General features: G+C 42.8%; 7 protein-coding genes, 2 long non-coding RNA genes and 4 other non-coding genes across 23 annotated transcripts; 9 read left to right on the forward strand and 4 right to left on the reverse strand.

Moving 5' to 3' along the window:
- The first annotated feature begins 44,873 nt into the window (after positions 1-44,873).
- LOC149321018 (uncharacterized) lies at positions 44,874-50,308 on the forward strand. Its single transcript, XR_016277060.1, has 2 exons — positions 44,874-45,081; positions 48,280-50,308. It is a non-coding gene; the product is annotated as an uncharacterized LOC149321018 (long non-coding RNA).
- A 3,057-nt stretch (positions 50,309-53,365) lies between these two features.
- On the forward strand, positions 53,366-72,316 carry LOC149321019 (zinc finger protein RFP-like). 3 transcript variants are annotated; one of them, XM_089514646.1, is made up of 7 exons: positions 53,366-53,894; positions 57,586-57,681; positions 61,520-61,750; positions 63,951-63,973; positions 69,940-70,043; positions 70,587-70,619; positions 71,270-72,316. In XM_089514646.1, exons 1-7 carry the CDS (start codon positions 53,475-53,477, stop codon positions 71,860-71,862), a joined length of 1,500 nt encoding a protein of 499 aa, XP_089370772.1. In that variant the 5' UTR covers positions 53,366-53,474; the 3' UTR covers positions 71,863-72,316. The 3 variants fall into 3 exon arrangements, with proteins under 3 accessions (XP_089370772.1, XP_089370781.1, XP_089370791.1); XM_089514655.1 differs by lacking the exon at positions 70,587-70,619; XM_089514665.1 differs by lacking the exon at positions 57,586-57,681.
- Positions 72,317-78,123: 5,807 nt separating this feature from the next.
- On the forward strand, positions 78,124-79,426 carry LOC149321020 (uncharacterized). Of its 3 annotated transcripts, none has more exons than XR_016277185.1 (5): positions 78,124-78,162; positions 78,269-78,328; positions 78,433-78,495; positions 78,583-78,657; positions 78,841-79,426. It is a non-coding gene; the product is annotated as an uncharacterized LOC149321020 (long non-coding RNA). The 3 variants fall into 3 exon arrangements; XR_016277161.1 differs by having other exon boundaries at positions 78,586-78,657; XR_016277192.1 differs by having other exon boundaries at positions 78,272-78,328; positions 78,586-78,657.
- A 1,838-nt stretch (positions 79,427-81,264) lies between these two features.
- Positions 81,265-102,009, forward strand: LOC149321021 (zinc finger protein RFP-like). 2 transcript variants are annotated; one of them, XM_089514741.1, is made up of 10 exons: positions 81,265-81,326; positions 86,992-87,540; positions 90,154-90,249; positions 91,378-91,608; positions 92,958-92,980; positions 94,422-94,537; positions 95,773-95,805; positions 97,105-97,217; positions 98,916-99,075; positions 101,857-102,009. In XM_089514741.1, the coding sequence occupies exons 2-10, from the start codon at positions 87,037-87,039 to the stop codon at positions 101,940-101,942; spliced, it is 1,362 nt and encodes a 453-aa protein (XP_089370867.1). In that variant the 5' UTR covers positions 81,265-81,326; positions 86,992-87,036; the 3' UTR covers positions 101,943-102,009. The 2 variants fall into 2 exon arrangements, with proteins under 2 accessions (XP_089370867.1, XP_089370857.1); XM_089514731.1 differs by lacking the exon at positions 81,265-81,326 and adding an exon at positions 83,641-83,691.
- A 5,888-nt stretch (positions 102,010-107,897) lies between these two features.
- Positions 107,898-158,477, forward strand: LOC149321022 (zinc finger protein RFP-like). Of its 5 annotated transcripts, none has more exons than XM_089514710.1 (10): positions 107,898-108,509; positions 111,532-111,627; positions 112,931-113,161; positions 120,439-120,461; positions 122,267-122,382; positions 123,746-123,778; positions 124,405-124,556; positions 125,937-126,096; positions 145,339-145,499; positions 148,755-149,325. In XM_089514710.1, the coding sequence occupies exons 1-9, from the start codon at positions 108,090-108,092 to the stop codon at positions 145,350-145,352; spliced, it is 1,245 nt and encodes a 414-aa protein (XP_089370836.1). In that variant the 5' UTR covers positions 107,898-108,089; the 3' UTR covers positions 145,353-145,499; positions 148,755-149,325. The 5 variants fall into 5 exon arrangements, with proteins under 5 accessions (XP_089370836.1, XP_089370844.1, XP_089370805.1 ...); XM_089514718.1 differs by lacking the exon at positions 148,755-149,325 and adding an exon at positions 147,226-147,609; XM_089514679.1 differs by lacking the exons at positions 145,339-145,499; positions 148,755-149,325 and adding an exon at positions 130,195-131,973 and having other exon boundaries at positions 107,900-108,509.
- Positions 132,039-135,827, reverse strand: LOC149321023 (uncharacterized). The gene is made up of 2 exons (XM_089514756.1): positions 135,768-135,827; positions 132,039-135,010 (listed from the first exon to the last, which is right to left on the reverse strand). The coding sequence occupies exon 2, from the start codon at positions 134,989-134,991 to the stop codon at positions 134,374-134,376; it is 618 nt and encodes a 205-aa protein (XP_089370882.1). The 5' UTR covers positions 134,992-135,010; positions 135,768-135,827; the 3' UTR covers positions 132,039-134,373.
- A 2,429-nt stretch (positions 158,478-160,906) lies between the features above and the next one.
- LOC149321024 (lymphocyte antigen 6 complex locus protein G6c-like) lies at positions 160,907-195,704 on the reverse strand. 2 transcript variants are annotated; one of them, XM_089489180.1, is made up of 3 exons: positions 177,203-177,254; positions 165,594-165,710; positions 160,907-162,171 (listed from the first exon to the last, which is right to left on the reverse strand). In XM_089489180.1, the coding sequence occupies exons 1-3, from the start codon at positions 177,252-177,254 to the stop codon at positions 162,038-162,040; spliced, it is 303 nt and encodes a 100-aa protein (XP_089345306.1). In that variant the 3' UTR covers positions 160,907-162,037. The 2 variants fall into 2 exon arrangements, 1 of the variants encoding a protein (XP_089345306.1); XR_016277212.1 differs by lacking the exons at positions 160,907-162,171; positions 177,203-177,254 and adding an exon at positions 195,673-195,704 and having other exon boundaries at positions 165,656-165,710.
- Positions 191,994-192,066, reverse strand: TRNAA-UGC (transfer RNA alanine (anticodon UGC)). Its single transcript has one exon. It is a non-coding gene; the product is annotated as a tRNA-Ala (tRNA).
- Positions 194,222-194,294, forward strand: TRNAA-AGC (transfer RNA alanine (anticodon AGC)). Its single transcript has one exon. It is a non-coding gene; the product is annotated as a tRNA-Ala (tRNA).
- TRNAA-AGC (transfer RNA alanine (anticodon AGC)) lies at positions 194,475-194,547 on the forward strand. Its single transcript has one exon. It is a non-coding gene; the product is annotated as a tRNA-Ala (tRNA).
- On the forward strand, positions 194,728-194,800 carry TRNAA-AGC (transfer RNA alanine (anticodon AGC)). Its single transcript has one exon. It is a non-coding gene; the product is annotated as a tRNA-Ala (tRNA).
- Positions 195,705-197,930: 2,226 nt separating the features above from the next.
- On the forward strand, positions 197,931-211,472 carry LOC149321029 (lymphocyte antigen 6 complex locus protein G6c-like). The gene is made up of 3 exons (XM_089489218.1): positions 197,931-198,060; positions 207,204-207,320; positions 209,679-211,472. Exons 1-3 carry the CDS (start codon positions 198,009-198,011, stop codon positions 209,882-209,884), a joined length of 375 nt encoding a protein of 124 aa, XP_089345344.1. The 5' UTR covers positions 197,931-198,008; the 3' UTR covers positions 209,885-211,472.
- Positions 211,473-211,704: 232 nt separating this feature from the next.
- On the reverse strand, positions 211,705-215,814 carry LOC149321030 (lymphocyte antigen 6 complex locus protein G6c-like; the record flags this gene model as incomplete). The annotated part of the gene is made up of 3 exons (XM_089489314.1): positions 211,705-212,064; positions 212,930-213,043; positions 215,757-215,814. Coding segments are annotated over 3 exons (336 nt in total), but the record flags the coding sequence as incomplete, so codon positions are not given.
- Positions 215,815-288,358: the final 72,544 nt, after the last annotated feature.

Consider the following 288,358-nt stretch of genomic DNA (forward strand, 5'->3'; position numbering starts at 1 on the left):
AGGGAACGACGAGGGTCGTGGTCAGGCTGACATGGAATCCGTAAGACTCTAGAGAGTCAGGGTTCGATGAAGGAGAAATTCAGACGGAAAGCCAATCGGTTCGGCTATATGACGTCACTAATAACGAAATCAGGCACCTAACCAATTGATATGACCCAGGAGAGTCATGGAACGACGAGGTTCGAAGTCAGGCTGCCATGCAATCGGTAAGACTCTATAGAGTCAGGGACCGATGAGGGTAAATGTCAGGCTGCAAGCCAATTGGTACGACTCTGTAACGTCACGAATAATGAAATCGGGCATCTATCCATTTGCTATGACCCAGGAGAGTCATGGAACGACGAGGTTCGAAGTCAGGCTGCCATGCAATCGGTAAGACTCTGCAGAGTCAGGGACCGAGGAGGGTAAATGTCAGGCTGCAAGCCAATCGGCACGACTCTGGAACGTAATCGACGGATGAATATCAAAATCGGGTACCTAACCAATTGGTATAACCCAGGAGAGTCAGGGAACGACGAGGATCGAGGTCAGGCTGACATCGAATCCGTAAGACTCCCGAGAGTCTGGGACCGATGAAGGTGAAATTAAGGCTGCAAGCCAATCGGTACGACTCTATAACGTCACGAACAACGAAATCAGGCACCTATCCAATTGTTATGACCCAGGAGAGTCAGGGAACGACGAGGGTCGTGGTCAGGCTGACATGGAATCCGTAAGACTCTAGAGAGTCAGGGTTCGATGAAGGAGAAATTCAGACGGCAAGCCAATCGGTTCGACTATATGACGTCACTAATAACGAAATCAGGCACCTAACCAATTGATATGACCCAGGAGAGTCATGGAACGACGAGGTTCGAAGTCAGGCTGCCATGCAATCGGTAAAACTCTATAGGGTCAGGGACCGATGAGGGTAAATGTCAGGCTGCAAGCCAATTGGTACGACTCTGTAACGTCACGAATAATGAAATCGGGCATCTATCCATTTGCTATGACCCAGGAGAGTCATGGAACGACGAGGTTCGAAGTCAGGCTGCCATGCAATCGGTAAGACTCTGCAGAGTCAGGGACCGAGGAGGGTAAATGTCAGGCTTCAAGCCAATCGGCACGACTCTGGAACGTAATGGACGGATGAATATCGAAATCGGGTACCTAACCAATTGGTATGACCCAGGAGAGTCAGGGAACGACGAGGATCGAGGTCAGGCTGGCATCGAATCTGTAAGACTCCCGAGAGTCTGGGACCGATGAAGGTGAAATTAAGGCTGCAAGCCAATCGGTACGACTCTATAACGTCACGAACAACGAAATCAGGCACCTATCCAATTGGTATGACCCAGGAGAGTCAGTGAACGACGAGGGTCGAGGTCAGGGTGACATGGAATCCGTAAGACTCTGCAGAGTCAGGGACCGATGGGGGTAAATGTCAGGCTGCAACCCAATCGGCACGACTCTGGAACGTAATGGACGGATGAATATCGAAATCGGGTATCTAACCAATTGGTGTGACCCAGGAGAGTCAGGGAACGACAAGGATCGAGGTCAGGCTGACATCGAATCCGCAAGACTCCCGAGAGTCTGGGACCGATGAAGGTGAAATTAAGGCTGCAAGCCAATCGGTACGACTCTATAACGTCACGAACAACGAAATCAGGCACCTATCCAATTGGTATGACCAACGAGAGTCAGGTTACGACGAGGGTCGAGGTCAGGCTGACATGGAATCCGTAAGACTCCAGAACGTCAGGGACCGATGAAGGAGAAATTCAGACTGCAAGCCAATCGGTACGACTATATGACGTCACTAATAACGAAATCAGGCAGCTAACCAATTGATATGACCCAGGAGAGTCATGGAACGACGAGGTTCGAAGTCAGGCTGCCATGCAATCGGTAAAACTCTATAGAGTCAGGGACAGATGACGGTAAATGTCAGGCTGCAAGCCAATTGGTACGACTCTGTAACGTCACGAATAACCAAATCGGGCACCTGTCCATTTGCTATGACCCAGGAGAATCATGGAACGACGAGGTTCTAAGTCAGGCTGCCATGCAATCGGTAAGACTCTGCAGAGTCAGGGACCGATGAGGGTGAAATTAAGGCTGCAAGCCAATCGGCACGACTCTGGAACGTAATGGACGGATGAATATCGAAATCGGGTACCTAACCAATTGGTATGACCCAGGAGAGTCAGGGAACGACGAGGATCGAGGTCAGGCTGACATCGAATACGTAAGACTCCAGAGAGTCTGGGACCGATGAAGGTGAAATTAAGGCTGCAAGCCAATCGGTACGACTCTATAACGTCACGAACAACGAAATCAGGCACCTATCCAATTGTTATGACCCAGGAGAGTCAGGGAACGACGAGGGTCGAGGTCAGGCTGACATGGAATCCGTAAGACTCTAGAGAGTCAGGGTTCGATGAAGGAGAAATTCAGACTGCAAGCCAATCGGTACGACTATATGACGTCACTAATAACGAAATCAGGCACCTAACCAATTGATATGACCCAGGAGTGTCATGGAACGACGAGGTTCAAAGGCAGGCTGCCATGCAATCCGTAAGACTCTATAGAGTCAGGGACCGATGAGGGTAAATGTCAGGCTGCAAGCCAATTGGTACGACTCTGTAACGTCACCAATAACAAAATCGGGCACCTGTCCATTTGCTATGACCCAGGAGAGTCATGGAACGACGAGGTTCCAAGTCAGGCTGACATGCAATCGGTAAGACTCTGCAGAGTCAGGGACCGAGGAGGGTAAATGTCAGGCTGCAAGCCAATCGGAACGACTCTGTAACGTAATGGACGGATGAATATGGAAATCGGGTACCTAACCAATTGGTATGACCCAGGAGAGTCAGGGAACGACGAGGATCGAGGTCAGGCTGCCATGGAATCCATAAGACTCCCGAGAGTCTGGGACCGATGAAGGTGAAATTAAGGCTGCAAGCCAATCGGTACGACTCTATAACGTCACGAACAATGAAATCAGGCACCTATCCAATTGGTATGACGCAGGAGAGTCAGGGAACGACGAGGTTCGAAGTCAGGCTGCCATGCAATCGGTAAGACTCTATAGAGTCAGGGACCGATGAGGGTAAATGTCAGGCTGCAAGCGAATTGGTACGACTCTGTAACATCACGAATAATGAAATCGGGCATCTATCCATTTGCTATGACCCAGGAGAGTCATGGAACGACGAGGTTCGAAGTCAGGCTGCCATGCAATCGGTAAGACTCTGCAGAGTCAGGGACCGATGAGGGTAAATGTCAGGCTGCAAGCCAATCGGCACGACTCTGGAACGTAATGGACGGATGAATATCGAAATCGGGTATCTAACCACTTGGTGTGACCCAGGAGAGTCAGGGAACGACGAGGATCGAGGTCAGGCTGACATCGAATCCGCAAGACTCCCGAGAGTCTGGGACCGAGGAAGGTGAAATTAAGGCTGCAAGCCAATCGGTACGACTCTATAACGTCACGAACAACGAAATCAGGCACCTATCCAATTGGTATGACCCACGAGAGTCAGGTTACGACGTGGGTCGAGGTCAGGCTGACAAGGAATCCGTAAGACTCCAGAACGTCAGGGACCGATGAAGGAGAAATTCAGACTGCAAGCCAATCGGTACGACTATATGACGTCACTAATAACGAAATCAGGCACCTAACCAATTGATATGACCCAGGAGAGTCATGGAACGACGAGGTTCGAAGGCAGGCTGCCATGCAATCCGTAAGACTCTATAGAGTCAGGGACCGATGAGGGTAAATGTCAGTCTGCAAGCCAATTGGTACGACTCTATAACGTCACGAATAACGAAATCGGGCACCTGTCCATTTGCTATGACCCAGGAGAGTCATGGAAGGACGAGGTTCGAAGTCAGGCTGCCATGCAATCGGTAAGACTCTGCAGAGTCAGGGAACGAGGAGGGTAAATGTCAGGCTGCAAGCTAATTGGTACGACTCTTGAACGTCACGAATAATGACATCGGGCATCTATCCATTTGCTATGACCCAGGAGAGTCATGGAACGACGAGGTTCGAAGTCAGGCTGCCATGCAATCGGTAAGACTCTGCAGAGTCAGGGACCGATGAGGGTAAATGTCAGGCTGCAAGCCAATCGGCACGACTCTGGAACGTAATGGACGGATGAATATCGAAATCGGGTATCTAACCAATTGGTGTGACCCAGGAGAGTCAGGGAACGACAAGGATCGAGGTCAGGCTGACATCGAATCCGCAAGACTCCCGAGAGTCTGGGACCGATGAAGGTGAAATTAAGGCTGCAAGCCAATCGGTACGACTCTATAACGTCACGAACAACGAAATCAGGCACCTATCCAATTGGTATGACCCACGAGAGTCAGGTTACGACGAGGGTCGAGGTCAGGCTGACATGGAATCCGTAAGACTCCAGAACGTCAGGGACCGATGAAGGAGAAATTCAGACTGCAAGCCAATCGGTACGACTATATGACGTCACTAATAACGAAATCAGGCACCTAACCAATTGATATGACCCAGGAGAGTCATGGAACGACGAGGTTCGAAGGCAGGCTGCCATGCAATCCGTAAGACTCTATAGAGTCAGGGACCGATGAGGGTAAATGTCAGTCTGCAAGCCAATTGGTACGACTCTGTAACGTCACGAATAACGAAATCGGGTAGCTGTCCATTTGCTATGACCCAGGAGAGTCATGGAACGACGAGGTTCGAAGTCAGGCTGCCATGCAATCGGTAAGACTCTGCAGAGTCATGGAACGAGGAGGGTAAATGTCAGGCTGCAAGCCAATCGGCACGACTCTGGAACGTAATGGACGGATGAATATCGAAATCGGGTACCTAACCAATTGGTATGACCCAGGAGAGTCAGGGAACGACGAGGTTCGAAGTCAGGCTGACATTCAATCGGTAAGACTCTGCAGAGTCAGGGACCGAGGAGGGTAAATGTCAGGCTGCAAGCCAATCGGCACGACTCTGGAACGTAATGGACGGATGACTATCGAAATCGGGTACCTAACCAATTGGTATAACCCAGGAGAGTCAGGGAACGACGAGGATCGAGGTCAGGCTGCCATCGAATCCGTAAGACTCCCGAGAGTCTGGGACCGATGAAGGTGAAATTAAGGCTGCAAGCCAATCGGTACGACTCTATAACGTCACGAACAACGAAATCAGGCACCTATCCAATTGTTATGACCCAGGAGAGTCAGGGAACGACGAGGGTCGTGGTCAGGCTGACATGGAATCCGTAAGACTCTAGAGAGTCAGGGTTCGATGAAGGAGAAATTCAGACGGAAAGCCAATCGGTTCGGCTATATGACGTCACTAATAACGAAATCAGGCACCTAACCAATTGATATGACCCAGGAGAGTCATGGAACGACGAGGTTCGAAGTCAGGCTGCCATGCAATCGGTAAGACTCTATAGAGTCAGGGACCGATGAGGGTAAATGTCAGGCTGCAAGCCAATTGGTACGACTCTGTAACGTCACGAATAATGAAATCGGGCATCTATCCATTTGCTATGACCCAGGAGAGTCATGGAACGACGAGGTTCGAAGTCAGGCTGCCATGCAATCGGTAAGACTCTGCAGAGTCAGGGACCGAGGAGGGTAAATGTCAGGCTGCAAGCCAATCGGCACGACTCTGGAACGTAATGGACGGATGACTATCGAAATCGGGTACCTAACCAATTGGTATAACCCAGGAGAGTCAGGGAACGACGAGGATCGAGGTCAGGCTGACATCGAATCCGTAAGACTCCCGAGAGTCTGGGACCGATGAAGGTGAAATTAAGGCTGCAAGCCAATCGGTCCGACTCTATAACGTCACGAACAACGAAATCAGGCACCTATCCAATTGTTATGACCCAGGAGAGTCAGGGAACGACGAGGGTCGTGGTCAGGCTGACATGGAATCCGTAAGACTCTAGAGAGTCAGGGTTCGATGAAGGAGAAATTCAGACGGCAAGCCAATCGGTTCGACTATATGACGTCACTAATAACGAAATCAGGCACCTAACCAATTGATATGACCCAGGAGAGTCATGGAACGACGAGGTTCGAAGTCAGGCTGCCATGCAATCGGTAAAACTCTATACGGTCAGGGACCGATGAGGGTAAATGTCAGGCTGCAAGCCAATTGGTACGACTCTGTAACGTCACAAATAATGAAATCGGGCATCTATCCATTTGCTATGACCCAGGAGAGTCATGGAACGACGAGGTTCGAAGTCAGGCTGCCATGCAATCGGTAAGACTCTGCAGAGTCAGGGACCGAGGAGGGTAAATGTCAGGCTTCAAGCCAATCGGCACGACTCTGGAACGTAATGGACGGATGAATATCGAAATCGGGTACCTAACCAATTGGTATGACCCAGGAGAGTCAGGGAACGACGAGGATCGAGGTCAGGCTGGCATCGAATCTGTAAGACTCCCGAGAGTCTGGGACCGATGAAGGTGAAATTAAGGCTGCAAGCCAATCGGTACGACTCTATAACGTCACGAACAACGAAATCAGGCACCTATCCAATTGGTATGACCCAGGAGAGTCAGTGAACGACGAGGGTCGAGGTCAGGGTGACATGGAATCCGTAAGACTCTGCAGAGTCAGGGACCGATGGGGGTAAATGTCAGGCTGCAACCCAATCGGCACGACTCTGGAACGTAATGGACGGATGAATATCGAAATCGGGTATCTAACCAATTGGTGTGACCCAGGAAAGTCAGGGAACGACAAGGATCGAGGTCAGGCTGACATCGAATCCGCAAGACTCCCGAGAGTCTGGGACCGATGAAGGTGAAATTAAGGCTGCAAGCCAATCGGTACGACTCTATAACGTCACGAACAACGAAATCAGGCACCTATCCAATTGGTATGACCAACGAGAGTCAGGTTACGACGAGGGTCGAGGTCAGGCTGACATGGAATCCGTAAGACTCCAGAACGTCAGGGACCGATGAAGGAGAAATTCAGACTGCAAGCCAATCGGTACGACTATATGACGTCACTAATAACGAAATCAGGCAGCTAACCAATTGATATGACCCAGGAGAGTCATGGAACGACGAGGTTCGAAGTCAGGCTGCCATGCAATCGGTAAAACTCTATAGAGTCAGGGACAGATGACGGTAAATGTCAGGCTGCAAGCCAATTGGTACGACTCTGTAACGTCACGAATAACCAAATCGGGCACCTGTCCATTTGCTATGACCCAGGAGAATCATGGAACGACGAGGTTCTAAGTCAGGCTGCCATGCAATCGGTAAGACTCTGCAGAGTCAGGGACCGATGAGGGTGAAATTAAGGCTGCAAGCCAATCGGCACGACTCTGGAACGTAATGGACGGATGAATATCGAAATCGGGTACCTAACCAATTGGTATGACCCAGGAGATTCAGGGAACAACGAGGATCGAGGTCAGGCTGACATTGAATCCGTAAGGCTCCCGAGAGTCTGGGACCGATGAAGGTGAAATTAAGGCTGCAAGCCATTCGGTACGACTCTATAACGTCACGAACAATGAAATCAGGCACCTATCCAATTGGTATGATGCAGGAGAGTCAGGGAACGATGGGGGTCGAGGTCAGGTTGACATGGAATCCGTAAGACTCCAGAGAGTCAGGGACCGATGAAGGAGAAATTCAGACTGCAAGCCAATCTGTTCGACTATATGACGTCACTAATAACGTAATCAGGCACCTAACCAATTGATATGACCCAGGAGAGTCATGGAACGACGAGGTTCGAAGTCAGGCTGCCATGCAATCCATAAGACTCTATAGAGTCAGGGACCGATGAGGGTAAGTGTCAGACTGCAAGCCAATTGGTACGACTATGTAACGTCACGAATAACGAAATCGGGCACCTGTCCATTTGCTATGACCCAGGAGAGTCATGGAACGACGAGGTTCGAAGTCAGGCTGCCATGCAATCGGTAAGACTCTGCAGAGTCAGGGACCGAGGAGGGTAAATGTCAGGCTGCAAGCCAATCGGCTCGACTCTGGAACGTAATGGACGGATGAATATCGAAATCGGGTACCTAACCAATTGGTATGACCCAGGAGAGTCAGGGAACGACGAGGATCGAGGTCAGGCAGACATCGAATCCGTAAGACTCCCAAGAGTCTGGGACCGATGAAGGTGAAATTAAGGCTGCAAGCCAATCGGTACGACTCTATAACGTCACGAACAACGAAATCAGGCACCTATCCAATTGTTATGACCCAGGAGAGTCAGGGAACGACGAGGGTCGAGGTCAGGCTGACATGGAATCCGTAAGACTCTAGAGAGTCAGGGTTCGATGAAGGAGAAATTCAGACTGCAAGCCAATCGGTACGACGATATGACGTCACTAATAACGAAATCAGGCACCTAACCAATTGATATGACCCAGGAGAGTCATGGAACGACGAGGTTCGAAGGCAGGCTGCCATGCAATCCGTAAGACTCTATAGAGTCAGGGACCGATGAGGGTAAATGTCAGTCTGCAAGCCAATTGGTACGACTCTGTAACGTCACGAATAACGAAATCTGGCACCTGTCCATTTGCTATGACCCAGGAGAGTCATGGAATGACGAGGTTCGAAGTCAGGCTGCCATGCAATCGGTAAGACTCTGCAGAGTCAGGGACCGAGGAGGGTAAATGTCAGGCTGCAAGCCAATCGGCACGACTCTGTAACGTAATGGACGGATGAATATCGAAATCGGGTACCTAACCAATTGGTATGACCCAGGAGAGTCAGGGAACGACAAGGATCGAGGTCAGGCTGGCATCGAATCCGTAAGACTCCCGAGAGTCTGGGACCGATGAAGGTGAAATTAAGGCTGCAAGCCAATCGGTACGACTCTATAACGTCACGAACAACGAAATCAGGCACCTATCCAATTGGTATGACCCAGGAGAGTCATGGAACGACGAGGTTCGAAGGCAGGCTGCCATGCAATCCGGAAGACTCCAGGCAGTCAGGGACCGATGAAGGAGAAATTCAGACTGCAAGCCAATCGGTACGACTCTGTAACGTCACGAATAACGAAATCGGGCACCTGTCCATTTGCTATGACCCAGGAGAGTCATGGAACGACGAGGTTCGAAGTCAGGCTGCCATGCAATCGGTAAGACTCTGCAGAGTCAGGGACCGAGGAGGGTAAATGTCAGGCTGCAAGCCAATCGGCACGACTCTGGAACGTAATGGACGGATGAATATCGAAATCGGGTACCTAACCAATTGGTATGACCCAGGAGAGTCAGGGAACGACGAGGATCGAGGTCAGGCTGGCATCGAATCCGTAAGACTCCAGGCAGTCAGGGACCGATGAAGGAGAAATTCAGACTGCAAGCCAATCTGTTCGACTATATGACGTCACTAATAACGTAATCAGGCACCTAACCAATTGATATGACCCAGGAGAGTCATGGAACGACGAGGTTCGAAGTCAGGCTGCTATGCAATCCATAAGACTCTATAGAGTCAGGGACCGATGAGGGTAAGTGTCAGACTGCAAGCCAATTGGTACGACTATGTAACGTCACGAATAACGAAATCGGGCACCTGTCCATTTGCTATGACCCAGGAGAGTCATGGAACGACGAGGTTCGAAGTCAGGCTGCCATGCAATCGGTAAGACTCTGCAGAGTCAGGGACCGAGGAGGGTAAATGTCAGGCTGCAAGCCAATCGGCTCGACTCTGGAACGTAATGGACGGATGAATATCGAAATCGGGTACCTAACCAATTGGTATGACCCAGGAGAGTCAGGGAACGACGAGGATCGAGGTCAGGCAGACATCGAATCCGTAAGACTCCCAAGAGTCTGGGACCGATGAAGGTGAAATTAAGGCTGCAAGCCAATCGGTACGACTCTATAACGTCACGAACAACGAAATCAGGCACCTATCCAATTGTTATGACCCAGGAGAGTCAGGGAACGACGAGGGTCGAGGTCAGGCTGACATGGAATCCGTAAGACTCTAGAGAGTCAGGGTTCGATGAAGGAGAAATTCAGACTGCAAGCCAATCGGTACGACGATATGACGTCACTAATAACGAAATCAGGCACCTAACCAATTGATATGACCCAGGAGAGTCATGGAACGACGAGGTTCGAAGGCAGGCTGCCATGCAATCCGTAAGACTCTATAGAGTCAGGGACCGATGAGGGTAAATGTCAGTCTGCAAGCCAATTGGTACGACTCTGTAACGTCACGAATAACGAAATCTGGCACCTCTCCATTTGCTATGACCCAGGAGAGTCATGGAACGACGAGGTTCGAAGTCAGGCTGCCATGCAATCGGTAAGACTCTGCAGAGTCAGGGACCGAGGAGGGTAAATGTCAGGCTGCAAGCCAATCGGCACGACTCTGGAACGTAATGGACGGATGAATATCGAAATCGGGTACCTAACCAATTGGTATGACCCAGGAGAGTCAGGGAACGACAAGGATCGAGGTCAGGCTGGCATCGAATCCGTAAGACTCCCGAGAGTCTGGGACCGATGAAGGTGAAATTAAGGCTGCAAGCCAATCGGTACGACTCTATAACGTCACGAACAACGAAATCAGGCACCTATCCAATTGGTATGACCCAGGAGAGTCATGGAACGACGAGGTTCGAAGGCAGGCTGCCATGCAATCCGGAAGACTCCAGGCAGTCAGGGACCGATGAAGGAGAAATTCAGACTGCAAGCCAATCGGTACGACTCTGTAACGTCACGAATAACGAAATCGGGCACCTGTCCATTTGCTATGACCCAGGAGAGTCATGGAACGACGAGGTTCGAAGTCAGGCTGCCATGCAATCGGTAAGACTCTGCAGAGTCAGGGACCGAGGAGGGTAAATGTCAGGCTGCAATCCAATCGGCACGACTCTGGAACGTAATGGACGGATGAATATCGAAATCGGGTACCTAACCAATTGGTATGATCCAGGAGAGTCAGGGAACGACGAGGATCGAGGTCAGGCTGGCATCGAATCCGTAAGACTCCAGGCAGTCAGGGACCGATGAAGGAGAAATTCAGACTGCAAGCCAATCGGTACGACTATATGACGTCACTAATAACGAAATCAGGCACCTATCCAATTGTTATGACCCAGGAGAGTCAGGGAACGACGAGGGTCGAGGTCAGGCTGACATGGAATCCGTAAGACTCTAGAGAGTCAGGGTTCGATGAAGGAGAAATTCAGACTGCAAGCCAATCGGTACGACTATATGACGTCACTAATAACGAAATCAGGCACCTAACCAATTGATATGACCCAGGAGGGTCATGGAACGAAGAGGTTCGAAGGCAGGCTGCCATGCAATCCGTAAGACTCTATAGAGTCAGGGACCGATGAGGGTAAATGTCAGTCTGCAAGCCAATTGGTACGACTCTGTAACGTCACGAATAACGAAATCTGGCACCTGTTCATTTGCTATGACCCAGGAGAGTCATGGAATGACGAGGTTCGAAGTCAGGCTGCCATGCAATCGGTAAGACTCTGCAGAGTCAGGGACCGAGGAGGGTAAATGTCAGGCAGCAAGCCAATCGGCACGACTCTGGAACGTAATGGACGGATGAATATCGAAATCGGGTACCTAACCAATTGGTATGACCCAGGAGAGTCAGGGAACGACGAGGATCGAGGTCAGGCTGGCATCGAATCCGTAAGACTCCCGAGAGTCTGGGACCGATGAAGGTGAAATTAAGGCTGCAAGCCAATCGGTACAACTCTATAACGTCACGAACAACGAAATCAGGCACCTATCCAATTGGTATGACCCAGGAGAGTCATGGAACGACGAGGTTCGAAGTCAGGCTGCCATGCAATCGGTAAGACTCTGCAGAGTCAGGGACCGAGGAGGGTAAATGTCAGGCTGCAAGCCAATCGGCACGACTCTGGAACGTAATGGACGGATGAATATCGAAATCGGGTACCTAACCAATTGGTATGACCCAGGAGAGTCAGGGAACGACGAGGATCGAGGTCAGGTTGACATTGAATCCGTAAGACTCCCGAGAGTCTGGGACCGATGAAGGTGAAATTAAGGCTGCAAGCCAGTCGGTACGACTCTATAACGTCACGAACAACGAAATCAGGCACCTATCCAATTGTTATGACCCAGGAGAGTCAGGGAACGACGAGGGTCGAGGTCAGGCTGACATGGAATCCGTAAGACTCTAGAGAGTCAGGGTTCGATGAAGGAGAAATTCAGACTGCAAGCCAATCGGTACGACGATATGACGTCACTAATAACGAAATCAGGCACCTAACCAATTGATATGACCCAGGAGAGTCATGGAACGACGAGGTTCGAAGGCAGGCTGCCATGCAATCCGTAAGACTCTATAGAGTCAGGGACCGATGAGGGTAAATGTCAGTCTGCAAGCCAATTGGTACGACTCTGTAACGTCACGAATAACGAAATCTGGCACCTGTCCATTTGCTATGACCCAGGAGAGTCATGGAACGACGAGGTTCGAAGTCAGGCTGCCATGCAATCGGTAAGACTCTGCAGAGTCAGGGACCGAGGAGGGTAAATGTCAGGCTGCAAGCCAATCGGCACGACTCTGGAACGTAATGGACGGATGAATATCGAAATCGGGTACCTAACCAATTGGTATGACCCAGGAGAGTCAGGGAACGACAAGGATCGAGGTCAGGCTGGCATCGAATCCGTAAGACTCCCGAGAGTCTGGGACCGATGAAGGTGAAATTAAGGCTGCAAGCCAATCGGTACGACTCTATAACGTCACGAACAACGAAATCAGGCACCTATCCAATTGGTATGACCCAGGAGAGTCATGGAACGACGAGGTTCGAAGGCAGGCTGCCATGCAATCCGGAAGACGCCAGGCAGTCAGGGACCGATGAAGGAGAAATTCAGACGGCAAGCCAATCGGTACGACTCTGTAACGTCACGAATAACGAAATCGGGCACCTGTCCATTTGCTATGACCCAGGAGAGTCATGGAACGACGAGGTTCGAAGTCAGGCTGCCATGCAATCGGTAAGACTCTGCAGAGTCAGGGACCGAGGAGGGTAAATGTCAGGCTGCAATCCAATCGGCACGACTCTGGAACGTAATGGACGGATGAATATCGAAATCGGGTACCTAACCAATTGGTATGATCCAGGAGAGTCAGGGAACGACAAGGATCGAGGTCAGGCTGGCATCGAATCCGTAAGACTCCAGGCAGTCAGGGACCGATGAAGGAGAAATTCAGACTGCAAGCCAATCGGTACGACTATATGACGTCACTAATAACGAAATCAGGCACCTATCCAATTGTTATGACCCAGGAGAGTCAGGGAACGACGAGGGTCGAGGTCAGGCTGACATGGAATCCGTAAGACTCTAGAGAGTCAGGGTTCGATGAAGGAGAAATTCAGACTGCAAGCCAATCGGTACGACTATATGACGTCACTAATAACGAAATCAGGCACCTAACCAATTGATATGACCCAGGAGGGTCATGGAACGACGAGGTTCGAAGGCAGGCTGCCATGCAATCCGTAAGACTCTATAGAGTCAGGGACCGATGAGGGTAAATGTCAGTCTGCAAGCCAATTGGTACGACTCTGTAACGTCACGAATAACGAAATCTGGCACCTGTTCATTTGCTATGACCCAGGAGAGTCATGGAATGACGAGGTTCGAAGTCAGGCTGCCATGCAATCGGTAAGACTCTGCAGAGTCAGGGACCGAGGAGGGTAAATGTCAGGCTGCAAGCCAATCGGCACGACTCTGGAACGTAATGGACGGATGAATATCGAAATCGGGTACCTAACCAATTGGTATGACCCAGGAGAGTCAGGGAACGACGAGGATCGAGGTCAGGCTGGCATCGAATCCGTAAGACTCCCGAGAATCTGGGACCGATGAAGGTGAAATTAAGGCTGCAAGCCAATCGGTACAACTCTATAACGTCACGAACAACGAAATCAGGCACCTATCCAATTGGTATGACCCAGGAGAGTCATGGAACGACGAGGTTCGAAGTCAGGCTGCCATGCAATCGGTAAGACTCTGCAGAGTCAGGGACCGAGGAGGGTAAATGTCAGGCTGCAAGCCAATCGGCACGACTCTGGAACGTAATGGACGGATGAATATCGAAATCGGGTACCTAACCAATTGGTATGACCCAGGAGAGTCAGGGAACGACGAGGATCGAGGTCAGGCTGACATTGAATCCGTAAGACTCCCGAGAGTCTGGGACCGATGAAGGTGAAATTAAGGCTGCAAGCCAGTCGGTACGACTCTATAACGTCACGAACAACGAAATCAGGCACCTATCCAATTGTTATGACCCAGGAGAGTAAGGGAACGACGAGGGTCGAGGTCAGGCTGACATGGAATCCGTAAGACTCTAGAGAGTCAGGGTTCGATGAAGGAGAAATTCAGACTGCAAGCCAATCGGTACGACTATATGACGTCACTAATAACGAAATCAGGCCCCTAACCAATTGATATGACCCAGGAGAGTCATGGAACGACGAGATTCGAATTCAGGCTGCCATGCAATCGGTAAGACTCTATAGAGACAGGGACCGATGACGGTAAATGTCAGGCTGCAAGCCAATTGGTACGACTCTGTAACGTCACGAATATCGAAATCGGGCACGTGTCCATTTGCTATGACCCAGGAGAGTCATGGAACGACGAGGTTCGAAGTCAGGCTGCCATGCAATCGGTAAGACTCTATAGAGACAGGGACCGATGACGGTAAATGTCAGGCTGCAAGCCAATTGGTACGACTCTGTAACGTCACGAATATCTAAATCGGGCACGTGTCCATTTGCTATGACCCAGGAGAGTCATGGAACGACGAGGTTCGAAGTCAGGCTGCCATGCAATTGGTACGACTCTGCAGAGTCAGGGACCGATGAGGGTAAATGTCAGGCTGCAAGCCAATAGGCACGACTCTGGAACGTAATGGACGGATGAATATCGAAATCGGGTACCTAACCAATTGGTATGACCCAGGAGAGTCAGGGAACGACGAGGATCGAGGTCAGGCTGACATCGAATCCATAAGACTCCAGAGAGTCAAGGACCGATGAAGGAGAAATTCAGACTGCAAGATAATCGGTACGACTATATGACGTCACTAATAACGAAATCAGGCACCTAACCAATTGATATGACCCAGGAGAGTCATGGAACGACGAGGTTCGAAGTCAGGCTGCCATGCAATCGGTAAGACTCTGCAGAGTCAGGGACCGATGAGGGTGAAATTAAGGCTGCAAGCCAATCGGCACGACTCTGGAACGTAATGGACGGATGAATATCGAAATCGGGTACCTAACCAATTGGTATGACCCAGGAGATTCAGGGAACAACGAGGATCGAGGTCAGGCTGACATTGAATCCGTAAGGCTCCCGAGAGTCTGGGACCGATGAAGGTGAAATTAAGGCTGCAAGCCATTCGGTACGACTCTATAACGTCACGAACAATGAAATCAGGCACCTATCCAATTGGTATGACGCAGGAGAGTCAGGGAACGATGGGGGTCGAGGTCAGGTTGACATGGAATCCGTAAGACTCCAGAGAGTCAGGGACCGATGAAGGAGAAATTCAGACTGCAAGCCAATCTGTTCGACTATATGACGTCACTAATAACGTAATCAGGCACCTAACCAATTGATATGACCCAGGAGAGTCATGGAACGACGAGGTTCAAAGGCAGGCTGCCATGCAATCCGTAAGACTCTATAGAGTCAGGGACCGATGAGGGTAAATGTCAGGCTGCAAGCCAATTGGTACGACTCTGTAACGTCACGAATAATGAAATCGGGCATCTATCCATTTGCTATGACCCAGGAGAGTCATGGAACGACGAGGTTCGAAGTCAGGCTGCCATGCAATCGGTAAGACTCTGCAGAGTCAGGGACCGATGAGGGTAAATCTCAGGCTGCAAGCCAATCGGCACGATTCTGGAACGTAATGGACGGATGAATATCGAAATCGGGTATCTAACCAATTGGTATGACCCAGGAGAGTCAGGGAACGACGAGGATCGAGGTCAGGCTGACATTGAATCCGTAAGACTCCCGAGAGTCTGGGACCGATGAAGGTGAAATTAAGGCTGCAAGCCAGTCGGTACGACTCTATAACGTCACGAACAACGAAATCAGGCACCTATCCAATTGTTATGACCCAGGAGAGTAAGGGAACGACGAGGGTCGAGGTCAGGCTGACATGGAATCCGTAAGACTCTAGAGAGTCAGGGTTCGATGAAGGAGAAATTCAGACTGCAAGCCAATCGGTACGACTATATGACGTCACTAATAACGAAATCAGGCCCCTAACCAATTGATATGACCCAGGAGAGTCATGGAACGACGAGATTCGAATTCAGGCTGCCATGCAATCGGTAAGACTCTATAGAGACAGGGACCGATGACGGTAAATGTCAGGCTGCAAGCCAATTGGTACGACTCTGTAACGTCACGAATATCGAAATCGGGCACGTGTCCATTTGCTATGACCCAGGAGAGTCATGGAACGACGAGGTTCGAAGTCAGGCTGCCATGCAATCGGTAAGACTCTATAGAGACAGGGACCGATGACGGTAAATGTCAGGCTGCAAGCCAATTGGTACGACTCTGTAACGTCACGAATATCTAAATCGGGCACGTGTCCATTTGCTATGACCCAGGAGAGTCATGGAACGACGAGGTTCGAAGTCAGGCTGCCATGCAATTGGTACGACTCTGCAGAGTCAGGGACCGATGAGGGTAAATGTCAGGCTGCAAGCCAATAGGCACGACTCTGGAACGTAATGGACGGATGAATATCGAAATCGGGTACCTAACCAATTGGTATGACCCAGGAGAGTCAGGGAACGACGAGGATCGAGGTCAGGCTGACATCGAATCCATAAGACTCCAGAGAGTCAAGGACCGATGAAGGAGAAATTCAGACTGCAAGATAATCGGTACGACTATATGACGTCACTAATAACGAAATCAGGCACCTAACCAATTGATATGACCCAGGAGAGTCATGGAACGACGAGGTTCGAAGTCAGGCTGCCATGCAATCGGTAAGACTCTGCAGAGTCAGGGACCGATGAGGGTGAAATTAAGGCTGCAAGCCAATCGGCACGACTCTGGAACGTAATGGACGGATGAATATCGAAATCGGGTACCTAACCAATTGGTATGACCCAGGAGATTCAGGGAACAACGAGGATCGAGGTCAGGCTGACATTGAATCCGTAAGGCTCCCGAGAGTCTGGGACCGATGAAGGTGAAATTAAGGCTGCAAGCCATTCGGTACGACTCTATAACGTCACGAACAATGAAATCAGGCACCTATCCAATTGGTATGACGCAGGAGAGTCAGGGAACGATGGGGGTCGAGGTCAGGTTGACATGGAATCCGTAAGACTCCAGAGAGTCAGGGACCGATGAAGGAGAAATTCAGACTGCAAGCCAATCTGTTCGACTATATGACGTCACTAATAACGTAATCAGGCACCTAACCAATTGATATGACCCAGGAGAGTCATGGAACGACGAGGTTCGAAGTCAGGCTGCCATGCAATCGGTAAGACTCTATAGAGTCAGGGACCGATGAGGGTAAATGTCAGGCTGCAAGCCAATTGGTACGACTCTGTAACGTCACGAATAACGAAATCGGGCATCTATCCATTTGCTATGACCCAGGAGAGTCATGGAACGACGAGGTTCGAAGTCAGGCTGCCATGCAATCGGTAAGACTCTGCAGAGTCAGGGACCGATGAGGGTAAATCTCAGGCTGCAAGCCAATCGGCACCACTCTGGAACGTAATGGACGGATGAATATCGAAATCGGGTATCTAACCAATTGGTGTGACCCAGGAGAGTCAGGGAACGACAAGGATCGAGGTCAGGCTGACATCGAATCCGCAAGACTCCCGAGAGTCTGGGACCGATGAAGGTGAAATTAAGGCTGCAAGCCAATCGGTACGACTCTATAACGTCACGAACAACGAAATCAGGCACCTATCCAATTGGTATGACCCAGGAGAGTCAGGGAACGACGAGGGTCGAGGTCAGGCTGACATTGAATCCGTAAGACTCTAGAGAGTCAGGGTTCGATGAAGGAGAAATTCAGACTGCAAGCCAATCGGTACGACTATATGACGTCACTAATAACGAAATCAGGCACCTATCCAATTGATATGACCCAGGAGAGTCATGGAACGACGAGGTTCGAACGCAGGCTGCCATGCAATCCATAAGACTCTATAGAGTCAGGGACCGATGAGGGTAAGTGTCAGACTGCAAGCCAATTGGTACGACTCTGTAACGTCACGAATAACGAAATCGGGCACCTGTCCATTTGCTATGACCCAGGAGAGTCATGGAACGACGAGGTTCGAAGTCAGGCTGCCATGCAATCGTTAAGACTCTGCAGAGTTAGGGACCGATGAGGGTAAATGTCAGGCTGCAAGCCAATCGGCACGACTCTGGAACGTAATGGACGGATGAATATCGAAATCGGGTACCTAACCAATTGGTATGACCCAGGAGAGTCAGGGAACGACGAGGATCGAGGTCAGGCTGACATTGAATCCGTAAGACTCCCGAGAGTCTGGGACCAATGAAGGTGAAATTAAGGCTGCAAGCCAATCAGTATGACTCTATAACGTCACAAACAACGAAATCAGGCACCTATCCAATTGGTATGACCCAGGAGAGTCATGGAACGACGAGGTTCGGAGTCAGGCTGCAATGCAATCGGTAAGACTCTGCAGAGTCAGGGACCGATGAGGGTAAATGTCAGGCTGCAAGCCAATTGGTACGACTCTGTAACGTCACGAATAACGAAATGGGGCACCTGTCCATTTGCTATGACCCAGGAGAGTCATGGAACGACGAGGTTCTAAGTCAGGCTGCCATGCAATCCGTAAGACTCTGGAGAGTGAGGGACCGATGAGGGTAAATGTCAGGCTGCAAGCCAATCGGTACGACTCTATAACGTCACGAACACCGAAATCAGGCACCTATCCAATTGGTATGACCCAGGAGAGTCAGGGAACGACGAGGGTCGAGGTCAGGGTGACATGGAATCCGTAAGACTCCAGACAGTCAGATACAGATGAAGGAGAAATTCAGACTGCAAGCCAATCGGTACGACTGTATGACGTCACTAATAAAGAAATCAGGCACCGAACCAATTGATATGACGCAGGAGAGTCATTGAACGACGAGGTTCGAAGTCAGGCTGCCATGCAATCGGTAAGACTCTATAGAGTCAGGGAGCGATGAGGGTAAATGTCAGGCTGCAAGCCAATTGATACGACTCTGTAACGTCACGAATAATGAAATTGGGCACCTGTCCGTTTGCTACTACCCAGGAGAGTCATGCAACGACGAGGTTCCAAGTCAGGCTGCCATGCAATCGGTAAGACTCTGCAGAGTCAGGGACCGCTGAGAGTAAATGTCAGGCTGCAAGCCAATTGGTACGACTCTGTAACGTCACGAATAACGAAATTGGGCACCTGTCCATTGGCTATGACCCAGGAGAGTTATGGAACGACGAGGTTCGAAGTCAGGCTGCCATGCAATCGGTAAGACTCTGCAGAGTCAGGGACCGAGGAGGGTAAATGTCAGGCTGCAAGCCAATTGGCACGACTCTGGAACGTAATGGACGGATGAATATCGAAATCGGGTACCTAACCAATTGGTATGACCCAGGAGAGTCAGGGAACGACGAGGGTCGAGGTCAGGGTGACATGGAATCCGTAAGACTCCAGACAGTCAGGGACCGTTGAAGGAGAAATTCAGACTGCAAGCCAATCGATACGACTATATGACGTCACTAATAACGAAATCAGGCACCTAACCAATTGATATGACCCAGGAGAGTCATGGAATGACGACGTTCGAAGTCAGGCTGCCATGCAATCGGTAAGACTCTATAGAGTCAGGGACCGATGAGGGTAAATGTCAGTCTGCAAGCCAATTGGTACGACTCTGTAACGTCACGAATAACGAAATCGGGCACCTGTCCATTTGCTATGACCCAGGAGAGTCATGGAACGACAAGGTTCGAAGTCAGGCTGCCATGCAATCGGTAAGACTCTGCAGAGTCAGGGACCGATGAGGGTAAATGTCAGGCTGCAAGCCAATCGGCACAACTCTGGAACGTAATGGACGGATGAATATCGAAATCGGGTACCTAACCAATTGGTATGACCCAGGAGAGTCAGGGAACGACAAGGATTGAGGTCAGGCTGACATCGAATCCGTAAGGCTCCCGAGAGTCTGGGACCGATGAAGGTGAAATTAAGGCTGAACGCCATTCGGTACGACTCTACAACGTCACGAACAACGAAATCAGGCACCTATCCAATTGGTATGACCCAGGAGAGTCATGGAACGACGAGGTTCTAAGTCAGGCTGCCATGCAATCGGTAAGACTCTGCAGAGTCAGGGACCGAGGTCGGTAAATGTCAGGCTGCAAGCCAATCGTCATGAATCTGGAAAATCATAAATATTGAAATCAGGCATGTATCCAGTTGGTTTGACCCAGGAGAGCCAGGAACTGACGAGGTTCGAAATCAGTCTGTCTTCCAATCAGAATGACTCCAGATATTCGGGGACCGATGAGGGTAAATGTCAGGGTGCCAGCCAATCGGTTTGATCACAGAGAGTCAGGGACCAACGATGGTCGACGTAGGGATGCTAGCCAGTCTGTTTCACCCTGGAGAGTCAGGGACCAAGGAGGATTGAAGTCAGATGGACAGACGAGGATTGAAGTTGGGCTGCAAGCCAATTGGTATGATTTCGGAACGTCATGGACCGACAAGGATCAATGTCAGACTCCTATCCTATTGGTATGACTCCAGAGAATCAGGGACCAATGTGGATCGACTTGGGTTGCAAGCCAATTGGTATGACTCTGGAGAGTCAGGGACCGATGAGTAGCTACGTTGGGCTATCAGCCAGTTGATATGTTCCACAGAATCAGGGACCAATGAGGATTGACATAGGGCTACCAGCCAGTCGAACTGACCCTGGAGAGTCAGGGGCCAATGAGGATTGAAGTTGGATGGGACTGACGAGGATTGAAGTCGGGCTGCAAGCCAGTTGGTTTGACGCTGAAGAATCAGGGACCGACGAGGATCGAAGTCGGCCTGCAGGCCAAGTGGTATGACTCCAGAGAGTGAAGTACTGATAAGGATCGATGTTGTGCTGCCAGCCAATCATTATGACCACAGAGAGTCAGGGACCAACAAGAATTGAAGTAAGATGGGTCTGACTAGGATCAAAGTTGCACTGCAAGACAATTGGGATGTTTTCAGAACATCAGGGACCAACAAGGATTGATGTTAGGCTGCCATCCAGTCAGTATGACTCCAGAGAGTCAGGGACTGGTGAGGATTGACTTGGGCTGCCAGATAATTGGTTTGATCCTGGTCAGGGACCAATGTGGAGTGAAGTTGGGTGCAAACCAATTGGTATGACTCCAAAGAGTCAGGGACCGGCGAGGATTGAAGTCGGGTGCAAGCCAATTGATATGACTCCAGATAGTCAGGGACCGATGTGGATTGACATTGGGATGCCAGCTAATTGGTTTGACCCCGGAGAGTCAGGGACCAACAAGGGTTGACGTAGGTCTTAGACACAGGTGGCGGTGCACATGCGTGAGTGGAGTCCTATATTCCTGAAGGAGGTTGCAAAAGTAAGGTGGGTGACCTCCCACCTGGAAGGTGAAGTGGTGGACTGGCTCATTCAACTTTTTGATGTTGGAGATGCAGAAGTGGAGAGTTTGCCTGAATTCATGCATGCACTACAGACCTGGTTCTAGGACCCCTTCCAGCCAGAGAAGACTCAAACTAAGTTGATGATGCTCATGCAGGGAAGCCATTCCATGACAGAATATGCAACCAAGTTCCAGGGACTGGCTGCGCAAGTCCTGGATTTGCCTGAAGCGTCCAAAGTACAGCATTTCAAGGCATGCTTGTGCCTGGACCTGCTGAAGTGGGTTCGAAAGACAGACAACCTGAAGACCATGAGGGAGTGGATCTGATCAGCAGGGGGAGCTGAAATTGCAAAGGAGGAGATCTGCTTAATGTCACAATGGAACCCGGGAGTGGGCAAGAGAGCCAACTCAAACCCAAGCCACTCCTGGGGAAAAGGAACCAAGGTTCATGGAACAGAGTTCTAGAGGCAGAGAAGACTCAGAATCTGCCTTGCCTGCAGGCAGAAGGGACACTTGATTGCTGTATGCCCTGATCGAAAGGACCATCTGCAAGGCACCTCAGTGAAGGGAGCACATGCTGAAGTTGCCAGATTCCTGGAGGGCAGATCCAGAATAGAGATCCAGCCTGTGTTAGATGGGTTGCATTCCCCCTGAAGATCCTTGTTCCCAGTCTGGGTGTACTCCTGGACTCAGCTTTGAACCTGGAGTCCCAGGTTTCTGTGGTGACAAGAAGTGCTTTTGCGCATTTAAAACTTGTGCGCCAACTGCACCCATTCCTTGAGACACCAGTTCTGGCCTCAGTAGTACATGCCTTGATTACATCATGTTTGGACTACTGTAATGAGCTCTACATGGAGCTGACTTTGAAGAGTGTTCAGAAACTTCAGCTGGTCCAAAGAGCTGCAGCCAGGCTGCTAACAGAGGCAGGTTACAGAGATCACACAATGCCCCTGTTGAAACAGCTCCACTGGCTGACAGTCTGTTTCCAGGCATAATGGTGATGACCTATAAAGCCCTATATGGCTCAGGTCCAGGCTATTTGGCAGACTGTATCTCTCTATATGAGCCGGCCCAGGCTCTGAGATCCTCAAGGGAGGCCCCTTTCTCTATCTCACCACCATCACAAGCATGGTTGGTGAGAGCATGAGAGAGGGCCTTTTCCATGGCTACCTCGAGACTCTGGAATTCCCTGCCCAGGGAGGCCAGAATGGCCCCTTCCTTGTTAGCCTTCTTCCGGCAAGCTAAGACCTACTTGTTTAGACAAGCCTTTAAAACAGAATGTTTTTACGGCATGTGGTGGGCTGTTATATTGGTTTAATGTATTTTAAGCATTTTAAACTTTTAAAACTTGATTTTAGCATTGAATTTAATTATTGTAGTTATTTAATTCTATTTTAATATACTATTTTTGTATGTTTTCAACTGTATGGTATTCTTTAATGATGTAAGCCACCCTGAGTCCCAGCCTTGGGAGAAGGGAGGGATATAAATGAATATAATAATAATAATAATAATAATAATAACTTTGAAGCAGACAAAATTTTGCACTTGAGGTGGCACTGGGTCAGGTTGCTGTATCTAGTCAATTGGAAACATTTTCTGGACTCTCATAATGAATGGCTGTATGCCAGACATGTAGACGCTCCAGACTTAATTCATGTGTTTCATAAACATTATCCAAATAAACCCGGGGGGGGGGGTGTTATTAAAGTGGGGATTCTACCTCTGAAGTGGCAGAATGTCAGAATCCAGATGTATATGGATCTGTCATGATGGGACATATAAAGGAATACAATAATATATTGATATAGTGATGTAATATTTTGATATGGCAAAATAGGAGTAATGAGTTATTATAAAACGGTGCTATGGTTAACCAAAGGGAAGCGTGGAGGGAGCAATGCAAACAGCAGAGGGGGACTGTCATCCAACTGAAATGCAAAATGGGAATAGATGGGCAATTACTGGAGAAGTTAGAGTACAGTCACCCCTCCATTTTTGCAGGGGATCCATTCTGGAACTCCCCGCAAAAATGGAAATGTGCATATATTCAAACCCCATTAACTTGAATAGGGGCACGCTCCTGTGGGTTCCTGCAGGTGCGCACCATGGGCGCTCACCCCATTGTTTCCCCCTCTGTTTCTCGTTCACATATATGCTAGGGACGTGGACCTCAAGTCCACGGAAACAGAGGGGTGACTGTATATGGCCCTGTTGTTTCTTGGGCCAAGAATTTGATGGTAAACAAAGCAATGCCTTCCTTCCTGGGAGAGATGGATTGATAGGCGATAGGGAGTTGGAGAACACTTTGTTAGGATAGAAAGAGCGCGGGCTGGGTGCTGGACAAGTGGGGGCTTGGGAAGAGAGTCCTTAAAGATGGGATGGTTGTGGGCACAAACCAGATTTGGCAGTAACTCATCTGCGAGTGAGCCTCTGTTTGGAATTCAAATAAACTGTCAAACAATTTCAATGCAATGTTTTCCTGGCTTTTCAAATCTTGCTTCGTTGGTTCTGACACTCACTCACACACTCACTCACTCCCACAATCATTCACACACTCATATACTAACACAGAGGGCAAGATCCTCCAAGAGGATCCTTCGCCAGAGACCATCCACTCTTCATTCACGCACAGACTTACCTCAGCTTCAATCCACAGATATCCATCCGCTTCTATCGGCTGGTTTCCGAAGGAGGACTTCCACCGGCTTATGTCCGCAAATCTCCACCAGCTTCTGCCTTATGACATCCACCAGCCTCCGAATGCAGACTCCACCAGTTTCCACCAGGTCCATCAGCCGACAACAGCCAGCTTCAGGCTCTGGGTCTCCACTGGCTTCTGGCTGCAAACATGCCTTCCTCTTAGCAAGTCCACAAAAAGAGTGAACTTGCCTTCTCCTCTGGTCCCAGAAGTGGCCAGCTTCACTTTCATGGAGTGCCTTTATCCACCGGCCCACTTGGCTCCTCTGCCTGGCATCCACCTTGGTCTGTCTGAGCGGCAACCTCCCTTGAGTCTGTGGCTGGGATGGGTCAGTGAAGACCCAGGAGCATCATGGGTTGCCATGGCAGCATGAGCCACACTGAGACTGTTGACATCGCCATGGCACTGAGCTATTCTGATGTCAACAGTCCCCCAACATCAGAGTCTTGCTTCTTCTTCCCCATTTGGCCTTGTAATATGGCTCCAGACAATACATATGAAACTCTTTCCAAAATAACTATACATCAAACAGTAGCACACAATCTTAGCTTTTGAATTAGAGTTAGGATGTAAGGCTTCCTCATTTGGGAGCCATTTCTGGCCACCACAATGTAGGCTTTTGACCAGGGTTAGGTCATTGGGGACCTTAGAGGTCTTGTTGAACTCCAGCTCTCAAACCAAACCAAAATTCTTTGGAAGCCCAGGACTGTGGAAGATATAAATCAATCTAATTACAATATTGTTACAAAAACAGAATTCTAGTACAAGGAATAGAGTAAATAGAGTCCATGTAAAGGTGTGCTTGCATACAAAACATAGAGGTGCATTCAAAACATAGAAGATATAAGGTGTAAACATAAATCATTATACCAACATAGTAAGGAGTAATCAGTGCTTTGCAAAAACATTGCATGGAATGATCAGCTAAAGAAACCGTGACCATTAAGCATCAAATGTCTATAAAACAGGGATAAGAAATATGGGCCCAAGGCAGTAAAACATCAACACACAACAATGAAGTGTATCTATACAGGACTTCTATCTATTTATTTATTAAAATATTTATATCTTACCTTTGATCCAAAGATCCCATGGAGGCTTGCAATAAAATAAAACAATAAATAATTACAAATGTTTTAAATATATATCAGTAGTGTAGGGGGACTAGTGGGCTGTATGTGTTAAAACAGGTCTGATAAAATGACAATGATGTGGCCACTAGGTGGAGCTGTTGTGGAAGTTTACAGCTCTAGTGGCAGTTATGTATGTCAGCATTCAAACAGTGCATCATTGGAATATTGATGCAACTGTCAACTGTGATTCACAACTTTCCTTCTGAGAGAGAGTGTGTCAGTTATGACAGTTGGTGATAGAGCAACTACCTCTCGTTGTTGGTTGTTATGTAACTACCTATCTGTTTAGTTGTTATGGTTGTTTGGTTGGCAAAGTAACTTATTTATTAAAGCCCTCGTGTAGAGTGAAGGCTTGAAGTGCCCTTGTCGTTATTTCTCAAGCCGGGAGCTCAAGGCCGTTTGCAGTAGTGAAGGAATATTTTCCTTCTTGGCCTGAATATCTTTGCAGACATCTTCTCAGATTCCTTCTCCCTGGCGTCCTGTCAACATGGTTCAACTCTGCAGGTGGTCGTGGTGGACACAGTGCGTCTTTCCACACCCCAACAGTATGAACATACAAATGGATCTTTTTGATTAAGAGGAATGTTGTTATGTGCCGAAACTGGTGAATCATTGTTCTAAGTTTAACAGCAATTCTCACAGTAGCTGGAATGGAAAAGATTTTCCAAGTGACAAATTATTATTATTATTATCACATTACAATCCTGCCTTTTTGAATAGCTGACAACAGATATTGTCAGCTATCCTAACTATAATGCAAAATACAAACAAATAAACAAACAAACAAACAAAACCTGATCCTGAGGGCGAGGAAACTGCTGCCTTCTCTACCAAGGGGTTCCAGTGCTTCCCCAAACTACACATCCCAGCATAATGTAGGATGGAACCATGGTAATCAAACTGGAGTCAAACTGCGGTTGATCTTGGATGACACACACTTCCATGACTGATTTCAAACCAGCTTCAAAGCAGGATAACAACTCATAGAGCTGGAAAGAGACCCCAAGGGCAACCCAGTCCAACCTCATTCTGCCATGCAGGCACTCACAAAGTACCCCCGACAGATGGCCACTCAGTTTAAATACCTATTTAAAAACCTCCAAAGGAGGAGACTCCACCTCTGTCAAACAGCTCTTATGGTCAGGAGGTTCCTCCTACTGTTTAGGTGGAATTTCATTTCCTAGTTTGGATCCCTTGCTCCAGGTCCTATTCTCTGGAGCAGCAGAAAACCAGCTTGCTCCATCCTCAATATGACATCCCTTCAAATATTTAAACAGGGGCTATCATATCACCCCTTAGCCTTCTCTACTCCAGGCTGAACATAGCCAACTCCCTACCTCTCTCCTCATAGGGCATGGTTTCCAGACCTTTCATCATTTTCTCTAGGGATTTGATGTTGAAGCGAATGAGGAGACTAGATCGACGTTGGTGAAAGACTCGGAGTGAATCTGATCGAATACGGGCTAGAGCCTATTTGAAAGCCTAATCTATGGCAATGCGGGCAGCAAAGAAATTATTTTTTGCTACCAGCATTGCATCTGCAAGGAGCCAGCCAGCAGAGCTGTTCCGAGTGGTCAAGGGTCTTTTACACACTCACCCTCAAGTAGAAAATGTAAACCACTCAAAGGCTCGCTGTGAAGAATTTGCTCAGCATTTTGCAGATAAAATCAATCAGATTCGGTCCAAATTGGATGCTACAGTTAATACAGAGTCAGCGGATGTAACCTTGGCTTCTGCCGGTCCAGTGTTAATGGATACTTGTGCAGCCTGATGATGTGGACAGAATCCTTGGAAAGGTAAGAGCCACCACATGTGCCTTGGACCCTTGTCCTTCTTGGCTTATTAAACAGGCCAGAGGGGGACTGGCTGAGTGGGTAAAGGAGGTAATCAGTGCCTCCCTAGAACAAGGCAGAATTCCATGCTGCCTGAAGGAGGCTGTTGTGAGGCCTCTGTTAAAAAAGTCATCATTGGATCCCACAATAATGAATAACTAACCTACTATTTCTGTAGTATTATTACTATTATTATTATTATTAGCCAGTGTCTAACCTACTATTTCTGGGCAAGGTTCTGGAACATGTGGTGGCTTCCCAACTCCAGGGGTTTCTGGATTATCTAGATCCATTTCAATCTGGTTTCAGACCTGGCTATGGAACAGAGACAGCCTTGATCGCCTTGGTGGATGACCTACGCAGGGAACTGAACAGAGGGAGTGTGTCCCTGTTGGTTCTCCTGGACCTCTCAGCGGCTTTTGATACCATCGATCATGGTATCCTTCTAGAGGTACTGTTCTACAGTGGCTCCGTTCCTTCCTGGAGGGGCAAACTCAGAAGGTGGTACTGGGGGACTCCTGTTCGACCCCCTGGCGATTGGCCTGTGTGGTCCCTCAAGGTTCTGTGTTGTCCCCTATGCTGTTTAACATATACACGAAACCGCTGGGAAAAGTTGTCTGGAGTTTTGGGGTGTGGTGTTATCAATATGCAGATGACACTCAACTCTACTACTCCTTCCCATCTCAATCCAAGGAGGCTGTCCTGGTCCTAAACCGGTGCCTGTCTTCAGTAATGGACTGGATGAGGGCAAACAAGTTGAAACTTAATCCAGACAAGACAGAGGTGCTCCTGGTCAGTCGGAAGGCAGATCAGGGAATAGGGATCTAGCCTGTATTAGATGGGGTCACACTCCCCCTGAAGACACAGGTTCGCAGTTTGGGGGTAATCTTGGACTCAGCTTTGAACTTGGAGGCCCAGGTCTCTGCTGTAACCAGGAGTGCTTTCGCACATTTAAAACTTGTGCGCCAACTGCGCCCGTTCCTTGAGAAGCCAGATCTGGCCACGGTGGTACATGCCTTGGTTACATCCTGTTTGGACTACTGTAATGGGCTCTACATAGGACTGCCTTTGAAAAGTGTTCGGAAAATTCAACTGGTTCAAAGAGCCGCTGCCAGGCTCTTAACAGGGGCAGATTACAGAGCCCATACAACTCCCCTGTTGAAACAGCTTCATTGGCTGCCAGTTCGTTCCTGGGCACAATTCAAGGTACTGGTTATATCCTACAAAGCCCTACATGGCTCAGGTCCACACTATTTGGCAAACCGTTTCTCCTGGTATGAACCTGCCCTGACTCTGAGATCCTCTGGAGAAGCCCTTCTCTCCATCCCAACACCTTCACAAACACGGTTGGTGGGGTCATGAGAGAGGGCCTTCTCAGTAGGTCTTCACCTAGACTCAGCACCTAGGCTACCCTAGACTCTGGAACTCCCTGCCCAGGGAGATAAGAACGGCTTCCTCCTTGATGGTTTTCCACTGGCAGGTGAAGACCTACCTGTTCAAAGAGGCATTTAAGGAATTACTATAAGGACAGGCTGGAATGTTGGACTAGTTTAATCATTCTTTTTAACGTACGTCATTTATTTATTTATTAAATGTTTTTAATTGTACTTTTTGTTTGCTTGTTTGTTTGTTTGTTTGTTTGTTTGTTTTTTAATGCTGTGAAGCCGCTCTGAGTCCCAGTCCTGGGAAAAGAGCGGGATATAAATAAATAAATAATAAATAAATAAATTTTGATTGCCCTCTTCTGGACACGCTCCAGTTTCTCCACATCCGTTTTGAAATGTGGTGCCTCGAACTGGACACAGTATTCCAGATAAGGCCTGATCAAGGCAGAATACAGTGGCACTATTACCCTTGATCTGGGCACTATACTACTATTGATGCAGCCTAGAATCACATTGGTCTTATTAGCTGCCTCATCACACTGTAAAATCATGTTCAACTTGCAGTCTACTAGGACTCCCAGATCCCTTTCACATGTAATCTTGTTAAACCAACTGTCCACCATCCTATAGCTATGCATTTCATTTTTTCTGCTCAAGTACAGTACCTTACATTCCTCCGTGATGGCATTTATTTTGGTAGTTTTGGTCCAGCTTTCTAATTTATTAAGGGCATTTTGAATTTTGATCCTGTGGTCTGAAATTTAGCTACTCCTCCTAATTTGGTGTCATTTGCAAATTTGACAAACATGCCTTCTATTCTTTCATCCAAGTTGTTGATAAAGATGTTGAATAGCACTGGGCCCAGGACAGACCCCTGTGGAACCCCACTGGTCACTTCTCTCCAGGATGAAAAGGAGCCATTTCTGAGCAACCTTTGGGTTTGACCAGTCAATCAATTACAAATCCATTTAACAGTTATGTTGTCTAGCCCACATTTTACAAGCTTGTTTGCAAGAAAATCACAGGGAACCTTGTCAAAGGCCTTACTGAAATCAAGATATGTTATATCCACAGCATTTCCTTCATCTACCAAATTGGTAATTTTATCAAAGGGAGGGAGGGAGAGAGAGAGAGAGAGAGAGAGAGAGAGAGAGAGAGTTTGGCATGAGTGCTGAGATCAAGAGAGATAGAGAAGGATTGAGTTTCCATGTGGTGTAGTGGTTTGAGTGTTGGACTAGGGACTAGGGACTTGTCTACACTTGCCAGAATACACTAGGCTGCCCCTGGAATATTCTGGCCCCCATATTCCCCCTCTTTACTTGCTAAACAAAATGTGGTGATGATAGGTGGCTGTGATCCCTGCAAGCTGGTCAGTGCCACTGCTGTGGGTGTAAGTCATTCAGAAAAAGCTGCCTACCCTCTCACCTTGTTCTCGTCCCAGAGAGACTCACATCTGTTGAATGACTTGGCAGGGACACCAAGGGACTGGTAGCCACCCATCACCGCCCATCATTGTTGCATTTTCTGCAAAATATAAGGTTTTTTTTAATGTACATGGAAAGCCTGAATGGGTCCAGGCATTGTGTAAACAGCCCAAACTCGATTTGTGGTTTGGGGGCTGCATGCTGTAAATACCACTTGACCAGACTAGGGGTAATCTGAAAAATAGGGCTAAGGTAAACAAGCCCTAGGACTCTGAGAGGCCAGGGTTCAAATCTCTACTTAGCCATGAAAATCCAATTGGATGACCTTGGACAAATCACTCTCTCAGCCTCAGGAGGCAATGGCAAGCCTCCTTTGAACAAATCCTGTCCAGAAAACATGACACATTTGCCTTTGGATTACCATAAATCATGAATGACTTGAAGGCACACAAGAAGAACAAAGATTAGGTTTCCTACCCAGGTTAAGTGGTTCAAATTAAGCACAGTGAGGGATGGAGATACAGTGAGGAACAGAAAAGAGGTGATGGAGAGAAGCAGGAGAGAAGGCTTTGGCCTTGTTCAACAGCTCAATCAAGTGGTATTTCCAAAGTACTACTGAATCTGATTTAGTGGAATGAGTTTTTGTTGTTATTGTCTGTGGATATGAATACGACCACTGTACACTGTACAGATGTTTTCAGTCACCACATAGTTTTGCACAATTGTGCTGCAATGTTCAAGGCATGTTCCAGAACAACCTACTCTCAAGGATGAACCAAATACCTGGAAGGGAACAAAGAGACCTCTTGTTAACACACACTGGCAGAAGTTAATCACTCGGAAAATTAATTATGAGGCAAATTCCTGTAATGACTGGTTTTGAAAAAGGCTTCCAGAAACTGAATAAACAAAGTTTGACTCCATCCTTCGGGAACTTGTGTTCCAGAAAGAAAGCAGGATCTCATCTTCACTTTCCTGTAAAGCTGGTATTTCCACCCGCCTTAGATTTTCTTCCCCTTTGGGTATTCTCTTGGTACTGGAGTTAATGGGGAGTAAAGTTTCCCCTTTTCTCTCCCCACCTACCCTGTTGGCAAGGAAATCTATTATTTTACTCACCTCTTTGTAGACGTTAGGGTTTTTGGATTTCATCACTCTTTTAAGAACTTCGGCTATCTCCAAAAGACTACCCAAAGGGAATCAAAATCAAGAACAGCCTTGTAAACTGTGGCAGACCATTAAGTTGATTACAGAGTTTACATTGGGTCAGTGAAACCCACTTTGGATCCCTAGGTGGCACATGGACTTCCCCTTTCGTGGAGGATGCTCCTCTGTCCCATTTCTCTTTCTCCCGCTGACTCTCAGAGCTAAGAGAGCAGAGTATTTTTCTTTCTTTCATAGTACCTGGCTTCTCTTCTCATGTGAAAGGCACGTAAGTGATGAAGAGAGATTCTAGGGGTACTTCCCTTTTAATGAAAATTTTCCCAGTCCTTTGTGGCTGTCAGAATCAGTCTAAGGTGTTTATCACACAGAGATATATTTTTTTTTTTTGGGGGGGGGGGTTTGCAGCTCAGAGCCGATGTGACTGTGGGTTCACGATGTGAATTCACGTCATAACATGAATGTCTTATCAGATGCGATTCCTTTCTATGGGAGCTCCTTCCGTGGTGCTTCTGCAGTGATTCCAAAGTGACTCCTCATTTTGATGAATTCGGGAAAAAAGTGAATTCACAGAATTTGCTTTTAAGCTCACTTCGATTTCATTCCAATTTGATCTGGTGTGGAATACAAGTTTGCTTCCATCCCGGTACACCCCTCCAAACATCCAAGGTCCAACATTTCCCATGATGTCATGCTGCAGTTTTGCTCCATTTGCTTCGTGTACACCCCCCCCTCCCCGCTTCCCTTGCTGCCGAGGGGAAATGCAGATTCCCCAGTGGATATGCTGGGGAAAGGGCAGAGAGCTACTGGGGAATGAATGTATTCACGTTTTAATGTAAACAGGAGATATGCTGGCGAGGAGGGGGAAAGCGGCTGTTTCTGATGCCCTGGGGAAGGGTGTTTGTGTGACTGGAAAAAACGGACCACATATCCCAGAGAAAGAGGGCTAGTTTGGGTGACACAGGGGACCATCTCTCCCACAGAAAGGATCCTTGTATGACTGGAAAAAAACGAACCATATATCCCAGAAAAAGAGTGCTAGTTTGGGTGCCAAGAAGGACTCTAAAGCCCATAGCAATCTTTCATGTGAGGCTAGCATTCAGATCCAAAAGATTTACTTCTAAGTAAACCTTCAGTTTCTACACTGATTATTTTGCAGTAAATAATAATAATAATGACAATTCCTTAATAAAAATAATAATAAATTGATGGGGGCTCTGACACGGAGGATAGATATAGATGTGGCTGAAATGGATGAGGAGGAGGACAGGAGGATGTAGATGTAGATGAAATAGATGAGGAGAAAGACAGGAGGCTGTAGATGTAGATGAAATAGATATGGAGAATGACAGGAGGAGGTAGATGAAATAGATGTGGAGAATGACAGGAGGATGTAGATGTAGATGAAATAGGTGAAGGGAATGACAGGAGGATGTAGATGTGGCTGAAATAGATGAGGAAAATGACAGGAGGATAGATGTAGATGTGGCTGAAATGGAAGGGGGCTCTGACACGGAAGACCCCGTTTGAATTTGGCTGCCAGGGATGGGAAAATAGAAGGGAGGAAGAAACGTGAAGCAGTCATTCATGTGAGGCTAGCATTCACATGAAAGTGGAACGAGGCTCCCTTCTTAACCCTGGAAATGCAAAGGTTCAGAATGCGTTCAGAGCCCCACTGAGCATGCGCAAGAGTCCCAATTCGAATAATTGAATCTGCATGGTATGCACCAGTGTGGTAATACAATGTGCACTCACTCCGCTTTGCGTGAATCTGCATCAAGTGACTTGCTTTGGATTCGATTCCCCCTCAATTCGGAAGGGCAACGGAAGGACAACCAGGTGTGATAAAACATTCACGTTATGACATGAATTCGCATAGCTGAGTCACCCCGGATTTGAGCTGGATAAACCTCCGGGTGATAAACCTCTAAAACTTAAACTACTACTCCATGCTGGCTCTCGAATGTTATATACTGTAATGCCTGTCTTAAAAGACTTGCACTGGTTGCCAATACACTTCCAGTCTGAATTCAAGGTAGTTGCGATAACATCACCATCACTATCATCATATTTATTTGTATCCCACTCTTTTTCCAAAAGTGGGATCCAGAGTGGCTCACAATATAAAAAGAACTGTACAATTAAAAGCATACAATAGTGATACATTAAAAGAGAATAAAATTATTATAATATTACTTTAAAAAAATACAGGAAGGTTGGGTTGCACTTGTGTTCTTAGTTGGGCACTGTGTGAAAAGGGAAAAGAGGTCTTTAGTCTGATCCACCAAAGTGGTTCTTAAGTCACACTTCTTCATGCAAGAATCAACATTCTAAGTGTTCTTCACATCTTCAATTAAAGGTGGGTTTTTTGGTTGTTGCTTGTTTTAAAGAAGGAATTGTTGTAGAACTGAGTCAAGTAGAGTGCCAAAGTACCATTTAATCTGGCTTCGCAGGATTAGTTTCAGTTGTTATTGCCTATGGACAGGAGCATGATCACGGGACACACCAGATCCTTCCCGCAACCAGAAAGATTCCAACAGTTGTGCTGGGATGTTCAGGACATGTTACAGGACAGTCCACTCTCAAAGTTGGCCCAAATGCCTTGAGAGAAGCAGAGAAACCTGTTGTTAGCACAAACTTGCAGAAGTTAATTAATTGTTCAACCAAGTAATTATCAGGCAAATTGCTGGAAAGGGTGATATTCAAAATGCTTACAGGAAATTAATAAACAAACTGGACTCCACCCTTAGGGATCTGGCCTTCCAGAAACTCAGGTCTTTTTTCACTTTCCTGTAAACTAGACATTTCCACCCACTGAGATTTTCTTCCTATTGGCTGTTCTTGTGGTGGCAGGATAGTTATATTCTATTCATGTATCTTTCCAGATGCAGCTGAAGAAAAGGTTGCTGATCATAGTCGTCTTTATCTTTATTTATTCCTCTCATCAGCACTTGTGGAATCGGCCAAGAAATGCGTAAGATTCTTCTGGTTGGCTTGACTTTTCTGCTCTGCTCTACACTTGGTGAGTGAGTCATTTTGGAGACAGCACTTCAAAAAGGGGTTCTTGCAGACTGCAAGGCAGAGCTCAGTTGCAGATGGATCCAGGCTCAGTCCTGAAACATTCCAGAGTGTATTTACAGAGGAGTCATTGGGGCTTATCAAACAGAGGCACTTAGGTGGGTAAAACGTTGCTGAACTGTTGCAGAAGCGTGAAGGTGGGATTGTCTGTCAGACTTCTAAAACATAACTGAGGCTTCCCGCTTGCCTTCCGTTGATGAAGCATTCATCGAGAAGCCATTTTTTGAATAATGGGATCTTCCATTATTCAAAAAATGGCTTCTCTGCAAATGCTTCGTTGAAGCAAGGAAAGTGAGAAGCCTCAATTGGGTTTTAGAAGAATGTCAGGCGATCCCACCTTCACACTTCTGCAACAGTTCAGCACCGTTTTACCCACATAAATGCCTCCGTGTGATAAGGTCCATTGTTCCAGTTAGATGATCACTGTTATTGTTGTGTGCCTTGAAGTTGTTCTGACTTATGGCAATGTTAAGGTAAACCTATCAGTGGGGGGTTGCCTTTGGCTTCATCTGAGACCAAGAGATTGTGCCCCACCCAGTAGGTTTCCACAGCTGAACAGGGATTTGAACACTGGTCTCCAGAGTCATAGTCCACCATTTCAACCACTGCACCATGCTAGCTTTCCTCTGGATGATTATACCATAACTTAATAAAGTGGGACATGGGCAAAAGCTCCACCCCGCATGTGCTCTGATTTAATACTATCACTTATCTTCTTCTCCCTTCTTAATGTACTCAAAGGAATTTTTCCATTTTCCACCATTGCATCTGAGTTGGGCAGATACGGTTAGCAGTAATTTTGTTTTTGTTTTCTTTTTCTCTGTTGGGGGGGGCTTCTTTTCTTCGCTTTGTAATTTTTATAATTAGGATTCCCTCATGAGGAAAATGTTTTGTACAAAACAAAACAAACAAACAAAAAACAACAAAAAGAAACAGAGAATGAAGAATGGGGAAATAGATAGAAACAGAAACAAATAGAAACAGACAGATAGATGAAGTAAACAAGCAAAAAAGAAAAAAGAAAAAACAGAAAAAATAACATTGACTTCCAGTCTTCTCTTCAGCAACTGTTAAACACAGATAGTCTAACTAAGGTCCTAAACACACTGCAGAAGTAGTCCTGTTTGAGACTGCTTTAACTGCCCTGGCTCAATGCTAGTGAACTGTGGGAACTACAGTTTTATGAGGCATTTAGCCTTCTCTGTCAGAAAGCTCTGGTGCCACAATAAACCACAATTCCCAGGGTTCCCTAGCACTGAGCCAAGGCAGTTAAAGCGGCTTCAAACGGGATTATTTCTGCAGTGTTTTCTGGACCTAAGAGGCTTTATCACATGGCTTGTAAAACCAGTTCACCTCTATCCATCTTAAAGATTAATTTTATGTTACCAAAATGATTCTAATGTTCTCAGAAGGTTTTTGCTGCCTAATTTGCTGCCCAAATACAATGCTGGTCTATCCCTGCTTCCAGGCCATTTGCTTAAGTCAGAAAACTCCCGGATCTGAAAAGAGCTGTGTGTAGGGATGGACTTGGGCTGTATCCGGGTGGCAAATTAGGCAGCAAAAACCTTCTGATAATATTAGGATGCCACCCAAATTGATCTTTAAGCCAGATAGAAATAAACAGGTTTTACAAGCCACGTGATAAGCCTCTAATCCTCTCTCTAGCACAGAAAATCATTAATATCCTTTCAATAATAAATACTTTCTAATAATAGATACTGAAACTTTTAAAATCGCATATTTTCTACAGAAAGCCAATAAAGGATTTGTAAACTTTATGAAATATTACTATTAATTTCACCCTAAATTAAACTAAACAAGTGATTTTGTTTTAAAAATTATTGCAAACAATTGTTTCTCCACAAAGTAAAAAAGATATACAAATGATTCAGCAAAATTTGAGTAATTGGTAGCCTCTGAACTGGAGGAAAAAACAAAAAACAAAATGTTTTAGATATGTTATGCCCACCACATAGGAGACATATTTTAGCAAACTTTTAACTTTGATATGTGTTCCATGATTTTAGATGCCTCTACACTAATGCACAGAGCATGGGAAATAAACAAGATGAACTTGAACTCCTAGCACAGCAAACCAAATACAATATAATAGCAATTACTGAAACCTGGTGGAATGAGTCTCGCAATTTGCATGTAATAATAGAGGGGTATAATCTTTTTAAGAGAAATAGAACGGAAAGGAGGAGAGCATTCTATGTCAGGAATGTTTATACCTGTGAAGAGATCCAGGATTTAAATCCTGGAAGCCAGGTGGAGAGCATCTGGAAAAAAATTAAAGGGCAAAGAAATAACAGGAATGTTATTGTGGGACATTCTAATCATTTAGATTTCCTGCATGATCTAGAATTTTAGGGAAAGATTCTAGTCTTTGCTTAAAACTTTTGAATAGGGCAAAAGTGGATGGTGGTTTCTATGGCTGTGAGACTGCAAATTCCTCTGTTTAAGTTAAAACACTGAAGGAGCTACACAGTGTGCTGAATTCGTTTCAGGGTTCAGTTTCCACAACTTGGATAATGCCTTTTCAATGTGGACTACTGACCTGGCAGCCACCAAATATCACTGGGAGGATGAGAAGGATGGTGATATAGAAGAGGGCAGTTAGTGTGGCCTTCCTTCTTTTCCCTCACCCTTTCTGCCCACTACACACACTCACCTCCCACTGAACTTAGCGTCATCCGTGAAATTCTTTCCAAGAGAGCCAGCCCATTTGAGGCCATTATCCAGAGTTGTGGGGGGAATTCATTTATTCATTTTGCTTTTCTGACTTTCTTGCAGCTCAAGGATTGGTGTACAATAAGTTTGGAGGGGAAAATTACACGTGTTCTCAATGATGAAAACTCCTTCTGCTTCATGAGTGCAGTCTATACAGGTGGGTTCTTTGAGAATTCAGAATTATTTTATCCTCTTTGGGTGATATTTAATCTGTTCTTCTGCATTTGATTCCATATGGTGATTGTTTCAGGGCTTTAGTCTTGCTGGCTCCATTCTGCATGCCATAGATTGCTTATCCCTGTGCACTTGTGGACCTATGAAACCCTGCATCCTAGTTTACTAACTTATCCTGTTGCCTTTTTCTAATCTTCTCCAGCTGAAGGAAATCTTTGTAATTATGGCTGTGCCTACTTTTCACCCTGCCTCACCTGGGAGCCTTTTACGGACCGAAACAACACATACGTCATGAGATGCTGTAACACGGACGGATGTAATGGATACCAGGCCCTTGCTGATATGAGTGAACGCTTTGGTTCTCCGTAAAGGCTGGCTCAAATGTAATCTTTTGTAATCTAGGAAATGTTACCTATTGCAAGGTTTTTATTGAGTGCCACTTTTTACAACAACATAGGACTCCTTGTCTGCTGAAAAAAATGTGGAGTTTTAACAAAAATAAAAATAATTTACAGAAATGAAAATTTCTTCCCATTTTTTCATATGTATTTTGTATGTTATGGCAACATATTTTGGCCCTGACATTGCAGAAATATATGGGCCTGAACAGATAGATGAAAATAAGGCTGCTTTGGGTCACTTTGGAGGTATGTCGTTTGATACATGCATCTTAAGAGGCCAGAAGCTGTGCTAAAGCCATGCTCCAGTCCTCAGGATTGGGACGTAGCTTTGGCGCAGCTTCCAGACTCTTAAGATGCATGCATATTTAAACAGCATGTCTCCAACGTAACCTGAAGCAGCTTCATTTTGGCCTGTCGGTTTGGGCCTATATATTATTTGGAAAGGCTTTGGGGAATTGGGTGTCTTATACAAAAAGGACTTTTAGCAGTGCCCTGTACCTAGGGATGCCATAACCCAGCTGCAGGCGGAAAAATCCCGCTTTTGGCGGTGCTGGCCCGGTCCCAGTCCGGTTTCCCGCCAAAAGCAGGACTGCCCCACCCGCGGTCACCTCCGCCCCTGCGCGTGCCTTCTTTGTGGCCGCGGCTGCTCATGCAGCCAGCTGGCCACCCATCTCCGCGTCCGCCTCCTCCTCCTTCTCCTCCTTCTCCTCCGCAGGGGCCTGCCAGGTCCCGCTGCTGCAGCTGCCGCCTGCGCGCGGCCACACCTGTGGCCTTTGCGCTACACTGTATGCAGCGAGCGCAGTGCAGAACGCGCCTCCGCCAAGGCCGCTGCTGCTGCCGCCACCACCAACGCCTTTTGCGCAGGTCGGCGGCTTCCTGTAGCCCTGCGCGCGCCTGCAGGGCCGCACGCAGGGCTAAATAGGAGGAGTTTCTCCTCCTGGGGCTGGCTGGCCAATGGCTGCTGGCAGGGGGTGGGCTGTTGGAGCTTCACTCTGCCCCCATTGGCCAGTCAGCCTCCTCTGGTCCCCATGTGGGCCAGCCTGGGCCCAGGGAGGAGGAAGAGGAGGAAGGAGGAGGAGGAAGAGGGAGGAAGAAGAAGAAGAGTAGCAGCAGGAGGAGAAAGAGGTAGGAAGAGGAGGAGGAAGAGGGAGGAAGAGCAGCAGGAGGAGGAAGAGGAGGAGGAGAAAGAGGGAGGAAGAGGAGGAGGAAGAGGGAGGAAGAAGAAGAGTAGCAGGAGGAGGAAGAGGAAGAGTAGCAGGAGGAAGAGGAGGAGGAGGAAGAAGAAGAGTAGCAGCAGGAGAAGGATTTCCATTCCATTTGTACAGGTCTGCTTTGTTTTAACAATAATAGTGGTGATGATGATGATATCAGTCAGTTTCTGAGGCATGCACTCACTCTTTCTGAAGGCGAGACAGTGACTTTCCAAAGTGTGCTTTCTGTGTATTTTGGTGCTTTTAATGCTAACAGGTCTGTCTTGTTTTAACAATGATACTGATGATGATGATGATGATGATGATGATGATGATGATGATGATCATATCAGTCAGCTTCTGAGGCATGGCCAATGTAAGTTGCTCTGATGTTTACAAACTCATGCTCAGTGAAGAAAAACCAAAGTCACTTGACCAAGTACACACTTCTGAGAAGTACAGTTGATACCGAGGGCAAATCCACTTCTTGTTAAACCACCTTGACATATTCAATATGCATAGCCATGTGAACCCATGTTCAGTGTGAAACCCAAAGAGTTTGGTTATGCAATAAGCCTCTGAAATATGCAAGATGTTCAATGCGCAAATGTGTTGTTTGGAACGGGGGGAGGGGGGTTGGCCAGAAAGGGAAGTACATTTCTGCCATCTGTCTAAGAATAATGCCAAAATGTCCTCCATTTTGATCATGCCTAAGAAACATGCATTTATATTAAGATTTTTTAAAAAATCATCAATTTTTTTCGCGTGTCCTCCATTTTAAAAAGTGTGTCCTCCATTTGAAATTGTTGTCCTACATTTGTCCCAGTTTGGAGGTCCTGACTTATGGCAACCCTACCTGTACCACTTCTATCTCTTGCCTTTGGAATACATATGTTTAAAACAAGCTTTTAATTCCATAGATGCTTTACATGTTAATAACGTTTTATATGTTTTAACTTTTATGTTATTTACTATAGATGCCACCAAAAAATTGCTGTAAATCTGCCAGTACTGGATTTTCTTTGTTTCAGATGAGTGCCATAATCATGAGGAACTACTTATAGAGATACTTGCATGTTGTTGTTGTGTACTGTGTGCCTTCAACTCAACCCTAACGTGAATCTATCATGGGGTTTTCTTGGCAAGATTTGTTCAGAGGAGGTTTGCCTCTTTGCCTTCCTCCAAGACTTTTGATGTGTGTGTGTGTGTGTGTGTGTGTGTGTGTGTGTGTGTGTGTTATATAAGAGGTCAGGGAGCAGAAGATGGAGGATCAAGTTGGACTCATGTCCTGCTGGTGGGCTCTCCATAGACAACTAGTTCGCTGCAGTGTGAACAGTGTTGAACTAGATGGGTCTCTAGTCTGACCCAATATGCTCTTATTTTGTCCTTGATCAACAACAACAAAAAACCCTAAAAAAACAATGTATTGCATTCTCCATTTTTGCCTATGGCTGCATTGTTCTTGTGTGCCGTCAAGTAATTTCCAACTTTTAGAGACCCTAAGGTGACACTGTCATGGGGTTTTCTTGGCATGATTTGTTCAGAAGGGGTTTTCCTCAAAGATTTCTTCTGACAGGTTACCCAGTGGGTTTCTCTGGCCAAGCGGGGATTTGAACCCTGCTCTCTGGAATCCAATGCTCAAATCACTATGCCACACCAGTTCATATATGCTTGAATACTACATATTTAGGGCAATATGATCCCACTTTAATTGCCATGGGAACATCTTGTGGATTCCTTGGGATTTGGAGTTTAAGGAGGAGCATTTAGGATTCCCAGCTAAAACTATCTACTGCCTCCCTAAAATGCCAGTCCCAAGATTCCATAGGATGAGGCTATGGCAGTTAAAGTGAAATCATAGCACTATACCCGTGTAGTGTAAATGCATCCCTGTTCTGGACATGTATTTGCATCAGGTATGAGACTTTAACAGGAATTGTTGCTTGTATTTGCACTACACAATTATAACAGTTTGATCCCACTTTTTACTGCCAGGGCTCCACTTTACAGATGGATTTTTAGTTTGGCTTGGCAAGGTGCCCAGAATTGTTCAAAAGCATTTCAATTTTAAATACATTTAATTTTCAATGCATAATGTTTTTAACTTGCTAAAATTGTTTGTTCTTTTTAAAACTGTGTATCTACATTTTAATGCTTTTGTATTATTTTTAACTTGCATTGTTTTAAATTTGTTGTTAACTGCCTCGAGTGCCTCTCTCAGGAGAAAGGTGGGATATAAATAAAATAATATTAATAATAAAAATAAATAGGAATTATTTATTCATTTATTTTACATTCTACCTTTCTAAGATGAGATTCCCCGGCTGTGTCTGCACTGCAGAAACAATCCAGTTTGACACTGCTTTAACTGCCATGGCTCTATGCTAGGGAATTGTGGGATTTGTACTTTTTGCCACAACAAACTACAAATCCCAGGATTCCATAGGATGCAGCCATGTCAGTTGAAGTGGACTCATCATAGCACTATAATTGTGTAACAAAAATAGGTCCCTGTTCTGCAAATGTATCAATAACAGATATGAGACTTTACCAAGGATCATTCAGTGTCTTCACACACACAATTATAGCAGTTCGATCCCACTTTTAACTGCCAGGACTCAACCTTACAGATGGACTTGTAGTTAGGTTTGGTGAGATACTCAGAACTTTGTAGTGAATTATTACATTCATTTATTTATTTGACATCCCACCTTCCTCCTAAAATGAGATTCCCTGGCAGCATCTACATTGCAGAACCTCTTCAACTGCTGGGCTTTGTACTTTTTCTGAGCTAGTTAGTCTTGTTTGTAAGAGAGCTCTGGGGCCACAACAAACTAAAAATCCCAGGATCCCACAGTATGGAGCCAGAGCAGCTAAAGCGGTGTCAAGCTGCATTAATTCTGCAGCCTGGCAGCAGCCTTAACAATAAAAGAGAATTGATGCTGAAAAATGGGAAAACAACAAATCACATGATTTCTGCACTGCAGGTGCAGCCTCCAACACAGTATTTCATGGAACTACAACTCCCAAACGATCATGGGCATATGAAAGTATCCAATGAGAGAAGGATTTCAGTGCTGGACTGTGACTCTGGAGACCAGGGTTCCATTTGCAGCTTGGCCATGTGACCCACTGGGTGACCTTGGACAAGTCACACTCTCTCAGCCTCAGGGGAAGGCCATGGTAACCCCCTTCCCTACGAATAAATCTTGCCGAGAAAAGCGCATGATACGGTAACCATAAGTTGGAAATTACTTGAAGGCCCACAACAACAACAACAACAACTATAATGCTATTCAATTTGGGTGCATCTTTTGAGAACGAAAAGCAATGCATTGTGTGGGATGATTTGCTACCTTGTACCCCTCAACCACATCTTCCCTGGGAACCACTGTGTGATCCTGGTGCTCCTTGGATTGCTCACATTCCAAGCAAAGGAAAGCCTCATCTTCTTTGCAGAAGAGATGGAGGGGCACCCAGTGCTTGCTGCACACACACCCTTCCTCCAGTTTGCCCCTTTCTCCTCTACCAGCTTCTTGGCTACTTCTATAATGCTGGCCAGCTTCCAGTTGGGCTTGAAGGTCCTCCTGGACACAATCTGTTGGCACTGAGGGCGGGGGACATTCAAGTCAGCATCGTCCCACCATTGGCTCAGGCAGGCCTGGCAGAAGTTGTGCCCACAGTCAATTGTCACAGGATTCTGGAATTATTCTAAGCAGACTGCACAGATCCACTCCTGCTGAGCTCCATTGTTTCCTTGACTGCCTTTTCCTGAACTTAAAGCACACTTTCACTTTTCATTTCCAAGGCTGTATTCCTTGAATGGTCCAGGGGAGGGAGACATTTGATCTTGAAATGCTTTGAAGTGCCCTGTTTCACCTTTTCCTCTCTCTTTATTTCTGCTCAAATCCTTCCCACCCAGGGTGACCAGCTATCCTACCTGCAAAGGAGGACAAGGCATCTCAAGTAGAACATGCACGAGTCGACAGCCTTCTGCAAAGCATTAGCGCGGCACGCTGCAAATAAAATTGCTCAGATCCGCTTTGACCTGGGTGTTGTCATTGATACAGGGGCTGTGCATGTAACCTTCGTGCCTGCTTGTCCAGTGTTAATGGGAACTTTTCATTTTGTATAAGCTGATGATTTGGACTGGATCCTCAGAGGAAAAAAATGGAGAACACTGCCAAAATAAAAGCTAAAAACACTCATATAAATGTTGGTGGGGTTTTTTTTGTTGTTGTTGTTAACTACCTTTGCATCAATCTCGACCCATGGCGACCCTGCTGATGAGACATCCCCAGGCCCCCCTGTTCTCTACTGCTCTGCCCAGCTCCTGCAAACTCATATTCACGGTCTCTTTAATAAAGTGCATCCATCTAGGATGTGGCCTTCCTCTCTTTCTACTTCTCTCCACCTTTCCTAACATTATTGTGTTTTTCACCGATTCATGCCTTCTCATGAGGTGTCCAAAGTATGACAGTCTAAGTCTTGTTATCTTGGCTTCTAGGGATATTTCTAGCTTGATCTGTTCTTGTCCTTTTGGCTGTCCATGGAATCCTCAGCATTCTTCTCTAGCATCACATTTCAGATGAGTTGATTTTCTTCCTATCTTCTTTCTTGACTGTCCAGCTCTCACATCCATACATGGTAATAGGGAATACAATGGCTTGTATGATTCTGACTTTTGTGCTGAGTTGTATGTCTTTGCATTTTAGGATCTTTTCTAGTTCTTTCATAGCCACCTTAATCATTCTTAACCTTCTTCTGATTTCTTGGCTGCAGTCCCCATTCCGATGAATCCTTCATTCCAGATATGAGAACTCTTTTTCTATTTCCTCATTGTCTAGTTTGAATGTGTGTAAGTTCTCTGTGGTCATTATTTTTGTTTTCTTTATATTCAACAGTAAGCCTGCCTTTGGGCTTTCTTCTTTGATCTTCCTTAGTAGTTGTTCCAGGTCTGTTAGGTTGTCTGCTAGTATTATTGTGTCGTCAGCATATCTCAGATTGTTGATATTTCCTCCTCCTATTTTCACTCCTCCCTCTTTCACGTCCAAGCCTGCTTTCCTTACAATATGTTCTGCATATACATTGAATAGGTAGGGTGATAGGATGCAGCCTTGTCTGACTCCTTTGCCAAATGGGAACCATTCTATTTCTCCATGTTCTGTTCTGACAGTGGCCTCTTGTCCTGAGCACAGATTCCTCATCAGGACTATCAGATGTGTTGGCACTCCCATGTCTTTCTGGGCGTTCCATAGCCTTTCATGATCTGTGCAGTCAAAGGCTTTGCTATAGTCTATAAAGCACATGCTGATTTTCTTTTGGAACTCCCTGCTACACTCCATTAGCCATCGTATATTTGCAATGTGATTCCTTGTGCCTCTTCGTTTCTTGAATCCTCCTTGGACTTCTCTCTCCATGTATGGTTGGAGCCTATGTTGCAGAATTTTGAGCATGATTTTATTCACATGGGATATCACTGCTATGGTTCTATAGTTGCTGCAGTCTCTTGTGTCTCCTTTTTCGTGGATGAGGATGTATATTGATCGCTTCCAATATGTTGGCCGTCGTTTTTCCCCATATCTGTTAACATAGGTTGGTTAGTACTAGAGTTGACTCTTTCAATGTGGATTGCAACAGTTCTGTTGGAATATCATCTGTTCCCAGAGTCTTGTTTTTTGGCCATTTCTTTTATTGCAGCTTCCACTGAGGTTTGGTGTAACCTGGTGGAGTGAAACTCACACACACTTAGACAATCTCTTCCTGTACCTGACCATACAGAACCTTTAGTTATTTGACAAAATCAGTTACAAGCAGCACTAAAACATCAATATCATTGCAATTGGGCAATAATGACCAACAGTAGTTTTGACTGGGATGTACATATTCTTGGCTCGCTTAGCCTTTCCTGTTTACCTTGTCTTGCATAAGCAGATAAGAGGGTGGGTTAGAAGTCAGAGGAAGATAGTTTCTCTTTCGATCTCTTACAGGCTGTGACATTAGCACTTAAAAACATCTTCTAAAATCTATAGATTTTCCCCACTTGCTGAACATAATTCTTGCTCCAGATTCCAGCTGAATACGGTGTGTGGGGAAGCCCAGGATTGTGGACTGAGTTGGCTTTTTTGCAAGTTGGATTTGCTTTCTGGGAACAGTTGTACTTTTTCTGTGGGGCCGGCCAAGTAAGTATCTCGTCTGTGTCTAAATGTTGAGGAGTAAAATTTAGCAAGGGATTGCAACAGAACTGAGTCATAATGGGTGGTGGCTGCCTCTCTTCCAGGCATGCCTTGGTATACAACAGTGGTCCCCAAACCTTTTTGGGCCACAACCCCTTTTCCTCTTGAATGACAACACTATCACCCCCCAACATGTATATCTTAATAGTTCTACCGTGCATTAAAAACAACCAATCTCAATTGCTGCTCCCTTTGCCTCCTGGTCATGCTGGTATCAGCAACCAAACAAATGGCTGAGCAGTGACCAAGAAGCTATTCCTTGATGCTGGCCTTTCGGTGGAGTTCTTTTGTGAATGTGGGACAGTAGCCTCCAGCTTGTGGACTCCAAAGCCGGAGGCTCCAGCTTTAGGAACGGGGTGCAGGAGGAATCCAGGGATTCTTTGCCCTCCTAACTCTGGAAGCAGAATCCCAGGATTCTTGCACCCAAGGAAGAATGGACTTCGGGGTAGAGAGGTGCATAACCAGTGCGAACGGAGGGGGTTTACACAGTCCACATGCTGTGGACTGGAAGCTGGCATGGATGGGGAAAAAGAGAGATTTTAACTACTGGAGCTGCTTCAAGGCAAAGGACTCTTTCCCAGAATTGACCCAGATTCTCTTCCCTAGAGGCATGTCTTCTCCACACAGTTTCAACTGTCATCGTTCCTCCAAAATTTGTTTTTTCCCCTGCTACCTCTTCTCTTGGCCTGTCCGATAAAAGAAAGTAGAAACAGCAGTGTAACTCCCACCTGCCAGCCCAGTCCCAGCAAAGCTCACAAAGCTTAATAATAGTCCCAAATGTGAAACTCCTTTGAGCCACCTCCCCCCCCACTGCCCCCTGCCCCAATGCCTCACTTACCACAAAGGGGGGGGGGGAGGGAGAGATAAGTCTCCAAGTGCTCTGCACAAGGTTTTTATTTTTTAAATCTAGATACAAGCCAAATATGTTTCAGCCAATGTTTCAGTGGCCTTTCTCAGGAAAAATGTATAACACTTGCTATTGTGTGCCTTCCAAATTTTTTCCAACTTATGGCAACACTGAGGTGAACTTAACATGGGGGTTTCGTGGCATGATTGAACAAATGACTTTTGCCATTGGCTTCCCCTGTGAGGCTGAGAGCATGTGACTTGTTCAAAGTCACTCAGTGGGTTTCAAGGCTAAGCAGGGAATCAAATCCTAGTCTCCAGATTCATTGCAGAAATTTCTAGAGAGTGTCTTTTTCCTGTTGCTAGCTAATAAACATTTTTGCCATCTTCTGAAATGCCATACATTGAGAGAACAAGGTGAACTTTGTTTGAGATAAATTTTCAGGGCCTAGGAGCCCCTTTCCTGGTCCTTGTAGTTAACTGCCAGCAAGTCGACTTCAACTTATAATGACCGTGTGAATGAGAGACCTCCAAGTCACCCTGGCTGTTTCTGCACTGCAGAAATAATGTAGTTTGGTACCACTTTAACTGTCATGGCTCAGTGCTCAATGGAATCCTGGGATTTGTAGTTTGTTGTGGCACCAGAGCTCCCTGACAAAGACAGCAAAATAATTCACAAAACTACAAACCCCATAATTCTTAAGCATTGACCCATGGCAGTTAAATTGGTATCAAACTGCATTATTTCTGCAGTGCATATATAACCTCAATCATCAACCACTTTGATCAGGTTCTACAGACTCAGTGCTATAGGTTCCTTGATTGAGTCTATCCATCTGGAGTGCAGTGTTTCTCTTTTCCTACTGCCTTCCCAAACATTATTGTCTTTTCTAATGAGTCATGTCTTCTCAAGATAATGTCCAAAGCATGACAGTCTCAATTTAGTCATATTGGCCCAGTACAGACTCCCAGAAAGCGTCAGTCTGGGGCTGATTTTAGGGCTCAGGATTGCAGAGCAACCGCATGGTCCCAAGCCCTAGTGTGCAGCGGCTGCATCATCATGGTGGCCTCCCGTCCACATGGGGACTGCCACGATGACGCAAGCATCGCAGCATTCGCATGACGTGGCGCTGCGTTTACATCATTGATGTGTGGCAGTGCGCCAATGCACGGCACCCACAGCACGCAGCAAAAAGAACCTGCGGTTTGGCTGCTGTGGTGTCCCTCAGGAGGAAAAACAGGCACCTCCAGCCTGGCCTTTCGGGACGGTCTGTCAAGCCCCATTAGCTTCTACAAAGAGTTCAAGCTTGACTTGCTCTAGGACCCATTTATTTGTCTTTTTAGCAGTCCACGGTATCCTCAGAACTCTTACCCAGCACCACATTTTATATGAGCTGATGTTGTTCCTATCAGCTTTCTTCACTGTCCAGCTTTCCTGGGCCTAGCTAGATGTCATTCAGCCAAGGGATGGCAGTATGACCAGAAATAATTTGGACGTTTTAATAGATAACAAGATAAAAATGAGTCAGCAATGCAATGCATCTACTAAAAAGGCTAATATTATTCAAGGATCCCTAAACCAAAGTAAAACTGTAAAGAACCTTGGATCCCATTTTGGGAGAAAGGCGAGATACAAGTGCATTAAACTCACCGAATTATTGGATTGTTGTTCAACACAGCTTCATTAGTCTATTGTACTAATTACATTTATTCATTGAACATTTATTCATTGATCATTTATGAGCAAGTGTGAGCAAGGCACATTGCACCTGCATGTACTGTGCATATCGTTCATTACAGTGCAATGAAATCACATGCAGGATCCCATTTCCCAACCTTGAATACAACCATTCCACACTGACAAAAAATGGGCAACCACTTTCCTAGGAGAACTGAGGTCCAAAACACAGTGCAGAAATAATCCAGTTTGAGACCGCTTTAACTGTTCTGGTTCAATGCTAGGGAATTCTGGGAACTGTAGTGTTGTGAGACATTTAGCCTTATCTGTCAGAGAGCTCTGGTGCCACAATAAACTACAATGCCCAGGATTCCCTAACACTAGACTAGGACAGTTAAAGCAGTCTCAAACTGCCTTATTTTTGCAGTGGGTTTTGGATCTTAGACTTACGGTATTTAAAATACTAACAGGATTCCAGCCTATATGATTATCTAATCCAGACAACTTATCCCTTTCAGGCCTGAAATAAGAAAAAATGGCCTGAACCAAAGATATGCTGCTGAATGAATGATTGTATCTCTCTTTCTATCTCTCTATTGTGTGTTTGTTTGTTTGCTCAGCAGGACACAGCATCCTTTCTTGCCTCAAACTGGAATGCCTTCAATGTTGTAAATACAGTGTCAGATTCCGGTCTGACTAATAAGGAGAAATAAGGAAAAGATGACAGAGCAGACTAGGTCTTATTCTCAGAACAAAATGAAGGAAGAGCACAAGCAGATCTTCTTTGCAGTGCTAAAAGATTTACTCAAAGAGCCTCACTCTTTACGAGATGGTCTGGAAGAGGAATGCCAACATGGGGGATGTACATTCAGGCTTCTTTATGGGAGGGAGACCTGCAGAGTTACCATTTTGGATTCCTCAGGGAATGTCCTACAACAGAAGATCATGGCTGCGCTTGACATCTACCTCAGCTGGAGAGGAAATACTGAAGAGTGCCTCAGCCCAAAGAATCTTCATAAAGTACAGAATGAATTGAGGGCCCTGGGGGTTCAGAATGAAAAAGTGACTACTTGTTTTTCCCTAGCCATCAATAACATCATACAGGAGCCTTCCTCAGTTAAGGAAAATGCCAGACTTACAATAGTTTGTGACGAAGTTTTTCTGACCTTTCTCTCTGGCAGAGGTGAGAATGAGATAACAGTCACTCATAATGAGAACAGACCTGTGTATAATATCAGACTGGCAGACTGGGGGGACACAGTTTGAAAGATGGCTTTGGATGTTTGATTGGGTTATAATTTACAAATTAGTTAAGAAACTTCCTTCGCCTTTACTCAAAGATTTGGTGGAAACATTTCTTTCAATCTGTGCCTTATTTAGACCTGATAATAAAACAACTAAATAGAAATTAGTTTTATGTGGGTTTTCAGGCTATGTGGCCATGTAAAGAAGAGTTTATTCCTGATGTTTCACCAGCTTCTGTTTACTTTAAGGGTTTCCTCTTTCCTGTTGAAATTGTCCAGGCAAACACTTGGACAATTTCAACAGGAATAAGGAAAACCTTAAACAAGTTTTGGCTACCAGTCCTGAAAAATATCAAGATGAAGACTCAACAAATGCAAATGAGAAATCTCTCAGGGTCAGGGGTTTCCCAGCAGACAATGAGCACTAATCAAGCAAACACTAATCCTCCTTTACAGACCTTCCCACCCGGAGGACTACCATTAGCAACCAACAATACACATGCAAATCACTCCCGCCTTTCCAGGTCACACAATATATATACCCAACTCCTTTCCAGGCAAGCATTCTCTGAAGATGCCAGCCACAGATGCTGGCGAAACTTCAGGAAGAAACTCTGCTAGAACATGGCCACATAGCCCGAACCTCCCCCCAAAAAAACTATGGATGCTGGCCATGAAAGCCTTCGACTTCACATTAAATAGAAACTGCTGCCCTGATGAGCCCTATTAATTTCAGTTATATCAGCCTGGATTATAGAGCTGTGACTTTAAGCTATCTGAAATTTCTTCTTTAAGATGTCATTTCATCTATTCTCTGACCAAATTTTGCAAGGAGGGATAGCTTTAATAGCTAATGAGGGATAGTTTTCAGGTGACTTGTGCATAACTGTGTGCAGCACCTCACTTACTGATGGCAGAATGAGCTCATTCCCAATTGTATGAGGAGGTTTATCTGATTTAGCGGTCAGCAGTGAGATGTTGTATGATGCATGTGAACCATCAGTTGATTGCTGTGAAACTTTAGCAAACAGGTTTTCAATAGGTTTCTGTTTTTGAATGTTTTGTTGAAGTGACTGAAAATCTGCTAATGTTTTCGTCTGCTTTATCAGAGTGCATTTTCTTAAAATGCTCAAGAAACCTGGAAGGTTTCATGGCTTCATTTGAAAAGACTCTTTCACACAATAGGCACACTGGTTGCTGCTGGTTATTTGGTGTTGATACAAATCCACATTTCAGATATCCCACGGTATATTGCCTGCACTTCTTTTATAAATTGCTTTACCATATTTTATTCTGGAACAATATATATTAATAACCATAAAAATCACAATAGATAGAAAGCATAAAGAAATATTAGAGCAAAGTGATTGCTTTATTGGAGAGCAATAAAGAACGATAGAATTCAGTCATAAGTCTCCTGTTGTGATTTCCCTACTCTCTGAAGTAGCAGAAGCAGAAAAATCAAATGCCTTTTCATCTCCCCCCTCCCCACCTCATTGATGTTAAGCTGAGGCTAGCGGACACACACACACACAGAGGTGGGAGGGCAGACTGCAAGGATAGAAACATCAGGACAGCAGCAGAACTGAGTACCTCTTCTCTCCCCCACCCCATACACTAGTCTTAAGCATAATTAAGTGCCTCGTTGTCTTCTTCCCACCTCTCCACTACACACTAGTCTTAAACTGAGACTAGTAGAGTGAGAGAGCTGCAAGGGGCAGAGTGGGAAAGGAGGAAAGGTTGCAAATGCAGCAACATAAACCTTCAAGCTTCAAATCTTCTCCTTCACCCCAACAAGCATTTTTCTTCCAGTACATGAGTGGTGGCTCAAGTGGTTAAGACACTGACTCTGTTGATCGCAAGATTGGTAGGTTGGCAGTTCGAGGCCCGAGTGCCGCATGATGAGGTGAGCTCTCATCACGAGTCCCAGCTTCTGCCACCCTAGCAGCTTGAAAGCGCAAATGCAAGTAGACAAGAAGGTACCACTCCAGTGAGCAGGCAAATAGCGTTCTGTGCAATCATGCTGGTCACAGTATCACAGAATAGTCTCTGACAACACTGGCTCTTCGGCTTAGTAACACAGATGAGCATTGACCCCTATGTTCAGGCACCACTTGACAACTTTGTCAACAGGAAATACCTTTACCTTTACCTTGCCTCTTCTTTGTGCCTCTTCAATAAGGGAACTAGAAGCACCTGCACATCACCACCTTCCACCTAAGTTCTGACAAAGCTGCAACCCTCATCCCCACAATTCCCTGCCACCTCCTTTTCCCTCTGCACACCCTGCTGCCCTCTTTTCCCTCACTGCCCCCCTAGAGCAGCAGTTCTAAACCTGTGGGTCATGACTCCTTTGGGGGTCGAACGACCCTTTCACAGAGGTCGCCTAAGACCATCGGAAAACACATATTTCCAAATATTCTTAGGAACCAAAACACCACTCCTTAATCCATCTTTTATGGTTGCGGGTCAACACAACATGAGGAACTGTCTTAAAGGGTCGCAGCATTAAGAAGGTTGAGAAGCATTGCCCTAGAGCTTTCCAACACCCCCATGTGCTCATTTTGGGAATCATTGCTTTAGTGACTAGCCATGTTTCATTTGGCACCTAAATAAAGCAAGCATTGTGCTAGCTGGGCTCCCTGAGATCTGAGAGCTTTGCCAGGACTCCCTCAGAAGCTCAACATTTCACAATTGGTGAGACCTCAGTCCTGGGGCAAGCATATACATGGAGAGGTGCTCCTTCAGGGATCATGGAATCACAGAATCCTAGAGTTGGAAGAGATCCCAAGGGCCTTCCAGTCCAACCCCCGCCATGCAGGAAGGCACAATCAAAGGACTCCTGAGAGATCAAGGTCCCGAGTCCTCTAGGGCTTGAAATGTCTTCACAAGCACTTTGGATTGAGAATGGAAGTGTACTGGCAGAGTGATGAATAAGCAGAATAGCAGTGGGGACAGAACCTGTGGCAACTTATCAAGAACATATACTAGCCAATCCGGAAATGGAGTGCTAATTCAATTTCAATTGCATTAGTGCGGATAGAAAGTAAGAAAGGGCCAAACAAGATGGAAGGAAAAGACAAGTGAGGATTGCAGGTGGAGGAAAGAGCAGCATGTCTGATAGAAGCACTCAAGAAACAAGCTAATTGTAACAGACTCCTATGGGAGTGAATTACGACAGAAAATTAGCATAATTGGTTAAGCTAAATTGAGAAAGAGCTAATTAAGTCCTTCAGAAACAGCAACAAATAAGACAGGAGATATGAATGAGTCAATTATCTTGGCAGAACAAAAGGATAGAAAGGAAGGTGACAGGACTAGGTTGGGGGCAAGGACTGAAACTGAGGGGTCATTTGTTTTTAATGTGGTGATGTAATAATCTTGTTCACGTATTTGGGGCTTGTTCACATATGGGATTGCATCTCTGCACATCTGTGCAAGTTTGGTTGCTTATGTATGCAAGTGCTTGAATAAAAATGGAGTCAACGATATGGATGAATTTCAAACACATTCAAGGCATGCAGTTTTATCTTGATTTATGTTTGGTCTGTTTGTATTAGTTATTCAAACAGCCAACAATGTAAATCTTTTAGAAAAGCTGGGGGGGGGGGGGGGGCGGCAAGGGACTGAGATTGATTGTCCTGGATTAAGTGGGAGTTTTGTCAGCCCTCTCCCTCAAACTTAATCAGATACATTCTAAATGCATGTGAACAACAAAGATTCAACCCAGATTCTACATGGATTATTTTCACTGTCTGAATAGCCCCTGAGCCTAGCTTCACAAGCATTTGTCTAAAATCCATCCCATACACTTTAATGGCAATTCCTTGCCACTTCTTGCCTCTGAGTAATCTTTCTCACCTGATGGAAGGAAGAGATATTGCCAAGAGGGCTGAAGATGTTCAACTAGTTACTGCTGGGTGCCTTCAAGTGGCTTCTGAATTGTGGCAGCCTAAGGAAAACCTATTACAGGGTTTTCTTCATAATATTTGTTTGGGTGTGTGTGTGTGTGTTACCATTGCCTTTCTCTGAGGCTGAGAGCGTGTGACTTCCCCTAGGTCACCCAATGGGGATTTGGACCCTGGTCTCCAGGTTTGTAGTTCAGTCTTCAAACCACTACACCTTGCTGCTTCTTATTTAGCCAACATATAAAACATTATAGGCAACATTTAACAAATTCAAAAAGCATTGGAAAACAAGGCTGGCTTTCCCATTGCTCTTCTGAAGCCTGAAAAATAGAAAGGAGAGGTTGATATGCTTTGCTCCCCTTATCCATGATAAGTTGGGCTGGAGGCTTCTTCATCTGCTCAAATACAATACTGTAGTTGAAAGGATGTGTCAATTGGTTCTTTTCTTCTTTTAAATGGGAATTTATGTGCTCTCTCTCTTTGATCTCCCCCCCCCCCCCCCCCCATTATTACCAGATGATTTCAGTTTCTGTTTTTGCTGAGAGTACTTTTATACAGGAAGAAATAATATTAGTCAGCCTGAGAAATGGACACACCCAGCTGTGTTTCAAAATTGAGAAACGAAAGTTAGGCTTTTACAGTATTACACTCCAGGCAGGCACAATGGCAGACAAGAGTCTAGTCCACAATCTGTGTGATGAAACTACTTGTTCCATTTGCCTGGAACATTTCAAAGATCCTGTGACCATTGACTGTGGGCATAATTTCTGCCAATCCTGCATCACCCAGTACTTGCAAGACTTTGAGAAAGATGCTTGTTGCCCTAAGTGCAGTGAACCATGCCAGCAGAGAAACCTCAAGCCAAACCAGCAACTGGCAAGTATTGTGGAAATTGTCCAAAAGTTTAGTCTCCAGATGGCCAAAGGGGTAGAAGCTCTGGACAGAGTTTGCGAGAGACACCAGGAGCCCTTGAAGCTTTTCTGTGAAGACGATCAAGCTCCCATCTGTGTGGTGTGTGACAAATCCAAAGAGCACAGGGAACACAAGGTGATTACAAAGGAGGATGCTTTTGCAGAATATAAGGTAATATGTGTGGCTATGGGTGAAAGTGGGGAATATATGTAGATTGCTTTCTGTTGAAAAAGAGGTGAAAGAGAGCATGTTGGATCAGACCAGAATCCCATTTAGTCCACTCTTCTCACAAAGTGGCCAACTAGTTGTCTATGGAGAGTCCACTCTCCATCTTGTGCTCCCTGAGAAACTGAGATATAAATAAGCACTTAAAGACATTTCTGAATTTATAAAAGAAGTGAAAAGGGCTTCACCCATTTTAACCTGGCTATTGCAGCCTTTTAGTTTCCTGTTTTATTCATTCATTCTTACATTTTAACTGTTCGCTCTTGTAAACAGCCCTAAGAGCATGCTTGCCGGAAAGTATTGTAATACTGATAGAAACAACATACAAATTGTTAACAAAAGCCTCCCAAAAACATTTCATGAAAATGCACTCATCATAGAATCATAGAATCATTATAGAGTTGGAAGAGACCACAAGGGCCATCCAGTCCAACCCCCTGCCATTCAGGAAATCCAAATCAAAGCATCCCCAGTAGATGGCCATCCAGCCTCTGCTTAAAGACCTCCAAGGAAGGAGACTCCACTGCACTCCGAGGGAGTGCATTCCACTGTCGAACAGCCCTTACTGTCAGGAAGTTCTTCCTAATGTTGAGGTGAAATCTCTTTTCCTGTAGCTTGCATCCATTGTTCAGGGTCCTGTTCTCTGGAGCAGCAGAAAACAAGCTTGCTCCCTCCTCAATATGACATCCTTTCAAATATTTAAACAGGGCTATCATATCACCTCTTAACTTCTCTTCTCCAGGCTAAACATCCCCAGCTCCCTGAGTCGTTCCTCATAGGGCAAGGTTTCCAGACCTTTCACCATTTTAGTCACCCTCCTCTGGACACACTCCAGTTTCTCAATGTCCTTTTTGAATTGTGGTGCCCAGAACTGGACACAATATTCCAGGTGGGGCCTGACCAGAGCAGAATATAGTGGCACTATTACTTCTCTTGATCTAGACACTATACTTTTATTGATGCAGCCTAAAATTGCATTGGCCTTTTTAGCTGCCGCATCGCACTGTTGACTCATGTTCAACTTATCGTCTACTTGGACTCCTAGATCCCTTTCACATGTACTTTCATTCAGCCATGTGTCTCCCATCCTATATCTGTGCATTTCATTTTTCTGCCCTAAGTGCAGTACCTTACATTTCTCTGTGTTGAATTTCATTTTTTTAGCTTTGGCCCAGCTTTCTAGTCTATTCAGATCATTTTGAATGTTGATCCTGTCCTCTGGAGTATTAGCTATTCCTCCTAATTTGGTGTCATCTGCAAATTTGATAAGTATGCTCCTAATTCTGGGATGACTGTTGACTCAGTAATAAGTAACTAACTATATATGTGAGTGTGTACACACACACATACACACACACACACACACACACACACACACACACACACACACAGAGAGAGAGATTTTGACTAAAACATATCATATATCCCTCTTCTTCCACACTTCTGACCCACAGGGATGAGCCTGACTTGGTTATTTTGTTATTTTGACTCTGACACCATAGATTTCCAGGATAAAAGTTAGGTTTGCTCTGACTGTCTTCGATACAGCTCAACACTCTGGCTGTATCTACATTGCAGAAATAATCCAGGTTGACACCACATTAACTGTCATGGCTCAGTACTGTCAAATTCTGGGAATTGCAGTTTGGTGCCATTTAGCTTTTCTCTGTCAGAGAGCTCTGGTGCCACAACAAATTACTAATCCCAGAATTCCACAGCATTTAGTCGTAATTAAAATGGTATCAGCCTCAAGAGCCAATCAAGCAATATATGGTTGACTGGGCGAAAGATATGGGGAAAAAAATACCATTGGAAGCATGGGAAAGGGCCTGATCTCGTACAAACTCCTTTACCCAATGTATAAGTTATAAAGAAAACTTTATTAAGATCAGCAACAGGTGGTATTATACCCCGGCAAGACTAAAAAAAATGGGTAAGCTAAAATCTGACAAATGCTGGAAATGTCAGGAGACAAAGGGGACAATGATGCATATGTGGTGGGGATGTATAAAAATTAAATCTTTTTGAGAAGCGGTTCATAACATAATTCAACAAATCTTTAATATCAGTTATAAAAAAAGGCCAGAACTTTATTTGTTGAATATGACCTTCTTTATTAAAAATGAGGATGAACGCAGATACTGGAAGGTAATACTATATTTGATAACCACTGCTAGATTGATCATAGCAAGTCATTGGAAGGACACAAAGGCATTACAAATAGAAGAATGGCTTCTTAAATTAAACACTATTATACAACTGGACTTAATTTCTAATAGTTTAAAAGGGGGAAAAAATGAAAAAATACAGCTGGAATGAAATAAAGTGGTATCTTACCTTAAAAAAAAGGTGGAAATTGGCTGGCCGAAGCCCTTTTATAACTAATAATTAAAGATGGAAAAATTCCTTACAGTTATATAGTTGTGTAAATAATATAGTAAGGCACGACCGGCTCGAACTTCGATCATTCATCTTAAGTAGGGTTATTTAAATTACCTTTTCTTAAATATAGTTGGGGAAGATACTACGAATACACCATATGAATGGCTAAAAAAATGGGAGTAATACATCAATTTGTGAGTGTATGTCCATTTTGGCATGAAATCATACAATGTCAGGAAAATAAAAAGGGAGGAAATAAAGCTAGGAAGTTTAATTTACCTTTATTTGTGTTATTGTTTTGTATCCTGGAATGTACAATCTTTATATATGAAAGCATGATTATGTATTCAGGAAATGTTTTGTTCTTTTTGAATTATGAAAAACTTAATAAAAATTATATTTAAAAATAAATAAATAAAATGGTATCAGCCTGAATTATTTCTGCAGTGCAGATGCAGCCAATGTGTTGGCAGTTATTCATTGTACACTCATCCCTCCATATTTGCAGCTTAGATTATTCATGGATTTGATTAATATATTCTCTTTAGGAATCTCTTGGTCCTCCAGTGCAACTCTATGGTCAATTTTAACCAAAAGTTGCACTAAAAGACCTAGAGTTCCTAGAGAGACTACTCTACTAGGCATTTGTAGCTCCTCCAGAGCAGTTCTATGGTCAGTGTCTGTTGGATGTTGACCATGGAGTTGCCCTGGAGGACCTAGAGATTCCTAGAGAGATGTCTTCTCAGGTAAAAACATGGTGTTTTTGTTATTTGCAGCTTTTCCATATTCACAGGGGTCTTGTGCCCCTAACCCTAGTGAATATGGAGGGCCAAGTGTATTTTTATTCCACCCTTTCTCCAGTTATCCTAACACAGATCTCCTCTTTCCCATTCTATCCTTGCAACAACCCTGTGAGATAGATCAGTCAGAGTGAGAGTAAGTAATTGGCCAAAGCCACTCAGTGAATTTCATGGTTGATTTCAGATTGGATCTCCCCAAGTCCTGGACCTACACTCCAACCACCATGCAACACTAGTGGAGGAAAGAAATTGCTAAGTAGCCCAATGGACTATGAGGAGATTATGATGAGGACGAGTTTTAAAGCAGGGTGCTATAAATAGTGGAAGACACACTTCCCCCACTTTTCAAGTTTTCTTAATCCCTCTCTTCTTGGATCCTTGAACAGCCTCCAATATTTTTGAGTGGATCACTGTGACTGTGCTAAACTAACCCAGATATCAATTCCTTTCCCCAGAGCAAAATTTGGAACCACGTGGAATGGCTGAAGACTAAAAGTAACCAGCTCTTGTATTTCAAACAGATCAAAAAGGCTGAAAGACTGAAACTGCTGGTGGGTACATGTGTTTAAAGAGCTGGCGAATATGCTGTCTCTGCAAAATTAATTTGTAACTTCCAGGGAAGGGCCACAGTTCCACACCACTGTTGTTGTGTGTGTTCAAGTCCTTTCTAACTTACGGCAACCCTATCACAGGGTTTTCTTGGCAAGATTTGTTCAAAGGGGGTTTGTCTTTGCTTTCCTCTGAGGCTGAGAGACTGTGACTTGCCCAAGGTCACCCAATGGATTTCCATGGCCGATCAGGGATTTCAGCCCTGGTCTCCAGAGTCTTAATCCAACACTGAAACCACCTCACCATGCTGGCTCTTTACACACCACCACAAAGTGGCATTTTGTATGCCTTGCATGATGAACATTCAGTTCTTGGCCTCGCCAGTAAAAGCATTAATAATAATAATGATAAATAATAATATTAAGCTTTATTTATAAAGCACTATAAATTTACACAGTGCTTTACATACAGTCCCTTAAAATAAATAAAATAAAACTGCCTATGGCATACATTCTACAAAAAAAATTAAACATAATACATATTACTGTATATACTCAACTATAAGTTGACTTCATGTATAAGTTGAGGTCAGGTTTGGGGGCCAAAATTATGGATTTTGCCATGACCTGTGGATAGGTTGAGGATAAAACTTGGAGGCTCCTTCAGTGTATGTATGTTTGTGTGTATGGCAAGAGTGAGTCTCATTGAGGCTTTTCTTCATTGTTTCAGCCAGACACATGGGCAGGAGGGGGACTCTTAAACAAACAGCAATATCAATCAGTCACCCAGGACTCTTTTTGCTTGGCTCTTTCTTGCTAAACTCCTCTCCACACTGCCTGGGGAAATCTGAAAGAGCTGCTATCACGTTTCCATAGTGACTGGTAAATAAATCGACCTGGGATTTTGGGGTCAATTTTGGGGTATAAGGTTTTAGACTTATAGAGGAGTATATACAGTAATACATCCTAACATTCAAACAATAAAATATAGCAGACAATAAATTAAATTATCATTGGATAACAATTATGTAATGTCTGGTAATGCTTCCCTGAACAGTACTGTCTTTAACTCAGTTTTGAAGCTGGCTAAAGAGGTGATGAACCATGCTCAGGAAAGAAAGAGGTTCGAGGAGTGAGAGGCAGCAAGTGAAAAGGAGAGGATCCAGGATGGAGCAGTGAAAATCCTTGGCTAGGACAGCAGTCCTTGACTACCAGAATGGAGGGCATGAGTGGGAACGAAGAGACCTGGGAGGGAGGCAATGGTAAACTTCCTCCGAATAAGTCATGCTTATGAGGAGCCCTGGTGGCACAGTGGTTAAATGCCTGTACTGCAGCCACTCACTCACAAACCACAAGGTTATGAGTTAAATACCAGCCAAAGACTCAAGCTTGAATCAGGCTTGCATCCTTCCAAGGTCCCTAAAATGAGTACCATGCTTATTGGGGGCAATTAGCTTACAGTTGTAAACACTTAGGGAGTGCTTAAGTGCACCGATAAGCAGTATAGAAACGTACAGTGCACCCTTGCCTTATGTGGGGGATCCGTTCCGTGTAAGACGTATGCTTGAGCCCCAGTGAAAACAATGGGACTCATGTGCACAATGCACGCACGATTGCCACTTCCATCGCACAGCTTTCAGCTGAAAGCCGCATATAGTGCACCTGCATATAACATGGGTGCACTGTACTTGCTACTGCTATTGCTAAGGTAAGGAAAAAGAAGCTTTGATAAATAAGGAGGGGTCAGTGCATGAGGGCTTTAAAAGTCATCAACAGAAGTTTGTAACGAAAAAAGAAAGGGAGGGGGAGCTGAATGCTGGACAGAATTAAAGGATGGAGGGTGAACAAGAGGAAGCCCAGCCAGAAGGAGGTTACAAAAATCCAGTCACGAAACCACTAGGGCATAGACCCGAATCTTGGCAGTAGAGGCTGAAAGAAACGGTTGGATTTAGCGATATTATAGAGAAAGAATCTGCATGCCTTGGCTATGACCTGAATCTGGGGGATACATGACAGGGAAGAATAAAAAATAGAACCAAGACTGCAGGCTTCCTGCATAGGTCGAATAGATATATAGTTAACAAGAATAGAAAAGGAATATTGCACAGTAGGCTTCGGTGGAAAAACAAGAAGCTTGGTTTTAGACATACTGAGCTTCAAACGCCAGTGTCGCATCCACTGTGAAACAGCTGTAAGACAAAATGAAACTTGCTGTTCGAGACCTGGAGAAAGATCAGGGGTGGAAAGATACAGCTGAGTGTCGTTGGCGTACAGATGATAAGAAAAGCGAAAATAACCTATGAGTTTGCCTAAGGACAGTGTGTAAAGACAGAGCAATAGGGAACCCAAAACAGAGCCCTGTGGAACTCCAACAGGTAATGGAATGGGAGACGAAGTCTGACCACCCATGACCACTGCAAAAGATCTGTCTGACAAATAAGATTTAACCAACTGAGAACAGAGTCCAAGAACCCGAGGTCAGAAAGTATATCAAGTAAGAGACAGTGTTCAATAGAGGACAGAATAAAGGCATTAGCCTTGGCCCACAAAAGATCACCTGAGATCTTTGTAAGAGCCTGTTCCTTTTTGTGGCCTCAAAGGGGCACTATAGCCACCGCCATGCGGTATGATGACACTCCTTTGGCGCTGTGTCGTTTGGAATACTAGAGGTGTGTCATCATGGCATGCACCATGTTGACCAGCATGCACCAAAATGGCGCCATGGCGGTGGGGTCACGGCGTCCAGCATGCGGACACTGTGCCGTGGCTCTGCCCACAGGCCAGCGCTTTGCGCCAGTCTGTACAGGCCATAGATGAGTATATACAGTAAGTACCTGTTAGGAGAGAGTAGAGAATGAAATGCTGAAATGAATGCTGATTGGTGGGATGTTTGAGGAGGTTTGCATAAGGCTGGTGAATGAGACTCAGTGAATGAGAATTGGGATTTTTCAGTGTGAATGGGGAGTTTGTTAGCCTAGGGGCTGAGCAGAGTTAGAAAAGGGTTTGAATTAGACTAGGGATGAATTGAGAAAAGTTTGAATTTGATTGCTTAGACTGTGACCAAATTGTATGCCTGAAGGAAATATGTTTCAGAGGAGGGAAATAAACATCTTCCTAGATGTGTGATTTGGCTCTTATTGTCCACATGGGTCCAAAGGCCTGTGTTTCCCCATCCTCATGTCATCCAGTTCAGATGAGACAGGACAAAACCCTGTGGCCAGGATCAGGCCCAATCCTACTAGACTGGACACAGATCCCAGGGTAAACAGCCTTTACCCAAGATCAATTTCACCCCTGGTTTGCTGTGGAATTTCTTGGAAACTCCATGGCAGCCCCTGTCTGTATATGCCTACCCATGTTCTTTGTTTTCCATTCTGTTGCTGGTACCGATAAGCCTTTGGTTATTGCATCTAACATGGAAACAGGGTGCCTGGCCATGTGGGTGCAGCCAGATGCCCCATTTCTGCATCAGATACATCAACGGGGGGCTTCTCAGTATCAGTGATGGCGTGGCAAGGTAAGGAGCGTATGCCAGTAGCAGGTCTTGTGTTGCGGGGGGGGGGGGGTGGATTTATAAACACCTGCCCATTCCCATGTAAATGGGGGAAAGATAGAGCCAGACTAGCACTGCTTATTGTGTGATTGCTGATCAGGAAAGATATTATTGCCTAAAATGGATAAATCTCCTGGGCCATATATTAACCATTCTTCAAACAACAACAATATTGTTATAACTGCTTTCCAACTACTGTATATCTAAAAAAAAAAAAGTGGGTGCGTGGATTGGGAAATGTACCCAGTGAAATGCTCTCTTTTCCTTAGTCTCACTCTTTTATTACAGGAAGAGACAGAAACAGACAGAAAGAACATTGTGGCTGATTTTAAGCAATTGCACCAGTTTCTGAATGAACAAGAGCTTCTACTACTGGCTAAACTAAAAGATCTGGAAAAAGAAATTAGGGACAATGTAAATGAAAGGATTGCAAACCTTACAGAGGAAATTTCCTCTGTAGACAAACTTATCAAGGAGCTACAGTGGAAGCATAATCAACCAGAAAAAGAATTCTTTCAGGTGAGCTTTAGTACACAGACACAGCCTAGTTGTCTTTTATGGAATGGTCTCCCCTACAGCTTGCCTGCATATTCTGTCAGGCAACGGATTGCTTTGATAGGTATATCAAGATCCTGATTTTTAAGGTAGTTTATTATTCATAGTTGTTGTTGTTGTTGTTGTTATGCTAATTAGATTGATTTCCATTGCCATTGTAAGAGCCTTATCACATGAAAAAAGATAATCGAGATGGAGTGGGAGAGAAGCGGCTTTCCCCTTGCCACTCCACATGACGTTGTAGCACTTCTGTTTTCATTCCCAATGATCGTAAAAATGTGCCTTTTGTCTTGCTGAAAAAATCTGTTAGACAAAAGACACATTTGTTTGACGAGCTCCCTTGGGAATGAGAATGGAAGTGCTATACGTAAGCAGAGAGGCAAGAGAAAGCTGCTTCTCTCCCACTTTGTCTTGGCTTTCTTCTGTCATGCAATAAGGCTCTAGAGCAGTGGTTCTCAACCTTCCTAATGCCGCAACCATTTAATACAGTTCCTCATGTTGTTGGGATCCCCAGCCATAAAATTGCTGTGTCTCGGTTCCTAAGACCATTGAAAATACTGTATGTGTTTTCCTATGGTCTTAGGTGACCGCTGTGAAAGGGTCATTCGACCCCCCCAAAGGGTCACGACCCACAGGTTGAGAACCACTGCTCTAGAGAATGTTTACACAGCAACAGCACAGCTTCCCAGGGCTGTCCTCCAACAATACCTTGCTCTGAGGAAAGACTCAATCTGAGGCATTTGAGGCAAGGGAGTGATTGAATAAAACTGTGTGTTTTCTTTTTCTTTTTTTAAATGCGTATTTAAATATATATTTTTTTAAATCTTGCAGTAGTTGACAGATTGCTTTGTCATGTTAAGACACAAGCTGCTCCATTCTTAGATAAAACAGATTTTCCTTGATAAGTAGAGATAGAGGTAGGGAGAAGGCAAGTAGTTTTCATACTGACAGAGATGGAGACTATTTCAGATGGTGAACTAGGAAGAACTGGTTAAATTCACCAGGATAATCAAATTACTATTTGAATATGTAATAAATAAAAAATAAATAACGCTAGAAGATAATGGAGTGGCAAGCTTGATATCGTAAACTGGCAAGTTGGAAGTCATTTGTTGCCTTTGTCTTACAATGAATTTGTGCTAGTAGTGTGTAGTAGTAAAATTTTGTCAGTCGTTGACCACTAGTTGGGCTCCGTATAACAACTGAGATTGTGTTTTGGCTGTAAAAAGTTGTGGCAGGAATAAAGTGAGCTCCCTTGGTGAAAAAATAATTTTGAATAACATTAGCCGTTCTTTAGGCATTGAGACTGAAATACAATCCCCAAATATTTAAATATTTAAAGGTTTTAACCTGTTCAATAGACTGCCCTTCCAGCACCCATTTCTCAATTTAGGGCATTTTGAAAAGGTAAGAATCCTAGGCTTAGTCATTTCTTCAGTGCAGAAGTGAGCAAGAGATTTTAAAGCTCTCTTAAGGTCTATAGGGGTCAATGATAAGATAACTGCATCGTCAGCATATAATAGTAAATTAATATGTCTATTGGCTAACTTGGGGGGGATGGAAGGAAGGAGATTAACGAGTTTATATAATAGAAAGGAGATTAACAAGTTTATATAACAGTTGAATAGAACTGAAGCCAAAACACATCCCTGGCTGACTCCCTTCCTGACTTATATCTCCTTTGTGGCATGTCCTTGGGGGCTACATCTCACCTTTAAATTAGTGTTCTCATGGATTTTAACAAATAACAAGAGAAGGCGTTTATCTATGGAAGTATGATTGAGTTTTCCCCAAAGTCTAGATCTGGAAACAGTATCAAAAGCAGACTTAAAATCAATGAATGCTGCATAAAGAGATTGGCCAGTGTGAGAATACTTCTGTACTAGATGTTGTAATACTATCACATGTTCTATTTTAGTAGTGTGTAGTTTTTGCAGGTGTAGAGTTAATAGTTTGTTTTGTTAAGTGTGTAATTGTGTAGTATATGTATTGTTTTAATCCTTTGTGTGTTTTATGTTATGGAAATATATGTGTTTGAATGTATATATGTATATGTGTGTGGAGAGAGAGAGAGAGAGAATATGTCCTCTACCACAGTATTAGGAATCTTTGCTGCATGTGACTAAATTATTTTTCTCTTCCCATACCTTTTCCCCCCTTCTAGGATATCAAAAGTACTTTGGAAAGGTATGTAGCTTTCTTATGCTGGGAAGGGGGCAATATATGAATGTCATATCTCTCCAAGGTAAGGTAAGAGAGAACAGTTATAGATATCCAGGTAAAAATTTCCATCTTCATCTGAACTGAAGCTTGATTTGGAGCTGAGTACCAAATGCTGCCTCATAAGAACACCATGTTTTACTTAAAATGAAGATAAAACATAAAGAGAGTGTGCATGCAAAAAGAGGAAGAGTTTATAAGCTGTGATCCCTTCATATCTACCCAATTATGGCAAGTTTGCAGATAACATGAATCATTAAGCATTATACTAGAGCATTAAGCCATACTCTACATGGGGCAGCCTTTGGAAACTGTTTGGAAACTTCAGTGGGTTCAAAACACTGCAGCTAGAATGCTGACTGGGACCAGTTATAGGGAGCATATGACTCCCTTTCTGAAAAGCTTCACTGGCTACCAATTCATTTCCAGGCATAATTCATAGGGCTGGTCATGACCTTTAAAGCCCTGTACAGATTAGGTCCAGACTATTTGAGAGACTGTGGCCTATTACAGACTGCCAAAATAAAGCTGCTTCGGGTCTCTTTGGAGGTATGCTATTTAAATGATGCATGGGTCCTAAGAGTCCGGAGGTCGCACCAAAGCCACACTCCATTCCTAAGCACTGGAGTGCAGCTTTGGTGCAGCTTCCGGATTTTTAGGATGCATGCATCATTTAAACAGCATACCTCCAAAGAGACCCGAAGCAGCTTTATTTTGGCAGTCTGTAACAGGCCTGGATCTCCCCATACAAACCTGCCCAGAGCCCTAAGATCTTCAGGAGAAGGCTTTCATTTGGTCCTGCCACCATCCCAGGCTCGCTTGGAGAGGACATGAGAGTGAGCCTTCTTGGTGGCTGCTCCCAACCTCTGGAAGGCCCTTCCATGGGAGGTTAGGCTGGCCCCTTCCCTGCTTGCCTTTGAGGGTCGAAACCCGCAATCCACAAACACTTGTGGTGGTCCTGGTGCGGACTGAAGTCTCAGTTCTCCCCCCTGCTGATGCCTACGAATAAAAATGTTGTTATTCAGGTGGGCTTTTAAAAAATCACGACAGGTAGCTTTTATATGGGCTGCGTGTTTTAGCTGTGTTTTTAACTTTTGTATGTTTTGAATGTTAATTTTATAGTATTTTAACTGGATTATTTTAATTGTTTTTAATTTTTTCTTGTAAAGTCTTTTAAAGTGTTTTTATCTTGATATCCACCTTGCTTCCCTTTGTGGGAGAAAGGTGGCATAGAAATTAATGAATTAATCAATCAATCAATCAATCAATTAATTAATATTAAAAATAAAAATAAAATGGGCCAACATGGTTCAACTACTCATTGAGTTGTGTTCCAAATAATAATAATAATAATAATAATAATAATAATAATAATTTACTTATACCCACTCTTCAGTCAAAAGGCACATACACAGGAATAAGTTTACTGTACTCTGGAGTACAGTTGCCCCTGCTAACTAAAATCCATGAAGGGGCGACCTCCACTATTTTTAATGGGGCATGCGCACTGGCACATGCCCCATTCATGTCTATGGTGCTTGAATATGCATGAGCTTCCATTTTCGCGGGAGAGGGGGGGTCCGGAACGGATCCGCCACAAAAACAGAAGGCCAACTGTATTGTCTTTCCCCTAACTGTTTAGTTGAGAAGTCTCCCAGTGTTGTGTGACTGCTACATCCCCACAACATTCCTTTTGTGGATGGCTCTACATCCCTCCCAGGGGTGGCGGACCTATTAGGATTGTCTACCCTCGAAGGCTGATGGAACCGAAAAGGTTCCAAGAAGCCCTAGAGGGGTATATGGTTGGAACTGACGGCGATTCTGTTGATGCCCTGACTAACACCTGGGATACAGATCTCTCCAGGGCTATACACAGTATCGCTCCCAAGCGTCCTTTCAGGCCTGCTTCCAAAAAACAACCCTGGTACACGGAAGATCTCAGGGAAAGGAAGCAGGTTCTGCAATGACTAGAGCGCAACTGGTGAAGACACCAGCACTTAGCTGACAAGGCACTCCTAGACTCTCTTTTGAAGGCCTACAGAGTAGCAATAAGTGCAGCAAAGCATTCGTTCTATGCTGCACGTATTGCGTCCGCGGAGTCGCGTCTGGCAGAGCTGTTCAGGGTAGTGAGAGAGCTTACCCAGCTGCCCCCCTCCCTGAATCCTATTTTGGAACCACCCAAAGCCTGCTGTGACGAGTTTAACAACTTCTTCGCGGATAAAATCTCTCGGATAAGGGCTGATCTCGACGCCAGTATTTGTTCAGAATCTAGAGTAGAGGTCTCCAGAGCTTCCGTGGACTCTGTTACACTCCTGTTCAGGGCAGCGTTCCCAGGCATTGCATAATTGTCGCTTGCTATTTGATGCTCTTTTGTTGCCTGTTTTATTGAATCATTTCCTATATTGCTATGTATTTTATATGTATTATCCTACTAGACAGGCCCCTTCCCCACCACCACTCCCTTTGTGTCGTGTCTTTTTAGATTGTAAGCCTGAGGGCAGGAAACCATCCAATTAAAAAGATTGTATGTACAGCGCTGTGTAAATTTACAGCGCTTTATAAATAAAGGTTAATAATAATAATGGATCATTTTGAGTCTGTTAGTACCGAGGATGTGGACAAGATTTTTTGTAGTGTTAGGAAGACGACATGCTCTCTCGATCCCTGTCCTTCATGGCTGGCAGTTCAGGGGGGAACGGCTGTAACTGATATGTTGCACCGTATTATTAATTCATCTTTCAGGGAAGGACGGTTTCCATCTAGTTTAAAAAGGGCTGTTGTAAAACCTTTGTTAAAAAAGCCCTCCCTAGACCCCCCGATTCGGAATAATTATCGGCCTGTTTCGCTGCTGCCTTTTTTAGGGAAGGTGATCAAGAGGGCGGTTGCCTTTCAGCTTCAAAGGATCTTGGATGAAACAGATTTTCTAGACCCATTTCAAACCGGCTTTCGGGTGGGCTATGAAGTTGAGACTGCCATGCACACCTTAGTCGATGATCTTCATCTAGGCATGGACAGGGGTAGCGTGTCCCTGTTGGTGCTTTTGGACATCTCAACGGCCTTCGATACCATTGACCATGGTATCCTTCTGGAACGCCTGAGGGAGTTAGGTATCAGGGGCACTGCGCTGCAGTGGTTCCGTTCCTACCTCTCGGGTAGATTCCAGATGGTGCAGCTGGGGGACTGTTGTTCCGATAAGAGGGCCCTTACATCTGGTGTCCCTCAGGGAGCGATTTTGTCTCCCATGCTATTTAACATTTACATGAAGCCGCTGGGAGAGATCATCCGGAGACACGGACCGTGGTGTTATCAGTACGCTGATGACACCCAAATATGTTTCTCTGTGTCTCCGACTGATGCAGTGACTAGGGATGGCATCTCTCCTCTAAATGCCTGCTTGGAGTCGGTAATGGGCTGGATGAGGGAAAACAGACTCAGCCTGAATCCAGAGAAAATGGAAGTACTCATGATAGGTTCCCCTGGCCCAGGGATGGGTATTTGTCCACCTGTCCTGAACGGGGTCACGCTCCCCTTGAAGGACTCAGTTCGCAGTCTGGGGGTGCTTCTGGACTCGTCGCTCCACCTTACATCTCAGGTGAATGCGATGGTCAGGAGTACCTGTTATCAGCTTCGGCTGATATGCCAGCTGCGACCCTACCTGGGCCGGGGGGACCTGGAAACGGTGGTACATGCTCTGGTAACCTCTCGGTTGGATTTCTGCAATGCGCTCTACATGGAGCAACCCTTGTACCAAACCCGGAAGTTACAATTGGTTCAGAATATGGCAGCAAGGCTGGTCACTGGATGTTCCAGGACTAGCCATATAACACCTATACTGCAAGATCTACATTGGCCGCCCATTCGCTTCCAGGCGCAATACAAGGTGTTGGTAATTACCTATAAAGCCCTAAATGGCTTGGGCCCAGGGTACTTGGAGGACTGCCTCTCCCCAAACAGTCCGCCCTGCACTCTCAGATCGGGCGGAAAACATCTGTTAAGAGTTCAAAGTCAAGATATATTTCATCTTCACAGAGGGCATTTTCCATCTCGGCCCTGCAAATTTGGAACTCCCTGCCCGACGAGCTCACCTCTCTCGATTTATTCAGAAGTCACCTCTCTCGATTTATTCAGAAGAAATTTGAAGACCTTTCTTTTCTGTCAAGCTTTCCCCCATGTGCCTTAATACCATCCTCTCCTCCCTTGTTGCACATTGTTCGATCCAGCTATTTTGTTGTATGGTTTTAATGGTTTTAATGCTATGGTTTTAGTGGTTGTAATATAATGGTTTTTAGATTATTTTGTATAATTTTTAATTGATGGGGTAGTTTGTTGCACTGTTGGGATGTGTGTTGTTGTAATTGTATTATTTTGTGTTGTAAACTGCTATGATCTATGTAGGAATAGCGGTATATAAATAAATTTTCATTCATTCATTCATTCATACATCCACCATTTTGACTGCAGGTTACTTATCCCTTCAGTAGTTTATATGCCCAGTATGCCAGCATGGTGTTCAGCAGGGGTTCCCAACCTGTGCTCTGACGAGTCCTTAGGGCTCCGTATGCCCTTCCTAGGTGCTCCATGGCTGCTCCAGGAAAATGAAACAAATAAAAATTGAATGAAATTAAAGAATAAGAAACACTGCATCTAAAGACTATTAAACTGTAAAACACAGGCCTCCTAGGGGCTCCACCATAGAAAGTGATTTAAAAAAGGGCTCCGCAAGTCAAAAAGGTTGGGGACCCCTGGTGTAGTGCTTTGAGTGTTGGATTACGATTCTGGAGATCAGGGTTTGATTTCCAGCTGAGCTGTGAACCCCACTGGGTGATCTTGGGCAAGTCACACTCTCTCAGCCTCAGGGGAATAGCAATAGCAAGTACATTTCTATACTATTTATCAGTGGACTAGCACTCTCTATGTAGTTTACAGTGTGTAAGTCAATTGCTCCCAACAAGCTGGGTACTACCATTGTGAGAGAAAGGTATGATTTATCCTGGAAATAAATAACAAATAAATATTCATTTTACTGACCGGCAAAAGGATGGAAGGCTGAATGGACCTGTTGGAACACTCCAGGATTGAACTCACAATGTTGTGAACTTATAACTTTTGTGGCTGTAGTACCAGCATTTACCCACTGCACTATCAGGGGTCCCTAAGAGAAGGCAATGGCAAACCTCTTCTAAACAAATCTTGCCAAGAAAACCCCATCATAGGATTGCCTTAGGGTCGCTATAAATTGGAAACAACTTGAAGGCACATGACAACAATTCCATTATATCTCTATTTGCAACTGAGGTTGATTAAAATGTAAAATAATTTTAAAAATAATTTAAAAATTTTCACTTTAACCACATGAAACCATATACATATAAATGCATTAGGGTCTGTGTGGGAGTACGTCCTACCAAGCTTTAAATATTGTAATTTAAAGGCTATAATTTTAATTTTTCTAGTTGTTTATGTGACAACTATTGCCATTACATTCAGAGATATATGGGAATTACAATTTATGAGTAATGTTAATATAAAAAAACATTACTAAGGAGGCTGTATCGTTTGCTGTAGAAGGAAGCCAATGGGCTGTGTGTGGGATCATGAGTTACTATACCTGTGATGCTAACCCTAGTGACACCACTGCTCTTATATAAATATTTTCAGAAAGTCTTTTGAAAGTATGTTGTCAAAAATACTTATATAAAATTTTTTTACACCTTATGTTCAAAATTATGGCAAATGTCTTTCTTTTTTTATTGGGAAAAGGAACTAAATAAAAGCAACTTTTTACTTGTAACTCCTTACCTTGAAGCTCTGAAACTGAATGACTTATTGCGTTGTCTGGCTGTGATATCTGTTTCCTATTTTCTCCATAACTCTGTTGCTGAAGCAGCAAACCAGACAATGGTAGCAACTAATTTCCTGTTGCTTCTCCCTAGATGTACCAGAAAGGAACCTAGAGGTACTCCTCTAGTAAAGGAAAGCACTGCAAGGTTATTTAAAATGCACCCTTTCTTGGAGACTGTCATGAAGGAATTCAAAGGTAATCAAGAGTCAATGTCTGAATTTTTTAGAAAGGTGCTAAAATATATAAATTTGGAAACTGTAGTTTTGGGAGACATTTAGCCTTCTCTGTCAAAGAGCTCTGGTGTGACAATAAACTACAATTTCCAGGATTCTCTATCACTGAGGCAGGGCAGTTAAAATGGTCTTAAACTGGATTATTTCTGCAATGGGTTTTGGTCCTTAGGACCGAAACACTCGGACCTGAAGCCACCCCTTCCAAAGATGGATTGGGGCTGTGGCAACCACACGCTGTGGCCCCAGTCTGCCTTCAACCTGGCCAAAAAAGGAGCGGAAAAAAAATCTGCTCCTTCTTCGGCCACCAAAAAGGTGGCTTTTACCTCCTCACTGCAGTCCCATGGTGGCTTCAAGTAATCGTATGCTGCAAAAACAAAACAACAGAAATACTACAACTAAACAGAATGATCTTAACATGAAATTTGGCACACATCTAAGCCACCTAGTGCCTTGTAAACTGGCAAGACAGCTTTCATTTCTTGCTTTTCGTTCTTACCTTCCTCAGATACTGTGCTTGCCGGACCTCAAGAAAAGAAAGGTAAAGTTCTATGGTTATATTTGCTCCCCTCCCTTTTTACTGACAAGCTTGATATGATACAAAGCATCACCACAGACTGTGAAAAGTTTGACAACTTACTTTTATTTGGTCAATGGATGTAATTCTTGCTTCCCTCCTTTACGTTACAGACCATTTTCTTCATACCATGCAGAATGTTATAACCTGTATTCCTCCCTGTCATTCCTCCCTTTTCTAAACCATAAAGTCTGCAATTTCCCCCAGAGGATCTTTGTTGCTATTGCTGTGTGCTATCAAGTTATCTTCAACTTACAGCAATGCTCTGAATGAAAGAACTCCCCCCCCCTCCACTTACCCTGGTTCAAGTCTTGATGTCTCAGGGCTGTGGGTTCCTTGGCAGCATACAAATGAAATGAAATGAATGGATGAGGTCTCCTCTTTATATATACACAGTGTCAAGGAGAGAATCAGTGATGCCCAGTGACAGACAGACAGCTCAGTACTGTAATCGCAATATTACCTCTGCCTTCTAAACTGATTGTTATAAGGAAACAATCTTTCTAATAGTGTGCTTTACATTCTGAGACACATGGAATCACTAGATGTGTCTTGCTTTGCCATTGCCAGTATCTAACCTTCCACTTATTTGCTTCTCCTCTCTTTTCCTACAGCCGAAGACATGACAATTCCCACACTAGTCCTATCGACAGAGAACCCATCAGCATCCAATCTACAAGAGCCTGTGTCAACATCAATGCTGCAAATGTCTCTCCAGCCTGAAAAAACAGCTTGGAAACTTTTCAGAAAGCCCATTCAGTTGTGTTGTTGGTCCTCCGTTATGGGAGTGGAGAGAATAACATCAGGGAGTCATTCTTGGATTGTGGATGCAGGGGCTGAGAAGGTCTGGGCTTTAGGGGTGGCTAAAGAGTCTTTAAGGGATGATAGTCTTTTCAGTTTCAACCAAGGACTCTGGGCTATAGGTGCGTCTCCTAATGGGATGTATGAATTCTCTTCTTCTAAAATGTCTCTGAAACCATACCCCTTGTCTCACAAAGACGCATTAGTCACACCCCTTTCTGGCAAACCAGATACTTTCTGGGAGAATTTCCCAACAAGGAAGAGGATCCGTGTGTCCCTGAATTATGAGGACGGATCATTGACTTTTGTTGATTGTCAGGACAATACTACCATTCATACTTTCCTCAACATTTCATTTGCTGGGGAGGAAATCAATTCTTGGTTCAGTGTAGGCAAAATGGGATGAGGCTCCTGGTTTGCACAAACTAAACTTCAGAGTGGCAAAATTCGACCTGGGTTAAACCAAGCCTTGATAAAGGAATGGATGTTGAAGTTGAAGAAAGGACACTAGATTTTCTAGTTCTTGCCAGGGATGAATCAACCTTGGTAATGCTTTATTTTTCTCCTCTCTAAAGAGCATATTCTCCTTTTAAAAAAATGATTGCTTTTGACTACATATAGGGTCATCCATATGCTGGTGTTTTTGTGATATGGTAGGGATCTCTGCACATGTTCAATATAAATAATTTTTGCTTGATGGTTTGCTTAGTAATGTTTAATTATGGTGTACTGCTTCTGCGTACACTTTCAAAAACTGCAATAAATGGTAGAATGCATGCTTGGTTCAGTCCCAGATTGCTCACTTTCAATGCTAACATCATGCCTGGTGTGTTCTTAAATAAAATGTTGCCTTCAATCTACTACTGCAGCCTTTACTTTTTGTCCTAAAAGGGGCAATTTTCATCCCACATGAAGTGTTTGTTCTCCCCACTTTACACCCGTCCTGAACTTCTTCCATAGAACTGCAGGATGCAGAAAGGAAAAGTTTAGCCTTTTCCTCTCTGGCCACAATATTTGTGGAACTCAGCTGTAAACGCGAGAGAGGTGCTATGGCAAATAATCCACAGACACTTGCAAGTTTGGATTTTATGGGCTACAACTTTTGTTGGTTACAGCTGTAGAAGACTTGGCCCAGATTGGATCAGATTCTGTCACTGACCAACATGATCACTGCCTGAAGCCCATACCTCAAGCCCCAATGCTGTTAACCCATGAAGTGACAAGAAAGTACGATGCCACTTGGTTGCAAACCTCTGTGCAGATCCCGTCACTTGAGTGTGAAGCCCACAAGGTGGGCATGACCCTTGCTATATTCACACACAAGGCCCTTTAATAGGACATCTTGACAAAATGCAAGCCTATAACTAATATTGCCATCCCTCCCACACCTTTTCCTGTATGGTTTTTAAAACCTTTGCCTGCTGAAGAAGCCAGGGGTGCTCAGAAAGCACCACTGTATTTTGTGCATTTGGGTTGGCTGAATAAAGGCATCACTATTTTGTGGATTTGAGGCGCTATTGTACTATGCTTTATTTATGGCAAACATGGCTACCCCCCCCCCCCCAATACATTTTCAGGTTATTTGTATAGGACATAAGTAGTATATAGGGGTAGCTCCTGTCAAAAAGTGATTTATGACCCTTTGGCCCCGCCCCCTAGAATGATTTATGACCCTTTAGCCCCACCCCTGACCACACCCCCTAGAATGATTAATGACCCTTTGGCCCCGCCCATGAATCCTCCCGCCAAGAATGATTAATGACCCTTTAGCCAGGCCCCTGACCATGCCCCAAGAATGATTTATGACCCTTTGGCCCCTCCCTTGACCCCTCCCCTGACCCAGGGGTTCCCATTCACCCCCGCCCTTGAGGGCACGTGCCCCCCCGACCAATGGTTTGATCTCAGGAGAGCCACGTGGTCCGCGCTAGCCAACCAGAAGGCTGGCAGAAGAGAGCTGTAGCCCGTATCGAGAAGTGGCCATTTTATGCATGCCCAGACACGTTCTGCGGAGGCAGCATGGAGACGCCGAGCACCCCACAGCGTTTGGCTAAACCTTCTACAAGCCGGAGAATCAAACCCGCCAGAATAACATCCTGGCCAAATTACCGCAGGCCTGTGGGCTTTAGTGACCCTCCCGTACCCTGGAATATTCGTCCTAAAAAGGAATCCAAAGAGCCCGAAAAGACACTCAACATTATGGATTTCATTGACGATTCCTCAGAACTCGAGTGTGATTGCGGTTGCAATTTAAAATCCATTCTCCAGAAGAAGGAGAAGAAGGAAGATCCCGACACTCCACAGAGCCCTGATGAACCGGATGGTGCAGGCCTTACGAAACCCGCCGCTCAGATGGAAGAGGCCATGGAAGCGGGAGATCGCGACCCACCCATACCCTTGAGTATGGCTGACAAAGAGAATTGTGCACCAGAGGAATATTCCCAAAGGTGGCATGCTGGTTTGGACTCAGAGAAGGCTACCAGGCAGGTAAAAACCCAAACCTTTTTTTAAAGTGGGGCTTCATGGATGGAGATCAAAATCAATAATGATTGTTTTTAAATTACAGAGGCCTGGAAGAAACAGCTGTCAAGATGTTGCAAAATACATCGAAGGTCCTTGTAATATAAGTTTGCAGCCTACTACTGAATCTGCAGACATCCGAATGCAAAGCCTGGAACCTGCACCGTTCATCAAAAGATGGTGGACTATGAAAACTATCTCTAGAAGCGTTATTTTTGTGGTTATAAGAAAATTCGTCGATGCACAATTAGGAAAAAATTGTTCTGCTTGTAAATCTGCTGCACAGCAATCGTTAGAATTCCACTCCTGTTTAAAAAGGGATAAAAAGATTCTTTCTAAATATGTGAGAGAGATATGCTGTAAAATCTGCTTTAAAAATTTAATACACATGATCATTGTAGTATCCTACAGTTTAAATCACATGATCTTGACAAAAAAAGGTATTGATTCTATATTAAATACTGTTTTGATTTTAAGTAAATCTGAAAATGCTATTGATGTCTTAAAAGCATTATTGAAGCCTTCAGACAAATCAATATTAAAATATGTAGAAACTGTAATTAAACAAAGACATCTTTCTATGATTTGTAAAGAATAAATTCTTATGTCTTGAAATAAAAGTCTTGAAATAAATGCCTTTTTGAAACCACATTGCAATTTCGCCTCATGTATGTGGCATGGGTGGTCAGATCTGTTTTTGGAGATAAGATTTCCAAACAGAATGGATTTGTCATTTGAGATTAAATGAGGTTTGCCCGGTATGTGTTTGTACGATAAATCGCAAGGAAGGACGTGCAAGAATCTTGACCATTTCGAACAGACCCTCTTAAATTTATGGCAGGATCTGTGTTTTGGGACACCTGTTTTTTGTGAAGAGAAGTTCAGCAGAAGGGCATCAAAAGCCTTTTAATTAAAAGAATTAAAGCTAGCAAACCTGCAAATAAAACCTTTTGCAGGGAGTCAAATGCTTAGAGAATTTTGCTCTATGAAGAAAACTGTTATTCTACAAACTGAGCTGAACCACACCTTTCTGGCTGGCTGTGTTAAAATATTTTGTCTCTCTACTCTGCGTGTGTGTTTGTGGTTTCAATGAGGACTGTGTGCCTCATAATTTCTAATCCACAAATACTGCTTATGAATGCCTGCAATAATAACTTTATTAGAAATGTGGTTGTAAAACAAGACATATTTAAAATCTTTCTAAAAATTAGGAACTAATTGTTTCTCACTGGCAAGATCTCCTTGAAGCAGCCTCAGGTGGCTGGAAAATGATTTTGGAAGCTGGTTTTATTGACATCTAGGAACATTTTAGAATGCATTGTTAATTCTTTATTACAGACCCCTAAGTTTTGCAGGGAAGGAGGCCATAGGTTGCAAATGTCATCAGAGTCACAAATAAAGAATATTTCTTTAGTCCTATGAAATAAAGGTTTTGCTTGTGTGTGGGTGATAATTTCTAATCCACAAGTACTATTTATGAATGCCTGTTAATTAGAATTATTAGAAATCTAAACCATTTAAAGGTTTAGAAAAGAAGTCATATTTCAATACTTCCAAAACCTTTGAACTAATGCCATCAGATGTTCATAATAACAGCCATAAATTTAATGAAAAGGGGTCATTCTTCCTGCAACTATGGACTATATTCTACCAAATCTGCAAAATATTACAGAAGCTAACTAAATCTGAACACGCAAATTATGTTTGGAAATGTCTGTTGAAACATTCAGACAAGGCAATTTTACAATATGTACAATCTGAAATAAAAACCTATTTCTATGATTTGTAAAGAATAAATTCTTATGTCTTGAAATAAAAGTCTTGAAATAAATGCCTTTTTGAAACCACATTGCAATTTCGCCTCATGTATGTGGCATGGGTGGTCAGATCTGTTTTTGGAGATAAGATTTCCAAACAGAATGGATTTGTCATTTGAGATTAAATGAGGTTTGCCCGGTATGTGTTTGTACAATAAATCGCAAGGAAGGACGTGCAAGAATCTTGACCATTTCGAACAGACCCTCTTAAATTTATGGCAGGATCTGTGTTTTGGGACACCTGTTTTTTGTGAAGAGAAGTTCAGCAGAAGGAACAATCTTCCAACTCTATGATTCTATGATTCTATGATTCTAAGTTTTATAAAAGGTGTCCATGCAGTAACTCTAAAATATAGACAGGCCCTGTTTGTGTTTCTCTACTATATGTATGTGTTTCACTAAAATTCATTAATGTGTTTCATAAAAATTAAGTCTGCAAAGATACTTTGCCCCCCTCTGTGTGTGTGTGTGTGTGTGTTTCTTTTCTGTTAAGCTTCCTTTTGGTCAGCACACTCTATCTGTCTCTATTAACAGAGGGGTCTGGGAGGGGAAAAATTCCCCTCCTACCCTCTGCCTTATATGTTTGCATGCTTTAACCCTCAACTAAAATACACAAGTCTGAATTTATTTTCTATGTATTACAAGCCTTCCTGTCTCTTCTAGCTATCTCAGATTCTGATTTTATACAATGTCTTTTTCTGAGCTCTACAGTCCTCAACTGGCACTTTGTGTGTGCTTAGTCAGTGACACTGTCTCAGCCTTCTTGTCCCTTCTTCCACTTGTATGTTGTTTTTACATCCTTCTCTGACAAGCACAGTCTATCTGTCTATATCAAAAGAGGGGCTTGTGAAGGAGTGAACCCTTCCTCCTCTCATCTTTGCTAATTAGTGTGTGTAACTTGCTCCTTGTTTAAATCATTATTATTTGTGTGTGTGTGTGTGTGTTCATGCATTAACACTGTGCATATATATATATATTCATTTATTTTCTGATTTAAGGAATGTTTTTAAAGTGCAATGTATTTTATTTAAATATTTCATTTAAAGGTTTTAAATCACATGGCCCATGCTGATTGAAATGAAAATGTTGCCCTTACACATTCAATATTAGACAGTTTGAAAAATAAAATATAGTGAGGGTGTGTTCATTCATTGTCTTCTGATCTAAGTGCCCCTCATCTGTGTGTGTGTGTAAAAATAATTTTCTTTTACTCTCTGCTTATTTAAGAGTTGCTTTTAAAGTGCAATGTATTTCATTTAAATTAAGTGTTATTTTGTATACGGATATTTTTGCCTAGTTAACATGAACTTTTCTTGATTCTCTGATTTTTGCATTCTGTGTGTTTTTTCTGAGCTTTACAGTCCTCAACTAGCACTCTGTGTGTGCTTAGACAGAGTGACACTGTCTCAGCCTTTTTGTCTCTTCCTCCATTTGAATGTTGTTTTTGCATTCTGTGTGTATGTTATTCTTGTTAAAAATTTATAAAATGTGTTCTTTTATTAACTCTGTGCATATTTATATTTATTTTCATTTATTTTCTGATTTAAGGGATGCTTTTAAAATTAAGCATTCAAAGAGTTTTTCTTTTTCTTCTTCTTCTTCTTCTTCTTCTTTTTTTTTTTTTTGCAAAGGAACAATGGTTTTATGAGAGATACACACCACCGGCTGTTGGACCAAATTCACCACAAACACACATTCTTTGTTTTTTACAAAATGACACTGCGCATGAACCCTGGATGTGTACTAACATGTCTGAACATGTTACCCTGAAGATAAGAGTGCATCATTTTTCCAGGGTATGCCCCCAGGATATGTCCTTGTACATTCAGTGGGACACTACATTGTTTCTTTGCACTACTGTTTGTAAAAATGTTGTATATGCTTTTCAGATTTATCTCAAAGCTTCTGAGACATATATTTTGAAACAAACACCATGGCATCATCTAAACAAACAGGTAAAGAGGTTTTCTTTTAGGGTTAACCTTGGAAAATAACAGAGGCTCCAAGATGTGTCTGATGCTAAACTGCACCCCTCCTTTCCTATTAGGAATGGCTGCTCAATATGTGGATAGTGATGATTCTGATTTCGGTAAGTTATATTTATATATTTTATAGGAGGAGGGTTAAGGTGTATTATAAAGAACTTACTAATGTGCATCAGTTCTTGCAGCAGGCACCTCTAAACTTAAGTACACCATGAAACCAAGTGAAAAGAAAATTAAATGATTCTGGTGCGTGTTTTTGAAGACTTTCATATATTTCATTTAAAGGTTTAGTTAACATTATTATTATTATTATTATTATTATTATCCTAGTTCTTTCAGAAGTTATGGACAAGACCTTGAGGGCTGAAAATCAAAGAAAGGTTTTTTGTGAGTATGGGCATTTAAGAATATGATATGTATAGTCTCTGAAAGGTCTATGTAATTGCATTATTATTATTATTATTATTAATATTTATTTCCCATTCTTTTTCAGCAGGCAGCTCTAAGCCCAAGTTCTTGACGGCAAGTGAACAGGGAGATTTGAAGAATGCAGGTGGGTGTGTGTTTAAGAATATGGTATGTATAGTGTCTGAAAGGTCTGGTTCATTGCATTATTATTATTATTATTATTAATATTTATTTTCCATTCTTTTTCAGCAGGCAGCTCTAAACTTAAGGACACCATTAGGACAAGTGAACAGAGAGATCTGAAGAACGCAGGTGTGTGTGCGTTTAAGAATATGATATGTATAGTGCTTATAATGTCTAGTTCATTGCATTATTTATTTATTTCCCTTGCTCTTTCAGCAGGCAGCTCAAAGATTCTGGACAAGAACCCCATTGAAACTCTGACACCAAGTGGAAAGAAAAGAAAGATTTTTGGTGAGTATGTGCATTTAAAATCATTATTACTGTACTTGAAATGCCCAATATTACTTTTACAGGAAAAGATATAATGAGGGAAAAACACCATTTAAATGGTTGCTCTTTCCATGTTTGAATACAGTGTGTGCTACAAATGGAGTAGGGACCCTATTTACTGATTCCTTTCTTCTTCTTCTTTAGACAATAAAGTTCAAAAGGGAGAAGACCCTGAGAGCAGACCTCCCAAGAGACAAAAACATGATGAGGATCTTCTTGAAGAATTTGCTTTCAAGTACAAGACAATATCTGACTGTTTTATTCATTTACAAAGAGCCGCACAGCAAATGCGGATACATCGTGACACGTTGAATAGGCTTGCAGCTAATTCACAGTGTACACGTGCAGATCTGGAGGCTATTGTGAAGGCCATTAAAAAATACTGTAACTGTGTGGTCTGTGGTGACACACCCTTTGAAAATGTTCAAGTAGGTGGGGGAAGTTCTCATTGTCAAAAGGGCAGAAAAAGAAAAAAGTCTATCAAGGAAATGATGTATTGGAGAAAAAGAGCTATTAAAATATTAAACAGGGCAAGAAAGACACTTGTTACATTCACCTTTTGTAACTCTTCAGGGTAAAAGCTTCCAACAACAGGCTCCTCAAGATAATCTTTCAGCAGGTACACAGGTCTCTTTGCAGTTAGGATGACCTGGTCAATAATAAATACTTCTGTGGTGAAATTCTGTTCATATCCTTTGGCAAATATGCCCTTGCTTTTAGAAACCCTCACATGGTCTCCTTTTCTAAGGAGTGGATGCTCCTTTTCTGTTTTGATAGGGGCCCCATATACTGTTTTCCACACGGCTAGAGCATTAGAATCATTGACGTCTGCAGGCCTTGCTTTGATTGTTCGATGAAAACTCTGGTTATAACTTTTTAGAAACAGGGGAAGCATGTCAATATAGGTAAAGGTATTTTTAGCTGTGAAATACCTCCACATCTTTGTTTTTAATGTTCTATTAAATCGTTCCACAACCCCTGCTTTGACTTCATTATTGGTGACAAAATGATGAATCCCATGATGTTTTAATAGGCTATTCACAGATTTGTTTAGAAATTCACGGCCACGATCCGTTTGTAATTTGACAGGCTTTCTGCCGCTTTGGCTAAAAATAGCGTTAAAAGCCGCGGCCACTTCTTTACCGGTTTTGTCCTTTAAAGCTAAAGCCCAGGCAAATTTAGACAGGATATCTATTACTGTTAAAATGTACTTGTAACCTCTGTTATACTTAGAAAACTGTTGCATATCAACCAGATCAGCCTGCCATTGAGAGTCCACATTAGATACAACCGTCTTGTTTCTTTTAAAATGTATTTTGGCAGGTCTGTGTAGCGTATAGGCATCTTGGCCAGAAAGCCATTGGGACACCTCCTCTCTTTTAAGATTTTTGTTCTGTATTTTGGCTTCATGAAGTAGGGCATTCACACCCCCAAAGCTCCCAGTTCTCCCTGGAGAATAATATATATCACCCAGAATTTTTTCATGCCCTCCCATTTTCAACTCTAAGGTAAGTATGAACACACTCATGTAATACAAACAACATTTTATTGGTGGAAAGATTAGAAACATATCTACACCTTAGGGGTGGGGGAAACATTTAGGGGCTGTAGACTCTTTCCAGCCTGGTTCTCAGCACCGTCTGCTTGTAGGTCTTCATCCTAAGCCAGGGGTAGGCAACCTTTTTGAGCCGGGGGCCGGGTTGCTGTCCCTCAGACGACTGGGGGGCCGAAGCTGGGGGGTGGAGCTTCAACCCTCTGGGGCGGGGCCACGTGCCAGGGGTGGAGCTTCCATCCTCCGGGGCGGGGCCACGTGCCGGGGTGGAGCTTCCACCCTCTGGGGTGGGGCTGTATGCTGGGGGGTGGAGCTTCCACCCTCCAGGGGTGGGGCCGCATGCCAGGGGCGGAGCTTCCACCCCCTGGGGGCCAGGCCTCCCCATTTTTGCTGGCCCCTAACGGGGCCCCAGGCCCCGCCAGAGACCGCCAAAAAAGCTGGGGGGGGGGCCTGCCAGCGCTGGAGGACCCCCTGGAGGGCCCCAGTGACAGCACCGGGCCTCCCAGAGGCCCCCTGCCGCCCTCGGAGCCCTCCTGGAGGGCCCCAGCGACGGCACCGGGCCCCCCAGAGGCCCCCTGCTGCCCTGGGAGCCCTCCTGGAAGGCCCCAGAGATGGCAGCGGGCCCCGCAGAGGCCCCCTGCTGCCCTGGGAGCCCTCCTGGAAGGCCCCAGAGACGGCAGCGGGCCCCGCAGAGGCCCCCTGCTGCCCTGGGAGCCCTCCTGGAAGGCCCCAGAGACGGCAGCGGGCCCCACAGAGGCCCCCTGCCGCCCTGGGAGCCCACCTGGAGGGCCCCACAGACGGCAGCGGGCCTCCCAGAGGCCCCCTGCCACCCTGGGAGCCCTCCTGCAGGGGCCCAGAGATGGCAGCGGGCCCCGCAGAGGCCCCCTGCCGCCCTGGGAGCCCGCCTGGAGGGCCCCAGAGACGGCAGCGGGCCTCCCAGAGGCCCCCTGCCGCCCTGGGAGCCCTCCTGGAGGCTGTGGTGAGTCACAATCTCCCTCTTCCATGGCCTCTTCCATCTGAGCGGCGGGTTTCAAAAGTCCTGCGCCATCCGGTTCATCAGGGCTCTGTGGAGTGTCGGGTACGTCCTTCTTCTCCTTCTTCTGGAGAATGGATTTTAAATTGCAACCACAATCACACTCGAGTTCTGAGGAATCGTCAATGAAATCCATAATGTTGGGTGTCTTTTCAGGTTCTTTGGATTCCTTTCTAGGCCAAATGTTCAACGGTACGGGAGGGTCACTAAAGCCCACAGGCCCGTGGTAGTTTGGCCAGGATGTTATTCTGGTGGGTTTGATTCTCCGGCTTGTAGAAGGTGCTGCAAACCGCAGAGGGGTGCTCGGCGTCTCCATGTTGCTGGCGCAGAACATGTCTGGGCATGCATAGAATGGCCGCTTCTCGATACGGGCTAGAGCTCTCTTCAGCCAGCCTACTGGTTGGCTAGCGCGGACCACATGGCTCTCCTGAGATCAAACCATTGGTCAGGGGGGTACATGACCTCAAGGGCGGGGGTGAATGGGAACCCCTGGGTCAGGGGAGGGGTCAAAGGCGGGCCTAAAGGGTCATAAATCATTCTTGGGGCGTGGTCAGGGGCGGGGCTAAAGCGTCATCAATCATTCTTGGGGGAGGGTTCATGGGTGGGGCCACAGGGTCATAAATCATTCCAGGTGGTGTGGTCAAGGGCAGGGCCAAAGGGTCATCAATCATTCAAGGGGCGTGGTCAGGGGAGGGGGTTAAGGGTCATAAATCATTCAAGCTACCCCTATATACTACTGATATATATGTGCATAGGAAACAAAAATGAAATTCATATTTAGATCGCCAAGATCTTTCGATACATAGATGCAAATAATCCAAGTTTACAGTATGTATTTTGTGCATTTTGATTGGCTCCATAGAGGTATCCACTATTTTGTTGATTTGGGATGTTGTACTTTGCTATATGGCCAATGGGGCTATGCTTCAATGTTTTCAGGCTATGTGGATCAGAATATGTGTGTGGAAAAAAAAATGAATTTCCTGTTTAGAGTTGGGTCCCATCCCCAAGATTTGTCATTATGCAGATGCAAATATTCCAAGCTTGCAACACATAATACAGTCCGCCCGTGCCATCTGCAGCTTCTCACATGTGGACTTCAGGTCATGCAAATGGGAAGCCTGAGAGAACTTAGGGAGCTGGGGATATTTAGTCTGGAGAAGAGAAGGTTAAGAGGTGATATGATAGCCCTATTTAAATACTTGAAGTGATGGCATATTGAGGAGGGTGCTGACTTGTTTTCTGCTGCTCCAGAGAACAGATCCTGGAACAATGGATGCAAGCTCCTGGAAAAGAGATTCCATCTCAACATTAGGAGGAACTTCCTGACAGTAAGGGCTGTTAGACAGTGGAACACAGTCTTTCCTCGGAGTGTAGTGGAGTCTCCTTCTTTGGAGGTCTTTAAGCAGAGGCTGGATGGCCATCTGTCAATGGGGATGCTTTGACTGAGAGTTCCTGCATGGCAGAATGGGTTGGACCGGATAGTCCTTAGGGTCTCTTCCAGCTGTATGATTCTGTGATTCCTGCTATCGCTGCTGCTAGTCACCAGCATGGCTCTTTCACAACACTCACAACAAACTCCAGCTCCCAGAATTCCATAGCCCTGAGCCAGGGCAGTTAAAGCCAGTGGTGCCAATCAGCCTCGTCAAAACTCCCAAATGCCAAATCCCAGAACTGCCCCCAAATCCCCGGAATGGGGGCACAGCTTCCAGGGTCACAGTGCATTGCTTTCAGGTCAGGGGCATGACTTCTGTGGTGGAAAGTATGTCAGCCATTTTTGGGGGGGCGGTTACTTCCCAGGAAGGTATTTTGGCCCAGTTTTCCCTGAAAAGGCTTGTATTTCCCTTAATACCTGGGCGGAAGCCTTAAAATCCCAGAATCTTCCCAGAAATTCAGCCAATCCCAGAAATGACACAGAAAAGTTTCACAAATCCCAACTTCAGGGAAAAGTCCCAGAAATTGGCAACATTTGTTTTGCTGTTATTGAACTCAGAGCCTTAGCAGAGCTCTGGCGCCACAAAAACCTACAAGGGCCAGAACCTAATAGCCTTGAACCATAGCAGCTAAAAGTGGGGCCAAGACGGATCATTTCTGCAGTGCAGCTGAGCTGCTGGGACATCACTTGACACTCAACAGCTCTTCCCGCCACAACGAAACTGAAAGCCCGACTGAAGCACAACTGCTTTTATAGAACGCTGCTGTCCCTGATTGAAAACTTTGCCTTCTTTGCGTGCAAGCCACGCCCCTTGGGAAACAGCGCTGCTCCTGATTGGCCGGTTTATTTTCCCCGCCGTTCTAAAAGCGCACCAATCGTCCTGATTGGCTGGTTATTGTTCTTCCAGCCAAGGCGTCTTCTTCTTCTCTTTCTCTTTCTCTTTCCAAGGCTGGCAGCCATAGAAGAGCCTCCCAGGTAAGTCTGCGCTTCTCACCAATGGCTGGCTGCTCCCTCTTTTTAAAATCAGGATCATGGCTTGGGATGGGACTTGGGAGGCTTTTTATATCATATGTTTGCAATGTATATTAAACTGCAATTAGTATATGTATGCAATGTATACTATACTCTGCAATGTATATTAAACTCTACATTTAATATATGTTTGCAATGTATGTTAAACGGCACTTAGTATTATATGTTTGCAGTGCATTTAATATATGTATGCAATGGATACTAAACTCTGCCTTTAATATCATATGTATGCAACGTATATTAAACTCCTGCATTTAATATCACATGCATGCAGATGAAGCCCAGTGGGTGACCTTTGACAAGTCACACTCTCTCAGCCTCAGGGGAAAGGCAAGGGCAGCCCTCTTCTCTGGACAAACCTTGCCAAGAAAACCCAGTGATAGGTTCGCCTTAGGGTTGCCATAAGTCAGAAAAGACTTGAAGGCACACAACAATATTTCACAATGCATTTTGGAGTAGTTAGTCTGGAAAATGTTAACTCTTAAAAAGTACCAAATACTAACAAATTTGCCCCACTTTGACAGTTTTGTTCCTTGTTAATGATTTCTCATATTTTCCCTGCTTCACATTTGCTTCGTATGCTTAACCTTTGCTCCCCTTCATTCTTTAGGAGGGATAGAGTATAGCCTTTGTTGTTGTTGTTGTTGTTGTTGTTGTTGTGTCTGCAGTATCAAGGGAATGGCAATGCTATGGACATAATTTTCCCCAAGGTTTGTTCTCAAAGGTGGCGGTGATAGCGGTGTGTGTCTTCAAGTTATTTCCGACTTATGGCAACCCTAAGGCAACCCAATCTTGAGGGTTTCTCGGCAAGGTTTGGTCAGAGGAGGTTTGCCCTTGCCTTCCCCTGAGGCTGAGAGAGTGTGACTTGCCTAAGGTCAGCCAATTGGGCTGAGTGGGTGCCTGAGGGGCTCCATAAATCCAAAACGAATTGAAGACACACAGCAACAACAAAGGGATCTTTGCACCACCTATGAGACTAAGGTCCAAAACACACCCAGAAATAATCCAGTTTGAGACTGCTTTAACTGTCCTGGCTCAGTGCTAGGGAATCCTGGGAACTGTAGTTTATTGTGGCCCCAGAGCTCTCTGACAGAGAAGGCTCAATGTCTCCCAAAACTAGTTCCCAGGATTCCCTAGCACTGAGTCAGGACAGTTAAAGCTGTCTCACACTGGATTATTTCTACAGTGTGTGTTGGACTTAACTGAAAGAAAGAGAGTTTTTATTGTCTGCTTTGTTTGTATGTGTGAGATACAGAAATCTAATTTCCAACTTTGTTGAGCTAAAAACAAGAAGGACTTAAGAAGACAAACAATCAGGTGAAAGCACTATAAGCCGTATTTATTTGAAAACAATTCTTCAATTCTGCAGAAAAGGGTGCAATCAAACAGCAAAAATAAGCAGAGAGAGAGAGAGCACCCGTTTACATAGATTTTATACATTTCTTTATCTTATCATTTTTCCCATTACATTTTTCATTGGCCAGATCAAGACATGTGGTTAATCTTAAGACCTCCTTTGCATGTATGTAACATCACCACTGATATCAGGTGTCGGATTATGTATTAAACTTATTAACCAGTGAGAAATTTTTGTGAACTTTCAGACACCCTTTTGTTAAAAAAAAAGTATTGCCAATTAGTGAAAATAAAACTCCCTTATCTCCTGGTTTGTATCTCCTTGGCAAAGTTGTCCTTGGCTTCCAGGTGCAGAGGAAGGATTTTTCTTTGACACTTTTTGTCTAATTTAATTGTTATATTTGTAATGCAAGTCTAGTTCATTATTTATTTATTTTAAACAGAACACTAACCGTTTTGATAGTCTTAATATAGCCAGAAAAAAATACTATTTATTCAGTTTATGTTTTATAAAATAACTAAGCCCAGCATATTTTATAAGTATAACTTGTTTATTATCAAAGATATAGAACCCCCTTTATTCTTACAAAACAATGTATTTAATAGATGACAAGTGTTCTATATATTCAGTAACTTAAAGTCCAATAAACTTTTATAAAGTGATCTTGATATAAAAAGCTTATCTAAAACTCTTTCTTTTACTAACATATATTTTTGTAAAATTCCCTTTCAGTTAAAGAGCCTCAGCTGACCTTTACTCAATCCTATTACATACATATTGAGTATAATAGTATACATGTATGTATGTGGTTCCATATTATCTATATATGTAATCTAATTATAGCATATGATTATATAGTCTTGCACAATTTCTACTCTATTCGTGTGTTTCTAACTCTTTTATTAAATCTTACGTGTTTCATTCAAATCCATTTCTCTCAGTATGCTTTGTGTTGTTTTCCTTCCACTGGTCTGTGACCATAGTTAAATATCAATCAATCTATCTAACTGAAAGAAGGAAGCTGTTAGTGTGAGCTTTCCTAGACTTGAGGCTACAAGGAAGTAGGCTCACATCTATGAAAGATCATGCTACCAGCTTCTTTCTTTCACAGAGGCTGCATCTGCAGTGCAGAAGTAATCCAGTTTGGCACCACTTTAACTGCCATGGCTCAATGCTATGGAATCTTGGGATTTGTAGTTTGGCGAGACATTTAGTCTCCTCTGTCGGAGAGCTCTGGTGCCACAATAAACTACAATTCCCTAACAATTGAGCAAGGCAAGTTAAAGCGGTCTCAAACTTGATTATTTCTGCAGTGTGGATTGGTGCTCTGGGGCCACAGCAAACTACAGTTCCTTCAATACTGTGTGCATTCAAGTTGTTTCTGACTTGTGATGACTTTAAGATGAATCTATCACAGGGTTTTCTTGGGCTGAGAGAGTGTGACTTGTTCAAGGACACTCATTGCGTTTTCATGGATGAGTGTTTAATTGAACCCTGATCTCCATAGTCCTAGTCCTTTGCTTAAGATGTAGGTGAAGATGTAAACCTAGAGCCTGTGTGTGTGTGTGTGTGTGTGTGTATGCGTGCCTTCAAATTGCCTGTTGACTTATGAATATATTGTGTTTTCTTAGTCAAGGAATACTCAGAGGTGTTTTTGCCAGTTCCTTCCTTCTGAAACATAGCCTTCAGCACCTGGTGTTCGTTGGCACTCTCCCATCCATGTACTAACCAGGGCTGACCCTGCTTAGCTGCCAAGATCAGATGAGATCTGTTGCCTTTAACAGTATTTAGGTTATACCTTTTGAAAATTCCCAAGGACAGATGAGGCTCCTTCAGACTTCCAATGTGAAAATGTTGTTTTGAATTTTTATCCTTCCTTTTTTCAGTACTTGTTCTACCTTGTACCAGCAACCTTTCCTGGTTCTCTGCAAATGAATGATTCAGACGGAGGAAAAGAAACACTCAGTCAGAACTTAAAACTGGAGAAATCAAACGCTCTGCAAACAGAAGCCATAATGGCAGAGGAGAGTCCAGTCCAGAATCTCTGTGATGAAACTTCATGTCCCATTTGCCTGGAGTACTTCAAAGATCCAGTGATCATTGATTGTGGGCACATTTTTTGCCAAAGCTGCATCACCCAGTGCTGGGCCGATCCTGAGAAAGATGCTTGTTGCCCTCAATGCAGAGAACCGTGCCAGCAGAGGAGCTTCAGGCCAATTCGACAACTGGCGAGTATTGTGGAAATAGCCAAGAAGTTCAGTCTCCAGATGGCCAAAGGGGCAGAAGCGCTGGGCCGAGTTTGCGAGAGACACCAGGAGCCCTTGAAGCTTTTCTGTGAAGACGATCAAGCTCCCATTTGTGTGGTGTGTGACAAATCCAAAGAGCACAGGGAACACAAAGTGATTCCAAAGGAGGAAGCATTTGAAGAATATAAGGTAGGACACACTGCGGTGAATGATGGTTGAAAAGGTAAAGGTAAGGTAGTCCCTTGACATGCATGTCTAGTCGTAACCAACTGTAGGGGGCAGTGCTCATCCCTGTTTCTAAGCTGAAGTGCCAGCACTGTCCAAGGACTACTCTGGTGGTCATATGGCCAGAATGCTGTTACTTTCCCACTGAGAAGTGGCACCTATTTATCTACTTGCATTTACATGCTTTCAAACTGTTAGGTTGACAGAAGCTGAGACTAGTGATAGGAGCTCATCCCACTGTATAGTGTGGAATGGGAGGAGGTCAGTGGTGTGTGTGTGACACCATCAGTTCCTGCACTGGGTGACACCAACCCTAGTGACACTGAATAACACCCTCCTTTTTTCCATACAGGGGTGGGGGTCTGATTTGATCTTATTTTCTGCCTTTAGGAGCTTGTAGTTGCACTGATTCCCAGGCTGTGCAATTACCATCCCAGAGAGGTTAGACTCATGCACTTTATAGTATCCTTCCAGTAGCGGGCAAAGACTTTATTTTGTTTCCAGATGCCTTTGGGAACTGACTGTTCATGATAAAAGGGCTTTTAATGGTGTGCTGTACTGTATGTAAAGTTGGCCCTCTGCATTTTTACAGCTTTGATTTTTGAGGATTTGCAGTTTTGATTAATAGGTTCTCTGTAGGAATCACTAGGTCCTCCAGCGCAACTCTACTGAAAGTTGACCATAGAGATGTGTTGGAGAACCTACAGAGTCCTAGAGAAAACACGGCATTCGCATGATTCTGTGATCAACTTCTGGCAGATGTTTACCATAAATTTGCACCCAAGGACTGGGAGATTCCTAGAGAAGTATTCTCAGGTAAAAAGAATAGTATTTTTTATATGTGGTTTTTCTACATTCACAGGGGTCCTTCACCCCTAACCCCATTGAATGTAGAGAGGTTACTATTTCTTTTTTAAAAAAATAAGCGTATGCTCTTAAATTGAATTTAATTAAATTGGAAGTTAAATTATATTTTAAGCTTGGCATGTTTTAATGATGTGAACTTTGGAATGTATCTCTTTTAACTTTTTAAACTGCCATCAGAAATAGTATAGAATCATAGATTCATAGAATTGGAAGAGACCACAAGGGCCATCCAGTCCAACCCCATTCTGCCATGCAGGAACTCTCAATCAAAGCATCCCTGACAGATGGCCATCAGCCTCTTTTTAAAAACCTCCAAAGAAGGGGACCCCCACCACACACCTAGGGAGTCTGTTCCAGTGTCAAACAGATCTCACTGACAGGAAGTTCCTCCGAATGTTGAGGTGGAATCTATTTTCCTGCAGTTTGCATCCATTATTCTGGGTCCTATTCTCTGCAGCAGCAGAAAATAAACTTTCTCCATCCTCAATGTGATACCCCTTCAAATACTTAAACAAGGCTATCATATCACCCCTTAACCATCTCTTTAAGTCTAGTCTAGTAGTTTTTAAGTGCTGCGGTTCAAATCTCTGCCTAGTCATGAGAAGCCCTTGGGCGACCTTGGGCAAGCGCAAGCCAGTCTTTCTCAGCATCAGGAGAAGGCAATGGTAAAGCTCCTCTGAACAAATCTTGCCAAGAAAACTCCAGGGTAGGATCGCCTTAGGGTTGCCATATGTTGGAAATGACTTGAAGGTACACAACAACAACAAGCTGTTGGGTCACACAGCTGGAGAAAAGGCAGGATGATGATGATGATGATGATGATGATGATGATGATGATGATGATATAACAAAAAACAATGTCGTAGTAGTAGTAGTAGCAGCAGCAGCAAATAGGAAAAATGAGAGGGGGGATTCCATGTTACTTTTCATCACTGATTGGAGAAAACACAGAGAAGCTCCTTTCCCTTGGAGGGAAGGGGTTTCCTTCAGACCATCTGAAGGATGAATTCTGGCTGCTGGTTTACTGAAGCTTTCCTTCCTTCAATAACCATGACTTTTTGCGGTGAAGAGTGCCATTTGCTGTCCCACTTTAGGCAGCAGAATTTCTTGATGTATCCTTACCCAGCAGAGCTGCTTTTTCTCATAGAGACTAGGACTGTAACTACCAGGCCCAGAATCTCAGCTGACAAGCAGTATTATTTACATTGTTTCTGTCTGGGGAAGGTTTTCCAGTGGCCAAACAGGGCCATCTGCCCAGCAGAAATGTTCTATCTGGGATACCAGCTTCCCATTGGGGATCCTGAGACTAGCAGCCATACTCCCAGGCCTTTTGCAAGAGAACAGAGAAAGGCTGAATCTAGTTAGTGCTCTAATATGCATTTTATTAATAAAATTCTAACCACCATATTTTATTAAAAAATCAGTCCACCAATGCTCTCCACGTGGAAACTTCCAAATAATGTTTATTTCAAAATATCCATTAAAAGTCACAAGTAAGAGCAGCCAAATACATTTCAGCCCATTGTGTTCCTTGGCACATATAATAAAGAAGAATTTTGAAGTCCAAAATTGAAATTGACTTTACAGTGGGCATGTTCCTTGGTAGGTAATGATGATATGTAGAAGTATTTGGGACAAGGAGCAATGAAGAGTGGAATAAAGCACTCCTTATTCATCACACACAACTAACTCAAATGTTTTCTTTTGCAGGATAAACTTATGAGTCATTTGAAGTTTCTGAACACTGAGAGAGAAGAAATCCTGTCTTTTAAACTGACTAGTGAGAATGAAAGCCAAAATTTGCTGGTAGGTGGATTTGTTCCTGAGCTTTTTGCCTGAGACCTTGGAGAACTACTGCCAGTGTTGACTGGAGGTGGGAATCATGGTGTTAGGCTGCAACTCCCAACGTTGTTAATCGCAGATAGTATGGTGTCATCTGCATATGCTGATGTTTCTTCCCTGGCTTAGAAGTGATTGGGCTAGACAGACTACCATCTTGATCTGGAATAAGGTAGCTTGATATATGATTCTTACCCTCTGTAGTTGGATCCTATACCATTTTGCTAATGGCAGCATTGACTAATGAAGGGCCAAGCATAGGGTAAGAGAGTGAAAAATTGGGCACACATTTCTGGGGCTTAGGGGACCCAGAAGTTCAGGATACAGGCCGTTTACGCTGGGAGTGAATACACACATACACACGAGAATGACTGAGGATGTTGCATGTTTAATCATTTTTGAGTGTTCAAGTGTTTGAGTATTCAAGTGAGAAGAATCTTGATAGGACTACTGTTACGTAGTACTCTACACAAGAGCAACTTTTAAAATGGTTCAGAACATTTAGGTAGTGCAGAAGTAACAAACTGAACTATTTTTAAAGTTGTTGTGTAGAAACGGCTACACTACAGCAGTCCAATCAATTTCAGTTAAGCCAAAGTAAGAAGTATGATTTGTGAGAGCGGCGTGAAGGAGTGAAATTACTTTAGTTCTAGTGAAGCTTGCAGATTGATAGGAGCTTTCTAGCTGCTTCCCCAGGATGAATAGTGCAACAACCTTCTTGTAAATTAGGAGTTCAGTAGTGGGAGAGTAGCATTTTCCTATTACTGAAGCCCAGGGTCCTGTTTCTGGAAACATATCAGCCATGTAGCACACTGGCATGAGGGAATGGGGTAAGGTGGACACGTGACTGAGATGAATTAGGATTTGTCTGTGTTTATATTCTGCAATTATGAACAAGACAAAAGCAATGTGGAAAATGCTTGCACATTCTCAAAGCCTTTTAAAATTAATTGTATGGCATGACAGGGTGCTCTGTATAGTGTTCATATTAATCTTTTAAAAGAGGAAAAGAGTAGCAAGGAGGAAGATAGTGAGCCCAGCAATGAGGAAGTGATCTCCCCCCTAATTTATCTCCCCCTTTTCCTTTTCTTCCAGGAAAAGACAGAAGGAGAGAGACAGAAAATTGTGGCTGAGTTTAAGCAACTCCGCCAATTTCTGGAAGAACAAGAGAAATTCCTGCTGTCTCAGCTGAAAGATCTGGATGATGAAATTAAATGCTGCAGAGACAACCATATTGCCAAGCTCTCTGAGGAAATTTCCTCCATGAACAGCCTTATCAATGAGGTGGAGGAGAAAGAGAAGCAGACAGCAAATGAATTTCTGCAGGTGAGCACTAAATGAAGGAAACAGTGTGGTTTGTTCTCTTAAGAGCTGTTGACTCTCTGTCTACTGCACCAGCCTCTCAGTTCATTGTGCTAGTCAACTAGATTTTTTTTTACATACCCATCAACATTTTAGAGATGAAAAGAAGTACACATTTGGCCAAGCAACATCAGAGTATGGTCAAGATGACTAAAATTATTTGAACTCTGGTCTCAAAGTCCAGCATTCAAACCGCTATACTGGAAGACCAGGGTTTGTATCCTCTGGCAGTTTCACCCTCTACATGCCTATAGCCTACACCTTCTTTCTCCCCAAGCGAGCAAAACCAACTACAGTTGCCATTATGTTTTCGCGGACTTCAAGTTCGCATTCCCCACCCATTTGCAGGTGGCAAGTGGAGGGGGATAAAATAGGGTGCATGGCTGCAGGCACCATCCCCAATTCAAGCCTATGGGGCTTGAATATTTGCACTTTTCCATTTTCGTTGGTGCGTCTGAAAATGGAGGGGCAACTGTAATTCTAATTGGATTCTGCCTCGCTTCTAAGTCATCTTGCATAGGACTGCACTCTAACCCCAGTGTTTTTTTGATAGCATTCCACCTCCAAGTAAATCAGATTTCAAAACAGTTGAGACCTATGTAGGACTAAGTCTTGGTTCAGAGGGATTTAATTTTGATAGATGTGCATTTCCCTCTGTATAATTTAAGTATACATGACAGCTTGCAAGAAAGCTTCACTGTGTTTTGCAAAGTATGATATTCATTTTATTCAGTGTGGCTTATTCCCAGGAAAGTGTGCATACAGCTTAATTTTGCAGTCCTTGCCATATTTGCCTGGAAATACAGTCGCCCCTCCGTTTTCGTGGACTTGGAGTCTGTGTACATCAGAAATATGTGAGGGGCAAACGGAGAGCGACACAATGGGGTGCGTGCCACCATTGGAATCAGTAGGAACTCTAGTTTTGTGGGGGGTGGGTGGGTCCAGAGCAAATGCTCCGCAAAAACGGAGGGGTAACTGTAAACAGCTGAATCTACAACTCCTACCCACCTCTACACTCATAGGTCCGGGGAATTCTATGTGTTGTAGTTCTTTTCTAAAGGATTACAGACATGTGAGACTTCTTTTGAGTAAACATGACAAACCTATAAGTCCTATCCATGGTTTCCTGAATAATGAAAGAAGGCTAAAACTTGCCTTTGCAAGTAGTTGAATTTTCTTAAATGACTGGGACAATACCTCCCGCTGTGGAGTCTGTCTGCGAATAGGCAAGCCTGCGGACTCAAAGTCTTTGAAGTATGAGGGGAGACCAGTACACTGGACTGAATTTCTCTTATTCTGCATTTTCCCTCTAGGATCTCAAGAACATCTTGCAAAGGTATGTGGCTTTGTTATACTATGAGCAGTGAGTGGTGTATGAATTTACAGACTCTCAGAAGCAAAGCAAGGAAATCCAGATCTACGTTGAGCTGGAAATATTGCCCTACCACTGCTTAATCTCAGACCTATTGGAATTGCTTGCAAACATAGAGAACAGAATTCTTGGGCTGAATGGGAGTTTAATTGCATCATGATCCCTGAATTTCTGGAAACTGTCCATATCTGTCATAAGCTTAGGGAATACATCACAGTCTAGCAGTCTAGTATTACACAAGCAGCAGCTGCAGTTAGGTTGAAGATACCTCTGCTGGCCAATAAGGTTGTCTCTAGTTGTCTTCCCCCCCCCCCCCCCCGGGAGATAAATTGAAAAGGGACTAGAAAGATAGTTTTGGCCAATGCTGAACTATTCGAAGTTCTCCTTGAGAATCTTCTCCACCCTTGCATGGCATTAAAATCCAGAAAATTCTGCTTTTTTTCTGGGAGGGAATTCCAAAAAGTTGAGGATTCTTACATTGTACTTGCAAGAGACAATGGGCTGTTGTGCAGGTTATTTTGTACTGAAATCCACTGTAGGCATTTCTCCTCTGACACAATTATAATTGTAAACATTCAAGGGTATGCAAAATTCATAGCCAAAACTCAAGCTGATTATTTGAAAGTAAAGTTTCTGCATGGTAATGTTTATGAAGTGAACTAAAGTTATATTAACCTGTACATTTTATATGAAGAAGCTGTGCAGTCAGCCCTCTGTCTCTACGGCCTCTGGATCTGTGGATTCAACCAGCTGCAGGTCTCGCCAAAGGAGTTGTGTTGCTGCGGGCAGGCCTGGAACATGGTGGCATGATCCTTGCTACCACTGTTGGCTTTGCAGTGCCCACAGTTGCCAATGCAACCAGCAGAGTGATCTGCAACAAGGGGTCATTGGAAGCTCGCACCCCTGGTTTGGTGTGTGTGTGTGTGTGTGTGTGTGTGTGTGTGTGTGTTTGGCGAGAGAGCCAGCATGGCGTAGAGGCTTGACAGTTGGACTGCAGCTCTGGAGATTTGAGTTCTCATTCTGCCATAAAACCAACGGGTGACCTTGGGCAAGTCACACACTCATAGCCTCAGGGGAAGGCAAAGGCAACCCCCCTCTGAACAAATCTTGTCATGAAAGCTTAGAGTTGCCATAAATCAGAAAAGACTTAAAGGCACACAATTACAACAATAATTTATATGGGACTTGTGAACACCCACATTTTGGTTTCTGCATGGGGCCCTGGAATCAATCCCTTGTCGATATGGATGGCCAACTATATGTTTCTCATTACTTTATTCTGCATATTCATCATTGCTCAATTGATCAAATCACGTGCCTTTTCTAGCCCTCCCACTCTCCCTCATTTTTCCTCTTAAGACACTTGAGAAAGGACAGATGAAAATTTTCAGTTCTTCCTTTGTAGGTGTAACAAAGACAAATTCGTCAATCCAACAGCTTTTCCACCTGAAATAAATAAACAAATTGATAACCTCTCTGAGATACATTCTTCTTTGGAGACCGTTGTGAAGAATTTCAAAGGTAACTGAAAATTAATGTATGAATTTTAAGAAGTATAGTAAAAATAAGGTACCCCAACTTTTAGATCTATGATGTTTATTTTGTTTTTTACATACTGGTAGTATCTGGTCAGGTAAGGTTATGTCGCTTTTTTCTGTTTTGCTGTTCATGTAAACTCAGAAAGGGATTCTGGAGGCAGCTACTGCTTACTTTGCTTGTTGTATACAGGCACATACAGTTACATTAGGCTAAGGTAGAATGCTGTTCTTTCCCAGATCAGGCTTTAATGCATCATTTACTGCAGAAATGCTGCTGCAACCCAGCATCCAAAGTCTGCATTTCTTAAGCTCTCCATCTTCTTCCTGATGGTTATGTTGCAAAAAAAGAACCTTCCAGCTAACCCAGGACAAGGAAGAAAGGGGGGCTGGGCAGATGTAAAAAGACTTAGTGGAAAGGAGCCTGTGGTGGATGAGAACAGACAGTTTTCGCCCGTGTTTTAAAGTATGAAAACGATGGGCCAGGTCTGTGATATTACATGGCTTGACAGAGTAAAAAAGCTCCACAAGGTGTACCTCTGCTTCTTTTCCTCTGCATACACAGCTAATTCAGTAGCTACTAGAATGTTCCTCCTTTGGACACAGTTTAGCAGCTGGAGGAGTGGGGTGTGACAATGGTTTGAGGGTTGGACTATGACTCTGGAGATCAGGGTTTGAATCCCCGTTCATTTATGGAAACCCATTGGGTGACTTTGGGCAAGTCACACCCTCTCAGCCTGAGAGGAATGCAAAAGGTAAAAGCCCCTTTGAGCAAATCTTGCTAAGAAAACCTTGCAATAGGTTCTCCTTAGGGTTGCCATAAGTTGGAAATTACTTGAAGTCTCGCAACAACAAATGACTGGGTTGCTCAGGCAGCATCCAGCTGTATTACTGCAGCCAATAGCACAAAGAGCCAATCATCCTGCCAGACCTGTAGGTGATCCAAAGGATGGCATCCTGTTTGTGATCTCAGCTGCAGATGTTGTGTGGGTCCCTTTGCCATCGTCCTCCAGCCACTAAATTGATATTCTGGCAGCTCACAAATTATCTGCAAATATGTGTGGAGGGAGTATTGTGCAAAGGTATTCAATGCTACTGTCTGCAACAGACTTAGAATGACCTACAGAGGTGTAAAGGGAGTTTACAGCTATGTCTATCACAACTAGGATTCTCTACAAGTGTCAATATTAATGTGTTTCTCCTGGTTCTTTTCTTTCCTAGACACTGTGCTCTTTACACTTCAAGAAAATAAAGGTAAAGTTTCACTTTTCTGTCTTCTGCAGACTAGAGTAGGAAGACAGATCATCAGATAAATTTTCCTGGGTAGGCTGCCAGAGACATCTCCATTGAGTTTTGGAGACTGAAAATTGAAGACATCTCCTGTACCTTGCATGGATGTGTAGAAGAATTTCAGCAGGTGTTGCTCCTTACAAAACCAATCAACAAGTGCAACACCTGCTGAAATTTCTTCCACAAAGTCCCAAAAGGTACAGAAAATAGAGATGGAAATTCTCAATTTTCTCACTTCTGAACAGATGTCGAGGGAAGGGGCATTGATGTTTCTTCCCATAGTGTCAAAACATTCAGGATTGGGTTTTGTTCCTCATAATGGACAGAAAACCCACCCCAATACTTAAAAGCTGCCCATTTTCAAGGGCTAGATTCATTATATGGAGGGACTCCCTAAATTTAGCAATAGATGTGATAATCACTCTGGTCTGCTGAGATACAAAAATTATTTGGCAATGCATTATTTGCTTCTTTTTTTACTGACACCTGAGGTCTGGGTCCTAGAGAATTTTCAGCCATTTCTTTTGAGGTTCAGTTATAGGCTTTGCCGTACCAAGTGTTGTTGAATGTCCATTTGTAGGTATCCTGTCTGGACAATTAACTGGCCCAAATTTACAAGTTCAAGTGCTTGTATAAATAGGGCAAAATATATGCTACTTTTCTATCAATTCTTGTGGAGAACCAAACTTTGAATCTCTTTAAGCCTGGGTCAGTGGAGATTTTCACATGGAGGAAAGAGACGGAAGCATAGCGGGATGTTCCTGTCACTATCGCGCAATTGCATGAAGATTTTCAGATGATGTGACGTCACGATAATCGTGTCATTATCCCATGAATGAAAAAGAATTCTAGCACCGCTTTTTATTAACGAGACTTTCCCGTGACTGAAAAGCAGCACTAGAGTTGGTCTTTACTCACGAGATAATGATGCAAATATTGCGACGTCATGCAACATCATCTGAAAATCTTCGCAATTGTGTGATAGTGACAGGAGCATCCCACTCTGCTTGCATCACTTTTTCCCATGTGAAAATCTCCAGTGTTACAAATCCACAGGAAACTTTAGTATTTCAAGAAAAGGCCAGTTGAAGTCTGTTTTGTAGAACTTTGTTCAGAGATGGCACAGAAAGCAAAGGATGACATGATAGTTTGTGTGGGCATCTCTTTGGCAATGTTTTTATGAAGATACATGTATGAAGTATCAAATTCTTACTTTGCTTTTTTATTCCCTCTTTTCTTCACTCTCTTTCCTGGCTGAAATAGAGATTCTGTCCATCTCTGCTCAAGTGACAAATCGAGATGAAACATCTTTCCGCCTTGAGTGGAGCCACCCCAAAATTGCTGTGGATGGCTATGTGATCTGTGTAGACCCTAAGGTAAAGGGATTGTCATTTGGAAAGGACAGTATATTTGAGGGAGAATGGAGGACTGGAGGAAGTTGTGGGTGTTCTATTTAAAAAAGAGGGAGATACTGGGGATAATTCTACAGACAGAAAATATAGCTGCATTAACAATGGCCTGTTACAAACTGCCAAAATAAAGCTGCTTCGGGTCTCTTTGGAGGTATGCTATTTAAATGATGCATGGGCCCTAAGAGTCCGGAGGTTGCGCCAAAGCCACTCTCCATTCCTAAGCACTGGAGTGCAGCTTTGGTGCAGCTTCCGGATTCTTAGGACCCATGCATCATTTAAACAGCATACCTGCAAAGAGACCCGAAGCAGCTTTATTTTGGCAGTCTGTAACAGGCCAATTTTTCCCTTAAAAACATTTAATTGGTGTGTATTCATGAAATGCATGATAAGAACGTAAAGAAAATTCACAAATTTTCTCAAAAATATTGTCAGCTGCCATGAGATTTTTCTTCCTGCAAAGCAAAAAGACCATTCCTTCACTCGCCTCACATTTTCATTTTTGGTTTTGTGAAACAATTCACAATTTTTTAAAAAAAATATATGAAAAAAATAAAAATTCCAGGGATTTTTGTTGTAAAATCAATTTTTTTTGCAAACAAAACTTTTGTAGATGACCCCCATGATTTCTGAAGCAAAATAGCTTCAAATAGGCATTAAAAACTCTTCTTATTTTGCCACGAACAGAAAGAAAAATTGGATGTTTTTCTGAGTACTACCTGATCGATGATTCACTCTTTAGCTTCTCTGTTCCATACTGCCCCATAACATAAGCAAATATGAAACAATTAGTTTCCTCTGGAGATTCGTAGTCTTGCTGTTTTTGCATCATAAGAAAGAGAAAGCACCAATTGCTGAATGTGAAGGAGTGTGAGAATTACAGTTTACTGAAAACTGTTTAAGAATGAGCAATCACCCAGACTCAACAGAAGCCCACATCTATAGCTATTTACTGTGGGCTCACAGGATCTGTTAATTAATGAAGATTAAGTCATTAACCCTTTGTTGCATGCCACCAACACAGTGATTGAGAATACCAAGGTTTAAGTAGACTGTTTAAATATTTGAGGGCATGTCATATGGAATAAGGAACTAGCTTGTTTTCTGCTGCTCCAGAGATGTAGGTCCAAAACACACTGCAGAAATAATCCAGTTTGAGACTGCTTTAACTGCCCTGGCTCAATGCTAGGGAATTCTGGGAACTGTTACTGTATTTTGTGAGATATTTAGCTTTCTCTATTAGAGAGCTCTAGTGCCACAATAAACTATAATTCCAGGATTTCATAGCACTGAGCCAGGGTTGGATTATTTCTGCAGCATGTTTTGGACCTAAGACATGGAGCAAAGGATTAAAAGTACAGGAAAAGAAATTCCTCATCAATGTTAGAAGGACCTTCTTGACAGTAAGAGCTGTTCAGGAGTGGAACATGCTGCCTTGTTGTCTTCTTTGGAGGTTGGATAGCATTCTGTTGGCAGTGCTTTGACTGTGTGTTCCTGCATGGCAGAAGGGGGTTGGTCTGGATGGCTCTTGGGATCTCTTCCAGCTCTAGGATTCTATGATTCTGTGAAGATAGAATGATTTAACCAGGCACTCATTGCTACATATACTGGCAATTTTCTGTTAGTACTATGAATTCATTCTGTAATTCTGCCCTTATTCTCAAGGTGAAGAAGGACTGCTCGGCAGGTGAACTGATATGTTTGTCTGGTACAGAGAATGCCTTTGAATACAGAAGATTGAAACCTACAGATGAATATATTGTCACCATCCAGGCAAAAAAAGGGCAGTGCTATGGACCTCCTGCCTCCCAAACTGTGCCCATAAGTATGTAATCTGAGGTAGCATGCGTGCACGCGCGCGCACACACACACACATATATGTTTATATATTTTCCTCTCTCCCTCTCTGTTTCTAACTCAGTAGTGTCTTTTTTTCTCTTGCTGACCTGCTCAGTTTATCTTTAACTTCTTTTTTCATGCTCTTTTGAACAAAGCCCTGCATTGACAGAGGGATGAATGCAGCTTTGATAAAAGATTTCATCTGGGACCAGAAGCATAGCTTTTCACATATCCAATGTTTTATCTACATGGGCAAGCTATAGTGTTTATGTCCATACCATGCCATAAGTGTGTGATATTTTATAGAAGAAGAGATAAGAGGCCCCTACCCCAATGAATGTATGGTTTCTCTACCTGCCTTTCTACCTAATCTTGGAAATAAGTAATAATAATAATATTATAATAATACATATTTATACCCTGCTCTTCAGCCAAGGCTATCAAAGCAGGCTTACAATTTGTTAATTAGACATTTCCCTGTCCTCTGGCTTACAATCTAAAAAAGACAAGACACAAAAGGAGAAGGGAATGGCAGTAGGGAAAGGTAAAAGTCCAGCACATCTTCTCTCCCTTGGAGGCCTGTTGGGGCTGGCTTGCCCCTCTCTCCTTCATGATGATGGACAGAAGGAGGGCTCTTCCTCTTTGCAGGCAAGGCCTGTTGGAGCTGGCTTGCTTTTCTCTCCTTTAAGATGGTGGATGAAGTAGACAAGCAGAGGAGCAGGACCTAACAGCTTTAACTAGTATTCTGAATTGAGGGTTGCTGTTTTCAGCAGCAGCCCTGTAGGAAGGAGTTTAGGTGGATGATAAAGTGTCTGGCTTGCATGCAGTTCCATGTTCAATCCCAGACATCTCAAAATAGAGTTAGAAACAGAATTAAAATAAAATAAATTGGTCAGTTTTCTTTTCTCTAGAGTCCAGATATTGTTATTACTAAATTCTCTCCATCCTGTTTGTTAATACAAATCTTCATCAAGGGGTGTGTGTGCGCAGTCAAAAATCCCCTTATTCTGGGTCCAGCCACTGGTCTGTCTCCTTCCATATTGTTTCTTCTAAGTGCAATAGAGCCCCACTTTCTCTAGAATACAGACTTTCCTCTTTAGTGTCTAGAAATTGCCTTTTTTTAGTTATGTCACCTTGGAGATCTTGAATCCAGACCTGGGGTATTCTGGGAGTTGTAGCCCAAATAGGGGGCTTTTCCAAGCTCTGTTTTACTAGTGATCTCAGGAACTGAACAGATGGGCATCTATGCAATTTCAGGCTCTGTATTTAATGTTCTTTTTTGATGGCAATATATTTAAAGAGTTGGGTATTTAAATTTTAAATGGCTCTTAAATTAACAACTTTTAAAGTGTGCTTACCTTGAAACGCAGATGGAAGTAAGAAATGATTTTTTCCAGCTTGGTGATGAAAAGTATCTTTTCCACTTACCACTTCCCATCTCCTAGTGACTGCAGCCCAGTTTCTGAGCAGATTGGGTATAAGAAAATGGACATGGGGGGTTGCATCATCTACTGCTGCAGAGCACAAGAGGGCTGTGAGTTGTGCACCCCTGTTGTGTAGGCATTTATATATATAGCCTCTTGTGAAGGAAATAAAAAATTTTGAGGAGATAGCAAATTGGATTTGAGAAATAGAGAGAAAAGGGGTTTAGTAGGAGCTGCTTTGGAAGCTTTGACTGAAAGGTGGCCTAATTAGAAATCATTAAAATAAGAAAATAAATAATCCCTGTCTGCAGTGTCTTATCTCTGCTCTTCAAAGCTGCCATGCAGAGATGCTAAGTACAGTTGGTGTTTTTCAATATCCCAACTCCAGTGGCAGCTGTAGGCTTGAATGTCTGTGGGGCAGCAAATCTGGATTTTAGCCTGAACATTAAAGGAGATATCTCAGATGCTGGAACTATTCTGGGCCAACTGAAGCTTCTGAACACTTTTGAAAGGCAGCCCCACATAGAGCACATTACAGTAATCTAAATTGGGATGTAACCAAGGCATGTGCCATTGTGGCTAGATCTGATTTGCCCAGGGTTGCAGTTGATGCACTAGCTTTAACTGATCAAAAGCACTCCTGATCACTGCTGATACTTGGGCCCTCCAGGAGTACCTCCAAACTGTGAACCTGTGTTTTCAGGGAGTGGGTGTAACCCCATCTAAGACAGGCTGAAGCTGTATTCCTAGATATGTCTTTTAACTTGCCAAGTGCACCTCTGTCTTGTCTGGATTAAACTTTAGTTAGTTTGTCCTCATCCAGTCCATTATAGATGCCAAACTCCAGTTTACCACAGAAATAGCTGAGCATAGTAGTGACACCAGACTCCAGAACTCTGGACAACCTTTCCCAGAAGTTTCATATAGATGTTGAAAATATAGGGGACAAAATATTCTAGCTCTGGAAACTTATTATTACTGCTACTATCATCATCATCATCATTATCATCTTATATCCTGCCTTTCTCCCAATACAGAGACTCAAGGCAGCTAACAACAAGTATAAAACAGTACAACTTAAAAACAGTACAACAACATTAAAATATAAAAATTAAAAAACAAGGTATGTTAAGAATTAAAACAGTTATAAATTAAAATATAGCAAGTTAAAATACAAACATTGAGTGTTAAAGCAATGAATGTTAAAATAATGAATGTTAAAGCATTGGTCTTGAGGTCTGCATAGGATTGCATAAGATGTTACAAGGTTGTGGCAGCTTCACACCCTATCAAAACCTCCTAATGTTGCCTCTAACACTCTGTTTTTGTCTTCTTTCTTGCAGAAATGGTAACTCAGCGGATGTCAATTCCCAAATTAGTGCTTTCATCAACATATCTGTCCAATAATACTATTTACAATTTACAATGACTATACTAAAAATAATTATTTGCGTTATTGTTGGTCTACAGTTAAGGGGACTGAGAGAATAAGCTCAGGGTGCTATTCCTGGGTGGTAAATGTGGGAACCAGAAACTTCTGGACTGTAGGAGTAGCTGGAGGGAAGAATCAAACTCAGATCTGGGCTGTGGGGAAGTTGTCAACAACTAATAATCCACAGAGTGATGCGAACAGTGTGTACTGTGCTTTTGCTTCTCCTGAAATGCCTCCAGGACAGTTTTGGATAGCTGGAATTTTCACAAACCTTAAACTTCCTCATTCTCCCCAGAATATTTGTGTATCCCTCAACTACGAACAAGGGTCAGTCACCTTTTCTAACGCTGATGATGGAAGCACCATCCATACTTTTAAAAATGCCTTATTTGGTCAGGAAGAACTCTGTTCATATCTTAGTGAGGGGAGAATATTGAGGTGAGGCTGCCCTTTTGGGTCATAGGTATGCATGACAGTAGCAAAACCCACCTTGGCTCATAAAAATCCTTACAAGTGAGTGGCTAGTGGATATGAAGCACAGAGTTGGCAGGCAGGAGATATAGGCTGACGCATTGTTCTGCATACCTGCAAAAGTAAGTAAGCCTTATTTGTAGTTTCGAGTTTCTTTGTCATAGTTCTTTTATGACGGTTGATATGTAAGCTCTTCCATAATTTGAGAAAGGGGTTTAACAAATATTGATGTATGTGTAGACAAGAGAAAATCATGTCATGGTGTTTAAAAGTCAGGACCTCACTCTATTGTTGGGGTTTTTTCACACCAAGTATTTTGCAGTCAAATGGAGGCTGAATAGCATTAGCAAGGGATTTTTGTACAGTATTATTTCTCCTGTGATAATTCCACAGGATATTTTTTTACTTCCTCCCAGAGGTTTATTTCTTTTTATGGGAGCGGAATACAAAAATGTGTAGTAGAATAGCTTTATTCTGTCTCTCAATCAGTTATATGACCTTTGGGAAGTCACTTTCTTTCAGCCTCAGTGTTCACTGTCTGTAAATATGGAACTTGCAGCACCTGAGCTTCATTGACTAATCTTGTTGTTGCTCTTACCCCCAATGCTCCCTAGCTATGAAAGTAATACAGTATAAAAGCAAGTTGTTATTCTTGTTTCAGAATTTTCTTTCATGGAGTCAATGAAAAGATGGCTGTTCACTGATCTCTCGTGTCTCAGTCTCCTTTAAATGTACATTATGGTATATGCCTTCTAGAATATATCATAATACTGCAAGCTGCCATAGAAGGTTGTTATTGATTACAAAATATTGGTGTAATAAATAAATACATAAATAGTATCAAGTTGCTTGATTTATTTATTTGTAGGACCATTACTCTTTTGAAGAAATTTTACCAAGCCACTGTCTATAATTCATCTCAATATAAGCTGCTAAGTAGAATGTAGTGTATTTATTATTACAGTCCACAGTTCTGCCAGTACAAATAAAAGAAAATGTAAAAAATTGAGTAGGATACAATTTAATATTCCACAACCACAATAAAACTGACACACTCGATAAAAGCGTTTTAGGATATTCTGGCCATTTATAAAAGTTTATCTCTCTCTAATCTTCATTTTTAAAGACAATAGCTTGGCAACTGAGAGGGTTACATTAGAACAGCGGTTCCCAACCTTTGTTGGGCTGCGGCCCCTTCTGGCTGGATGTCCTGCCCGGCAGCCCCCCTGATTGGTTGGGAGGCCAGGAAAGGATGGGACTTCTGGCCAACTATAAGTTCCAGCAGCCTTTGCGGACGGAAGTCTCGCCCCTTCCCAGCCTCCCAACCAATTAGGAGGCTGCTGACCGGAAGAATGGGTGGGACTTCCGCCTACAAAGGCTGCTGGAAGCCCCTCCGCCTCCTCTTCCTCACCCTTCCTCCTGCTCCATACTGGCCAGGCCTGCTCTAGCCTGCCGCGGCTGCCATCAAAAGAGGAGGAGGCTGCGGCCCCCTCCCTGTCCCCCGTGCAGTTCTGGAGCCGGCACCCATGGGGAAGAGGAGGGGAAGGAGGCGGTCCTGGCCCCATCCACTTCCCCGCATGGTTCCGGTGTTGGTACCCGCAGGGAAGAGGAGGAGGCGGCCCCAACCTGTCCTCTTCCCCGTGTGGTTCCAGCACTGGCACCGCAACCTGCAAGGGAGAAGGAGGCGGCCCCGGCCCAGTCCTCTTCCCCACGTGGTTTCTCTTGATATTTTGGGTGATGAACCTTGCCCGTGGTCCCAGTCTGGTGCCAACTGGATGAAAATGCCAGCTCCTCTCCAACTTAGGATCAGTTCAAAACTCCAAAACAGGCTTTCAGCTTGCTGAAACAATGCCTAGTGAAACAGCTGTTTAATTAAAGAATCAGACTCCAGCAGTTCACTCCGTAGAGGGCTTTATTACTTGTTTCTAAATAACATGAGCTAGTTACTACTACTGTACAAAAACTCTTTCTGTCACACCACACTATCTTCAGCTCTCAGACTCCAAACTCTAGACTCCCACAATTAACCAGAACAGTGTTTGTTTTCTTATGTACAACATTCCCATGATGTGACTACATAGTCCAGCCTCCTTTTTTACAAGTTGCTATGCAACATTGAAACCAATCCCTGTTCAGACAGAACACATATCATGTTTACATTTAGTCTTGCTCATTTGACCTTGAACGTTCCATCTGCAGCTCTGGCTTCTGGCCTCCAACTTTAGCCAATTTAAACTTCTGCAGACATTGTCACATCTGAAAATTTTCACCTTAAATATACATTCACAGTTCCGGCGCTGGTGCTGGCACCTGTGGGGAAGAGGAGGAGGAAGAGAGCAGGAGGAAGAGGTAGCCCTGTCCTCATCCTCGCGCAGTGCTGGCGCCGGCACCCACAGGGAGGAGGAGGAGGCAGCTCCAACCTGGCGTTCCCTGAGAAAGGGTCGATCGACCCCCAAAGGAATCACGACCCCCAGGTTGTTAGCAACCCTGATGATAACAAACACAAACACATGACCATCTGTCAGGGATTCTTTGATTGTGAATTCCTGCATGGCAGGCATTGGACTGGATGGCCCTTGTGATCTCTTCTATGATTCATGTGGTCATGGCAAATAATATGCAAATATTGAGAACATCAAGTTCTTTATATAGGCCCGTTACAAACGGGCATAAAAGTACGGACTGGGCCCATACTAGGGTTAGAAAGGGGCGTCACTTCTTGATGCCCCTAACCCTAGTACGGACCCAGTCTGTACAAAATGGTGGTGCCCGTTCCACACGGGGGCCGCCATTATGACATCACCACCATGCCGCCTCCAAATGAGGTGGCGCGGTGGTGACGTGCTGTGCGAGAGCGCCTGGAGCACCCTTTCCGCGACGCGAGAAGGACCTCTGAAACGGAGCTCCTGGGGTTTGCGTCGTTGGGCGCAGTCTTTATATGGCTGCTCCAGCGACACAGAGGAGAAAGGGGCCAAGCGGCCCCTTTCTCCTCCTCCCCGCCGCCATCGGGTGTCCTCGGGGCTTGAAGCCCCGAGGACACCCCTTTCCAGGCCGCGGGGAAGCGGCCTTTTGCAGCTTCCCTGTGGCCTAGAAAGCAGCGGATCGGGGCCTCGGAGGCTGCCGTTGTGGCAGCTGAGGCCCCAATACAGCGGGGATAGGGCTGGTTACAGGCCGCCCCAAACGGGTGGTCTGTAACATGCCATAGTCTGCCAGAAGAAAAGATCCCATGTAATGGATACACAAAGCACCAGGTGAGCATGAGGAAAGGGGATGGGCATGAAGACTGCAAAAGGCAATTGTGGAGACAACACAGATCAGAACCTTGGCAATAGCCATTGGGAGTAAAGCCAGGAAAAGGTGGTGGCTGCTCCCAGGAGTGAGTATATGAGTACGTAAAAGGGACAAGCAGGTTTGGAAGTGTTTGATGTTTATTGTGCCCTGTGGGTGGAAGAGCTGTTGAGGCTAGGTTAGGCTGCTGTGAAGGGCAGTTAGAAAGAGTTTTAGGTACCCAAGAAAGGAATGAGGAGTGCCTTTAAACTGTTATAGCGTTCTGCAGGAGACATAGTGTTTGGTTACTAGTGGAGGCACAGGTAACCGGAAGAGTTATAAGATACAAAATTTTAATCAAGGTTCTGTGAGAACTTAGTCTAAAAGGAAACATATAAAGGTATAAAAAAACAATTACAAAAACAAAGTAAAGAAATTGTTAAACCGTAATTTTCTGGCATTAGATATATTTAAAGCATTTGATTGTGTGGAATGGCCATCATTAAAAAATAATTATGTAAAGATTTGGACTGGGGAAAAATAAGGGGATTAATAGAACAATTATATTCTGATAATTCAATAAAAGTAATGGTAAATGACGGGATAACAAACGAAATAAAAGTGACTAGAGGTGCTGGACATGGAAGTCCGTTATCACCAATATTATTTGCAATGGTGATAGAGATGTTAGCGAATGTTATAAGGAAAGATAATAGTTTAGAAAGAATAGGTTTTGGGGAAAAATCTCCATAAAATTAGTTTATTTATTGATGATACACTATTAACTATTAAAGATGGATAAATCTATTAACAATTTAATGGATAAATTGGGAAAAATAAAATAATATTTAAATGTATTTGGGAAGATGACAAGGCTACATATCAATTGGACCAAATCAGAAATGATGTTATTTATACAAAAGAATAGGAATGAATTTGCTAAACTAAGAAGCGTTACAGACCGCCTAAAAGTGGCAGTCTGCCGGCGGCACTGGTTGCTGTGTCCGGGAACCGTAGCGGCCAAACGGCATGATTCCCGGGCACAGCCGAAAAAAGCGCCAAAATGGCGCTTCTTTTTGCGCCCTGGAAGTGGTGCTGTGAGGCGCTAGTCGTGCACTCTCAGCGTCATTTCTGCCGCGCGACGTCCAGACACTGCGTCCGTGACGTCAAAATGGCAGCCCTGGTGTGGACGGGCGCTGCCATTTTGTACGGACTCAGTCCGTACTAGGGTTGAGGAGCGTCAGGAAGTGACGCCCCTTCCTAACCCTAATACGCACTTTAGGCGCGTGTGTAACACGCCAAAGAGGATTAGAGATAAGATTAAAAAATAGTATAAAATATTTAGGAATAAATATAATGAAAGATTTAAAAGAAATGGAAGGGGGAAATTTGGTAGTATTAAGGAAAGAAGTACAGAAAAAATTGGTAGAATATAAGAAAATTGAACTATTATGGTTTGGAAGAATAGCAGTAATTAAGATGAAAATATTACCAAAATTATTATTTTTTATTTAGAATGACACCATTAAAAGTGTTGAAAACAAAATTGAACAAATGGCAATAATTGATGAATATATTTTGTAATGGAGGGAAAAGAACAAGATTAAACAAACAATTTTAAAGTATAAATAAATGTTAATAATAATAATAATAATAATAATAATAATAATAATAATAATTTTGGTATAAAACACAAAGAGAGGGAAGGTTAGGTCCCAATATAAGAGGATATTATGAGGCTAATCAACTGAGAAATGATTTGTAAGGGATTTGGAAAAAAAACATTGAGAAAACATTGAAAAAGGAGATGGAAGATTACCTCCATGAGATGAACTGAAATTCTGGATGGAATCTAAGGATGGAAATGGCTCCAGGGAATGGGGGCACTGAGGTGGAATATTAAAGATAATTAGATAAAATGTAATAGAATGTAGATTGCACTAGAGTCTCCTTATTTGGAGGTATTTAAAGAGAGAATGGAAGGCCATCTGTCAGGAGTGCTTTGACTGAGAGTTCCTGCATGGCATGGATTGGACTGGAAAGCCCTTGTGGTTTCTTCCAACTCTATGATTCTATGACTGTGTGTGTGTGTGTTTTTCCAAAGAGCAAACCTTGATTTTGCCATTTTATATAAGGGAGATCAATTTACTATGCCAAAGTATTTCATGGTATCCATGGGACGTCCTAGAACCAAACCCCAGCAGATACCAAATCCCCACTGTACAAATTTATTTTGAGATTTATCTCCTTTCTTTTTCCAAGAACATGTTCTTTCTCATGCTAGCAGCCATTGCTGGCACTCTGAAACTGAATGAGTCAGATTGAAGGAAGGACACACCCAGCCAGGGCTTAAAGTTGGAGAAACGAAAGTAAACATTTCATAACACTCTGCAGGCAGAAGCAATAATGGCAGAGGAGAGTCCAGTCCAGAATCTCTGTGAGGAAACTTCATGTCCCATTTGTCTGGAGTACTTCACAGATCCAGTGATCATTGACTGTGGGCACAATTTCTGCCAAGCCTGCATCACCCAGTGCTGGGCCGATCCTGAGAAAGATGCTTTTTGCCCTCAATGCAGAGAACCGTGCCAGCAGAGAAACTTCAGGTCAAATCGACAACTGGCGAGTATTGTGGAAATAGCCAAGAAGTTCAGTCTCCAGATGGCCAAAGGGGCAGAAGCGCTGGGCTGGGTTTGCGAGAGACACCAGGAGCCCTTGAAGCTTTTCTGTGAAGATGACCAAGCTCCCATCTGTGTGGTGTGTGACAGATCCAAAGAGCACAGGGGACACAATGTGATTCCAAAGGAGGAAGCATTTGAAGAACATAAGGTAGGATACATGAGGATTCTCCCCCACCTTGGATACCTTCCCAAGAAGGAGGGTGAGCAGGTGGGCTGACTTCTTCAGAAGGAGATTGAGGAGGGGGCCTCCTTCAAACTATCCAAAGTATGCAGTCTGGCTGCTGGTTAACTGAACCTTTCTTTCCTTCAATAATCATGACTTTTGGTGGGTAGGGAGTGTCATTTGCTGTCCCATCTTAGGCAGCAAAATTTCTTGATTTATCCTTACCTTTTCGTCACAGAGACTGGGACTGTAACTACCAGATCCAGAATCTGAGCTGACAAAAAGTATTATTTACATCATTTCTGCCAGGGGAAGGTTTTCTGGTGGCCACAGAAGGTTATCTGAAACGTTGTCTCTGGGGCACCAGCTTCTCACTGAGGAAGATCCTGAAAATAGCAGTCATGCTCCCAGGCCTGCAGGAGGGGAAATGCTTTGCTTACACATGGATATTTTTGCTGCCACCACATCCGCCCCATGCTCCAAATTAAGTTTCATTTTCCCTGGGGGCAAGGATTCATAGGATGGAAGCAACTAAGGCCTTGCTTTGATCCTATTTGCAAGCATTCATGCCAGGGAGCAAAGGTTCATGCCAGGGAGAAAAGGCTGGATGCTTATGACATCCTTAATTATAAATAACATCCTTTCTTTTGTGGTTGAATTTCTAAAAAGCACACTCAAGAGTGTTGGACTTGAGAGAGTCAGACTCTCTCCACCTCACTGAGCCATGAATTTCATTGGGTAAGATTGGCCCATCGCTCATTCTCAGCCTGGCCTGCTGCCTCACAAGGTTGTTGAATTCAAAGATATAGCCATGTTAGACTGTAGAATCAGTATGTAGAGAGATCTTGTAGCACCTTTGAGACTAACGGAAAGAAAGAAATTGGCAGCATGAGCTTTCGTAGACCTATCTGAGGAAGTAGATTGAAGTCTATGGAAGCTCATGCTGCCAATTTCTTTCCGTTACTCTCAATGGTGCTACAAGATCTCACAAGGTTGTGAGAATACAAGTGGGGTGGGAGGGAGGGAGCCATGCACTCCACCTTGACTCATTGAAATAAATGCAAGATATAAAGTAATAGCATAATATGATTGATCTATTTGTTCATGTAAAAAAATTAGTTTGATGTTTTGCAAAAGAATTGGATCTAATTGATGCTTTAATATACAATTTATTAACAAAGCTCTAATACCACATTCCATATAACACTACAGTCCATCAAACACTGTCTATCAAATTATCTCCATGGAAAAACCTCAAAAGAAAGTTATTTCAAAGTATCCATTACTTGGTTACAAATAAAAGCAGCAAAACACATGCAGCTAATATGTTCCTTGGCAGCCATAACAAAGACAGTTATGAAATTTAAAATTCAAAGCCGCAACTTGTGGCAATACACATGTTACAGCGATACACATGCATAGGTAAGCTCCAATACACATGTCACAGCAATACACATGTATAGGCAAGTCCCTAAACCTTAGAATACAGTGGGCTCTTGATATTTGCAGACATGCCCTATTGCTTTCAATGGGTGTATGTCGTGCTCCCCATTGAGGACACCGGAGTTTTAGGTCCCATATTTTTTCTTACCTGCATTGGGGGTGGTGGTCTGGAACTGATCCACCATAGATACAAATGGCAGACTGTACATAGTATCTTTCCAAAACGCTGGAGTATTCAATTGACAATGTAAAATAAAATGCATAAATCTATCAAAATCTCATATATACATGGCTCAGTCAGTGGTGTCACCAGGCTTGGTGACACCCAGTGTGGGAAAGAGCTCTGGGAGCACCAGCATCCTGCCCCATCCCTCCCCCTGCTCTCCCGTTGTGTTTTGGTCACCAGCCTGGCTCCCTCCCCAGAAAGCGGGGAGGTGCAGATCTCTGCTTTCTCTGCCTGCCCCAGTAGGATCCTATTAGGAGGCAGGAGCAGTGGGGGGGGGGGGACGGGGACATAGGCAGGTCTTCTGGGAGGCTGCAGGGCCAGAGGAGTGGGTCCATCCTTGCTCCTCAGCCAAAAAGGAACAGAAAGAGAGGAGGAGGGGAAGAGTTGATGATCCTGCCCCGATGAATGTCCAAAATCTGCCTGCCTGGCTGCCCAAGAAGCTGGGCAAGTGGCTTCTGCTGCCCGCCAGAAGGCTGCATTGAAGCAAAGCCAGAGGTTAAGAACCTTTACTTCAGCTCAGTGGACACCCTCCTCCTCCTGCTGCCGCCTCTTCTAGTTCCCCACTGGCCCCCACCATTGGCCAGTCCTTCTGCAGTGGCAGCAGACAGCAGGAAGTTCAGCAAAACCTGGCCCAGATGAGTTTGTTTATTGTATATACTTGATAATAAGTTGGTCTCATAAGTCGAGGGCAGGTTTAGGGGCCAAAATAATGGGTTTTGATATGACCTGTGGATAAGCTGAGAGTAAAACTTAAGGGGGTGTAACAAAGGATGCAAAGGACAAGCAAAGGCCCCAGTTCCGCACCCAGAACAAAGGGAAGGGGAGGTCACCCTTGGTCTTTGGGAGTAACTTCTCATGAAGGGGAGCGGCTGCGTTATGAGGAGCGGCGCACTCGCACTCCCTCACCCCTCTGCTGAAGCAGGAGGAGGACCCCATCAGGGTATCACTCCTCCCGTTGCATGTCACCTGGTGTGGTCTGCACTCCCACACTCCCCCTAGTGACACCACTGGTTCCAGTAAGTTTTGACTGCCAAATAATTCAAGAAAGAATGGAGGAATAGGCTTAGCATAACTATGGTGTGGTTGCTGCAGACTAGCTTGTGATGGATGTTGATTTGTTGACTAGCTACAAATTGCAGTCTGAACCAATCGCACTTTGTTTCTTTTTGAACTGTCTTCTTTAAACCTTTTATACATAACCATTAACTTCACAATGCACATGTCTCTTGGTAGGTAATGATGATATGTAGAAGTGTTTAGGATAGGGAGGAATGAAGAATAGAATAAAGGCCCTCCTTTTTGATTACACACAATTAACTGGAATATTTTCTTTTGCAGGGTAAAATTATGAGTCATTTGAAGTTTCTGAACAGTGAGCGAGAGAAAATCCTCTCTTTTAAACTCAGTAGTGAGGCTGAAAGCCAGAATTTGCTGGTAGGTGGATTTGTACCTGAGCTTTCTGCCTGAGATCTTGGAGAACAACTGCCAATGTTGACTGGTGGAGGGAATCATGTGGCCTTCCAGATGTTGTTAGGCTGTAACTCCCATTAGTCCTAGCCAGCATAGCCAGAGGTGAGAAATCCTGGAAAATTCAGTTAATAATGTCAGCAGAGTTGCATGATTGCCACCCCTGTGTTGTTGTTAACTGCCTCCAAGTTAACTCATGGCGACCCTGTGGATGAGACACCACCAAGACCCCCTGTCCTCAGCTATTCTGCATAGTTTCTTCAGGCTCATGATCATGGCCTGTTTGATTGTGTCTATTCATCTGGTAAGAGTTCTGCCTCTTTTTCCCATATCCTCTACCTTTCCCATACTATTGTCTTTGCTAGTGAGTCTTACCTTCTCATGAGAGTAGCATTTTCCTAGCACTGAAGTGAAGTATCATGTTTCTGGGAACCTGCCAGCTCTGCAGCACCCCAGCATCAGTGATTGCGGTAAGATGGCTATGTGAGGGAGGCCTGAAATGCACGGGCCAAATAAAGATGCTTCCGGTCTGCTTTGGGGGTGTGGCATTTACAGGTCAAACCCCCCCCCCAGTAGTGGCCGGAAGCTGCCCTAGGGCTGTACCACACTGGGAAAAGCTGGCCCTAAAAAGGAGAGGGTTTAAATCACTCCTGCCGGTGGCCCGTTTGAGACTGCCGTGGCAACCCACTTTGGAAGCAGGCCATATGATCACTGCGGTCCTGTCTGCTTCAGCCCTGAGATGAACCAGGATGCTGCAACCATGCGTTCTGCACATACATTCTGCAATTATGAACAAGACAATGAGCTTTAAGAAAACAAGAAAACAAAGTAGAAACAGAGCTAGAGAATAGCTGCTTTCTCTGCGCTTTACTGTATGATGTCGGTAATGCATGAGTTCTCTTAATGCAGGAGAGTTTGTAAAAGTGTGTCTTCCATTGAACATATTTTTCCAGTGCAAAAAAGGACTTGCTTCTATAGCCATCTGCCACAGGAAGGGAACTGAAGCACTATGGTGTCATGTGGTAAGGCACAGCGAACGCTACTAAACTCCTGCTCTATTTCCATTTTAAGGCTCAAGAGCAATGTAGTACATAGTTGCACATTCTCAGAGACGTTTTAAATTCATTTTATGATATGACAGGATGCTCTGTATTGTGGACATGTTAATCCTTTTAAGAGAGGGGAAGATAATAGAAAGGAGGACCAAAGTGATCGTAGCAATAGGGAAATTATCTCCCTAATTCACCTCCCTCTTTTTTATTTATTCCAGGAAAAAACAGAAGGAGAGAGGCAGAAAATTGTGGCTGAGTTTAAGCAACTCCATCAATTTCTGGAAGAACAAGAGAAGTTCCTCCTATCTCAGCTGAAAGAGCTGGATGATGAAATTAAATGCTGCAGGGATAGTCATATTACCAAGCTCTCTAGGGAAATGTCCTCCATAGACAGCCTTATCAAGGAGATGGAGGAGAAACAGAAGCAGACAGCAAATGAATTCCTGCAGGTGAGCACTGACAGAAAGAAACAGGGTGGTTTGTTCTCTAATAATAATAATAATAATAATAATAATAATAATAATAGATTTTATTTATATCCCACATTTCTGGAAGGATCAAGGCAGGTTACAATGGAATACATAAATAAAATACATAGTACATACATAACTGAAATTACATATCCCCTTATCCCTTACCTTAAAACTAAATAACATCACTAAAAATAACAACACTAAAATATAGATTAAAATTAAAGTAGGCAGGATTGGAGAGAGACATTTCGGGCATTCGAAGGGCATTCCACATCAGTATAACAGTAAAGTCAGTCCGGGAAGACCAGCTGGAAGAGATCTGTCTTAATAACCTTTTTAAAGGTGTCAAGAGTGGTAATATGACGGATCTCCTCTGGAAGTGTTTTGGAGTGTTGACTCTCTGTTGCTGGTGAACACACAAAGGTGTTTCCTTAAACTAAAAGGTCAAATTGGTAAAACAGAAAAGTTTAGGGAAAAATGGTAGTGGGACAAATTATAAAATTTAACCAATGTAATGGCAAGATAATAATGTTGTAAAAGATCAGTTTTGCCAATAGGTATAAGATACTGGAAACCAGAAGTTCCAGGTGACATACCAATGTACAAATACAGATAAATCCAGTATAAGTATCTCTCTCTGGCTTTGCTTCGTGAACGAAGATTCAGGAAAGATTCATCCCGCACTTTGTACAAGCGTGTTGGTGACTAAAAAGGCCAATTCGGGATAAACAGGTGCGGTTGCAGAAAGCACAGCAGAAAGTCTCCTTGGGTGATGTTTCCAGGTTGCGGTTCTTTCTGCGTTGTCGTTTCTCTTCAAGGCTCGTTCGGCGTGAGCTTTCGAAGAAGGCTGCAGCATCATGGATAGTGCGTCTCCATGCCTCCCGATGCGAGGCCAGGGAGGACCATTGTTGGTGATCTATCTGGCCAAGCCTGAGATGTTGTTTCAGGGAGTCCTTGTATCTCTTCTTTGGGGTGCCCCTCTTACGCTGACCCGTGGCGAGTTCACCGTAGAATACTATTTTGGGGAGGCGATGGTCCTTCATCCTAGAAACGTGTCCTGCCCAGCGCAGCTGCGTCCTCAATAGCATGGCCTCGATGCTGGTGATCCCTGCTTGCTCGAGGACAGCAACATTTGTCACATAGTCACTCCAGTGTATATTTAGAATTGTGCGTAAACAGCGCTGATGAAAGCGTTCGAGGAGTCGTAGGTGTTGGCGATAGGTGACCCATATTTCAGCCCCATAAAGGAGAATAGACAGTACAATGGCTCTATACACACTGATTTTTGTGCTTCGCCTCAAATGTTTGTTACTCCAGACTCTTTTGAGAAGCCTTCCGAATGCGCTATATGCCTTTGCCAGTCTGTGATCGATCTCTTATCAATCTTGGCATCTGAGGAGATGATGCTTCCCAGGTAGGTGAACTGCTGGATGGACTTAAGCACAGATGTGCCTACAGTGATGTGGGGATGGTAGTGTTCTTCCTGTGGTGCCGGCTGGTAGAGAATTTCCGTTTTCTTCAGACTGACTTCCAGCCCAAAGAGCTCTGCAGCTGTTGCAAAACAAGATGTGATGCGCTGCAGAGCTGCTTCCGTAAGGGCAACGAGGGCAGCATCATCAGCAAAAAGCAGCTCACGGATTAGATAGTTTAGAGTCTTAGTGCGGGCCCTCAGGCGGCTTAAGTTAAACATGCTACCATCAGTACGGTAGCGTATATAAATGCCGTCTTCTTCTTTGAGATCTGCCGTAGCCCTTTGGAGCATCATGCTGAAGAAGATTGTAAATAAAGTCGGAGCAAGAACACAACCTTGTTTTACACCATTAGTTATTAGAAAGGGCTCCGAGAGAGCATCGCCATATCTGACTTGACCTTGCTGGCCTTCATGTAGCAGGATGATCATTTGGAGGAATTTGGGGGGGCATCCTAGTCCTTCCAGGATCTGCCACAGACCTTTTCTATTCACAGTGTCGAAGGCTTTGGTGAGGTCGACGAATGTTACATAGAGTCCTTTGTTCTGCTCTCTACATTTCTCTTGCAGTTGTCTGAAGGCAAATACCATGTCTGTAGTGCTCCTATTAGCTCTGAAGCCACATTGGCTTTCGGGAAGAAGTTCTTCTGCAATGGCAGGAATTAATCTGTTCAGCAGTATCCTTGCGAGGATTTTTCCAGCAATGGAGAGCAGTGTTATACCTCGGTAGTTCGAGCAATCTGATTTTGCTCCTTTTTTCTTGTACAGGGTGATGATGACTGCATCTTGGAGATCTGATGGCAGTTCGCCTTTTTCCCAGCAACTCACAAGGAGTTTGTGGAGTTTAGCATGGAGTGCATGACCTCCATGTTTCCAAGCTTCAGGTGAAATTCCATCAATCCCGGCAGCCTTGCCGTTTTTCATCTGCTGTATGGCCTTAACGGTTTCTTCCAGAGTGGGAGCTATGTCCAATTCTTTCTTCATCGGTTGTTGTGTCATCTGTTGAATAACTGAATCTTGGACTACTCGGTTGGCACTAAAGAGGCTTTGGAAGTGTTCAGCCCATCGGTCCAGAATGGAAGCTTTATCTGTGATTAGTGTTTGACCATCTGAACTGTATAGGGAGCTTTGGGTCTGATATGTAGGTCCAAACACTGCTTTAAGAGCTTCGTAAAATCCTCTGGAATCACCCAGATCTGCACAACGTTGTGTCTTTTCTGCTAAATTAATCCACCACTTGTTCTGAATGTCTCTGAGTTTTTGTTGGAGTTGACTACATGCGAGGCGAAATGCTGCTTTTCTTACATGGCAGGATGGCTTGGCGAGGTGTGCCTGGTGAGCAGTTCTCTTCTTTGCCAACAGCTCCTGGATCTCTTGGTTGTTTTTATCAGACCAGTCTTGGTTTTTCTTGAGGGAGAACCCTAAGGATTCTTCCGCAGACTGCAGGATGCTGTTTTTGATGTGTTGCCAAAGCGCTGTAGGAGAAGAGTCTATAGGGTGGTCTTCAAGTTTTGTTTGCAAATTTGCCTGAAAGTTGTCTCTCATGGCAGCTTGTTGAAGATTGTTGACTTGGAGTCTCCTCTTTAGGATGCCACCCCTCTTAGGTTTAAACTTAAAATGAAGATTTAGTTTGCATCTTACGAGGCGATGATCTGTTTGACATTCTGCACTGGGCATCACTCGGGTATGACGGACATCGCGAATATTTCTCTGGCGCATTAGAATGTAGTCAATGAGGTGCCAGTGTTTGGATCTGGGGTGCATCCAGGTTGTCTTCAGGCTGTCTTTCTGCTGAAAGATGGTGTTTGTAATAGTCAGCTGCTGTTCTGCACAAAATTCTAGCAGGAGACGTCCGTTATCATTACAGTTTCTAACACCATGCTTGCCTAGAACACCTTCCCAGGCTTCGAAGTTCTTTCCCACTTTGGCATTGAAGTCACCTAGGATACTGATTTGTCTTCTGCAGGGACTTTTTGTATAAGGTGGTGTAGGTCTGAGTAGAATTTGTCTTTCTCCGCAGGGTCGGCTTGCATAGTTGGGGCATATATACTGAAGAGAACAACATGTGGGAGGCGTAAGGAGATAATGCGATCAGAGTGTCCTGTTGGCAAGGTTTCGAGTTTGGAGGCGATGGAGTTTTTGATCATGAAGCCTACACCTGAAAGATGTTTTTCAGTTTTGGGTTTGCCAGACCAATAGAGTGTGTAGCCGGCACCATGTTCTTTAAGGCTGCCTTCCTCATTGAGACGAACTTCACTAAGGGCAGCGATGTCGATGTTAAGTCGTGACAATTCATGGGCTATTAGAGCAGAACGGCGCTCAGGACGTCCACTGTCTGCAGAATCTTGCATGGTTCTGATGTTCCAGCATGCAAGTGTTAGTCTGTTTGCACCTTTGGAGGCTGGTGTGTGCCTTTGTCTCTTTGTCTTTGTTTGACCGCATCAGAAGATTCCCGTTGGCCGCGGCTAACCAACCGGGTTGTTGGGGATGAGCTTTCTTTAGGCCACCTTTTCTAGGCCCCTCTCCATATGGAGCAAGCAGTGCTCTCCTTAAAAAAGGCTGCTTGGTCATTCAGGGTGCTGCCGAACAAGACTATCATCCCCAGTCAGTCTCGAGCGACCAAAGTCCTGAACTGCCTGCATGCAGGGTTGGGTCTGCGGCTTCCAGTGCATCTTTACACCTGCCGTTTCGTCCCTCGCCTATCACTACAGGGCTTTTTCAGAGATTGGATGTGTCCTTCGAGCCTGTGCAATGGATTTTTCTGGTGGAGCGCAGCGTGCACAGAACTGGCCTCACCCTTTAAACCAGAGGTTCGTCTGCTGAGGCCTTGACAAGCATGGACAGTGGCAGCGAGGTCCTCGGGTCGTAGGTTTGATTAGAGTTTCCTTCTCTGAGATGGTTGACCTTGCAGGGTTAGACGAGCACCATCTGCCCGGGTTTGGGATTAGAGTGTTCCTTCTCCTAGGATGGTTACCATAAGGCTAGAGAGCCCATCCTGCCCTTTGGCGCTCTTGGTCAGACCCTTGGGTTGTGACCTGTCTGGCATGGGGGGCCCTGCCGGTGGCTATTATACCACCGCCAGCATAGCTCACAGCTTCATTAGGGTACGCAAGCCTCTCCCCCATGACAAGGGGGCGTCAATGGAGAGGAGTATAAGTATAGTATAGTGCTAAAAACACTATATTCCATTGGAGTATCCAGGACACTGATTCCATTACATAATTTTCTTCATACATATACTGAATTACTCCAAGCTAATAATGGTGATATAACATAGTATTTTTTCCACTGAGGAAGACAATTGTTGAAACATGTTTGGTTTTATCTGTGTGTTCATCAACTCTCTGTTGCACCAGCCTCTCAGTTCATTGTGTTAGGCAACTGAACCTTTCACATACCCTCCAACATTTCAGATATGAAAACAAATACACATTTGCCCAAGCAACATTAGAGTGTGGTCAAGCCAGCTAAAGTTATTTGAATTCTGGTCTCCAAAGTTCAAACCACTATACTGGAAGGCCAGGGTTTGCATCCTCAGGCAGATTCTATGCATACCTCATTGGAACTGAGGTGGGCAACAACCCACCGAAAATTCACATCTCCCATTTAACCCAGCTAGCAAAACCAACTAATTCTAATGGGATTCTTCCCCTCTTCTATGCCACCCTACATATGACTTCACTCGAACCCCTAATGTATTTTTGATAGCATCCCACCTCCAAGTAAGCCTGTTCAGATTTCAAAACAGTTGAAGCCTTTGTAGCACTAAGTCTGAGTTCACAGGGATTTACTTTTGAGAAATAACACAGAGGGAAATGCACCTTTAAGTATGCACAACAACTTGGAAGAAAGTTCACTGTGTTTTGCAGAGTGTGGTGTTCATTTGATTCAAAAAAATGTACACGGAGCTTAATGTCACAGTCCTTGGCGTATTTGCCTGGAAATAAACTGCAGCTGAATCTACAACTTCCTGCATTCTCCAGCCACTACATTCATAGGCCTGGGGAATTATGTGTGTTGCAGTCCTTTTCTAAGGGGCTGCAGACATGTGAGATTTCATTTCAGTAAACATGACCAGCCTATAAGTCCTATCCATGGTTCCCTAGATGTTCCCTGAAACAAGGTTAAAAGTTGCCAGCACAAGCATTTGAATTTTCATAAATGTCTAGATCAGTCCTTCCCACTGTGCAAGTCAACACAGTAGTTTGGTTAGTGTAATTGTGTTTTCTTTCACGTTTCTAACTTGGGAAAAGTAGAGAAGCTATTTGTTAATAATCGAGAGAAAGTAATCAGCCAGCATGGTGTAAGTGGTCCGGCACATGGCAAATGATGATGTTGAAGATGATGATGATATCTATTTGTATTCCGCTCTTTTCCCAGAATGGGGACTCAGAGCAGGTTCACAACATTAAAAAACAGTACAATTAAAAACATAGAAAAAAGTACATTAAAAAGGAATTTAATTGTTACAATATTAAACCAGGTAGTTATTTAAAGAATAAAACACAATTTAAAAAGATATTTTATATATATATATATATATATATATATATAACTGTTATCAAACTTTTTTTCAAAATTTACAACAGATGTCTGGTCTATGATGCTCAGTATTAATGTTTCCAAAATATTAATGAATTACAGCAACCTGCAGCTTTTTAAGGGGTGGTGATAGTGGTGAGCAAATGACCCACCCCAGGTATCAAATACTCTGGCTTCACCACTGTACTAAAAATATGTTTTCTGAAACAAATGCATCCTTGTGTGTTGTGAATTGTTGGATATTAAAGTTTCCTAGGGTGCCAGCCCTTGCTTGGGAAGCAAAATTTTTTAAAAAATTAAAGTTAAAACTGTTAGAAATTAGCTTTTTTATCAGAATAGAAGGCGGTGGACTAAAACTTTCAACCAAGGTGAAACAATTTTTTTTTCTTTTTAAATTTGGACTGGCATGTTTTACCTCTACACCTACTAAATTATTCCTGATGCAAAAGCATGGAGTCCTCTTGAGAAATCCATTGTCCTCTGCCTACAAAGAGGCCTGTGGCCCCACAGAAATGGAGGCATATTGGAGTGCAAGAGAGGGGTCTTTGTTGAGATGCAAATGGACTTTAAATTTTCTGGACTTTGAAAATCTCCCAATTGAACATGGCCAGAAGGAGAAGGAGCCAGCCTGCAAAAGATTCCCTCCCCATAACATCTAAGGTCAGAAACAACAGAATGTAGGCATGTTACTAACATTTCTATTTTTTCTCCTGTTTGGTTTGTGACATCATGCCTGATGAAGAAGCCAATGGAGCTTCAAAAACTTGCAACAAGTATATTGTGCATTTCGGTCAGCCAATAAAGGAATCACTGTTTGGTGGATTTTTGTTTGAATTGGCTAAATGGCCAACACAGCTACCCTTGCATGTTTTCTGGATCCCAAGGAAGTCTCCTGGATCATATGGTCTATTTGCTTGGTTACAAAAGGTATTATGACCATGCACTTCAAAGGATAGTAAAAGAAAATGGGAAAGTTTAGATGAGGTGAAACAGAAGGATTTCACATGCAGGAAATGCAATCCTATCTAAATCCCTATTGCTGTATATAGAAAGGGGCAGGAGAGAATGCTGGGATTTTTACAACATGAATTTAATGGCACCCCCTCATGTTTAGCAAGATTATGCTAGTTTACATTAGTTGGAGGATGAAACCAGGGTATATCCTTCCATTATGTATCAGCTTTGAAGTGTGAGAGATCAGGACACCAGACTGAATTTCTCTTATTCTGTATTTTTCCTCTAGGATCTCAAGAACATCTTGCAAAGGTATGTGGCTTTGTTATATGGGGAACAATTCCCCATATGCGGGAATTGTTCTAGACCCACCCACCCCCCACATAAAGCAAATTTCGTGCTTGCTCAAGCCCCATTGAGATGAAAGGGGTGTGCTGCTGTGTGCATGTGCCATTCAGTCCTCCCATGCTTTCTGTTCACATGACCTCAAGTCCACGTATGGAAAGCCCGTGTATGGCGCAGGCAGACTGTATTATGGGCAATAAGCGCTGTATGAATTTACAGATTCTCAGAAGCAAAGCAAGGAATTCAGGTCGATGTTGAGCCGGAAATATTACCCTATCACTGCATGATCTCAGACCTGTTGGAATTGCTTGCAAGCCTAGAGAGCAGAATTCTTGGGTTGAATGAGAGTTTAATTTTCTCATAATTCATAAATTTCTAAAAGTTGTTCATACATGTCATAAACTTAGGGAATCCAACACAGTTTAGCAGTCTAATATTATGCAAACAGCAGCTGCAGTTAGGCTGAAGATACCTGTGGTGGCCATTAGATGATCATAATTAAATTAAGCTGTCAGCTTTTAAGGTTTTAAAGTTGTCAACTCCTTCTTTTTCTGAAAATTACATGGCTACTGGGATATTTTGAGAGTTATAATAGAAAAGTTAACTTATCCATATCACTTTAAAGTGTGATCTCTTTTTTGCCTGCATCCATTTGTTTCATGCTGGGTAGAAATTAATTCCTTTTTTTTTAAAGGATGCTATTTTCTTATGTATGCTTTTTGGATGCATCAGTTCAAGTGTGTTTGGATGCATTTTTTCAATGCATACGTTCTTTACTCATGCACGGTTTTCCTCCATACACAAAAATACTATCACAAACCTTGGAAGCATACTGGTGTCCAGTGCAAGATGTAATTGATCTCATTGCCTGTCTTCTCAGGGAGAAATATGGACCTAACAATTTTCTACCCATACCCATAATAAGGTTGCCTCCAGTTGTTCTTTTCTTTTCTTTTCCTCTCTTCCTTCCCCTTCCTGGAGATAAATTGACAAGGAGCTATGAAGATGGTTCTGGCCAATACTGAACTATTCTCAGTTCTTCCTTGAGAATCTCCAAACCCCCCCCCCCACACACACACCAATGGCATTAGAATCTAGAAAATTTTGCACTATAGGAATTTCTGCTCTGACAATTATAATTCCAAACATTCAAGGGTATGCAAAATTCATACCTAAAACTCAAGCAGATTATTTGAAAATAAAGTTTCTCCATGGTAATGTTGATAAAGTGAACTAAAGTTATATTAACCTGCACATTTTATATGAAGAAGCTGTGCAGTCAGCCCACTGCCTCTACAGCTTCCGGATCTATGGATTCAACCAGCTGCAGGTCTCACCAAAGGAGTTGTGTTGCTGAGGGCAGGCCTGGAACATGGTGGCATGATCCTTGCTACCACTGTTGGCTTTGCAGTGTCCACAGTTGCCAATGCAACCAGCAGAGTGATCTGCAACAAGGCAACCCCTCTCTGAACAAATCTTGCCAAGAAAGCCCCCTGAAAGCCTTAGGGTCACCATAAATCAGAAAAGACTTAAAGGCACACAACTACAATAATAATTTATATGGGACTTGAAAACACACAAATTTTGGCATCTGCATGGGGCCCTGCAAGCAATCCCTTGTCGATATGGATGGCCAACTATATGTTACTAATTTTCATCATTGTTCAATTGATCAAATCAAGTGCCTTTTCTAGCCCTCCCACTCTCCTTCATTTTTCCTCTTAAGACACTTGAGAAAGGACCAATGAAAATTTTCAGTTCTTCCTTTGTAGGTGTAACAAAGAGAAATTCATCAATCCAACAGCTTTTCCACCTAAAATAAATAAACAAATTGATTACCTCTCTGAGATACATTCTTCTTTGGAGACCGTTGTGAAGAATATCAAAGGTAACTGAAAGTTAATGTATGAATTTTTAGAAGTGCAATAAAACTAGGGCAAATGTTACTAAGTTGGCTTACTGCAGTCAGACTTAACTGCATCATGCTTTTAGGGTTGCCAGGCTGAAAATGAGTGTTGCCAAGAGAAATTTTAGAAAATGATGTCCTTAGGCTGGATGCAACTTGCAAGACCTCCTAGGAGATCTGGCCCATAAAGCTTTAGAAAATCTTGCACAAGTAAACAAAAACATTCTACAGATTACCTGAAGATTACTATTTTTTTCACCAGCCTCCATTTTACTTGCTTACAGTTTTCATGTTGGTACCCCATGAGGTTTGTTTTCCTTTGTTTTTTACATGCTGGGAGTATCTGGTAGCAATCCCTCCATCATGTGGTATCAAATTCCAGTTTAATTATGAGCTGAATGAAAAAAATGCTTCCTTCCATTCAGCTTCAGTGAATGGTTCAGGTCCAGGCTATTTGGCAGACCTATATGAGCCGGTCCTGGCAGTGAAATCCTTGAGGAGGCCTTCTCTCCATCCCACCATGATCACAAGCATGGTTGGTGGGGATATGAAAGAGGGCCTTTTCTGTGGCTGCCCCTAGACTCTGGTACTCCCTGCTCAGGAAGGCCAGGATGGCCCCTTCTTTGTTATCCTTCTGCTGGCAGACTAAGACATACTTGTTTAGACAGGTGTTTAAAACAGCAAGTTATTAAGGCATGTATTGGGGGGGGTGTTACATTGTTTAATGTCTTTAAAGCATTTTAATCTTTTTAAAGTACTTGATTTTAGCATGGAATTTGTTTTAATTATTGTAGTAATTTGAGAGTTGGACTACAGCTCTGGGGACCACTGTGTGACCTTGGGCAAGTCACACCCTCTCAGCCTGAGAGGAATGCAAAAGGTAAAAGCCTCTTTGAACAAAACTTAATAAGAAAACCTTGTGATACGTTCTCCTTAGGGTTGCCATAAGTTGGAAACGACTTGAAGTTCTGCAACGACAAAAGAATAGGTTGCCTAAGCAGCATCCAGCTGTATTTTTGCAGCTAAAAGCACAGAGACTCCATCATCCTGCCAGATCTGTAGGTGATCTAGAGAATGACATCCTCTTTGTACTCTCACAGCTGCAGACATTGCCTGGGTCCCTCCCCCATCCTCCCCCAATTAAATTGGTATTCTGGGAGATCACAAATTGTCTGCAAATATATGTGGAGGGAGTATTGTGGAAAAGTATTCCATGCTACTGTCTGCAACAGACTTAGAATGACCTACAGAGATGTAAAGGGAGTTTACAGCTATGTCTGTCACAACTAGGATTCTCTACAAGTGTCAATATTAATGTGTTTCTCCTGGTTCTTTTCTTCCCTAGACACTGTGCTCTTTACACTTCAAGAAAACAAAGGTAAATGTCTACTTTTTTATCTTCTACAAACTAGAGAGGAAGCGAGAGATTATCAGATGAATTTTCCTGGGCAGGCAGTATAGCAGGAATCCTATAGGCTCCCAGGGACATTTCCATGAGTTTAGGGGACTTAGAGTTGCCTGACTGAAAATTGCAGACATCTCCAGTACCTTTTATGATGTTGCATGACGTTGCGATAATTATGTCATTAGCCCATGAATAAAGAGGAATTCTAACATCACTTTTTAACCACAGGACTTTCCTGTGAATGAAATGTGGCACTAAAATTCTTTTTTATTCGCAGGATAATGACATTATTATTGTGACATCATGCAACATCGTCTGAAAATCTTGTTGTATCCCGCTGTGCTCCCATCACTTTTCCCTGTGTGAAAATCTCCAGTGTTACAAATCCACAGGAAACTTTAGTATTTCAAGAAAAGGCCAGTTGAAGTCTGTTTTGTAGAACTTTGTTCAGAGATGGCACAGAAAGCAAAGGATGACATGATAGTTTGTGTGGGCATCTCTTTGGCAATGTTTTTATGAAGATACATGTATGAAGTATCAGATTCTTACTTTGCTTTTTTATTCCCTCTTTTCTTCACTCTCTTTCCTGGCTGAAATAGAGATTCTGTCCATCTCTTCCCAAGTGACAAATCGAGATGAAACATCTTTCCGCCTTGAGTGGAGCCGCCCCAAAATTGCTGTGGATGGCTATGTGATCCGTGTAGACCCCAAGATAAAGGAGATGTCCTTTCGAAAGGACAGTTTGTTTGAGGTAGAGTGGAGGACTGGTGGTATTTAAAAAAGAGGGAGATACTGGGGATAATTTTACTACAGACAGAAAATATATCTGCATTAACAATTTTTTTAAAAAATATTTAGTTGGTGAGTATTTATGAAATGCATGATACTTATGATGCATGATGCAAAGAAAATTCACAAATTTTCTCAAAAATATTGTCAGCTGCCATGAGATTTTTTTCCTCTCCAAAGCAAAAAGGCCATTGTTTCCCTTGCCTCATATTTTTATTTTTGGTTTTGTGAAACCATTCACAAAGTTTTTTAAAAATATATGCAAAAAATAAAAAAAGGACTTTTTATTGCAAAATATTTTTTTTGTGCAAACAAAACTGTTGCAGATGACTTCCATGATTCCTGAAGCAAAATAGCTTCAAATATGCTTTAAAAACTCTTCTAAGTTTGCCACATCCAGGAAAAAAATTGGATGTTTTTCTGAGTACTGCCTGATCTGTGGTTTACTCTTTAGCCTCTCTGTTCCATACTACCCTCTAACATAAGCAGATATGGGACAATTAGTTTCCTGTGAAAATGTGTAATTCTGCTCCCTTTGAATCATAAGTAAGAGAAAGCAGTAATCGCTCAATGTGGGAGAGTGTGAAAATTACTGTCTACTGAAATCTGCTCCTATCACACAGAGCAATCACACAGACAAAACATGAGCCCACCTCTATGGCTATTTATTCTGGGCTCATAAGATCTGTTACCCTTTGTTGCATGCCACCAACATGCAACAACATGCAACGATTGGGAACACCAGGGTTTAAGCAAACTGTTTACAAATTTGAGGGCATGTCATTAAGAAGCTAGCTTGTTTTCCGCTGCTCCAGAGCCATAGTTCCAAAACACACTGCAGAAATAATCCAGTTTGAGACTGCTTTAACTACCCTGGTTCAATGCTAGGGAATTCTAGGAACTGTTATTTTGTAAGACATTTAGCTTTCTCTATCAGAAAGCTCTGATTCCTTAGCACTGAGCCAGGGATGGATTATTTCTGCAATGTATTTTGGACCTAAGACATGGAGCAAAGGATTCAAACTACAGGAAAAGAGATTTTACTTCTTGACAGTAAGAGCTGTTCAAGAGTGGAACATGCTGCCTTGGAGAATAGTGGCGTTGTCATCTTTGGAGGTTTTTAAACAGAGGCTGGATTGCCATGTGTTGGAAGTGCTTTGACTGTGTGTTCCTCCATGGCAGAATGGGGTTGGACTGGATAGCCCTTGAGGTCTCTTCCAACTCTAGGATTCTATGATTTTATGAAGGTACAGTGATTTAACCAGGCACTGATTGCTACACGTACTAGCAATTTTCTGTTAGTACTGTCAATTCATTCTATCATTCTGGCTTTATTCTCAAGGTGAAGAAGAACTGCCTGGCAGGTGAACTGATATGTTTGTCTGGCACAGAGAATGCCTTTGAATTCAAAAGATTGAATCCTACAGAGGAATATATTGTCACGATCCAGGCAAAAAAAGGGCAGTGCTACGGACCTGCTGACTCCCAAACGGTGCCCACAAGTATGTAATCTGAAGCAGCATGTGTGTGTGTGTGTGTGTGTGTGTGTACGTTTATATATTTTCATCCCTCCCTTTCCCTGTTTCTAACTCTTTTTTTTCTTGCTGACCTGCTCATCTTATCTGTAACTTCTTTTTTCATGCTCTTTTGAACAAAGTCCTGCATTGACAGAGGGATGAATGCATTTTTGATAAAGATTTCATCTGGGACCAGAAACATATTTTTCTACATGGGCAGGCTATAATGTTTATATCCATACTGTGCCATTAGTATGTGTGATATTTTATAGATGAGGAGATAAGAGGCCCTTGCTCCAATGAATGTACAGTCTGTCTACCTGCCTTTCTACCTAATCTTGGAAGCAAGTAAGTAGACAAGCAGAGGAGCAGAGCCTAACAGCTTTAACTAGTATCCTGAATTGAGGGTTGCTGTTTTCAGCAGCAGCCCTGTAGGAAGGAGTTCAGGGGAATGATAAGGTGTCTGGCTTCCATGAGGTTCCAAGTTTAATCTCAGACATCTCTAAACAGAGTTAGAAAACGGAAATAAAGTAAATTGGTCAGTTTTGCTTTCTCTAGAGTCCAGATATTGTTATTACTAAATTCTCTCCATCCTGTTTGTTAATACAGATCTTCATGAAGAGGTTTGGACACCTTATTCTGAGTCCAGCCACTGGTCTGTCTCCCTCCATATTGTTTCTTCAGAGTGCAACAGATCTCATTTTCTCTAGAAAACACATTTTCCTCTTTAGTGTCTAGAAATTGCCTTTTACTATGGTAGTTATGCTGCCTTGCAGATCTTGAATTCAGACCTGGGGAATTCTGGGAGTTGCAGTCCACATAAGGAACTTTTCCAGGCTCTATTTTAACTAGTGATTTCAGGAACTGAACAGATGGACAGCTGTGCAATTTCAGGCTCTGTATTTAATGTTCTTTTTTTATGGCAATGTGTATGACAATATATTAAGAGTGGGGTATTTAAACATTAAATTACTCTTAGCTTACATTAACAACATTTAAGGTGCATTTACCTTGAATGACAGATGGAGGTAACAACTGATGTTTCCTTGCTTAGTGGTGAAAACCGTCTTTGCCACTTTTCACCTCCTAGTGACTGCAGCCCAGTTTCTGAGCAGATTGAGTATAAGAAGGAGAGGCTGCATCATCTACTGCTGCAGAACACAAGAGGGCTGTGAGTTGTGCACCCCTGATGTGTAGGCATTTGTATATATTGGCTCTCATGAAGAAAATAAATTTTTTGAGGAGATAGTGAATTGGATTTGGGAAACAGAAAGAGAGAAAAGGGGTTTAGTAGGAGCTGCCTTGGAAGCTTTGACTGAAACGTGGCCTAATTAGAAATCTTTAAAATAAGAAAATAAACAGCCCCTGTCTGCAATGTCTTTTCTCTGCTCTTCAAAGCTGCCATGCAGAGATGCTAAACACAGTTTTCAAGATCCCAACCCCAGTGGCAGCTGTCAGAGCAAATGTCTGTAGGGCAGTGAATCTGGATTTTAGCCTGAACATTAAAGAAGATCTCTAGATGCTGTAACTATTTTGGGCCAACTGAAGCTTCTGAGCACTTTTGAAATGCAGCCCCATATAAAGCACATTACAGTAATCCAAATCAGGATGTAACTAAGGCATGTACCATTGTGGCTAGATCAGATTTGTCCAGGAATTGATTTCAGTTGATGAACTAGCTTTAACTGGGCAAAAGCAGTCCTGGTCACTGCTGATACCTAGGCCTTCAGGTTCAGAGCTGAATCCAGGAGTACCTTCAAACTGTGTTTTCGGGGAGGGGGTGTAAACTCATCTAACACAAGCTGAATCAATATTCCCAGAAATGTCTTTTAACTTGCCAGGAACACCTCTGTCTTGTCTGGATTAAACTTTAGTTAGTTTGCCCTCATCCAGTCCATTACAGCTGACAAACCCCGGTTTGGCACTGAAACAGTTTCCTTGGAATTAAATGGAAAGGAGTGATACAACTGGGTATCATCAGCATAGTAGTGATACCGGACTCCAAAACTGGACAGCCTTTCTCAGAAGTTTCATACAGATGTTAAAAAATACTGGGGACAAGACTGAACCCTGAGGGACCCCACTTGAGCAGGAACTCCTCTAGCACAATCCTCTTAGAGCACCCCTCCAAGAAAGAATGGAACCACTGTACAACACTGTCTCCATGCCCTATCCCAAAGAGTAAATTCAAAAGCGTATCATGATCGATAGTATCAAAAGCCATTTCTGTGAAATGTCCTGCTGGGAGACTTGACAGCCAAATAATACTATATGAATTTAAAAGTGTATTAAACACCCATCTCTTCCAGCAGGCCTTACCCAGTTGATTTTACACTATGAATTTTAACATTTTAATTTATGTTGGATGATTTTAATGTGCCATGTTTATATATATTACCAGTGTTTTCACACTGTTAAAATTATTTTATGTATTTTAAATTATCTTGTACTCCACCTTGAATGGTGTGTGTGTGTGTGTGTATTACACAAACACACACCCCAAGGTGACCAAAGCTGTCTCTGTCACATAACCAGATCTAAAACCAGACTGAAATGGATCAAGCTAATCCGCCTCATCTAGGAACCCCTGGAGTTGAGAAGCTGAAACATGCACAGCCTCCTTCAGACATGTTGGGACCCTGCCTTGTTGTAAAGAGGCATTAAACACTTCTCTGACCCACTCAGCCAATCCTCTTTTGACCTGTTTAATGTCTCATTCTCATTCTCTCACTTTTCTCCATGCCTTTCAGTCCAACCACTCAGTTTTGCCATTTCCTTCTTCTCTATGAGCTTTCCTTTTCTTTTGTGTCTCGAGCAAGGAGAAACATAGCTAACAAAATGCTACTCTACCTATAATTGTTCCCTGTAGAATGACTTGAATATTGTACTAAGTTGTATTGGGAAAAACATACTGTATATACTCATATATAAGTCAACCTCATGTATAAGTCGAGGGAAGGTTTCAGGGTCAAAATCCTGGATTTTGATATGACCTGTGATAAGTCAAGGGTAAAACTTAGGAGGCTATAAGGAAGGATGGAAAGGGGGAAATACCATTTTCTTCCCTCCATCTTCTTTTCTGGACCTCTAGGAAGGAAGTGGATTTAAATGAAGAGTTGTTTCCACAGGAAACAAAGGCTTGCAAAACAGACCAGGCAAGTGCTTTTCAATGACGAGTTTTCCTCATAGGAAGCAAAGGCTTGCAAATGGACTGGGAAAACAAAGGCTTGCAAATGCACTAGGCAAGTGCTTTTCAATGGAGAGTTTTCCCCATAGGATGCAAAGGCTTGCAAATGGACCAGAGAAGTGCTTTTCAATGGGGAGTTTTCCCCATAGGATGCAAAGGTTTGCGAATGGACCAGGGAAGTGCTTTTCAATGGGGAGTTTTCCCCATAGGATACAAAGGCTTGCAAAGGGACTAAGGAAGTGCTTTTCAATGGGGAGGTTTTCCCATATGATGCAAAAGCTTGCAGAGGGACCAGGGAAGTGCTTTACAATGGGGAAGTTTCCCCATAGGAAGCAAAGGCTTGCAAACGGACTGGAGGTGGGAAGAATGAAATGGAGATTGGGGTGTCAGGTTTGCTGGCTGTAGGTCCTTTCTAAGCATTACTGCTGTGTTGACCCTTCTATAAGTCTATCCAAAGTTTAGGGGCAATTTGGGGGCATAAATTTCTTGACTTATAATTGAATATATACTGTACTATATATTTCAGCTGATTTTTCCCTCCTGAAACATACTATTATTTATTTATTTATTTATTTCATTTTCTTATATCCTGTCTTTTTCCCAACACAGGGACACAAGGCAGCTAACAAGAAGTATAAAACAATACAATTTAAAGACAATATAGTAAAAAAAAAATTCAAGAATTAAAACAGTTATAAAATAAAATATAATATGTTAAAATACAAAACATTGAGTGTTAAAACACTGAATGCTAAAACAATGAAAGCTAAAACGTTGGCCTTGAGGTCTGCATGGGATTATATAACATTGTTATGAGGTTGTGGCAGCTTCACACCCTATCAAAACCTTCTCCTAATGTTTCCTATAACACTCTGTTTTTGTCTTCTCTCTTGCAGAAATGGTAGCTCAGCGGATGTCAGCTCCCAAATTAGTCCTATCATCAACATATCTTACTCAACGTGGCTTAAAAAATAATACTTCCCACCGTTATGTCAACTATGCCCATAATACTAGCGATACTAATTTGCATTATTGTTGGGCCACTGTTACAGGGACTGAGAGAATAAGCTCAGGGTGCCATTCCTGGGAGGTAAATGTGAGAAACAGAAGCTTCTGGACTGTAGGAGTAGTTGGAGGGAAGAATCAAACTGAGATCTGGGCTGTGGGGAAGTTGTCAACAACTAATAATCCACTGAGTGATGCAGACAGTGTGTACTGTGCTTTTAATTCTCCTGAAATATCTCCAGAGCAGTTTTGGGTATCTAGAAAATTTGTAAGCCTTAATCATTGTTATTCTCAGGACATTTGTGTATCCCTAAACTATGAAAAAAGGTCAATCACCTTTTCTGATGCTGTTAATGGAAGTGCTATCCATACTTTTAAAAATGCCTTATTTGGTCAGGGAGAACTCTGCTCCTATCTTAGTGAGGGCAGAATATTGGCGTGAGGCTGCCCTTTGGGTCATAGATATGCATGACAATAGGAAAACCCACCTTGGCTCATAAGAAAGCCTTACAAGTTAGTGGTTAGTGGGTAAAAAGCACAGAGTTGGGAGGCAGGAGATATAGGCTGCATACCTGCACTGTTCCCCCCCCCCCCATGTCCAGAAACCCTCCTAGGTTTTTTTGGGGGGGTCTGCTTCAATTATACTTTTAAACTGAGCATTACCCAGATGATTTTGTTAGGCCCAGGGGTCAGGGAATCACATAATTCAAGAACTTGCTAGACTAGACAGTTAGGCCGCTGAAAAGAGTTTCCATCTTGCTGTCTGCTGCACAAGTACGTAGTTGACCTTTATTTTAAAAAAGTTCACCAGCATCTCTTAAGGCCACCAAAAATACCCTTCATCATTTTGTTTTTAACCATTCTAATGCAATTTAATAGAAGAGATATGGCTTTCAAGACAGTTTTTAATGTCTTTTTTCTTTTTCTTTTTTAATTCAAAAGTTCTAAAAAAACAAGTGGGGAAGGGAAGACAAAAAGTAAGCAAGTTGCATTACAATTACTGCCAGAAAATAGGGCCTTTAAATGTTCTTTTCTTTACTGCTTTAAAAAGTAAGTAAGCCCTATTTGTAGTTTTGAGTTTTTTTGTCATAATTCTTTTATGACGGTTGATATTTTAAATTTTTCCATGATCCGAGGAAAGGGTTTAACAAATATTTCTGTATGTGTAGACAAGAAGAAATCATGTCATGCTGTTTAAAAGTCAGGATCTCACTCTATTGTTGGGGCTTTTTCACACCAAGTATTTTGAAGTCGAATGGAGGCTGAGGAACTGGGATTTTTGTACAATATTATTGCTGTTCTGTTTTTCTCCTGTGCTAATTCCACAGGATATTTTAAAAAACTTCCTCTCAGTGCTTTATTTCTTTTTATGGGAGGGGAATACAATATTGTATAGTAGAATAGCTTTATTCTGTCACACACTCAGTTATATGACCTTTAGGAAGTCACTTTCTTTCAGCCTCAGTGTTCACTGTCTGTAAACATGGAAGTTGCAGCAACTGAGATTCACTGTCTAATCTTTTTGTTGCTCTTACCCCCAATGCTCCCTAGCTATGAAAGTAATACAGTATAAAAGCAAGTTGTTATATTTGCTTCAGAATTTACTCTCATGGAGTCACTGAAGAGATGGCTGTATATTGATGTAATAAATAATTAATACATAAATAGTATCAAGTTGTTTGATTTATTAATTTGTAGGACCATTACTCTTTTGAAGAAATTTTACCAAGCCACTGTCTGTAATTCAGCTCAATATAAGATGTTAAGTAGAATGTAATATTTATTATTACAGTCCATAGTTCTGCCAGTACAAATCAATAAAAATGTAAAATGTTGAGTAGGATACAATTTAATATTCCACAATCACAATAAAACTGATGCACTCGATAAAAACTTTTTAGGATACTCCAGAAATTTATAAAGGTTTCCTTCTCTCTAATCTTCATTTGTAAAGACAATAGCTTGGGAACATGAAGGTTACATTAGAATATTTATCCTCGACTAGAACTTTAACTTAAAACAAATTTGATCAGCCAGATAGAAGGCTTAATAAAGGAGAGATAAATGTTTAGCAACTCCGATGATAACAAACAAGCTAGTAAAATATGCAACATAGTTTCAACATCCTGCGAACCACAAGGGCAAAATCTCAAAGAAAGGGGTAGCCCAGTGTACCTACCATAAAGCAGTTCTGAAGAGAAAGCATTGTTTAAATAGCAGAAGGGATGTCATATTGAGGAGGGAGCAAGTTTGTTTTCTGCTGCTCCAAAAAATAAGACCCAAAACAATGGATGGAAGCTACAGGAAAAGAGGGTCCACCTCAACATTAGGAGGAACTTCCTGACAGTAAGGGCTGTTCGACAGTGGAACAAACTCCCTCAGAGTGTGGTGGAGTCTCCCTCCTTGGAGGTCTTTAAACAGAGGCTGGATGGCCTTCTGTCGGGGATGCTTTGATTGTGAATTCCTGCATTGCAGGGGTTGGACTGGATGGTCCTTGTGGTCTCTTCTATGATTCATGTGGTCATGGCAAATAATATGTAACAATTAAGAACATCAAGTTCTTTATATAGTCTGCTGGAAGAAAAGATCCCATATAATGGATACTCAAAGCACCAGGTGAGCATGAGGAAAGGGGATGGGCCCGAAGACTGCAAAAGGCAATTGTGGAGACAATACAGATCAGAACCTTGGCAATAGCCATTGGGAGTAAAGCCAGGAAAAGGTGGTGGCTGCTCCCAGGAGTAAGTATATGAGTACATAAGAGAGAGGAGCAGGTTTGAAAGTGGTTGATGTTTATTGTACCCTGCGGGGTGAAGAGTTGTTGAGGCTAGGTTAGGCTGCTGTGAGGGGCAGTTAGAAAAGGTTTTAGGTACCCAAGAAAGGGATGAGGAGTGTCATTTGTTGTAGTGTCCTGCGGGAGACATAGTGTTTAGTGACTAGTGGAAGGTTATAAGATAGAAAAGTTTAATCAAGGTTCTGTGAGAATTTAGTCTGAAAGGAAACATATAAAGGTATAGAGAAACAATTACAAAAACAAACTAAAGAAACTGTTAAACTGTGTAACTAATAAAGTATTTATACACTCTATCCATTGTGAACACTGTCCACTAAAAGAGATAATGCAGTCTGACTTGTAAATAAATTCATTACTTTGTTTCAACAAGCATTGTCTGAAGTGGTGTCAGAAAGACATTAAAAACACTACTACCAACATTGGGAAAAGTCTTTTAGGTCTGGGACACATTAGATGGTGGACGTGTGGCTGTCAAAGAATAGTTGGTGCCATGCTGAGGGGAAATTTGAAACCCAGGGGGCTAGCATCTAAGGAGAGTTATAGTGCAGGAGACACTTAAGAGAGTCCCGAGTTTGAGTCCTGCAGGGAGGAATTGGAGGGATAGTGGACATTATTGTCACATAATCGGTGGCAGCGGAGAGATAGCCAATTCCACTAGATATTAAGGCAACACAGTATGACTTACATCTAAGTAAACATGTCAAGGATTGTGTTGTTAGCCAGTTAAATACAGTGTGGGTGTTGCTTGCCATTTAAAAGATTCAGAGCACAGAGACATAGGACACCAATGTACATACAATTAGCACAGCCAAGTAATTTTTAATATGTAAATTTAGATTTGTAAGTGGTGCATTTAATGAAATTCCACAGAAGGCAAGGCTATTCAATTTATATCTCATCCCCATTAATTCAACTTTATTCCACTGACTCCCCACCATCCTCCATGGCATTTCAGCTTAGACTTTATTTTATTCCACTGGCACTATGGGAACTGGATTTTTTTTCTCATGTAAACTGAATTGGTGCTAGATGAGGAAACATGGGGGTTAGAGCCATGGGAGAATGCCAATGTGCTTAGGGCCCTTTGTCTCAGGCTGAGAAACATCTTTGTGATCCCCTGTTAAAAATCTTTAAAATGTGTTCACCTGTAGCGATAATGCCATTCTGAATCTGATGGATCATTTCTATTTCTTTCTTGATGAACCACTAATGCTTACTGGCAGCTACAATGTTTCTGGTCCATGGTCCTGATAATCTGTGTATTGGCAAAGTTTGGCTACCCAACAGTAGGGGTGAAAGCCCTTACAATATTATCCCAGATGGAAGCGATCTGGATATCATACTGGATCTTCCCTCTGCTGGTAGTTTGATAGATGTGGATGTAGTTCTCTCCAGCACCAGAAATTAAAATCAGTTTTCTTCCATCTCTCTCAATTTTCATCTGGCAATTTTTTTGGACACACATCGGCTCTTCGGAGAAACATTTCACTGCATATCCCAGGCATGCCTTTAGGCCTTTAGTCATTTCCTTCCAGGAGACAATCTCCCTTTCAATCTTCTGTAGGTTTTCCAGACTCAACAGCAACTGGCCACCAGGGGACCTCTGTACTGCTTCACTAAATACAGGGAGAAGAACTTGATAACAAGGCCTGTCCTGTGCAAAGGAAATCTCAATGGTGCTCTCTCCATTGCCTGAAAGGAAGTCAAGCTGTGTCTCTTCACAACGTATTACCAGCTGGGCATTCTCCTGTAAAAAGGTCTCTTCGCGGCTAAATTTCAGAAGGGCATGATCTAGGCAGGTTTCCAAGGCAGGAGAAAGAGCTCCCAAAGATTCCAGACGATTGCGCACTTTTGCAATGTTCTCCACACTAAGCACTTCTGGCCGGGTCCCCATCTTGTCTGGGGACCTTGTTCTATGGAAACAGAAAATGGTATAAGAATAAGCAACACTGCAAAGACTGGTTAAAGTGAAGGTAAAGAGTATCATAAGGGCAGTACAGATGGGCGTCTCCGTGTTGCCTGTTTTTGCCCCGTGTCTGTGCTGCAGCATCAACGTGCCCTCAAAAAGGAGCCGCTCTAGGCAGCTCCTTTTTTGTGCCGTCATAAGGGATGCAACGAAGCCCTATGACGCCACTTCCTGCCAGCGATGTCTGGTCGCTGTATGGCAGTGGCATCAACATGGTGACCTCCATATGGACAGGAGGCCACCATGATGGTGGCATCCGTATGGACTAGGGTTCGGGAGCATGCAGTTGCTGCGCACTCCTGAACCCTAGAATCGGCGCCCTCACACCACTTCCCACCCATCTGTACCGGGCCATAGCATTCCCCCGCCAAAAAAAGATCTTCGTGAACTTTTAAGAACATGTCTGGTTCCCAGTATGAAAATATGGAGCCCTAAACTATGCAGGGTGTACTATCAGTTCACACATACACACACACAAGGACAAATACAAATTCTTACTGTTTCCTATTATTCAGATTGCAATTCTAGAGAAGAAAAGTGCTTCCATGAGGACTAGTACCATGTTTAACTCACACTCTCTTTGAATTGTTTACTTCAGTATCTGATCTCAGAAAATACACTACACATTAGATAGCATTAAATACACTTTCCCCATATGTTGCTACTTTTCAAATACCTCCCTCAATGTATAATCTCAAAAGTACATTTTAACATTAGATCTTTCTTTCTTTCTTTCTTTCTTTCTTTCTTTCTTTCTTTCAGAAGAGGATCCCACCAAAAAGAAAGCAGGAACACAGACTAGGAACCTTTTCTTGTTGAACGGATGTGACAAGAACTTTCCTGGATATTTATGCCTCCTGTGCCACTTGATATTACCTGTATTTCTTTAGTTCTTTAGATGAAGCCTAATCAAGTAGAGATGAGCCTCAGAGGATTGTGATCTATTTTCATGTCACCCGGTGGACAATTATACAATTTTCAGGGTTTTATTCACTTTCATATACCTGATGATGTGGTAACTTCAGGGTGTGTCTGAATATTTATGAAGAGCGTATCTCAGAAAAGCATTACCAATCAGTTTGTAATTACGGGTACTTCCCCAAGTGAATACTTTACAGTTTTTATGCTTCCTGACCTCTAGGGGAAAAAAACCTAAAACATTTTTAAGAAATAAAACTTACACAGTAATTTTCTGGGCATGCTGTGTCAAAATTAGGAGGAAGCACACAGATTCATAGTTCCAAAACACACTGCAGGAATAAGTTTGAGATGACTTTAACTGCCCTGGCTCAATGCTAGGGAATTCTGGGCACTATAGAGTTTTGTGAGACATTTAGCCTTCCCTGTCAGAGAGCTCTGGTGCCACAATAAACTACAATTCCCAGGATTCCTTAGCATGAGTTAAATTGGTTTCAAACTGGATTATTTCTTCAGTGTGTTTTGGACTATGATCTACTTTTATTTCATAGCTCTTGTGAAATAAATGATCAATTAACCATTATTTTTCCTGAAAATTCACTTGGCAGGGAACCTCATCTGTCCTCTGGATATTGACTTAAATTTAGAACAAACCAGAGATCACATTTTTGTCCATAAACTGAACTGTGATATGATTTTTTCAAAGGATGCTACATGTCCTGTATATGATGCCACTCCCATGATGCAACAGACATGGATATTATCTGTGGTGGTCTCATAAAAGAAAAGCACATTCAATAATTTTTTTTTTTAAAAAAAAAAACCTGCATCCAACATCCTTCTTTTCAAGCGTGATCTCTCTCTTTCTCAATCTTTTTTGACCCTAGGGATCAGAAATTAGGCTACAATCATCTATAGTTGCTCACCTGATAATAAGTCCCAACTGCTGAATTCAGTTTTACTTCTGGGCAAACGTGCATAAGAATGAACAGTTAGAAGAAATAACACGTTTTCAAGACAGTAGCCTTCTCTTGGTTATGAAACTTCTTTATCCCTCTCCTCCCTCCCAGAAAACTGCTCTATATACTTCAGTGGAAGAAACTGGTGCTTTGCAGTTTGCATGCAGAAGGGCCAAAGTTCCATTCTTCATAGTATCTGGGGAGGGCCTAGTGTTACCACAGGGTGACCAAAAGTCCTCTTTTTCCAGGACATGTCTTACATTTCAACCTTCTGTCCAGGAGGAATTCCAAAATGTCCTCCATTTTGAGCATGACTAGAAAGCCCATTGATTAACACCACATTTGCTGTTCCCCTTCAAGGAATGAATCTGCTTGGCACCTTGTCCTTGTTGCAAATAGGGAAATAGCATGGACTCTTCTAAAACTACTTTTTTCCTAGGAAGAGCAGCAGACAAAGCCTGGGGCACATTTGTTTCTTGGAGAGGAAAAGGACAGCAAATGTGTCCAGTTTTGGAGGCTAGTGTGTATAATTTGTATAATTTTAAGCATTTGTCTTGCTCAGAGTTCTACAAGTATACTGTAAGCCAATAAAGGATTTTAACAAAGATAAGTTCATCAGAAAAATACAATTGAGCACATAATGAAATACAGGCTACATAATAATAGCTGTGAATGAACCGTGTGAAATGCATGTATATTTATATTAGTGTGTTTAGCTTTCATATTGTAGTCTCCTTCACTTTTCTTGAATGTTCTCCATTTTGTGGTGCCTTGTCCTCCTTTGTGGTGATCACACAGTGTTGCCAGATTTTCAAAAACAACTCAAACTCATGGCATGCAGGGTTGACCATCAGGAAGTAGCTATTTGTGCTCCGTATAAATACAAAATAAAGTATTGCAGTTTCAGTTAACTTAGTCATAGGTTTCTCTGCAACGTTAACATATTGTCTGCATTCATAAGTTCCATGATACACACATTTCTTTGTGAATAGCTTACACCCCAAAATATAGCATTCGTTGGCCTTTTATATCCTCTGTATGTGAAAGGAAAAGCTTTCCAACTTCAAACAGGGGACATCCCTAATAATAAGGGACATTGCCAGCCCTATAAAGGGCAGGTTTCCCAACCCTCAAGCAAGAGACATCTCTTAAAACAAAGGACACATGACAAGCTTAGCAGGACTAGAAAGGGCACCCCCTTCCTCCCCTCCATGGTTTAGATGCACCAGAAGTCCAACTCACAATAATGCAACATCCCGCTGTTAAGGAAAAAGCAACATGGGATATACAGTGAATGAAATAAAACATGTATGTGAGAGTCAGGGTGACTCAGCAGAAGCAATTAAGAGCCACACAGGTGTAGAAGGTAATGGAATTAAAAAGTCCTAAATGCCAAGGACAGAAATGCAAAGTGGATAATTGAACACACCTGAGAATTGTTAAGTGGTCAAGGCTGAGATGATGAAATCATTAATTCTGGGTAGAAACAAGAGAACCAATGAGAGTGGATGTACACGCCCACTGGGTGGAAACTGACAAGAGTGGGTGGTATTATCCAAGGACTATAATAATGGCTATGAATCCTAATGTATTTTGTGGGTAGTAGTGGATAGTAGTGAGGAGTTGTGTTGGATAGTTTTGGAGCTGTACATAGTAGAATAAAGTAGAACTTTTATATAAGACTACTGAGTTGTCTGGTGTCTTGGGTGAAGATACAAGAGCCAGCTGGATCCTGAAGAAGTGAAAGACTTCTGTGGAAGCAAGAGTGAGAAGGCTTGGAGAGTTTGTCAGGGTCTTCAGCCTATTCTCTATAACTCTGCTGCTTTAGAGCAAAGCTTTAACCACTGGCCAAAACTGGTCAGTGCCGGTGCGTAACAAGGTGGTGAGTTCGAGCCAGAGGTGAAGAGCTACAACTCCCATCATCCCTGACACCCGCTTCATGTAATATCCAACACAGACCCACACACCCCACCACCACCACCACACACGCTACTAGGCAAAGGTTTAAGTATAACTGGGAATTGAGAGGATGAAAAAAAGGATGAATGGAAATCACTCAAGAGGAACACCAGAGCCAATACTAAAATGGCTAAGGTTGCCAGATCTAAAAACTGGAGAGCTCTTGTACATCTTTAATGGTAGGAAAGATGAAGAAAAATCAGCGGGTGTTCCTTATTCCATGGTTATGGGAAGAGCAACACCAAGAGGGAGAAACTTCCTCTTCTGTCCATCTGTTCAAGGGATAGGTGCCGTACCTAGTTCTCACTGTAATTCCCATAATAATGATTTAGTTCCCCTATGCGATTAAAGTCAATGTCCATACAGGAGGAAGGAGAAGTTGTAGTTTTATTTGCTACACTAAATAGGTCAACAGTCTCATGATCCAAAAGACTGACACCAAGGAAAGAAAAAGACGTTCATGCATATATAGTTTTCAATATGTTAATCACAAAGCATCCTATCTCTACATAAGTATAATGTCACTAATTAGCAGGTCACAACTTCTAGAGCATGCATACTAAACAGGTCATGTACTACCATCCTATAATGACGTTTTGTTTCCTGGCAACTGAAAAAGCGAGGAGGGTATATTTTGACAGAGAGGTGTATTTTAGGGCTTGTGGCATGAATAAGGTACCCAGAGATCAGTAACTCCATGTGAACTTGTGTAGCCTCCAAGTTGTGCCAGGTGCCTCTATACACTCACACCCCACTTTTTAATTTGTTACCATTAGACCTTGTAGTTTTGTCTCTACTCTCTAGCATCCTCCTTGCGGCATTCCATTCTCTGCTTCTCTATCAAGCAGACATTAGCAATAGCATTAGCAATAGCAAGTACATTTCTATACTGCTTATCAGTGCTCTTAAGCACTCTCTAAGGGGGCGTTCCCACCAGTCTAAAACTCGCGTCATGATTTGACATAAGTTCTTATCGTTCCCACCTAAGCCCGAATTAGACCTGCATTACCCCGGAATCGTTCCCACAGTGATTTGATTCAGATTTGATTTATACTGTATAAATCAATTTATACGTGTTTAAATCGGGTTAAAAAAATAGTAGGTTATAACGTGGGTTATTTTCAAAACCGGGATACGATTTGCTGTAATACAATGGGAATGAATTGGTGTCTGATTTGGGATCCCGGCGAAGGGAGGCGCAACAGCTGAGGGGTCGGTTTGTGGTGTAACCTTTTCTTTGTTCGTTTTCTCCTTCGCCATCACCATCTTTTTTTCTATCACTCTTCCTCCGGAGCCTTCCTTCCTCGTGAGGCAGGTAATTAGCCCCAAATTTATTTAAAAATATATATTTATAAGCGTATATGTGCTTACAAACATTGTCTTCTAAGCGAATATTTGAGCATAACAAAGTAGGCGGATATGTGCATAAGTGCATCTCATTGGCTAATTTGAAAAAAAAACCCGCCAAATTAGGAGGGAGGGTAAAAACGGACAAGAAATGGGAACGGTGAAGAAATGGGAATGACGACATGATGATGTCACATTGATTGACAGCCAGTGGGAACGAATTGAAAGTCTAATCCGGGTTAACATAAATCGATGTAAATTAAATGGGAATGATAGAGGGGCACTTTAACACGGAATATTTACAGACAACGACACAAATGGGAACGACTGGAAAAAAATCGAATTTAAAATCGCTGCATTTTAAATTGCTGCATTTATGACTCGCTGCATTTTAAGTCGCTTTAAACACTAAGTGGGTACGCCCCCTAAGTGGTTTACAATGTATAATCTAATTGCTCCCAACAAGCTGGGGACTCATTTTACCAACCTACAGAAAGATGCCTGGCTGGAACAGGACTGGCATTTAACCACTGCGCCATCAGGGCTCCCTACCAGGATCACTTGCTATATCCTGCGAACAAAGGGCAGGCAGAGACTTGCATATGTTTCCACATTCATATTACATTGGCATACTGTAGGCTCTTGGTATCCACTGGGGTTTGGTTCCAGGATCCCCCGTGGATAACAAAATCCATGGATGCTCAAGTCCCATTAAATACAACAGACAGTAAAACAGTGTCCCTTGTATAAAATGGCAAAATCAAGGCTTGCTATTTCAAATGTATACTTTTTTTGAACATTTTCAAGCTGTGGATGCTTGATTCCATGGATGAAAAAATCCATGGATAAGGAGGGCCAACTGTATTTTCTATTGCATACTGGTTTACCGTTTTCTCCCAGTATGCCTTATCACTCTGGCAATGCTAAAAGTGAGCCAGTGGAAAAGGTGGCACCCATACTCAATTTTCTTTCTGCTTATCTACGTAGATAGGTCTTCCTCCCATATGCCCATATAACACCACAAGGGAGTTTTCCCTTTGCCTCTTATTCTTCTGCTATGAGGGGGAAGCTGCTCCATCATAATCTAGTATGGAGCAGTAAAATCTCTGGCCATGGAAACAGCAACTCTGAGCAGCACTGCTCCAGCCCAGTGTCATGTTTCCCTGCCTGCCTCCCTCCCTCCAGCTAAGCTGACTTAAGTTTCGATTTCCCCTCTGAAATGGTGCCAGTTTGGTTTGATCTGTTCTAGGAACCATTTGGTTTTTTTTTACTGTATCCTCAGTATCCTCGGCACTCTTCCCTAGCACAGCATTTCAAAAGAACTGTTTTTTCCCCCCTATCCACTTTTTTTCACTGTCCAGCTCTCACATCCATACATGGTGATGGAAAATACTATGCCTTGGACAATTCTGACTTTAGTGCTCAGTTGTATGTGTTTACTCTTAAGGATCTTATCTAGTTCTTTCACAGCTGCCCTCCCCATTCCTAGTCTTCTCCTTATTTCTTGGTTGCAGTAACCGGTTTGATAAATGTTTGATCCAAGGTACAGGAACGCCAAACCTTCCCTGGAAAACAGTATAAAATTAAGATTAAAAACATACAAAAGTTTAAAAACATAATCTGAAACACATACCCCATATAAAAGCCACAATGTTGTGATTTTTAAAAGCCTCCCTAAATAAAAGTTTTTACTTGCCACTGAAAAACAAGCAGGGAGGAGGCCAGCCTGGCCTACTGTGGAAGGAAGTTCCAGAGGTTGGGAGCAGCCACCAAGAATGCCTTCTCTGGTGTCCTCACCAAGTGAGCCTGTGATGGTGGCAGGAGTAAGAGAAAGCCTTCTCCTGAAGACCATAGGGCTCTACAGGTTCATATGAGGAGATACAGTCTCTCAAATAGTCTGGACTTAAGCCATATATAGGGTTGCCATAAGTCAGGACTTCCAAACAGGGACAAATGTAGGACAAATGTAGGACAAAATGATCAAATGTAGGACCCATTTTTTAAAAATGGAGGGCATGCAAAAAATTGATTATTTTTGAAAAATAATCCCTCCCACTTTCCTCCTATCACTTCGCTTACTTCAATTGCTATAAACTGAGTTCAAAGTGAAAAAGTGGTTTGCATGCCATTATGAACTCAGTAGGGAGGAAAGGAGAGGAGGGGAAAGAATCTTGCCCTTCCCAGTAGGCTCAGGCAAAATCAAAATGCTGCCACCTCTCCTACCTTATGTGTTCTTCTGCATTAACAACGTTTGCCATCTTGATCACACACTGACATTGCTTGGCCAGTTTCTCAGTGTTCATCTGTGAAATGTTGGAGGCTATGCTATAATGGAAGATCCCAGAAAACCCCCTGCTATACTCTTCCTCCAGTTACCATAACAACTTCAATATTAGGACTGTATGCATTAAAAGAAAGAAACCAAAGCTAAACAGTTGTGAAAGCATCTTTGTTGCCAGTACCATCACTGGTAGCCTCAAGATGTGTGCATTTATTTAATCTGTGCCAAGTATATTCAGTGTAGCTTATCCCCAGAAAGGTTTTCAAAAGCCTTTGTGCAGCCTTAGGGTGCATCCATATTGCACATTGATATCACTGTAACTGCCATGGTCCAGGCCTATAGAATCATGGGATTTATAGTTTGGCGTACACCTTAGAATTCTCTAGAGAGCTTTACTGCACTACCCTAACCTACAGCAGACAATACAATGTTGTACCTGAGCAAACTACAAATCCCAGGACTGCATAAGAAGGAGCCAGGACAGCTAGAGGAGTCTATAAAAGCTGAGTCCCTTATCTAAATTTCTAAAATACTCCAAAAACCAACATTTTTTTCATGGGTGGTCGAGCTGGTGACACCTTTTCTTTCTGAAGTTTCAATGCACACAAACTTCATTTCATGCACAAAATTATTAAAAAATATTATATAAAAGTACCTTCAGCCTGTGTGTATAAAGCGTATATGTTGTTGTCATTGCATACCTTCAAATCATGTCTGACTTATGGCAACTCTAAGGCAAACCTATCACAGGCTTGTTTGCAGTGGGTTTCCCATTGCCATCCTCTGAGGCTGAGAGAGTGTGACTTGCCACAGGTCACCAGTGGGTTTCTGTGGCTGAGCAGGGATTCAAAGTCATAATCCAATACTGAAACTGCTACACCACACTAGTCCATGCTGTATATGAAGCATAAATGAATTCTGTACTTAGGCCTAGTCCCGGGTCCAAGATATCTCTTATGTACCGTACATATATGCAAACAGAAGTATTCCACCCCCCCCCACTGAAATAATAATAATAATAATAATAAAATAAAAATCCAAAATCCAAAACACTGCTGGTCCCAGGCATTTTGTATAAGGGAGACTCAATCTGTTTTTGTGTAACATAGATATATCTTTATTCACAACCTTGCCTTTTTTATTATGGTGTTCACTCTTGCTAGGTGTTTACCAGCTGGAAACTGGCCTCATCCTAGTGTTTGCAAATATAAATTGCTGAGATATTGCTCGCCTCCCTTTGAATGCTCCATTTGAATACTTAAGTTTCATTTCCCTAGAAATGTTGGCTCAGGAGGCAGAGGAGCTGTAAAGGACTCATCTGGAGAAGTGCCCATAGTTGCAAACTGCCTGGAATTGCTTTTTTCTCAAGCACACTCTTCATCAGATTTCAGACATGCCTTGAAATCATTACAGCAACAGGAAAGTGGAACTTAAAAAGCCCTGCATGTGGTGCAATTGTCCACTGGGTGAGATGAAAACAGGACACTATTCTCTGAGATTGATCCCTACTGGATCACACTGTTATCATCTGTAGAACTCAGGAAATACAGGTAATATCAAGTGATGCAGGAGATAAAATTATCCAGGAAGGTCTAGGTTCCTAGTCTTGTCCTACCTTCTTTTTGTTGGGAGCCTCTTTTTGATAACAAATGTTTAAAAAATGTACTTTTGAGATTCTATATTGAGGGAGATATTTCAAAAGTAGCATCATGTGGAAAAAGTGTTTTATTAATGTTATCTGATGTAAAAGGTATTTTCTGAGATCAGAGGCAAATCATAGGCATGGAGAACTGAGCATCATCATCCTTTTTTTAAATATATGTTGGTTTTATAGGAATTTGGCGTTCTAAATCCAAAAATGGCCTCAGCTTTGCTCCATCATGTACAGTTTTTCCACAAATTGCTTTGAGATTTTAATGTTGTAATATGCGATTGAATGAAGTAATCTTGCAAAGACTCACCCTGCAAAGAGTAAAAAAAGAGGTTCAAGTTCTTTCCTGCTTAAGATCCTGGTGTTTGTGCTATAGCAATGCCATGAAGGAATGGACCTGAGATACTGTGCAATCTGTGGAAAGTGATGTGTTTTGTAAAGGGTTTTGTTACTCATCTCATCCAGAGGATTTATGGGGCAGATTAAGAACTAGCAAAGTGACAAAGGAATCCTTTTCACAAACCTTACTGGGGATAGCCTGCTTTTTGACACTATTTTTAAAGCAGCTTTCAACAAGCTATAATTCTATTAGTCAAGTGAATAGAAATTATATAATTACAGTCAGCCCTCCGTTTTCGCAGGGGATCTGTTCTGGACCCCCGCCCCCCCAAAACAAAAAACGTAAACTCGCAGATATTCAAGTCCCATAGGCTTGAATGGGGGTGAGTGCCTGTGAGTGGTTGTGAGTGTGCACCCCATTTTAATCCCCTCCATTTGCTCCTCATGAGTAAGTGAGGGTCATGGATCTGAAGTCTACATAAATGGAGGGGCAAATGTATTAAGAATGATTAGAAAAGCCAGAGACACCCTAAAAAGGAATTATAGTTTATTGTGGCCCCAGAGCTCTCTAACAGAGAAGGCTAAATGTCTCCCAAAAACAACAGTTCCCAGAATTCCCTAGCAGTTAAAGCAGTCCCAAACTGGATTCTTTCTGCAGTGTCCAGTGTCCACCAACCCTGACTTTCTTGCTTTGTTTTGTTCCAAAGAAGCCCATCTCTTCGCTTTCTCTCTGGCTCCCTCTCCTGGCATCTCGGGGTACATGCCTGCACCAAGAAGGTGCAGAATTCAAGAAAGGAACCTCAAAGTCATTCATTTCCCAGGAAATCGAAACTGAAACTTTTGGATCGCTAGAAAAGGGCGGAGGATTGGACTGGAGAGGATCCCTCTTTTTCCCTGCGAGTCTGGAGAGGTTTGGAGAGATCATAGGAAAGCTGGAAAGGGTCAGGGCGGATCCCCATTGAGAGCCAAAGGAAAAAGAAAGGTGAGAACAAGGATCTTTTTTTCAGCTGCAGCTCCCATTCAGATTTCCAACTCTTGGGAACAGTTAGGAAGGGAAGGGCTAGATCATCAACATCAATATCGGGACTAATAATAATAATAAGGATCCAGAATTGGAACCCAAAGTGGCTTATTGTAAAATTGTGGTTGTTTGTGGTTATTCTTGATGATGATGATGATGATGATTCTGGGAAGGGAAAATATTGGTGATTATTATTGTTATCATCATTATTCCAGGAAGGGAAAATGTGAAACAGTCTTTTTTTAAAATTTAACATACTGTAAAGCAGTGGTTCCCAAACTGTGCCCTTTAAGAGATTTTGGACTTTAGGTCCCAGAAGCCTCAGCCATATTGCCAAGTAGTCTGGGATTCTGGGAGCTGAGGTCCATCCCAAAAAATCCTTTTAAAGAGCACAGTTTGGGATGGGATTGAAATTGCTCTCTCTGCTGTCTGGATATGTACATTTTGAATATATATATTCAAAATGTACATATCCAGACAGCAGAGAGAGCAATATATGATATATATATATATATATATATATATATGCATCTGAGGAAGTACTGTAGACTCACTCATGCTACTAATTCCTTTCTTTCAGTTAGTCTCAAAGGTGCTACAAGATCTCTCTCTCTCTCTCTCTCTCTCTCTCTCTCTATATATATATATATATATATATATATATATATATATATATATATCATTCTTTCTATCCATACTGCAGCTCCCATTCAGGTTTCCAACCCTTTGGAAATATATATATTATATATATATAAATATATAGAGAGAGATCTTGTAGCACCTTTGAGATTAACTGAAAGAAAGAAATTGGTAGCATGAGCTTTCACAGACTTCAGTCTACTTCCTCAGATGCATCAGACGGAAGCCTAGGAAAGCTCATGCTGCCAATTTCTTTCTTTCAGTCAGTCTCAAAGGTGCTACAAGATCTCTTTACGTACTGATTCTGCAGACTAACACAGCTATATCTTTGAATTCTACCACTATGATATATATATAAGAGAGAGAGAGAGAGATCTTGTGGCACCTTTGAGACTAAGTAAAGAAAGAAGTTGGCAGCATGAGCTTTCCTAGGCTTAAGCCTACTTCCTCAGATGGGTTTGGTTCTATGCATTAAATAGAATATAATGTATTTTAGAGTACAGAGGCAGTGAGGTGTAGTAGTTTGAGTGTTGGCCTCTGACTCTGGAGACCACGGCACGATTCCCATCTTAGCCATGAAACCTGCAGGGTAACCTGGGGCATGTCACACTCTCTCAGCTTCAGGGGAAAGCAATGGCAAACCTCCTCTGCACAAACCTTGCCAAGAAAAACCCCATGATTGGGTTGCCATAAATTGGAAACGACTTGAAGGCACACATAAGGTGAGGGGTTTCTGAGGCTGAGAAGGTGTGACTCACCCAAGGTCACTCAGTGGGTTTCTCTGGCCAAGTGGCAAATTGAACCCTGGTCTCCAGACAGTCCTAGCCCAAGGCTCAAACCCACTGCACCGCTGCTGGATTCCTCAGGCCGGCTTACCTATTTAAAAAGTTTATTTTATTGTAATTTGTAATTTTTCCAATGGTGCCCTTCCATGTGTGTGTTTATGCTTTCACCGCTGCCAATTTTCTAATGGTTTGATCTCTTTTTAACTTTTGCATTTTGTGATTTTTGCAACTAACTACAGTGACCGTTTGTTATCTATCCCCAGGGGTTTGGTTCCAGGATCCCTGCTGTGGATACCAAAATTTGTGGATGCTCAAGTCCTATTAAATACAGTGGCATAAGACAATGATGTCCCCTGTGTAAAATGGCAAAATCAAACTTTGCTTTTTAGAATTGATACTTCTTAAAAAATATTTTCAATCTGGATGCTTGAATCTGTGGATGAGGAATCCCTGACTGAGGAGGGCCAACTGTTTTTTAATCTCTTGCATGCAGCTTTGCATCCTAAACTGGGGAAAAGGTGGAATAATAATAATAATAATGCTATTTTCCTTCCTGAGATGTTCACAACCACCCCATCATCTGTAGTACATTGGATGTGTTGGACTGTAACTCCAGTTATTCCAGTATGCAAAGTGATCTTGCAGCACTTTTGAGACATAGGTCCAAAACACACTGCAGAAATAATCCAGTTTGAGACCACTTTAACTGTCCTGGTTCAGTGCTAGTGAATTCTGGGAAATGTAGTTTATTTTGGCGTCAGATCTCTGACAGAGAAGGCCAAATGTCTCACAAACCTACAGTTCCCAGAATTCCATAGCATTGAGCCAAAGCAGTTAAAGCTGTCTCAAACTGGATTATTTCTGCAGTGTGTTTTGGACCTAACTGAAAGAAAGAAGCTATGTTCATGAGCTTTCATAGAGTTTATCACAGATATTCAAGTCCCATAGACTTGAATGGCGGCAAGTGTCTGTGAGTGGTTGCGAGTTTTGAACGTGTGCCCCATTTTAACCCCCTCCATTTGCTCCTCATGGGTCATGGATCTGAAGTCCACATAAACAGAGGGGCAACTGTATTAAGAATGATTAGAAAAGCCAGAGAGACCCTAAAAGGAAGACCTAGTATCAGTCAATAACATTCCTTGCTCTGAACAGTTAGGGTTTGTTTTTAAGGCCCAATAGTTTCCATACAAGCTATGATTTGCCCGGAAGTATGGGTTACAACCCAGAACCAAGCTGACAGTGGTCAGTTGGTAAACTCTGGCTTACACAAGCCGTCATTGCTAGGTTTAGATGAAATGGAAAATTCTAAAATTGCTGCAAACCAGGAAAAGAAAACATTTAATTTCCTCTTGCAGATGGTTCATGATGGGCTGTTCTCATAATGCCATTATGGGTTGGCATTGTGTCTGAACAACCACTCCTTTTGGGGTGCCTTCTACAGAAATTTCCCTGCTTTTATGCAGAAGGCACAGTGTAGGAAGTGTGCCTTCCACATCAGTATGGAGTAGTTGGGCTGGAAAGACCAGGATTCAATTCCTTACACAAATATGATTGACTGGATAACCTTTACTCAGCACTAACATTCAGCTTAACCTACCTCACATGGTTGTTTTGATGTTCATGGTGGGAAAGGACTGTGTGTGCCACTTTGAGGTCATGAAGAAGAGGATGGGTTATGCACATAATAGATTAATAAACACAATAAATAAAAAGCAAGACATGTTCCTCCTTGTTCAGAAATGTTGATATAAATGTGAAAATGCCCGTTAATTTCTTTCCATTTCCTCTTCAGGGTCTTGAAGGCCAGCATCTAAGAGTTTTGTGGTGAACTCTCTGCTAAATTGTACAAATAAAGAGACAAGCTCACAACCCAAAGGAGCCCAAAGAATCACAATAAAATACAATAAAAATGGCAGCGCAGAAGAATGCGGCCACAAAATCCAATTGGGAAGCCAAGGGCAACCTTAAATCAGAGCCTTCAGCGCCACTCATAAAATACCAGCACCTGTCTGATAGTGACAAGTATGTCTTTTTTGATATCTTGAAGCGCTTACTCAAAAGGCCATATACTTTGCACAATAACATGTGGCATGAGGAAGAAAAGGATGGAAAGCTGTTCAAGCTGATTTATGAACAGAAAGGTTGCAAGGTCAGCATTTGTGATTCTGCAGGGCAAAGGTGTCTACTGGATACAGTAGTGGCTACACTGGATATCTACCTCTTCTGGCGTGGATGCCAGAATGAGATACTGACCCTGAAGAATCTCCAAACTGTGCAGAATGAACTCAAGTTCCTGGGACTTCAGGATGAAAAAGTGCATGCTTGTTTTACCTTCGCAAAAAATAAATTTGTTAGGAAACCTTGCTATGGCACCCTGACAATACTTTCTGAAGTTATTATGAGCTTTGGTCTAGGTTCCAATGAGATCACAGTCATGTATGATGATAAGGAGGGTACCCCTGTCTGTTTGAATTGGTAACATGACAGTGGTCAAGGCATTTGAAGTTATATGTGCATCTCGGTTTCATTCTCCCCACCACTGCGGTTCCCAACAGACCTGTTCCATAGCTCCTTGAAGCATCTGCTGTACCTTAAGACTTGATGGAAATGTTGTTCACTTTGTGTTGTTTCTGCCATTAAATCAGAACCTGCTTGGTTTGTTAATGCCAATTGCTGTCATTTTGTGTTCCCTGATCTTAGTTCACGTGATAACCCTTGGCTTTAAAACGGGTTTTGTCCCCCCTTCTTCAAAACGATTATTTCTAACCCCAAATCTAATTCCTGTCCAACTACGGAGAACTGACATCCTAAGTTAACATATTTTCCTTTAACTCAGGAATGGGGGACCATGTTATGGGGTGGGGCACTGATGCCACCAACCATCTGCCAATTTCTGGGGAATTTCCTAGAATCCAGGGAACTTAATTAATTTATTTGTGGGGATTTTGACTGAATATTCCGGTAAATGTTGGGGAATTCCAGGGATTTTGGATTTTGATAAAACATTCCAGGGAATATCTTTGAAGCTTGTTGGCAAAACTGCTGGTTGGTCCAAATGACACTGCAGAAATAACCCAGTTTGAAACTGCTTGAATTGCCCTGGCTCAGTGCTGGGGAATCCTGGGAATCACAAAATAAATGTCTCTCAAGACTACAGTTCCCAGAATTCCCTAGCATTGAGCCTGGGCAGTTCAAGTAGTCTCAAACTGGATTATTTCTGTAGTGTCTTCAGCCATGCTACTCTGGACTCCCTGTTATCCACCAACCCTGACTTTCTTGCTTTTTTTGTTCCAATAATTATAAAGCCCATCTCTTCGCTTTCTCTCTGGCTCCCTCTACTGGCAGCCCGGGGTACATGCCTCAGCCAAGTATAGTGCAGAATTCAAGAAAGGAACCTCATTCCCCAGGAAATCCAAACTGAAACTTTTGGATATCTAGAAAAGGGCGGAGGTTTGGAGGATCCTCTTTTCCCCCTGTGAGTGGAGTTTGGAGAGATCCTAGGAAAGCTGGAAAGTGTTGGAGCGGATCCCTATTGAGAGCCAAAAAGGATCCTTCTGCTGCTGCAGCTCCCATTCAGGCTTCCAACACTTGGGATGATGATGATGATGATGATGATGATGATGATGATGATGATGATGATGATCATCATCATCATCATCATCATCGGGGATAATAATAATAATAATATGGACCCAATATTGGAACCCAAAGTGGCTTATTTTAACATTGTTGTTTGTGGTTATTATTCCTGATGAAGATGATGATTCTGGGAAGGGAAAATATTGGTGATTATTGTTATTCTGGGAAGGGAAAATGATGATGATGGTGATGATTCTGGAAAGGGAAAATGTGAAACAGTCCCCAAACTGTGCCCTTTAAGAGATTTTGGACTTCAGCTCCCAGAAGCCGAAGTCATATTGACCAATACCCAATACTGGGATTCTGGGAGCTGAAGTCTCCCCTCCAAAAGAAATCCTTTTAAATAGTACAGTGAATGTAGATGGTATTGAAATTGCTCTCCATGCTGTCTAGAAATGTATATTTTCAAGATATATATATATATCATCTGAGGAAGTAGACTGATGCATGAGACTAAAGCCTAGGAAAGCTCATGCTGCCAATTTCTTTCAGTCAGTCTCAAAGGTGCTACAAGATCTCTCTTCGTAACCAGTTGTACAGACTAACACGGCTATATCTTTGAATTCTACCACGATGATATGAGAGAGAGAGAGAAAGAGAGAGATCTTGTGGCCCCTTTGAGACTAAGTAAAGAAAGAACTTGGCAGCATGAGCTTTCCTAGGCTTAAACCTACTTCCTCAGATGCGTTTGATCCTATGCATTAAATAGAATATAATGTATTTTAGAGTACAGAGGCAGTGTGGTGTAGTGGTCTGAGTGTTGGCCTCTGACTCTGGAGACCACGGTACGATTCCCAGTTTAGCCGTGAAACCTGCTGGGTAACCTGGGGCACGCCACACTCTCTCAGCTTCAGGGGAAAGCAATGGCAAACCTCTTCTGCACAAACCTTGCCAAGAAACCCCATGCTTGGGTTGCCATAAATTGGAAACGACTTGAAGGCACACACACGTAAGGCAAGGGTTTTCTGAGGCTTAGAGGGTGTGACTCGCTCAAGGTCACTCGGATTTCTCTGGCCAAGTGGCAAATTGAACCCAGGTCTCCAGACAGTCCTAGCCAGAGGCTCAAACCCACTGCACTGCTGCTGGATTCCTCAGGCCGGCTTACCTATTTAAAAAATTTACTTTATTGTAACTTTTCATTGAATCTGTGGATGAGGAATCCTTGTCTAGGGAGGACCAACTGTTTTTTAATCTCTTGCATGCAGCTTTGCATCCTAAACTGGGGAAAAGGTGGAATAATAATAATAATAATAATAATAATAATAATAATAATAATAATAATGCTATTTTCCTTCCTGAGATGTTCACAACCACCCCATCATCTGTGTTACACTGGATGTGTTGGATTGTAACTCCAGTTATTCCAGTATGCAAAGTGATCTTAGAGCACTTTTGAGACATAGGTCCAAAACACACTGTAGAAATAATCCAGTTTGAGACCACTTTAACTGTCCTGGTTCAGTGCTAGTGAATTCACTGTTCAGGCCCCTAGTAATCTACAATGAATTCATTTTATCTACTCAGATAAGATACACATACCACCAACCCATATTTGGTTTTGTGGCTGCAGATGCCTAACGGAACTAGAAGGTTCACTCAGCAAATAACCTGTGCAAGAAATATGTAAGATCTGCCAAACTTTATTCTGTGTGCAGATATGTATTCCTTATCTCCACTCATACAAAAGACTTCTCATTGTAAGTTTCACTTTATGAGTTCTTTCTAAATTGTTTCATTAATTATACACTGGATCATCACTATATAATTAACTGGATTTTAAAAACGGCAGTTTCTCAGAAGTTGGACATTTGCAGTGCAGCAAACAGGAATGGCTGTTACGTAACTTCTGCATCCCAGGTATTAACCCACTAACCATCAAATAACAACCCTGTCAGCTAAGCAATTGTGCTCCTGTCACAATATACTGTGTGAAAATTCAGCAGCATGTGTGTGTGTTTTGTTCTGATTTGACCAAATTTTCAAAAATTTGCATTTCCCCCCATAAATTTAATAGAAAGAACTTGAGTTTTCTTTTCTTTTTCTTTTTTAATGAATGTGGCAGACACCAAAGCTGGCAGATTCACCCACCCAGGGTTTTCACTGTTTACTTCTTAAACTAAATTGTTTGAATTGTTCTGAATTAGGCTTTGTTTTTAGCTGTCCTCGAGTTCACTGCTCTGCTTAGGTTCTGCAAATTCTTGCCTGTGTCCTCCCAGATCGAGTCTAACCATCTGGTGTGTGGCCTTCCTCTCTTTCTACTACTTTTCCTAGCATTATTGTCTTTTCTAATGAGTCTTGCTCTCTCATGATGTATTGCAATCTCAATTTCATCATCTCAGTTTCCAAGGAAGAGTCCAGGCTTGACTTGTTCAAGGACCCATTTGTTCAAGTCTTTTTGGCTTTCCATAGTATCCTCAGCACTCTTCTCCAGCACAACATCTCAAATGAGTTGATTTCTCTTTATCTGCTTTCTTTACTGTCCATCTCTCACATCCATACATGATGATGGAAAATACAATGGCCTGGATGATTTTTTACTTTAGTCTTCAGTTATATGTCTTTGCACTTCAGGATCCTGTCTAGTTTCTTCATGACTGCCCTTCCAACTCCTAGCCTTCTTCTTATTTCCTGACTCCAGTCTCCATTCTGTTCAATGTTTTAACAAAGGTATGGGAACTCTTTGACTATTCTCATCTCTTCGTTATATAGGTTGAATTTCTGTATATGTTCCATGGTCATTATTATTATTAGGGTTGCTGCTTTTCTTTTCTGCAAGGCTCCTCTTTTTTAACAGGCATATGGAAAATTAATACATTATGGTCCTCTCCATACTGAGAATCACTGTTCCTATAGGGTTGGGTCTGCACAGATGGTTGAGAATTTCATCCATGTCCCCCCACTCAACTCCAAGAAGAACTTACTCAAATTACACATGCCTTCATAAGTTGAACAGAAAGAACCCGAGAGTGAAAAAGAAAGAGCACATTTGGAAAGATGTGAAACCGTCAGATTTCCACCCCTGCCCTCACTCCTAATGGTGTTCTAAACCTCTACCTTCTATAGAATATATAATGGAATGGAACTCCCAAGTGATGGTTCTATGACATCACAGCTAACAAGACCAATGAAGATCAACTTCTTCCCAACATCCATGGATGCAATGCACCCAAGCATAGAGGTAGGTTAATTCCTCTGTTTTTGTCCTTACAGCCCTTACCCCAACACTGAACTACATAGGCTGTGACTTCAGCTGTGCTCATGCTTTCATTTTTGGACAACAAAGTCTCTTGTTATCTTCCTTTCCTCTCTTGTTCCAAGCTTCTAAGAGGTCATGCTCAAGATTATTGGGCACAAATGAATTACTCTTTACTGTTTCATTGTCATGCCTGACATACCAGATATTTAAAGTTTTTATCGGGCCAAGTTTTTACTTCGTGGATTGCATCCTTGTGTGGATAACACAGGAGTTCTAGGACAGAGGTTCACTGGTGGCATAGAGAACTTGTGGCAGAAGCTTTTCTGGATTGTTACATGATATGCAGGGGATGCAACATTGCATTTTCAGTTTGCCACCTTTTCCATCGTCCCATTTTCTTCTGCTTTTAATATCCTGTAGACATCCATGGATTTTAATGATTATCTCTATGCTTGGGGTAGAATTCAGAGACCTAGCTGGGTTAGTCTTGAATATTAGTATGCAAAGGGATATTGTAGCACCTTGGAGACTTAACTGTGCAGAGGAAGTTGTAGCATAAGTTTCTTAGACTTGGTCTACTTCCTTGGATGCATGGAATGAAGTGTTGCCTGGGGGGATCTTTATAAGCTGACTGTATGAATAGCTGTACATTTGCCTTTGTCCCTCAATAACCAGAATTAAAACTGGACTTGTCACCAAATTTTGCATTTCTATTACTATCCATACAGGCAACAGCTCACTCCATGCACCTGAGAAAGTAGACCAAGTCTATGAAAGCTCATGCTACAACTTCGTTCACTGAATTAGTCTCAAAGGTGCTACAAGAGCCCTATCCTGTGAAAAGTTTCATGTGGCAATTTTGACATATCACGTGAAAGTCTTAGGAACAGATTAGACTATTGTTCTGTTCAGCTGACAGTTCTAATAATGTGAATTTAACTAATTCTTCAAACAAGATTTCTATTTGGACAATGATAATGATGAATGGTAAAATCACACTTGAGGTACCTTCTGCAAAGTCAATCACAGTTCAGGGAATGGATACAAAACTGAGGCTTGTTTCTGACAGAAGCCAGATAGGGGAAAGATAGCACTGAGATTGGGAAAAGATTGCAGGTAGATAGGGTGAAAGATGGCCCAGAGAGAAGGAAAAGCTGGAATAGTGATAGGACAGTCATCCAAGAGAAGAACTGAATAGGGTTTGGGGGAGTTGTAAATGATTAAATAGTTGAAAGGGTTAATGTGTGGTCTAATTGTGTATTAATAAACCTCTATTTGTTTATTCTTTTTCACAACTGTGTCTGGCTGCTCCTGTTAAGTTTGATAGAGAATTTGGTCAGGCTTACCACAGTGAACCCATTAAACAATGCATCCAACCGCAACGTTGCGAGCTCAGTACCATCCAAGGGCTTAAGCTCGACTCAGACTTGCATCCTTCTGAGGTTGCTAAAATGAATACCCAGTTTGTTGGGGCAATTAGCTTAGACATTGTAAACCGTTTAGGGAGTACTTAAGTGCACTGATAAGTGGTATAGAAATGTAATTGCTGTTACTATTGCTATTGCTATCCATTGGTCCATATAGAGATCACCTTGAGTCCCAAGATCCAATCCAAGGAGGAATCTTGAGGGGAAAGGGGTGCAAGGTGAGTAACAGGAGCCCAAGGCTTTGGAACTGTTACAACCTAGTTAGCTTTCCTAATTTTCAGTCTTTCTCTTCCATTCATTCACTAGTCCCAACTAGATTCTTGGCCAGGAGCAGGGAAACATTTTCAGCCAGAGTACTGAATTGCTTCCTATAGTATTATAGAACTACAGAATCATAGAGTTGGAAGAGGCCTCATGGGACATTGAGTACAACTCCCTGCTCAATGCAGGCTCCCCAGCTAAAGCATCTCCAGCATGTAGCTGACCTACCTCTTTTTAAAGATGCCCAGAGAAGGAAAATCCACCACCTCTCTAGGCAATTGATTCCTGAGAAAGTTCTCAAGGTGCACATGACCCTCACACACCATACTGCACCCACCATATGACACTATTCCAGAGGAGAAGTTGCAGGTATCAACAAGGGCAAGTTATAGCACCTGCTCTGTTCCATGTTGCTGTTTGGAGATGTTATATGGCCATAGCTTGGCACCTGACACTCTTTTTGGCGTTTTTGCTGAGTGGTGTTTCCTTTAGGTGCCATATTTTTTAAATGTACTATTTAGGTACTTTTGGGGACATTTCCTCCCAAAAGATGACAAAGAAATAAACTATAATATAACAACATTCATTGGAATTGAATAGTTTAATTTCATTTTAATGTTAATGCTTTTGTAACTGTGTTGTATTTTAACTTTTAGCTACCTTGAGCCCAGGTTTGAGGAAAAGGTGAGATATAATGCTGTTAAAATGTTGTTTTCTGTAAAAACAACAACAATGTGCAAGTGGTTTTCAAAGACTTTCTTACAGAGGAAAAACATTGCTGAAATTATTCCTCACTGCCTTAAAGAAGAATCTTAGTAAAGAATTACATCCCTGCCCATCATTCCTGCCAAAGTGCTCTTCAGTCTTCTTCTGCTCTTCTGTTTGAGCCCTGTCTGCTTCTCAGGAGACTAGCTTGGATCAGGTGAAAAGTTGGTAGGCCCTACTTGTAATTCCAGGTACATCACACTAAATAGAGAGTTTAAAACCTTTCCTTCCATTGTGCTGAAAAGGAGATTAACATTATGACCAAACAGAGAGAGCACGTGTAGCCTAGGAGAGTACTGTGAGCATGTAACCTGGATTTGGTATGTAGTTTGGAATTATGTAGTCTCTACCATAAAGAAACTTTTGTCTATTCACTGTATTATCATACTGTTATTCAGATATCACTTCTATAAAAGAAACCTATTGTTTTCCAGGTCTTGGAGGACCATTGATGTCACTCACTGCAGGGGAAGACATGTTTGGTGCTGCAGTCATACAACTTAGTCTTTCTTCGTATGGGTGCCTGCATCCCCAAAGAGCTACCTCCAGCACCCCTGAATGTAGACAGCTTATTGTCAGCACAGAACAGCTTGGAGACTGACAACCGGGAAACTGATGAGATGTTGAGTGCTTGCTTAGACCATGCCCTCCGAGATTTCCCTCGTGAACCACACCGTCTTCGTGAAAATGCCACCTTGACCATTCAGGTGAAAGGGAGGAAAAGGATGGAGTTTGTCTCTGGTAGGGGTGAAAACAAGATTGTGGTCTCTTGGTTCAAGAGAAAAACCCATTATAACATTGAGATTGTTAATCTGGAGGTATACTTGGATCGATTGTCTTTCTCTCCACGTCCACTAACTGTTGAGAGTTTGGAGAAGGTGAAACAGGAGCTCATTAAATGGTCTGATGCTACAAAGGAACTCCGTGCTTGCCTGGATGTTGCTATAACTGAGATTGAGAAAGAACCACCAACAGTGAAAAATGATGCTGAACTGACCATTGAGTGCGGAGGTTTCTGTTTGGATTTTATTTCTGGGAAGGGAAAGTCCCACATCTACATTCTCTTTTCTGATAAGCAGCCTCGGTACAGGGTCCATGTTCCTTCTGTGGATGTTTATCTAGATAGATTGAGCTATCGAGCAATACCACTCACTACTGAGAACTTGATGAAAGTGTGGAAAGAGGCAGAGAACCTTAAAGGATGCACAGTGGACCTCCGGGCCTGCCTCAAGCGAGCCTTGCAGGAGTTTAATGCTTTGTCACCACATCACCGGGCTAATACCACCATCTTTATTGACTGTGATGGGAAAAACTTCAAGATGGTTTCCGGTCATGGAGAGAGCTGGATCTCTATCTTCAACATTCTTGGAGATCAACACTGTCGCCGAGAAGTTGTGCTGGCTTTGGGAGAGACAGGAACATCCAGCAGAGCGACAGGGTCATCCTCTGGGAAACGTGGGAAAGAAGGAGCACTATTTAGGGCAAGGAAATCAGAAGGGAGGAGAGATGCAGAGGAAGGTACATCTAATCAGGCAAGAAGAACTTCCAGCAGGCCAAATGAGTTGCTTGATGAGAAAATATCTAAGAAATGGCCAACCAATGTGATTAAGTTTGAAGAACTTGCATCAAATAGCACAAAAAGGGAGAAAGAAACAACATCATTTGGGGGGTGGACATTTTCCACTCATGAAAAGGTTGATACAGGAGTTTCAAATAGTTTCAGGGTACTAGAAAGAGACTCTTCTCTTAAGTCAAAAGAACAGTCATCCAGCAAGAAGAGAAAACTGTCTGATAAAGATGGAACAGAAAGAGAACTCACTGGGTCACTGAGTTTATCCAGTGAAACAGCAAGAGAAGAAGTGTTGATCCATAGAAAGAGTGAAGAAACAGGGAATGAAATGAGGCCATCCAATACATCGAGTGACACAGAAGAAGAAGAGGAGGGCTTGGAGGAAGGACAAGACCCACCTGATGTTCTACAGATATCTTCAGATAGTCGACAGGGAGATGATGGACCAGAAAGGTGACTCATCTGGAGGGTCAGAGAAGAGGATGGATCTATTCCAGAGCAAGGCAGAAGCCTGTTTTGGGACTGGGATCAAGATAGATCTCTCCCAGGAACAGGACATTTTTTTTTCAGATCAGGAAGCTATGGGGCTGGTCCACAAAATGAATTGTGCCCCAAAAGAAAAAAAAAGATACCAAATAAATGATCTATGGACCTGAAGCTTTTCTCTTTTGGATCCCCTCCCATGGGCTGTATGTAGATCAAGATGTCCCTGCTACCTGGAAAACAAAATCTAAATTGGATTGTGTAAACTTCTTTCCCAGAAAAGATTCTGGTGTATTAGGGAGCAGTTAGGTAGGATAGTTTCTTTCTGTGTCTACAAGTAAAACTGCTAAAACCTTACATCTTTAAAAGGAAAGCTGGCAACTCAAAGAGAATCCTTGAATGATTCTGGAGGAGCTGTGCTATCTGATGCTACAGCCTGTAATGTTTTAAAATGGGATGTAGCTCAGTGGTACAGCTTGAAAAAGTTAGGTCTGTGGACTACAAGTCTTAGACTCAAATTGAACAGGCAGTCTAAACTAGAGTAGGACTATTAAATTAATGGGATTTACATATATGTTTACTTACTGTTTAATAATCAATCTACTCTAGTTGAGATTAGTAATTGGAAAATAGGCCTTAGAGTCATCAGCCAACATGCCTATGGTGGAGTGTGGGAGCTGGAGCCTGAAAAGTAACTTTTCCAAGCAGTGACATCCCTTAGGTTGATGTCACCTGGTGTGGGACTGCAGCCTCCCCAGACTCTTCAGAATCCAGGGTGGCTCTTGCCACACTGGACCCTGAAGACCCCTTGTCCTCCCAGTCCTTCAGGATCTGGTCTGGCTTTTGTTGCACCAGACCCTGCAGCCTCTCCCTACTCCAGGCCTCCAGGATCTGGCATGGGTTCTGCCGCATCAGTCCTTGAAGGCACCCACCTTCCCCCACAGTACTGAGGTAGAGGGGTGCAGCTTCAGCCTCCAGAGGGCCCATTTAGGGTCCGGTGTGGCTGCTGGGCAAGTGGGAAGCTTGCCCAGTATCCATGCCAGTTCCTTTGGTTGTACTACCTCAACGGGTGACATCCTCCTCTGGGGTGTCATCCGGTGTGACTAGAACCCACCCAGTGATGCCACTGTTTCCAAGATCTACAGCCTAATATCTTCACAATTTTTCTTTATTTAAAACATCATATTAAACCATACCTTTTGTTAATACATCTGGGTGACTCAATGTTTATAGAAAGAGTATATGCACTAATCACTACAAAATGCACTAATGACTACATGGTCATAAGTGATCTGGTAGCCACATTCAAAAGCGTAGCCACTTGCTCAATGATTGAAGTCTTTAGAGCCTTGGAGCTAATGGTTGGAATTTGCAGGAGAGCAGATTTTGATTGAACATCAGAAGGAACATTTTCAGGTTAAGACTGGTTCAACAGTGGAACTAATTGCCTAGAGAGGTGGTAGTGATCTCCTTCTCTGGATGTCTTCAAAAAGAGCTGGATAGGAACTTGTCCTGGTATAAATTTTGTCCTTCCACCCTATATAGTTATACCACTATGATTCCATTTTAATTCCTATTGCATGTGCTGGACACCATGACTGCACCATTGGCGCATTGACACACGATGATGCAAGCACAGTGTTGCGACATGCAGACACTGCTTGTGTCATGATGGCAGCCCCCATGTGGACAGGAGGCTGCCATTATCACGCTGCTGTTACATGCTAGGGTTTGGGAGCATGTGGACACTACATGCTCCCGAACCCTAGAATCGGTGCCAGGATGGCACTTCCCACCCGTTTGTACTGGGCCATAGTTCCTCAATTTTTCCTGGGATTTGTCAGTTGCTGTCACCTCTGTGTGTATTCATTTGCTGTGGGCTACAACAAAAATGCATACACTCCAGCTGTCCTGATGTGGCAGGAGTAGTCCTGATTAACCATCTGTTTCCTACATTTGCAGGTGCTTTTACAGTATCCCAATTTCCTTCTCTTCTTCTCACTCCTCCCCCTTTTGTCCTCAGCTTACTTCACTTGTTACACACTGAGTTCAATGTGCAAAGAGTGTTAGTATGAGAGAGGAAAGGAAGGGTGGTTTTGTGCTTTTCTGTAATCTGAGACAAAAGCAGACTACTGCAGCTTTTATTAGCTTGTATGTTCGTCTTTACTAATATCTTTTGCCATCCTAACCACACTGTGATGTTGTTTGGACACACATATCCCACTTTTTGTCTGTGAAATGTTGGAAGGTATGAAGATGTTGTCTGATTATAATAATTAAACAACAACAACCACGAACTACAGTTACAAATACTGCAACCTCTAGCAACATTGGCCCTGTCTGGGAGATCCTTGAGTAGGAAATGATATGTGCAAAGTGAACACTGTATCTGTCAACCAGCTTTATTGATTCTTTCAAGCCAAACTCTGTAGTAAGCAATACAGTATGAAAGCTGTAACACTTCACATAAAAAGTGGAACAGGGATATAAAACACAATACCATACTACTGTACAGCTTCTTTCCATATAACTAATGTGATCTTAGTGAGGCTGAATGAAACAAGTTTAAGCATTAGCATTTTTTTAAAAAACGTAGATCAAAAAAGAAAGAAAACAAGCCTCTGTCCAATACCTTAACATAAAATATATTGAAATATAAATTGAAAAAAGAAACCAAATCCCAACAAACCCACATCATGCCAGAAGGCTATATATATAAGGTAGTTCCCTTACTCTTTCTACCCAAGAGAAAGGTTTGCTTGTTTAAAGGTTATCTACAGATTGAATTAGGGTTGTAAGGCATTTCAACTTGGAAGCCAAGCAGGTCAACCCAGGTTAGTACTTGGATGGGAGACTGCCAAGAGATACCAGGTGCTGCAGGATATATTTCAGAGGAAGGAACTGGCAAAGTCACATCTGAGTATTCATTGCATATTCATTGCAAATAGCAAATTCTGTTAGGGAAAAAAATGTAGAAAAGCTCCACCTGCTAGCTGTTGATGGGCTGATATTTTTATTTACCAGTGACTTTTGTAGTTGTCCAATGAAGCCTCATGTGATTTGGATACTAAAGTGATAAAGAACAATTAACAAAGAGACAAGAAGTACATACTGCATACAATATGTTGGATCTTTCATTTAGATTTTAAAAAAGGTAAGGGCGAAATGAGAACTTAATTCAAGATTTGTGCCTGGATAGAAAACATAAATGTGTATCAAAGGGATGGGATTGTATACAGCATAGGCCTGTTCACACTACACAACTGCAGCACTGTGATTCCACTTTTAACTGACATGGCTGCATCCCGGGGAACCCTGGGATTTGTAGTTTGGTGAGGCACTTGAGCTCTCTGGCTGAGAGTTCATAAACTGCAAATCCCAGGATTCTATAGGATGTGGCCATGACAGTTAAAGTGGAATAATAATATTATTATTATGTAGTGTGAAAGGGCCTCTAGTAATGTTCCCTATATACTTCAGGAAACACACAGTGAGTACATGCCACGGTGTATGATCCTGATCCTCTTGGTGGGACGAGACACCTTTTGGAACGGAAGGAGAAGCTGGAATCTTGAGTAATTTGGGAGCACAATTGGTCGAAGGGATGGGAGGAAACTGATTCCTTGTCTGAGTGTGAAAGTAGCTTTCCATGTCAGCATTTACAGCAAACATGCCAGCTACTATCCCAGTTCCAACCATGAGCCTAAAGAGGAAGCTGGGAGACAGCAAACAAATTAATAATTGCATAAGTCAAAATTGCAGCAGGTTCGCTTGTAGGTCATCTTGAAGACACTGTCCCTCTCCTCTGTCCTGTTGCAGAGCTCTGCGTATTGGCCACAGCCATGTTTTTGGGCGAGCAAGAGGTTACCTGGAGAAAAGAAAACAGGAGGAGTAGGAAGAGAAGAAGAAAATGTGAGTCAATACGACTACAGTGGGCCCTTGGTATCTAACTGGGGTTGGTTCCAGGACCCCTCATGGATACCAAAATCCATAGATTCTCAGGTCGCATTAGATACGGTGGCATAGTAAAATCGTGTCCCTTATATAAAATGGCAAAATCAAGATTTTCTATTTGGAATTTATATAGTTTCAAACCATGGATGCTTGAATCTGTAGATAAAAAAATCAGTGGATACGGAGGGCTGATGGTACTTCATCACACCAGGAACTTATTATGAGAGCCACTTCAGACATGCTGAAAATCTACCTATTTGAAACCTGCTTCAGATATGTAGGTGTCTCTCTTGGCAACAAATGTTGCCACATATTTGTTGATTTAGCTGTGGGATGTGTAAATGGCTTTCCTCGAGAAATAATGTGTAATATATGAGGTAGTATGAAGAAGAACCTGGCAAAATCACTTCTGAATATTCCTTGTCTAAAGCTGCAGTTACACTGCAGAATTAACACAGTTGGACACTGCTGTAACTTCCATGGCTCAGTGCTATGTAATTCTGGGATCTTTAGTTATGTGAGATGTTTTTCCTTCTCTGTCGAAGAGCCCGGGTGCCACAACAAACTGCAAATCCCAGGATTCCATAGGATGGAGCCATGACAGTTAAAGTGCTGTCAAACTGGATTAATTCTGCATTTGTGGCAGCAAACTAAGAAAACCTTATGAAATTCACGGGGTCGTTATAGTTGACAGGCAACTTGAAGGCACATGCACACAGACATGAAAGATCTTGTATAACCCCTCCCACAACAACAGAGAGTCCACTTTGTTAAGAGTGCAGACTGCAGCTCCAGAAATTCCTGGTAATAGGTATGTATATGATAATATAGATAATAGGTACTATTTGATTTTTAAGAAATTATGTTTTTAGAGGTGGTTTATGTGTTGTCCCAATATCACAGCTATAATAAATGTATTGTATTGAAGATGGCCAATTGGTGACAAGGCCGAAATGCATTGGGTTTTTAAAGAGAATAAAGTTTTTGGACCATCACACAGCACTTGAGACTTCATTTCTTTTTACTCTTCTAATGGCATATAATTAGAGTAAATAAATAAAAATAAGTCAATAAAACAAGAGGCTGGGATCTTGAGTATCTTGGAAGACAGATGGTGGAAGGGATGGGGAGAGGAGCTGTCTCATTTTAGCAGCTCCTGAGATTGGCATTCATTGTCTTTCATACTTGCTGTTATCTCTGATCAGTGATCAGAGATAATAATGGAATGTCTCCAATACTGCCTGTGTTCCCAAGTGGAAAGGTGTATCATGGAAAGGTGTATATGGGGTGAGGCCTTGGGGAGGTATTTTGGAAGGAGCAAGGCCTGGACCCTTTGAACACCCTCCCACTATCTTACAAACATCTGCAAGTGTTTCTTTTGGATATTAGAAGAACTTTGCTAGATGTGAAGAAAGACCTCCCTGGTTCAGTATCCTGCTTTTCACAGTGGCAAACCAGTTTGGGAAGACCAAAAGATGGACATGAGGACATTAGCACTCTCCTGCTTATGTTCCCTAGATGCTGGTATTCAAAGACTTACGTATTCCGAGAGGGCAAATGAACAGACAGAAGCAGCAAAAAGGAGGAGGCTGACCCACAGATATACATCTGCTATGCTGTAGTAGCCACCAGTGCATGGCTATCTGAAATTGTGTATAATAATATTTAATAATAATATTCATTTTTGGCCCACCTCTCTGTACAGATTGAGGCGGGTTGCAATAAAAGAAATTAAAATACATAGCACAATATAATAATCAATACATAACCCAACAGAATAAACAATTAGACAATCCCACCTCACCAACAACAAAATAATAAAAATCAAATACAAATTACATAGTTAAAATAATTAAATAATTATATAACAGTTAAAAATGGGCAAATGGAGTAGGACAGCCAGAGGCAGATGGGATGTCATTTAATGGGACATCATTTTGGAAAGGCCTGCCAGAAGAGATCCATCTTGACTGCCCCTCTAAAGGTGTCTAGCGGTAATATGACAGATCTTGTTCGGCAGGTCATTCCACACTTTCAGAGCTGCCGATGAGAAGGTCCTCTGGGAAATGGCAGCCAACCTGGTCTTCCTAGGCTGCAGTAAATTCTTCCCAGAGGACTTGAGTGTGTGGGGTGGATTGTATGGAGGAAGGCGGTCCAGCAAGTAAGCTGGACCCAAGCCATGTAGGGCTTTAAAGGCGATAACCAACACCTTGTACTGTGCCTGGAAGCTAATTGGCAGCCAGTGGAGAGATTTTAAAATAGGTGTAATGTGGTCAACTCTGGATTTACCAGTGACCAACCCGGCTGCCATATTTTGCATCAGTTGAAGCTTCTGAACTTGGCACAAGGGTAGCCCCATGTAGAGAGTCTCCTGGAACCTCCTTCCCCCACGAGCATGGCTCATCACTTCTTTAACCAGTTTCAAAACTGAGTTGAAGACCATCCTGTTCAGGGAAGCGTTCCCAGGCATCGTGTGATTGTTATTTGTTGTTTTTAATTTGTGGCCTGCTTATTTTATTGAACCCTTTCCTGTATTATTATGTATTATTTCATACGTATTATGCTATTATTTCATAGAATGTATGGCGTAGGCAGGTTTATTTTTTATCTATTTTACTGATTGTGTTTACAGCGCTGTGTAAATCTACAGAGCTATATAAATAAAGCATGATAATAATAATAATAATAATAATAATAGAATGTGTTGCAGAAATCCAAGCGAGAGGTTACCAGCATGTGTACCACCATTTCTAGGTCCCCCTGCTCCAAGAAGGGTCACAGCTGGCGTATCAACCAAAGCTGATAACAGGCACTCCTGGCTGTCATATCTATCTGAGCTGACAACTGGAGTGATGAGTCCAGAAGCATCCCTATCTTAGCAGGATTCAATTTGAGTCTGTTTTTCCTCATCCAGTCCATTACTGCCCTAAGACAGTCATTCGGAGGAGAGATGCCATCTTTAGTCACTGCAGCAGCCCGAGACATGGAGAAACATATTTGGGTGTCATCAGCATAGTGATAACACCCTGCCCCATGTCTCTGTGTGGTCTCCCCCAGTAGCTTCATGTAAATGTTAAATAGCATAGAAGACAGAATGGCGCTCTGGGGGACACCAAATTTTAGCTCCCCTTTGGAGGAGCAACTGTCTCCCAGCATCACCATCTGGAATCTGCTTGAGAGATAGGAATGCAACCACTCCAATGCAGTGCCCCCGATACCCAATTCTCCCAAGCATCCCAGAAGGATACTATGGTGGATGGTATCAAAGACCGCTGAGAGGTCCAAGAGCACCAACAGGGTGTATCCTACTAAATAAATCCTTGTATCTGGTCTTACCTGAGTACACTCTAGTTATCTCACAAAACTGGCCATCACTTGCCCTGCAGGGCTCAGTAGACCTCAAGCAGACGGAGCCAACTTTGTATTTGCAAACTCTGCACACAAGAGCTTGAGCTGGGGGAAAATAAAGCAGATAGACAGGCAAAAAATGATCAGAAATAATAATGGATGGAAAGGTATTTTTTTTAAAAAACACTTATTTATAGACCAACTTTTCTTGCATTCAAGTGGATGTTCATGGCTCTCCACGTCCCTTTCTATTTTATTTTCACAACAACACTGTGAGGTCGATTAGATATGAGAGAGAGTGAGAGAAAGAGAGAAAGAGAGAGAAAGAGAGGGAGAGAGAGAGACTCATCATCAACCAGCAAGCTCTATGGTGCATTTGGGATCTGAACTGGAAGCTGTTTGAACAAAAAACAACACCAGCATGCTAACCATTAAACAAGCACTGTTTCACCTTTTCTGCCTCTGTCAGTGCATTGAATGGACCCTGTTTACATTCACACAAAATCTTTTCTTAAACAAACATCTGCCTCTTAATAGAACCAGATGCTGTTTGTGAATTGAAGATTTTTTTTTGAGGGAAAACTATATGATTTTAATTCATTATTTCTAAAATGATGTAAGCCTCTACACAGGGTAGAAATATTTTAATGAATGAATCATAAAAAGGAGGGAAATATCCATGAGACAAACCTACCAGTAGTCTCTTTGGGGTCTTCTCAGTTTCAGTAAAGACAAGGAGAAAGAATGATGCACACTATTTGCACAGAGGGAGAGATGGTCTGTGCCCTTTTAAGATATGGACAGATAACTGTGATCAACTTTTTATATAGGTATTTATTTTTTAAAAAGAGTTTAATTAAAAAGAAAAGCTGCCTTTAAAAAAAGAAAAGCACAATCTGAAACTGTTCTAGGCACTGGAATGGTACTGGACCATATCCAACAGAGCGATTGTGTCATCTCTGCATGCCGATGAAAGTGAATAATACTATTATTATAGTGAGGCTGCAAACTTAGTGATGTGTTGGGAATGGAATGTTGTTTTCTTCCATAACTCCTCCATTCTTTTCCCCATTCCTACATGTACCCAGTGTTCTTTGCCATAATTGCTTCAGGCCATTAGCCATAAATAATTGTTAAATAATAGCAGTACATTTGGTAAGTAAGAAAGAAGTACTTCTTCACACTACACACTGTTAAGCTGTGGAATTTTCTGCTGCAAAATGGAACGATAACCAACAACTTCAATATTGTTAAAGGGAGACTAGACAGATTGATGGAGAATAAGGCTACTAGTTGATTAGTAGGCAGAAGGACTTTGTAAACTAGGAGGATGCTACTATGACCATGTCCTACTTGTCTTCTCATTGGGCATCTAACTGACCACTGTGGGAAACAGCACCCCCTCCAATATTTCACAGATGTGGCCAAGTAACATCAGAGTATGGTTAAGCTGGCAAAAGTTATAGGTAAGGAAGACTCAACAAGCTGGTAAAGACTGCAGTGGTTTGCTTTTGCCTGAGCCTACTGGGAAGGGTAAGATTCAGTCCCTCCTCTGCACACCATTTTGCTGAGTTAACTGAGTGCAAAACTATCATAATAGTAAATAGAGGACAAAGAAGAGGGGGGAAGTGGAGCAGATGGATACTTGCCCAGCAAGGGGACACGATTAATAAGAAACCGTTCTGGGATACATAGAGACATGGGTTTTAGGGCTGCCCAGTTTTTGTTTTAGTATTGCAAACTGCAAGAGAAATAGTAGGTCTCCTATTATCAGTGGTTAGAGTTTTGCAGTGTGCATGCTCTATGTGGTCCAGCAAAATACAGGGCCCCATAGGCACCTTCCAAGTTCTCCCCAAGGAACCTTGGCAGTGAAATATACAGTTTGGACTTAAAAAGGGCAAATTTGACACACACACACACACACACACACACACACACACACACACACACAGTTTGAAGTCTGGTCAGTTTTGTATTCGTAAAAATCGGTGAATATGCCTGCAGGGGAATGAAATGAGATAGGGGTGGCCACAAGGCCCTTAACAGGTACCCAGCCCATTTTCTACCCTGCAGGTAAAAGGGCAGGTCTGTTCCTTGGCCTCAAGTGTTTGGACAGGAGCAATAGTTGTTAGGACCAAGGTAGGAGCTGCAGAGGGCCTCACTGCAGGAACAACATAACTAAGTAAAGTACTCCATGGCCTCATTCCCACTATCTTTTAAATTGGATTGTAAATAGGTTTGAACCGGTTCAAATGACCCTGGTTCCCACTTAATCTGAATCACTCAGTGATTCTGAGAGGGGGGGGCATGCTCTAGGCCCATTTAACCTGTGTCTTTTTGATGCTGATTTTTTTCTGCTTCTTTTTCGATAAACCGATTCCGCACAAGTGTGAACGACATGCAGATCGGAATCGATTCAAATTAACCCTTCGGCTGGGTGGAACCGAATAATTTTGAATAGATTCATTGGTGAATGAGAATCACAAGTGGGTTATTTGGGAGGAAAAAATGAGGGTCCCATGTAGTGGGAACCACGCTCCACTGTTGAATCAATCCATCAGTTCAGATTGCTCACCAATTTATCTGTAAGTGGAAAGGAGGCCTACGATTCTGTTACAAAAGAAAAAGAGTATACTGCTGCATCTTAGCCACCATCTCACCATAGAAGATCACCAGAGTCAGGTTTGGTAAGTGTTGGGATGGGAGGCCATGAGGGTCCTTTCTCCCAAAAGGGATAGGAAAGAATCCTGCTTGAAAACTGTAGAGAGCTGCTGGTGCTGGTTAGGATTGACTGTACTGATCTAGAGGTATCAAGGGTTTGACTCAGGATAAGGCAGTTTCATAACCTATATCCTTATCTGAGTGGCATTGCTTCAGAAATGACAGTGTCCTGAGAGTGTAACCTATACCAGTGAGACGTTATGCCGGGACAGATGAAAATAAAGTCATGAAGGTGGCAACCTTCCGTGTTGTTTCTGGCATGTGGTAAATAAAAGCATACAGTTCCTAAAGGTTTGAATTTAGTTATGATGATAGATGTATAATACATGAATGCATGAAAGTTTCAAAGCTGTTTAGGTTAGTAGCCATCAGTCATATCTCTTGTGGCAGTGAGTTCCATACATTAAGCATGAGGAAGGATTCTCTCCTCCATCCTCAAAGACTGGCACCAATTAGAATCATTTGGTAAATTATCATTTTCTGAGAGCAAGAAGGAGAAAAGTGTGTATTGTTACATGGTTCACCCTTTCACATCCGACTCTTATTTTATTTTATTATTTAGTTTGCAAATTTATATACTGCTTGGGAAAAGAAATTGAATTTAAAAACGGAAACTTCTCCAAGCATCTTTAAGCCTCCTTTCTTCACAAATTACCACAACCAGCCACAACACTTATCTGAGAAGTGTTTCAGGAGCTTTCAGAATGGGATGTGCCATCTAAACTGACCACATTTCACTCGCTTGTCATCCATAATTTTAGAAATTAAGACACAGGGTTAACTCCCCCTTATCTGAAAAGCTTTGGACCAGAGGTGTTTTGGATTTCTTTACATATACATAATGAGATATCTCGGAGATGGGACTCAAGTCTATAATATTCATTTATGTTCATATGTATATGCAGTACCTTATACACATAACTTGACAATAATTTTATACAATATTTTAAATCATTTTAGGTGGTTTTTTGGGGGCTATGTGGACATGTTCTAGAAGAGTTTATTCTTGACGTTTCACCAGCATCTGTAGCTGAAGATGCCAGCCACAGATGCTGGTGAAACATCAGGAATAAACTCTTCTAGAATATGGCCACATAGCCTGAAAAAAAACACAAAAAACTATGGATGCCGGCCACGACAGCCTTAAACTTCACAATATTTTAAATAATTTTGTGTATACTAAACCATCAGAAAGCAAAGGTGTCACTATCTCAGACACTCATGGAAAATGTTTTGGAGTTTGGAATATTTTGGATTTTCGATACGGGAGACTCAGCTAGTAGTTCCATGAGTCCTTAGGAGGCCCGACTGTCTTCCCTCATTGTTTTCTAGAGTGCCAGAGTTCACAGGCTTCTGTAATCCCCCTCTCTTCACTCTCTATTTTCTTGCATCACAATCTGGGTGCCTTCCAGATTACAAAACACTTTCTGGCAGGCAGCCTCCACAGAGAGCAGCCACCCAGTCTCTTCCACATTCCAGCTGCTTCTTGCAACAACTCTGGGCACAGCTCTCTGTTTTCACCATGGGGCTGACTGGTCTCTAGTAAGGAGGGATTCCTCCTGCACTTTTTCAGCTGTTAAAACAATACCTTGCACAACCTGATATGCTTACATGAACCATCTTGCCAATTAAGATTTCCAGAGGCTCCTCCCTGAATGTCCATGCATTGAGAAATTAGGCTGCTTGTAACCACAGAGCTTTCAGGTGATGTCTAAATTATGGAGTTCTCTCTCCCACCTTCTCTCTCTGGCTGTTTTTGCCAGGCACCCTCTTCCCTCTCTTTTGAGCTTAAGGCAAAGTCAATGTGGTTTTCTTGCACTTTTAATAATAACATTGGAAGGACTTAGGGGGTTTACAGTACTCTTAGCTCTGTGGTTTGTGGAATTCAGCATTCTATTTGGATATTTTATTATTTATCACTGTTTCTTATGACTGCCTCAAGAGATAGCTGCGGATGGTGAGGATAAAGTAAATGCAGATTTTGAAATGGAAGAGGAAGAGATAGACAAGGCTGGCCAAAGACATGATGCTGCCTGATGGAGATATTCCAGTACACCTCCTTTTCTGCCCTTTGCACCCAAATCAAGATTTCTGGTGCTCCAAGGCAGTGCCTTGTCAACATCTCTAGCAGTAAAAGATGGAATAATAACTGGTAATGAGTGAAGCAAAGAGAAACAGCAAGGACAGGGTCCCTTTGAAATTTGCAATGTATCTCTTGCTAGTGGGTAAACCTCAGCTGATTGAACAATGTTGAACACAGCCATGAATGCCTATATTGAACTAACCTGTCTCTGAATTAGGACAATGCTGCATGCAACATCATTAACATTAGCATTATGCTGAGATCCTGTGGAAAATGAGGATATAAATAATATAAATATTAAAATCCCAGCTGAAAAAGGGAGTTTCCAAGTGTCAGGAAACCTTGGACAGGAGGATCCTGAATGGACGAGACACTTCATAGTCTAGAACTTATTCTGCTTGAAAAATACCCAGTGTTTTCTGTGTATGCGTTCAGTAAAAAACATTGAATTTTCTGGGCAAATAAATTATTTTCTCTACAGAAAGCAGAAAAAAAAGTTCATCACAAAAGAATCTGTTTTCTGAACCTAACTTTTTTTTCTAGAATAAATCTCAAACTGCAGAGACCTGTCAAAAACAGTGTAGTTTTCAAGGGCTTTTACACAGCAGGAGAGATGGTTGAAGTGATGATTTATGTCCCTAGTGAAGAGCTGGTATTGCAGAAAACTGTTGCTGTGCTCAGTAGCATCACTAGGCTTGGTGTCACCTGGTGCAGTAGCCCACAGTGTCACCCCCCATCAACCTTCTCCCATACTACACCATACAGAATCCTTAATAATGTTTTTGTACTAATGTTACTCATAAATTGTAATTCCTATATATCACTGAATGTAATCTCAACAGTTGTAACATGAACAACTAGCAAAATTAAAATTATATCTTTACATTACAATATCATATGCACAGCCTCAATGTATTTACATGTGCATTGTTGCATGTGGTTAAAGTGAAAATTTGGTGTGATGCTTTGAAAGAAAAGTTAAAAAGAATAAATTTAAATTTAATTTTTTTTAATTTGAGGCCTCTACTTCCTCTTCCCATTGAGCCTCAGTCCACTCACAGCATCTCTTCAACATTTTAAAAAGATGCATGTGATTGCCACAACCTGTTTCTACCCAAAAGCAGATGTTTGAAAAGCAGTGGTGTCACTATCCCTTAGGATATCACCTGGTATGGCCCATACTCACTTCACCCTGCTAGTGACACCCCTGGCTATGCTTATACTATATTGGGCAGAAGTTCTTTTGGGGTGGGTGGGAATGAATGGCCATTTTGGTTGCAGGGACAGGGAAAGTGAAAGCTGAAAGAAAGAAGGCCACCAACTACCCCTTCATCCAACTCAGGAATGGGCAATTGCAGGAAGTCCAAGGGCCACTGTTATGCTCCAGTATCCTCCAGGGGGCTTTATGGACTACCAAAATATAAAAACAAAACCCCCAATGTGGCTGGAAGTCTGCTTTTGGATCTCAAAAATGCATGTATTTCTGATGGTAAAAACTAGAGGGAGGCCTTAAAGCCTACTTACTGTATATATTCAACTATAAGTCAACCTCATGTATAAGTTGAGGGCAGATTGTGGGGTCAAAATAATGGATTTTAACATGACGCACAGATAAGTCAAGCGTAAAACCTAGGGCATGTAACAAAAGATCTAAAGGATGAAGCAAAAGAAAACAATGCCAAAGAATTTACAAAATCCCAGCAAGCATAACTTTGTGCTCATGCTAAAGGCTGGATGGATGAGAGAATAAAAGGGGATCAGTTCTAAGAAAGATTGCACTCTTGCCTTTCACCAAGGGATGGTTACAAGCATTAAAGTACAATACTTACATTGGCCCATGGATAGGGTTGCCATAATTCTGGACCTCCAAACTGGGACAAATGTAGGACAAAAGTAGGACAAAATTTTCAAATGTAGGACACATTTTTTAAAAATGGAGGACACGCAAAAAAATTGATGATTTTTTAAAAAAATGTTAATATAAATGCATGTTTCTTAGGCATGATCAAAATGGAGGACATTTTGGCATTGTTCCAGACAGATGGCAGAAATGTACTTCCCTTTCTGGCTAACCTCCCCCCCCATTCCAAACAGCATATTTGGGCATTGAAGAGGAGGAAGAGTGGAAAAGGCAGAGGAGGAGGAAGAGGAGAAGAAGAAGAGGAGGAGGAAGAAGGGGAGGAAGAGGAGGAGGAGGAGAAGAAGAGATGGAGAAGAAGAGGAGGAGAAAGAAGATGAAGAAGAGGAGGAAAAGGAGGAAGAAGGAAGAGGAAGAAGGGGAGGAAGAAGGGGAGGAAGAAGGGGAGGAAGAAGAGGAGGAGAAGAAGAGATGAAGAGGAGGAGGAAGAAGATGAAGAAGAGGAGGAAAAGGAGGAAGAAGGAAGAGGAAGAAGGGGAGGAAGAAGAGGAGGAGGAGAGGAGGAAGAAGAAGAGGAGGAAAAAGATGAAGAAGAAGGGGAGGAAGAGGAGGAGAAAGAAGAAGAAGAGGAGGAGGAAGAAGGGGAGGAAGAAAAGGAGGCAGAAGAAGAGGAGGAGGAGAAAGAGGAAAGGCTCTTTCCTCTGCCTGGCTGCCTCTGTCGCCAAGGGAGGAATCCAGGCAAGGGAATGGGGCCTCGCTGAAGCCAAGCCCCAAACCCCTGCCTGGCTGCCTCCGTCGCCGTTTTGCCCCCACCCCCGGGATTTCCCCCCCCCCCCCCAGAGACGGAGGCAGCCAGGCAGAGGTTTGGGGCTTGGCTTCAGCCGTCCTCCAAGCCTCAGCCAAGCCTGGAGGGCTCCGCGATCGCGGAGGAGCCCCCAGGGCATGGCTGGGGCTTGGAAGACAGACGTCCTCCAAGCCCCAGCCAAGCCTGGAGGGCTCCGCGATCGCGGAGGAGCCCCCAGGGCATGGCTGGGGCTTGGAAGACAGACGTCCTCCAAGCCCCAGCCAAGCCTGCAGGACTCGCTGGGGGGGGGGAGTCCCGGGGGCGGGGCCAAACCGGGGCGGGACCGTGCGGACCCGCCCCAAATCGGGAAAGTCCCGCCCCCAGGCGGGATATGGGAAGCCTACCCATGGATAAGTCGACTCATTTTTCTGAGGTCAGTTTTTTGACTAAAATTTCTAGACTTATACATGGGTATATACAGTAAACATGAAATTGTTGGACTTGGAGGCTTCCAGGAGCAGCAATAATTTATTGATGCTGTGTGCTTTCAAGTTGTTACCAACTTATGGTGATCCTATAGTGAACCTATCATGGGGGTTTCGTGGCAGGTTTATGCAGAGTGGGCTTGCCATTGCTATCCTCTGAGGATGAGAGCCTGTGACTTGCCCAAGGTCATCCAATAGGCTTCCATGGCTGAGCGGGGATTTGAACCCTTGTATCCAGAGTTGTAGTCCAATGGCCAAACCACTACATCACTCTGGTGCTCTAGAAGCATTCACTCCTCCCCCCCCCCCCCCCCAGTTTTTGCTAGGGAAAAGGTTGGTCTGGGAATTTTGGTGCTGCTAACAGCTACAAAAACACCCTTTAGGGCCATATGAGCCTCAGGGCTGCACTTTAACCACCCCAATCTAACACTTCTAACTGGCCGAGAAGCAAAGAGAAGGCAGAAGCTGAGAGGGACAGTGCTTCCTCTGTTGCTCACAGTGCTGTGCATGTTGGTATTTGGCTGAGGTGATGTGTCTACTTGCCACAGTGCTGAGACACCACACAAGGTTTAAGCTGCTTGTGTAAGGGTGTGTCTAACACAAACTGAGAAAGAACAGAACCACTTCCACAAGGCTTGATAGAACAGTATTTATTACAGTGGGCCCTTGGTATACACTAAGGTTTGGTTCCAGGACCTCCCCACCTCACTGGATAACAAAATTCAGTGTTTAAATACAGTGATATAGTAAAATGGTGTCCCTTAAATAAAATGGCAAGATCAAGGTTTGGGGTTTTGTTTTTGTTTTTTGAATTTCTATATTTTTAAAATACTTTCAAGCCATGGATGCTTGAATCTGTGGATAAAAAAATCAGTGGATATAGAGGGCTCTCTGTACTGACTTTTTTTGCCCACCAGAGTTTCCAAAACATTGTACTGTTGGCTCTCCATATCCCCCAATTCTTTATTCATGGATTAAACCATGCACAGCTTTAAAATATTATTAAATATCTATCTATCTATATCGATATCGATATCGATATAGATTCAAAAAGGCAAATATTGCTTTTGCTATTTATGCTGTTTCATGACACTATTGTATTTAATGGGTCCTGGAACCAAACTCTGACAGATACTAAGGACTCAATGTAGAGTAATATATTGTAGAAGCTACTCAAGGCATCTTTATTTAGGGGAAAGTAACTGAGACCTCTCAGAGAATCTAATAATACAGGTTGAGTCTACCTTATCCAACATGCTTTTTTTGATTTCAGAATACCCGTATTTGCATAAACATACATAATGAGATATCCTGTAGGTGGAACCAAGTCCAAATACAAAAATCATATACACCTTATACACATAGCCTGAAGGTAATTTTATACAATATTTTAAATTATTTTGTGCATGTAAGTTTGTATACATTGAATTTGTATAAAGAGGAAGGCAACCAAAATGGTCAAGGGTCTGGAAACAATGCCTGGGAGCTGGGTATGCTGAGCCTGGAGAAGAGATAGTTAAGAGGTGATAGATATCCCTGTTTAAGTATTTGAAGGAGTGTCATATTGAGGATGGAGCAAGCTTTCTTTCTGCTGCTCCAGAGAATAGGACCCGAAACAATGGATGCAAACTACAGGAAATGAGATTCTACCCCAACATTAGGAGAAACTTCCTGAGAGCAAGAGCTGTTTGACAGTGGAACACAGGGGCTGTAAAGACTGCCCCCTAAGGGACGGCCTGCAGCTGCCACTTTTAGTGCCAGATCGCGGTTGCGGCAACTGCACGCTGCAGCCCTGATCTCACCTTTCCACAACACAAAAAGGAGCCTCAAAAAGTGGCTCCTTTCTGTGCCATGGAAAGGGCGCCATAACTGCCAGTGCCACAGCTTGTTGGCACTCCTTCCAGAGAAGTGCTGTGACGCCATCTGCCATGTGGTTTAGTGCGTGGCATCATGCTGGCCTAGGGGTGGAGTTGGGCAATGTGTCATGTGAATGCCACATGCCGACTCCACCCCCAGACCAGCCTTAATGGCCAGTCTGTACAGCTTCACACTCCCTCAGAGTGTGGTGCAGTCTCCTTCTGAGATTTTTAAATAGAGGCTGGATGGCCATCTGTCAGGGGTGTTTTGATTCTGTGTTCCTGCATGGCAGGGGGTTGGACTGGATGGCCCTTGTGGTCTCTTCCAACTCTATGATTCTATGATTGCATGAATCACCAGAAAGCAAAGATGTCACTATCTCAGCTACCCATGAATAGTTTGGTTGGTTGAGTATTTCAGATTTTGGAATTCTATCTATGGGAAAGTGAAGCTGTACAATGGAATCCCAGGTCAACTGTAATGTCTTTCAGGAATTCAGTCTGCATTTTATATGTCCTAGCATATCTATTAAATACATGACATAATTTAAAATGACACTTTTTTAAAAGCATAGATTTGAGATGGTTTCACAGTCTTGTTTATTTAAAAAACTAATATATCAGATTGGTAGGTTTCTAACTAGTCATCAGATGCTACCACAACATAAACACATCTCACATATTTTTCAGCGGCTGTTTTGAAAAGGTAGCATTTAAATTTGGCACTTCTGTCATGACCCACATTTTAAGCCATGCTCTCTCTAGGTCAAATTGGGGGTTGGAAGTATTTTTTCTCTCTCCACCAGTTGTTGTTACTCTTGTTGGTTTTGTTTCATTGCAGCTTCATTTTGTGTGCAGTTTAATGGAGCAAATACATTATTTTCAGTTGTGTAGCATGGAAGCTAAAACAGGAGTTTACTTGATGCCTGCTATGGATGTATCTCTTCTAATTTCACTTTCTTTCACAGTTGCTTCTTTTTCAAGACTGAAGTTTTTAAAGGCTATTTATTCACAGTTCAGGAACTATTCTGTGTAAAATTCACACTTTCCCTCTCCTGAAAATGACTTTTTTTTCTGTGCAGAAAATGCTGTTTTCTGGAGGATAGAAAAAAAATTATTTTCTGTACATAAAATGCTGTTTCCTGTGCAGAAAATATTGCAATTTTGAATTTATTCTCCAGTGCTATTTTTGTGTAAAGGAAATGTGCAGATTTAGCATTAAAAAAAAGTCCAAAAGAAGTCCCAAACGGCAGGCTTCTCCTTGTCAGTGTTTCCCAGCACTTGAGAAACTTGGTGGGGATTTTTTTGAGGGGGTGGGGGGAGGTGATCACTTTCCCAATATTTTTAATATTCTTTCCATCCTTACTACATATACAGCCTTAGGCCATGTTCTATGAACTAAACTCATCAGACAAGCTGAAGAGAAAATAATGTCTTATGCAACAACTTGAACTTGGACCTAATTCTGGTACTTTCCCATCAACATTTTTGGTTGTCTTCTTACAGCAACATACAAAACAGATTCATTATATTGAGGTTATAGAGGTATCATTTCCAGGCTACTCCAGAATGGATCTAATCTGCAAATCTAAGCCAGTCATAGACAGGGGACAATCTCCAGTTTGGCACTAAGTGTGTAGACAAAGCGGATATGGGATAAAAACCAATTCCCATTTTCTAAAGCTATACATCTAGGCTGAACTATTGAAACGGATGTTCATCTATTTCTTACCCACTCTCCTCTAATGAGATTTTCATGCAAACATTAACATAAAAATATTTCCCCTTTCCTTTAAAATTTGTCTCTTACCAGTTGTGCAGAGGAGCAGAACAGAGAAGCCCAGGAGAAGATACTTGTTCATCTTGAGGAATATCCTAAGGGAGAGAAGGAGGGATGAGGTGTGTGTATCAATGACACAGACTCTATGAGAAGAAGGATCAGCTCTGCAACATGGACTCTTCCAAAGATTCTGAGACGGGAGGTATCAGAGTCAAGAATTTATTGCCATCAAGGGATTGGGAACAGCCAATAGGAAGAAGAGCAGCAACAACAGAAACTCCTGATGTGTGGAAAGTTTTAAAAAAAAGTATGTAGGTGATGCCATGTGAATGCAGATGATTGCACACGAATGCAGTTGCAACCCAGTTGAAGCATATTTCCATTCTTAATAAGCTTGACTCCTTACCGCAGAACCCACCTAAGTAGGACCACCAATAACCCAATTCTTTTTGCAAATGTATGTTAAAGACATCATGACAAATCCTTTGAACTGATACACCAGAAAGCAGCAAGGAGTTGTGCTTTCCAATCATGTGTAAATACATCAAATGTGCATGTGTACATAATAATCAAATCAGACTATCTATATGTATTGCACCATGCTTGGAAATCTCTCCCAAGTAGGAATCTTGTAGTGTCTGGAACATGCTTCACCCCATGCAGAATTATATTTATTTGTGTCTGATAATTTTGTAAAGTAGATATGGAGAACTAGCAATTTGGATGATCAGTCTAGCTATTAGGATTTGTTCCTCATGTAGCTTGTACTTCAAAAACCACCAGTTCCTTTCATTACAGCCCTGTCAAGATTGGCTATGCGCATCCTTTTCTCTTAGATGTAAAGGAAGCCCTTCCTTTCTTCCTGTAATTAATTAATTAATTACAGGCACTAATTGTAATACCCCAGTTCCAGTGTTGGCATCACTGCTTTAGTGCTCTTGCTGGATGGACAGACGGACAGTCTAGTAATGAAAATGATTGTGTCATCAATGCATTTGGTCACATGGATTCATTTGCAACTGCCAGAATTAGCTCAGTGGACACCACACTAGTTTCTATGTAAGAAACCTTCCTGCACTAACCAGACTCTTTGGCTGGGTGTGCCCTACAGCCTCCTACCAAGTGGAAAACAAATTATTGGGATGCCTTGGAGCCAAGCTAGATGAATGGCCAGGACCTGGAAGAGAGCTCTAATAAAAAAAAAAATATTGAAAGGTTTTGATGGAAATCATACATTCAGAGGGCTGAATCCAACCTCCTGTTTGATTCAGAACTTCATTTGGGGATGTTTTGACTCAGAGGTTCTGAATCAAACTGATAGCCAATTCCAGGTAATTGGCTCTAATATCTAGCTTCTCTTACTATTAAAATGTTTCTCTAAGAATTCAGCCAAAATCTGACCTGCTCTCACTGGATCTTGTAGCACCTTTGGGACTAACTGAGTGAAAGAGGTTGTAGCATGTGCTCTCATAGACATGGTCTATTTCCTCAGATGCCAAGTCTACAAAAGTTTGTGGTACAGTCTTTCACTCAGTTAGTCTCAACTGTCCTACAAGATTTCTTTGCATACTTCTATTCCAGACTAACATGGGCATGTCTCTGAATTCTACCTACTGTAACCATTAGTGTTTCCAGATCTCAGGGCCTGTGCCTTCTTTTTCAGTATTCAGGGGGAGGGGAGGGAGAAGGGAGGGCAAATCTTAGGATAAGAGCATTGCCTTGAAAGGTCTTCTTGTCAGTGTTCTTCTTGTCTTCTTCCTCAGATGCTTTTTGAAGAATGCTTTTTGAGCATCTGAGGAAGTAGACTGAAGTCTCTGCAAGCTCATGCTGCCAACTTCTTTCTCTCAGTTAGTCTCAAATGTGCTACAAGATCTCTCTACATACAGAATGAAATTTTGTTGAGGCACTGAAGAGAGATTTAGATACTGGAAACCCCAGAACTTTCCTAGTCCACCTCATTTCTGTTACACGGTTACAAAGTATAATAGATTGGGTCCAGGTTTAGTTACACTTAGAGCAGACCCATTTAAGTCTAAGGAATGTCAGTTTGAAAACAGATCCGATAACTATATGTTTCCCATCAGGTGAGATTATGTAATATTTTGTGATTAGCTAACTTCACTTTCTAGAACAAAAGAGGTTGCAGGATTTGGATTGGTTTGTTTTTGTTGTTGTTTTTGGCAGCTGATCCATTCCACAAAGGAAACATATCATTAAGTTATCAGATGAAAAACAAATCTTCTCGAGACAAGCAATTATGGAGGTATGGACTGGAGGCCATTTCTTTTAATGCAAATTAATTCCTGTTTTCATGTCAACATGATGTTAAAATGCCTGGCTGCTGCAGGAAATTATGATAATACATTTCATTCTTCTCCTTCCACACCACAGCATAAATCAGAGTGTTTCCTTGACATTATAGATATCCTACTTCATTATAAACAGTATTCTTGATGCCAGGAGAAGATGGTAGTTTCTCCTAAACATTATGGACAGGGATGGCCAGCCACAGGATCATCAGAGTTCTGTGAGCAATGAGCACCTCTAAAAGTGCACATAAAAGAACTATGTATGGGTTAAGGAACTCTCCTTCCCTTTCTTTGGATTGAATTCTAAAAATATCCCTGATGATAGACTACAATGTGCCAATCATTTAGGGCACCAATCCATATTTATGGTAACAATGCGGTGGAGATGGTCTCACATAGGCCTGGACAATGTATGGGTGTGTCTGTGGAATATTTCTGAAGATGTGAGATTTATATGCATGACAAGAGGCCAGAATATGGAGAAACAAATGGGTTTCCTCATTCAAGGTGTGAGTCAAAACTGCATTTGATTACTCTACCTGTGTACTTTATAGGCAAAATGTATCATATTTAAGGTGGGATTAGAATCAGAGGAAGGTGGCATGAAAACAAAGAAATATCAGCAGTGTGGCATGAAAAAATAATATGGTAATGAGCAAAAGATAGAAAAGACTCAGAACAACTATTGAGGAAAGTTAAAGAACATGCAAAAGCAGGGTTACTCCTGACAATAAGACAAAAATACAATTTTAAAGTGGATTAAGATACTGAAATAGTTCATCCATTTTCTATACCTTGACTGAAAAGGCACAAAACCCCATCACAATTAGATACATTGACATTGAAGTTTATTTATTTATTTTTTGTTTGTTTGTTGTGTGCCTTCAAATCATTTCTGACGTATGTGATCCTAAGGCAAACGTATCACAGGGTTTTCTAGTGCTGAAAATGCATGACTTGCCCAAGGTCACTCAGTGGGTTTTCATGGCCAAGTGGAGACTCAAACCTTGATCACCAGAGTCAAAATCCAATGATCAAACCACTACACTAAGCTGGCTCATATTTTTTAAACCTGCATAGAATATTTTTTATTAATTGAATGTAGATTTTTTTCCCCTGCAAGAGGCATTTGGGGAAGACACCCCTTGCCCTAAGATTCATTTGGTCTTCTCAGGGAACACAAAATCTTCTATATCCCTTGGACATGGGTGGGATGTCCAAGTATGAAGTGCTAAGTGGAGGTGGAATTAAGTATCTCAAAATGCATTTTCTGTGAAAATGTCTTAATTTTTTCCACCTTGTTCTCTCCTACCCATATAGGAAGGGGAGAAAGAGATTTTGCAGATTTTTCTCCTTGTATTCTCTGCCATTTTTTTCAGGTCAAGAGCAGTTGCCATTTCTTTTCCACCATGATCCACATTAAACAAAACACACAAAAAACGGGAGCCATGAATGAAACTGTTTTTTAAAAGGACCACCACTCCTAGAATCCTCAGTAAGTGTATGCTATCTGTGTTAGGATCGGAGTACCCAGTTCCCAATAACCAAGATAGCATCATAGTGTAGTAGAAAGTTCCCAGTTCTGGGTTCAGTGTCAGAACCTAAAAAAAATCCCCTTCAGACCATCATATTCATGAGAGACAAACTTAGGTGTGTGTGTGTGTGTTTTTTTTTTTTTTTAAATACATACATGCAAAGAAATGAAAATGCAGATTCATCCTTCCAGGATCAGGGTTCTGAGTGCTTGACTCTTAAATCAAAATTGGCAGATTTTCTGATCCCTCATAGTCATAGATAATTTTATTATTGTAGTAGAATTATGTGGATGACTATATAATAATGTATGACATGCATGTTTGTGCCATGTCCCCCCAGTGTACATACACACACTTGCCTTACACATATTTGTTGCTGATATTTGCCATCAAGTCAACTTCAACTTGTGTGCCTCTATGAGTGAGAGACCTCTAAGAACTCTGGTCATCAGTTGCCCTGCTCAGGTCTTGCAAACTCAGGGCTGTGGCTGCTTTGTTTGACTAAATCCACCTGTAATGTGGAATCCCCTTTTCCCTATTGCTTTCCACTTTACCAAGCATTATCATCTTTTCCCAGGGGTCACATCCTCTCATGATATGTTCAAAGTATAACTGCCTCACTTTAGTCATCTTCACTTATCGTGAGAGTATAGGCTTGATTTGTTCTAGGACCCATTCATTTGTCTTTTTAGCAGGCCATGATATCTGCAGGACTCTTCTCTAGCACTAAATTTCAAGTTACTTTTTAAATATACCCTGCAATTACTGTCATGTTTTGCCAAGATTTGATTTGCCTACTGTTACCAAGTTTGGTTTTAATAAAATTTTGGGCACATGCTGTCTGTGCTATGACCCCTGACTGACTTCATAAAGGACCAGCCATTAACCCAAAGGCGAGGAGACCACGTAGGCAACTCACCTTGCAAAGGCAGAGCCCTAGGAAGAGATGGAGTTGGAAATTTTCCATAGGATGTTTGGGAGTTGCCAAAACAGAATCGCCACTGCTTGCCCAAGTAAGACAATAGATTTGGCTTCTCACCTGATGGGCCAGTGATCAGCTTAATTACTCAATAATCAAGTCGGATGCCCCTCCGAATTGTGTCCAGACCTAAATGCATTGTGAAACACATTGCTTACTCTTGGCTTAACAAAGCCCAAGCAATCAGCACCTTTGTCTAGCAAGTCCCATAGCCTCCGGATACGTTTCGCCCTATAAGAACCATGGGTTTCTGGACGCTCCTTGTGCTAGTGCTAGTTTTGCAAGCTGGTCCACACCAGGTTGAACTCTGATCCTAGCTCCCGCTGCCCTCTTCCCCCGCTCCTGCAGCCATGATTCACTGTCCAACCAAGCTTCATCAGACTTTCCGGAGAATGCTTCTAAAGTAGTATTCCCTAGTTGTGCCTCTATTTCTCAAACCTATCTCCCGAACTCATCCCTCCTCTGCTGTAGCATTGAATGTGTGTGTGTGTGTGTGTGTGTGTTCCCCTTTTGCTGTGTGGTTTTCCCTCTGCTTTAATAAACGTTACCGTTTTAATTGGACCTAGTTGGTATCAGCGTCTCTTCCTCTTGGGGCTTGCTGGCGACCTCTGGTATACACTATTGGGACCCGATTCCGGCACGTGGTGTTGTTAGGGCCACCTCTCGGCTAATTAAAATTCCCTTAATTCGATCCTTCCTAACACTACACACATTGACATATAGTGAGCTCAGATATGTGATAGAAAGTGGGTCCTTTTACAAGACATAGTTATAACACTATTAGTCTGTGGTAACTGCCATAGCAACATTATGTGGACTCTTGGAATTTGCAGTTGAGGGAGGGGTATTTAGAATTCTCAAACAGACAGCCCTAGTTCCTTACCAAGCTACAAACTCCAGAATTCCATAGGAAGTTGGCAGCGACAGTTGAATCATAGTATTAAAATTGTGTAGTCTGAAAGGGCCCGGGGTCTGTTCCAACATGCAGATCATCCCATGTGGCTCCCATGCCTGGGGTCCTCCCTTATCCACCCCCATCCTAATAAACATGGGAGTTTACAGGAACTTGGTGTGACACTCTACAGGTTACAGGTTACAAAACTCTTATAATCTTCTGCATGCATACTACACTATCCACACCCTGTGTATATGTGAGTGAAAGAGATTATTTTTCCCAAGAGGCAACCTCCTATCCATGGAGGGTCAGGGAGAAACCATGACGTTTATGTTCACTGACAGCATGTCTTTGGCACATCATGCCTTCCGTTAATTTCACAAAGGAAAACACAGGCACGTTTGTTCATTTGTTTTCTTCATGGGTGTAATCAGCACACCCTCATGCCTTGAATGGACATATTTCTTCATACCAATCTGTTTCCCAGGGTCATTCAGGAAGAGCTGGTATCAAGCGCACCAATGCCTCATCTGCACTGCAGAAATAATGCAGTTTGACTAGGTTTTAACTACCATGGCTCAGTGCTATGAAAGCCTAGGATTTGTTATTTGTTGTGGTAGCAGAGCTTTCCAACAGAGAAGGCTAAATAGCTCACTAGACTACAGATCCCAAAATTCCATAGCATTGCGTCATGCCAGTTAAAGTGGTGTCAAACTGCATTATTTCTGCAGTGCAGATGAGATCTGAATCCTGATAGTGCTCCGTGCTTCATTTTGAAGATCACTGCCATATATATTCTATCATTTCCCAGTTTTTCCCTGACGTTCTGTGTAATGTCTGAACAAACAGCAGATGGCTGTCTCCTGCTTAGATGGGGGTCCCTTGCTTGGAGGACACATTTGCTGCAAATGTGCCACTCAAAGGGACACCATTTTACATGGCGGAAGGATGGTTTTTGATGGATGGAATGTAAATTCTTACTTCATTCTTGTGTGAAAGATTGAGAAATTTCAAGGGGAAGAGAGTTGTTTCTGCTGGGTGGAACTCTTGGCACATTATTGATGACTTTTCAAACTTTAGAACTTTTTTGTGAAAAATTATTTTGGACAAATGAATTTTTCACAAACAAAAGGTTGCCAAAAATTTGCTACACTGATATTAAAATTTGTCCACAGAAAAAAGTGGATTTTGCACTGTGTCCTGTGACCAAATTATAATGTTTTGTAAATCTCACTTTTTTAAGAATCAGAAACCCCAAGGGTTTGGGTTTTGTTTGTTTTGCAGACCCCTCCCCCTTTTTAAGCAAAAGAAAAAAGAAAAGGAAAAGGAAAGGGAAAAAGCTCTGTATTATGAAAAATCTCAAAGGTTGACTATTTTCTAGGTGGGCTGTTTCAATGGACTGAAACACTCTTTCTTGATAATGATTAAAAAAAATGTGAGTTTCCATTATAGCCCTACTTGACAATCAAAACAGAGATACTGTCTTTAAACTGGGATATTTCGCAGGACTGAAGGTAAGGATGGATAAGAGTTATATTTCAGTTCATTTTTCAAAAAAATAGAATTTATACAAAATTTCAAATTTCTTTACACTACGATAGAAAAACAAGATTTAATCACCACCACACAAAACAAAATGTGATAAGAATTAAATGTGAGACAATTTGGCCATCTGTACCAGGTTTTGGAATGCTTGACTTTTGAGCTCACATCCTGTATATTCCACCATTTAATGCTGGGTTATGGCTGCCACCTCCTTTTTTTTTAAGATCTTGCTGATCTAAAATGCTTAGGGCCAAAAGTGCTTTGGATTTCAGATTTTTAAATTTTTATTTTGGAATACCTGTATTTGCATATGTGTACATAATGAGATACCTTAGAGATGGGACCCAGGTCTAAACACAAAATTCATTTTACGCCATATTTGAAATCATTTTGTGCATAAAACAAAGTTTATGTACACTGAACCACCAGAAAGCAAAGAGATCTCTATCTCAGACTCCTATGAAAAAAGCTTTTTGGAGTCTTTTGGAATTCTGGATAAAGGAGACTCACTCTGTATTGGCATACATAACTTTTGACAGAGCGATATAAGTGAAATAGACAGGCTTCCAGCCTTAAGGAATGTAGAATGCAAATTTCAATGGTAGCAAACAAGAGTTTAATGTTCCTTCCACTGATGGAAATTTCTTTTGCAAATTTTCCTTTGATGCAATTAATTAAAAGAACCATGGTTTCACAAATAATTTAAAACCTTCCAACATTTTAGAAGTCAGGCTGTTTGGATTTGGTTTAGAAGTTTGAATTCAAAGGATGTATTTCAAATACCGAAACCCATAACCAGGGTTAGAAGGGAACTCCATGCCTCAGGAAAGTAATTAGCGTTATTGGAACAGGCCAGAAACTTCTGGGGATAAGCAGCTTAAACACAGCAGCAATAAATAATATTTCTTCATCCCTGTAATGCAGACAGCTCCACCTTCATTTTAAATTGTTATTTCCTGATTGCATTTTACCACACACAGTGTAATCTTACCTATTCATAGAATCATAGGGTTGGAAGACACCCCAAGGGCCATCCAGTCCAACCCTCTACTATGCAGGAAGACACCATTAAAGCACCCGCGACAGATGGCCATCCTGTCTCTGTTTAAAAACCTCCAATGTTTTGGACTCCCAAAGACAGAGAGTCCACCACACTCTGACGGACTGTCAAAACAGCTCTTACCCTCAGGAACATAGGAGGAATCTCTTTTCCAGTAGTTTGAATCCATTACTCCATGTTGTCAGGATACACTAACTCCTATTGATCCTGCCATGTTATAGAACCCGGGGGGGGGGGGGGATGTTTGGATTTTGTTTGATCAAAGTTTGTGTTATACTGTGATTTTATTGATGGACATTGCAGCCAAAGGCTGAATGGAAGAGTCAAAGGAAATGTTGGATATGGTTGGCCTTAGAACAACTCTGGGACAACTGGCCTGGTCAGGACTGTTTTATGTCAAGCCATGGGTGATGGACTATGGAAAGAGTTTATTAATAGGTAAGATTTATGGATAGATGATTATAATATAGGTGGGACATAGACTGTTATGGTTAAGGATTAGTTTGCTGAGTTATTTGATGAGTGCTATGGATTCTGCTGCCATGATCTATTGTTTCAAACAGCTTCATTTATATTCCGCTTCATACTGAACTAACAGTGTCTAAGCAGTTTACAACTGTAAGCTAATTACCCCCACAATCTGGGTACTCATTTTAGCGACCTCAGAAGGATGCAAGCCTGAGTTGAGCTTGAACCCTTTCGCTGGTATTGAACTTGCAACCTTATGGTTTTGAGTGAGTAGCTGCAGTACAGGCATTTAATCACTGTGTCACCAATTAGTTGGGTTTTTTTTGGGGGGGGGTGGTTTGGATATTATATAAATGTTATAAGAATGTTATTTGTTTTGTCTGATTGTTATAAAACCAATGATGATAATGTACTAGAACAAACCTGTATTAGAAGTGCCTTTTGAATAAATGGATGAAATGTATAATTGAATATATTAAGAGAAGCCAATTGTGCCAATAGTGATGTGTGATAAACCTATATGATGGGGGGATGGTTTAATGAAGGTTGTTAATTGTTTAATGAAGTTAATGAGAGGATTAATGCTAGACTGTGATATGTAATATAGCTAAATATATAAGTTTAATTAATTGTGAAATACTACTATAAACAACATTCTGGCGAGAAAGTTGACTGTGCGGGAACTTTTGAAATAAATTGACCAATAGTGGCTATTGTTAGAATTTGGAGGTGGGAACCTAAATGAACTGTATAAATGCTTATGGTTTGAACTGCAATGTTAGATCCATCAATACAAGTCACAGAGTGCCTGCTATATTCTTTTTTCCTTTTTTTCAATTAATCTGTCTTGTTTGACAAAGTCCTGGAGTTGTCTAATTTGCAAGAAGGGAACTGACCTAACAGAGAACCTGACACATGCCCTAGCCTCTTGAGCAATAGAAAACTACCTGATTCCATTTTCAATATGACACCTTTTCAAAAATTTAAACATCACCACCATCTTATCTCTTAATCTTTTTTCTCTCCAGGCTAAACAGTTCCTTAATCTACTCCTCATGAGGCATGATTTTCAGATCTTTCACCATTTTTGGTTGCCCTTCTCTGGACATGCTCCAGCTTGTCAATACTTGTCATAAATCGTGGTGCCCAGAAATGGACAAATTATTTTAGATGAGGTCTGACCAAAACAGAATGGGGTGGTACTACAGTGGGCCCTTGGTATCTGCTGTGGTTTGGTTCCAAGACCACCACCCCATCCTAGTAGATATCAAAATCTATGGATGTTCCCATTAAATACAATGGTGTAGTAATACAGTGTTCCTTATACAAACGATCTAAATCAAGGTTTGCATGGGGGAATTTTAATTCTGTTTAGAATATTTTAAAATCATGGATGGTTGAATCTGTAGATAAAGAATCTCTGGATACGGAAGGCTAACAGTATTACTTCTCTCAATCAAGACACTATACTCTTATTGATGCAGACTAGAATCTGAGTTTTTTAAAAAGATTTCACATCACACTGTTTCTTCATGTTCAGCTTGTGATCAAGTAAGACTCTTAGATATCTTCCACATGTACTGTTTCCAGCCAGGTGTCACTCAACATGTTGTGCTGAAGTTATGTTGAGTTGTCATAGATCATCTTTCCAACTTGATAATGGTATCTGCCTTTTCCAGGGTACATCCCATGCCACCAGCTGATTACTATGAGCCACCTGCCTGCATTTGTGTTGGGCAGTGCCCATCCAGTCACCAGAAACTGTGGAGGGAGAAGTCAAAGAAGAACTGAATCTGATCTCAGGCTGCAATGGTCTACTCCTGTATTCATGAGGTTTGGTTTCTTCCCAGTCACATCCACAGTCACTACAAGATGAGTCACAGTTCTACCCATGACAACAGAGTCAATATTTACTAAAATGTTCATTAACAAGGGCGAGGCTCATTATCTCTACATGAAATTTGCCATATGTAACATCCAGTAGGCTGCCAAAGTGTGCTGATTTCTCATACCTCCCAACATTTCAGTGATGAAAACAAAGGCATGCTGTGTTCTAGATTCTTACTTAATTCTCTAAGAAAGGATCCCAGCTTAAGCTGCTCCCAATACACATGATCATAGATTGTTCCTGTTTGAACCCACACTACAATAGATACCTTCATGACATTTTTTAAAAACGGGGTTTTTAAAAAAACTTTCTTTTCAGAAATAACAGTAAAACACAAATTTAGGGCTGCATACATAATTTTCTTTCTTTTTTCCAACACACACACACACACACACACACACACACACACACACACTATCACTGTACCTTTTCAACAACCCTGTGAGGTAAGATTAGTCTGAAATAATGTGAGTGGCCCAAACCCACTTAAAAAGAAACTTTAGCATGGGTTTGTGTAGACTTGAGTCTACTTCCTCAAATGCATCGGGTGGAGAGTCCAGGGACAGACCTCTACAAGCAGGCTATGTATGAGCATGTCAGTAGAAATGCAAAACTTTGTGGGTATGGACATAAGGTCACAAGTTCAGTTTTAACAATGGCCATTGGGGGACAAAGACAGGAGAAAGGATGTTGCCTAAAGCCAAGGTGAGTAAATAACCATATGAATGAGTACTGGAATACACAAGTTTATCACATGGGAGGGAAGCACCCAAATTCTGTGGATAAATGGGGCTTAAATCTGAAAATATCCTGCTAAAGCAGGATTATTTTCATACAACATCAGGCTAATTCTACATTATTCTGTCATTAACCCATGAATAAAGTGGCAAGATCGCACAGCTTTTTACTTTTGGGATTTTCCAGAAAGTAAAAAGCAGTGTGATTTTGCCACTTTATGCATGAGATAATGTTGGGATAATGCTGAATTAACCCGATGTGTCTGAAAACGAACCCGCTTTTGCGAGATATTCATGGGATTTAAACTCTGTTTATCCATAGGATTTGGGCACTTTGCCTCCCGTGTGATAAACTCCTTTCTGGGAAACAGAAAGGAAATGTGATGAACTGGCTAAAAGATCCCACATAAGGCTGAGGGGATAGCTAGTGTTAGAATGTGTGTAGTGTGCCAGTAAACCATTATCTCTGTTCAGCCCACTGTTAATGGACTGCAGTTTGTGGAAACATATCAGTTCTGCTATTTCTATTTCTGTATGGCGTTTCTACTGACATTCTTCCAGTTAAAAATTAGCACATTTCTGCATAGTTTGGTTGGAACAAAGTACAGGGGAGACTGCACTTTACCATTTGAACTAATTCCTCAGGTGTATGCTGTTGCTATCCTGCAACATTCATATAGAAAGGAGCAGACCAAAGACATCCCACTGAGGACATTTAACTGTATGCATAGCAAAAGGAGGAGGAAATTAGCAGAACCACCTCCAAGCATCCCTTGCTTAGAAAACCCAATGAAATTAATAGGATCTCCATAGGTCGACAGGTGACTTGAAGTCACATACACATATAGGTCGTGACTATGTATGATTGTGAAAGCTGGACAGTGAAGAAAAGAAGAGAATCAACTCATTTGAAAGATGTTTTGGAAGAGAGTTCTATGGATGCCAGAGACTGCAAAAAAGAAATACACAAATCCTAGAGGAAATCAAGCCTGAACTCTCCCTAGAAGCCAAGATGATTAAACTAAGATTGTTGTACTTTGGCCATATAATGAGAAGACAAATATTACTCACTAGAAATTACAATATTGCTTGATGATGTCTGATCTTGGAAATTAAGCAGGGTTAGCCCTGGATAATACTTTTATGGGAGACTGCAAAGGAATGCCAGGTGTTGTAGGCTATATTTCAGAGGAAGGAACTGGTAAAACCACTTCTGAGTCTTCCTTGCCTAAGAAAACTCTGTGAAATTCATGGGGTTGCCATAAGTTGACAGAATGACAGGCAACTTGAAGGCACATATATTCACATAGCAAAAGGAAGAAAGGAAAAGAATGGCAGGGGAATACAAGCATCAGTTCTCTTGTAGGCAAAGCAAGCTCTCTAGCACTTGAGCTAATTCCTCTATGCATTGTCTTATCTATTCTCTTACCTCATCCTGAGAAAGAATGAGTGGGATTGTGGGGATACCAACCTAGTCAGGCTACCAAGATATTTAGATATAACCTCCAGTATCTTTCTGAGTTCTATGGAGCAATTATAAATGAATATTGCAAATACAATCACAATTTCAGTCCCATTTTTTCTGAACAATACAACAGATGATATAGAAGTTGAAGACATATCAACTCTCCCAAAAGTTTTATGCAATCTATGAGGTGCCAGTGAAGCGCTAGATTATAGGACACTTCTACATATGCTGCACAGCATTATAACAGCCTTGGAATTCAACCGAAAAGCCTTTAATAAACAATAAAAAGTAGGTGTAAATACATAATAGAAATTCCACTATAAGAAAATGTTGTTCCTTCCTAAATGTGTAATTCAAAATTCTACTACCTTATTCAAGGTTAAAATTTCCTAATTCATATCTCTGGGAATAGCAGCTCCTCTCCTCTCTAGTTCTCCCTCTCTTCCTGAACTCATCTAGTATGAGCAGCCTCTTTTTTAGGGTTCCTCCAGCTACTGGGCCAAACCCATAAGTCATAGGAGTTCCAGAGGCATAAATGGAGAATCTAGGAATTGGTCCAATAATCTCTTGATGGGAAGCAGATGACACCTTTTCAAATGTTTAAACATGGTTATCATGTCACCTCTTAACCTTCTCTTCTCCTGGCTAAGGAGCCACCCCTCACAGGGCCTGGTTTCCAGACCTTTCACCATTGTGTTCACCCTTCGCTGGACATCCTCCAGCTTGTCAACATCCTTCTTGAATTGTGGTGCCCAGAACTGGACACAATATTCCAGGTGAGTTTGGACCAAAGGAGAATTGCATTGGCTTTTTAACTGCCACATCATGTTGTTAAAGAAGAAATCACAGGGAGATGTCTTATTCTATATATAGCAAAACACTGACCTGAAGGAGGTTTTTTGTATGCATGGAAATAATGGGAATAGAGACTTGGCTGGAGAATGTGAACATCAATCCTACTACCTCCCTCATGTAAAGTTAGTACTTTACTACTTGAGCTAACTCAATGGCTGCATTGTGTTACTATCCCATAATATTTATAGAAAGGAGCAGATCTAAGATATGCCTAAGGAAATGAGTTTAGGAGGCATGCAGGTGTATTTTGTTACCAGTCACATGAAAAGTGTGTGTTCAACCATCTGAACTAACTCCCCAGCTTCAGAGGGCTCATTCCCACTTACATTTAAACCAGTTTGTGATTCTCTTTCGCTCCAGATCAGTGAATTGATTCCAGTCGAAGTGTCGTTTACTCTTCCCATTATTTCATGTATTTGAGTCTTTTTTTTTTTGGCATGATTGTCATTCCCACTAGATTTGTGCCACTTCAAAATGCATGTCAATCATCTACGTGTCATCAGTGATGCAACCTTCTTAGTCCTGCCCAAATGGAAATGTAGGACCGATCCTGGGAAAGGAGGAGGACAGACCTGGGAGGGAGTTGGGCTTCCTGCCAGAGAAAAAGGCTGAGGCTGGTGGTATGGCTTCCCCACAGCAATCCATGCTCCTCCCTGAGTGTGTCCAGCACACCATTTGGGAGGATTTCCCCCCAAAATTGAGGTGGTATGTTAAACACCCCTCTGCCAGCCCCCTCGGCCATTAGTCCCTTCCCTCCATGTACAGTGATGAACATGCTTCGGAATCGATTCTTTTAAAAAGAACTGCCAAATAATCCTTTTTTCAGAAAGAGTGGTTCTTTTGCATTTGCCTCACTTCATCGTGATTGAAACTGAATGCAGTCAGTTCATAACTGGCTTCACGTGGGAATGAGGGACATATAATCCGATCAGCAAATCACTTTAAATAATAGAGGGAACGAGCCCATAGTGTTGCTACCTTATAACATTCATAGAAAGAGGCATACCCAACATGTCACTAAGAAAATGGCCTAAGGAGCTTTCGCTCGATGGATAGCAAAAAGAAAATAATAAAAGTTTGGCTGGAGAATGTGGGCATTGATCCCACTACCTCTTGCATGCAAAGCAAGCGCTCTACCATTTGAGCTAATTCCCCGGTTCCCTGATAGTCTGACCCCACATTGTACTAAGAAAGTGGGAAACAGGCATTGCCATACACAATGCTTCTGGGATACAGTTTTCTATATCTATGGAAAAATAGGGTATAGAGTTGCTGATGGGGTCACTGGAGAAGATTTTGCTTTAACTGCACTATCTTTCATACCCTGAGCAAAAAAATCTCTACCATCTGTGCTCAATCATCAAATGCCCTTGGCAGCATGGCCTTGCAATATTGCAAGGAAAGGACAGACCCAGATGAGAAAAATTACCTGAATATGCATACTGAAGGAACAGCAGTGGGTGGAAATGTGGGCATTGATCCATCATCATCATCATCATCATCATCCCCCCCCCTATATTTCCCCCAAGATTGGGACGCAAAATGGCTCACAATTTAAAATAACAATACAATAAAAAGTTATAAAAAGTAATAAAACTGAATTAATCTATATATAGTATTCAAACAACTCACATTCAGTAAAAGGAATAAAATACAATTTAAGAGATTTAAATATTTATTTATTTATTTATTTATTGGATTTATATCTTGTCTTGCTCCCAAAGTGGGATTCAATATTCTCTTAATTCTTGTAACAGAAATTTTAGCTAACAAAATAAGAGCAAATGCAAAGATAAAAGGTACTAAATATAAAGGGCATGAATATAAACTGAAAATTTTCGCAGATGACATATTTGTCATCTTCGATGATCCTGTAGAAACCATAGAACATGTTATGGCTGAAATAACATTTTTTCGGTACATATGCGGGATTTAAAATAAATAAAGACAGAACCTGGATCATAACGAAAAATCTGACAAAATTGGAAGAAGGAAAGATAGAAAGCAAATCTGGCTGTAAAATAAAAAGAAACTTGAAATATTTGGGAGTCAAGATGGCTTCTTTAAACAGTTCAGTTAAAACAATACAGCACCCCTTACTTGTTTTTTTAAAACCTTCTGTTTTAAAAGCTTATCTGTATAAAAAGATTTTAGCTTGCCAGCTGAGAATACCAAGCAAGTGCTTTATCACTTGAACTAATTCCAGATTGCTCAGACTTTTAGATTCAGTGCTGAGGTCTCTGGGTAGAAAAGCTCCACGAAGTGATAGTCTTTTCTTTAGGCAAGGTCTGCTTGCCAAAGACAGGGGTTCTCAATCCTTTTAGCCTCCAAGGTAACAACATGGGTGTTAGTGGGGATCCTGGGGCCATACATATCTATCCGTGAACACGCAGGCACACTGGTTAGGAAAGGTTATCCTTGTTGTCATCCTCATGATCCTGCACAAGACTACTTTGTGACTGCTGAGTTAAGGGAAGGCAAACACCACTAACTGGTATTCGGTGAAATAGCAGCTGATGGCTTTTGTGACAACTGGATTGTTGAACTGCTCTAGATTTTCATCTGAGAAATGAAGGAGAAATAGTTGAGGATAGAATTTAGCAGTCTGCAAAGTGATTACAAATTTCAAATTAAAACTTGGAGTGGATTCACCACCACTGATTTGGGGCAACCAGGCACCAAGGATTATGTGGCAGCAGAGGGCACAATCTTTTTAGGATCCACCTAACATGCTGAATTCAGTATCCAATCCTATTGGCTTTAAAGCTAAGGCCCATAGTATATTTTTATCACCTGAACAAGAAACCAAAACTGGGAAATGGAAGGACCATGTCACAAAATACTCTTTGAGAGACCCCCCCCCCCGTCAGTACCACTTGTGCCCACACAGTTAGTTGCAGTGGCATCAACAGGATTTCACTCAATGTCTAAGTCATGTGGGTAGAAGTAGCAAAGCCCATCCCAGTGATCCTGCACCAGGCTGCATCCATCATTATCTTTCAGATAATGTAATCTCCTGAAGATGGTCTATGAGTCTGATGGCAGACTGTTGGATTTCACTCAAAGGCCCCACTTATGTGGATCTGACTAGTGGGAAATTAGTTCAAGTGGTGGAGTTTAGCACTTTCAAGACAAATAGTACTCTTCCTTTTGCCATGCATTGAACAAAGCCTTTTCAGGTCACTTTCTCCATGGCATATTGGATTGTCCCATTTTCAGGGTACTGTGAAGCACTACTGGCACAGAGATATTTTGATGGAGACTGCACTGTATGGCTATCATCAGTGTAGCTCACAAGTATCTAACCAGTGGGGAATTAGCTCAAGTGGTAGAGCGCTCGCTTAGCATGCGAGAGGTAGTGGGATCGATGCCCACATTCTCCAGTTAAACTTTTCAATTCTTTTTGCCATGCATAAAACAAAGCCTTTTCAGACCACTTTCTGCATAGCATCTTGGATTGTTCCATATTCAGGGTTCTGTGACGCAATACTGATGCAGAGATAGTTTGTTTGATACCGCAGTGTTTGGTTATCATCAGCATAGCCCATAAATGTCTGGTCAGTGGGGAATTAGCTCAAGTGGTAGAGCGCTCGCTTAGCATGCGAGAGGTAGTGGGATCAATGCCCACATTCTCCAGTTAAACTTTTCAATTCTTTTTGCCATGCATAAAACAAAGCCTTTTCAGACCACTTTCTGTGTAGCATCTTGGATTGTTCCACATTCAGGGTTCTGTGATGCAGTACTGATGCAGAGATATTTTGGTTGATACTGTAGTGTTTGGTTTTCATCAGCACAGCCCATAAATGTCTGGTCAGTGGGGAATTAGCTCAAGTGGTAGAGCGCTCGCTTAGCATGCGAGAGGTAGTGGGATCAATGCCCACATTCTCCAGTTAAGCTTTCAATTCTTCTTTTTGCCATGCATAGAACAAAGCCTTTTCAGGTCACTTTCTGCATGAAATTTTGAGATGGCCTCTTGTGCAGCAGTGATGCCAGTCAGGTGGGAGAATTAGCTCAAATTGTAAGATACTTGTATAATATACAAGACATAGTGGCAAGGGCATCATGGGGTGGAGGTAGTGATGCAGTGTATGTGGACTCAGAGGGAGGTAAACATCCAGTGGGTGGTCACTCATTGTTTGTCTTATTCCCTCACTGTCACCAGCCCACGTGCCTCTGCAAAAGAGGGGAGGATGCTCTATTGTAGAGTATTGTCCTGTCTTCCTTTCCATCTCAACAGGGCAGTAGGAGGGATGGGAGTGCACTGCCTTGCCCACCTACCTGCCCAATGCCCAGGTCTATTGAAGTCTTGGAAGGCAGCCACCAGGAGGGAAGAGAGAGTGGGCAGTCTGCTGCCTTGCATGGCCATCTCCCCATCCAGCCACCTGGGTCTTGCCAGGTCTGGGTGGACCAGCAGGAGGAAAGGGGGTGGGGCAGTCCACTGATGCCACCCCTGATGATACACACCCTAGTGATGCCACTGTGTAATGGGAGCAATACATCTGCCAAACTCCCAGACTGGACAATTTTCTAGAAATGACTGAAATATAATTGAAAGGCGCAAAGCTCTGGGAAAGTAGCTGCTCATCTCCATACTTTTCTTCATCAGCCTTTGCTGAGGTCACTATGAAGGGGGGGGGGGGGGAGCAGCAAGCTTTAGAGCCAGCAACCATGCCTTGTGGCATGCATATTTGTATCCCATATAGATATTACAGCAAGGCAGGAGATAAATAATTGCAGTGATGGAGGCAGAAGGATCCTTACCTGTTGGCTGTAAGGCATGCACGTTTCTCTTCTTGCCAGAAGACATTACTAACCACACCTGCAGCAAGTACTAATTGATAGCTCTTTTGGAAGAGAAGGTCGGTGCACTACAGGTATATGTTGAGAACGTGAGGTCTTCTTAGACAGAACACAGGGAAAAGTGATCCTACAGCACCTACAGGAAGAAACTGCCAAGGAAAATGAAGAGGCTCATAACAGTGAGAAAACACCCTGGAGGGCAGTCACTGCCAGGAACAGTGAATACTGAAGTTATTCAGAAACTCTCCAACTAAGCATTAACTTTCTATGTTTTTATGCAGATAGCAGCAGTGAAGATGCCAACCAGGAAACCAGCAACAAGAGATACTGCATGCCAAGGAAGGAGTCAAAGTAACAGCCAACAGCAATAATAATAAGAGAAAGATCCTAGTGGTTCAGGATTTATAGCTCAGGGGTACAGAAGCACCAGTGTGCCAGCCTGACATCTTGAATTGGGAAATGTGTCATCTTCCTGGCACACATATTCAGGATGTCACTGACAACTGGCAAAAACTCATAAAGAACATGGATTAGTGCCCCTTTCTTCTTATTCATGTGGGCACCAGTGACACTGCCAAGAACACCTTTGAGCAGATCACCTCTGACTATGAAACTTTGGGCAGGAAGCTGAATGAGTTAGAGGCACAGATGGTATTTCCATTACTTCTACTAGTGAAAGATAGCGGGCTACACAGAGAAATTAAGATACTAGAAATGAACAAATGGCACTGTAGAGGGTATAGATGGGAGAGGTTTGGGTTCTGGGGCCACGATCTTCTTAGACTGAGGTCTAGTGGTCTCAATGAAAAAGCGGAATGGTGAAAGCCTTTGACTTCACAAAAAGCAGAACAATGCAATAGCTCTTTTGCTTCAGCCCCCACCCACCCCCGCCAAAAAAGCATACCAAAAGAGAACTGTGGGCTTCCATGCACCAGCATACACCCATATTGTATATCATGATTGATAAGGAGTTAGTCAGAAATCACCTAGTTAATCTAAATGAGTTCAAGTCTGCAAGGCCAAATGAACTGCATTCCAGGGTGCTGAAGGAATTTACTGACGTATTTGCCGAACCACTTGAGAAATCTTGGAGAATGAGTGTGATGCTAGAGGACTGGAGAAGAGCAAATATTGTCCCTCTATTTTAAAAAAGGCAAATTTAGCTGGCCTTAATATCTGGAATTTCTTTAGAATGGATTATACAGGAGACCATTGGGAAGCATCTTCTTGACAATGTAGCAATCAGTACGAACAAGCATAGGTTTGTCGAGAACAAATCCCTAACTGTATATCTTTATTTTGATCAGGGTTAATCTTGAGCCTTTGGATGAACCTTTGGAAGAGATTAATCGTTGCTTTGTGGTGAAGGGCTGACATGGTGGGAAGGAGAGGAGAAGGTGGGAGATACGGGGAGCAGAAAGAGCAGGAAAATAGGAGGATCAATGTGGAAGGTCTTCACAATTTAAATGAAGTATCATGGAGAAGAGATGGGAAAGAGAGTGACCAGCTGGAGCTATTGGCATGAAAGGATCCTGTATGTTGGGGGACGTATTTGAAGAATACTTTCACCCTGCAATTTCTCCCCCTCCTCCTGAGGACCAAAAAAGAGGGGCCAGACCTTGACTTCTGAAAATCCTAGTGTATACACTTACAAAATCCCTACATAAAATACACCTCTGTGTTAAGAATGTATTATGTATTTAATTTTCATTGTAATAGGATATAAATAAACATTTATTATTATTATTATTATTATTATTATTATTATTATTATTATTACAGCATGCAGCCCATCTATAGTTTGTCGTGTGTGATGACCACACACATGCTTTATAGTCCCTTGCTTTCCAGAGTTTACAAGCAGAGAGAGGGCAATCTGGATTAATGTCTATAAAACCATTCCTACATTTCACTCAATAACAAGCCAGGGCTTGGATGGCAGGGACTTCAAACTGGGATGGTGGGTGGGTGTGGATTCTTGTTTTCCAGTCTTGGAATTTTTCTGCACCTTATTTTGCATGCAGTCCTATAAATGTTCCTTCCTCACCATCTTTCTGATTTTAGGTGTGTCTATGTCCTCACCTGTCTTCCATTGGCTCTTTCCCAATTGCTACCATGAGTAAAAGTACTTCATCCTAACACCTCCCATCCCCACAGTTGCTTAGAAGGAGTACTTGTTCAAGAGCTGCTGAGCTGAGCATTTTTGCCTTTGTAGTCTCCTTGCCATTTTCACAGGGACATTCCTAGCTGCCTCTGGTGTTCCCTCTTGCTCTCACTTTCTTGTGAAGTTTTTCAAGATGAACAAATGTCTTCTTCTGGGCTTTTCTGTTCTACTCTTCTTCACAGCTGGTAAGTGTCATGCTCTAAAAGTAAGGTGGACACAGGGGATTTTCTGGGAGATAAGATGAATATTCATGAAAGGGCTCTAGAAGGGGTGGGGAGGTTTTTAAAAACATGTTATCAAATCAGGGCTAACTTTTCAATGTTATGAGAAGGGTAGATTTTGATGCTTTGATTATCCCCAATTCACTAACACTCTAGACCTATTTTGGAGAAAACTACGTGGCAATAATTCACACCCATGTTGTGGTTCTTCAATAACACAGTCCCAAAAACATTGTCTTGAGTATTGTTTCTCTGTGTGTGTGCACATTATTTGATAGTACAGATCCAAAAGACTGTGATGAGAAGTAAAGGGTAGGCATTAACCCAGATTTAAGTTCATGTTTCTGAATTAAAATGAGACTTGTTTTTCTTATGAATTTATCTGGTGACAGATGACACTTGAATTTTGCTTTATGAAAAAGCTCACTTTCTGCTGAGATCCCAGACTTTTTCTGCCTGTGGAAGAGAGCAAATGGTACCCCCACCCATCAACTGCCTCAAACTGGTCAAGTTATTTTGGGAAAGGAAGGTGAAGATCCTCAAGCAGTCTCTCTTCCCAGTCTGTAGCAGTAAAATTATAACAACAAATTATTTAAAGAACTACAGATTTAATTATATCAAAACAATCTCTTCCCCGCAGCAGCCCCACTACACTACCTAGAAGTAGGGTGTGGCACTAGACTGCACCATAAATAGATACAGGTAGAATCTCCCTTTATTCAGGATGCCAAAATTCCAAATATTTCAAAACCCAAAACTTGTTTCATGCCTTTGTATTTAATTTGACTTGAGCATCTATGGATTTTGGTACCTGTGGGGCAGTTCTGGAACCCGTAGAGATTTCCAATGTGAAATCGAAGGCACCGATGCTGGCAAAAAGTCAGGAAGAAACTCTGCTAGAACATTGCCACATAGCACAAAAAACTATAGTTCTGGAACCAAACCCTAGCAGATACCAAGGGCACATTGTATGTATGAAATTTTGTTAAGCAGTTATTGCTCTAGGGCACTGAAAGAATTATTGATATATGGTATTGTTGTGCTGCTTTGATGTGTTGAGAGATCAGGAAATTTTGTGAATTTTTTGCATGAACTTGTTCCCCGAGGTGTATCTACACAGTTGAAATAATGTGGTTTGACACCACTTTAACTGCCATGGCTCTATCCGATAGAATCATAGGATTTGTAATTTTATGAAGCACTAGCACTCTTTGGCAGAGAAGGCTAAAGGGCTTCAAAAATTACAAATCCCAGGATTCCATAGAGCACTTAAAGTATCAAACTCCATGATTTCTACAATGTAGATGCACCCCTGATCAGTGGGTACCAGGTGACTAATTTCCTTTTACTTTCATTCCCTTTGAAGGGAACACTTGGCTTCATGAAAATTGCTGAAATCATCTAAAACAACTGTTTGGTCATTAAGGACTTTAAGAATGTCTATAGTTTCTAAAATGAAGGGAGATTTATGGGAAGCTGTTCAGACTCCTTTTCACACCACACAATTGTAGCAACATGATTTCTATTTTGAACTGCCGTGGCAACCTCTTATGGAATCTTGGGATCTGCAGTTTTGGGTGTGGTACTTAGAAATCTCAACCAGAGAACTTGAGTGCGTCACAGAATTACAAAGCCCAGAATTCCATAAAAGCCAGCAAAGGAAGTAAACGTGCTATAACTGTATAATCTGAAAGGAACTTCAACCTACAGGAAAAGAGATTCCATCTAAACTTTAGGAAGAACTTCCTGACAGTGAGAGCTATTCAACAGTGGAATAGGCTGCCTCAAACTGCAGCGAAGTTTCCCTTTGTTTGGAGGTTTTTAAAGCAGAGGCTGGACGGCCATCTGTTGATGGTGCTGTCATTGTGTGTTCCTGCATGGTAGAGGGTTGGATTGGATGGCCCTAAGGGTCTCTCAATTCTATAATTCTATTATTCTGTGACCCCTGGTTCCAGAGATTCCACACATAATCAATCTGAAATAGCCTCCTCCAATGTGATGTCCTCCCATAATATTGCCTCACAACATTCCCAGCCATGACAGCAAATGGTTAATGATGATGGAAGTTGTAGATCAAATCATAGAGGGAACCATCGAGTTTTGTAATGTTTTGTAGAAGGCATTTCTATAAGTGCAGCTTTGTCATGCTGGTAACACCTCCTGAAGTTGACTTTGCAACCTGACTTTGAGAGGTGCAGGAGTCCTGCTTTCTCTTCTTCTGGTCTTTATTCACTGTTCAGGTGGCTTTTGGCAATTACAGGAAATATTATTTTCCATTTTGATTTTAAAGGACATCTAAGTTCCTTGGGAGAGGAATGAAGCATGTGCTGGGGTTTCTATTCAAGAGAAGGTCTCCCCCCATTTTCATGGTAGGCATACACTACCAAAAGATCCAATGTGGTGTAGTGGTTTGAGTGCTGGACCTTGGGGTGCTGGACTTTCAAATCCCCTCTCAGCCATGGAAGTGCTAGATGACCTTGGCTGAGGCACACTCTCTCAGCCTAAAAGGAAGGCAATGGCAAATCTCATTTGAATATACGATCTTGCCAAGAAACTCCAAGATAGGATCACAATAAGTCACAATTAACTTGAAGGCAGAGAAGAACAAATATCATCACTGCAATCTTGGAAATCTCTAAAAAGGAGCTATTACTCACATGAATCCAGGCTGCCCACATCTTTACATATTCAAGCACTCTGGGAAACTTTGGAGATGGTGATTCACCTATTTTCCAACTAACATTTCATCTCTGTATCTTGGCACACCACACCCAGATCTGAATGTAGGAGTTGGACTTTTGCTTATGTAGTGCTTTTGCTCCAGATGTGAAAGAGTTATTGTTCTCTGCCCTTCTTCACTCAGCTGTTTCCCTAATTCCATAAAGGAAGGAAGAAGTCTTTTTTGATGGAGAAAATCTATTTGGGTGTAGGTTCTAAAATGCCCAGGTTTTGGTAGAAGCCATATTTAGAAGACCTAAATATGGCTTCAGATTTGGTTTGAAGAACTCAAAATGAATCCCTTTCAAAAGAGATATTATAACTGTTCAGGGAAGTGAACAGCTGTATGTATGGATGGGAGGGGCAAATGCATTAACTTAAAGTCTTAATTAATTCTAACCTCATTAAATGTTTTCTCACGACTGTTTGGTGCAATAGAGAAAGTTTCTTGGCCACCTACAAGAGAAGAGAGAATGAGCTGTGAGAAAAGATCAGAACACTAGAATAAACACTTTGAAACAAGAGTGGTTGATTTAGCTTGATTCTATTTCAGTGAAACAACAAGACTGGACATTTAGAAAGTACACCTGGGAGAAGTTCCTAACTGGCAGATCAATTATTCATGAAACAGTCACCTAAAAATTTGTGTATGCTCTTCCCTAAGATTTCAAAAGCTGTTGGTGGTAATTTAAGCACCAAAACAGCCAGTATTGAAATTGGTGGTCCTTTTCTAGTTTTCTGTGAGTTTGAACTGAAGTCGTTCATAGAATCCTTATAAGTAGAAGAATATAAGAAGAATCCTGTTCAACCATACAAAAGTCTATCTAGGTTAGAATCTTGTTTCCTACAGTGGCCAACTAGATGTTATGGGAAGCCTCGAAGCAGGATGTTTGGAGAGGGAGTAGTATCTTTTCACTATCATTCCTCAAAAACCTGGGGCTAAAATCATAGTTGACACTGGTGGAGCATGAGGTTTGAACAGTCTAGTTATAGTAAAGGTCTGGAAGGGCAGTGGTTGCCAAATGGAAAAGAGTGTGCGGGAGATCTTCTGGCCAAACTGTGGTCATTTGGATTGGGAAGTCTTGGAGCTCTGTCCCAGCACTATCGAGCAGTATTTATACAGTCCATTGCACAAAGAGGTACTACTTCCTTGCCCAACATCTGAAAAAGTGGCCATACTAGTATAAGTTATACTAGTCTAAGGCCTGTTCAGACCAGCGAAAAGGAAACTCCTCTCTTTCTCCTCCTTGGCAGGGAATGGCCTGGAAAGTGTCTCCCTGCCCCTTCCTGCCAATCTGTACAGCCCCTACATTACCAAGAGGATTCCAACCTGGAATACAGAAATGCTGCATTTGATTTTGGTGAACTCCTAAATTAGTTAAGGAGCAAATTATTTTCAAGCTCTCCATCTGAGAATTCTAAGTACCTCTCCCCAGAGTCTGAATCCTAGGTTTCTATAGGATGGAACCATGGCAGTTAAAGTGGTATCAAAGTGTTACAACTGTTCAAGAGACCCAGGTTTGTTGTATCTACTACAGTTTTTATCAGAACTCTGAGGTCCACCAACTTTATAATCTGATGCAAAATATCTGTTCATTGAGTAAAGCCAGATGCAATTTAATGTTTTAGGTGTTTTGCCTATGCTGCATACCCTTGAGGTAAGCACATTTCAGACATGCTAATAACATAAATAAGGAGGGAAAGTATTTTGCTGCTGCTACTGTTGCTGTTGAAACCATCCATATTGAAACCATGGCAGACTTCTTACATGACTGAATGATCTCTGGAGGTCCTCCCAACTCCTTCACATTATGGTAGTGTGATATAATACAAAAGCCTGAAGTGCTATACAATGTTGTGGGAACTACAGAAAACAATTCACCAGGAGCAGCATTTCATCTTTTAAGTAGGTTGAGAGTTTTCCAAAATTAGCTGTGGATGTCTAACCACTTTCTTCCTCTTTCTTGAGAAAGGGGGTTCCACAGACTATGAAGCCCCACTGAGAATACCGTGGGCAGAATATTGGCCCCTGGAACCACCACAGTTGTCCATTCCTGGTCTAGACAAGCAGTGATCTCTAAGGAGATTATTGATTACAAATAACGCAACTTAAACCTGACAGGATACCATCGCGTTTCAGATTAATAGCAGGTATTATCACATTCAAATTGCTGCTGCTGCCGCCGGGTGATTGCAACCCACATGCAGCCCGACTCACAGCCACACTCATCCAGCCACTTTTCAAAAATGGCAAGCTCCCAAGCAACACATCAAAATAATATGGAACACTCAATTTTACTTTGAAAAATAATTAATAGATGGTGAAAAATCTTTATACCATCCAATATTTCATAGAATCATAGAATAATAGTTGAAAGGGACCCCAAGGGCCACCCAGTCCGTTCTGCCAAAGCACCCCTGACAGATAGCCATCTAGCCTCTGTTTAAAGACCTCCAAAGAAGGAGAATCCATCACTCTTCGAGAGAGTATATTCCACTGTCAAACAGCTCTTACTGTCAGGACATTCTTCCTAACATTGAGGTGGAATCTATTTTCCTGTAGTTGATTTTACAGATGAAAGCTGGGATATGGGTGAACAGGAAATGTGGTCAAAATGACAAAGATTATGAATGAGGAAGGATAGCAATACTAATAGCAAGTAGATTTCTATACTGTTTACCAGCGCTACCCTGAGTGGTTTAAAATGTGTAAGCCAATTGCCCCCAATAAGGTGGGTGCTCAATTTACCGAATTTATCCAATTTATCCTATGAAAGGAGGGAAGGCTGAGTTGACCTTGGAGCTCTCCAGGATCGAATTTACAACATTGTGGTTGCAGTCATACTGCAGCAGAAGGGATCTATTGCACAAAGGCAGTAATAGAATAGCAGCAAGATTGAGAGCCTATTGACAGGTTTTGCCCATCAATGAAAAGGTTCACTATAATTATAAATGGAATACAAAGCAACAGTGGGAAGGACACAACATTGTGTAATAAGTACTGGCCAAATACACTTTTATCTTGTTAAATTTCTGCTTTTTAGCTTTACTTTGTGTGGTAAAGTCCAAAGTCACTCTGTCACTCACAGCCCTGCTCAATAAATACAAATTTTTCACTTCCTAAGAATGCAAAGTGTACCTTACCTTAGATGTTTCAACATTTCTGAGCCTTGTTCTGTATATCAAAGAAATCAAATGCATAGCAAACCATAAACATATTTTAAATGTGAGTGTAAAATTTAAAAATGTGCAAGTCACATGTATCAGTTAGGAAAATGCTTTCAAGCTGTGTATGCTAGGGTGAAGACACATACCAAACATTCACAAAGATTTTCACGTGGGAAGGAAACACAAGGATTTAGCAGTCAAATATGAATAAAGGGGGAAAGAATGCAGAAAAGATTCAGAGAAATTCAGTGAACTCAATTCCCCCCTTGAGCATAAAAAATCCACTGGGTGAACTTGGATAAGTCACACTTTCTCAGCCTCAGAGGATGGCAATAACATCCCCCCCCCCCCCCGAAAGAATTTGCCAAGAAAACACTATGATAAATTTGCCTCAGGGTCACCATGAGTCAAAAATGACTTGGAGGCACATAATAAAAGATGATGGTTGCGGCGGTGATGACAGTGATGATGATTTTTGCAGGTAGTTTAGGGGAGCCTTTGGCTGTTTTTTGTGTCAAAAATTGCTGTAAAATGAGTCTGATTTTAAAAAAATGGGGAAGGGGTTTGGAGATCAGAGCAAAGCTCTGAAGGCCATGAATGTTGTATTATGTTCTCCACCCTTGTGCTAGGCAGAGTCCCAAAAGACACCTACACACTAGCCTAGATGCATTTAGTGCTAAGATTGTTCATGATCCCGTGCATTTGAACAAGACAAGAACAGCCCATTGTCTAGAAAGTTGCCTGGCATGAAGTGAGGGATGCTGCTGTTTCTGAAAAGTTCATTAAATTCTGATAATCATTTGAAAAGTTACAGCTGTTAGTTGATTTTTAATTACAGTCAGCTCTGCATGTAAAATATGATAGCATGTTAAACCACTGATTTCTATTTTTCAGTATTGAGGTGTTAAAAAGAAACCCAATAATATCCTGCAAATACCCCTGGTCCAACTACATTCCCTCGGTTGATTGATTTACCTTACCCCTGTTAATTTACCTATAGATTTTTCTGCATAGATTTAATCTTACCAATTAATTTATCAGATCAATCATATCAAGTACACATTTCTTCAATGGATTCCCCTCAACAATTGACAGTTGACATCCTCCTTAATTAATATCTCTGCTTCTTCATTCTCCCAATAACAAATTGAAACAATCTTAATTCTTACCTTGATCGTATTCATTTATAGTCTAGTGTATATCTAATACCTCTCCCTCACAAAGGCTATTACCACACTGCAGAAATAAAGAAGTTTGACACCACTTTTACTGTGATGGCTCCATCCTGTGGAATTCTGGGCTTTGTAGTTTGCGGAGGTATTCAGCCTAGTCTATCGGAGAGCACTGGTGTCTCGCCAAACCACACATCCCAGGATTCTACTTGATGGCTCCATTATAGTAAAAGTGATGTCAAACTGCTTTATTTCTGCAGCGTGGATACACTCAAAGGCTCAGGAGTTGAATGGGAAAGGTAGACTTTCCAGAAGTAAAAAATAAAAATAAAAATCTGAGAATCAGGGCTTTGAGGTGTATTAATGAGCCAGATATTTTCACTCATGTCTTCGACATCATCAGGCATGAAACAAAACAAAACTCTGGTTGCTCTTCTGCTCAAGGCTGGATTAACCATTAAGCAAATATAAGCACAATCTTGGGGCATCAAGGGAAGGGGGCATCACAGAATTTTCCCATTGCCAGATTTATCATGAAACATATGGTGCAAAACTGCAAATGGTGCAGCTGAATCAGGTTCCAGGAAATAAAAGGTTCCCATGATAAATAAATAAATAAATTATGTACACATATAGATACAATAATAAAATAGTAATAATAAATGTTAATGATATACTGAGAATACACCATTTATATTATTATTGTTGTTGTTGTTATTTACAGTATTTATACCCTGCTCTTAAGCCCTAAAGGCTTGGGAATAAACAATATTTGCCATCTTAAAGTAGGCTTTGATTCACTTTGAAAAAAAGTAAAATATTTTGAATTAGACCTATTAGATATATATGGGTGCACCAAAATCTTTTAAGTGCTTATTGCTTCCAAGGGTCTTCATCCAGCCCTACGTTTGCTATCCAAAAAGAAGGAGCACTAAGGAACAATTCCAATATATTCCAGCTATGTGACACTAAAATGAGGTTTGGTTTGGCCACTGGGTGGCAGTGCACTGCAAAGTAATCTTTCAAACCAGAATGCCATCCTGGCAAAGGTCTATCACTCCTTTCCATTTAATTCCAAGGAAACTATTCCTGTGCTAAATTGGTGCCTGGCAGCTGAAATGAAACATACTGAAGCTTAATCCAAACAAGGTAGAGGTACTCCTGGTTACTTAAAAGATACAATCGGGAATAGGGATTCACCCTATGTTAGATGGGGTTACACTCCCCCGATAATGCAGTTTTGGGAGTACTCCTGGATTCATCTCTGAGCCTGGAGGCCCAGATTTCAGCAGTGACCAGGAGCGCCTTTGCAGAGATAAAGCTAGTGTGCCAACTGCATCTGTTCTTGGAGACGTCATATCTGGTCACTGTGATACATGCCTTAGTTACATCTGATTTGGATTACTATAATGCACTCTACACGGGGCTGACTTTGAAAACTGCTCAGAAACTACAGCTGTCTCAAAGAAGTGCAGCCAGGTTGTCGACTGGAGTTGACTATAGGGAGCACACAACTCCCTTGTTGCAACAGCTCTACTGGCTGCTGGTTGGTTTCTGGACACAGTTCAAAGTGTTGATTTTGAGAGGCCAGGCTGTACCTATCCTTGCAGTCTTCCTGGCAACATGTTAAAACATTTTTGTTCCACCAAGCCTTTACAAACTGTTGAAATTGGGATCTTAATGCTGTGTAGTGCTGGTTTTAAAGGGTTTATTTATAGTTTTATTTTTATTTTTTAATATGTTTTCGTATTTTTAATTGTTTTAATATGTACTGTTTTTACATTTTTTATCATTTTTTTAAAATTGCATTTTATTCTTTAGAGTGATGTGTTTTAATAGCGTGATAGCTTAATTCTCTTCTAATGCTCACTTTTGTATGCTTTCAACTGTATTGTTCTTTTAAGCTGAAAGTTGCCTTGAGTCCTAATTTTTTCGGGTGGAGCAGGATATAAATAAATATAACAACAACAACAACAGCAACAAAAAGACACAAGTTGTTTCTCCTTCAGTGAAATGTTTATTGTTCTTTTTTCTATTTCTCTTTTCTAGCTCAAGGTCTTGTGTGCAAAGTATGCAAATTTAAAGTCGGCAAACTCTGCTTCAGTTCTGATGATCCTTGCAGAGCTAAGGAAGGCCAGTACTGTGAGACAACCAAAGTTTACACAGGTAACATGAGATTCCTCTGATTTGGGGGTGTATCAGTTGTGCCATGGTGAGAGATACCCAGAAGAGAAAAAAAATACTCTGTATATACAGTTCTCTCCCAAGTTCCCATCCTACTATGGGGGGATGACAAAATGAGGATATTGCTCCCCCATGAGAATTCTGCCACCCCCAGATTATATTTTCCTTCAGTCACCAAACTTCTAGCATTCCAGTAACTTAAAACTTCAGCTGGACATTTAGAAATCCCAAAAGAAGTCAAAATAAAGAGAATGGGAACACAGTGAATGTATGAGTTCTAGGCGCACTGCCCCCCAAAGAAGAATTCTGTCCCTGGTATGAAATTTTCCTTCTATTCCCAAATTACTAGCACTCCAGAGAATGAAACAACAAATATTGAACTAGAATTAAATTTGAATGCAGATGCATTGTTCACTAACTTTTGGAATTCTCACACACAAATCCTTCTGGAAGTCAGCTCAGCATTATGCATTGCTGGCCCTCCTTGTGTTCCTCATCAAACGTGGAAATTGTGCAGCTCCTCTGAATGTTGTTTAACTGTGCTACTCTTGGCATCCTCAGCATTGCCTGCGCTGACCAGGGATTCTGAGGGTTACAGTCCAACAATGTCTGAAGAGCCAGATAATTTTCATCCATGTTCACAATGTTTTTGTATGTAGAACTAAATTCTCCTTTTAATATAGTATTAGCCATGGAATCTAAAGTATTGAGCTGGGGAGAACATATGGGTGTCTATGTGTTGTTGCATTGCAACTCCCAGACATCTGAGCCAACATAGGCTCAGGGATTATGGGACTTGCAACCCAACAACATCTGGAGGGCCACATATTTCCCACCATTTATCTGAAGTATAGTGGCTTCATCAGGGGTGTGGATCACACTGAGTGATACCTTAGAGGGGGTGAACACCCAGTGGGGCAGTCAGTCATCATCAGTCCCAAGGCCCCCCTGCCCCCGTTTGCCTTCTTCTGCCAGCCAGGGTGTCTCTGCCATTCATTGTCTGTGACTGATGGTGGGGATGTAGTGCTGCTGCTGCTTCGCAACCCATTCCAGATCTGGCAGGACTCTGCAGGCCAGGAAAGGAAGGCTGGGAAAGGGACGTGCTGGTGGCAGTGGCAGCCACAGACTCCATTTCTTCTGCAAAAAGAGTCTGTTACCACCCCTATTACATTGCCTCCCTTTCCACCCAGCCAGAAGCCCAGCCTGACCCAGAAAGGGCTTTGGTGGCAGCAACACTCCACCCTCATCAATGGTGGCCTGGCGTGGAAAGGGTTGGCTGGAATATGTGCCAGACAGTCTGGGAGTGACAGCACGAGCTACCACACTGTGATGATACCAACCTTAGTGACACCCCTGTAGAAGTAATAATGTGCTGCAAACTGTGCACTTTCCACACTACCCAATTATAGCACACACAGATGGAAGAAGTCTTAATATTTTTCAGATTCCTCAACAGTTAACAATCTGGAAGTACCATATATACTTGACTATAAGTCGACCTCATGTATAAGTCGAGGACAGGTTTTGGATGAAAATTAAGGATTTTGATATGACCTGTGGATAAGTGGAGGGTAAAACTTAGGGGCAAAGGAAAGCGATGCCAAAGAACTTAAAAAATTGCATAACTATTTATGCTCACCCTAAAAGTACAGTACTTATATGACCTGTGGATAAGTTGAATTGGTTTTTTTGCGTCAATTTTTTAACCTAAATTTCTAGATTTACACATGAGTAGAATCGTAGAGATGGAGGAGACCACAAGGGTCATCCAGTCCAACTCCCTGCCATGCAGGAAATCTTAATCAAAGCATCCCCAACAGATGGCCATCCAGCCTCTGCTTAAAGACCTCCAAAGAGTATATACAGTATCTGGAAGTATAACAGCATGATACCACTTTCACTACCATGAGTGCATCCTATGGGATCCAGTTTAGGGAGGCACTAGTGCTCTCTGGTGGAGAATTCCATATATGCCTCTCAGAGGTTGTTAATAGTCTCCCAGTTTGTTCCCAGCCACATCTATTTCCTTGAACATCCAGACTAAATATTAAACTACTGGCAGGATATATTGGACACAAAGCAACCTTTCTGATGCCACTGCAGAGCTGTTAATATTTGGCCATGATGCTAATAAGGATTCTGCAATCCACGTTCCACAGGAATACATGTGCTACAGCATGTTCATCAGCTCAAGTTCAGTCTTATCCAACAGAGATGTGTGAGACAGGCCCGAAACTTGTGGGTTGTCAAGGTGGCCACTTTTCCCATAAATTTTGAATAATGGAATGGGTATTATAGTTGACATCTCATGTTTCTTGTTTTCTCCTTTCTGTTTTCCAGGCAATGTAATGCTATTCACAAAACATGGCTGCAGCAAATACTCAGAGCTTTGCAACAAGACCGAACAGAGGGACAACGTCTTTGACATGAGCTATAACCGCACTTGCTGCGACTTTGACCTATGCAATGGGGGAATGGCCAGCAATCCCAGCCTACCACTCTTAGCTGGCCTTAGCTTGGCTTTGGGCTGGTGGATGGCACATTAATGCTGGCAATGATGCCCTTTCCATCAGAAAAGGGAACCCAGAAACCTTTTTTTGTTGGACAACCAATGGCCTACAGGCTGTATATGGGCCGTGGACCCCCGTTTTTAATTTACTGACTCAGCCACTCATCTGGCTGCTGGCACAGGTCATGTCACAAAAAGTGCCATCACAACCGTTAAAAAGTGTGGTTTTACCTTGCCTTACTTTTGTCCTTTTCCTTAATTCAGTTTAACCCTGTGAGATCCTTTTTAACAGGTCTTACAGGGCTCTATGTACAGTAGAACACTATGGCGTCCTTAATTGAAGTAATCCAATTAAATTCATTCCCAGTTTTCCATGACTATCTGGCTAGCACTTGGCAGACCACTATGCAGAGTTCAATAGTTCGTGTTTGCCCCGGCTATGACTCATTTATGTCTCCTATAGATAACACAGGCTTGTGATTTTATTGTTTTGTCGTTATTTATGCTGGCTGTCATCAACAAACAAACCATGTTTTGAAAACCCAGACAGAAACTTCTAAAGCTCTTCTGCTGCAGTCTCCTCTTTTCTATTAATGATGAAAATAAAACCAATAGGAAAAAAAGATGCATATACAGTTGTCCTTCTGTATCCACAAATTCAACCATCCACAGCATGAAGACGGAGATAAATAAATAAATAAATGTTCCAAAAAGTAAACATTGATTCTGAAATTTTATATAAGGGACACCATTATACTATGGCAAGGTAAATGATGGGACTTCCCCACCCACAGATTTTGGTATCCATGGGAGCTCCCAGAACCAAACCCCACCAGATACCAAGGGCCCACTTTATGTGTCCTTATTAAGCCCAGAACAAGGAAAATATACTTTTAAGGACTACAACTCTTATATTTGCCCAGCTAGCATAGCCTGCCTTATTCACTTGCTCCCTGTATGTTGCCACATCCAGTTCTATTCCTTTTTAAATTGTTGCTTCTCTTCTACCAAATTTTAGATTGTATGCTCCATGGGACAAGGATCAGTGCTCTTGTACATTGTAAAGCTCCGTATACATACATGATGTTTTATTAAAAAAATTATAAATGAAAACTACTGACATTAAGTATTACAGCTATGGATTTCTCACTTTGGAGGGGGGAGATTATCACCCCCTGTGTGCTTATCCCATTTCCCCCCTGTCCTTAAACAGTTATGGACTCATCATTTGGTATTAATGGGAGTTTCCATTTTTCATCTTTTTGGCCATCCATGGGATCCTCAGCACTCTTCTCAAGCACCACATCTCAAATGAATTGATTCTCTTTCTGTCTTCCTTCTTCACTGTCCAGCTCTCACACCCATACATGGTGAGGAGGAATACAATGGCTTGGATGATCCTAACTTTGGTAGTCAGTGTTATATCTTTAGACTTTAGAATCTTGTCCAGTTCTCCCTTTAGCAGTATATCTTTGTTCTTTAGAACCATCTCTAATCCTTTCATAACTGCCCTCCCCATTCTTAGTCTTCTTCTGATTTCTTGACTGCAGTCCCCATTCTGATCTATATTTGATCTAAAGTCTAGGAACTCTTTTCCTATTTCTGTGTCCTCATTGTCTAGATTGATCTTGTTAAGATCCTCTGTGATATTTTATACAATATTTTAAATAATTGTGTGCATGAAACAAAGTGTGTGTATAGTGGATCATCAGAAAGCTCAGATGTCGTTATCTTACCCATCCATGAAAAAAAGTTTTGTGTTTTGGAATATTTTGGGTTTAACAATTCTGGATAGAAGAGATTCAGCTCTATAATTGAAAAGTACTGAGGAATGCAATAAGTGATGCAGGGAATTCCTTCATCAATTGTTTAATGAGTAATGGTAATGGATTACTTTCCAACATTATAACAACTAACAGGAGTAAATTATTTTTAAAAAGTAACTTGACAAGTTTTGGGGGGAAAATAATGTAAGACAAAGCGAAATGGACAGACTGTACCATTTCTCACTTGATGAGCCAGCTAGAGCTTTGTATCAGTTTTCTCTTATCCGTTAATTCCTATTACGAGGCAGGGGTGGGATTTTTCCATTACACTTGTCAGTTTCACAACAAGTTTCGATGTGTGTATATTTTCCATCCTTGTCAGTTGTGTTGCAATACCAGCTTGCAAATTCATGAACAAGACAGCCATAACTCATGTAATAGAGCTCATCACCTGTGAGGGAAAAAGAAAGAATGCAAAAAGTGAGTACTGGCATAGAAAACAAAGATGTTGACTTTACATTTCCCTAAGAAAACATGGCTTTTTGCACCTATTAGTGGAATGAAGAGCATCTTGCCTCCTGAATCCGTACACACATTTTAAAACAATCCACATTCAAAATTCATCATTTAAAATTCAGAATTTTAAAATAATTTGGATAAGCTTCATGGAAGACACTGGTTTTCAGTGCTGTTTTAAACACAGATACCATATTCAGCTATAGAATCTCGTCGGGAGGTCTTTCCTGATACCTGGGTTGCCCCACATGGCTGAGGACTCTCCTCTATCTCCCTAAAGGTAAAGGTAGTCCCCTGACATGAAAGTCTAGTTGTAACCCACTGTAGGGGGCAGTGCTCATCTCCATTACTAAGCCGAAGAACCAGCATTGCCTGAGGACTGCTCTAGTGGTCATGTGGCCAGCATGACTGCATCAATCTCTGTTACCTTCTCACTACTTGCATTTGCATGCTTTCAAATTGTTAGGTTGGCAAGAAGCTGGAACTAGTGACAGGAATTTACCCTATCATGCAGCCCTCAGGCCTCGAACTGCCAACCATCTGATCTTACAATTGTCAGAGTTGGTGTCTTAACTACTAAGCCATCACATCCATATTCAGATTCTGTGTTCCTGCATGGCAGTGGCTTGGACTGGATGACTCTTGGGGTCTCTTCCAACTGTATGATTCAATGCTTCTATGAAGCCAAGCAAAGAAAGCACAAAGAATTGTCAAAATTTTCAGCAGCACTGGGATGAATTCATAAGCTTCATCTGATTCACACCTCCAGGCCCCGCTGATTTTATATCCCTAGATCTTACCAAGGTAGCTTGCAACTGTGTTACATATCCCAAATTCTGTCTTGCAGACATCTACAGAAGAAAAACAGCCCTTTCCATTTCCATATCGACAAAATTTACATACGATACCTTGAGCTGAAAGAGAATAAGAACATGTTAAAAAGGATCAAAAAGGACCAATGACCGAATGCCTGAAATCAGGAGGAAGATCCTATACAAACACTATGGCTGGAATTGTACATCTTGGAACCCATTTAGTTTTTAAAAAAATCAATATAATTATTACATAACCTTCAAAGTGGTTATATTGTTTTGGGGTATAGCTCATTTCTAAAGCCACTTTATCATTTTGTAGATCATTTCTTTCAAACATTTATAATTCTGAACCAATTCTACATAGGAGGACTCTACAGATTTTATTAACAGAATTAACCTATATAAAAATAGAAGGGAGGGGCATTTTGGCTACTGTGGAAATAATATCTGTTTAAACCAATATATTTCAAATGGAGACAGGGAAAAAGTCAGTCCATGGAATGGTGTGAGCTCTACCCAGACAGTTTTTGTAGCCCTTGATATATTCAGATTCCCTAACATGCAGTTTTATATTCAGATGAAAAAAATGAAGGCAAATTGCTTCTCCATTAACACTGCAGAAACATGACCAATGCTATGACATTCTGGTAATTGTACGAAAGGACGACAATTCCCCAAATTCCACAGCACTGAGCCATGGCAATTAAAGTGGTGTCAAACTGGATTATTTATGTAGTGCAGATGCAGCCTCTGAAGCCTTTAGGAATAGAAATTCACTTATTAAATAGGTCTCCCTCCGTATCTGTCCCTCTATTCCTCCTCCCCACTCCTCCCCTTTTTACCCTCTCTCTTCTTCTCTCTTTCCTTTCCTTCCTCTTTCTCCTTTTTCCTCCTGTGATGGGACCTTCTCTCAAACCTTAGGTTAGCTTCCCCTCTCAGCCACAGAAGGCCCCTAGTCACTGACACTTGACCTACGTTTACTGTATTAATGGTATTTGGAAGTGTATAAGGGCTGTAAAAATAAATGGTAACCTTATTAAATAACATTAAGAAAGAATCTTATGCAGGCTACTTCAAGCTTTGTGTGGTTACATTAACAACAAACAATCTGCAGGCTTTTAAATAATTTGTCTCCTACACACTCTCTTTCACTAGGGATACCAACCAGACCTGTTTAGTCTAACTGACGGGCTCAACAGACCGTCCTGAAAGGATGGGCTGGAGGCACCTGTTTTTGCTTCTGAGGGAGGCCGCAGCAGCCAAACCACACGGCCTCCCTCTGCACCAAAAAGAATCTGCTAAAAGCAGGTTCTTTTTGGTGTGCGTAGAAGACACCATGAGTGTGTCATTGGTGCACTGTCACGCATCAATGACGCAAGTGCGGCACTGCAATGTGTAGACACTGCACTGTGCTCACGTCATGATGGTAGTGCTGTTATGTACTAGGGCTTTTGGCATGACCCTGTGGATAAGTCAAGGGTAAAACTTGGAGGCTCTGTCAGTGTGTGTATGTGTGTGTATGGCAAGAGAGACTCTCACTGAGGCTTTTTGCTTGATCGTTTCAACTTTCATTTCAGCCAGACACATGGGTAGGAGAGGACTCTTAAACAAACAGCAATATCAGTTAGTCACTCAGGACCCTTTCTGCTTGGCACAAAAGAGAAATAAACTGTTCTGCCAACTGCATGGGGAAATCTGGGAAAAGCTGCTATCACATTACCATAGTGATCTGTAAATAAGGGATTTTGGGGTCAATTTTTGGGCATAAATTTTTAGACTTATAGACAAGTATATATGGTAATCAACATATTGTATATTTCAAATAAGTAAATAAGGACCAAATCAACACACAAGACATCATTTTCATGGTCTGGAAGCACAAAAAAGGCAATCTTGCTGCAGCTAACTTGGTCTGGATCTCATCAGTGTTTATTTTACTTATTTTTTAAATCAACAATTTGTTTTATACTCTTGATTTCCACCCCAAAAGGTATCCAAGTTGAGCAACAAAGATAAATCACAGTTCAAAAACAAGATCTTGACAAAACATAAAAATAAATAGATTAAAATACAATTTAAGATAAAACGACAAACTAAATGCAGAGGCAAAATCACAGCAATAGAAGATGTAGCCAGTACACAGCTGTTTAGCTTTCTTTGAGCAGTGGACCAGTTGACATGTTAAAAATCTATCAAAATATGAATATTTTTATTTGCTAGAGGAAGGATAATGCATATCTTCTAACTGTCCCAATTTGTTAGGGCCAATCCCAATTAATTCTCTGTCATCCTACCTTTTCCAGACGCTTTAAAAATGTATCTGTTTCTCTCTTCTCCTCCCAAAGCCCTTTTGTCTTCAGCTTACATTAATGCAGCTTGAAGGAGAGGAGAAAAGGTGGAATTTATCCTTCCCAGTAGGCTGAGGCAAAATCAAACAGCTGTAGCCTCTCCTAGCTTATCTGTTCTTCTTTATTATTAACTTGCCAATCTTGAACACACTCTGAAGTTGCTTGGCCATTGTGATTTTCAGCCATGAAATGTTGGAAGGTATATTATGCTACTATTTTATTCATGGGTCCTTCCTTCCTTCCTTCCTTCCTTCCTTCCTTCCTTCCTTCCTTCCTTCCTTCCTTTTTTAAAGACTCCCTCCTAAACCATGATTCCATGTACAGGTTATGGTTTTAATAAGCGAGGGAATATGAAGTAACTCTTTCCAGTTCTGTATACTGTAGAGAACAAAGCACCTTTGCATCTATTTCCCCCTTTGTTCCTTTCTCTCTGTACTTCCACATAAGTACACACTCACACTTACCGACAGACCAGCAGAGCAGAGCAGAAAATCCGAGGAGAAGAATCTTATTCATCCTGATTAATTTTTAGGAAAGTGCAATATCCTAGGTGAATACTGAGAAGTCAAAAAGCTTTTGGAAGGAAATTACAAAAGGATCAAGTTCTCCCAGCCTCCACAGACAGCCAGTGAGGACCAGGCTAAAGTTGTACAAATATTTTCTTTTGGGAATAAATACTGGCAGATGCTCTAACCAAATATCCAGGGAATACAAAACCAGGTTTGGCCCAAAAACTTGCTGTCTGAGGCAGAACAGCACATGACACTGCCCTCAAAGCTACCAGAGTCAAGGTACACAGTATCCAAAAGCAGCCAAGTTATTTTGGCACAGGATGAACTTATCTCAAAAGGGCTTCTCCTTCTTCTTGGGACATCAAAAGACAACAATAATAAAGTAACTCTTTCTTTTCCTGACAACTTTTAGATGGCTTACCTCCCATAGCCAACCTTTTGTAGAGATGTGAAGGTCTGAGAAAAATACAGAAAAAAATTGAGGGAAATGTGTTTTTCCCCCATCCATTTTTTCCTCAAAGCCCCTTTTTAAATAGAAAAATTGGAAGTTGGAAAAATGGGAAAATATTGACTTTTGGAATGTTTCTCTTAGAATGATAAAATATTTAAAACAAATTATGCATACATTTACTTCACTTAACTATATAACTATATAAAAGCCCCCCCCCCCCCCATGACAAGGTATAGTCTCTGATCATTACAATTCTTGGTCAATCTGTAAAGGATGCTAATATCAAATCCCCCCCCCCCCCCCATTTTTCTGGAAAAATAAATCATTTCCATGCTCCCCACAACATATTGTTTCCCAAGATTTCAAAATTTCTGGAAATTACTCAAAGGACGTTATCACACTAAAGGAATCCCGAATGGAAACAGGATTTAAACTAGAATTAAATTAGACAAAACCCGCAAATGCGGGAAGTTTTTCACATGACATTACTGCCAAAGTGAAATAACACGAAAATAAACTGAAGGTAAAACAAAGGAAAACAGCAGCTTTTTACTTTTAGAACTTCCTGAAAGTAAGAAGCTGCCATTTTCTTCAATTTTACCTTCAGTTTATTTTCGCATTATTTCACTTCGGCAGGTCTGTCGTGTGAAAAACCTCCCGCAATTGCGTTTTTTTAAAATATTAAAATGAATTTAAATCCTGTTTCTGAACAGGATTTCACTAGTGTGATAAGGTCCATAGTCTCTTGCAAAGTGACCAATATTCTACTTTGGAATTGCAAAGCATAAATCTCCACAAGTATGCAGTGATGTAGTGGCCTGAGTGTAAGATTAGGACTTTCGGAGACCAGGGTTTGAGTCTCTACTTGGAAATGGAAACCCCCCTGGATGACTTTGACCAAGGCACAGTTTCTCGTCCTTTGAGGAAGGCAACAGCAAACCCTGCTCTGAATAAATCTTACCAAGCAAACTGGATGATAGGTTCATCTATGCTAGGAGATGACCTGAAGGCACACAACAAAAACACATTCTGTTTCACAACTCTTATGTTAAATGACATGAATACCTGTGTGTGCTCCTATATTGTTCGATATTCTGCTATAAAGAACACAAGTCCCATATTCACGACTTCACTTATGCTATCTTGAACCAAATGGAGATATTCTACATCAGACAAAAAAATGTCCCACTGCTTCCATCTTGGGACTTACACACATGTAAGATGCAAACAGGATTCCAGCCATCAGATGGAAGAATGGATCTGTTTGCAGTTCATGGCAATTTCACATGCATTCACCCATCAGAATGTTCTGTTGTAAATCCACATTAACCTGTGCTTTAAAAACAAACAGGAAAATTCCCAGTAACATCATATTGATGTGCATTTCTAAAGGAGAAGGCCTAAGCGTCCAAGGAGGTCAAAGTAGAGGTTGTTGGGTGTTACAGACATCATAAAAGGCACACCTCCATCAGACTGGTGGTCCTCAAGACATGAAAGAACAGCATCCAGTCTGGTGCAGTGAGCAAAGCGTTTGCCCTTGACCTGGTAGATGGAGTTTTAGCTGTGAAGCATACAAGGGGACATTGTCACTTCTTAGTATGACTTACTTCATAGGGTTGTTTGATTAAAAGAAGTTAGGGGGAAACTGACCATGGAAACTTCCTGAGTGGGTGAAGTCAATAAAGAATATATAGTACCAGAGTTTGCATTTTTATAATAAAGTCAGGAAGCAAAGGATAATAAGCACTTTCAAAAGTTGTTTAAATAAAAGAGCGGAAGAGATATGTTGCAATGTCTGGTTTATCATTGACTATTTGCTTGCTCTCAAAAGAAGAGGTGGTGTGGTTGAAAATGACAAAGAGTTACAAAGATCAAGTGTGCTTGTGGTGTCCATGTGAGAGGGGTAGTGGACCTGCTGTGCACTTTAGTCTGCACCTGAAAGGATGTATCCAAGGGGCTCAACTCATTCCTTTGGTGAGCTCTGTGAAGTTCAGACTAAAACACTGAGTTCGTTCACTGCTCCATTGATGCTGGAAGCATCACCTGTCACTGCCAAGCAGGAGATCCAAACAGGGCTAGAAAGAAAGAGACAGACAGGAAGGAACAGCCACTGACATGGACAATGTGTGGCTTTCTAGATGACAATGGACTGCAACTTCAACAAATATTTGGAGAGTTTTCATCTCTCTCTACAAAATATTCATCAAAACACTTTCCTCCCACACAACATATTATTCAACCCACAAGCGAGAAAGAGAATTTGATTTTTGCTGAGCTCTGGGCAAAAGCATTTCTAGGCTTTTTCAGGACTCCATCTCAGATAAATTTTTATCTTCTGCTGTCCCTTGTGGCAGGGATGGGAAACCTTTTTCAGCTTAGAGGCCAAACATCAATTCTGTCTTGGAAAAACCATTTAATCTTATTCTTATTATAAGAAATACCATTTAGCAATGAGGTAGTCCATTCATTCCTTGATTACTGCCCCAGGATATGATTTTGAATATATATACCACCATCTAGGCACCAGTAATTTTGTCTAGTCTGATGCAGAACAGAACAGAAACTGTTCAACTTCTACCAGATTCCTCAATAAGCCAGCCACCCCACTTGCCATGGCAACTATTGAGCCATCACCATTCTGGACACCTCTTGGATTGCAACCAAGATTCAAGATCAGTACAGTATTACTATTAACACCTTCTCCCACCTTTGCTACATTAGTTCTTGTGAGTGTGTAAGTGTGTTGATTACTTTGTTAATAAAACTGCAAAACGTATTTGGAATTCCCTTTGGAGTTCTGTGTGATTTGGAATGAATAAACACAGGCTTTATCCTAGGCTGAATGTTGCCCTAGCCAAAATTCCCTTAAAACATATTAATTTGTTGGTGCTTTCCCAGGACCCCCAGCTTTTTGGGTGACAACTGGGTCTACTTCCTCAGATGCATCTTTTGCACAGTTAGTCTCAAAGTTGCTACAAGAACTCTAGTCTGGAATGTCAGTTGCCGTCTGCTACTTCTTGCATGCTCTCAGAAAAATTGACCAAACTCCAGATGCAGTCATATTCATGTTCACTCAATCTGTGTTCTCAGCAGACATGAGGGAAATGTAAGCATCATTCAGACTTCACAAGATGGCAGCATTCTTGGCAGATGCTTAGTAGAAACTATGATCAAATACTGGTCTACATTTTGTAAGGACAGATTAGAAGAAACAGGGTGGCTAATGTCTTCCATGTTAGTGGGAGAATGAATTCATTCTGGAGCTGTTCGAGGGGCCAAATGTTTATGGAGAATTGAGCTCAGCATCTTGCACAGGTTCTTTAGAGTCTGAGCTAAAATCTGTGGTAAATTCCCCACCTGACTGACTTGAAGGCCACCATCTGTCGCTGCTATATGCTATGTTCCTACCAGGAAATAAAATAGATATTTGGCTGGAGAATGCAGGTATCAATACTGCTACTTCTTGCATGCTAGAGTGGTCTACCATTTGAACTAAGTCCTTACTGTGTGGTGGCTCTCCCCTACAGTATCCCAAGAAAAGGCCAGACCCATGCTGCCATCCAGAAGAAAAAAAAAATCAGAAATTGATCCTCTCTATACACCAGAAAAGGAAAAGAAGAAAAGCTTGGTTGGAAGGAATAGGTATCAGCCCCACTACCTCTTACATGTTCAGAAAGCACTCTACCATTTGAGCTAATCCCCCAAACTGCAACTTCCCCGTCTCTGTACCATGGTATCCTAAGGACCGGATGGATTCATTCTGTTATCCAGAAAAAAATTATATAAAATCCTTTCTCTGTATACACAGGAAAAGAGTATAAGTAAAAGCAATTTTTCTGCCTTTCAACAAATTCCCTAACATTTCAAATGTCACACAGCCCTGCTGATGAGAATCATGAATCATAAGTGTCCTCTGAAGAGGTTTGTGAGGATATGGCTAGAACGATGCCATCAGACCCTTCATTCAGATCCCACAGTAAGGGAAGGTGGTGAGGGGCACACGTTTAGGAGGATGCATCCCATTGCTTCTAGGAGCTAGTCTATATGTAAGGGTATTATGTGAATTGCTGATGATATGTGCACATTTGCACCAGGATTTAATTGTGTGTAGTTTCCTGCACAAATTTGCATCTATTTGCATCAATTTGCCCTCCATCTGCTGTAAAGGTGCAACAATCCAAATTAATGCAAAGTAGACAGATGGCTACACATGTGATAATGTTCATTCTTGCAGATACTGGTGGATATTCTAGTAAAAACCTTTATCTGCAGAATCTGTGGAGTTTTTTTGGCCCTCTCCACAAGCCCAGACTTTTCCAACTGCATGTGGTGGGATCACGTTCTATATAATAATAATAATAATAATAACAACAACAACGATGATTTATTTATAGCCCACCCAATCACAAGGAATCAGGGTGGGTTACAACAATAAAGAAAGTAGAAAGCAAATAAACAATAACAATAAAATAACAAAGCAATTCACAATAGCAATAAATAGCAAAAAAAAGCATAGCAATTCACAGCAGCAATAAAATTAACAAAGCAAATTTCAGAGCAATAAATGAACAAAACAAGCAGAATAGAAAATAATCCCCTTTCTCAATCCTCCATCCCAATCCTAAAAACAATGTAAACGATACGCAGTCTTAAAACATTGCAATCTTGGACCCTTGGGGAAAAAAAACCCAGCTGGGCTCCTTTGCTTCCAGAGTCTCTCTGCTGGTCCTTGGTGTTTCTAGGAGAGGTAGGTGATCATTCTATACGTATGCATAGAACAAGGAGTATTTTAATCATAAAGGCATGGTACAGAGTGCCAGGTTTACGGCCGGGAGTCGCCTCTCTTTGCTGCTTAGCTTCGCCACAGCAACCAAATTCTGCGGCACAGCTATGCAAAAAAAAGGACCACTACAAAGCAGCTCCTTTTTGCTCCGTTGCAAACAACTGGTGGCAGCGTGAGCATGTCGCTGCTGCACGCCTCCATGTGGAGGCTGCACAGCAGTGATGTCATCACTACGCGCGCCGTCTATTCAGCACCAAGCAGTGAGGACGCCCTCGTCACATGCGAGGGGTGAGGGGAGTGTGGGCGGGGCGCCCCTTGCACGTATAGAATCATAGAATCATAGAATCGTAGAGTTGGAAGAGACCGCAAGGGCCATCCAGTCCAACCCCCTGCCATGCAGGAAATCCAAATCAAAGCATCCCTGACAGATGGCCATCCAGCCTCTGTTTAAAGACCTCCAAGGAAGGAGACTCTATCACCCTCCGAGGGAGTGCATTCCACTGTCGAACAGCCCTTACTGTCAGGAAGTTCCTCCTAATGTTCAGGTGGAATCTCTTTTCCTGTAGCTTGCATCCATTGTTCCGGGTCCTGTTCTCTGGAGCAGCAGAAAACAAGCTTGCTCCCTCTTCAACATGACATGAGGGCGTCCTTCGGGGCCCATCTGTACTGGGCCCTAGAAAAGCAGAGAAGTGTTTGAAGATGCTGGGACACATGTTTGTCTTTAGAGATCCCAGTATTGGCAGCAAGGGTGAAAATTGCATTGCCCACCAGGTGTTGCCAGATTATAGTTCTCAGCATTCTGATTGTTTGTAACAGAGAAACAGGATATAAATAAAAGTTTTATTATTTACTATTTTTAATATTATTCCTTCCCACTGGCTATGCTAGCTAAGGCTGCTGAGACTTGCCATCCAATAACATCTGGAAGACTATCTATAGCTCCTTTAATGTTCAACCAAAAACGTAGGGTGGATTTGCCAACGTCCTGACAAGAAGCCATTATTGTCAATGAAAAGGACCCTCACTACATTCATTACCTTTCCCCTGGGAAACCATTTAGCAAGAATCTAATAATTTCAAGCCTTGGTGTCTGCCTGAAAAACAGTCTTGGATCTATATACAAGTAGTAAAACAGCAAGTCTCTGGTCTAGTTTACAAGCAGACAGACACTCTGGAAGTTTGAATAGACTAGGCTCTTCAATAAGTCAGCTACTCTCCCACTTATCATAGTGGCTATTGAGCCTTTTTTGTTCTGGACTCCCATCAATTGGAACCAAGATCCATGGTCAGTAACATATCTCCATTAGCAAGGTCTCAAACGATCCCACTTCTCCCACCTTTACTTCCTAGCTCTCTCTCTGTGTGTGTGTGTGTGTGTGTGTGTGTGTGTGTGTGTGTGTTGATTATTCTCCTAATAAAAATTACAAAAACCTACTTGGATTTGCCTCTGGAATGCTCTTAGATTCAGACCTGGTATAGTTGGGTTGGCCCCAGGGCTGCTGTTGCCCCGGACGTACTATAACTCTCATTTGAGCTATAATTAAAAATTCCCCTATAAACGTATTAGTTTGTGGGTGCCATCCCAGAACCTCAGCATTTTGGGTAACATGAAGTTTCTTGTGTGAAAATGTTGGAGATTATGAAATAACTAAAGAAAGTCAAGAGTTAGTTCCTTAGGGGATACTCTCACTTCTCCTGTACCTGTCATTGCTGTCGCTTCTGCTGCTACCACTACCACCTTGCTCTTCCTCTTTCCTTTCCCCTCAAATCCTTTGCCCTCTCAACTCTGGCTGGGGCACTCAGATGAAGGGGGTAGCACTGCTATTTGCCCTAAGCTCCACAGACACTAACACCCCTGATTGTTTTTACCCCACTGGTTGGAGTATCAAGGGTGCCACATTTCTGTTATATTTCTTGCAAGCCATTGCTACAAAAATACAAGTCAGCTCCAAAGACTCTAATGGCCCCCAGTTTTAAAGAACTTGTAAGAATGGGAACACCTTATTTGAATGTCAAGTTATTTTCCTCTCCTTCCCAGTGACTACAGAACTGTAGTGCTTGAAATCATGAACCCAGAAGGCATCTCACTGTCCTTGCCCTCATCCTCATGGGTCACCCTGCCTAACTGTCAAGCCCTGCCTATAGTTGCACAGTAATGTCTGTCTTTGGTACTTCATTGTCTTTCACTTCTTAGTTGGCTTTACTTGAAGCCACAACTAATGGAAAGTTAACATACTGTTGCATATGTACATTTAGCCCTCTAGATTAGCAGGTTAAGCATTCATGGATTTGATTATTAGTGGATTACTTTATTTGCCACCACTTCCCATACTGCCCTATACATTTCAAAGGCCTGTGGAAGTGTCCTCTCTGGAAAACAAAAATAAACAGTGGGCCTACATTCACAATCTTTCCACTTTTGTGGGGATCCTGATCTTATAACCCCATGAAAGTTGAGGGCTGTCTGTATTTAAAAGAGAATGCTTTCTTTTGATTAGAGGCACTACCCTGAATACCAGCCCTGTGGCAAATGTGGGCCTCTGCCACTGAGTGACTGAGAATTAGTTAATTAATTAATTAATGGATCTGAAAAGTGACAGGAACTTGAGAACCATGTCACTAAGGCTGTTCAGAAGACATTTCACGTTTCAAGTGTTAACTTTTCCCAATCTTTGAGTGATGACAGAAAGACACAGTCACATACTTTTCTTGCTGTGAGTATTTTTGCAACGCTCTGAAAGAGTTTACAGGATTAAATACCAAAAACAGGATCATTCATGCCATAGCATTTCTGATTTCTACATGTGGGTGTGAAGGCTGGACAGTGAAGAAAGCTGACAGGAATAAAACCGATCAATTTGAAACATGGTGCTGGAGGAGAGTTCTACAATAACAAGGACTGCTAAAAAGAAAAAAATGGGTCTTAGAGCAAATCAGTCCTGAACTCTCACTAGAAGCAATGATGAATACACCATAGCAATGTATCATAGCAATAGCACTTTACATTTCTATACTACTTCATAGTGAACTAAGCACTCTCTAAGTGGTTTACAATGTGTAAGACAATTGTCCCCCAAAGCTGGGTACTCATTTTACTGACCTATGAAAGGATGAGTCAACCTGGAGTCCTGTGGGATCAAACTCACAATGTTATGGCTGCAGTACCATCATTTAACCACTGCACCACCAGGGCTCCTGAGACAATAAGACAATCATGAGACAATGTGACCCATTGTGATGCAATGTGACAATGTGACTCAAAAAGGACAATAATCCTTGATAAAGCTGAAAGCAGTGAGAACCAGAGTGATGTAGTGATCTGAGGGATAGACTTGGACTTTGGGAGGCCAGGGTTTAAATCGCCACTTGGGTATCGAAATTTACTGGTTGCTCCTGAACAGGTTGTATCCTTACAGGATGAGAGGAAGTCAAAGGCAAACCCCTCTGAACATATTCTGCCCCCAAATCAACAAAAAACTGGACCCCCCCCCCCAAAAAAAAACCCCATGATAGTTTTGTCTTAGGGTCGCCATAAGTCTGAAATATTTGAGCAACAGCAACAATGACAAAGTGGAATCATAGAATCATAGAGTTGGAAGAGACCACAAGGGCCATCCAGTCCAACCCCCTGCCATACAGGAAATTTAAATCAAAGCATCCCCGACAGATGGCCATCCAGCCTCTGTTTAAAGACCTCAAAGGAAGGAGACTCCACCACACTCTGAGGGAGTGTGTTCCACTGTCGGACAGCCCTTACTGTCAGGAAGTTCCTCCTAATGCTGAAGTGGAATCTCTTTTCCTGTAGCTTGCATCCATTGCTCTGGGTCCTAGTCTCTGGAGCAGCAGAAAACATGCTAGCCTTGATCATTGGAAAGGCAGGCTAGAAATAAATATTTTATTATTTATTATTATTATTATTTGGAGAGAAAAAGGTCATGAATTGCTGCTGCTTTAGGGGCAGCAGAGCGACAGTTCCAGAGTCAACAGAGGAATGGAAACAGGGAGACGGGAAGAGCAGTGTTGCCAATTTCGCGACTTTCACGCGAAAACAGGGACTTTTCAGAGCTTTTTGTGTGATTTTCGCACCTGGCTCTATTTCAGTGCCTTTTCCGCGACTTTGGCCCTTTCAGCTCCAGACTGCTGCAGAGCAACCAAACCCTTTGGAGTGTAACAGTTTTCAGCCAAGAGGGCTGGAGAAAAAACTCTCTCTCTCTCTCTCTCTCTCTAATGACTCCCTCTGAGAGCCAGGACGGAGCAAGCCCAACCAACCCCAACTGTTTGGAGGAATCACATTCACACTAACAGTTCAGCCAATCAGAGAGAGGACAGTGATTGCCCCCCCCCCCCCCCCCGGCATTCTGAGGCTCCAGGGGAAAGCAAAGTGGCTGCAGTGCTGGAGAGAGGCAGGGAGTGAGGGATCTTGGCTGGCTTAATCCCAATTGCCTTGCATTTCCAAGTAAGACATAAGTTTTAAGGCACACAAAGGCAATACTTGATCATGGTATCATGGCTTGATGTTGTGGACTTCTGTGTGTGCCTGAGAGTGACATTTGGATTTCTGAATTCCTGAGCTTGGGCAGAGTGCCCCAAGCCTACCTCTCAGGATCGTTGTTGTACTGTGAGGTGGACCATTTGGGTTGATGGGAGGAGAATCTAGTGGAGGGGAAAAGTAGAAGGATAGAGAAGATGTGAGGAGAAAAAGAGGTGGAAAGGTGCTTCTGAGCATGGGCAGAGCACCTGGGTAGAAAAATAGATGTTTATCTCCATCTTCCCTCCCTTCCATGGGCTGCCTTACTAGTTGTGTGATGTGAATGTGATGTCCCTGAGAGTGTGTGTGTGTGTTAGTGATTAAATATGCCTCTGAGCATGGGCAGAGCACCTGGTAAGTTGGCATCCCTGCCCTGTCTTCCAAGAATTTTGTTTTGTGGATCTCTTTTTCGTTCTCTTTTCCATTGCCATCCATACTGCAGAAATAATCCAGTTTGGCACTGCTTCTAACTGCAAGGCTCCCTGCGACAACAAACCACCAAGCCCAGAATTTCATGCATGGAGCCCTGGCTGCCGGTAAAAGCAGTGTCTCAACATGTCACAACAAACTACAATTCCCAGGATTCCCTGGTTTGAGAAGGGAATTGCCTGCACGCTTCCAGATCACAGCCCCAGCGAATGAGTCTACAGCATATCAGTGTTGCCAATTTAAGTCTACTTCTTCAGCTGCATTTGGATTTAATAATGATAAAAATAATGGTGATGATGATAGAGAGATAGATCTTGTAGCACCTTTGAGTCTCACTGAAAGAAAAGTTGGCAGCATGAGCTTTCCTAGACTTAAGCGTATTTCCTCAGATGCATGGGAATTGTAGTTCATTGTGGCACCAGAGCGCTTTCTCACAAAACTACAATTCCCAGAGTTCCCTAGCACTGAGCCGGGGCAGCTAAAGCGGTCTCAAACTGGATTATTTCTGCAGTGTGTCATGGACCCAACTCAGGCTGCATCTTCACTCCAGACTCCAGAGACAATTCCCAGGATTCCATAGCACTGAGCCAGGGCATCTAAAGTGGTCTTGAACTGGTTTATTTCTGCAGTGTGTCTTGGACCTAACTCAGGCTGCATCTTCACTCCAGAGACAACCCAGTTTCATACCGTTTTTACTGCCATGGCCCAGTGTTATGAAATCCTGGGAATTGTAGTTTGCTGTCACACCAGAGTTTGCTGAGAGAGAAGGTTAAATGTCTCTGAAAACTAGAATTCCCAGGATTCCCTAGCACTGAGCCATGGCAATTAAAAGGGTGTCAAACTGGATTTATTTCTGCAGTGTGGTTGCAGCCGAACACGTTTCTATTTGGCACAAAGCTTCCTGAACCCTCTTCATGTCAAAATAAATATCTTAAAAGGACTGAAAGATTCTTTGTTTGGTTCAATGGTGATTTTGAGGGTTGAAATAAGTTACCATTATTTTTATTCAATTATGTTTACATTTACAGTATTTGCAAAACATCTGCCATTTTAATATTATGGGAATTTTCCGGGAATTGTGACTGAATAGTCCGTGTGGTCTGGGGGGATTCAGCGGGTTTTGGACAAACATTTTCGGGAATTATCTTCGAGGCTTGTTGGCAACACTGGGGAAGAGGCCAAATGGGGATCAGGTTGGGAGAAATGTGTGGAGCCATGGGAAGGATAGGATTCACTGCCCAGTAATCAACAGGAGAAGGTGAGACAATGGCAGAGACAGGAAAGAAAAAGAAAGAGGTGTAGCTGGCTCTCTGAGGTGTTAAAGCAGTTTGAGGCTATTGCCAGCTCAGGCCTTCTGAGGAAGAGTCCAATGTGAGCAGGAGGTGGGTCTGAGGAAGCAGAAAGTCTTACTTGCTCTTACGTCCTGTGGAAAAGTCCAATGGAAGCAAGGAAGGTCTGGGGAGAGCACAAGGTCTTTTTGCTCTTACTTCCTGTGGATAATTCCAAGGCCAGGAGGGAGGATCTTTAGAAGAGCACTAGGTCTTTTTGCTCTTACTTCCTGTGGAGAAGGAATATGATATCCCTTCAAGTATTTAAACAGGGCTATCATATCATATCTTCTCCAGGCTAAACATCCCCAGCCCTCTAGGGAGTGATTCAATCAAGGAAACCACAGCCCTGGGTTTGCAAGACCTGAGCAGGGCTGTTGATGCCTGGGTCTCTTGGAAGCCCCTCATTCACGGGATCACCATGAGTTGAAGTCAGCTTTGTGGAAAATAACAGTACATACTTTTATGACACTTTACAGAGTGACATATGTAACAACAACAACAGCAAATCCCTGCATCAAGATTACAGTCTAAATTTCAGCAGTGATGCTGGGGAATGCAATAAATTTGCAGCGATAGTGAGGGGAGGAAGAAGAAAAGAGAAGGAAAGATACAAGACACTCTTAGTCTTAATAGACTAAGGCAGTGATGGCGAACCTTTTTGAAACTGAGTGCCCAAACTCAAAGGTATCTCTTCACTGGGTGGCACTGGGTGCTGGGGAGGGACTTCCTCCCTCTGGGGGGTGGGACTTCCTCCCTCTGGGGGCAAGGCTTCTGGGGAGGGGCATCTGCCCTCTAGGGAGCAGGACCTCTGCCTTCTGGGGGTGGGACTTCCAGGTAAAAACCCAAGGCACACTCTCTCAGCCTCAGGCTAGCAATAACAAATCCCCCTGATGAAATTTGCCAGGAAAACCCCATAATATTTTCTACTTAGGGTTGCCATAAGTTGGAAGCAACTTGTAGGCACCACACACACAACTCACAGTCTTTCAGCCTTCAGCAAACCCAAACCTCATGTGAAGAAAATCATCGTTGCCCTAAGTTGGGAAAGACTTGAAAACACACAAAAATAGAGGCAAGTCACACTTTCTCAGCCTCAGAGGATGCCATAGCAAAAAGGGAACAATACTTATAAAACCTTGTCAAGAAAACCCTTAGGTCACAGTAAATCAGAAACAACCACAATCCTGCTCAAAATCAGAGATCTTTTGGACAGCCTCCTGGACAGAAAAGCCACATATAAACCAAATAAAATAAATAAAATACAAATAAATATATTCCTCTTGGTTATTCCCAACTAAGGAAAAAAAACATTCAATCAATTGCTGAATGAATAGTGAATGAACAAGTAGGATTCCACCGATTCAGTGGCTCTAATCTAGGCTGCAACTACACTGTAGAAGTAGCGTTATTTGAGACCACTTTAACTGCCATGGCTCCATCCTACAGAATCCTGAGATTAGTAGTTCTATGAGGCACCAGCACTCTTTTGCAGAGAAGGCAAAGTAAAACTACAAATCCCAGAACTCCATAGAATGGAACTACAGCACTTAAAAATTGGTGTCACATTGGATTATTTCTACAATGTAGAATAGAGGATGATAAAAAGGAACCAGCATAGTGGTTTGACCATTGGATAACTTTGTAGATCGGGGTTCTCATCCCAGCTTGGTCATGGAAACCCACTGGCTCACACTCTCTCAGCCACAAGAGATGGCAAGGACAAACCTCTTCTAAAGAAAATGGCCAAGAAAACCCCACTATAGGGTTGCCACATAGGTCAGAAAGGACTTGAAGGCACACAACTACATAACAACAACAACCCTTTACAGCTCCCCCTTGGACATAGTGGGGTAGAGTCTGCCCCACATATATATATATATATATATATATATAATATCATAGAGTTGGAAGAGACCGCACGGGCCATCCAGTCCAACCCCCTGCCATGGAGGAAATCCAAATCAAAGCATCCCCGACAGATGGCCATCCAGCCTCTGCTTAAAGACTTCCAAAGAAGGAGACTCCACTAAACTACAAGGGAGTTTATTCCACTGTCGAACAGCCCTTACTGTCAGGAAGTTCCTCCTAATGTTGAGCTGGAATATCCTTTCCTGCAGCTTGCATCCATTGCTTTGGGTCCTAGTCTCTGGAGCAGCAGAAAACAAGCTTGCTCCCTCCTCAATATGACATCCCTTCAAATATTTAAACAGAGCTATCATATCACCTCTTAACCTTCTTTTCTCCAGGCTAAACATCCCCAGCTCCCTAAGGCATTCCTCATAGGGCAAGGTTTCCAGACCCTTCACCATTTTAGTCGCCCTCCTTTGGACACGCTCCAGTTTCTCAATGTCCTTTTTGAATTGTGGTGCCCAGAACTGGACACAATATTCCAGGTGGGGCCTGAGCAGAGCAGAATACAGTGGCACTATTACTTCCCTTGATCTAGACACTGTACTTCTATTGATGCAGCCTAAAATCGCATTGGCTTTGTTAGCTGCTGCATCGCACTGCTGACTCATGTTCAACTTGTGGTCTACTTGGACTCCTAGATCCCTTTCACATGTTGTCTCCTTAAGCCAGGTGTCCCCCATCCTATATCTGTGCATTTCATTTTTTCGCCCTAAGTGCAGTACCTTACATTTCTCCAACGTTTCAACGTTCTCATTCACACATGTTTGGATTGTTTGTATCTGTGCCCGTATTTGCATTTTTAAATTATCCTTGATGCTTGCATTGTTGCTCTGCTGAATTTGTTGTTGTTGGCATAGTAATTGCATTGTTGTTGGATGCTTTCAATTGTTGCCCACATTTCTATTTTGACTCATCATTGCTGCTTACAATGCAGCAATGAAAACACATTAACTGTGTTTAATATGCTGTGCTGCCTGCATCACCATTGCATTTTTGGTTCATCTTATTACTTGCATTCTTCAGTTACTTTTGTCCCCATTCACTTGTGGCCATTATTGTTGATGATATTTCTTATTGTTGTTACCAGCCCTCACCTTTATTATTATTGGTAGTGCTTGCATTTCTTATTCTTGTCACATTCTGCTATTGCTTTTAAATGAGCGTGTGTATGATAGTTAAAGTATATACCTATTGCAGATAGTCCAGAAAATTCAACCAGAAGTTTGCAAGAAATCAACAAGTTTATTAGCCGGCTCACTTCAGAGGATTAATTTCCAAAGCCTGAAGCCTCAATTTCCAGGTGCAATTCCCTTTAATAGGGATTCAGACAAAGAACTCTTAAGTTGTACATTGATTGGTATATAGGATTTAAACATAAGTATATGAACCCCACTTGGGTACCCATCAATCCCCCTTAACAGGACAGTTTTAACTCACTGTTCCAGCCTGGCATTTTAGACATTCCTTATTTTGGCTTAATGTAGACATTCAGGCACCAGAGACACAATGAAGAGGCCATGAAAATGTTTCTGACCTGTTAAGTTATCCTATTTCATGTCCAGGCCTTCTAGCTATTAACATATTGGCTATATGTGTTGGCTAATTCTAGATATTAATTTTATTGATTTCTTTACCCTCCTTTGGTGATGTAACCAATCTCTATTGTGTTACATCAACAACTTATAAAGCATGTTCTATAATAACTTGCATTAGGCTTGCCATAAGTCTGAAATGACTTGAAGGCACACATCAACAACAAAAACGCAATGGAAGGCAGTAGGAAAAGAAGGAGATTGTACTACATCAACCCATGAAGCCACAGCTATGAATTTGCAAGACTTGAGCAGGACTTTTGATTATTGAGGCTCTTGGAAGTCATTCATTCATTCATTCATGGAGTCACCATAAATTCATGTCATTCTGATGGCAAACAAGAATATAGAGTTTATGGCACAATACTGAACAAAATTTGTTGTTGTGGGCCTTTAAGTCATTTCCAAGTTATGGCAACCCTAAGGTGAACTTATCATGGGGTTTTCTTTGCTTTTTTCTGAGGCTGAGAGAATGTAACTTGCCCAACCTCACCCAACAGGTTTCCATGGCCAAGCTGGGATTCAAACCTTGGTCAACAGAATTGTAGTCCACTGCTCACATCACTATACCACCTAACATATGTAACAACTAAAAATAAAAACCCTGTACCAAGGCCACAATCTAAATTTAAAATTGGGGCTAAGGAATGGAATAATGTTTCAGGAACAGGGAAGGGAAGGAGAGAAATGGGGAAAGAAAGTCCTAACACACTTATTCTTGATGGATTCACAGAGTTGTAAGGTATCACAAAAGATACCTATCAAATCCACCTGCTTTACTTGTGCAAGAATGCTACTGCTATGGCAATCTTGGTAAAAAGGGATCCAGTATGTGCTTTAGAAAGGAGCTCTCATCTTAGTTTTAGAAGATAAGAATAGGATTGAACCAAAGGCTTGATAAATAAAAGGCGAGATTCTGACAAGAGATTCAGAGGAAAAGAAATGGCACCAAGCAAATGTTTCAAGAGGTCATTGGGGCTAGTAACGGAGAATGAGTATTTAAGGACAGTGTACATATTTATTAATATCTGTATTGCCACTTCACTTGCTCTGTCAAGCCTGAACATATATCAGAAGTGAGTTGGTGAAAGAGTTAAGGGTGTTTGGAAACTTAAGAGTAGATAAGGACAAAAGCAATGAGTTTCTCTAGGGAAGAACTAAGTGTATCAGATAAGATTGGTGTTAGACCCAGCCTTTCACATGTCTCCTTTAGTCACTGCTCCTTCTGAAAAGAAATGCTTAGAGGAAATGTAAGAGGCAGGAGGTCCACCATTACACCAGAAACGGTCGTTGCAGCAAGTGGTGACTTCTACACGCAAAATCTTTATCTTGGGCAAAAGTGGATTTGAGAGTAATTTTTTTTCTGTATGGTTGCATTTAATATCTTCACTGGTGCAACCAGCTGTCCAGGTTCTTAAGATGCCACCTGTGTGGAAAAGATCAACAATGTGAGATCACTGTCCCTCTTTGAGAGGAGCAATAACATCCACAGAGCAATATGAGGATGAGTGAATGGAAGGGAAGAGAAGGAAAGGAGGGAGGTCATGGTATGATCCACCCATTTATTCTAGGCTACCTGGAACTTAGTAACCTAAGTAAGTAAGAAACTTACTTCTATAAATCCCAGTCCGGTAGCATTGTTGGTTCTCACAAGCATAACAAGCTACCAAGCCATTGTAACCATCTACAGGCTCTTCTTGGCACCAGAGGCCCTGGGCTGGAAAAAAGAGAAGAATATTATTGCATGTACCCCAGCAACATCAAAAAATATATTTCCTGTTTTATACTATACTTACAATACTGTGTCAGAAAAGAATTAAGAACCATGTTTGTCATGTACAGAGTGGCGGCCACATTCCAGGACACAGTATTACAACTATTTGGGTAGGATTCCTTCATCCCCACCCTGCCTTCCCAATTAATATTTATGATAGACTTTTTCTATGAGGGACAACAAGGGAAATACAGTGGGCCATCCTTATACATGGACTTGCCATGTGTGGATTTGCGCATACGTGGATGGCAAGACCATGGGGTGGGCCAGGAGGACAAAATGAGGAAGAAACACGAGCAGCGTGGCAAAAGAGAGGAAGAGGAGGAAAAGGAAGATGTGGAGGTAGAGGTGGGAGTGGGAAAATGAAAAGGAAAAGGAGGAGGGAGGAAGAAGAGGCGGCAGGAAAGAAGAACAGCAAGAGGAGGGAGAGGCAGATGCAGCAGTGGGAAAGAGGAGGAGGGAGGAAGAAGAGGCGGCAGCAGAGAGGAGGAGGAAGCCTCTTGCGGGACATAGCCCAGAGAAGGGGGTTCTCCCCACTGGAAGGAACTGTTACCACATATGGATTTTAATAAATATTGGAGTGTGTAGAGATTACCGCATATTGTTCTCAGAACGTTCTGCACATAACGTGATGGGAACGTTCCTGGAACGGATATTACCGCATTGAGTAAACTGGAACGTGATCAGAACGTGATTGGAACGCATTTTACCGCACAGCGCTTCCTTTTTCTTGAAACTGTTCTCAGAACGGTTTGCTGTATTACGTTTTGTGGGCTGTGTTCTGATGACGTCGCCACTCAGTGGTTGGACGGCTCGGGAGAGGCGCTGCTCCCAGGAAAGAGGAAAAAAGGAGGCTTGGGCCATGGAGCTGCCTCTCCTGAGTCCCTCGGCTTACTGAAATCCCTCACCTCCCTTCCCCATAGGAATCAATCCAAAAATGGAGTTTAAAAAGAGCAGCGAGCCCTATGGGTCTTCATCTGGGGAGGCAGAGGTTGCTTGGCTATGGGGATGTCCTGCCATCTCTCTCTCTCCCCTCTTTCCCCATAGGAATCAATCCAAAAACGGAGTTTAAAAAGAGCAGCGAGCCCTATGGGTCTTCATCTGGGGAGGCAGAGGTTGCTTGGCTATGGGGATGTCCTGCCATCTCTCTCTCTCCCCTCTTTCCCCATAGGAATCAATCCAAAAATGGAGTTTAAAAAGAGCAGCGAGCCCTATAGGTCTTCATCTGGGGAGGCAGAGGTTGCATGGCTATGGGGATGTCCTGCCATCTCTCTCTCTCCCCTCTTTCCCCATAGGAATCAATCCAAAAACGGAGTTTAAAAAGAGCAGCGAGCCCTATGGGTCTTCATCTGGGGAGGCAGAGGTTGCTTGGCTATGGGGATGTCCTGCCATCTCTCTCTCTCCCCTCTTTCCCCATAGAAATCAATCCAAAAACGGAGTTTAAAATCTCTCCCAGATGCAGACCCAAAGGGGAAGGGAGGTGGGGGATTTCAGTAAGCCTAGGGACTCTGGCCGCCCTCCCCCCAGCTTGTCTTCCCTCCGAAGGGAGTCCGAGGATTCTCTTGGGAGCGAAGGAAGGCAAGTCCCTATAAAACGTTGGGGCTTCATATGCTGGCATATGTTTGAAGAAAATAGGATAAAATCTATGTAACTTGATGGGCCAAGGGCAGAGTCCCCTCCTTGGCAGCCTGGGTTTTAAGGGAGCTCCACGGAGGTCCCTTCAAGCGGAGGGAAAGGGAGGGGACTGGACCAAGGGCAGAGCCCCGGCAGCCATTGCAGCTCTTTAAACCGGTTAGAAAAGAAGAGTCCTCTGCTGTCATCCCATTTCCCCTTTTTGGCACCTTGATACCCTTTTGCTCCTGTGTGTGTGCATGTAGTGTGTGCCTTCAGGTTGTGAGCTTCCCTCCCCGCTTTAACTCTTGTCTGGCTCTTTGCTATGGAATTCTGGGAGTTGTTTGCTTGCTTTTGTGTGGTGCTCCAAACAGAGGAGCTTTTGTGGGTTCCCTCCTGGAGGGAAGGTCCTGGGCATCCCTGCCTCCTGCATTGTGACAGCACAGGAGCCCCACTGGACATGACACTAGAGGCCCCCCGCAGAAGCAGCCAGACCCTCTCCCTCTTGCTCTCTGCTCTGGTCTCTTCTTTCCCTCTCTCTTTCTCTCTCTTTCCCTGCTTTCCTCTTCTCTTCCTTGTCCCACCTTTCCTCCCTTTTTCCTTCCTTCCCTCCCTCCTTCTTCCCCCCCCCTCTCTCACTCTCTCTCTCTCTCACACACACACCTTCCCTCACTGCAGTCGCTCGCCTGCCTGCCTCCCTGTCTCCCTGCCTCCCTGCCTGTCATTCTTTCAGCCAATCAGGAGACGGAGGAATGAGAGAACGGATTTGAGAACGGATAAGAATACCGCACACACCTCTGTTGGAACGTTCTCATCACGTTTCAGTTCGCTGGGAACACATTCAATCTGTACCCTCCTGGAACACATGTGGAACACATTTAAACGTTCTGAGAACCCGATTGGAACACATACGTGCAGTATACTCAAATGTGTTCCGTTCTCATCACGTGATGAGAACGTTCTCAGAACGCAGTGCGGTAATCTCCTGTGTGTGTGGAGTTCCTTCATGACCCCAAACTGACCTGCCAGGCTGGCAGCCATAATCCTGAAAGCAGTGGGTCAGGTAGGTAGATGAGTCAGCCTCACAAGACCCCTGGAAAACAACACTTTGAAATTTCCCCACAGAAAGGTTTGGGAGTTGCTAGACAAGAAAAATAATCACCTCCAAAACCAGTACAATACAGGCTTTTGTTTTAGCCCATTCCTGGAGGTGCTCTGGGGCCTGGCTCGATGACCTTGTTGTCTGTTTCAGCTCCAGACCTGCAGATGCTCCCCTGCTCATCCAGCCAGGCCCCAGAGCACCTCCAGGAATGGGCACTCCAGAGTGCTGGCCTTGGAGATTCCTTCCTTGCAGGTTCCTTCCTTCCAACCAAGGGAGGCCCTAGCCTGGCACCTGAATGGAAGGAAGCTCCGAGGGCAATGCTCCTAAATCCCCATTCCTGGAGTTGGTTTGTGGCCCGCTGACTGAAACGCTGCCCTCGGAGCTTCCTTCCAGCCAGGTCCCAGGCTTTGTTGTCCCTTGCTGGAAAGAAGCTCCGAGGGCAGCGCTTTGGTCAGTAGGCCCCAGAGCACCCCCAGGAATGGGCACTTGGGAGCGCTGCCCTCGGAGCTTCTTTCCAAGCTTTCCTTCCAGCCAAGGGAGGCCCAAGTCTGGCACCTGAATGGAAGGTAGCTCTGAGGGCAATGCTCCTAAGTCCCAGTTCCTGGAGGTGGTTTGTGGCCTGCTGACTGAAGCGCTGCCCTCGGAGCCTCCTTCCAGCAGGCCCCAGAGCACCCCCAGGAATGGCCACTTGGGAGCGCTGCCCTTGGAGCTTCCTTCTAGTCTTTCCTTCCAGCCAAGGGAGGCCCAAGCCTCATGGTTCCTGCTGCCCCTGCCATCATGCCTGGGCGCGTGCATGACCACTGGGGCAGTTGGAGGTGCTCACCCAGGCCTGATGGAGCCAGCAGGAACCGCGAGGCTTGGGCCTCCCTTGCTAGAAGGAAAGGACCTAGCTGGAAGCTCCGAGGGTGGCACTCTGGAGTCCCCATTCCTGGGGGTGCTCTGGGGCCTGGCTGGATGACTTCATGGTCCATTTCGGCTCCGAACCTGCTAAGGCTCCACTGCTCTGCTTCCTGCCCTCCAGACTCACAATAGAAGGGCGAAGAGTCAGAGGAAGAGAAGGCAAGGTAGGCTTCGGGTGGCTGGGAAGGCCAAGTCCCATTGTCCCCAGTGGTCGTGCAACTTGTCGTGGAACTTGAGCATATGTGGGGGGATCCAGAACAGATCCCCCGTGTATAGCGAGTGTGGACTGTATGCTTAGGCTGCCTCACCCCTAGAAACATCAGGCTATATACTGAAGCTAAGAGACACCAGGCTGGGAAGGTACCTGTCTCCTTTAACATCTGCCAGGAGTCAGCAGCAGAGGCACAGCAACCAGGGCATGGCATGGAGCAGCACTCTATAAATCTGCCCCACCCCTAGAAACACCAGGCCAGCTACTGAGGCTGAGAGACACCAGGCCAGCAACTTAACACCGGCTCCCCAGCCTTCCAGAAGACTGCTCCAGCCTGAGAGGAATGCTATTATTTGTTAATGCTTGAAGGAGTGTTAAGGACCAATCTTTTGTTATTATTGCTGTCTTGCATTTTGCACTGTATTGTATTTCTGCTGCCAGGAGAGAGTTAGACGTTGTCAGTTTTTGCTATTTATTGCTATTATGATTTGTTGGGTTTTTTGTTATTGTTATTTGCTATGTATTCTGGGGATTAATTTTGAGTTGTATTGATTTGATCTGTTAATTGTTATGCAGTTTTTATTATTGTTGTTATTTGCTATGCATTCATCTTGCTATTGTAATTTGTTATGTGATTTTTAATCTATTGTTATTGTGATGTATTTTTCTTACTGCTGTAACCCACCTGGATTCTTCATGATTGGGCAGGCTATAAATAAACAATTTATTATTATTATTATTATTATTATTATTATTATTATTATTATTATTATTATTTTAATGTCTACATCCTCCTCTCTCTCCCTGTGTGTATGTGTATGTAATAATAATATTTTTATTTATTTGTATTCCACTTAATCTCAAGATCCCCATCCCTCTCCCCGTCGTAAACACTAAAAAGAGATTAAACCAAGAAGAAAAGTTTTTAAAAAATTAGTGTACAATAAAAATTAATCTGAAATAAAAAAATTTCAAGCAGAGTCCAGGTAGAGTAAAAGATAAAGATGGAGGATAATGGGAGGGAAAAAAAGAGTGGGGAAGCAGGTCAACAGGGATATTTTAGTCTGGAAAGGCCTCCTGGAAGAGCTCTATCTAATAGCCTTCTTAAAGGTTTCCAAGGTGGTAATCTGACAGATCTCGTCCGGTAGGTCGTTCCAGAGTCTAGAAGCAGCTGCTGAAAAGGATTGCTGGGTCACTGCAGAAAGTCTAGTCCTCTTTGGTTGAAGCAGATTCTTCCCAGCGGAACGAAGAGTGCAGATAGGATGATATGGGAGAAGGCACTCCTGCAAGACCTAAGCCATGTAGGGCTTTAAAGGTTAAAACCAAGACTTTGTATCTTTCCTGGAAATTAATAGGCAGCCAGTGAAGGGATTTTAAAACTGGTCTGATGTGGGCAGATCTAGATTTGCCAGTAACCAGCCTGGCTGCCATATTCTGTACCAACTGAAGTTTGTGAACTAGTCACAAAGGTAGCCCCGTGTAGAGCATGTTACAGAAGTTGAGCCGAGAGGTTACCAGTGCATGTACCAGTGTTTCAAGGTCTTCCCGCTCCAGGAAGGGACGCAGCTGGTGTATCAGCCGAAGCTGATAGCAAGTGCTCCTGACTGTTGCATCCTCCTGAGCCGTCAGATGGAGAGACAAGTCTAGGAGCACCCCCAGGCTGCAAACAGAGTCCTTCAGGGGCAGTATGACCCCGTCCAGAATTGGCTGGCATATCTCCATTCCCAGACTGGGGGTCCCTATTGCAAGTACCTCCAGACAATATCACACAAGAGGAATGTCTCCCAATTTCGAAAAAAAGAAAAGAAAAGAAAGTAGGGCCAATTCAAAAAATGCTATTACGCGAATGGTTGTCAAATGCACAGAAGAACTCAGCATCCACCCGAAAGCCAAAGTAGTGCGAATGCAAAAGAAGTTATTGTATGAATACGTACTCTTCCGAGTCTAGAGTTCAAATTAGCATCCCTGCACATGCGCAGTGAGGGCAGAACGAATCGTGAGCTTTTTACACTTCCAGCAGGGCTTGCCTCTGGTTCCCATGGTTTTGCCTTGTTTCACGTTATTTGTTCATTCATTACCCTTTATTTCACGTTATTATGCAGTTCACATTACTTTTTCAATCATTACCCCTTATTTCATGTTATTTAGGCAATTCATGTTATTTAGTCATTCATAATCCTTTATTTCACGTTATTTAAGCAATGCACTTTATTTGTGCATTCATTGCCCCTCATTTTACGTTATTTAGGCAGTTCACCAACTCAAAATCTGTCCAAGGCAACCTTGTGCTTGGTTTGAGCATTAGACTATGGCTCTAGAAGGCAGGGATGGAATCCCACTGGGTGACCTGGTGCAAGTCACACTCTCTCAGCCTCCTCAGAAAATGGGAATGGCAAACCCCATCTGAATAAACCTGCCACGAAAACCCAGAAAGCGGGGTGGGGGTCTCTAGATGGTTGTGTGTGTGTGACTGTGTCTGTGCCTTTGACCTAGGGTGTACCTTTTGCTGCTGTGCCTCTGACAATGAAATCTCTTGGGCTGCTCAGGAATCCTCTTGCCCTTGTTAAAACCTTATTTTCTCATGGAAATTAACTTCTGAATTGTCTTTGTGTCCAGAATGAACACACTGGTACCCTCTCCATCACACCCTTTTCTGTTTCCTTCCATTTGTGTCAGTTACTTACCCATAAAGCAGAAGAGCAGAGTAGAGAAGCACAGCAGCAGAATTCTATTCATCTTAGTTTTCATAGGCCTGACTTCACAGGAGAAGGAGTGTGAGATGTACCGAGGCAGGTGTGGGATTTCAATTTATCCTCTGAGCTGGAGAGGTGTTGGGTAATGGTTGTGGGAGGGAGGTTGCCTCCACATCCAGTGATTCCTTGCTCCTCTTCTGCTGAAGCATCCCTCCCCCTCACCAGCCCCATGAGACTCTAGTCAAATGTTTGGGACGGGTTACAAGAAGGAGATGACTCCCTTTTGCAATACCCACACTGGCTGCCTGAGTGGTTTCAGGCACAATTCAAAGGGATGACGATGACCTTGGTACCTAAATTACCCCATAATTGCCTTTAATAGAGGAATTAATTAATTAGCTCAAGGGAGCAGATAGAAGACTTTTAGGTAACTTTAAAAAAGAGTGATCTTTTAGCCTTTGTATACCAATTCCGAGAAACTAGATTTCAGAATACAAGATTAAAGTGTAATTTTATTAATACAGTAAAGAGATTGCAACATTCATACAAGGCACACACTCACACATTCATGGAATAGCTATGATAGGATAGAGATTAGAAGACCAGGAGACCAGATCAGAGGAAAAATTGCAGGGAAAACTGGAGTCAGATTGTGGCCTGGAAAATGGTCAGCAATCTGAGCAGTCTATGAAGAAATCAAACAGTATGACTGTCTGGCTTCACCAAAGAGCAGCCTGTTCCTTCTTATGCCTTTTCACTTTGTGGGCAGATTTTTAGGAACTTGTGGTGGAAATTTCCATGGATAGGAAACAGCAAAGCCCCTGTAAGCAACTGGGCCATAAAATGTAGCCGTACTAAACAAAGCTGGGTGACAGATCCATCTGGACTGTTCCTTTGATTCTCAAATTTTCAACAGATGTCAGATACCAGATATAAAGCCCTAAATGGCTTGGGCCCAGGGTACTTGGGGGACCGCCTCTCCCCATATAATCCGCCCCATGCTCTCAGGTCGACCGGGAAGGAACTGTTGAGGGTTCCAGATACGAAATATTCTGTGACTGCACAGAGGGCATTTTCCAGCTCAGCCCCGCAGCTTTGGAACTCTCTTCCTGGCGAGCTCCGCTCGGTTACCTCTCTTGACTTATTTAGGAAGAGGTTAAAAACCTTCCTCTTCCAACAGGCTTTCCCCCATGTAATACTTGCTCTCTCCCCGCTGTACCGTTGCACCTGCACTTTAGGCTAGCTATTGTTGTGATTTTAATCTGTAACTTTTTGTCTTGTTTTTAATTGTATTATTGTATTGTTCGGGTTTTTATATGATACTGTTTGTAAAATTGTACATCGCTGTACTTCTGTGTAACCCGCTTTGATCTATTAAGGAAAAGCGGGCTATAAATAAACAGTTTATTTATTATTATCATTATTATTTGCCCAAGGACGCCTCTAGAAACTACATGACTGGCCTGCCTTTTAATATGAAGGTTTCATATCAAGGGTTGATTGGGGGACAGACAGGGGCATTACTACCTGATCAGTCCTAAACAACTTGATTCAAGTATTACTGCCATGGTTCCATCCTATAAAATCCTGTAATTAGTAACTTGTAGGAGACACAGGAGGTCTTTGGCTGAGAAACAGCCAGTCCCAAGATTCTATGGGATGGAAAAATGACAGTTAAAGTGGAATAATAGTGCTATAATTCTATTGTGTGAAAGGGCTCAAAGGGTTAGTAGCAAACTACAGATTAAGTCACCTTATCTGGAATTCTGTTATCCAAAATATTCCAATATCCAAAATTGTCCTCTTTATGGCCGAGATCATGACATCACTGCTCTCTGATGGTTCAATGTAAGCAAACTTTGTTTCACACACAAAATTATTAAAAATGTTATGTATAAAATTACCTTCAGGTTATGTTTATACAGTGTATATGAACCATAAATGTATGTCTTGTTTCCACTTGGGATCATCTCCAAGGATGTTTCGTTATGTATAAGGATGTCTCAGTTTGCATATAGTGGGACAGAAAATGTGGTGTAGTGGTTGAGTGTTGGTCTACAACTCTGGAGGTCAAGGTCCGATGTCACATTCATCCATGGAAACCCACTGAATGACCTAGAGCTAGTCACACACTCTCAGCCCTAGAAAACCATGTGAAGGGGCTCCATATGTCAGAAATGAGTTGGGGGCACACAACAACAACACCAAATAGGATATTTAATGTAATTTAGGAATCAGTTTAGTGTGCTTGTATGTGTGTAGTTAGTGCATGTCATAGACTATCCCATGTTATTTGCTACTACATTTGGCTCACATGTTAGGGTTACAAAAAGGAAAACAGAAGGTAGGGAGGAAGAACTCCAGCAAGACATTTAAGACAAACTGGTTTGGTTGTACTTTTTGTGGATTTCAGTCCACTTCCTCAGATGCACAGTATTAAGGATGTGAGAATATGGAGTCACAAAGGGAGTTGGTACAATTTGGAAGAAGCCATACTTGGTGATGCTTTAGCTGGCATGAGCTAAAAAATCTGATATGGAGTTTTACTAGTGAGTCCAAACTTTGGAGCATATTATCTTTTGCTTAAATGTGGACATAAAGTTGGTTGTCGATCTTGGGGAGATATGCTTAAGAACGTAGAGTGTGAAAGTGACAATGTACAGGGTGGATCTGCCTTTGTGGTTTTGATGCCTGAAGAAAGGTCAACAGATGGGACAGAGGGTAAAACTTAAAAAAAGAAAAGGATCAGACTGGAATATTTATTTTCATATGCTTTTTGCAAAATCTGCACAAACAAGTGTCAGGACTGCCTTACTAAGAGGGTAACTTAAAGCTTACTGTCAATGTGGAAATATCATCATAAGGTGGTCTTGAAACAGAGGAGTTTGAAAGGTCTCTGTGTTTCTTTGTTCTGTTGCCCCTGCCTAGCACAGACTTTACTCTGTTCACTGGGGACCACACTCACATAACAAAGCTTTGCCTTTGCCATTTCTGGGTCCTTTGTCTGACTAGAATCCTGCAAGGATTAGGTTCCTGGGGAAATCACAGTATCAGACTTTGCTCAGTCTCAGAACTGGGTGTATTTCTTTTTCTCCACTTTCTTTGTATTTAGTTTTCTCCGCACAGTCCTCAATTCTGTGTGTCTGAGGAAGTGAACTGAAACATCACAGTAAAATAATACAGTTAGCCTTAAAAGCATTATTAGATTTCCCACAGCTTTCTATTTATCCAGCAACATACTTATAGGGCTTCTCTGTGAAACTGCCATTCTGCGGACTGCAAATGGTTTAGTTTCTTGGTAGCTGGCCTTGGTTCTGAAAGTCCTGATTCCCTCCAGCTAAAATGGTGCAGCAGAACTGATTTTGCCAATTAATTTAATCCCTTGCTTTGAAAAAGGGAGCAGAACTTATTTTCCTAGAGAATTCAACCTTCTGGGCCCTTCTGCCACTGGCTTTATGGTGGTCTGTTCCTGTGCAAAGAAACGTCAAAGTCAGATTACAAAACAAGAATTGCAGGCCTTCCTGGAAACAAAGATAGCCCTGGAGTACTTTGCTTTACAGGATACTATTCTCTCAAATTTTGATTTCAGCAATCAAGAACCTAAAGTGATGGAGAAGAACTAACCCTGGACAAGTGGTTGGTTGAATAAAAGACAATAAAGAATACTGAGGGTGGGGGGAGAGGAACAATAAGGGCATAAAGGGAGAGGTAGAAGTGCCTACCCTCTTGGAAGCTGCTTACTTCTGCTACTCTTTGTGCAACTATAGTAAAGTGGTGTCTCTGCCATGAACATTTGGGAAGATGGAGATTTGAACTAACCACCATTTCATGATGGCAGTCTGATTACGACAGTACAGACGCTTGTGAAATGTTCCCACCTGGAGCTGTTCTGGGAAAGATTTTCAAATTTGCTTTGCAATAACTACATTCCCTTTATTTCAGAACATCAGCAATCCTTTTCTTCCACGTCATGGTACTCTTCCCAGCAAAAACCTCATTCAAGAATTATGGGAACAACATGTTAAGACAGCACTGAATTTCTTCCCAGAAGAACCAAACGCCTCACCTACGCGCATTACGGGACACGGGTGCACTTTTAATGATGTGTTCGAATTACACAGCTGTTTAGCCGTATTGTGTCTCTCTCTAATTTTCCTGTGAAGTAGTACTGCAGAATTATTGTATCATTATATTTATTCATATCTCTCCCCCAAAATTAGAACTCAAGGTGGTTTGGAAGTCAACTTGGCTCAGAAGTCAAATATGATTGAGGTTCTTTGGCAGATAGATCTATTTTGGAATTGCCCACAATGCTATCTATGACCTTTTTACCTCTTTATACTACATATTGAGAGTGCATTTAGAGCACTAAGATTCTAATTTAACTGACATAGCACCAGTCTATGGAGTTTGCAAGTCCAGCACAGGTCAAATGACTGAGTCCATGGAGGTCTCTTATTCATAGGGTCACCTTAAGTCAAAAGTGACTTCATTAGAAATAACAGCTGGTAATCATACAATATAAGCATGTGTTCTACTACAGGAAAGAATCTTTGGCCTTTGCCAACCCCCCCCCCCCCCCCGCCACTACGTTCTGTTTACAAGAAATCAAGCAGTATAATTACAACCACCCTATTCCCAGAAGTTTACCACATCCCAAGGATAAATTTGCACAAGTCTGGGTATCTTTCCAAAAAGTAGGCATTGTCTCACACCCATGCATTATTGCCAGCCCCATTGGCAAGTGTTGGGTCTTAGAGACAATAAATGGGAGGAGCACATCTGCCTAGAACTATCTGAATAGCTTCACATCTGTGAGGTATTTTGCTCTGTCTTTCAGTCTCCCTCAGTTCAGAAGCTGCAGATACTGATCAAGACTGGAAATGATTCTTCTTCATAGCATCTTTACTCTCTTCATCTACTCTGTTGGTACTTGGTAAGGTGGTATGTAAATGGATAAACAGGGTGTAGAATGGGGACTGGCAAAATCATCTTGTGTCTCCAGGATGAGGAATGGGAAAACCTTAAAGATTTGGACTGTATTCCCCATAATCCTCTTCCATGAACCATCATGACTGGCACTTTTGGACATGAATTCTAAAGCATTTTAAGGCCAAATAGTCTCCACCCTGGCCAAGTTTCAGGATGCACACAAATTTCATTTCAGTTCATTAAAAAAACAAAACAAAGAAACAGTTGATAGAAATCACAAGAAGGGATAGATCGTGAGCATTATTTTAAAAATGCTTCCTTTGCCTTTAAACAGAGGCTGGGTGGCCATCTGATGGGGATGCTTTGATTGTGATTTCCTGCATAGCAGGGGGTTGGTCTGGATGGCTCTTGTGGTCTCTTCCAAATCTATGATTCTATGATTCTATGAGTGTTCAGTTACAATGAGCTCTTTGCATCCTTGGGAGTTCTGTTCTGAACCCCCCCCCCCCCCCAAAAAAAAAATAGCAAAATCTGTGGGACCTGAAATCCCATTTTCCCTAATGGCTTGTGATGTGCATGTGACGAGGTTGGTGCAGCTGCATGCGCATGACAAATTGGGAACAACAGGGCAAGGCTACATGTGGATGCTACAATCCATGGATAGCAAGGCCGCAGAAAGAGAGAGCTTACTGTATTCAGTTGGAAACCTTATTGCCAACCCTGCTCTGTCCTGCTCTGTCCAGCAGGGCCATGTCCCCTGTTTGTCTTTTTGTCACTCAAAAGCAAATTTCTGTAGCATTTTCTAGCTTGTATGTTCTTCCTTGCTAACTTTGCCATCTTCATCACTCTCTGATGTTCCTTGGCCACAGGTGTCCTGACTTCCATCTATGAAATGCTGGAGGGTTTGTGATTGCTATGTATTTTCTTCTATTAAAACAAACAGTATGCTTCTGAATATTAATTGCTGGGAAAGACAGGTAGTATGGTGGGATGGTAGTCATGCCCTGCATTTGGTTGGCCACTGTGGAAACACAGTGCTGTTCTGGATAGGCCTTCGGTTTGATGCACCTTGTCTCTTCTTGTATTCTTAGACCTCACATTTCACATTTGAATTTTTGAAAATGGCTATTGAAGTCTGAATATTCTTTTAAAGCCTTCTTCTCTCTCCCTGCTTCTCATAGCCCAGGGACTTGTGTGTAATCTGTGCCCATCCACAGATGAGGAATACTGTAAAAGACATACCCTTACATGTGAGCCCAGATTTGGGATGTGTTTGACAACAACTGTTTACGATGCAGGTAAGGTCCACTCCTAGATCCTAGATTTGCTTGATCTACAGTCATAATAACCCTGGAGTGCTCTGCTATAATCTGTACCATACCCTCCAACTGTGCAAGTTTAGCAGAGACAGTCCCACCTTTACAGCTGCTTTTAAAATGTCTCAGTTTCTCTCCTCCCATTTCCCCCCTTTGTCCTTCACTTACTTCAGTTGTGCCAACTGAGTTCAAAATGCTAATGTAGTTTGGACCAAATTCAATGGGAGGAGAGGAGGAGGCAGAAAGCAAATTGCTGCAGCTTGTCCAAAGTTGTATGTTCTTCCCCATTCTAGCTATCTTGTTATGATTTTTTTAAAGTTGCTACCTTGACCACATTCTGATATTGTTTGGCCACACATGACATAGTTGCCATCTGTGAAATGTTGGAGGGGATGTCCATATCCCAATCCATGACTGCGTCTGGGAGGGCTGCATCATCCCCATTTCTCCAGATATAATAATGCAGCCCAGATATTTGCTGTCCTTCTCTGGAAACCAGGATGACCACAAAAGCATGTTTAGGAAGCTCAGAATATTGGTTAAAACAAAATACAACTAAAAATAATTTATGATTCAGAATTTTAAACAATCAAATAAGCAACCCAAATGGGCTAGGATTCTGAAAGGGTTTGGTTTGAGCACTAGCAAAAGGCTCCAAGGCATGTCTGCCTCCAGTCCTTTCCCCTTTCGGTAATCTGTGGTATTATATGCAAACTTCCACAATAGATTGATTTGCATGGCTGTTTATGAGCTGAAAAATGCATCACAGAGCCTGGAAGAGCATTCATTTTGAAAGACGATTCTTGCCAGATTCATATATTTTCCTGGGAAATGTAGATTAGATCTGTTGATTTAAGAATGCAGCTAAAATAAAGTTCTCTCCATCCCTTATGTGGGACTTTTCCATGGCTGAGGCCAAAGCAGCTGGAGCATTGCCATATTCAGTTGCCATGGCCATATCAATGCAGGGTATGAGTTGCCTTTCTTGGCAAGCTGGCCCAGTGGTGCAAAGAGTGAAGCTACACTCTGGAATAGGTTTTCATGGGAAAGGTCGCTGAAAGAATTTATGAAAGTTCACAGCAAACTACAGTATGTACTTGACTGTAAGTCAAGAAATTTATGCCCCAAAATGGACTCCAAAATCAAGGATCGACTTATATATGGGGCAGTAGGTTACTACTGCTGATAAAGTTCATTAAAAAAGTGCCCACCTTCCTCTGTAGACAGGTAAACAGATCCCTGTTTGAGTCCCGGCACCGGCAGGCTCTCCCCTCTCTCCACAAGTGTGTGTGTTTGTGTGACATCCTTCAGCCTTCCCTTGCAGCTGGAGCTAACAAGCATCTGCTGAGGGAAGGGAGGCAGAGAGAGGGAGCATGCTCAGGCTTGGACCCCATTTTGCAAGCCATGCTGGGGCTAAAGGCAGGGAGAAAGCAATGTTGGTGTCCTTTTTTTTTTTACAAGCCATGAGTCTGGAAATGCTGGGGGGAAAGGCAGGGAGAAAGCAAGGCTGGTGTCCTCTTTTTTATTGCAAGCCATGAGCCTGGAAATGCTGGGGCTAAAGGTAGGGAGAAAGCAAGGCTGGTGCCCCCCCCCCCCTTTTTTTTGCAAGACATGAATCTGGAAATGCTGGGATTAAAGACAGGTAGAAAGCAAGGCTGGTGCCCCTTTTTTTGCAAGCCATGAGCCTGGAAATGCTGATGTAAAGAGGTGTGTGTGTGCGCGTGCGCGTGTGTGTGCATGCACACAGATTTGTTTCCCCATGCTGATACTGTGACCCTTGAGAGAGGTTCAAAGAGAGAGATGTAGAGAGGGAAGTGGTGCTTTGTTTCCCCCTTTAGATCTTTTGTAAAATGCCCTCAACTTATCCATGGGTTATATCAAAATCTATGATTTTGGCCTCAAAAACTGCCCTTGACTTATACATGAGGTTGACTTATACATGAGTATATACGGTAAGATTGGAATTCATTAAGGCAGTTAGAATTACATAACCTAGAGTTTGCAGAATAAGTGGACTGTGCCCACTGCCACAATGGAGATCACTAAAGGGAGATGGGAACATCAGTCAGCTGCTTTATAATACTACTAATAAAATATTTATTTATATCCTACCTCTCCCTTCCGGGATCTAGGCGGGTAACAACAGTCCAATAAAACAGGTATACAGACAATAATAAAATTTCCCTAATTCCCTTTACCCTCCCTCCTTCTGCTAACAATTACACATAAACATCAAGATACAATACAATATCCCAGTACAGTGTACTTAGTTACAAATTTTGTAACTAAGGATTGACACAAGTCGAATTATTCCAAGAGACCTTCAGGAGAGGCAGTGAAAGAGTGAATGGATCAATTTGGTTAATTCAGTTGGAGGTTAGTCTGGAAAGGCCTGCTGGAAGAGATCCTTCTTTATCACCTTTTTAAACGCTTCCAAAGATGTAATATGGCAGATCTCTTCTGGCAGGTCATTCCGTATTTTAGGAGCGGCAGCTGAAAAGGTCCTCTGGGAAGTCACCACCAGCCTGGTTTTCTTTGGCGGGAGTATGTTCCTCCCAGAGGACCTGAATGCACAGGAAGGACTGTATGGAAGGAGGTGTTCCCTCAAGTATGCTGGACCCAATCCATGTAGGGCTTTAAAGGTAATAACCAACAACTTGTACTGAGCCCGGAAGCTAATATACAGCCAATGAAGAGATTTCAGTATAGGTGTAATAGGGTCGAATTTAGCTTTACCTATGACCAACCTGGCTGCCTTATAATGAATCAGTTGCAGCTTCTGAACATGGCACAAGGAGAGTGCATTACAGAAATCAAGATGAGAGGTTACCAGTGAATGTACAATTGTTTCTAGGTCCCTCTGCTCCAGGAAGGGTAGCAGCTGGTGTATCAGCCAAAGCTGATAACAGGCACTCCTAGCTGTCGCATCAGCCTGGGAAGACAGCTGAAGCAACGAATCCAGAAGTACCCCCAAGCTGCGGACACAGTCCTTTAAAGGAAGTGTGACCTCGTCCAGGAGTGGTGAACAAATCTCCATACCTGGTGCAGGATTTCCTATAGCTAGTACCTCCATTTTATTTGTATTCAACTTAAGTCTATTTTCCCTTATCCTATCCATTACTGACCTCAGAAAGTTATTCAGAGGGGACATGCCTTCCTTGGTCACTGATGCAGTCGGAGATATAGAGAAACAAATTTGGGTGCCATCAGTATATTCTTAACACCCCACCCGATGTCTCCAGATGATCTCATCAATGAACAGGGGAACAATCCTGCATTGACTGCTGTGCCTGATATGGAGGAATGAGAGGGAGCTCAGGCTAGGAGACATTACATAACTACCATGGTGGTAACTATGGTATGATACAGACCTCCCAAAAATGGTGGCCTGCCGGCGTCTATTTTTCCGCCGAAGGGAAGCCTCAGTTGCCATACAGCACAGCCTCCCGCCGGCGGAAAAAGAACCCACAAAAAGTGGGTTTTTTTCTGCTGCGGTGGCGGCGTAATGAGTGTGCCAGTGGCACACTCATTACATAAGTGCCACATGGCGCATATGGATGCCACACTGCACTTACATAACAATGGCGGCTCCCATGTAAACAGGGCGCCACCATTGTTACACCCTTGTCATGTGTGAGGGTTGCAGGGCATGTGGGCGCTCTGCCCACCAGGCAACCCTCACACGTGATGAGGGCAATTTAAAGGCCCATCTGTACCGGGCCTTATTAGCTTATAGTGAATTCTGGCTAACACTTCCACTATTTTCCCCCCTTCAGAAACTCAACGTTTGGTTGGAGTTGAACTTACATGTGCTTGGAATTATTATGAAAAACTAAGGTGTAATACTACACGGTTGTTTGATACAGACATTTACATAGTAAAGTGCTGCACGACTGATCAATGCAACAAACGAGAAGCTGCCCCTTTCCCACCTCCAGAATGTGATCGACCATCCTTGGGAATGTGAGTGAGCAGAAGATGCTGAAGGCTGTCATTCACTCAATATCATCAGTACCATTAATTCATTATTTTACTGCCTTTGAAGGGAGATCCAGGAAATTTGCCCTTTTCTATCTATCCTTTTTGACCACACTTATAACAGATAGATTATATTGGGAAAGAACGAAGGTAAAACAATAAAATATGTCATATGCAGCATACTGTCATTTCTCTACTTGTACTTTCATGAATAAGTAAGTAACTGTCTATCATCAGAAACGCAGCTGCCCGACTCATCCGGGACGGCCGGGTTGCCATTGGGAGCCCACGCCGTCCTCTGTCGCCCGACAGGCCCGGGTACGCCCCAGCATGCTTTGCTGGGGTGTGCGGGCCTGTTATTGGCCGATTTGGGGGGGAAGGGGAAGGACTTCTGCCTCCCGGCAGGCTGCTATATGAAATGGAGGGTCCCCCTCCAGGGTGCCCCGGTCCTCCAGGCAGCCAATTAATCAGCTGGCCTGGAGGTGGGGCTCTTTCCCCTTCCTTGCTCCTCCTACCACACAGACCTATTTAAGGCCACATGGCATTAATTAGAGGCTCCATTTTAGCTCGGCTCTTGTAACACGCAGGGCCCAGCTATACTACAGGGAGCGGTTTGCTCCTGTCTTTCCCCCTTGAGGATTCCTTTCCCTGACAAGCGGCATGGGCTGCCGCCAACGCTCATGGCCACAAGCCCTGTGGAGTGTCGTGGACATCTTGGGTGAGTTTTTCACCCCTACGGCTGGGACTTGGGCCCCCTCTGCCCCCCTCCTGCTACTTTGGGGTGAGTTGCCTCAGCCTTGGGGCCTTGGGCTGTGCTGCCTTAATTTTTGACTCCTGGACATTTCTCCCATTGGGGGCTTAATTGTGGGGTTTTCTTCCCCTTTACTCTCTTTTTCAGCATCACTGTCTTGAGCCTGGCCATTTTTTAGTTTCTTTGGTCACACCCTCTCAACCTCGCTCAGTTGGGTTTCTTATTTTGTTGCCGACGCCTGGCATTTTCTCCCCTGGCTTTGCCTTTTCATCATGCCTCCTAAACCTCCGTCCCATAAGGCTATGACTTCCTGCATGGTCACCAGGGGTCAGGTTGGGCTACCTCAGAGATCCTGGTCTGAGCTGACGCCGGGATCTACAGGCCAGCATTCTCAAGATGTCCCTCGTGATGTTGTTTTGCCACAGCCTGTCCCATTGCTGAGTGAGGCCACTGCTGCTGATCTCTCACGTTCTATTTCGGAATCAACTGCTAAAGCTGGATCTTTCAACCAGACACCTGCTCTGGTTTGCCCTCCTCCTGCGATGAGCGTTCATCCCCAGAGGGCTCCATCGTTCAGCATTTCCAGTTCCAGCAGCTCCAGTTCCACCTTGTCGTCTTCCAGTTCAGATGATGACAACGCTGCTGACAGCGCAGGAGAGGCTTTGAAATGCAAGAGTTGCAAGAAAAAGTGCAAATCGAAGAAAATGCGTAGTTGGCTCACTCTGAGCTACCCGCTCAGCAGGCTGTTGCAGGTGGTACGTGCCTTGCAGTTCCTTCAGGCAGGGATGGCTTTTGGTTTGATCATGCTCTGGTTCCCGGGTTGCCCCAGTGGGCCATCAAGCGTTACTCCTGGCAGCCTGGTCTCCAAGACCCGCAAGCCTCTGACATCCCTGTTTGTGCCCCCAGTGAATGCCTCCCTGGTTCTCATCTTCCTAAAAAGGTTAGGAAGCTCATACTAAAGGGCTGTTATGTTGATGTTCTTACCTTGATTCAGCCTAAAGGTCAAGAGGTTGTCGCAGTCACCTTTTCCAAGAAGCCAAAAAGGATCTCAAAGCCTCTCCTGGTGATCATACCTTTTCTAACTGGTTAGAGGATTTCACCATTTTCAGGGTTGTTGTCACCATGGCTTTTCCTGAGCGGGCTTGGCACCTCCACAGTCACATGCTTAACGTTCTTCAAGCTAAATCTTTTGCAGGTGAAGCTGCTGCTATTGCTTACGATGCAGCTTTTTGCCAGCACGCCTCTCAGAACTCCAGAGAGTGCTGGAATCTCCTCCATAACGAAATTTGATTGCTCAAGGTTGGCACCCAGGCCAAACTTCACAGCCCTCCAAAAGGGTCTGCTAAAAATGATTCCTGCAGGCTGGTGTGTTGGGAATCAATGCTGGTGAATGTGCTCACTCACACTGCAAGTACAAACACTCCTGTGAACTTTGCAGGGGCCCCCATGCCAAGGTCACATGCTCACGCAGCTGGTGGCAGGAAGGATGGATCCGCCACCTCCAATGCCAGGGGACTCAGGGGCCTTAAATAGTTCTGCTGCTGCCCTATCTCATTCCTTTCCACTTGCCCACTCCCCTGTCTGCCCTGATGCTCTCCTTCCCCTCCTCCATGTCTATCCCCTTTGGGATGCTGCCTCTTTCCTTGCTGGTGGTTTTTCCTTCAGTTTCCACATTCCTATTGCGGGTCCTATCTTCCCTTCCAGGGCCGTAATTTAAAATCTGCCTGGGATATGCCTGATATCCTTTGGACCAAAATCAACGCAGCGGTTGATGTGGGTTGCATTGAGAGCCCCTTCCCTTCTGCTCCTTTCCCCCAACTTCATGTTTCCCCGCTTGGGGTTGTCCCCAAGAAAACCTCTGGTGAATTCTGCTATATTCAACACATTTCACACCCTCCTGGGGCTTCAGTTAATGACGCCATCCCTCCTGAGCTATGCTCAGTCTGTTACACCTCTTTTGATCATGCAGTCTGCCTTGTGTGGTCCTGCGGGCATGGGCCCCTCATGGCCAAATGTGATATCCAGTCAGCATTCCACCTGTTGCCTGTCCATTCTGATGATTTTCATCTCCTGGGTTTCAAGTTCGAGGGCCACTGGTATTTCGATAAGGCCATGTTGATGGGCTGTTCTGTTAGCTGTGCAGCATTTGCGACTTTCAGTTCCCTCCTTGAATGGGAAGTCAAGCGGAGGGCCTCCTCCTCCCTTGTTACTCACTTCCTCGATGATTTTTTGTTTGTTGCCGAGTCCCATCATGATGGTTGTTATAAGCTCCTGACCACCTTTGCTGCATTGGCCAGTGAAATTGGTGTCCCCCTTGCATCTGAAAATACTGAGGGGCCTACAACATCCCTTATTTACTTGGGCATCCAGTTAGATTCCATCTCAGGAGTCTGCCACCTCCCATAGGATAAGCCTCAGTTCGCTGCTCTTGGACACCATTCAGGCTCCTAAGGTCACCCTAAAGAGCCTAAAGCAGATCCAGTTGCTCCTTGGCCACCTTAACTTTGCGTGCAGAGTTATCTCTCCCAGCAGGGCCTTTTGTGCCAGTTTGGCAAAATCTATGGCTGGTCTTCACTTGCCTCATCATTATGTCAGCCTTAACAATGCCCTAAAAATGACCTCTGTGTTTGGCTTGAGTTCCTCCAAGATTTCAATGGGGTCTCCATTTGGCAGTGACCATGGCAGCTGGGTGATGGCTTACAAGTTCACTCAGATGCTGCCGGGAGCCTTGGTTTGGTCTTTATTTTCAGGTGTGCCCAGCACTGGCCCCCCAGCTGGGCTCAAGGCAACATCCACTGTCACCTTACTTTCCTTGAGTAGTAAGTAAATAAGTTTCTTTTGTATAGTGTACCACAGTACAAAAAATAATCCATATAAAACATGAAATATAAACCTCAAATACATTGTAAAATAATACATTGCATTACAGAGTTAAAATTGTCTTTTAAAAAACCCAACAATGTGAGGGCTCAGATGAATCTAAATAGGCGTAAGGGGCCAGATACACTAAAGTTATATAACATTGGTTTGCAAAGCTGAGGATATTCAAGAATAACTGGGGTTCAAATCTATCCCAACCATCATTTTACTGAGCTTCCTCCTTATAACTGATGCTTTAAAGGCAAAACAGGCAAAACAGGCTACCTTTTCAGAAATGCTTGTTTGGTGTCCCCTAGTAAAAGTGTGATCAGATATGAGTCAGGGTTGTTTGATACCAACCCCAAGTCTTTGTATAAAGCATTTCTTACATCTTTATAAATTGGGCACTCCAATAAGTAATGACTTAGATCTTCAACTGAGTTGGAGCCACATGGGCAAACTCTCTCTTCCCAAATGGTCCTTTGATAATGCACTTGCACCACAGCCATGGTCACTGACTGACAACGTAGGGCTGTGAAAACATATCTCTGAAGTTAATTATATCATTTAGATATTGTGGGTAACTTGTTTGGAAAGGGAGTTTGGCATACCAAGGAGCATATTTTGATAGGCCAACAGAGGTACAATCTAACTGAAAGTCACGTTTCAAAATGTGCAACTTCATATATTTTACAGCTCTATTATAATTTAAAGAGCACAATGAGTCCTTTCAGAGTCCATATGAATCAATAAGTTGTAAAATTTCTTGATATTTGTTTTCAAATTTCAACTTTTCTTTGAAAGCAATCAATACAAGGACTGTTCCTATCCCTTTAGTTAGTTTCAGCCAGTATTTAATGGCTTGAACCTGAGTTATAGCCTTTACAGTACGGAGTCCACCTTCCATCCGAAGGATAGAGGTCTCAGTTCCTTTAGGCAGACCTAAAATTGCTCACAGGTGGTTATTTTGGACTATTTCCATGTTAGATTTTATCTTAGGCCCCCATATTTCAGCCCCATAACACATCTGAGCTATAACTTTAGCCTCATAAATTTTAATGGCCAGAGGAAACTGTTTACCACTTCTGCTCCAGTAGAATCTTAATAGAGACTTGGCTGCATTAATTGCAATTGCTTTTGTATCTTCAAAATGACAACTCCAAGATTCAGTTGAGGAAAAATTTAGTCCTAAATATTTGAAGGCCTTCACTTGTTCTATTGGTTGCCCGTCAATTTGCCATGTATGTTTTTTATACCTATTGGCAAAGACTAGTACTTTTGTCTTTTTATGATAAATTTTCAGCTTGTCTTGTGTTGCTAGTTGACTGAAACCTTTTAATAATCTCCTTAAACTTGCTGTGATTGTGACAATAAAATAGTATCATCTGCATACATGTGAACTGATATTTTCCTGGGTCCCAATTTAGGGGTAAATAGTTGTCATTATCCCTTAAATCAATTATTAATGAATTAACATGATTATTAAACAACGCTGGTGCTAAGAGCAAGCCTTGACAGACACCTTGAATAGTTGATATTGGGTTTGATAGCAAGCCAGCAGAATCCAATCTGACTTGAATACAACTATGGAGATCAGGTTTTGATTTCCTGCTCAGGCATGGAAACCTATTGGATGACCTAGGGCAAGTCACACACTCTCAGCACATAATAACCAAATAGGATATTTAATGTAATTTAGCAATCAGTTTAGTGTGTATGCATATGTGTGTATCCATATGTGTATGCATATGTGTAGTTAGTACATTTCATAGAATATCTCACTTCCTTTGCCATAAATTTGGCTCTCGTATATGATGACAAAAAGGAAAACAGAAAGGAAAAACAACTCCATCAAGACATTTAAGAGAAATTCACACGGTTATGGATGTAAAAATATGGAATCACAAAGGGGGTTGTTATAGCTCAGAAGAAGCCATGCTTGGCGATGCTTTAGCTGGCATGAGCTAAAAATCTGTTATGGAGTTATGTTAATGGCTCCAAACTTTGGAGCATATAACCTTTTGTTTAAAAATGGACATAAAGCTGGTTGTTGATCTTGGGGGAATATGCCTGAGAACATAGAGTGTGCTCAAGGTCCATTTGTAGGAGAACGTAGGGTAGTCAAGCTTCCAAGATTCCAGACACATCCAAGTTCGGCACTGCATGGGGCAGTCTGCCATTCTTTTTTTTTAAAAAAGGATGTGAGGGCGATCTGGCTGAGACATCTGTCACCCCATTGATCGCCAGGGTTGATTCGGCTGATCTGGCTGGCTAGGTGGGTGTCCCCTTCCTCCCTCACTGCTCCATATGCGTCCCTCCCAAAGCTGCATGCTCGGTGGAAGAGGACGACCATCCCAGATAGAAGGAGTGTACCGTTCTTCGGTCAAGGGTATACGATAGCTGCGCTCCCCTGCTAGAACCTCCAAACAAGCTCAAGGGTTGAACATAGAGTGTGAAGGTGAGAACATATAGAATGGATCTGCCCTTGTGGTTTTGATACTGGAAGAACGACCAACAGATGGGGCAGAGGGTTAGGCTTATGTAAATGTAAAGCTTACTCTCAATTTAATTTCCCCATTAACAGTCCTCAGTTCCATGCCTCTGAGGAAGTTAACTGAAAGCTCACTAAAATAATCCTGTTAGCTTTAAAGGTGGGGGGGGAGGAGCCACGAGCAATGGTGTGAGCAGCTAAGATCGACCGCTCCTGAAAGCAAAGCCTAAAAAGCTAAAAAAATCTCTCCTAATGAGAAAAAAAACTGTGAGTAACTGCAAATAAATATATTAGAAAGGGAAGAGAGCAGATTGGAATTGTTTAATTAAAGTTTTAAAGGGAAGGAAGAGAAATAAATGGCAATCTTACATACGGCATTGCCGGCTAGAGGTTTGTCAGCCAAGCGGACATTTGGATTCCTGGTAGATGTCTAAAAGCGAAAAGAAAAAAAAGGAACTCAAACAAACAGTGATAAACTGGGGAAGAGAGTCTAAACAACACCCTTCCGATAAGGCTTATAGTCGTTTGCAAAGAATAAGTTCACAAGAGAAGCTTGGAACTTGTAATAAAGAAATGAAAAAGACAACGTCTATGGAGGCAGTGGGGAAAAATGGAGCTAGACCTAAAGAACATGGCGAAGTTCCGGGAACAGAGCCAAAACAAGAAGAAATAAATATATGGTTAGAAAAAAACTCTCACTGAAAACCAAAACAAGGGCTTTGAAACTATGAACGAGTTGATAATAAAAAATAATGCCATTTTAACAGAAACTATAACTAAGACAATTATGGGTGAAATGAAAAAATCTTTTCAGACTATTACAAAAGAAATTGAACAAGTGGATAAAAAAGTCCAATTAATACAAAGTCAACAGAAAGATCAACAAAAAATAACTTTGGAACATTCAACCAGATTGGACCAGCTGGAAAGGAAAATTATTGACTTGCAGGATCGTAACAGAAGGAATAATATTCGCATTCGAGGCTTTCCTGAGTTGCCAAATGAAACATCCAGATCATTAAAAACAGAAATCCTTAAATGGCTACAAAGCATTGTCCCTCAGATGACTTGGGCAGAGGAGGAAGTGGAACGACTACACAGAGCATCAACAGGTAAAAGGGGCTTGACCCCTAGAGATGTAATCATGAAAATAACAAGTTTTTACAAGAAAGATCAGTTAATGAAAGAAATCAGGAAACTCTCAGGAGGACTGAAATATGGAACTACCACAATTGAAATTTACAATGATTTATGTCCAGAGACTATTAGTTGGAGAAGAAGCATTAAGCCTTGTATTGCAGTTCTGCAAAAAAAATGGAATAAGATACAGTTGGGGCTATCCTGTATTTTTGAAATTTCAGTGGAAAGGAAAGCAGCACAAGATTTTCTCCATGGAGCAAGGATTGCAGCTGTTGGAGCAATTGGATCTGGCCAAGCAAGGAGGAGAGAGCGACAAGGGTGCAGCTGGAGGAGCCAAGGAATGATAGAAAACAAGGACAAGGACGTTGACTTTTTTTGCTATTCTATAATTTTCTCTTTTTCTTCTTCTTCTTTTTTTTTTTTTGAAAGGACATGACAGGAGAGATTAATAATAAACAATCAGGAGGAGGAAATAGACCACACATCGGAGAGATGGCTTCTTTCTTCCCCCCCCCCCCCTTTCCTGGAGGGCTAATAGAAGCCATGGGCGAGGTCTAAGACCATGGGGATGGAGGAGGGGAAGAAGGGATAGGTGGGTTAAATGGGGAAGGGGTGAGAGAGAGGGGGAGGGAGGGGGGAAATGTTTGTAGGGGTAGTGCACTGAAGAGCCTAGATAGAAGATGTAGAATAACAACATGGATAACAAAATAAGGATAGCAACATTAAATGTGAAAGGACTGGGGTCTGTAATTAAGAGGAAAAGGATTGAATCATTAATGAAAAAACAGAAAGCGGATTTTTTTTAATTCAGGAAACGCACCAAGCGAAATCAGGATCATCGGAATTGAAGATGAACTGGGTTGCCACATATGAAAAAGCATATGGTACTTCTAAAGCAAGAGGAGTAGCAACCTTAATATCTAAGAAATGTGGGTTTGATATACTAAAAGTTAAGTCAGATGAAAAAGGAAGATTTGTATTGGTGCAAGGAACGATGGGGGGAGAAAAATATTTGTTGGTAAATGTGTATGCTCCAAATGAAAATCAAATGGAATTTTATGAAAAAGTATTTAAGGAAATGGAGGATATACAGGGAGATTATACAATTATGGCAGGAGATTTCAATATGGTCATGGATAAGTGTAAAGATAAATCAGATCCAACAATAAGGGACAGACTTAATAAGATTACACCTTTGAACAAGATAATGAATAGGAAAGAATTAAAAGATGTATGGAGATTGATCAAAGGAGATGAAAAGAACTATATTTACTATTCAGCGGTTCATAAAAATTATTCTAGAATAGATCTCATTTTTGTATCTACAAATATGATGTCAAGGGTATTAAATAGTGAAATAGAAGGAATAAAAGTTACTGATCACGGAATAGTAAACATGGATTTCATAATTAAAAAAGATTATAGAGAAGCAAAAAGATGGAGGTTAGATACTAGCATACTTAATAATAAAGAAATAGTGAATAAAATAGAGGAAGAATGGCAGGTTATATGGGATATTAATAATAAAGAGATTTCTCAAGCTTTATTATGGGATACTATGAAAGCAGTGGCAAGAGGGATTTGTATTAGGGAAACATGCAAAGTAAGGAGACAAAAGGAAGAGAGGAAAATGAAACTGGAAACGGAAATTGAAAAATTAAATAAGGATTATATAAAGAATAGAAGTAAAAAAAATATATATAAAATTGCAAGCGAAAAGAAAGGAATTAGAGAAGATAGAAATAGATCAGATCCAGAAAAATTTGATATATTTACGGAGGGAGTTTTTTGAATATAGTAACAAAAATTCAAAAATGTTAGCAAGATTAACACAAAAAAAGAAAGAGAAAAATCTGATCGGGGTTATCAAGGATAAAACAGGGAAAAATGTATGCTGATGAAAGAAAAGATAAGGATATTTGAAGAATACTACAAAGATTTATATACAGCAGGGGATAGTTCAATTGACAAAATTGAGCAATATATAGAGAAAAATTGGAGAACAAAAATAGAAGAAGAGGATAAAGAAATAATGGAACAACCAGTTTCGAAAAAAGAAATTGAAGAAGTGATAGATAAATTAAAAGGAGGGAAATCACCAGGAATGGATGGATTAGGACCAGAATATTATAAAACTTTTAAAAAGGTTTTAATACCTAAATTAGAAGTGTTATACAATAAAATTTTAAATGGAGAAAGGATCCCACCATCATGGGATCATTCAATGATAATACTGATTCCAAAACCAGATAAAGACTTGTTAGACCCAGGTTCATATAGACCTATATCCCTTATCAATCAGGATGCTAAAATATTAACAGCCATAATGGCAAAAAGAATGAATAAGTTTATATATAAATATATTCAAAATGATCAATGTGGATTTGTGCAAGGAAGACAAATGTCAAATTTAATAGGAAGAGTACTGAATAAAATAAATATAATAGAGAAAAGAAAGCAGAAAGCAGGAATAATGGAATTAGATATTTATAAAGCTTTTGATTGTGTGGAATGGCCAGCATTAAAAATAACGTTAAAGAAATTAGGTATGGGAGAAAAGTTTAGAGGATTGATAGATCAGTTATATTTAAATAATACAGCAGTAGTAATGATAAATGATGGAATAACAGAACAAATTTCAATTTCTAGAGGAACAAGGCAAGGATGCCCTCTTTCCCCGGTTTTATTTGCAATAATTATTGAAATATTAGCAAATATTATTAGGGAGGATGAAAATCTGGAAGGAATTGGGGTGAGAAAATTGAATAAGATAAGTTTATTTGCAGATGACACTCTATTAACAATTAGAGACCCCTTGGAAAAAATGAATAATGTGAAAAACCATTTAAAAGAGTTTGGACAAATGACAGGACTAAGAGTCAATTGGAATAAATCAGAGCTAATGTTCAATTATCCAAAAACAGAAGAACAGGAATTTGTAAAGGATGGAAAGATAGATATAAAGGTAAAAGATACAATTAAATATTTAGGAATAAAAATTACAAAAAATCTACACAAATTAGAGGATCAGAACTATAAAAAATTAAGAATAGAAATTAAAAGGAAATTAGAAGAATATAAAAATATTAAATTATCATGGTTCGGTAGAATCGCATTAATAAAAATGAAAATTCTGCCCAAGATTAATTTTTTGTTTAGGATGTTGCCAATACAAATATCAGATGCTGAAATTAAAAATTGGCAAGTATTAGTGAATAATTATTGTAACGGGAATAAAAAAGCAAGGATTAATAAAAGATATTGGTATAAACCCCAAAAAGAAGGAGGTTTGGGTCTCCCAAATTTAAAACTGTACTATAATGCAAACCAAATAAGATATATTATAGATGGAATCATAGAGAAAGGGGAATTAGATTGTTTAGAGATGGAAACAACAGGAAGAGGAAAAATTGGAAAATATATTTTTAAAAGAATTTACTATGAAAGAAATGAAGGAAATAGAAAACCCCTTTTTAAAGAATATATTAGAAATTTGGAAAAAAAATAAAGAAAAACTAATGCCAGCTATCTCACCTTTAACACCAGTTATAATGCTAAAAAAATTTCCAGTAAATTTAAAGGAAGAAGTAGGGAAATTAGTAAAAGGTCAAGAAATATATAGGATAAAAGAATGGATGAAGACTATGAGGGAGAAAGGGAAAATAAAGGAGAAATTGCAAGGATCAAAATTAACTTGGTATAATTGTATTCAATTGGAACAATGGACAAAGAAGTATGAGAAAAATATAGGAGAGATTAGAGAATATACAAAATTTGAACAGTTGATTAGGCAAAGAGAAAGTATAGAGTCAAATGAAACTTTGAAAGGGGTCACAAGTGAAATATATAAATTATTATTAAAATATAATGAGAAAGAAGATTATCTTAGGACAAAATGGGAGGAGGACTTAGCACAAAAAATAAACGTCCATGAATGGGGGAAAATTTGGAATCAACGCCATTTAAAAATTTATTCTATACGAATAAAGGAGAATTATTATAAAATAATTTGGAAATGGTATTTAACGCCTGTAAGGTTAAGTCATATAAATAAGAATTATTCAAGGTTATGTTGGAGAGGGTGTCAAGAGATAGGCACTTATATGCATATGTGGTGGGGTTGTAAAACTGTAAGGAAATTTTGGCAAATTGTATTTGAAGAGATAAAAGAAATAACAAAAATTGATTTAGAATTTAGTCCAAAGATAGCGTTATTATCTTTATATGATAAAACTAACTGCACTCAAGTTATAAAGGATCTAATTACAAATTTATTAACAGCGGCGAGATTAATAATAGCAAAAAAGTGGAAAGACCAGGGAGATTTACAAATACAAGATTGGTATATAGAGAGATATGGCAAATAGCAATTAATGATAAGTTAACTAGTGAAATTAAGTTTAGAAGAGGAATAATCAAGAGAAATGATTTCGAAGCAATATGGAAAACATTTGTACAAAAAGTTTTAGGAAAAGAAGGAGGTGTTTTACCACCAGAGGAAGAGTTACAATTCTGGAGACAGAGTAATAAGAAGACAGGCTCGGGTGATGGGGAGCACTTGGGGGAAGGGGGGAATTATGAAACATATATGATGAAAAGAAATATGAATTAAAGTTAGATAAAGTAGTAAAGAATGGAATATAAAGGGATATATTATATGTATGGGGAATATAATGTAAAAGGTTTTTTATATATTATTGTAAGGTGAATTTAATCAATATTTTGTTTTATCAATTTATTATAATAACATTTATTAATTTCATTCTACCAATAATAAAAAAATTATATAATAATAATAAAAAAGGACAGAGCCATGACGGCAGGTGAAGACCTACCTGTTCAAACAGGCATTTAAGGAATCACTATAAGAACAGGCAGGAATGTTGGACTAGTTTAATCATTCTGTTTAATGCATGTCATTTATCTATTTATTTTTAAAATGTTTTAATTGTACTTTTTGTTTGTTTGTTTGTTTTTTAATTGCTGTGAAGCCGCTCTGAGTCCCAGTCCTGGGAAAAGAGCGGGATATAAATAAATAAATAAATGACAGTTAAAGTGGTATCAAACTGCATTAATTCTGCAATGTGGCAGCAGCTTAGAGGAAGAGAAATGGTACCAAGAAAGTGTTTCATTAGGTCATTAGGACTAATAATGGAGAAAGGGTACTTTAAGGATAGACAGTGTGCACAAGAAGACATATTTATTAATAACCCCTCACCAGTTTAATCAATCAATCTAGCCTGGAAATGAATCAGAAGTGAGTTTCTGAAAGAGTGAAGGGTGTTTAAAAACTTAAGGGGAGACAGGAAACAGGATGATGAGTTTCTCTGGAGAAACTCTGTATGTGTCATTAACAGTGGAGTTGGAGCCAGCATTAAATACATCTTCTTTAGTCACTGCTCCTTCTGAAGAAAGATGTGTTGGAGAACCTGGAAGGAGCTCCAGCATTACACTCATCACGGTTGTGGCAGCAATAGGTGACCCTTTTCCCCACAATATTTCTGCTGGTAATTGTTCTTTCCGTATGGTTGCATTTAATGTCTTCAGTGGTGCAGCCAGCTTTCCATCCTAACCGTCTGCTACCTGTGTGAAAAAAGTCAACAATGTGAAATGAGAAGATCAACAAGAGCAGCAGGAAAATATGGGGATGTGGGAGTGGAGGGAAGGGAGGCTGCCTGCAGTACCATCCAGCCATCGATTCTAGGCTACATGAAACTTACGAGAGTAAAATGCAGTCCTGTAGCATTGCTGGTTCTTACAAGCATAGCAAGATATCATGCCTCTGTACAATCCCAAGTTAGGCCTATGATGGCACCAGAGGCCCTGGGCTGGAAAAAAAGAGAGAGGAATATTATTGTATATACCCAGGAACATCAAAATATATATTCCTGTTGTATACTATATCTACAGTACTGGATCAGAAAAGAACTAAGGACCGTGTCTGTCATGTATTTACTTGGACAAGGGTCTGTATTCTAGGACATGGTATTACAACTATTTGGATAGGATTCCTTCATTCTCACTCCTAACTTTTCAATCAGTATTTTTCTATGAGTGATAACAAGGAAAATATGCTCCTTTATGCTCTTCCTTTCCTGTGGTGATTTCTGCTGCCATAAAGTGGCCCTCCCTCTCTTTCCCTCTCTCTATGTGTGAGAGCAAGCAATATGTAATGATTTAAGTGTTAGACTAGGACTCCAGGAGATGAAGGTTCAAACCCCCACTTGGCCATGGAAATCTACTGGCTGACCCTGGGCAAGTCACACTTTCTCAGCCTTACACAAATACAAAACAAACCCCCTTGAAACTAATCTTACTGAGAGATTCCTCTCAGAGGTGTCACAAGTTGATAAGAATTTGTAGACACCTAACTTCCCCTCCCACACAGCTGTGGGAAAATATTTTTGTGCAGAAATGCATCTGATGTTTCCATGCAGATAACATGTTTTCTGTGCAGAATCATATGCCATTTGTGCAGAAAGCACATTTTTTGTTCACAAAAATATAGGTGATTTTTCTATGGAGAAAGATGTTTTTGCACAGAAAAACCACATGTATTTCTTGACATATGAATATTTTCTGGAGCACAGAGAATTTCACAACAGCCTCAACAAAAAAGAAAGAATGGGAGACTTTTCCCCTCAAGCTTCAGGAACTCAAAGAAATGTTCAAAGCAATGGCGGGTATGATCTTTTTATTGCAGTGGAATTGAAAATCAGAAAGACCAAAGAGGACTGTGGTTCCTAAAAGGGAGACTTGATTTTTCTTCACCTACCCCCACACCTTCCCTGAACCTGAAAGCTTGGCTAAGGGAGTATGAGAGATAGCTTCTGGGGGAAACTGCAATCCTGAAGAGATGAGAAAGGGAAAATGGGGAAAGATTTGGTTTTTTGCAAAGACAGACCCTCACATGTACTTCTTTCAACCTTTCCTGAGCAAAGTGAGAGGAGATCCTTTGAAATCGAGGAGACATGTCCCTCCCTCCCCCAAGTGAGAAAAGAATGTTGGACTACATACATCTTTGTGCTGGTCTGATCGAGCATGGATCATTCTTCTGTCCTTAACTAAACAGGTCGCCTCCATCACCAGATTCAGAATACATGTAAATACTATGTGTTGCAGACTAGCAATTATGTGGTCATTTTTACTGTCTAAATTTCTGTTTATATCTCTCCAATTTATTTCCTGGGGTCTTTTCCTCCAGGTTCTCCCAACACTCACTAGCAAAGATACACATGGTCTCATTACAAAGTGGCAGAATGGACAGATTGCTTCAGATTACAGGCAAAAGCCCCTGTTTTGGGGAACTCTTTTTATAAAGTGCCCTATCAAATGGAAACCTAGAACACCAAGATGCAATATGGCCAGACCTTTGTCTTTGTGTTGATTTTCATTTTTCTAAAGCATTTTTAAAATGGTGGTGGGTGTTCAGAATATGAATCCCCATCAATGAAATTGCCAAACGAAAGTACACTCCAATGCCAGCTCCGTTCTCATGACAGTTATTTACTTCATAATCATGCTATTTTGGCTGAAATAGATGGGAGAGGTACTTATGGTATTCTCTGCCTTATGTACCAAAATTACTTTTCTGACTTTGACTGCTGCGTACCTTGACCTAGGATGTACCATTTGCTGCTGTTCCTCTGACAATGAAATCTCTTGGGCTGCTCAGGAATCTTCTTGCCCTTGTTAAAACCTTCTTGTCTCATGGGAATCAACCTCTGAATTGTCTTTGTGTCCAGAATGAACACACTGGTACCCTCTCCATCACACCCTTTTCCGTTTCCTTCCTTTTGTGCCAGTTACTTACCCATAAAGCAGAAGAGCAGAGTAGAGAAGCACAGCAGCAGAATTCTATTCATCTTAGTTTTCATAGGCCTGACTTCACAGGAGAAGGAGTGTGAGATGTACTGAGGCAGGTGTGGGATTTCAATTTATCCTCTGAGCTGGAGAGGTGTTGGGTAATGGTTGTGGGAGGGAGGTTGCCTCCACCTCCAGTGATTCCTTGCTCCTCTTCTGCTGAAGCATCCCTCCCCTTCACCAGCCCCATGAGACACTAGTCAAATGTCTGGGATGGGTTACAAGAAGGAGATGACTCCCTTTTGCAATACCCACACTGGCTGCCTGTGTGGTTTCAGGCACAATTCAAAGGGATGACGATGACCTTGCTACCTAAATTATCCCACAATTGCCTTTAATAGAGAATTTAATCAATTAGCTCAAGGGAGCAGTTAGAAGGCTTTTCGGTAACTTTAAAAAACAGTGATCTTTTAGCCTTTGTATACCAATTTCAAGAAACCAGATTTCAGAATACACTCTTACCTCGGGTTACGAACGCGCCGGGATACGAACTTTTCGGGTTACGAAAAAAATAAAAAATAAAAAATATTTCCGGGTTACGAAGGTTATTCCGGGTTACGAATAACCTTTTGGTGCTTTTCGGCGCTATTTCGCACCAAATCGCGGCTTCCCTCCATTAGCGCCTATGGCTTTCTCGGCTTACGAAGACTTCCGGGTTACGAAAATGGCGGCGGAACGGATTATTTTCGTAACCCGAGGTAAGAGTGTACAAGATTAAAGTGGAATTTTATTAATACAGTAAAGGGGTTGCAACATTCACACAAGCACGCACTCATAGAATAGCTATGATAGGATAGAGAATAAAAGGCTGAGGGACCAGATCAGAGGAAAAATTGCAGGGAAACCTGGAGTCAGATTGTGGCCTGGAAAATGGTCAGCAATCTGAGCAGTCTATGAAGAAATCAAACAGTATGACTGTCTGGCTTCACCAAAGAGCAACCTGTTCCTTTTTATGCTTTTTAACTTTGTGGGCAAATTCTTAGGAACTTGTGGTGGGAATTTCCATGGATAGGAAAGAGCAAAGCCCCTGTAACCAACTAGGCCATAAAATGTAGCCATACTAAACAAAGCTGGGTGATCCATCTGGCCTGTTCTTTGATTCTCAAATTTTCAACAGATACCAGATGTTGCCCTGGAACACATCTTGAAACTACATGACTGGCAGGCCTTTTAATATGGAGATTTCCTATCAAGGGTTGATGGGGGACAGACAGGGGCATTACAACCTGACCAGCCCTAAACAGTTTGATTCCACTGTTACTACCATGGTTGCATCCTTTAAAATCTTGGAATTTGCACATTAGAGGAGGCACAAGAGCTCTTTGGCTGAGAATGGGATGGAACCATGGTAGTCAAAGTGGAATAAAGTGCTATAATTCTATTGTGTGAATGAGCTCACAGGATCAGTATTAAACTACAGGTTGAGTCTTCGTTATCTGGAATTCTGTACTGTGAAATATTCCAAAATCCAAAATTGTCCACATTATTGGAAGAGATAATGACATCATTGCTCTCTGATGGTTCAGTGTAAGCAAACTTTGTTTCACACACAAAATTATTAAAAAATATTATGTATAAAATTACCTTTAGGTTATGTTTCTATAGTGCATATGAACCATAAATGAATTTCTTGTTTCCACTTAGAACCCATCTCCAAAATGCCTCATTATGTATATGGAAATATTTCAAAATCCCCAAAACTCAAAAATCTAAAAAAGTTCTATAAGGGAGACTCAACTCATATATAGTGGAAGAGAAAGTGTGGTATAGTGGTTTGAGCATTGGACTACAACTCTGGAGATCAAGGTTCAATTCCCCATTCAGCCATGGAAACCTACTGAATGATCTAGAGATAGTCATACACTCTCAGTCCTAGAAAACCATGTGAAAGGGCTCATATCTCAGAAATGAGTTGAGGGCACATAACAACAACACCAAATAGGATATTTAATGTAATTTAGTAATCATCATAGTGTGTCTACATGTGTGTAGTTAGTGCATTTCCTAGACTATCCCATGTTATTTGCTACTCCATTTGGCTCACATGTTAGGATTACAAAAAGGAAAACAGAAGGTTAGGGGAACTCCAGCAAGACATTTAAGACAAACTAGTTTGGTCTTACTTTTTGTGGCTCTCAGTCCACTTCCTCAGATGTACAGTATTAAGGATGTGAGAATATGGAGTCACAAAGGGAGTTGGTACAATTTGGAAGAAGCCATACTTGGTGATGCTTTAGCTGGCATGAGCTAAAAAATCTGATATGGAGTTTTACTAGTGAGTCCAAACTTTGGAGCATATAATTGTTTGCTTAAATTTGGACATAAAGTTGGTTGTTGATCTTGGGGGGATATGCTTAAGCACGTAGAGTGTGAAAGTGACAGTGTACAGGGTGGATCTGCTTTTATGGTTTTGATGCCGGAAGAAAGGTCAACAGATGGGGCAGAGAAAAAGAAAAGAATCAGACTGGTATATCTACTTTCACATGCTTTTTGTAAATCTGCACAAACAAGTGTCAGGGCTGCGTTACTAAGAGGGTAATGTAAAGCTTACTGTCAATGTGGAAGACATGAATGTAGTAATTTCATCATAAGGAAATCTTGAAATAGAGGAGTTTGAAGCGTCTCTGTGTTTCTTTGGCGGGGTACAGACCGCCCCAAAAGAGTGGTCTGCCAGTGCCTAGCTTTGTTCCAAGGGGAACCCACAGCTTCCAGACTGTGAGACTTCCCCATGGAGCAAAACGGACCCATAAAAAGTGTGTTCTTCTTGTGTCACAATTATGATGCTGCAGCTGCCAATGGCACACTCGTGGCATCATAATCGCGCTGCGACATGTGGACTCTAGGCGTCCTGCATGTAACAATGGTGGCGCTATTGTTACGCCCTCATCATGTGCTAGGGTTGAGGCACGTATGGGCAGAGCACCCTCAGCCAACCCCTAGCACGTGACGAGGGCATCCAATAGTCCTGTCTGTACCTGACCTATATTTCTCCAATTGTATTTAATTTCATCAGCAGAGTCCTCAGTTCTGTGTGTCTGTGGAAGTGAACTGAAACATCACAGTAAAATAGTCCAGTTAGCCTTAAAGGTGGTATTAGATCCCCCCCCTTCCTTTATAGCCTGCAACATATAGGGCTTCTCTGTAAAGCTGCCATTCTGAGGACTGCCAATGTTTGGTTTCTTGGGAACTGACCTTAGTTATGAACCTCCTGACTCCCTCCAGCTAAAAAGTGCAGTATAGCTGATTTTGCCAATTAATGTAATCTCTTGTTTTGAAAAAGGGGGCAGAACAAATTTTCCTAAAGAATCCAGTGTTCTGGGCCCTTCTGCCACTGGCTTTATGGTGGTCTGTTCCTGTGCAAAGAAACGTCAAAGTCAGATTACAAAACAAAACATTCTGATGTTGTTTGGCCACACATGACATGGTTGCCATCTGTGAAATATTGGAGGGGATGTCCACATCCCATTCCATGACCACATCTGGGAGGACTGCATCATCCCCTTTTCTCCAGATACAATAATGTAGCCCAGATACCTCCTGTCCTTCCCTGGAAACCAGGATGACGACCTAAGCATATTCTAGCACTTGAAAGCTGTCTTTTAGTGGTGGGAAGGAAGAGCTGATACTGTGCAAAACAAGATAATAAGGCATAAAATCACCTAATTCCAGTTGCAGAAGTCTATGTCACCAACAGGATTCTGACTAGTAATGCTAAAAGGACAATATCTGTTGTGATGAAAAAATATTTATTTAAATATCTACTTTATGTATATTGTAGTTTTCTTTCAATATGAAACTCTAGGAAGCTCAGAACATTGGTTAAAACAAAATGTAACTACAAATAATTTATGATTCGGATCTTTAAACAATCAAATAAGCAACCAAAATGGGCTAGGATTCTGAAAGGGTTGGTTTGTGCACAAGCAAAAGGCTCCAAGGCATGTCTGCCTCCAGTCCTTTTCCCTTTCGATAATCTGTGAGTTATGATATGCAAACTTCCACAATAGACTGATTTGCATGGTTGTTTATGAGCTGAAAAAGGCATCACAGAACCTGGAGGAGTATACATTTTTAGAGATGATTCTTGCCTGATTCATATATTTTCCTGGGAAATGTAGATTAGATCTGTTCATTTAAGAATGCAGCTAAAATAAAGTTCTCTCCATCCCTTATGTGGGACTTTTCCATGGCTGAGGCCAAAGCAGCTGGAGCACTGCCATATTCAGTTGCCATGGCCATATCACTGCAGGCTATGAGTTGCCTTTCTTGGCAAGCTGGCCCAGTGGTGCAAAGAGTGAAGCTACACTCTGGAATAGGTTTTAATGGGAAAGGACCCTGTAAAAATTTATGAAAGTTCACAGCAAACTAAGATTGGAATTCATGAAGGCAGTTAGGACTGCATAACCAAGAGTTTGCAGAATAAGTGGACTGTGCCCACTGTTACAATGAAGATCACTAAAGGGAGGTGAAAACATCAGTCAGCTGCCTTCTGATGAACAGTGGAACATTCCTGCACTGATTGCTGTGCCTGATATGGAGGAATGAGAGGGAGGTCAGGCCAGGAGACACTACATAACTATCATGGTGGTAACTATGTGGCTTATACAGAATTCTGGCCAACACTTTCCACTGTTTTTCCCCCTGTCAGAAACTCAGCGTTTTGATGGAGTTGAAATTGAATGTTCTAACCATTCCGTTGACAAAGAATGTGTGATACTACAGTATGGGTGGGTACGGGCATTTACATAACAAAATGCTGCACAACTGATCAATGCAACAAACAAGAAGCTACCCGTTTCCCACCTCCAGAATGTGATGGACCATCCTTGGGAATGTGAGTGAACAGAAGATGCAGAAGGCTGTCATTCACTCAGTATCATCAGTACCATCAATTCATTCTTTTACTGCCTTTGAAGGGAGATCCAGGAAATTTGCTTTTTTCTATCTAAATAATAATAAATAATAAAAATTTTATTTATATACCGCCCTTCTATGAAATCAGGGCGGTGCACAACATTTCATACAATACAATACAGAATTATACAAACAAAGTTAAAATCCAATAAACACACATTAAAAACTCTCCAGCCAGCTTGCCACTGCTGACATAGAGGAGGGGGAGAGGTTAATCGGGGCTCATATCAGGGAATGCCTGTTTAAATAAGAAGGTCTTCAGCCCCTTTTTGAACTGGGCCAGGGAGGTGGCCGAGCGGAGCTCAATGAGCAAAGAGTTCCAGAGGTTAGGGGCCGAGATGGTGAAGGTCCTTTTTGTAGTAGAGACTAGTCTAGCCCCTGGAACCCTTAACAACTACTGCCCAGATGTTCTGAGTGTGCGGGGCGGATTGTATGGGGAGAGGCGGTCCTCGAGGTATCCTGGGCCCAAGCCATTTAGGGCTTTATAGGTAATAACCAACACCTTGTATTGAGCCCGGAAGCGAATAGGCAGCCAGTGCAAATCTTTAAGCACTGATGTTATGTGACTGGCTCTGGGTATGCCAGTAACCAGTCGGGCTGCCATATTCTGCACTAATTGTAGCTTCCGGGTATGGTACAAGGGTTGCCCCATGTAGAGCGCGTAGCAGAAATCCAAACGAGAGGTTACCAGAGCATGTACTACAGTTTCAAGGTCCCTCCGGCCCAGGTAGGGACGCAGCTGGCGTATCAGCCGAAGCTGATAACAGGTGCTCCTGACTGTCGCATCGACCTGAGATGTAAGGTGGAGCGACGAGTCAAGGAGCACCCCCAGACTGCGTACCGAGTCCTTCACGGGAAGCGTGATCCCGTTCAGGACAGGTGGAACCACCGCCATCCCCGGGCCAGGAGAACCTATCATGAGTACCTCCATTTTCTCTGGATTCAGGCTGAGTCGGTTGTCCCTCATTCAGCCCATTACCGATTCCAGACAGGCCACGAGAGGAGAGATGCCATCCTTGGTCACTGCATCAGTCGGAGACATAGAGAAGACTATTTGGGTGTCATCAGCGTACTGATAACCCCGCGCCCCATGACTCCGGATGATCTCTCCCAGCAGTTTCATGTAAATGTTGAAAAGCATGGGAGACAGAATGGCTCCTTGAGGGACCCCGGATATAAGGGCCCTCTTATCGGAGCACACGTCTCCCAGCTGCACCATCTGGAACCTCCCGGAGAGGTAGGATCGGAACCACTGAAGCGCAGTGCCCCCGATTCCCACCTCTGCCAGGCGCTCCAGAAGGATACCATGGTCTATGGTATCGAAAGCTGCTGAGATGTCCAAGAGCACCAACAGGGACACGCTACCCCTGTCAATGCCCAGACGGAGGTCATCAACCAAGGCGACCATAGCAGTCTCAACCCCGTAGCCAGCCCGAAAGCCGGTTTGAAATGGGTCTAGATAATCCGTTTCATCCAAGATCGATTGAAGCTGGATTGCAACTGCCCTCTCGATCACCTTCCCCAGAAATGGCAATAGCGAAACAGGCCAATAATTATTATGCATCAGGGGGTCGAGGGAGGGCTTTTTAAGCAAAGGTTTTACTATGGCCAATTTTAAGCTTGATGGAAATTGCCCGTCCCTCAGAGAGGTGTTAATGATCCGGTGCAACAATGAAGTTACCACCGGTCCCCCCTGAGCCGCTAGCCATGAGGGACAGGGATCGAAGGAGCAAGTCGTCTTCCGAACACTTCTAAGGATCTTGTCCACATCATTGGTACTAACAGACTCAAACTGATCCAGTTTAATGGAGTCCACGGAGGCTCTGGATACCTCTACTCTAGTTTCTGCTCTAATGCTGGCATTAAGACCTTCGCTTATCTGAGAGGCTTTATCCACGAAGAAGTTGTTAAATTGGTCACAGCAGGCCTTAGAAGGTTCAAGGATTTGGTTCGGGGCAGGAGGGAGCTGAGTTAGCTCCCTGACCACCCTGAACAACTCTGCCGGACGCGACTCCGCGGACGCAACACGAGCACCATAGAACGAATTCTTAGCTGCTTGTATCGCCTCTCCGTAGTCCTCCAAAAGGCGGTCTAGGAGAGCCTTGTCGGATAAGCGCAGGTGTTTCCTCCAGCGGTGCTCTAGCCATCGCAGCACCCGCTTCCTCGCCCGGAGATCTTCCGTATACCAGGGCTTTCGTTTGGAAGCAGGCCTGAGAGGGCGCTTGGGAGCGATACTGTGTATAGCCCTGGAAAGACCGGTATCCCAGATACCAGTCAGGGCATCAACAGACTCGCTGTCATTTCCAACCATGAGCCCCTCTAGGGCTTCCTGGAACCTTTTGGGTTCCATGAGCCTTCGAGGGTGGACCATTCTAATAGGTCCACCACCCCCGGGGGGGATCTGGGTAGAAGCCTTGATTTTCGCCTCCACCAGGAAATGATCTGTCCATGACAGGGCGGAAATATTAGTTATTTCCGCCCAGGGATTTTCCGTATCCGTACAAAAGACCAGATCGAGTGTATTACCCGCAAAATGCGTCGGACCCGAGACCAATTGGGACAGGCCCATGGCCGTCATGGTATCCATGAATTCCCGAGCCGCACCAGATGGAATATAGTTGGCCGCGAAGGGGATGTTGAAGTCACCCAGGACGAGTAGCCTGGGTGTCTCCAACATCAGCTCCGAGACCAACTGTGTCAGCTCGTTAAGGGAATCCTCTTTGACCACACTTATAATAGATATCATTATACTGAAAAAAATGAAGGTAAAACCATAAAATATGTCACATGCAGCATGCTGTCATTTCTCTACTTGTGCTTTCACAGATAAGTAAGTGACTGTCTATCATCACATTCCTCGTCATCATGATTTGAAATCTTGCATCTGCTCACATAGCTATAATGATGGGGCTTCTTAATCACAACTACTTGTGCTGATCATACCCTTGAAAAACCTACTAGGCTGTGACCCAACAAAAGGGTTTCTGTGGCATTGTAGACTGGGGCACTGGGGCATGATGACTGCAGTGCTCTCCTGGTCACAAGGGCACACTGAGACAGGCAGCTGGAGAGACCTCTTGGAGTCCTGCCTCAGATGCTTGTCTCACTATCTCAGCATGTCTCCAACTGAAAGAGTGCTACAGTTCTCATTCCCCACCACTCCATCTGCAGCTCTTTAGAGACCCTTTAGTTTGGGATTTGCATGGCTTAAGAGGTGGTTTTTGGAGTCATGTTTGTTCATTAACTACCATAAATGTGAATGCCTACAATTACAAGATGGTAAGCTCAGTTCATAATTTAATAAATATTGAGCAGGATGCCAGCCATCATCTATATATTTATAATCCCCCCCCCCAAAAAAAAATTAGACTCCAGGGTGGCTTTCAAAGTAAAGCATTGCAATATAACGAAAAACACAGAGAGGTGAACATTAAAATCAAAACTGTCACAAACACCAACAGCCATTTTAAGCATAGCATTCAAATAATAAAAATCAGTTTTAAAAACAATGGCTAGAAACTTCTATCACCGTATATATTTGGTAACTCAGTGTATAAATATCTGTGTAGCAGAAGTGCTTTAAAAAAAACCCTGCTAGTGAATTGTGAAGATGCATAATGGAACATCGGCAAGTATGTCTATCAAGCTCTACCAATCTCCTGCAGCACTTTTTAGCTGTTAGGAACAGATGTGAGCTATTTAAAAGGCGATTAAAATTTGTGCAATGACCCTAGTGGAAATAGAAAAAGCTCAGTCTCCCACATATACCATCTTATCTTGACAAACTCCTATCAGGATACCATATGTACTAAAACATTGTGGAAAAGTGAACTGAATATATCAATCTCAGACTCAGATTGGTATGCTATCTGGTCATCCACTGTACTGAAGTTAAGATCAGCTTTAACCAAGAAGAACTTTCTAAAGCTAGTACATAAATGGAATTTAACTCCTATTAGAAAATCACAGATGAGAAATTCTATATCACCCCTATGTTGGAGAGGTTGTTCAGTTGTTAGGAAGGATCAAATTAGGGGAATTTAATTAGCTCAAATATTACGAGAGGCGTGTCCTAACAATGCACGCAGCGGGATTGTGTCCCTATGTGTATACCAGAGGTCATCTAGTCCAACCCCAAGAAACAGAGACTCCAATGCCAATGAGTTACATTTAAAACATAAACATTCATTAAAGCCACACAACAAAAGGGATCACACGCGCACGCACACATTCAATACTAAAACAAGGGAGGAGGAGAGTTTGGGAGTAAAGAAGAAAGGATAGATGCACCGTTGAAATAATTCTTCTCCAAGTGACGGATGTGAGGGATGTTGGAAGGTGGACATGGCTGCGGGGAACGAAAAGCAAGCAGCGACCGCAGTGGCTAGGAGCTAAGTTCCGGCGGGCTAAGCTAACAAGAGGCCCGAAAGAGACAGGGGGCTTTGGCTTGCCCAAGTGATTTCAGCAGGGTGCAGTGCCCAGGAGAGCTCTGGAGCAGTTGCTCGACAGAGTTAGAGGTTTCGAACTGTAGTTCACAAGCCTGAGGAGGGCAGGAATCTGGGTCTTATTTATACTGCGAAACATGTCTGCAGCCTATAGCTATCTGCGGAACAAAGGTTTTGATGGCTATCTTTTGTCTAAGACTAAAGATAAACAATGGATACACAAAAAGGGTCTGCCACTTCTTTGGGAGAAGACCACTATCTAGATGGCTGAGTATTTAATGCCATCAATAGGTGAGGCAAACTTCTTTTGTCCTCATTCTCTCAGGTTGCCAGCGAAACTGGAATGACAACTCTCAGAACTGGTTTGAAAGGTTTAAATCTACCTTTTTATATAGCCATGCCTTGCAAAGCTGCCTGGCTACGTAGTCAGCTTGCTTTTGGGATAATGGCGGCTGCGATGGGGTCAGTCAGGGGTCATGATTTCTGATCGCTTGGCACCCAAAATTTATATAAATCCAAACTCGATAACACAGTCTTAGGGATTTATATCCATATGTGGTTAGACTGTTTTAAAATTAACCACTTCTAGCATGACATGATCAACCAAATTGCTTTAATTACAAAACAAAAAATAACATTTTGCCCAGCCCTTTTGTTAGTTTCAGTATACACAAGAAGTAATAAATCCTTTAAAATTAGAAAGCTGATCTCTTTTTTGGTGACAGCTGCTCGATTAGAAGTGGCTAATAATTGGAAAACAGGTTTTGTATCCCTTGATAGCTGGTGGAAAAGAGTTTGGGGCCTCTTAAGAGGCCGGAAAATGCAGCAAAGTCACACTCCAGTCCTAAGGACTGGAGCACAGCTTCTGGTCTCTTAAGATGTATATGTCATTTAAACAGCATACCTACAATGTGACCCAAAACAGCTTTATTTTGGCCTTTGTGTTTGGGCACATAGTGAAAGGGTAGATGAACAGGAATGCATACAATGCAAGAAATGCTCTGTACGACTCATCCCTTTGCCCTACCTTTAGTGCCTTAGGTCAGGGCCGGCACTAGATATTTGGCCACCCTAGGTGAGAAATATTTCCCCCCCGGCCGCCAACGATCCCCAGCGGGCTTTGCAGTCGGAGGTCCCGCCCCTTCCCAGCCTCCCAACCAATGAGGGAGGTCGCTGAGGGAAAAGGGGCGGTACTTCCGACCGCAAAGCCCGCTGGGGCTTGTAGTCCCGTCCCCTTCTACCCGCAGTTGCCTGGCAGCCCCGGAGAGAAGAGGAGGAGGCGGCCCCCCGTCCCTTCCTCCCCTGGGTGGCTGCACCCGCGAGAAGGAAGGGAGAAGGAGGAGGTCCCCCCCACCCGTCCCTTCCTCCCTGCGGGTGGCTGCACGCACGGGAAGGAAGGGAGAAGGAGGAGGCGCCCCCGTCCCTTCCTCCCCACGGGTGGCTGCACCCACGAGAAGGAAGGGAGAAGGAGGCGCCCCCCCACCCATCCCTTCCCCTTGGGTGGCTGCACCTGCGGAAAGGAAGGGAGAAGGAGGAGGCGCCCCCCCCGTCCCTTCCTCCCCGTGGGTAGCTGCACCCACGGGAAGGAAGGGAGAAGGAGGCGCCCCCCACCCATCCCTTCCACTTGGGTGGCTGCACCTGCGGGAAGGAAGGGAGAAGGAGGAGGCGCCCCCCGTCCCTTCCTCCCCGTGGGTGGCTGCACCCATGGGAAAGAAGGGAGAAGGAGGCACCCCCCCACCTGTCCCTTCCTCCGTGCGGGTGGCTGCACCCGCGGGAAGGAAGGGAGAAGGAGGAGGCGCACCCCATCCCTTCCTCTTTGCAGGTGGCTGTGCCCGTGGGAAGGAAAGGAGAAAGAGGAGGCACCCCCCTCACCTGTCCCTTCCTCCCCGCGGGTGGCTACACTCGCGGGAAGGAAGGGAGAATGACGAGGCGCCCCCTCACCCGTCCCTTCCTCCCCGAGGGTGGCTGCACCTGCGGGAAGGAAGGGAGAAGGGGAGGCGCCCCCCACCCATCCCTTCTTCCCCGCTGGTGGCTGCACCCACGGGAAAGAAGGGAGAAGGAGGAGGTGCCCCACGTACCTTCCTCCCTGCGGGTGGCTGGAGAGGGTGCTTGGGAGCGTGCACGAGTGCAGCTCCGGCCTCCAGGGCGCCAAAGTCATGCCTCCTGCTCCTCTGCTGGGGGCGGGGCTAGAGCTGCGCTCCAGCCAAGCACCAGCCCCTGCTTCCCCCGAGTCAGGCCCAGGGCAGCAGGAGAAGAGCGGGTGCCCTGGGCTGGGATGGGGCTGCGTGCGCACGTGCATGCAGAGGGGCACAAATTGCGCCCCTGGTCTTTTTGCATCCCAGGCGACTGCCTAGGTCGCCTATATGGTAGGGCCGGCCCTGCCTTAGGTCACATGTGTCTTAGAGCTAGATATGCCCCTCCTGGCTACAGGGGCTGCAAAGATTATAAATGTGTGTTTATATGCCCCTTCAAGTCTCCAATCAACTTGTGGTGAACCCATGAATTTCATGAAAAATAGCCCGCAGCACCTGGTATTCCCTGATGGTCTCCAGTCCAAGGCTCACTGACTCTGTATAGCTTTCACAATCCAGGTGTTATTGGACGACAGCTCCTAGCATTCCTCAGCATTGGCAACACCAGCTAGGGCCGTGATGGTGAACCTATGGCACGCGTGCTGGAAGTGGCACTCTGGGCCGTTTCGCTGGGCACGGGGACCAGGGGAAGGAGAAACAGGCATGCGCATGCCCGTTCCTCCTCCTCCCTGCCATTTTCGGGCCTCCCACTGTCTCTCAGCTGTCTCCACGGACCTTTTTTCCAGCCTCTGACAGCCCCAAAAGGGACCATCAGGGGCCGGCAAACTCCGGAGGACAGCGCTCCATCCTCCGCGGCCCTTTTGCCGGCCTCTGACGGCCCCAAAAAGGACCTTCAGGGGCCGGCATGTGCCGGGGGAGGAGCCAGAGGCTCCCTCCCTCTGAAAAGGGGCTGAAAGCCCCAACCCCTGGAGGGTGGAACCCCCCTCCCCGCACCCAGCCCCCATCCTGGGGGTAGAAGCCCCGCCCTCAGCACATGAACTGGAAAAGGTTCACCATCACTGATCTAGGGGCTGCTGGAATTTTCAGTCTAACAGTAGATAGAACAGGGGTAGGCAACCTTTTTGAGCCGGGGGCCGGGTTGCTTTCCCTCAGGCGACTGGGGGGCCGAAGCCGGTGGTGGAGCTTCCACCCTCCGGGGTCGGTGCCACGCGCCGGGGGTGGAGCTTCCACCCTTGAGGGGCGGGGCCGTGTGCTGGGGCGGAGCTTCCACCCTCCAGGGGCCAGGCCTCCCCATCTTTGCCGGCCCCTGGCGGGGCCCTAGGCCCCATCAGAGGCCAGCAGAAAAGCTGGTGGGGGCCGCCAGCGCTGGAGGCCTCCCCCTCTTTGCCGGCCCCTGACAGGGCCCCAGGCCCCGTCAGAGGCTGGCAAAAAAGCCGGCGGGGGCCGCCAGCACTGGAGGACTCCAGGGATGGCAGCGGGCCTCTAAGAGACCCTCTGCCGCCGCCGGAGGCCTCTTGGAGGACTCCAGGGACGGCAGCGGGCCCCTCAGAGACCCCCTGCCGCAGCCGGAGGCCTCTTGGAGGACTCCAGGGGCGGCAGCGGGCCCCTCAGAGACCCCCTGCCGCCGCCGGAGGCCTCTTGGAGAAATCCAGGGACGGCAGCGGGCCCCTCAGAGACCCCCTGCCGCCGCCGGAGACCTCTTGTAGGACTCCAGGGATGTCAGCGGGCCTCTCACAGACCCCCTGCCGCCACCGGAGGCCTCTTGGAGGACTCCAGGGACGGCAGCGGGCCTCTCAGAGACCCCCTGCCGCTGTCGGAGGCCTCTTGGAGGACTCCAGGGACGGCAGTGGGACTCTCAGAGACCCCCTGCCGCCGTCGGAGGCCTCTTGGAGGACTACAGGGATGGCAGCGGGCCCCTCAGAGACCCCCTGCCGCCGCCGGAGGCCTCTTGGAGGACTCCAGGGACGGCAGCGGGCCCTTCAGAGACCCCCTGCCACTGCCGGAGCTCCAGGGGTGGCAGCGGGCCTCTCAGAGACCCCCTGCCGCCGTCGGAGGCTTCTTGGAGGACTCCAGGGACGGCAGCGGGCCCCTCAGAGACTCCCTGCCACCGCCGGAGGCCTCTTGGAGGACTCCAGGGGTGGCAGCGGGCCTCTCAGAGACCCCCTGCCACCTCCGGAGGCCTCTTGGAGGACTCCAGGGACGGCAGTGGGCCCCTAAGAGACCCCCTGCAGCCGCCGTAGGCCTCTTGGAGGATTCCAGGGACGGCAGCGGGCCTCCTAAAGGCCCGCTGCCGCCTCCAGAGCCCCGTTTGGGGACTCCAGCGGCGGCAGCGGGCCCCTCAGAGACCCTCTGCCGCCGCCGGAGGCCTCTTGGAGGACTCCAGGGACGGCAGCGGGCCTCTCAGAGACCCCCTGCCGCCGCCAGAGGCCTCTTGGAGGACTCCAGGGGCGGCAGTGGGCCCCTCAGAGACCCCCTGCCGCCTCCGGAGGCCTCTTGGAGGACTCCAGGGACGGCAGCGGGCCTCCTAAAGGCCCGCTGCCCATAGCGGTGAAGTCTCGCGCAACCTTTTCTGTGGTCACGCGAGACTTCACCGCTATGGGCACCGCCATTTTTGGATCTGGCCCGCGGGCCGCACGTTGCCGACCCATGAGCTAGAAGGTAATATGTTTTGCTAAAGTAACACAGTGGTCCAAAAGTTGCTCAAAATGAGTCCCATTTGGTCTCAAAAAGGAAAAGCTGCATATTGAATGGGACACTAATGTGCCTCACATCTGTAGCCTCCATTCATTCCAGTGCATGATAGTCTGCACTGAAGTGAGATGGGGAGAGGGACCTGATCTTAGCTTGTCTTCTTCCCCGTATCCTCCTCATAAACTATATCTCACTACCTTCCCTTCCCTCTCTGGCCAACAGGGAAAAGGGGGATTCTTCCCTGGCATGCATGGATTCATGGGTGCCATGGGGGATTCTTCCCTGGCATGCATAGATTCATAGATCGGTGATACGTCACGGTGATGAAGATGCACACTGTATGATTGACACTTAAAAAACAACAGCCAGGCACTGATAGAACATGTCCAAGATTGAAGATTCCATTTGAATTGATTCAAACATAAATCTGAACTTGAACTGGGTTAGACTAACATGGAGAGCTTTGATCATGGCAAATGTAGTGTGAACCTCAATTTGGTTTTGCATCGATGATGCGATCCAAATTTATTCAGCTCAAAAAAGGGTTAAATTGTAGTGTGAATGAGGCCAAAGTCAACATCCCTCTGAACAAATTCTGCCAAAAAACAACAACAAAACCAAACAAAACAATCCCAAAACCCCAATGATAGTCTGAAATGACTTGAATACACAACAATAACAACAACAACAAAAAACCCTGGAAGCTTGTATGAAAAGAATGAGGTACAATAGGTAAAGTGACTCAAACAAGGAAGCCACAGCCTTGAGTTTGCAAGACCTCAGCATGGTTTTAATAATAATAATAATAATAATAATAATAATAATAATAATGGTTTTTGAATCATAGAATCATAGAAACAAAGAGTTGGAAGAGACTGCAAGGGCCATCCAGTCCAACCCCGTGCTATGCAGGAAAACCAAATCAAAGCATCCCCAACAGATGCCCATCCAGTCTCTATTTAAAGACCTCCAAAGAAGGAGACTCCACCACTTTCCAAGGGAGGAGTATGTTCCACTGTCGAACAGCCCTTACTGTCAGGAAGTTCCTCCTAATGCTGAGGTGCAATCTCTTTTCCTGTACCTTGCATCCATTGCTCCGGGTCCTAGTTTCTAGAGTAGCAGAAAACAAGCTTGCTCCCTCCTCAACATGACATTCCTTCAAATATTTAAACAGGGTTATCATATCACCTCTTAACCTTCTTTTCTCCAGGCTAAACATCCCCAGCTCCCTAAGTCGTTACTCATAGGACATGGTTTCCAGACCTTTCACCATTTTAGTCGCCCTCCTTTGGACACGCTCCAGTTTCTCAATGTCCTTTTTGAATTGTGGTGCCCAGAACTGGACACAATATTCCAGGTGGGGCCTGACCAAAGCAGAATATAGTGGCACTGTTACTTCTCTTGTTCTAGACACTATACTTTTATTGATGTAGCCTAAAATTGCATTGGCCTTTTTAGCTGCCGCATCACACTGTTCACTCATGTTCAACATGTGGTCTACTTTGACTCCCAGATCCCTTTCACATGTAGTTTCATTCAGCCAGGTGTCCCCCATCCTCTATCTGTGCACTTTATTTTTCTGCCCTAAGTGCAGTACCTTACATTTCTCTGTGTTAAATTTCATTTTGTTAGTTTTGTCTCAGCTTTCTAGTCTATTCAGGTCATTTTGAGTTTTGATCCTGTCCTCTGGAGTATTAGCTATTCCTCCTAATTTGGTGTCATCTGCAAATTTGAGAAGTATGCCCCCAATTCTGTCATCCAGGTCATTGATAAAGATGTTATATAACACTAGCCCCAGGACAGAGCCCTGTGGGACCTGACTGGTCACTTCTCTCCAGGATGAAAAGGTGCCATTGTTGAGCACTCTTTGGGTTTGGCCGGTCAAGCAGTTACAAGTCTGTCATGGCCAGCCAAGATCAGGTCTTGGAGGATGAGGATGAGGATGGATCTCCTCCAAAGCAAGAGGTAATTGAGGCTACACCAGGTGCTGGTCCTGCTCCAGTGCAAGAGCTAGTTGAGGCTACATCAGGTGTTAATCCTGCTTTGCCATTGTCCAGCCCTGATCTCCCAGCCCTAGAGGAGGAGGATCAGCCAGGTCCTAGTGCTGGTGGGATTCCTCTTGAGGTGCAACAGCCTAGTGGTGACGCTGGGGAGGAATCATGCCTGGACGTGCCTTCCTTCAAGCAAAGAAGGGCTGAGAGTGCTTGCAGGCATAGATCCAGGAGGACTGCAGAGAGGCAATTAGCAAATCAGCCTTAGGTGGCATGGGGAGAGTTTCCCTTACTTAATCAGCAGAAAGACATCAACTCAGTGTCAGAGTTTATTGTATGATCCTTTGGTGTGATTGCTACTGGCACTGGCTCTGAGTACCCTGACTCCTTGTTGCCTTGACTCGACCTTGGAACGGACTGGACTCTTGCTACCTTTTGCTGCCCTGACCTTGGACTGGACTGACTACGCTGACCTTTGTTTTCCTGACTTCGGCTCTGGCTTTTGGCTTGCTCTTTAACTCTGACTCCTTGCAAGGTTTGTGGACTGGTTTCAGTGCTTGCTAATTACCTTGCTGAGACATCCTTATCAGCGTTGTTTATGTATGCTGGCCGCAGTCCAGGACAAAGTCCATGTAACAGTTGCCTAGTCTAACCCACATGTTACAAGCTTGTTTGGAAGAATGTAATGGGAAACCTTGTCAAAGGCCTTACTGAAATCAAGATATACTATATCCACAGCATTCCCTTCATCTACCAAGCTGGTAATTTTATCAATGGCGTGTTGCAGACCGCCTGACATTGGCAGTCTGCCGGCGCCGCCGGTTGCTGCATCCGGGAACTGCAGCGGTCAAACCGTGAGGTTCCCAGACGCAGCAAAAAAGAAGCCCCAAAATGGCACTTCTTTTTGTGCCCCAGAAGTGGCGCCGCGAGTCACTAGTCATGGCATCTCTTCCATGCGTGACGTGTGGATGCTATGCGTCCGATACATCAAAATGGCAACGCCCGTGTAGAATAAGTGCCACCATTTTGTACGTACCCAGGACGTAATAGGATTAGGGGTGTGCATAAAGCATGCCCTTTCCTAACCCTAGTACGTCCTGGGGACGTTCTTTATGCCTGTTTGGAAAGGGCCAAAGAAGGAGATAAGATTTGTCTGGCATGACTTCTTTCTCTGAAACCCGTGTTGACTTTTTGTGATTATGGCATTTCCTTCTAGATGTTCACAGACTCTCTGTTTAATTATCTGCTCTAGAATCTTTCCTGCTATTGATGTCAGACTAACTGGATGATAATTGTTGGGTTCCTCTTTTTTTCCCTTTTTGAAGATGGGGACAATGTTTGCCCTCCTCCAGTCTGCTGGGACTTCTGCTGTTCCCTAGGAGTTATCAAAGATTATTGCCAACGGCTTCGATATTGCATTTGCCAGTTCTTTTAATACTCTTGGATGTAGTTCATCAGGTCCTGGAGGCTTATATTCAGTTAGATTAACCAGGTATTCTGTACTATCTCTTTACTTATTCTGTGCTGAAATTCCCCTATTCTGTCCTCTGCTCCTTCATCCTCAGGTTGAGCACCCTTTTCCTTTTCTGAGAATACTGAGGCAAAGAAGGTGTTGAGTAATTCTGCCTTTTCTCTGTCCCGTGTTAACATTTTGCCATCCTCTCGACGCAGTGGCGCTACCATTTCCTTCTTCTTACTTTTGTTGTGGACATATCCAAAAAAGCCCTTTTTGTTGTCTTTAACCTCTCTAGCAAGTCTGAGTTCATTCTGCGCTTTAGCTTTTCTGACTTTACCCCTACACATGTCTGCTATTTCTTTGAATTCCTTTTTTGTGATTTCCCCCTTTTTCCATTTCTTATACATGTTCCGTTTCAAACTTAGCTCAGTTGAAAGTTCCTTAGTCATCCATCCTGGTTTCTTGAGACACCTCCCGTTTTTCTTTCTCACTGGAACTGTTTGAAATTGTGCCTTCAGTATCTCCCTTTTGAGAAAGTCCCATCCGTCCTGAACTCCTTTATCTTTTACTATTTCTGACCATGGAATCACCCTCAATACTTCTCTAAGTTTGTTGAAATCTGCTCTCCTAAAGTCTAGGATGCGTGTCTGACTTTGCCTGGCTTCTCCTTTCCACTGTATTACAAACTCCAGGAGAACATGGTCACTTCCACCTAATGATCCCACCACTTGCACCCCATTAACCAAGTCATCCTTGTTGGTTAGGATCAGATCCAAAATAGCTGACCCCCTTGTTGCCTCTTCCACCTTTTGGACCATGAAATAGTCTTCCAGGCAAGTGAGGAAATTGCTAGACCTTGAGGATTTTGCTGAGTTTGACTTCCAGCAAATATCAGGATAGTTGAAGTCGCCCATCACTACTACATCTCTCTTTTCTGACTGTGTGGTCATCTGTTCTAGAAAGATATCATCCAATTCCTCAGCCTGACTTGGGGGTCTGTAGTAGACTCCCACCGTAACACCCTTGTTGTTTCCCTCCCCTTTGATTCTTATCCAGATGCCCTCCACCTGGCTTCCATGATTGATGTCCAGGATCTCTTCACTGGTGTAAATTTCTCTGACATATAGTGCTATTCCTCCTCCTTTCTTGTTTGGCCTATTTCTCTTAATAAGGTTATACCCCTCTATTTCCACATTCCAATCATGAGATTCGTTCCACCAGGTTTCAGTGATGCCTATTATATCATATTTGCTTTGCTGTACTAGGAGTTCAAGTTCATCTTGCATATTTCCCATGCTATGTGCATTAGTGTAGAGGCATCGCAGACCACGGGTCCCATTTACTTTTTGCTTGTGCAAGTTTATTTGCCTCCCACTGTTGGATCCTTGCACTTTTTTTCTTGTTTCCTCTATGTCAGTTTGACTATTTTCGCCATCCCTTTCGCCTTTCTTAATATTGTCTCCCTTCCCTTTGGAACTCAGTTTAAAGCCCTCCTGATCAAATTCTTGAGACTGTTGGCAAAAACATTTCTTCCAACTTGCGTGAGATGCAACCCGTCTGTTGCACGAAGTCCCTCCTCATGGAACCGCAGCCCATGATCGAAGAATCCAAATCTTTCTCGGTGGCACCATCTGCAAAGCCAGTTGTTCACATCTGCTATTTTCCTCTCCCTTCCTGGACCATGCCCTTCAACTGGCAGAAGAGACGAGATGACAACCTGTACATCCATTCCTTTCAGCTTCCTACCAAGCGCCTCGTAATCCCTTTTGATGTTCTGAAGGCTGTGTCTTGCAGTATCATTAGTTCCCACGTGGAACAAAAGGAAGGGGTATTGGTCAGTAGGCTTGCCCAGTCTTGTCAGCCTCTCTGTCACATCACGGATCTTTGCACCTGGAAGACAACACACCTCTCGAGACATCTTGTCAGGCCTACAAATCACTGCTTCTGTACCCCTCAGCAAGGAGTCCCCCACTACGACCACACGCCTCCTCCGAGGCTTAACAGCGACTGTTCCATCGGGTGGGACTCTCAGGCTCCCCTACTCTGTCCCTGAAGTCTGTCCATGCTGCTCTTCTTCATCCTCCTTGATAAGGGAAAGAGCTTCGAATCGATTCTCTAGCTGCAAGCTCCCCGAACAATTCCTTCTTGGCTTACTTCTCTTTGTGACATTCCTCCAGCTGTCTGCCTCCTCTGTTTGGCAAGTGACCTCTTCCACCCTAGCATCTTCCTCTGCGTGGTACTCATCCAAGATTGTTAGTTCTATTGTGTCCAGGAAATCCTCTTGTTCCCTAATATGCTGAAGTGTAGCTACTCTGGACTCCAGCTGCTGCACTTTCTCCTCCAAGAGTGCTACCAACTTGCACTTGGTGCATGTGAAGTTATCCACTTCTGTAGGCAAGAAGAGAAACATTCCACAAGAGTTGCAGGTGACTGCAGCAGATCCCTCGTTGTCCATACTGCAAAGTCTTTAGTAATGACTATAACAGTCAATCTACTGGGAATATTACTTTAAAGGAATGTCCTGGCTTCTATCTTATACTTAAAGGCAAGGTTCTGTTTCAATATCTGATTCTAACCTGATGCCACTTGAGTAGAGTTGTTGACTTAAAGAAAACTAAAAGGTGGTATATAAAGCTAGTCTGCTAGCTCCGCCCCCTTGTGACTCACAGATGTGACTCACAGAAGCTCCGCCCCTTCAGCAACAAGCACACGGTCTCAATATGGCTGCCCAGCTGCTCCTCTCCTTCTCCTCTCTCTCCATATAGAATGGATCTGACTTTGTGGTTTTGATACTGGAAGAAAGACCAACAGATGGGGCAGGGGGTTAGGATTAAAGAAGAAAAGAATCAAACAGTACAAGGTGTTGGTTATTACCTTTAAGCTATCTCAGAGACCGCCTCTTCCCATAAAATCCTCCCCACTCCCTCCAGTCCTCTGGCAGGAACTTGTTGCAGCCTCAAAAATCAAGGCTTGTGGCGACCTCCCGGAGGGCTTTTTCTGCTGTTGCCCCCAGGCTCTGGAACGACGTGCCGGACGAGATCCGTCAATTAACATCTTTGGACAGCTTCAAAAAGGCTGTCAAGATGAATCTCTTCAGGCAGGCCTCAGGATCTCAGGATCTCCCCACTCCTCAGTAATGTCTCCAAAGCCCCCTTTTCTTTTCTTTAGAACTGAAGTGGCAGTGGTTTATCGGTTGGTATTATTTTGTTTATTGTTCTAACTTATTGTGGTTTTAATTTAGATATGCAGTTTAATAACTTTTTAAGGGGGGAGGGAAATATATTGTTTTTATGCTGTATGTTATTTTAATGTTGTAAACAGCCCCGATTGGTTCGCCACAGGGCGGTATATAAATAAAATATATTATTATTATTATTATTATTATTATTATTATTATTATTATTTATTTTCATATTTATTTATTTATTTGCAATATCTGCAGAAACAGGTGTCAGGACTGCCTTACTAAGATGGTAATGTAAAGCTTACTCTCAGTTTAATTTCCAAAGTAAAAGTCCTCAGTTCCATGCCTCTGAGGAAGTTAACTGAAAGCTCACTAAAATAATCCTGTTAGCTTTAAAGGTGATTCTGGATTCCTTCCCCCTTCCTCCTTTCCTTTTCATGCTGCATCAGACTTGCAGGGCTGTCTCCTTCAAACTGCCATTCTGATCACTGCAAATTCCTCTTTTTCTTAGGAGCTGACCTTGGTCCTGAAAGTCCAGACAACCTCCAGCTAAAAAAATGTAGCATAGTTGATAGCTGATTTTGCAAGTTAATTTTCCTAAAAAATGTGACTTTCTGCCACTGACTTTCAGGTGGCCTGTTCCTGAGCAAGGAAATGTCAAAGTCAGATTACAAATCAAAAATCAATAGGTTGGAAATAAGGATAGTGCTGGAAATAGTTACTTTGCTTTGCTTTACCATGGCTATGTCACCCTTGAAAGGCTGGATTGGGCCTGTGGCATGTGGTTGCCACGGCTCCAATCCAGTGCAAAGGGACCAGTCTGTAGAGCCCCTTAGTAAGCTCTAATGGGGAGTGGGCAGGGACCAAATGGAGAAACTGCTGCTGTCTGATCCTGGATGGAGCTAACTTGACCTGGGGCTATGGGATAGTAAGGCATGTGGAAAGGCCTCTAAATTTTGTTCATCCACCTCAAGACATTTTTTAGGATATTCCATGCTTTTGTTGAATAAGGCACAACTGGCTGAGATGGGAGAAAAGTATGACTTGTTTTTATCAGTGAAAAATACAATGTTGAGCTCATCACTCTTCCCTGAAGGCGACCTTCTATATCATTGTGATTTCCCTGTCTGTAAGGCACAGTTTGCCAACTTTAGGATGAGGGAAAGCAGACTGGCAAGAAACACCAGCTTTGGGGAAGCCTGGGGTGTAATATATGCATGGGTGCACATTGGATGACATCATGGTGTTTCTGCAGCACAGCATTTCCATACGCTGTTCCACAGAAATGTAGAAGAGATGCCAATGTGGTGGAAATACAACTTTTTTCATCCCCCAAAGGAGTGGCATTTTGCAATCAGGGCCATGGTATAAGGTTACTACAGCCCCAATCTGGTGCTCAAAGGGGCAGTGCAGAGCCGGCCTTTCAGGGTGATGTGTTTCACCCCAATGAGACACTGGGAGGCAAAACACTTTTCTGAGCAGAATTCACTTATGTAACAGTATTCCTGGCAAAACTAGTCATGATAGTTAATGGAAATATGTTGATTTTCTTCCAATATGAATTCAGTGAGTTCTTTCCAATATGAGTACTGAGAACATGTGCAGCGGCTTCATGGCATTTTGCCGGTGTGGCGTTTACATGCGCTGAAATGCTGAAAAGCCACTGCTGCACTGGAAAAGCCAACATTTTCTCAGTTCATAAAGGAGTGGCATTTTGTGGCAGACCCAATCTGGCCTTTTTGGGCAGTCTGTTTTGCCCTACATTCTCTCATACTCAGTAGATGGCAATGACAACCCCTCTATGAAGAAACATGTTTAAAAACACATAGGATAGGAAAAAAAACCCCAAAAGTCCAATATGGCTTTTTTTTAATAGTTATCATTGATTCATCTTTGATTAGATCTTCATTTAACTTCCAAGAGAATTTATTCTTTAAATGTTTAATCTCCATTAAAATTTGGTTATGATCTGATAATTTGTTTATTTTTACTTTAACATCTCTAATATATTTTAATAATTCTATAGAAACGAATAACATATCAATTCTGGAGGCCAAATTATGTGGGGATAAAAAAAGTAAAATCTCTTACATTTTGAAATTTGTATCTCCATGGATCCATGAGTGAGAGACAGTCCTGCAATTCAGAATTTTTTTTATGAAGTTTCCCTTGTTTTTCTTGTGTTTTCTTCTTTGATTGCCTGTCTATTTTGGGGTCTAGAGCCCCATTCCTATATCCCATGAAGATATATTGTTCATAATTAAATGCTCATATTTCTTTAAGCAGCTTTTTATTTTATATAGGTCCATAGACTCCTATAATCATGGTGCATTTTCCATTTAAGTTTATTTCAATCCCAATATATCTTCCATTTGTGTTATTAATTATTTATTTTATAATAATAATAATAATAATAATAATAAAATTTTATTTCTATACTGCTATTCCAGCGATCACAGCGGTGTACATCAAAGAGTAAGACAATTAAAACATCAGCATGACAATCATACAAAGTTAACAATTAAGAACAGTAATTATTATTTATTTTGGTGTTACTTGATTTTTTACATAAATTGCCACTCTGTTTTTCTCCTCCCTCCAGCACTTATGAAAACCTGACCTAATTTTGGATTTTTAAAGTATTTTTTCTCCTGTGTCCTAAACCTTGTTTCCTGGATACTTAATATTTCAGTTTAATAATAATAATAATAATAATAATAATAAATTTTTATTTATATACCGCCCTGTGGCGAACCAATCCGGGCGGTTTACAGCATTAAAATAACATACAGCATAAAAACAATTTATTTCCCTCCCCCCTTAAAAAGTTATTAAACAACATATCTCCTTTTCTAGTATACGAAAAATTCTTTTCCTTTTATAAGCCGAGTTCATGCCTTTTACGTTCCAAGATAGTAACCTAATTTTTTGTTAGCTTTGCCTTCTTTCCCTTAGTCTTCTTTGTTTCCCTTCTCCTGTTCTCTCTCCTCTTCACTATTGCAGCTCATGCTTTCCACTTCTATACTATGTCCTTCTCCTCCCGCTGCTCCATTTTCCAATTTCTTCTCCGTTTAAATCTTCTTTAAAATCCACTCTTAATTCTTCCTTTTCTTCATCCTTCCTTGTTTTTTCTTGTTCATTTCTGTTTTCTTCCCTAACCTTCTCGCTTTTTCCGGTGTGTCTATTTTATATTG

This window comes from Sceloporus occidentalis, unplaced genomic scaffold (assembly GCF_023333645.1).
Source record: "Sceloporus occidentalis isolate IW3139 unplaced genomic scaffold, rSceOcc1.0.p SCAF_1, whole genome shotgun sequence".
NCBI classification, from domain to species: Eukaryota; Metazoa; Chordata; class Lepidosauria; order Squamata; family Phrynosomatidae; genus Sceloporus; species Sceloporus occidentalis.

Bases quoted from the DNA above. Each gene is read 5' to 3' on its own strand.
- LOC149321024 (XM_089489180.1), bottom strand. From the start codon at position 177,254: ATGAACAAGTATCTTCTCCTGGGCTTCTCTGTTCTGCTCCTCTGCACA. The intron at 165,711-177,202 runs GTAAGAGACAAA...ATTTTCCCCCAG, and splicing joins TCTGCTCCTCTGCACAACTG to CTCAAGCTCTTGTGTGCAGA. The intron at 162,172-165,593 runs GTAAGACCAGAT...TCTTTTCTCCAG, and splicing joins GATAACTAGAGTGTACTCAG to GTAACCTCTTGCTCGCCCAA.
- LOC149321023 (XM_089514756.1), bottom strand. From the start codon at position 134,991: ATGGGGACCCGGCCAGAAGTGCTTAGTGTGGAGAACATTGCAAAAGTG.
- LOC149321029 (XM_089489218.1), top strand. From the start codon at position 198,009: ATGAACAAATGTCTTCTTCTGGGCTTTTCTGTTCTACTCTTCTTCACA. The intron at 198,061-207,203 runs GTAAGTGTCATG...TCTCTTTTCTAG, and splicing joins TCTACTCTTCTTCACAGCTG to CTCAAGGTCTTGTGTGCAAA. The intron at 207,321-209,678 runs GTAACATGAGAT...TCTGTTTTCCAG, and splicing joins GACAACCAAAGTTTACACAG to GCAATGTAATGCTATTCACA.
- LOC149321019 (XM_089514646.1), top strand. From the start codon at position 53,475: ATGGCAGACAAGAGTCTAGTCCACAATCTGTGTGATGAAACTACTTGT. The intron at 63,974-69,939 runs GTATGTAGCTTT...GCTTCTCCCTAG, and splicing joins ATCAAAAGTACTTTGGAAAG to ATGTACCAGAAAGGAACCTA. The intron at 70,620-71,269 runs GTAAAGTTCTAT...CTTTTCCTACAG, and splicing joins CGGACCTCAAGAAAAGAAAG to CCGAAGACATGACAATTCCC.
- LOC149321021 (XM_089514741.1), top strand. From the start codon at position 87,037: ATGAATGATTCAGACGGAGGAAAAGAAACACTCAGTCAGAACTTAAAA. The intron at 87,541-90,153 runs GTAGGACACACT...TTTCTTTTGCAG, and splicing joins AAGCATTTGAAGAATATAAG to GATAAACTTATGAGTCATTT. The intron at 91,609-92,957 runs GTGAGCACTAAA...TTTTCCCTCTAG, and splicing joins CAGCAAATGAATTTCTGCAG to GATCTCAAGAACATCTTGCA.
- LOC149321022 (XM_089514679.1), top strand. From the start codon at position 108,090: ATGGCAGAGGAGAGTCCAGTCCAGAATCTCTGTGAGGAAACTTCATGT. The intron at 122,383-123,745 runs GTAACTGAAAGT...TTTCTTCCCTAG, and splicing joins CGTTGTGAAGAATATCAAAG to ACACTGTGCTCTTTACACTT. The intron at 123,779-124,404 runs GTAAATGTCTAC...TGGCTGAAATAG, and splicing joins TACACTTCAAGAAAACAAAG to AGATTCTGTCCATCTCTTCC.